At 41.6% G+C, this 288,358-nt stretch overlaps 4 protein-coding genes across 10 annotated transcripts; 1 reads left to right on the top strand and 3 right to left on the bottom strand.

Moving 5' to 3' along the window:
- The first annotated feature begins 38,924 nt into the window (after positions 1–38,924).
- Positions 38,925–54,509, top strand: ZSWIM2 (zinc finger SWIM-type containing 2). Of its 6 annotated transcripts, XM_084642597.1 has the most exons (9): positions 38,925–39,135; positions 39,342–39,418; positions 42,402–42,442; positions 43,249–43,468; positions 44,487–44,738; positions 47,581–47,665; positions 48,843–48,964; positions 50,048–50,201; positions 53,012–54,509. In XM_084642597.1, the coding sequence occupies exons 1-9, from the start codon at positions 39,001–39,003 to the stop codon at positions 53,825–53,827; spliced, it is 1,902 nt and encodes a 633-aa protein (XP_084498723.1). In that variant the 5' UTR covers positions 38,925–39,000; the 3' UTR covers positions 53,828–54,509. The 6 variants fall into 6 exon arrangements, with proteins under 6 accessions (XP_084498723.1, XP_084498724.1, XP_084498728.1 ...); XM_084642600.1 differs by lacking the exons at positions 38,925–39,135; positions 39,342–39,418 and adding an exon at positions 39,424–39,768; XM_084642599.1 differs by lacking the exons at positions 38,925–39,135; positions 39,342–39,418 and adding an exon at positions 41,274–41,447.
- A 7,093-nt stretch (positions 54,510–61,602) lies between these two features.
- FAM171B (family with sequence similarity 171 member B) lies at positions 61,603–136,861 on the bottom strand. 2 transcript variants are annotated; one of them, XM_084642595.1, is made up of 9 exons: positions 136,507–136,861; positions 83,800–84,033; positions 82,841–82,933; positions 81,673–81,831; positions 79,015–79,185; positions 76,183–76,299; positions 73,267–73,390; positions 71,461–72,914; positions 61,603–61,971 (listed from the first exon to the last, which is right to left on the bottom strand). In XM_084642595.1, the coding sequence occupies exons 1-8, from the start codon at positions 136,664–136,666 to the stop codon at positions 71,582–71,584; spliced, it is 2,391 nt and encodes a 796-aa protein (XP_084498721.1). In that variant the 5' UTR covers positions 136,667–136,861; the 3' UTR covers positions 61,603–61,971; positions 71,461–71,581. The 2 variants fall into 2 exon arrangements, with proteins under 2 accessions (XP_084498721.1, XP_084498722.1); XM_084642596.1 differs by having other exon boundaries at positions 71,665–72,914.
- A 7,497-nt stretch (positions 136,862–144,358) lies between these two features.
- Positions 144,359–228,658, bottom strand: ITGAV (integrin subunit alpha V). The gene is made up of 30 exons (XM_084643080.1): positions 228,302–228,658; positions 216,518–216,645; positions 192,208–192,299; positions 191,619–191,733; positions 189,757–189,818; positions 187,683–187,728; positions 185,881–186,006; positions 182,884–182,928; positions 182,612–182,655; positions 182,450–182,506; positions 181,915–181,967; positions 181,286–181,488; positions 179,169–179,360; positions 178,976–179,021; positions 177,852–177,959; positions 176,351–176,409; positions 175,106–175,260; positions 174,461–174,598; positions 173,314–173,381; positions 170,592–170,739; positions 168,162–168,254; positions 167,313–167,392; positions 163,182–163,262; positions 161,025–161,130; positions 159,688–159,846; positions 155,046–155,159; positions 149,751–149,864; positions 149,543–149,650; positions 147,828–147,950; positions 144,359–147,455 (listed from the first exon to the last, which is right to left on the bottom strand). Exons 1-30 carry the CDS (start codon positions 228,454–228,456, stop codon positions 147,360–147,362), a joined length of 3,114 nt encoding a protein of 1,037 aa, XP_084499206.1. The 5' UTR covers positions 228,457–228,658; the 3' UTR covers positions 144,359–147,359.
- A 23,973-nt stretch (positions 228,659–252,631) lies between these two features.
- On the bottom strand, positions 252,632–270,768 carry ZC3H15 (zinc finger CCCH-type containing 15). The gene is made up of 10 exons (XM_084643461.1): positions 270,552–270,768; positions 266,083–266,184; positions 262,713–262,824; positions 260,865–261,017; positions 259,571–259,662; positions 257,916–258,098; positions 256,627–256,773; positions 256,352–256,453; positions 255,935–256,061; positions 252,632–253,429 (listed from the first exon to the last, which is right to left on the bottom strand). The coding sequence occupies exons 1-10, from the start codon at positions 270,627–270,629 to the stop codon at positions 253,239–253,241; spliced, it is 1,287 nt and encodes a 428-aa protein (XP_084499587.1). The 5' UTR covers positions 270,630–270,768; the 3' UTR covers positions 252,632–253,238.
- Between the last annotated feature and the right edge of the window lie 17,590 nt (positions 270,769–288,358).

Below are 288,358 nucleotides of genomic sequence, written 5' to 3'. Positions count from 1 at the left end.
TACACTCAAAAGTGAATTTGAAGTGCAACCCCTATTCCAGAGTAACTCCATTTCTAGGTAAGCCCTTAGAGATACTGTTGTCTTTAGAGAAATAAAAAATACAAAGGGAATTTTTAAGCCTTCTTTGTTATACATGGTACGATTGATTATTTTAACAACATAACCAAAGAAAACTGAAAAAGCTAACCAACCCAGACCTCATTAAAAATTGCTCAAGTATCCAATTCACAAGGGTCAGCACTGCTCATATTGGAATGTATCAAACACCCAAATTTTTCCTATTGACGGTGGATGGATTACATGAGACCAAGACAGCATGTTGCCTAATACTACCCATTTGCATGTGTTTTACTGGCGATTCAACATCAAGAAACTAACAGAATGGTGGGGGAATATCTCATGGGACAGCTCTGTCACTTTTACTTATGCTAAATTGCACTTGTCCCACTGAAATCAATGGGACTATTCACAGGATAAAACTATTGCAGCGGGCAAAAAAGGCCCTCAACTCACTACATTAAAAAGATTAAATTGGTCAAAATGAGTGACATGAGCACACACATTTCAGGAGATAGAGAAGAAAGAAATTGCTCTTCCTTCTTTTAAGTTTGGAATTAGTTTAATCTTTTAGATAATCAGGAAAAAAATCATCATTATGAGGAAGATTTTGCAAAATAAGTATTTTCTGCCTGAAATTTAGCACCTGTTTCCTTGGGCTCATGAGCTGACTTCTCAGCAGGGGAGCAAAAAGCAAAAGTACATTATTTGAACAGATGACGTATGGTGCGAAGAGTTTATGATGGGAAGACTGTGACCTAGAGGCACTTTATATGTTGGCAGCTGTTTTAAAAGCTTGCACAAATTCAAAGGGCATAGAAGTCCTTTATTACATCACAATAGAGACACTGAACTTGCCAATACATTAAAAAAAGATACAAAGGTTCTATTTGGTGCATTAAATAACTGCATCATCTATTTCAGAGACTTAGTTTGAAATATTAGTTTGAAATATTCTCATTTATCTGGGTGTCCATTCTTACGAACAATATCTCCCTGCCTAGATGAATTAAGTTTTATTGGTTGCTCAGATAAATATACTTTGTTTCAGTCCAGGTGACATGAAGATCAAGCACAATAAATAGCTAGCCAGCAAGAGACATATGGTATTGTACAAAACCACTCTTGTATTGTAGATTACACATACTCAACAGTTTTACACTGCAGGTCATACGAAGCCACAAAATCCATGGTGTAAAATGTCCACTCCAACTTTAGTTATTTCCTAAAGAAATTTCATTGCTGAAAAGGAATCTATAGCAAAATCTTCACTGGACTCCAATTAAAATTTTAAGTGAAAATGTTGCTGGATTTAGAAAGAGGGAGAAAGAGTGTGTCCCCATTTTAACATAGAGTTAACGGTGCCAAGAGGAAGACGACTTAGAATTCCAGTATTTCTAGTAATGTGATAGTTTTTTAGAGTGGAAGCAATAATACCATTCCACAGATCCTCACTGTGTCATTCAGATTTTAAACATAAACCACAGTGGGTACATATTTTAATAAGCAAAAGCTATATGGAGTTATGCAAGTGTGGGAAAAAGACAAGTGTGGGAAAATACAAAGGAGATGGTTAATGAAACTTGTGTTGACCTTTGTTCAACATTCCCAGAAGCTAATACAGATTGAGCTGTAACTCATGAACTGTGGCAATGCTTTTATGATCCCCTGCATTGGATTTGTGAGCACCGCTGTACCTTTAAGAACAACAGTATGAGAGAATAAGGACATAGTCTCTCTAGTTCTCAACTAATTCTAAAACAAAATCAGTTAGAGAAGCATGGGCTCTTTTTACTAATGCTACATCCATGGATTTTTCGGTTTCTCCCTTTTTTTTTGTTTGAGGTTTTCAACAGAAAATCTAGATAAATTTAACAGAGCTTAAGAAAAAGAAACATTCCTTTTTAAGAGTTAAAAATGGACCTATGTAAAAACTATTCTTCTTGAAGGATGCATCCTGTCCATTAGGGCTTCATGTACAGCGAGTTACCATTATTCTGAAATGATTCTTGCCTGACTTCATTCAGCATAAAGGGTGTTTTTCTGAAGTAGACTTGTTGTTGCCTTGAGAACCACTTCTGTCTTCTAAAAGACCGTGCTTTTTTATTATTACCCTAGCAAAGCTTAGGTGCATGTAGCCTCTGAGAACATTTAAGCCATAAAATGAGAATCCAGAAAGATCACTCTCCAAAGCCTTTCAGTGGTAGATGGGAAAGAGCTTCAAGGGGCCCTTCTCAAGATTTACAAGGCTTGAATTGCTCCCAGACATACGCAACTTGGAACTTTTTTTTTCTTTTCTGCTTTCTGAGCTTTACTGGACAAGTCCAACCTTGGTGATATTCCTGAGCAGTCATTGCACAATGTAAAACGCTACAAAAAATATAAACAAAATGGCTTAAATAAACTCAGTGGATGGTTTTCTGAAAAGAGTTAAGGATTTAAGAAGCAGCACTTCAAAAAGCCATGGGTATGGCCATGATCTTCCCAGAACCAGAAAGACCAGGAAGGTTTAAGTTGCCCAACAAACAGATACAGGACTTCAGCCTTTCTTATCCCACAACGTTCACGACTGAGTTTAACTTGATCTTTGTAATCATGTAACCTCCACTAAATGGGGGGACTACACTCCTCAGACCCCCATGCAAAGGAAACCATCCTCACACAAATCCCCCCCATACATCTATGAAAGAGGGCCTCAGCCAACTTTGCGCTACAGTTCCATCTTTACCGAAGTCCTGTGAGGATGCTCCACAGGGGCTGGACCCACATGGTAGGAAGGGGTGGTGAGTGGATGAGCCAAGGACTCACATGGCCTCCTAACCCTCCGAAGCCTACAGCATTTACCAAAAAAGATCATGGGATTATATACCATATGAGATTACATTAGTTCTATTGAGCCCTCTCTAATAGCACAGTTACTTTGGAGTTACTTTATCAGAAAACTGGAGGGGAACTGCTACAGAGATGGCCCTGGCCTCCTGAAAACCCCCAGGAGTAAGGGGCAAGATCCTCAGTGGGTGTAAAATGTCATAGCTCCATTGACTTCAGTTGAACCACTGATGACATACAAATTAAGCATCTGTCCCTTGAGCTGAATCCTGCGGCCTGTTCCCCCATGGAATGATTGGAGGGGATGGGGGAAAGGAAATCTGCAAGGGGATCCTCACAGAGATTTCCTCCTCTGACTCCACTGCCATAGGTTTCACCAGGCAAGATGGAGGGTGATCATGCTCAGTAAACCTTGATACAGACACACAAGTTATTATTTTCTTATCATATGAGTGTAAAATACAAAATAAAAAGTAGGATAACATGGAATACAATGATACATATTATATATATCGTAAATACTCATTTTTCAAACTAATGATTCTTTAGAGCTTTGCCAGTTGTTTGGACCTGAGCATTTCAATGGGCAACTTTATCCTCTCTATTTAAAAATACAATCCTTTAATATCAAGTCTAGAGGTATTTTTGTATTTTTTTTTTTTTTAGAGAAAGGTTACCCTATATTGAAATGGAATGTCAGCTTTTATAAATTACAAAGAACTCTGACTCCCTCTTGTGACTGAGGAACAGAAAGCGAACAGACCTTCAAGTTGAAGTTTGTTTCACAGAGTGTGCAGTATGTTATTCTTGCAAATGAGACTGCATTCAGAATGAGTCCCAAAAACCTTTCGCCCATTGGAACTAGAGAGAATTAATTCTGATTAACTACATTCCAGATGGTTTCTTCCAAACTTAATAGCAGAGATTCCAAGGGGAAATGGATCATACCGCAGGGACAATAATATTGTGTGTGTGTGTTCTATGTCTGAGTGCCTTTGCTTTAGGACTCATTGTGAATTTCACCTGGTCTTTATTCCTGAAGCACTGTGTCTTAAGATAAATAGAATACTGACCATCAAGTACCATTCCACCAGCCAAGGATCAGAGATGTTCATCACGCTATCTGCTACCCCTGCAGCACGTCCCCGGCCTGGGCCTCCAGAAAGCCCCTATGACCCCTATGCGAAGGTACAATGGAATGGGTGCTATAAAACTAACTTTCCTGGCTTTTTGTCATCCACACAGGGGAAATCCTCGGATGAACCTTTGGGGCAGCTTTAATGTTATTTTGAGCTGTTCTAGTGATGCAAAGTGACATTACAGGGGCTGCCACATTATCAGGATGTCTCCCCAGGAACCAACTAATGGTAAGAACTGCAGCTTAATTTATGCAATTCCTCTTAGTTCCTCTTAGAATTTTCCAGCCTGTGTCAAGTGACTATTTAATGTTTTTATCTTTAAAACAAACAAACAAAAAAAACCTCTAGCTTTTATACCGATGTTTACATATTAAACATGCAGAAATAGCTTGCTGAATACAAACAATGACCATTAGCACTGCCTGGAATTTCCACAGGGCTGTGTGGGCCTGTCCTCAGCACATCCCTCCTACCTGCAGCCTTGACCCTGCACACGCCTTACACCTGAGTTTGCAAATAGGTCACTGGAAGGTAGCCTTATGGCTGTTTTCCACAGTGCTTCTCCTGGGGCATTTCCACCACAACTGGAACCAGGGCTTTTCGGGCCCCTTTATGTGGCATAAAGGGGCTGGATTGTATGCGTGGGTGAGTGGGGGAAGGATCTGTGGTGTCTGAGGCTGACAATCCTATAATTACAGCAGAAAAGAGAAACTACTCCCCATTTTTTCAGATCATCAAGAACCATCATTTCCACAGTATTGGTGAAGTAATAAAATCTCTTTTCTTATCCATACCTGGCGTGACCTAGTTTGAGATGACGGTTTCTTCCCTTATGTCTGGAGTGAGCTCGGCAAAGTCTTCAGTCAGAGATCTTTCCCAAATATTCCAAGAAATCCCCAGATAGAGAAGATGGCCACAGAGCCTACTGAGCCTCTTCAAAGGATTTTTCAGATGGCTGCCAGAATAAATAGATGGATTTAGTGTGGCCTACTTAGTGCTAACGAGAATCTGTGCAGAAAGGGACAATAATGATGTGCAACTATGCTGGAAAGAGCCACTTCCACAGTGAGTCCAATCCCTTCTTGGCACATGGAGAAAGTGACGACCTTGTGAGAGATGGTCAAGCAGAGGGCAACCCCCAATCTGAAAGGGGAGTTTTACAATCATTAAGGAACATATACAGCATATTTATGTTACTAATGAGACCACAGTCAAGGTGCATCTGTCAAAGTGAGTGACTTTCCTGGTTTGACCATTTCTGCCTTTCCCATGACTTTTCTGAAAGTTATGCGTCTGAAGCAAGTAATATCGCCCTGAGCAGAGGATGGTCCTCAAATGAATAGCATAAGAGGGGGAAAAAACACCTTCTCAAAGACGGTGTACATATAATGGGGCAAAACCTTCTGTCTTCTTAAATGATTGTGTCATTTCCTGCTATTCTCCTTATGGAAATATTTATTTTGTGACCTCAAATACTGGCTAATCAGGAGGCCTGATTCTTTGTAGAAATTTTCAATGTGCAGTTGAATAGAATATTATTTAGAATGAATTCTTGGGCAGTGCCCTTCCTGTCTAATGAGGAGTTGTTCTGCTGGGAAACTGCAAAGACAAAAGATATATACAGGCTTTTATTAAAACAGGGTTTTTTCCTTTGTTTTTCTCAGATGCTACCAAGGACTAAAACAGCAAACTATAGGGAAAGTGGCCATGACAGTGAAAGATGACATTCAGGCCCACTCAGACACTGAGATGTAGAAAATGCTGCAAGGGGACAAGAAAAAGTCAACAAAATAACAATACATTTTTACAACTATGCTACGTTCCATTTGGTTGATAAGCAACACAGATGTAATATTTTTGCTGGTTTTCTGAAGCACCAGGAGGGCATTAATGAGTGCATAGTATTATAGTGGAAGCATTCGTGCATACCTCTGGTAAACTTCTAAAACACAAAAGGATAGATAGACTAAGGGATTTAAAATAATTAAATATCAATGGGGCCAGAAAGTGAGAAAGTGACTTTATAGCCCGGTTGTGAGGACACTCACCTAGATTTTGGGAGCATACGGTTCAATTCCATCATCCAATCAATATTTAGTTACACAAAGTGAAACAGCTTCAACAGGAAAGACTGAGAGGGACCCACCCAGCCTGAGGCTGAAGGGACTCACCTGGGACACGGAAGACCCAAGTTCAAGTCCCTGCTCCAAATCTGGCAGAGTAGAGGTGTGAAAACAGGTCTTCCACATCCCAGGAGAGTGCACGAACCACTGACCTATTGGCTATAATGGGGTGCAGTCTCTCCTTCCCTCTTGAGCACTTAACTCCAGAAGAGGATTCACAGCTGTGAATCTGAAGCAGAAGTAGTACCTCCCTCCAGCCCAGAGCTAGGCGCTTAACTATCTTTTGAGATACCTCAACCCCTGTTGGTGGCTATCACATCATCTTGCGGGCACATGATTCAGTAAAGCAAAAAATAGGGACAGAAGAAATGTATCCTTAAGGAGTTGCTGTTCCCAAGCAGATCCATAGGCAGCCAAGAAAAATGTGTGTTTGTGTGGAGCTATGTAGTGGCACATCTGCTCATCACTACCTTAGTTTCTGCCAAGATGGAGAATCCAAATCGATTTAAAAAATGACAGGGGGGCACTACAGGTGTCCCCATAAATTTTGAAACGTTGATGCAGGTTAATTCTCCTGCATGGTAGAAGACTGAAAGTCGTTTAAGAAAAGATGTTATACAAAATCTGATCTCTTCGGTATTATTCATGTATATTTACCTCCAAAAGTACTCTCTATCATTCCATTGATTCACAACACTCCTGACAAGATACATACCTCATCATTCAGCAGGGACTGCTGAGTCAGCTGGGGTATTCATGCCATTGCTGCTCTGCTCCAAGGCTTATGAAGGGTGAGAGCAGTTTTAAAATTCATGTGCGACTCCACAGGCCCCCAGATGATGGAGCTGCACCCCCTTTCCAGGTGGACTTACTGCCAGAATGGGCCCACAAGCCGGGTTGCACCAATGGAAGTGAACATATCCTCTGGAACAAATGAAGTCAGGGTGCATAATGATGCTGTTGTGGGTACACACCTGAAGCACATATGCAAATCTTCCCTTGTCGCTAGATCTTTGTAAAGTACAGTCTCTTCTGAAACACAAAATAAGGCCTTCTCTACGTAATTATCAACTGAAGATTTTTTATTAACTCCTAGCATTTTCAACCATGCTATTGCTAGGCTGACAGCTTCAGAGGTAAAGAAAGAGTCTCACTACAGATGTGTGAATCACTGGTCTGGCTCTTATCAACACCCACTTTGACTGCATAGCAGGAAGATTTAATCTAATCATGGTAGCCGGCAAGCAGAGAACACAGAATCGTAATAAAAATATACTATTTTAGGGCCTGGGCACAGCAAAGGAACAAAACGAGGCGCCTGTTACAAGGAGACTCAAAATCCTCATCTGGGCTAACAGAATTAGCTGTGCCCTGAAGAACTAATCTACCTTTTAGTTTGCTGAAACACCTGCCACATAATACAAGAGGAACGCAGCAAAAGTGAATTAGTTTCATTATATGGTATGTCAATAAAGAGATTTTAATCACTTCAGTCTAATAAGAATTTCAAATTTGATTTCTGTTAAGAGGCATAAAAGAGCAATTCACAAACAAACAACTTACTAACCATTAGAAGGCAAATCATAAATAGCAGGAAGATCCAGGGTCAGAATGGCAGCAGCATCCTCAAGAGGAAGACCAACAGTTCCAGAATATAAACATTACTCCTAAGCCTCCTGACTAAAAAAACTTCACTTTTTAATTCTTTGTAGATAATATAGGAAGACAAAAATATTAAGGGAAAATATGATAGGAAACAAAAACTCACTACAACCTGATGTTTTTCTATATTACTACTCAAAATCGTAAGTAATCTGCTCTGATATTACTGTAAGATTTACCAAATGCAGATAAAAATAGGTTGTACCTACTATCTCTAGACCAGGGTGGCCAACCTGTGGCTCCAGAGCCACATGCGGCTCTTCAGAAGTTAATATGCGGCTCCTTGTCTAGGCACCGACTCCAGGGCTGAAGCTACATGCGCCAACTTTCCAATGTGCCGGGGGACGCTCACTAAAGCACTACTGCAGCACAGCTACACTGGTGCACCTACAGCGCTGTATATGTAGACAAACCTTAAGGCAAAACTTAGATTAGAGGTGGGAAAACTAGTTTCCTGACCTTAATCTGGTTTTGTTGTCTGCTCAGAGTACGATGAGATGTGTCTCTCTGAGTTTGACAAACAGAAGCGGTAAAGATTGAAAAAAAAAAAAATAGATGGCCAAAGCACATGTCCCTTTGAGCAATGGAAATGTTGGGAATTAATGGATATAGGAGAATTTCATGGTTTTATTGTTTATTGTTGTGTTTTTTCATATGTCCATATTTTTTTTATTTTTTCTGATGAGTTCTAGTCTGATGGATAATTTTCCTATACGGTTCTCCAAATGTGAATGGGTGCAGTAACATTAAAAAAAAAATCTCTTTTTTTGAATACCTGTCCCAGAAAAAGCTGGGCATTTCATTTTTGAAAGAGATGCACACCGATGCTGGCAACCAAACCCACTGGCTTACTGAGGTTTTTCTGAGTCACGGTTCCACTGCAAATGCAGGGGTTGCCATTTGCTTTACAGGCAGGGTGAAGCCAGATTTGGTGATTGTGCAGGAAGTTGTTCCAGGACATTTATTGACAGTTCAAGCTACTTTTCAGTAACATCATCTTTTCTTTATTAATACCAATGGTCCAGCAGTAGGGAAAGACAGGGTGTGAGTTTTTCAGATGTTGGGAGCTCATTTTGCAAATTGTTTGGTACGTGATGTTTTAATTTGGGGGGGTGATTTTAATTGTATTCTTAATGAGAGATTGGATAGGAATCATTCAGAACCACAGCTACTGCCCTGCTCAGCGACTTGCAACTCTTCTACAGGTTTCTTACCTGGCTGATGTGTGGCAACATTTTCACTCTTACGCACAGCAATGCACCTGGTTGCGTTCCAGTGGCAGTTCTTTCTCTACGGCCTTTTAGAATCATTATGTTTTTACTGATCATTTGTCTCATTTTCTTTCTAGCTGTATTGTCCCTACCAGCATTTCAGATCGTGTGTTGGTCTTATTTGTGTTGTTTCTTCCTTCTATTCAAGACCATTGTCCATACTGGCATTTTAATGCTCACTTTTTACAGAATGTCACTTTCCGGGGGAGTCTGGAGTGCCTCAAAGGATGTTTTCCCCTCCTTGAAGCCATGGCGGGAGGTGGGTGGGTACTGGTTAACCAAGTGCCAGCTCTGGCCAAGGCTGTAGGCGTTATCGAAGAACTGACAAACTCATAGCTGGAAACCAAACCAGCTGTATGTTAGTTTTGTTCAAAGTTGGTATTAGTCTTACAAGAACGTATTTAGTGTTTACATTCCATGAAATGCCTGTAAGTTGCTGCACGCCTTAATCTCACTTGTAGTGTCTCCATTCTATGCTACAAAGTAAAATATATGTTTGTTTTATGATTGTAAAAGTGCCTGTTCTGAACTCGTGAATTCAGACAGGAAAGTGGCTCCCCGCCCACCCATCCAGGGACTATCAAAATGAAGTGGGCCATTACAGGACATGGAACCGGTGGAGATGTGGGGGAGGGCCCGAGCCTTCTACACAAGTCTTTTCTCCCCGGATCCGACGACCCTGGCGCTTGCAGGGTGCTTTGGGAGGAGCTCCCTACGGTCAGCGCGAGCGACCGAGACCGGCTAGAATTGCCTCTCACTCTGGCCGAGTTCTCGGAAGCCCTCTGTCATATGCCCACTAATAAGTCTCCAGGCATGGACGGGCTGACCGTGGAGTTCTACCGCGTGTTTTGGGACGTCCTCAGCTCAGACCTAGTCACCATCAGTCACCTAGTCACCATGCAGAGCGGGGTCCTCCCTCTTTCTTGCAGGTGAGCTGTGCTCGCCTTATTGCCGAAGAAGGGGGACCTCCGCGATTTAAGAAATTGGCGTCCCGTCTCGCTCCTCAGCACGGATTACAAAATCATAGCAAAAGCAATCTTGCTGCGGTTAGGGTCTGTGCTGGTGGACGTGATCCACCCAGACCAGACCTACACCATCCCGGACCGCAGTATCTTTGATAACCTATTTATGGTTCGGGACCTTTTGGAACTCGGGCATAGAGACGGTCTGTCGTTCGCCCTCCTGTCCCTAGATCAGGAGAAGGCGTTCAATAGGGTGGACCACGGGTACCTCCTGAGCACTCTGCAGGCATTTAGCTTCAGACCCAGTTTGTGGGTTTTCTCCAGGTGCTGTACACTTCCACAGAGTGTCTGGTTAAGCTCAACTGGACCCTGACCGAACCGGTCAGCTTTGGGCGAGGAGTACAGCAGGGGTGCCCCCTCTCGGGCCAACTGTACGCTCTGGCGATCGAACCCTTCCTCTGTCTCCTCCGCAGGAGGTTGACAGGGTTGGTGCTGCGGGAGCTGGAGCTGCAGCTGGTCCTGTCGGCATACGCTGATGACGTGCTCCTCGTGATCCAGGACCCCGGCGACTTGGCGCGGGTGGAGGCTTGCCAGGCCATCTATTCGGCAGCCTCCTCCGTCTGGGTCAACTGGGTCAAGAGCTCTGGCTTGGCAGTAGGAGACTGGCAACAGGCGAGCTCCCTCCCACCCGCGCTTCAGACCATCTGGTGGCGCGCAGGTCCGCTGCTCTACCTCAGCGTTTACCTTTCTGCCATGCATCCCTCTCCACCAGAAAACTGGGAGAATTTAGAGGGTGGGGTGATAGAGCAGCTCCAGAAATGGACGGGACTACTCCGATGTCTCTCCGTCTGAGGGAGAGTGCTGGTGCTTAATCAACTAGTCCTGTCCATGCTCTGGTACGGGCTCAACACCCTGGTCCTGGCCCCAGGTTTCCTGACCAACCTCCGGACATCGATTCTGGGGTTCTTTTGGTCAGGAACGCACTGGGCCCCTGTAGGGGTTCTTCATCTACCCCTGAAGGAAGGAGGACAGGGCCTGAAGTGTCTACACACTCAGGTTCGTGTCTTCTGCCTCCAGGTCCTACAGAGGCTCCTCTATGGTGCAGGCAGTTCGGTGTGGAGCACACTGGCGCATGCCATCCTGCGCTGCATCCGAGGGCTCCAATATGACCGGCAGCTCTTTTATCTCCGTCCGGGAGGTCTTCAGCAAGACCTCTCCGGGCTGCCGGTCTTCTACCAGGACCTCCTCCGGACTTGGAAACTGTTTTTAATGACCAGGTCTGTGGCGGCCACTGAGGGGGTAGATCTCCTCGCGGAGCCCCTGCTACACAACCCCCAGCTCCATGTGCAGGTGGCGGAGTTCCGCTCGGTGTGCCAGAGCTTGATCCTGGCAGAAGTCACGAGAGTCGGAGACCTCCTGGACTACAACCAGGGAGACTGGCTGGATCCCCTGATGCTCACCCGGCGCATGGGGCTCTCCAGACCTCGCACCCTCCAGCACGTACTTCAGGAGGCGAAGGCCGCTTTGCTGCCCACTGCTCGAGCTTACCTCAACCGGGTCCTGCTCAAGAGCACACCCCGCCCACCCTCTACCCCAGGCCCGCCGGACCTTTTAATTGGACCCCTACCCCAAAGACCCAATCGACCCCCTCACCCCTTCACTGCGAGCCGGCTGCATGAACTGCAGCCGGTACGCTTCGAAACCGCGCCAAGGAAACATCTATACATGCTCGTGCTCCACAACCTTCACACCCTCACCCTAGTGTCCCAGCCCGACACAAAGTGGTGAGACCTTCTGCCACCTTTGGAGGGTGAGCAGCCCCGGTGGGCCAGCCTATATTCCACCTTGGTTCCGAGGCCCGTCGGGAACATCAATTGGTGGCTCCTTCATGGAGCTGTGAGCACGGGCACGTATTTGGCACGGTTCACCCCCATCCCAGATACTTGTCCCTTTTGTGGTGTGAGGGAAATCCTGGCGCACGTATATTTGGAGTGCGCCAGGCTGCATCCCCTGTTCCGGTTCCTCACAAATTTCCTATTACGTTTTTGGTTGCATTTTTTCCCTCATCTTTTTATTTATGCACTCCCCATCCATGGCCTCACAAAGTTGCAGGATCTCCTAGTTAACCTCCTCCTGGCCCTAGCTAAAATGGCCATCTATAAAACCAGAGAGAGGAGGTTGGCCGATGGAGTTTCCTGTGACTCTGGGGCCGTTTTCCAATCCTCGGTCCATTCACGTATCCGGGCGGAGTTCCTCTGGACAGCGTCCACCGACTCTCTTGATGCTTTTGAGAAGCGGTGGGCACTGTCCGAGGTTCTTTACTCGGTGTCCCCATCCGGGTCCCTTTGTCTGACCCTTTGATTGAGGGAGAGAGTAAGGGACCCCAGCCCCAGCCATTGCTGCTGTGGACACCACCACCTTAGAGGGGTCCTTTCACACGCGAGTGCATGTGCCCCCCCCCCGGATTGTCCACCCCACAGCTTGCCCCTCTTGTTGGGTGCTTTCAGAGGAGGGAATTGTTGGTGACACTCGGGCGTGGCGCCAGGTAACTCGAAGGGGGTGGAAGACCACGAGAGTCGATGAAGCCCCCTTGCTCTGGGCCACCAGGTAACTCAGAAGGGTGGAAGACCACGAGAGTCGAGGAAGGCCCCCGCTCTGGGCCCAGGCAAGCTTGAACACTTCCCTCCCCTGACACTAATGAGAAAACAGTTGTGATTGGTTGCTGTGTTACACATTGCATATGCTGCTGTTTTTACTTTGTAAGTGTGTTAGGCAAATAAAAAACATCTTTTGCTTCAAAAAAAAAAATATTACTCTCCTATAGCCATCTGGCCTGACCCTGTCACAATATATGCTTGCTTGCTTTAACCAGTAAATAACTCTCTGTCTTTTTCCTAGTTAATAAATCTTTACTCAGTTTTATTACAGGAATGGCTACAGGTGTGAAATCTAAGGTACAAATTGATCTGGGATAAGTAACTGGTCTCTTGGTACTGGGAGCAACCTGGGTGGCAAGATAGAAAAGCCCAAGGGCACTGAGACTCCAGGATAAAACTGGTTTCAGAGTAGCAGCCGTGTTAGTCTGTATACGCAAAAAGAAAAGGAGTACTTGTGGCACCGTAGAGACTAACACATTTATTTAAGCATAAGCTTTCGTGAGCTACAGCTCACTTCATCGGATGCATGCAGTAGAAAAAGTGGCAATTCTTCAACAAAAAACTTCAAAAATAGAGTCCAACGAGAGACTGCTGAATTGGAATTAATTTGCAAACTGGACACAATTAACTTAGGCTTGAATAAAGCCTGGGAGTGGATGTGTCATTTCACGAAGTAAAACTATTTCCCCATGTTTATTTCCTCCTTCCCACTGTTCCTCAGACGTTCTTGTCAACTGCTGGAAATGGCCCACCTCGATTATCACTACAAAAGTCCCCCACCCCCAACCCCGCCGTCCTGTTGGTAATAGCTCACCTTACCTGATCACTCTCATTACAGTGTGTATGGTAACACCCATTGTTTCATGTTCTCTGTGTGTATAAAATCTCCCCACTGTATTTTCTACTGCATGCCTCCGATGAAGTGAGCTGTAGCTCACGAAAGCTTATGCTCAAATAAATTTGTTAGTCTCTAAGGTGCCACAAGTACTTCTTTTCTTTTTTCAGGGTAAAACTGTTACAGTGATCTAGGAATTCACATTTGTTACTAGGTTGGTGAAATCTAATTGTAGAACATACTACTAGTTTGCAGTGCCTCCCTTGCTTTTGACAGTCGGCCCTGAGGTTGGCATGACAGTAGGTAAAGTTAATATTAAGTATTTTTGTCAGCAATACACTCAGTATTCAAGGTGTGGGCATACCATGTTTTTAAATAGTGATGTTATGATATTTTCTTATCAATATCCCTTTTCTAATAGTTCTTAAAATTCCACTAGCTTTTTTGACTACCACTGAACACTAAGCAGATGTTTTCAGAGAACTATCCGTGGTGACTCCAAGATCTCTTTCTTGAGTTGTAATAGCTAATTTAGACCCCATCATTTTGTATGTAGAGGTGGAATGATGTTTTTCAATGTGCATTACTTTTCATTTATCAACATCTGAATTTCATCTGCCATTTTGTTGCCCATTCACCCAGTTTCATGAGATCCCTCTGTAACTCTTCACAGTCTGCTTTGAAGTTAACTATCTGAAAACTTTGCCACCTCACTGTTTACCCCTTTTCCCAGATCATTTAGAAATCTGTTGAACAGCACTGATCCCAGTACAGATCCTTGGGGAACCCCGCTATTTACCTTTCCACTGTGAAAACTGACCATTTATTTCTACCCTTTTTTCCTATCTTTTCACCAGTTACTGATCCATGAGAGAAAGTTCCTTCTTATCCCATGACAGCTAAGTTGCTTAAGAGCCTTTGGTGAGGGACCTTGTCAAAGGCTTTCTGAAAGTCCAAGTACACTATATCCACTGGATCACTCTTGTCCACATGTTTGTTGACCCCCCTCAAAGAATTCTAATAGATTGGTGAGGCATGATTTCCCTTTACAAAAGACATGTTGACTCTTCCCCAACATATTGTGTCTGATAATTCTGTTGTTTACTATATTTTCAACCAATTTACCTGGAACTGAAATTAGGCTTCCTGGCCTGTTGTCAGGATCAGGATCCTTCCCCTGGAACAGCAGCACCAGATAGCCAGCAAAAGGGAAAGTCCTTGCGCCCACCAGTCCAAGAGCTATGACAGCGGCCAGGAGAAAGGAGAACCTCTGAGTCCAGTGGAGGAAACTCTCATGTGCAGTACTATCCACATGACCAAAAGCCCTACCTCCTCTGATCTCAGCAGGAATAATAGCAGCTACAGTGCTTAGCTCTTAAACAGGGCTTTTTACCAGAGATCTACAAATGCTTTACAGAGGAAGACAAGTATCATTATCCCCATTTTACAAATGAGGGAAGTGAGCCACAGAGAGATGAAGTGATCTGGCCAAGGTCGCTCAGTAGGCAGAGTGCAGGGAATATAACCAAGGTCTCCTGAATCCCAGTCAAGTGCAAGCCCATTTGACTGTTCCAGGTATGTCAGAAGCTTGGTAAGATATCTGTGGACTAGTCCATTAAAGATGGAATCATTTAGGGCCAAATCCTGCACACACTGAAGTCTCTCATAATTTGGCCATTGATTTTGAGGAGTTCAGGTTTGTGGCCTTAGATTGCACATGCAATAAGGAGGGAACCATTTTCCTTGTGATTTGTAAACCATCAGGCATATGATCCATACTCAATAAATCAAAATGAGCAAATGCTACTACTGCTACTGACTTTAGAAACACTGGAGGTGTCACACTGAAGACAGAGACCTCACACACAACAGGACAGACTCCCAAGATGGGGCACAGCCCCTTTGTGCCAGTGAGGTGGTGTAAAGGGGCCACAATCTTCTGGGCATTTGCTGCAGGAGAGTGGGGGAACTCTCCGTTGGTGCATCTGTGATGTTGCTGGCCCTGAGCCTCTGTCTTCAACTCTCTTCCCAGGATAGGGGGCATGTTAGGCGGGGTAAGGGGAGCATGGTGGAACTGTGTTCAGTTCCACTAATCCTCCACTGATGTAGGATCCATTGAGGATCATACACTGATGGCAGGGCTACTGGAACAATTTTTATAGTGTGGGTGCTGAGAGCCATTGAACAAAACTGTAAACTCTGTATATGATGGAAACCATTTCAAACCAGCACCTATGATTGGTGGTGCAACCTAGAGCTTCCTGGCAACAGTTGTATGTTGCATCAGAGCTTGGGCTGGCCCTTAGAACCAAGAGCTGGACCTGGCTCCAAGTACTCCTGGCCCTCACTTCTCCTGAACTGAGCAAAGCCCTGAGTAGAGAATCTAGACCATTACGTGCAACTGTAAAAAAAAGAAAAATTAAAAAAAAAAAAGCTGGAAAGACATTCCTCAAGTAGTAAATGTACTGGAAACGGAAGACAAACTGCAATTGGATCCAAAATTAGTACTAATGACCATAATTCCAGAAAATCAGCCATCACTGCACAAACCACAAAACTCCTATTAATAGTATTCTGATATGTCAAAACTATCATTACAAAGAAGTGGAAATCCCCTACAAGCCTATAGTAAAACAGAAATGATGACTCAAGGCTGTGAAATAAATGAGACCATTGTATATGTAGATTAACAAATTTGACAAGGCATTTTTTTGTAACACATGGGAACCCTAGATTCATTACTCAACATAGTATTAACTTGCAACATGAGATCTAAGTCTTTCACAGTGAAGTATATATTGCAGTTATGCTACAGCTATTATCTCAATTAGAGAACTAGTTTTTTTTAAAATGTACAAACTGTAACAAACACTCTCTAAGAGATGACACCTCCTGTAAAAAGTTTTACATGGTTGCATGATTTTATGCTATAGGCATATAGCACCAACCAAAAATATGGGGAAACATGACTGTGAATCAAATCATAAACAGTATATAGTATTAGTTTAATATTCTCTTAGCAAAGTTTCACCGCCTTTTGACCAATCTGATACCCTTCCTGTATTTGTGCTCTGTTGAACACAAGCAAGCTCACGGCTTCCTGTGTGATGGTGATAACATATGTCTGACTTTGTTGTTGGCTGCTGGAGTGGAGGGGAAGACAATGCCCTTTCACCTGTCTAAAGCAGCACAGAGCTTATCAGATCCTCTCCAGATATCACTGAAGGAAATGGGCTGGGAGGGCTGGCCCCACATAGGAAACATATATATAAAAAACTGTCAGGGGCAATCTTTTTTTAATGCCATTAGAAAAGCACTTCTGTGAAATTTAGTCCTAGACAATGGCATTTGTACAAGGTAATTTGAAGCAAAAGAACAGGAGAAAGCATACGATACAGCACGTTAAACTTAGGTTCGTATCTTCTCAAGTGATTTTATAGTCACACATAGCAAGCGTGCTTCACTTTATGGTGCCAGAATAATTTGTTCTTCACTGTTCTTCCTCTTCTCTGTTTCTACAGTGGACCAAGCCTTTAGAGGTCATACATCGAGTTACAAGCCTCCTTTTCCCCAGTAGGTACATTTTAGGGTTTTGTTAATCTGCTTGGGCTTCTCACCAAGCTATGGCAAGCACATTTTCTTTAAAACGACCGTAAAGGAAACCATATGTCCCGGTGACTATTAGGACCATTTCTGAATGTCCCAGTGCAGCAATCTAGAGAATATCCATACTCTCAACTGGTAAATAAAAAGGACTGTACTGTTTAATGAAACACGTGATCTCCTCTACATAGTTACACTAAGTCAATTCACAATAAAAATGATAAAAGGGCCTCAACAAACCAAACTTGATTCTGAAGGGTTTTTTTCCCATATTGTTAGCAAGACATGCTTGAACTGATAACTAATTGGGATTAAACAAACAAACTCTCTTTTTCATTGTGTTTACTTTGTGCATTTGACAGCACTTCCTTTATAATCAGTTTCACTGCTTCCTGTATATAGGGCCTGATCAAAAACTTCCACTGAAGTCAATGGGAGTATTTCTAGTCATTGGATTCAGAGAGAAACGCACTTAAAAAAACCAGGATGTAATTGACAAAACAAAAAAATTGCAGTGGGACTCTGGGTCAGACGTAGCACCTGAAATGACAGAACTTCCATTTTTGAAATAACAAGATTTCAAGCTGGTGTTCTCCCTTTATCTTTATATATTTATTAATGTTGTTACATTTCATTCTCAGAATCCTAAATTCTTTCCAGAAACAAACCTGTCAATACAATAACAAAATTGAATAGTGAAATAATTTAGAAGTCAGGAAATGGTGTTGGAACGCATATTAAAGCATATGAAACAGAGGAGTGATAGTAAAACTGAACTTTATTCCCTGACCTAGTTACCTGACATGGGTCAGGGTTACACAAGGTTAGTGCCCGTTTCCTGACAAGAGTCAGTATCCACTTATTCCAGAGAACCTCTGAGGATTGAGAAACTGGCTTTACAGGAAACCCTAAGAACAGGTTTTTGGCCCGAGGGCCACATCTGGGTATGGAAATTGTATAGCAGGCCATGAATGCTCATGAAATTGGGGGTTGTGGTGCAGGAGGGAATGAGGGTTCTGGTGGGGGTGCGGGCTCTGGGGTGGGGCTGGGGATGAGGGTTAGGGGTTCAGGAGAGTGCTCCGAGCTGGGACTGAACGGTTCAGAAGGTGGGAGGAGGATCAGGGCTGGGGCAGGGGGTTGGGGCACAGGAGGGGGTCAGGGGTGCAGGATCTGGACAGCGCTTACCTCAAGCAGTTCCCGGAATCAGCGGCATGTCCCCGTTCCTACTTCTATGTGGAGGTGCATCCAGGCGGCATACCTGCAGCTCCCATTAGCCAGGAACCCATTGGCAGGGGTGGCGCTTGGGGCGGTGGTAGCATGTGGATCTCCCTGGCTGACCCTACGCATAGGAGCTGGAGGGGGGACATGCTGCTGCTTCCAGGAGCCACAGTACACACAGAGCGGGGCAAGCCTGTGACCCTGCTCCCTGGCGGGAGCTCGAGGGCCAGATTAAAATGTCTGAAGGGACAGATGTGGCCCCCGGGCCATAGTTTGCCCATCCCTGATCTATATACACCTGTGGTAAGGTTTTACATCCAGTTTGCAAAGCTGTAAGGGAGTACACAAGAGTTGTAGCTGTAGCTCACGAAAGCTTATGCTCAAATAAATTTGTTAGTCTCTAAGGTGCCACAAGTCCTCCTTTTCTTTTTACACAAGAGTTGTAAAAGCAATAAAGAGCCCATACTCTTTCCTCCAACAGTACACTCCAACATTATGCAGCCTTTTATTACAACATTAAATACCTGCAGTTATGCACAGAGGTCACAAAAATAATGAGACTGGCCTAAAAGTGATGAGATTTCTTTCTTTTTTTTTTTCTTTTTCTTTTTTTCTTTAATTGTGGTTTGGTCCATATCCTGGCTTTGGAACTCCCCATGACCAGACCCAGGGTATGTTAGAGTCAGTTACAGGGTAAAAATTCAACCTTAATGTATGCCAAGTATGCACATAAAAAATGCAAGCCTCCACTCCACCAGGAACCTGCTCTCCAAATTCCCCCCTCCCCTCACCCAGATCCCTGCTGGCTCTTCTCAGGCTGGCTCCGCCAGGCCCTATCCCAGCAGGGTCTCATGGCCCCTCAGTCACTCCTTGTCTCCAGCCTGCAGAGGAAATGGGTCCTCCTGGCTTCTTACTTACATGAACTCCCCCTTCCTGCACTGTGATGGTGAGGGTGAAAACACTGCTGCCCAGCTGGCAGCTTTGCTCTGCTGCACCTGCTCCAGAACTCCACTCCTCCCAGAGCACAGGCACGCACCTGGACTGCCAGCAACAGCTATGGCGGCCTGCTGGAGCACAAGTAGCACAGAGGCCACTAGTGGCTGAAGGAGCTATTGCAGGCAGTTTGGGCAAAATGCCTGAGCTGCCTGATGACAGGTTTCAGAGTAGCAGCCGTGTTAGTCTGTATCCGCAAAAAGCACAGGAGTACTTGTGGCACCTTAGAGACTAACCAATTTATTTGAGCATAAGCTTTCGTGAGATGAGTTCTCTTGCAATATCACAAATAGGAATATGGCAAAATAAGCCCAAAATTACCACACTCATGATAAGATCCTGCATGTTAACAATACCGCATCTGTAGTAGTTCATAGTTCTGTGCAGTGCTTTGTGTGTGTGAGAGAGAAAGAGGCACTGCATCAAAGTCTGAGCTATGTACTTTTTTTTGTGAGGGAGGGAGAGTTGTTTATTTATTTTGGGTTGTAAAACTGCACGGAAAGAATGTAGCTAGAGAGGTCTGCCGAACTGACATCAGCTTATTAATTTAGAACCTACTGTCCAGTTCTCAAGAGGTCACAGAAATCATTGGCTGGTTTTGTTGATTTGTTTGACAAAAACCTATACCCCAAATTTATCATATTTGTATTGTATATTTGTATTACAGTAACACCTAGCAGACCTAACCACGATCAGGGCCCATTGCACTAGACACAGTACAGATACATAGTGAGATAACCCCTGCCCCTATGAAGTTACAACCTGAACAGACAAGGTGAACAAAGAGTAGGGAAAAAGGATACATTACCCCTATTTTACATAGGGGAACAAAGGCACAGAGAGGCTAAGTCAGGAGTGCTGGAACAGCATGTATAGTGGGGGTCCTGTGAACCGTTGAACCAAACTGTAAATCTTGTATATAATGGAAACCACTTCAAGTAAGGAGGTGCTGCAGCACCCCCCACATCCCTAGTTCCAGCACCTATGAGCTAAGCGACTTGCTTTAGGTCACACAGGAAGTCTGTGGCCAAACAGGAAAATTAAACCAGATCACTTGAGTCCCAGTGTGGTGGCTAAACCACAAGACCATCCAACCTTTCAAGTCTAAATATATTGACCTGATAGTTTTCAAATATGTTAAAACTAGGGCTGCTATAAAGAGGACAGTAGTCAATTGTTCCTCATGTCCACTGAAGGTGAGACAATAGTAATGGGCTTAATCTGCAGAAAGCAAGATTTATATTAGATATTAGGAAAACCTTTCTAACTACAGGGTAGTTAAGCTCTGAAAGAGGCTTCCAAGGGAGGCTGTGGAATCCCCATCATTGGTGGTTTTTAAGAATAGGCTAGACAACACCTGTCAGGGGTAATCTAAGGTTTACTTGGTCCTACCCCAGTGCAAGTGACTAGACTTGATGACCTCTCAAGGTCCATTCCAGCCCTACACTTCTGTGATTCTGTGTAGATACTTATAGACAATGCTCAAGTCTTTTAACCTTCTCTTTGTTAAACTAAATAGATTGAGCTCTTTGAGTCTGTCACTATAAGGCATGTTTTCTAATCATTCTTGTGGCTCTTCTCTGAACCCTCTTCAATGTAGCATTCCTGGACATTGCTCCCCTTTCAGTGAATAATTGATTGTAATAGGAGTTAGGTGTCCAAATAACTTTGAGGATCTAGGCCAAATGCTTATGCAAAGATTTGCTTAACTTCCTTAAAAACTATACTGAACTATTAGGATAACTGGTATTTCTTGGTTTCAAATCAGAATGGAAATACAGCATGAATAGGGAGAGAAGAGTTTCCCTGCCACCATAAAGGGGGATTTTTTCCTCTTTTTTCAGGACAGATTAGTTATAACAGGCATCTTACAGCTCCTTAAATTCCATAGTCCTGGCACCAATTTTTTTTATTAGATTTACAGTTAGTGGCTAGGACACGTCCAAGCTTTTTGTTCTTATTATAATTATTATTTTATAACTTTTTGGGGATTTTAGAACATTATGAACAATGCGTAGGAAGTTTCTATTTACCATAAATACCCTCCTTGCACTCTGGACTTGCCTTGGAGAATTGTAGTTTAGTAACTGGGTAGTTGTTTTATTCCAGACATTGTGCTTTGTGATTCACTGGCTCTGTTAAGAATGTAATTTATTAGAGGTGTATAGGAGTGAACAGCAAATTCAGCCTAGGGCTGACAGTTGTGATGGCAGTATATGGTCCTGCTTTGAGCAGGGGGTTGGACTAGATGACCTCCTGAGGTCCCTTCCGACCCTGATATACTATGATTCTATATATACACCTGGCTTTCTGAGAATCTACTGCAAGAGAAAGGAACTCCCCTCCCCCAATATCTTTCACATAGGGTGAAACGTGATCAACTGGCAGAAGAATTACCAGGAAACTCCATAAACTGTACTCTGTGGAGTTTCCACTCCTCTAAGTCAGAGTAAGCACCCGCATAGGGAAGACTATTGCTTGTGTTTATATACTTCTAAAGTAATTGGAGGAGCATTTAGTATGTATAAATATAACTTAAGCCATGACCCTGTGCAAGGGAAACCCTGTAAAATAGAGTTTCCGGGGAAACCCCAGGTAGAGGAAGTACTTGTACCTTTCCATCAAACCATGCAGTACCAATGGAACAACTTGGGAGGGATCTTTGTGAGAAAATCCTTGGGTTTCCCTGCCATATAGCCTCCTCATGTAGCTTTTACCAACAGGGGAGCAGTAATCTGGCCTAGCGATCTCGTATGTCCTGTCCGCATCAAACAACATTACATTAAAAAGATGCCATCAGAGAAGCAGCATGATCATTTCACTTTGTATTTGCGTCTTACAATTTTCTTCATTTCTCATCTAAGTCATTTGAGTCTTAAAACTTTTCTCAGCACCGTCACCCCAATATTTTGTTAATTATTTACCAACAGTGCTCTGACTAGGACTTGAAAAATATGAAATACAATGTAAAATAGGTAATAAAGATATAATAGGGATAAACTTATAATCTTTGCTTTCCTTATAACATATCACTATATGGTCCTCCTAAACCTGCACTACTTAAGTCAATGGCAGTTTTGAGATTGACTTCAACAGTGCAAGATCAGAGTCCTTTTATAGCCAGTGAGTTTCACATGTATTTGCTGACAGCAGAGGAATGGTGGGACTCAAGAATCTTGGGTTCCATTCTAGATTTGGCAGGGAGTATTCTAAGATAGTCACAGATCATTCTGCCTGTTCCCTACCCAAGTTTGAGTCATTCTGTTTTGTCCACTCCAACTCTGTCCCTGTCCTATCACTTTCCCACCTCTGGCTCCTTGTCTCACTGCCATTCTCTTTGCCTTCCCAATCCCAGTCTCCCTTCCTCAGATTTCTCAACCCAGTCCCAGTCTCCTCACCCAGTCAGTCCCAGTCTCCCCCTCTGGATGCCTCATTCAAATCCCAATTTCTGACATTCTCAGCCCGTCTCCTTGCCCAAACAATCACAATTCCCTCCTCACAGTCTTTCATCCAGTCTGCCTCTTCCTCCCACCAAATTTTAACAGTGGCAATTACCTTCTCCCTACCTAACTCCCCCTCAACCTCTCTTTCCCCAACACCAGTTCCCTGTCTCCACTCCAGATTCCTCATCCCCTATCAGTCTCCCTCCCCAGACTCCCAATTCCTTGTCCCAATCTCTTTGGACAGCCAGTCACAGTTCTCCCCACATATCTGACAAGGAGCAGGGTTGTCTTCCCTCTTCCTGCCCCCATTCCCGCCAACAGGTTCCCAGCCCCAGTCTCCTTGTTCAGCTTGTCCCAGTCTTCTCCCCTCCGCACAGCTCTTTGACCAATCTGTCCCCCTGCCAATAATTAGCTCTTAGACTCTTCCCCTTACCCTCACCATCTCCCAGTCCCAGCCTTCCCTACTCCTAGTCTCCTTGCCCAACAAATCCCAGCCTCCATGAGCCCCAGGCCATCTCCTTGCCCAACTTATCCCAGTATCCCTCCTCCAGGGTCTCAGTCCCAAGACTTCCCCAAATCAGTCACACTTTTTCTCTCCCCCCAACTCACCCCAGTATCACAGGCTCCTTTTCCAAATCTGCTCCCTTCCCTCAGCCCCTTCGTCCAGATCTTGTCACCTGTGCATTTGAGTCAGGCTGCCTGGGTGCCAACGGGGCATGGGAGAGTGTTACTGACAGCACAGAAGAGACATTATTCCTGCTCTTTATTTTGGTGCCCAGCTCAACGCAGCCATTAGAGGGAAAGACTGGCTTAGCTCCTAGGCCTGGCTAAAGCATGCCGAGTCACTTTCTGGAGATAATTCATGCATAGTCTGGTCAGCAGTAGGAGTTGTGAGAAGTCTGAGCATGCTCAATGTACATGGAATCCTTGGAGACTTTAGATACTAAACTCTAAGGCCTCGATCCACAAATATATTTAGGCTCCTAACTTTCAATGATTTCAATGGAAGTTAGGAGCCTGAATATCTTTGTGGATCTGAGCCTAAGTCTGTACTGAGCATTTGTGAACCAAGATGTTTTGAAAAGGGGTTATAAATTGGCCAAATTTGGGTACATTTTCACAAGAAGAGCAAAGGGCATACCCCTGACACAAAGACCACTTCACTGCCTGATTTTAAGTGTCTGCTCCAAAGCATATTGGCGTTAGAGCTTCTCAAAGAAAAGGATGACAAACTATTTTTAAATAGCAAAACAACATATTTCCCTCATCCTCAAAAATGGCTGGACCTTTTCATAAAAATTCAGTCTAAGGCAGATAACCATCATGGAAAATTTCAGCCCAAAGAGTTAAAGTATGGCAAACTTACTAAAAATAGGGTGTTATAATGGGAAGTGTTGGACAACTTTAAAAATAAGGGAACTACCATCCCCACCTATATCATCATCTAATTCTCTGTTCACCTGCTCTTTTTAGTTAATACCTTGTGAAATCAGACTGGTGATGTCAGCAGCCAATCTTCTTATTTTTTCTAGTGACAGGTATACATAATATAGTTATTTTAGAGTAGAGTAGGTACAACATATTCCTATAATGTACAGCTGGGACATATTTGGGAAACAACTGAATGAGTCAAAACAAAGAAAACAGCCTGCTAAGAAATGAATTAAACTAATCCAATAGATTTAAGATGCAGTTGATTTTTGGTCACTTTCAACTTGGCTGAAATTTGATTGAAGGTCAATATGCTATTACTAATCTAAATCATCCAAACCAATCTAAATCGTCTGTACAATCTTTCAAGTCAACATACAACTTTACAAAAATTTAGAAGATGTCTGAAAGACTTCTTGTATTTCCTTTTCCCCCACACCCATGTTACACAAGTGAAGCTTCATATTTGGAATTAGGATCTGTTCATAGCAACACTTCCAGTAAATACAGGAAGTTGTGTCATCCTAAGTGTTTGATAGTTACAATTTAAATGAGTGGAAAGTCTGCAAAGGAAATCTTTTGAACCTGAATAATTAGCGATTTGGGTGGAGCACTGGGATAAGGCATTGCTGCTTTACTGTATTGACCTTTCATCTCTGGAATTTAAGCTTGAAGTCCAGAGATATGTAATGGAAAATTCACTTTAACAATTTAACATTTAGTATTTAACATTAGTATCACATTTAGTGTGAAATTAACTACAAAAATATAAAGGCCTCCACAGCTAATATTTTAACTCATAGGGTAACCATATTTCCCAAAGGGAAAATGGGACACCGCGTTGGGATAGCCCAGGGATCGGCAATCTTTGGCACGTGGCTCATCAGGGAAATCCGCTGGTAAGAAGGGATGGTTTGTTTACCTGCAGCATCTGCAGGTTCGGGCCGATCGCAGCTCCCACTGGCCACGGTTCACCATTCCAGGCCAATGGGGGCTGCGGGAAACGGCGCAGGCACAGGGATTTCCCTGATGGGCCACATGCCAAAGGTTGCCAATCCCTGGGATAGCCCAAGCCCTCCCCTCCCCTCCCCTAAGCAGGGCTGGCACAAGCTGCTCGCCCAAAACCCTCTCCCTGCACAAGGCTGGAGCTGGTTTCACTGGATGCCCAAGCCCTGTCTTCCCCATGGGCAAGGCTGGAGCTGGCCAAAACAGGATGTATGGTCACCATAAATCCAACGATCAATGGACTGCTGTGATGTGAAAATAAAAAAATAGCATGATCTGGCATGTTTCATGATAAAAAAAAATATTTAAAGTATACATTTTACCCACTCCATTAGGTATATTCTAATTACATAATTAAAAATGAGATTCGCTTTGAGATTTAAAAAGTACAGGACCAATGACATATAGCTGAGCAGGTCTGATTCCGTCCTGCATAGAGCAGTGGTGGGTATATATATTTATATATACACACACAAACCATTTCATGTATTATAAAGTAACACATGCACCACTACGCTAACCCCAGTATATGCCAGAGGTAGAAACACAACTGTTAACATACTTGGAAACCAATGTATTTAAATTAGGCAATGAACCCAGCCACACATCAATGCATATCTAGAGTCTCCCACAGCAGAGTGTCAACTGTAGTGGTTCTCAACCTTTCCAGATTACTGTACCCCTTTCAGGAGTCTGATTTGTCTTGGTAACCCCAAGTTTCACCTCACTTAAAAAATACTTACTTACAAAATCAAACATAAAAATACAAAAAAGTGTCTCAGCACACTAATACTGAAAAATTGCTTACTTTCTCATTTTTATCATGTAATTTTAAAATAAATTGATTGGAATACAAATGTTGTACTTACATTTAAGTGTAAACTATATAAAGCAATATAAACATGTCATTGTCTGTATGAAATGTTAGTTCATACTGATTTTGCTAGTGCTTTTTATGTAGCCTATTTGTAAAACTAAGCAAATATCTAGTTGATGTACACCCTGGAAAACCTCTGAGTATCCCCAGGGGTACTTGTACCCCTGGTTGAGAACCACTGGTCTACAGCTTATTTTTAATCTGCCAATAAAAGGGTTGGTATAATCCTTCCAATACACACCTGCTATGCTGAACTTCACTAACAGGTATAAAATACAGTGGGGGAAAATCACTAGGCTAAAATCTCTGTTACACATTATTTCCTGCGGCATCTGCCAGTGGCTTAAAGATGCCCATGATCTGACAAAGATTAATTGATAACATGAATATTACTTCAAGAAAACCATGTCACTTCAGCTTCACATGTTGTTTATGACGCTGAGCCCTCATCGTCATCAATAATGCAATTCAGCTGCTCATTACAACCCTCCACCACAAACTCAGTTGTCTGTCATTAAAGTAGTTGATTAGCAGGGATGAGTCTGATGAATAACAGACAACCAGACTGTCAAGGTTCCTCCCCCACTCTGAACTCTAGGGTACAGATGTGGGGACCTGCATGAAAAACCTCCTAAGCTTATCTTTACCAGCTTAGGTCAAAACTTCCCCAAGGTAACAAATATTACCCCCGTTATCCTTGGAATGGCCGCTACCACCACCAAACTAATACTGGTTACTGGGGAAGAGCTGTTTGGACGCGTCCTTCCCCCCAAAATACTTCCCAAAACCTTGCACCCCACTTCCTGGACAAGGTTTGGTAAAAAGCCTCACCAATTTGCATAGGTGACCACAGACCCAAACCCTTGGATCTGAGAACAATGAAAAAGCATTCAGTGTTTTACAAGAAGACTTTTAATAAAAAATAGAAGTAAATAGAAATAAAGAAATCCCCCCTGTAAAATCAGGATGGTATATATCTTACAGGGTAATTAGATTCAAAAACATAGAGAACCCCTCTAGGCAAAACCTTAAGTTACAAAAAAGATACACAGACAGAAATAGTTATTCTATTCAGCACAATTCTTTTCTCAGCCATTTAAAGAAATCATAATCTAACACATACCTAGCTAGATTACTTACTAAAAGTTCTAAGACTCCATTCCTGTTCTGTCCCCGGCCAAGACGACTACAGACAGACCCCCAAACCCTTTGTTTCTCTCCCTCCTCCCAGCTTTTGAAAGTATCTTGTCTCCTCATTGGTCATTTTGGTCAGGTGCCAGCGAGGTTACCTTTAGCTTCTTAACCCTTTACAGGTGAGAGGAGCTTTCCCCTGGCCAGGAGGGATTTCAAAGGGTTTTACCCTTCCCTTTATATTTATGACACGCCCCCCAAATCTCAGCTAGGGTGAAACACTGGCTGGGATTTCTTCCTGGAGCTCTAGGAAAACAGAGTTAATAAGACACATGCATCTCTAAATATACTACCAAGTACATAAGGACTAACAATATTTTCCACATCTCAAGGACGATTTTAACCAGTTGATTCTGGGAAACTTTCACGGGAGAGTGCATCAGCCACTTTGTTAGAAGCTCCTGAGATGTGTTGGATGTCGAAATCAAAATCTTGGAGAGCTAAACTCCACCGAAGAAGTTTTCTGTTAGTTTCTTTGACGGTGTGAAGCCACTTTAGTGCAGCATGGTCGGTTTGCAGGTGGAAACGCCATCCCCAAACATATGGGCGTAGCTTTTCCAGAGCGTAGACAATGGCATAACATTCTTTTTCAGTGACTGACCAGTTGCTTTCCCTCTCAGACAGTTTTTTGCTGAGAAACACTACAGGGTGGAATTCTTGATCAGGTCCTTTCTGCATTAAAACTGCTCCCACACCACGCTCGGATGCATCTGTGGTTACTAGGAACGGTTTGTCAAAGTCTGGGGCCCTTAGTATAGGGTCAGACATGAGTGTCGCTTTAAGCTTGTTAAAGGCCTTCTGACACTTTCCGGTCCACTGAACAGCATTTGGCTGTTTCTTTTTGGTTAGGTCTGTCAGTGGGGCAGCGATTTGGCTGTAGTGCGGTACAAATCGTCTGTAATAACCGGCCAAGCCTAAGAAGGATTGAACCTGTTTCTTTGACTTTGGGACAGGCCACTTTTGGATAGCATCCACTTTGGCCTGTAGGGGGCTGATAGTTCCTTGACCCACCTGGTGTCCAAGGTAAGTCACTCTGTTTAGGCCTATTTGACACTTCTTAGCCTTAACAGTTAGTCCTGCCTCCCTTATGCGCTCAAGGACTTTTTGTAGATGTTCCAGGTGGTCTGCCCAGGAATCCGAAAATATGGCCACATCGTCAAGGTAGGCGACTGCATATTCTCCTAATCCCGCTAGGAGACCATCTACAAGTCTTTGGAAAGTGGCGGGTGCATTTCGCAGCCCGAAAGGGAGTACATTAAATTCATACAGCCCGAGATGTGTGATGAAGGCTGACCTTTCCTTGGCAGATTCATCTAGCGGTACCTGCCAGTACCCCTTGGTTAAGTCCAAGGTAGAGATGAACTGGGCCCTTCCCAGTTTCTCTAATAGTTCATCTGTGCGTGGCATGGGATAGTTGTCTGGGCGAGTTACAGCATTTAGCTTACGGTAGTCCACGCAAAAACGTATTTCCCCATCTGGTTTGGGAACTAGAACCACTGGAGATGCCCATGCACTTTCAGAGGGGCGGATTACACCCATCTGTAACATATCCTGGATCTCCCATTCTATAGCAGTTTTAGCTTGAGGAGACACCTGGTAAGGTTGGACCCTAATTGGGTGAGCATTACCTGTGTCAATGGAGTGGTATGCCCGTTCAGTCAGTCCTGGGGTGGCTGAGAACGTTGGCGCGTAGCTAGTGCACAGCTCCTGGATCTGCTGTCGCTGCATACGCCCAAGGGTCATGGAGAGGTTCACCTCTTCCACACCACCAGCACATTTCCCTTCGTAGTAGACACCTTCAGGCCACTCAGCGTCGTCTCCTCCCTGGGCTGTAAACTGACAAACCTTTAATTCTCTGGAATAAAAGGGCTTTAGAGAATTAATATGATACACCTTAGGCTTTCGGTTGGAGGTGGGGAATGCTATGAGATAATTAACAGCTCCCAGGCGCTCCTGGACCACGAATGGCCCTTCCCACGATGCTTCCATTTTATGGGCCTGGAGCGCCTTTAAGACCATGACCTGGTCTCCTACTTTGAAGGAACGCTCTCTGGCATGTTTATCATACCAGGCTTTTTGCTCTTTTTGAGCATCCTGTAAGTTTTCTCTAGCAAGGGCTAAAGAGGTTCGGAGGGTGTTTTGTAGGTTGGTTACAAAGTCCAGAATGTTAGTTCCTGGAGAAGGTGTAAATCCCTCCCATTGCTGCTTCACCAACTGCAATGGCCCCTTAACCTCACGGCCATATACAAGTTCAAATGGGGAAAACCCTAAACTGGGATGTGGTACAGCTCTGTAGGCAAAGAGCAACTGCTGCAATACTAGGTCCCAATCATTGGAGTGCTCATTTACGAATTTACGTATCATGGCCCCCAAAGTTCCATTAAACTTCTCCACCATGCCATTTGTTTGATGATGGTAAGGAGTGGCAACCAAGTGATTTACCCCATGAGCTTCCCAAAGGTTTTTCATAGTTCCTGCCAGGAAATTAGTCCCTGCATCTGTGAGGATGTCGGAGGGCCAACCTACCCTGGCAAAAATGTCTGCTAGTGCCTGGCACACACTTTTAGCCCTGGTGTTGCTTAGAGCTACTGCTTCCGGCCATCGGGTGGCAAAATCCATGAAAGTCAGTATGTACTGCTTTCCTCTGGGTGTCTTTTTCGGAAAAGGACCCAGAATATCCACAGCTACTCGCTGAAATGGAACTTCAATGATGGGGAGTGGCTGGAGAGGAGCTTTGACCTGGTCTTGGGGTTTTCCCACTCTTTGGCACACCTCACAAGACTGGACATAGGTAGAAACATCCTTGCCCATTCCCTCCCAGTGGAATGACCCCCCCAAACGGTCTTTGGTCCTGTTCACCCCAGCATGGCCACTAGGGTGATCATGGGCTAAGCTCAAGAGCTTGGCCCGGTATTTAGTTGGAACTACCAACTGTCTCTGAGGATGCCAGTCTTCCTGGTGTCCCCCAGAAAGAGTTTCCTTGTATAAAAGTCCTCTTTCTACAACAAACCTGGATCGATTAGAAGAGCTGAGAGGCGGTGGGTTGCTCCGTGCCGCCGTCCAAGCTCTCTGGAGGCTTTCATCTGCTTCCTGTTCGGTCTGGAACTGTTCCCTTGATGCTGGAGACATCAGTTCCTCATTGGATTGGGGACATAGGCTTGGTCCCTCTGGAAGCGATATAGGGGATGGAGCTGTTTCTGTTGACTGTGAACCGCTCTCCGCTGGTGCACTATGTTGGGATTCAGGCTCCGGCTGAGCCTCTTGTGTAGGGTTATCGGCTGCTGCCAGTTCAGGTTCGGTGGGGCCCTCTGGTGTTGAGGTTGCAAGTACTGGATTCAGTGCTGGCACGGGGTCTGGTGTTGGTTGTTTGGCTGGTTCCGGTTCTGGGACTGGTTCCGTCTGGGTCTCTGGGACTGGATCCACTACTGCTGTTGCAGACATTGGCCTGGGGTCCAGGTCCATCACCTCTGACTGGGTCCTGATAGAAGTTTCCGGAACAGAGCTAGGCCTCACGGCTTGTTTAGCCTGGTTGCGGGTGACCATTCCCACCCTCTTGGCCTGCTTCACATGATTGGCCAAGTCTTCCCCCAACAGCATGGGGATGGGATAATCATCATAGACTGCAAAAGTCCACATTCCTGACCAGCCCTTGTACTGGACAGGCAACTTGGCTGTAGGCAAATTGAAAGAGTTGGACTTGAAGGGTTGAATCGTCACTTGGATCTCTGGGTTGATTAAATTGGGGTCCACTAAGGAAGCATGGATAGCTGACACTTGTGCTCCGGTGTCCCTCCACGCGGTGACCTTCTTCCCACCCACACTCACAGTTTCCCTCCGCTCCAAGGGTATCTGGGAGGTATCTGGGCCTGTGGACCTCTGGTGTGATTCCGGTGCAATGAACTGTAACCTGTTGGGGTTCTTGGGGCAGTTGGCCTTTACATGCCCCAGCTCGTTACATTTAAAACATCGTCCAGCTGACGGGTCACCGGGGCGAGGTGGGTTGCTGGAGAACGGGGTGGTGGGACGATAAGGGGTCTGGAGGGTTCTTTGGGAGGTAGGTGGGGCTTTGGGCGGCCCCCGGTAATAGGGTGTGGTCTGGGGTGGTCCCTTCTGGTCTCCGCTCCAACTGCGACCAGTTTTCTTCTTCTCTGCCACCTCCACCCATCTGGCTCCAATCTCTCCTGCCTCAATTACAGTTTTGGGTTTCCCATCTAGGATGTATCTTTCTATTTCCTCAGGAACACCCTCTAAGAATTGTTCCATTTGCATTAGGAAGGGCAAATTTACTGGAGATTCAACACTTGCTCCTGATATCCAGGCATCCCAATGTTTTACAATGTGGTAGGCATGTCGGGTAAATGACATGTCTGGTTTCCACCTTAGGGCTCTGAACCTCCGACAAGACTGCTCGGGTGTTATCCCCATTCTGACTCTCGCCTTGGATTTAAACAGTTCATACTTGTTCATGTGTTCTTTAGGCATTTCAGCTGCCACCTCAGCTAAGGGTCCACTGAGCTGCGGCCTCAGCTCTACCATGTATTGGTCAGTAGAGATGTTGTACCCAAGGCAGGCCCTTTCGAAGTTTTCTAAGAAGGCCTCAGTATCATCACCTGCCTTGTAGGTGGGGAACTTTCTGGGATGGGAAGTGGTACCTGGAGAAGGATTGCTAGGGTTTGTTGGTATATTCTGCTGGGCCTTTATCCTCTCCATCTCCTCCACATGCTTCCTTGCCTCCATTTCCCTCTTGTGGGCAGCCTCCTGTACCTCCTTCTCCAGCCGCATGAGTTCTATCTGTCTTTCATGTTCCCTTTGTTTTTCCTCAGCCTGAAATTTGGCTAATTCCAGCTGTAGTCGAGCTGAGGATTTGGCCATTCTAACCTCTCTGTTTTTAACTAACTTTACACCCGAGGTTTAGAAATAAACAAACAAAACTTGGCTGTAAACTTTTGCTGTGCTGGAATAGAGTACCTATTCTCTGATAGTGATTGTCAGCCTACAGAAAAAGACAATTCCCTTGTCTCTGCTCTGGGCCCAAATTAAAGCAAAAAACCTCCAACTACTTGGAAAACTGCTTACCCAGCCCAAAGAAAAAAAAAAATTTCTTTTCAAACCTGTGCTCCTTGTAAAACAAAAAAAAAAAAATCAAAATCCTAAAAAAAAACCCTGCCACTTTTGTCTCCAGGCAAATGGGTAGAGCACACACCCCCTATTTACTTTTAGGAAGAAAAGAAAAAAAAAAAAACCTCTGGGTTGGAAGACTGTGAATTTCCCTGCAGGAGTTAAGTACCCTGCCTCCAGGCAAGAAAACCTGCAATTCACAAGATAATCCCCTTTTGTCTCTGCTTGGCCACAAAGCAGAGAGAAACCAAGCTGCTTTCAGTTTCAAAGCTGCCTTCTGGACTTCCTAAAAATTCCTTTTTAAAATCTGTATTTCTAGTTCAAAAAATCTCAACTGGATCTCAAAATGATTTCAGGTTAATCCCACCACTGTGCCACCATGTCAAGGTTCCTCCCCCACTCTGAACTCTAGGGTACAGATGTGGGGACCTGCATGAAAAACCTCCTAAGCTTATCTTTACCAGCTTAGGTCAAAACTTCCCCAAGGTAACAAATATTACCCCCGTTATCCTTGGAATGGCCGCTACCACCACCAAACTAATACTGGTTACTGGGGAAGAGCTGTTTGGACGCGTCCTTCCCCCCAAAATACTTCCCAAAACCTTGCACCCCACTTCCTGGACAAGGTTTGGTAAAAAGCCTCACCAATTTGCATAGGTGACCACAGACCCAAACCCTTGGATCTGAGAACAATGAAAAAGCATTCAGTGTTTTACAAGAAGACTTTTAATAAAAAATAGAAGTAAATAGAAATAAAGAAATCCCCCCTGTAAAATCAGGATGGTATATATCTTACAGGGTAATTAGATTCAAAAACATAGAGAACCCCTCTAGGCAAAACCTTAAGTTACAAAAAAGATACACAGACAGAAATAGTTATTCTATTCAGCACAATTCTTTTCTCAGCCATTTAAAGAAATCATAATCTAACACATACCTAGCTAGATTACTTACTAAAAGTTCTAAGACTCCATTCCTGTTCTGTCCCCGGCCAAGACGACTACAGACAGACCCCCAAACCCTTTGTTTCTCTCCCTCCTCCCAGCTTTTGAAAGTATCTTGTCTCCTCATTGGTCATTTTGGTCAGGTGCCAGCGAGGTTACCTTTAGCTTCTTAACCCTTTACAGGTGAGAGGAGCTTTCCCCTGGCCAGGAGGGATTTCAAAGGGTTTTACCCTTCCCTTTATATTTATGACACAGACTGTGGAAGGAAGAGCTGAAGAAAACACACCATTGTTTAGTACAACATAGTCTGTATCAGTGTGAGGTTATGATTCCCCTGCATGCAGACAGTGACTGCAAGCACCCCTTAAAATAGAGCAATACAAGTAGCAAAGATCTGAAAGCAGCAGGTGTGGAAATTTCAAGGAATCAGTTCAAAGAAAGATGTTAAGTAGCAGTATTTGCTTGTTCATCTGTTCCAGTGGTTCTCAACCAGGGGTCTGGGAGCCCCTGGGGGGCAATAAGCAGGTTTCAGGGGTTCACCAAGCAGGGCTGGCATTAGACATGCTGGGGCCCAGGGCAGAAAGCCGAAACCCCACCGCATGGGGGTGAAGCCCAGGGCCCCAAGCTCCACCACCTGAGGTTGAAGCCAAAGCCTAAGCAACTTAGCTCTGCTGGGCCTCCTGTGGTGTGGGGCCCCAAGCTATTGCCCGGCTTGCTACCCCCCTAATGCCAGTCCTGCCTTTTATATGCAGAAAAAGTTGTTATGGCACAGGTTGGCCATGGAGTTTTTATAGCATGGAGTGGAGGGGGCCTCAGAAAGAAAAGGGTTGAGAACCCCTGCTCTATCACACAATCATACTGCAGGGAGTGTGCAATCAGTAAGCAGCCAGCAAGCTCTTACTGGTGCCCGTGCCCCATAAACACTACAAGCATCTATGCAATGGCTAATTCACAGGTGTCTATGACCAGACATATTACACAGAGATGGAGTGAGAGATTACAGTTGCCCATCTACCTTTGGAGAACACCATGATATGCAGCTGTACTGGATGCTCACAGACAGAGTAAGTCTACTGCACCTATTAAATGCTGCTCAACCCCCAGGACTAGATCAAATGATCAAACTTCCATTTGAATTTAATAGATAGTACAATATGAGAAATAGACTGTGATTACGTAAGTATACATAAAGAATCAGAATTAAGGTGGAGCACTGAGCTTTAATTGATAGTTCTTGACATTGGAGTGCTCCATTTTACAATCTTCACACAGTATCAGTATTTTAAATTTAATTTTCTAAATTTGGTGGACTTGTTTGTTTGTGGAGGTACTACAGGGTAAAAAGCAAAGGGCACTTCAGTCTCCAAGGTTTCCAAGCTCCTTGGGTCTGAAAAAAATTGCAAATGGAAGTTGTAATATCTCTATATATAATTTTGAACTAATTGGCTTCAGTGCCATTGTCCTTTAACAAAGATCATTAGAACCCCGTTGCTTTTGACAGAGGGTTGTGGATAATCAGAGAAAACATACACCTCCGTCTTGTTTTGGTAAATACCTAATAAAGTTACTTAGCCTCACTGTGCCTCAGTTAGCCCACTTGTAAAATAAGGATTAATATTATTAATCAGGTTTATTATGGTAGTTCCTAGAAACCAACCAAGAATGGGCCCTGCTGTGCTAGGCACCGTACAAACAGAGTAGTAATCAATCTCTTACCCAAAGAGCTTATACCAAAGGAATATTTACTAACATCACAGATATGGTAGGAGATCTCACTAAATTACAGTTGTAAAGTTTAAAACCTTCCTAAGGTCACTGGTTGGAAGAAGAATAATTCTATTCTAGTCTATCTTGTATACATTCTTATACCATACATAATGCACTGCTGGAAGAATTCAGATATTTGAATACCTTCCAGCAGTGCATTACGAGTATGTCTACACTACAATCAGGAAGCGTGATTACAGCATACGTAGACATACCAAAGCTAGCTTTGATCTAGGCTGCTTGAGTACCAATATCAGGGAAGCCACAGCAGCACAGGTGCCAGCTGCTTGAGGGTCCTAGGTGGGCAAGGCTAGCCAGTACTGCAGCAACTTCACTACTAGTGTTACTCAAGCTAGCTTTGACCTACTACAGACCATCTACACTTCAAACTTCCAGCTCAGGCAGACTAGCTTTGATTGGACTAGCATGCTAAAAATAGAAGTGTACCTGCAGCAGCGCAGGTGGTAGGGTGGGGTAGCTGCCCAACTAAGTACTTAGGGTCCTGGGCAGGATTGTACTTGGGATATCAAGCCTGTCCCACTGCTTGTACCTCCTGGGCTATACTTCTAATTTTAGCATGCTCACTATAGGGCATTTGGTAGCCACAGATTTATGAAATGCTGGCTTTTCCAAAACATTTGCTTTGATTGTTTGCCAGGTTTGGACCAAAGCATGACATCCAACATTCCACTATATTGTTATATCACCGCATCTGCATATGCACTGCATCTGAAGTTAAAACCAGACTTTTCATATTGCATGTCCATCAGGATACATTTTCAAATGTTCTCAATTTTTTTTAATATGTCCAGATTTTTCAAACTGTAGCAAAGGTTCAGCCACTTTTAGTTTTCCTTTAAATGTGAGAATATTTCTTCTACCAGAGTATTTTCCCCATTCTTCCATAACTCAAAAACGGCTGAATACATTTTCCCTGTGAGTTAACACACAAGTACCTTTGCGCAGAGACCAAATATAGAAAATTCCGCCAAATAGGTGAATGTTTTGGAAATCTGAGCATATGAAAACAGAAGGAAACTGTTTATCAGTCGTATTGTTCAAGTGAATTGTGTGCTTAGCACAATGATGTCTTGGTCCCTGACTGGGGCCTTTGCTAGCTACCATGTACAAATAATAAAAGAATAGCATGCACAATCAAGCAAACCCTATCATATCTTCAAGAACAAGTTGTTCAAACATTTAAGTTGATATTTTGATGTGCCCAAAGTTTGTTTCCTGTATAGTCAATACAAACAAGGATCCAGTTTTCAAACACATCCAAAAGGTTGATTCTCAGCTGCTGGAATCTTATGTGACCAAAATTATAAGTACAGACAACAGAAAATTATTGTGATGCTTGAAAAAAAATCAGAGCTATTTTACAACTAAACATCAATGATTAGAGTTAGTTACCCATGTTTTTGTTGGTTTGCATAACTTTTACATTATCTATCCAAGTAAAGCCTATCAGCACCTACTGCTGGACAGAAATATTGATACAAACATAAAACTCTCCTTTATGATAGATTCAGAGCAAATGTGTTTCTGTAATCAACTTGTAAAGCTAAAATTTACAAAAATGAGAATCTTCCTATCTGAATTAGCAATTATAGTTTATCCACTTAAATTCACAGTTATGTCACAAGAGCATAGAAAAAGAGCTAGTTTTTATTATTCTTACAAAGTTGTTATGTAATAACAGGGAGCAGGGGTAGTGGAGGACACTGGGGATACAGAACTGGCAGTCTGTGGTCTCCTGCTGATCCCCTGGAATCTGTGCAGACAAGACTCCAGCCTCTTCTACCACTGAAAAAAGAGCAGTCTCAGCCTACCTCCCAATGGAGCAATTCTAAACCGAACCCGGTCAGATACACGCACAACATACATGAGCTAATATTGACACAAGATGGTAGGAACTGTAATATCCTCTGAATAGACACAATTCCATCATAATTACTTTCCTGTACCTCTGGAGGAGCGATAAGCAGATGGTAGGAGAGGTTAAATCACTATGTGGCTTCAAAGAGGTCCGTACTATTTTTGTTGCTGAGTATTTTTCATTGAAATGGAATGAGCTGTCCATTTTTAATATTATTGGGGGAATTAATTATGTAAGGATGCCTAAAGAATGAGATTGGTAATTAATCGAAAAGAGATACATAAAATAACTAAACAAATAATGATCATCAATATTTATGTAAAGATTAAGAAAGAAACAAAGTGCAACAGTTCCCCCTATTGGCTCCACAAAAACCAGGTTACTAACAAATACTGTTCCCAGAGTGGCACTCACATTTTATTATATTACATTACTGGTACATAAGCAAGAAAAAATATATATACAAAAGAAAAGATTAATTTCAACTGCATAAGAAAATAATCAAATTTTTCCAAATGGTAGAGGACAAAGTGTTATTTTCAACCTTGAGGAAATGCTACAGACAGTGAAGAGTAAAAATAATACTGAATAAACCTCTGAGTGTTCTTAGGTTTACTTTTAGCTACTCAAAATAAAGAAGGAAATGCAAAAATGACATTAAAGAAAGGTAAAGAGTTCACACAGCATTTCAATTAAGTTCTAAATTAGGGCTGCTATTTCTGGGCCTGTTACCTATGATGATGTGAATGATTCTGGCACAAGGCAAGTATCCATTCCCTCCCAGCTGGTGTTGTAAACACTGCCCCTGACCATTCCTAAGGTTCTCCTGCAAACCAGCATCCCTTCCTTATCTAGATTGAATTACAGCCAGGTCACTTCCACCAAGATTTTAATTCAGTGAAGCAGACTCTGGCAGTAAGACTATAAAAAGGTGGAGTTAATGAAGAGAGAACATTAATAACGCTGCAGTGGAAGACATCTCACAATGGCCATGAAAAATTAAAGGAAAAGGTAAAGCCCACAGGTGAAAGGCCCTGCAATAAAAAAGCAGTTACACACTGGGAAGAAGGGCTTGGATGCTGCTCCATAAGTCCCCATTATCTACTTGCCTATTTGCTCCAAACCCCTCCCAGATGCCCCCTGAAGCTAAATCTATTGTGAGGGAGGCTGTAGGATGTTGTAGTGGGGTTATAGTTCTACTTACATGTGACTTTTTTTTTTTTTTTTTTTTACACATTGTGAAAGAACACAAAATCAGATGAAAACCAAAGAATGGCAAAAACCTGGCGGGGCCGCAGCACTACGGCGGTTTGGCCTGGCCTCTGCCCCCCTCCACACAGGCCAACGCCAAACTGGAGTGGTGCTGCGGCCCTGTGCACCAGGTCACAACACCGGCGTGGGAGCAGGCCCGGGCCCTGCCGGGGAGAGCGTGGGGTGGATTTATTCGCCAGCACCCCCCGGCCGGCCCTCCTCTCCTCCGTACCTGGAACTTTGCTTTAATCCCCCCCGCGGGGGGTGGGGGCAGGACGCCCCCCAGCCTCTTACCCCGGGGCAGGACCTGACCCGACCCATCCCCACCCCCGGGGCAGGATCTGGCCCGACGTGGGCAGGTGGTAGCACGAAATAACACGAATTTCCCGAACAATACGACGGAGCAGTCCGAGCCCCACGGAGCTGCGCGGCTCTAGGCGGGAGCCCCGGGATCGAGCGCCGGGCGGAGGCCGATCCGCGGACGCCCCCGCAGCACGAACGCTCCGTGGCCTGCAAGGGCCCGCGGCTCCAAGCCCGCCGCCGGCGCGCGCCACACCAGCAATTAACGGCCCCAGCCAGTCATCGTCACCGCGTCGCTTTGCCCCCGCCCCCGCCCCCGCCCCGCACGGGCGCGCGCTGCGAAGCGCCGAATGCTCGCGGGGACGCGCCGTTTCTATGGGGACCGGCATCCACGGCAGCGGCGGCCGTTTTGGACCCTCCACCAACTGCCAGCCGGGACCCCGCCATGTCCCGGCGGCGGTGCGCCAGCGCCGGGCTGAGCTGGCAGCAGGACCAGGCGCTGGGCAGCACCATGCGCATCGTGCGGGAGCTGGGCCCCACCGGCTTCGTGCTGCGGGAGGAGGGCGGGCCCGCGCACCGGGTACGGAGAGAAGGGAGTGGGGAGCGCAGGGGCGGGCTCGCTATAAGGCCCGCGGTGCCGCGCCAGCCCTGCCCGCCGCTGGGTGCTGAGTGACCCGCCGCCCCGCAGCGTCTGCCGGGGCGCCAGCCAAGGGGGCCGCGAGGTCCCCCCCGAGGCCCCCGCTCGGCTGCGCCGCGACCGACGCCGCTGTCCGTCTGTTTCCCCAGGTGCTCCTGGGGGAGCCCCACTCCTGCAGCTGCGCCACGTTCCTGAGGGAGAAGGAGCTGTGCAGCCACATCTGTTGGTAAAGGCGTTGTTCCTGGGGCCTCTCCCCCCGCTCCACCCCGGCTACGGGGCAGTGCCAGCCCTTACTCCTGCCTTTCCTCCAGGGAAGATGAAGCACTGGTGGGACAGATCAGGTGTCAAAACAGGACTTGCTGAAACAAACCCCCTTACCTCTTAACTTCGTAGTACACATGAAAGAGCAGGGAAGGAACCCAAGAATGAGGGGGCTGAATTGCTACCAATCATGTGCAATTTTCTCATTAAAGTTACCTATTTTAAATGTAGAATGGAGGGTAGAAAATTTCATATCTTTCTGAAAGAGAGTAGTGGGAGTGAAGTTACAGACCAGTGGTCTGTCTTCAGATTCAGGTAAATTACAAACCCCTCGGTTAACATCAACTGCTGGGGACCTACGAGCTGTGCTTGCTGTAAAGGAAAAGTGGTTGCTTTCTAATTTATCAGTTTGCTCTAGCACCTCTTCTTTGATACCCTGATCTCTGAGAGGACTTCATCTTTATTACCAGGAGAAAGCAGGCCTAGGATAGATATCTGCCACCTTTACTGCAAGGACTTTACTTGCAACTTTAAGGCATTTTTGACTAACCATCTCATTTTATTTAACTCTCCCCTTCTAAAGTTTCTAGAGTATTATGTTTTGGTATCTTATTTCCTCATTCCACTCAGGGTGTTGTTACTATTTAATGGCTATTTCTACTTTTTGAATTAATGCTTGTGTATCACATAAGACTCAAACAACAAGTTTCTCCTCATGTTTGCTCTAGAATTAACTTTTCCAAAAAGCAATCCATTAAAGCATGAAATTGTTTCTCTAAATGTTATGCCAGTGTGCAATTTAACCAATTAGATGTAGTCAATTATGTATTTCCACTCTAAGAGAATTCTTTGACTGTGAAAACAAAATAGTGGATGAAAGAGAACAGGTGGATGTAATTTTCATTTGGATTTCAAAAGTGTCCCTCACAAGAGACTCTTAAAGAAACCAAATAGATCTGGGGTAGTAGCTAAAGTACTGTCATGGATTAGAAAATGGCAAAGAAATGGGGGGAAATAGCAAAAAATAATTAGTAGTTTTGAGCTTTCAAACAACTGGCAGAGGCACAGAGGACCCCAGTTTGGATAAGACCTCATTTGTAGCTTAGCACTATAAACTTTTGTTCTTACAGTTTTAGTCCTAATATTTTCTCTCTGAAGTATTTAAGATGGCTGTTGTCCTTGAAATGTAAATGTGATGGGTTCGGTCACAAAAACTTCCTTGGGACTGTCACTTGACGTGCTGGAATGACCTCTGAACCCATTTTCTCTGCCAGCTTCGGACTCCAGAACCCTGCCTTGTTGAGCCAGACTTGCTAGCCTGCTGCAACACAGACCCAGGTCTGGTCCACACCCCACAAAGCTACAGACTTTAACCAAAAAGTGCTCAGCAGGTCACTTATCTCCAGCACCCAGACATCCAGCTCCCAATGGGATCCAAACCCCAAATAAATCCGTTTTACTCTGTATAAAGCTTATACAGGGTAAACTCATAAATTGTCCGCCCTCTATATCACTCAGAGAGATATGCACAGCTGTTTGCTTCCCCAGGTATTAATCGCTTACTCTGGGTTCAATAATGAACAAAAGTGATTTTATTAAGAATAAAAAGTAGGATTTAAGTAGTTTCAGATGGAACAAAGTAAGTCACCAAGCAAAATAAAGCAAAAACACACAGTCTAAGCGTAATACATTAAGAAACTGTTTACAGTTAATGTAAAATCTCACACGCAGAGATGTTCCAATACGCTTCTTTCACAGATTAGACTCCTTCCCAGTCTGGGCCCAATCCTCTTCCCAAGTACAGTCTTTGTTAGTTGCAGCAGACATCTTTAGGTGGAAACTAGGGGTGTTCTCATGACTGGCCGCCCTCTTTGTTCTGTTCCACCCGCTTTTATAGCTTTGGCACAAGGCGGGAATCTTTTGTCTCTCTGGGTCCCCACCTCTCCTTCTAAAAGGAAAAGCAACAGGTTTAAGATGGATTCCCGTATCAGGAGGTAGGTTTCAGAGTAACAGCCGTGTTAGTCTGTCTTTGCAAAAAGAAAAGGAGGACTTGTGGCACCTTAGAGACTAACCAATTTATTTGAGCATGAGCTTTCGTGAGCTACAGCTCACTTCATCGGATGCATGCCGTGGAAACTGCAGTAGACATTATATACACAGAGACCATGAAACAATACCCCCTCCCACCCCACTGTCCTGCTGGTAATAGCTTATCTAAAATGATCATCAAGTTGGGCCATTTCCAGCACAAATCCAGGTTTTCTCACCCTCCGCCCCCCCCACACACAAACTCACTCTCCTGCTGGTAATAGCCCATCCAAAGTGACCACTCTCTTCACAATGTGTATGATAATCAAGGTGGGTCATTTCCAGCACAAATCCAGGTTCTCTCACTCCCTCACCCCCCTCCAAAAAACCACACACACAAACTCACTCTCCTGCTGGTAATAGCTTATCAAAAGTGACCACTCTCCCTACACACTCCCTACAATACATTCACATGTCCTTCCTGTGGGACCCCAGCTTCCATTCTTTCAGGGCTGGCCCACACGTACCCAGGAAGGTTTGCAAGTAAACAGAGCCATTTACAACCAATTGTCCTAGTCAGTGGGAGCCATCAAGATTCTAAACCACCATTAATGGCCCACATTTTGCATAATTACAATAGGACCTCAGAGTTATACCTCATATTTCTAGTTTCAGATACAATAATGATACATGCATACAAATAGGATGAATACATTCAGATTATAAGCTTTGTAATGATACCTTACAAGAGACCTTTTGCCTAAAGCATATTCCAGTTACTCATAAGCATATTCACACTCATAAGCATATTTCCGTAAAACATTATGGAGTGCAACGTCACAGTAAAGTTGAAAGTAATAGCCAGTAGTTAGCTTTAGTTGACTTCCACAAGCTGATGGTTATTTTATTATCATTGTTAGGATATTGTTGAAAAAATTCAAAATTCCAAGAAACCATGAATGTAAGTATAATTATTTTTGCTTGCTTGTTTTATCTTGCATATAGAGTTTAAAGGCAAAGTTCTCTGGAGGTTGGATAAGCTCAGCTTTTAGATCAATGATTGTTTTCCCTTAACTAGCATACCAACATTTTTATGCTTTGGGGCATTTTCAGAATTCTGAAACATGATACCTTTTTCCTATCTGTAATACTGCTGCTAAAGGTACAACTGTAAAGTACTTAAAGAAAAATCTAGTCATTTGCAACACTTTCAGGGCCTTAGAGTAGAAGATCATGTGATTTAATAAAGCACATATCCCACTCAGAGTATCCTAAAACATTTTCAGATCCAAGTACTTCATTGATTTGGCAAACATATAATCCATTTTGCACTTGGACAGATTCTGCACGGCACCTAGTACTACTCATTACAGTAAGTGAAACTCCCTTCTAGCCATGTTTGTGCCACACAGATTCTGGGGGTGATGGGTCTCCTGGAATAAATTAATAGCTGCAGTTTTGGGTTGCTTCTGATCATAGCTAATACATATACACCACCATATTTTGGTACTGTTTCAGGAAACTTGACTTGAGTTGTACAGAAAAACCTTTGAACCAATTTTGCCATAAAGATCAGATTTAGATGTGAAGTTGTACAAAACTATCATTACAAATTGCAAATGAGAAATGAAGATTTACAACATTTCTGGCAGTAGAAGCACTGACAGAGTTGGTTCACTGCAGATGATTTAGCCCGACAGTTATTATAGCTGAGTATTAGTAAATGTAAAATTTTTGCCAAAGAGCTTTAATCTGAGTTTTCTATAGATGCTTTTCAGCTGGGTCTTCTGGAAGGAGAGATCAATGACATGCTTCAGGGATTACAGCAAGAACAGACCCTCCCCCCAAGAGCAAACACTCTCTCCACCAAAACATTTCAGAAAGAGGATGATGGATACATTAATCAGAAAGAAATTGATGCAGAGGCTATCTGTCCTATTTGCCAGGAAGAGCTACTAAAGAAAATGTTTCCCATCACTTACTGCAGGTTAGATATATAGTTTTTCTAGTTTGTTTTCATGGTGGAAACTCAGAAAATGTTTGTTATGTTAGCTAGTGATAGCAAGTTTCTACACAATTAATGTTGCAGGGGTCCCATTGGAGGGCTGGTCTTGACATGTAAAAATCATAATTTTAAATAGTTAATTTTTACCGATGGCTTTTTTTTTTATAAATGCTCTTTGAAACAAAGCAGTAGTAGTGCATGACTTTTGCATTGTAGCTGAAAAATTATTGTATTAATGATACTGGATTTTCTAAATGTTTATGGACAGGGTACAGTAATTGATGCCTGTTTCAGACCTTGTCTATTCTCTACAGTTTTGTCGACAAAAGTCAGCTTTCGTCGACAAAACAGTGGAAGTGTACACCCTGAAATGCTCCTCCTGCTGATGTAACTCCCCTGCTATGCAGACATAATAAAAGCACCTCAACAAGAGGCGGAGGACTTATGTCAGTGTAGTTAAGATGCTGCAGTGTCTGTGTAGACACTGAGTTCCTTACATTGGCTGTCATTCTTGTCAATTTCATGAAATTGACAAGAAAGCTGGCTTCTGGCTCCCCAGCCAGACTGCTGCCCTGTCTCCACTCCAAGCTGGGTTGCTTCCTGGCTCCCTGTTCCTCGCTGGGAATTCTGCTGCCCCTTGGGGTCCTGGCTCCCCGCTCCCCACCAGGAGCATGGCAGCTGACCAGATTCTAGGCACGAATATCCCCATCAAAGCCGAGAAACCCCTGTTGTCTGCCCCTGTCCCGTCCCTGCTACCAGCTGAGAGCATGGAAGCAAGAAGGACTCCCAGTGGGGAGCTTCGTGGAGCTGAGACCCCTGACTCTCAGTCCTCCACATTGCCCCTCTTCAGTTGGTGGAAGCACTTCTGCTGAGGACATGCACCACTGACAGAAGGAAGGTAGTGTGGACATCAGCCACTGCCGTAATTAATGTGGTGGCTGTAAGTTGACCTAAAATAGGTTGACTTAAGTTTGTATAGACATAACCTTACTTTTTGTAGGTACAGCTGTGGAAACAACGTTCACATCACATGCATGAAGATTTGGGCTGATCACCAGGGTGAATTGGAGAGTGACTCTGTGGTGAAGTGTCCCCTCTGTAGAGAAGAATTTGCACCATTAAAGCTCATTTTAGAAGAATTCAGAAACTCCACTCAGCTTGTGACTGCAGCAGAAAAAGAGAGACTTGACAAACACCTTGGACTCCCCTGTAATAACTGCAGAGCATTTCCAGTTGAGGGAAAATGCTACAAGTATGTACTTTTAAAACACTTCTAGTTTAACGTACAATTCCTTGTAACAACCTATACTTTACTACTTATTCCCCTTTGTCTTTATTATAACCAAACAATGTTTCTCTGTGAGTTAGATGACTTTGGTTCAAGTCTGATTATACACTTAACCCCTTGGTGCTGATTTCTGGTCAATTTACATTACAGTGATCAGTGTAACAGACTCCTAATGGGATCTTTAGCTCAATGATGTATGAGGTTGAGTCAGCACCTCAGAATTCCTTAGTGTAATGCATTTCATCTGAAGATTTATGGCTATATCCACTGAAACACACAAATAACTTTACTCACACAAGATGTTGCATTGCCAGTGATGAGAGTAAAATTATTTGTGTTTGCAGTGGTGTTGTAGATGTGTTTGTGCCAAGATATTAGAGAGACAAGGTGGGTGAGGACACACAGGGTTCCGGAAGGTGCAGTCCAGGGAGGGGTTGTCATCTCTTACCCTTTAACCCACAATGCCTTGCCAGATCCCAGTTTGGGATGTTCACAGCCAGCAACAAGCATGCAGGTCAAGTGTCTGTGCACTACGCAGCCAGCCCTGGTTGAGGAACTCAGCAGCCTGTTGACGGCCCCTCTCTGGCTTCCACAAGTCTTGGTTAAGACCAAGGTGACCCCAATACATGCCCAGTCCCAAATTTTCCTCAAACCATGTACTCTGCAATGTCTAGCCCTCTCCTGGACAGTTCAGAGAAATAATAAGGTTTGTTTGTTCCTTTAAAGAAACAAAAGCACATCACAGCTTGTTTACTAGGGTAAATACACCATTCCCTGCAAACACATCACTAAGTTGGTTTATAATAAATTGATTTTATTTTTTAATAATAGGACAAAGGTTAAATGACACCAAGTAAAAGGAATAAAGTTAGAAAGGGTTAGGCCTGGTCTACACTACAGAGTTAGGTCAACGTAAGGCAGCTTATATCAACCTAACTTTGTAAGCATCTACACTACAATGTTCCTCCTGCCAATTTAACTCGCCTGCTGTGGCAATGTACTAACACCACGTCTGCAAGAGGTGTAGAGATTAGATCAATGTAGTTAGGTCAACACACTGTCCATGTAAGACACTGCATTGCTTACATTGCCTGTTGCTGCCTTTGACAGCCCAAGCCCCACCACCCCACCTAGGACAGACGGCCAGGGCTCTCAGTGCCAGGGCTCTGGCTTTCAGTGCCCCACAATGCCCCACTTAAGTCTGTGCAAGCACTCCTGGTGAGGACACACACTGCCTACAGAAGGGCAGAGTGTGGACATCAAGAGCCAATTTAATTACTACAGTGGCTGTAGGTCGACCTAACTTAAGTCGACTTAATTTTATAGCATAGACATGCCCTTAAAAGAAAAAAAAAATCTGAAAACACATCTAAAACTTTAATCTAGCTAGGTACAGGCTTTGTTCAAGACAGTTGTCTCTCACCAGTATTCTTCTCAGTTATGACTGACTTTTTCCTCAGTCTGGACCTTTCACAGAAGTACAAGATGCTGTCTACCCTTGTCTTCCTAGGTGAAGGATCTTTGCCTAAGCCCATTTCTCACCTATTTTCAGTTTCCAGAGACTTCAACCCCTCCTTGGTTGAAGGACTCATCTTTCTCATCTTGAAAAAGCACTGGCCCCTTGTCTGTCTAGTGATGGTTGCTCTGTGTAGCTCCACAGCTTGTCTGTTTCACCAACAGAAATTGATCCACTAAAAGATTTGCTGGACAGCTTGCCTCTCTCAAATTATTCATGTAATTGTTTGCCAAATCAGGGTCATTGTGCTGACTAGTTGCTTTTTCCTTTAGATCAGCTGTACTGAGAATTGCATCAAGGTCAAATGTACCAAAGCTATGTTGAACCATTTGTGTTTTAAATGAAATACTGTTTCGCTAGAATCATCTTTTCAATAAATATAGACAGCCATCAAGTTATTTATTTTAAAAAGTGATTGTTCAACCCAAAATCACCTTTGGAAAATATTTTGCCCATCCTCCCATGCAGCATGTGGCCACAAGGTTTGCTTTTTCCCTCCCCCCTTGCCCTTCTTACTGAGAAGGGCATCCTCCAGGATTCCTTCATCTTGAATTACTTCTTGAACAGTAAAAAGAAAAGGAGTACTTGTGGCACCTTAAAGACTAACCAGTTTATTTGAGCATCCGATGAAGTGAGCTGTAGCTCACGAAAGTTTATGCTCAAATAAATTGGTTAGTCTCTACAGTGCCACAAGTACTTCTTTTCTTTTTGCGAATACAGACTAACATGGCTGCTACTCTGAAACCTTCTTGAACAGTGTGCATGTGCCACTTCATCATGAGCTTTAGTATACTTAGGAGAAAAATACAGAAATGTTGCTGTACAGCAAGCTGAAGGAACGTATATGGGTTTTCTCCTTCAAGTATAGAATCCACCAATGGTTTTTTCTTTAGCAGACCCCTAAAACACTTTGAATGGAGGTACAGGACCCCTTTGGAAAGTTAAGACATAGTTCACAGACACCCAGGGGTCTGCAGACCACAGGTTGAAAACCACTGTTCTGTTGTAATGACAACTTTTTGCTGACCCCATTGAATTAGTCTGTGGACCCCCACAACACTGGCATACACTATTCACTTTTGTATAAAATTCAGCCAGAAAGAAAGCAACAGGTTTTATTTTCTAAAAACTTTCACTGGTGAAATGGGCTTGAGTTTGGATAATTTTATACTGTAATATGGGACTTCCTGATACTAAATAGTAGAATTTTCAACAAAGGTTTTTCATACATTAATAAGTTCTCCTAAACTTAACATTCCACTCCAACTACCTTATATTTTTGTTTTTTAGGTGCACTGAGTGTAGTGAATATCACCTATGCCATGAATGCTTCACTAGCGTTTGCCATCCTCCACATGTTTTCACCTTTCGACAGGTACAGAACTATATTTTATTGCATCATATCCAAAGCTCTCTAATGGTCAGACATAGAAAACATTTTATGTGGGAATGTAAAGCTGATCTTGTTTTTTAAAAATAAAAACCACTGTTACAATGACTGGGATTACTTGTGATGGACTGTAGACCACTATGAAATACTTAAATAGTGAGGAAGGAGTAGAACCATAAACTGAAATGGTCCTTCAAAATAGGCTCAATTGTGGGGGTGAGGAAGACAACATGACAGCTGCCTCTGTACTATTTGTCTTCTGTCTTGCTCTGGACCTTTCAAATTACTCTGCAGAACCTGGGAACAGACAGATAATGGGTCATTTCGGGGCTGGGGGACTGAATGCCGTCATCCCCTCTCCTGGCCCTCATGTCCAGTGGTATTTTCTATGAAAAAAATACAGAACCATACTGTATTAACTTCTTGGAGCCCCACTCCATGGTAGGATCACCCTTTTAAAAATGCTCAGGACAGCCACTAGCTGGAGGAGCCCAGTCAGCATAGCTATATTGGAACCACAGTGTCAGGGGAGTGCTGGGAGCACAGACCTAGATCTAAGGCATGGGGTTATCACTGTCGTCTAGCTTGGCCTTCCACTGTGCCCTACCCCAGGATCTAAAAGTCTTGGGCCGTGATCTAGCCTATTATCAGTTGGTGCATTTCCATAGTTAACTAATTTTTACATCATTAACTCACTGTGTAGAGTCAAGGCACAAACCATGTGAATGAGGATTGCCATAGGTTCAATGACAGGTTCAAGTGTATACATTTGATTTTTCTGCAGCTTTCCTTCTAAAGACCCAGAAATATTAACTCTTCAAGTTTACCATCCATAAGGATAAGTTTGTTTGGGTTTTTTTGTTTGTTAGACATAAGGGCCAAGATTGTCCTCACTGTTGTGAAAGACAGCACAGCACAGCACTTCAGAGCTTTTGCAAAACCTCATACAACAAGAGTGTCTTTTAAAATACAGGGACTTCAGTCAGAATGGCGATTAATCTGTTTTTGTTGCTACAGAAAAAATTTGTTAAATTGTTCATGGTTTTGTAAATCATGAAAAGAAAAACTCATATTTTGGCTACTGAAAATTGGAGGTCTTTTTCTCAATTACTTATTGCACCATATTCTGTGATCTTTCATTAGCTCTTTCTGTATTCAACAGAAGAGAAATCAGAGGTGGAGGTCACTTGACCAAGTTTCACAATTGTCAACTCCAGGAGGAAATTTAAAAAGCATTAATCCAGGCAGTAATTCTAAAGAAAAGATGTTACATCTTCAGGAGAAGTAAGATAAAAAAATTTTCATACTATTTAATGTAATCAATTTCAACATTCTTTAAAAACAATTTTTTTTCCAATTCATTAATATTTACTTTTGTTTATAGAAATGATCCTGTAAAGGGTAACAGGAAATGCTTTAGAGAAACCAGATGTGTATTAACTTTGTATCTTCTTAATCTTGTTAAAATAAAATTTTAAATGCACCTTGCAGGTGAGTGCGATTCTTCTCACCTGTGTTTAGAAACTAATGGCTTGAGCCTTGGAAAAACATTTGAAACCGTCACATTATGAACTAACCTTTGAATAGCTGTAACAAAATCTGCCAGCAAAAAGCAAAAGCTATGCATTTAAAAAATTTAATGTGTTTGTGGAATTTCTGAATGGAAAGAGAAAGTACCAGCAATATCATGAGAAAACCTTATGAAAATAGGCTTACCAGCCGGGATTGCAGATGAAAAAGATTTGGATAAATATGAGTTGAATTGATGTGCTTATTGAAATCAAACTCTTTGCAGTTCATTGATAACTAAGAGCTAGCATTGTACCTCTTTGTACTAGAACAGAATACTGCTGTAGTGCACTATGTAAACAAAATCTGTGTACACCTCACAGAAAGTCTTAGTGAGGAAGTATTGCCTTGTGGTTAAGACACTAGCCTGGGCCTCAGAACATAAGGATTAATTTCCGGGCTCAGCGCAAGCTCCCTATGTGACCTTGAGCAACTCACTTGACCCCTTTTGTGCCTTGGTTCTCCCAGAAATAAAAAGGAGATTATAATATTTCAACCAAAAGTTATAGGCTTGATGCAAGAATTACTTGAGTGAAATTCTCTCACCTGTCTAACACAGAAGGTCAGACTAGATTATCATAATGGCCTCTTTTCTGCGGAGAGTAAGGGTCCACTGATGATGGTTTTCTAGCAAGATCAGGGCCTCAGTAATAGTGGCCAAACACATTAATCTATTGAACCATCAGCCTGTAAAGTGATAGTCCCATCACCAAAACTAGCCTGCCATTTTGAAAGTTTCAGTTTCTATTGCTATTTTCCTACTATGTACTAAAAACATGTTCTGTATTTTCTGTTTAGATCCAGTTGCATCCCAAAGCACATTGTAAAATCTTTACCTGTGATGTGGATTAGAAAACATAGCAACTTTCTTGCTCCAGGTCTCCAATGTAGGCTCTGCTTGAAGATCTTTTGCCTTGGTCAGTGTGCAAGACTCTTGCCATGTAATCACAAGGTAGAGAAAACTAAAGGCTCTAAATTTTACTGAACCCAAAACCCAATGTTCATGCCAAAATCTCACTGTTAGCCTGTGTGTTCATGCTTGTGGTTCAGCTCTTTAACATAGTCTAGACACTTATTATTCTCTTCTGCAAAGTTGATGAAAATGTAAGCATTGGAGGGAATATGTGAAGTATTCTGTATGCAGGGTTGTTTAGTCGTGTCAGTCCCAGGATATTTGAGACAAGGTGGGTGAGGTAATCTTTTATTCTTCAACTTCTGTTGGTGAGAGAGAAGCTTTCGTGCCTACACAGAGCTTTTCTTCATCTCTGGGAAAGCTTACTCAAGCTATGTCTCCACTACAGCTTATGTCGGCATAAAAACGTCACTCAGGGGTATGAATAAGTTCTCTCCCATCAGCTTAGAGCATCTGCACTAGCAGCGTTACAGCAGCCCAGCTGCATCGGTGCAGGTGCGCTGCTGTCAGCTCTGTAGTGTAGCCGTAGCCTCAGTGTCACAACTATATACAGGATGGAACAGATTGTTTAATATAAGTAATTAATATATTTCAAGGAAACATTCAGGGTGAAGTGGGCCGTAACACCTTTCCAGTCATAGGGAGGAAAGGAAGGGGTGGGGAACAGCTGCGGGGGGAAGAGTCAGTGGGCTATAGATTGTTGTAATAAACCATAAATTACAACAGTTACGCCCAGCCTTATAGTCAGAAGCAATCTCCCCACAGATCAGGACACACCAACTCAAAGGGGCACCACACCCTTCCAGAACAGATGCAAAACCTGCAGACATATCTCCACTGCTACAACGATTAACACCCCCCACAACACACCTTTCACGATCCATGGGTTCTACACATGTCTATCACAAAATGTAGTGTATCTCATCCAGTGCACTAAATGCCTCTATAGCTACTATGTGGGTGAAACCAGACAATCACTACACTTTCAAATGAACTTGCACAGGAAAATGATAAAAGACAAAACTACCACGTCCCCTAAGGGTGAACACTTTTCACAAAGCGATCACTCTAAATCTGACCTCTTTGTCCTCTTCCTCAAAGGAAACCTGTACAACACTTTCAAAAGACGAGCCTGGGAGCTTCAATTCAAATCTTTGCTAGACACTAAAAATCATGGACTGAATAGAAATACTGGATTTATGACTTATTACAAGAATATATAACCTACTAACAACTTCCTCCCAGTAGTTCTCTCCTTCCTTTCCATGCTATGACTGGAGGGGTGCTAATCGCCCACTTCACCTTGAATGGTCCCTTGAAATACGTGTTAACTACTTATGTTAAACAATATGTTCCGTCTTGTATTTAGCTGTGACACTGAGGCCAGGACTACATTACGCACTTACTTTGGAATAACTGTGTCGCTCAGGGCTGTGAAAAATCCACCCCCCTGAGCGACGTAGTTATACCAACATTAACTCCCCCATCCCCTGTGTAGACAGTGCTGTGTTAGTGGGAGAGCTTCTCTCGCCGACATAGCTACCGCTTCTCATGGAGGTGGAGTTATTAAGCTGACGGGAGAGCACTGTCCCATCAGCTTAAAGCATCTTCACCAGAAGTGCTACAGCAGGGCAGTTGCACTGATACAAGTTTGTAGTGTAGACCTAACCTGAGTACATTTCCAAGACCTGAAGAAGAGTCCTGTGTAAGCTCAAAAGCTTGTTTCTCTCACCAATAGCAGTTGATCAAATAAGAGATATTACCTCACCGACCTTGTCTTTCTAATATCTTGGGACCGACACAGCTACAACACAGCAACCCAAGTTAAAAAGCAGAATTGACAGGTCTTCACTGCTATTTCAACCCAAGTTAGGATTTTTTTTTTTTTCCTGCAGTGAAGACATACCCCGTGAGCAAATTCCTTTTCTCCTTTGGAGGGAGGAACATCTCTGACCTGTGCTCTGAGGGGTTTCCTGAAATGGAACCTATAGTATTTCCTGACTTTGGAGTGCTTAGCTTTGCAACCTTAGAGTTCTCTCAATATACATTTGTAGAAAGGAGCTTCACTCCTCTGAACTCAGATGTCTTGCAACAAATTGTCAAACATTTTTGTAAATGCCATGGTTTGGGACTACCTATCTGATTAGACCACTCTAATACCCTACCGCGTGCATTATAAATAGGCTGCAGGAGAAGTCCCTTCCCTTCTCCAGCACACCTTAGGAAGCCCATAGAAGACATCCTTTTTCGGATTTGCATAACTGCTGGGGATCTTCTAGTTTACAAACATGATGAACTATTTTTACAGCAATTCACACCATCCTGTAAAAAGAAAAGCCAGTGTTGCCTGAAAGTACACAAACAAATATTAATCTAACATCTATAGTTAGTATCTTTTATAGATTTCTAGAAAGAGTGCAAGTGAAGTGCCAGGAGAATTAGGCTAAAAGAAAAATACTGAAGTCAACATTGAGTCTGTAGATCAGTGAGCATAGGTGCAACTATTTTCTTCAAGGGAGGTAATTAAAATGTATTTGAAATCTGAAGCACATCAATAAATGTATTTACAGCAGCCAATCCAAGTTGATGTAAGGCATTTTCCATAGTAAATTAGAGTTGGGACTTTTTACATGAAAGGAATATGCCAATTATACACTAATGTAGCTCCAGTGAAGGTACTTCTGGTTTATAATGGTAAGAGAAGAATCCGACTCCTTAGAATATCCTTTCTGCATGCAAGAATAATTACTTCCGTAGTATTCTTCCAAGTTGGATTAATTATTATTATTATATTGTTGATAATTATCAGGACACAGCTCCATGTATCTTAACTGACTCTCTTTTTTAAGTTCCACAGAGAATGTATTGACAACTGGTTATTGCACCAAAAAAATGCATGTCCTATTGATGGATATATTGTGTATAATCCATTAACCTGGAAGGATATATCAGCCATTCGTAATGTCAGTCAGCCAGGATCTCAAACAAATACTACCAAACTTGTAAAGCAGATGGAACCAGAGCTTTTCATACCTGGAATTGGATTGTTCTTCAAGCAAACAGTGTTAGGCCATACACTTGAAAAATCTCAAGATAGCCTCCAGAGACTTCATAACAATAAAGATCCACCACATTCTCAACAGGGTTTAACTTTAAATGGTTTAAGCTACTTTCATTTAGGAGATTCTGATTCTAGTCAGCACAACACTGATAGAAATTTAAGTCTACAATTTTCCAGGCATGGTAAGGATTTAGCTCATAAGCCTTTCCAGAAAATACTCTCTCAAAAATCCTATTCTGTTACATCTAGTAAAGATGCAATTTCTAATGGTACGAGAGGCTTAAATGGAACTTGTACCAATAAAGAGAAAGGAGCAAAAGTGTACCACGCTGACCATGCTAACCCAAACAAAGTAGTTGCTTTTGAAGACAGGAATAACCATGAAATTTCAGCATGTGTAAGATTTCCTGGGAAATTGAACTTTGAGGATAATTTGGGGAGTACAATTGGCTTCACGTTCCCAAAAAGGGACAGTAAGTGTGTGGGAAAAGCCAGACAGCAAAAAAGGCTTCTAGCAAGACCACCTAAGCATAAGCCTCTGAGCCTTAAAACTACAGAAGTAGCTTTATTAATGGAAGGAATTCCACTGAACAACAAGTCATAATATAAAGAATGTATGAAATATTTAGAAAACAGCTATATTTTTATAGTTTTAAACTCATGCTTTTTGTCTGAGTTTTTATTTTCCATTAGTGTATTCCCTAGAGGCTGTTTCTACCAAGTTTAAAGGTCCTTTACACCACTGGACTGGCTTAATGGAGTCCGAGAATCAGCTCCAATAACTAAGCGGAGGTGAATAAAGTTAAGCTGAAAGCTGAAATATTTATTGCAAAAACACAATTTTAAAAAAAACTTACAGCTCTTAGTTGGCTAGTCAAAGATATAATAGAATTTCTGAGACAACAGGAAAGACTTACACGTTACAATATTGAAATAAAATATTCAAATTTTAACTGAGACTACAAAGTGGGCTTCAGAGTACTGTAAAGTAAGCAGATTTGACATACACATCTCACACTAAATATAGGAATCCACAATGCTATTTTTAGTTGCTTTTCAGAGTAGAATCACACCATTAAAGAACAATCAAAGTTTGATGCACCATTTTTTAACCTCCAATTAACTTCTTCCAAAAAAAGGGGAACTTAATATATTTGAGAGGCTGCAGGGGGCCAAATATCAGGGTCTTTAATTTATCTGAAATTAATTGGAGCAAGTAGTTTATCTAGTTATATCAAATTATGTCCAACTAGTATTTACATATTGCTGAAATACTAAGACTGAACCTGTCATTTTCAATAAAAAAAGATTTAACACAAAGAACCTATTTATAATATTGAATTATATTAAAGCCATTCTTTCTCTGCTGACATTCTAACTCTTTTCCTATACATTTCCATTGACGTAAAAACAATATACAAGACATATTATGGTTAAATGACAACTCATTTTCTAAAAGTTGGTGGGCTGCTATCTGACATCGGACAAGGAGCTCTTGGGTAATTTAACAAAAATTGCATTCATTTTCAGAGTACAGACCAAAGGAAAAGAGTCTGTCATCTGAGGAGTAAATTTTTAAGATAATACATAGGAATTTAGCCACACAATGCCCATTAACCTTAGTGTATATCTGCATCCCTGTGTATTGTACTGTCACAGGGTAGGTACATCCCGTCAGGGTACTGGGTCACATATGGACAGAAGAAAGGGAAAGGCTGTATAGCAGTCAGTTACGTCCCACATTAGTGACCCTGACTGTAAACTGGGGTAGTAGGGCCTAGTGGCCGGAGTCAATAAAGCAGCCCTCCCACTCAGGGCAGCGTGGTCTAATAGCCCGAGTCAAGAGCGTAGCCCTTCTACTTAGGGCAGCATGGCCAAATAGCCCAAGTCAATAGCACGGGCCTCCTGCTCAGGACAGCATAGCCTAATAACCAGAGTCAATAACGCAGTCCTTCTACTCAGGACAGAGTAGCTTAAGGGCCAGAGTCAATAAATGTGTCCACTTCTGGGGTACCCTGTGGCTTACTGGCTTGTTGGGGAAGTGGGGTGCCACCTAGGGGTATGTGGTGCCCAGGGTAGGGGGACTTGGGCCCTCCCTGCTCCTCTACGTCCCAGCCCATGGCTCTGGCAGTGATGGGAGTGCTCACCACCAAGTCAGCGGGGATCCTCCCAAAACATGCTGGCTGGTTCCCTGGTTCACTCACGGGAGCAAAGTCTAAGTCCCCGGGCCGCTTCCTACCCTTTCTCCCTCAGCGATACTCCATGGTTCCCTTGGGTCTCTGGAGTCCTCAAGCTGTGTAGCTCCTGCTCGTGTGTCCTCTTCTCTGGGTTTGTCAGGCAGCCTGGAGTCCATCTGGAGCTGTGTGTGTCTTAAGTCTGTAATCGAGGCCTGTAGCAACTCCCTGAAGAGATCCTGCATTCTGTGTCATCCCACTTCAGCAGCCTGCCCAGACTGAGGTGGGCCGCTTCCTTTTATACTCTGCCTCCAAGCTGAGCATGTGCAGCAGGGTCTGAGGGATGGGGCTTCCTCAGCCTGCAAAGCACAGTTAACCCTTTGGGGGCTGGTGCAGGATAGGTACACCCCATCACATGTACCAATAAGTTAATCAATTACTAATACACTAAACAGAAAAACTTCAAGTATTAAAATGTAGATATTTGTGATAGCAAACCACACATTTTTTTTTATGATTTGGTACTGATAAACTGAGAAATGGGAGGTGATTTTATGAAACTTACTCAAATAATTTGACATGTCTTTTCCCAGCCATCTTTCATTGCTTTGGTCTTTAAATCAGATGCTGTAGATTTTGGTAGTGCTTGCAAACTCTCTAGTTGCAATATTTTATTGCTATCTTCCATCCAGTTGCTTCAGATTATATTTAATGAGATCCATCAAGTATGCTATGATGTAGTGTCTCTGTTTTAATATTTTTGTTGTATTTTTTTTTTAAAAGTACAATAATCTACCACTAGAACTCAACACAGCCTTTAATTTTGCAAGTATTTATTTGCAGATACAAATCAGGTGGGGACCCATCAGATGTAACTTTAAGAAAATGTGGCCCTCTTTACTCATAGAAGTGGAAATAATCTATTAAAAGTCTATGATTTCCAGTAAAAAGAAAAGTAGTTCTTCTAATTTATAGCATATGTCTAATGAGATTACAGTGGTAATGGGATGCATTTTGTTGAATTATTGAAAACATACTGGATATGAAACTATCAGTCAGGTGAGCGGCACATAAAGTCATTACGTACAACCAGGGAACTTCCCAATATTTAATAGGTCAGAATTTAAGAATATTTAAGCAACTAATGAGTGAGCTCTACTTAATTCACTAACAGTCTGAAGTCTTGTGTTAGAGGGAGCATTCCTGAATGTATATGGTTTCCCCTCTTGATAAGAGAACATCAGAAAAATGGGTACCACTGAAGAGAAGAAGCAAACACACTCACTGAATACAGCTGAAGATTTGAGTGACTCCTGAGTGACAATTCAGGACACTTTTTAAAAGTGCATTTATAAAGTGGAGGGGACAACAGAAAAAAGAAACAAAAAAGTAAAGAAATGAAGGGAGGGAAAGAAAAGGAAGAGGGAAGAAAAGAGACTGACATCTGGTTCCATCCACTAAGAATTAATCAAATATTTTTTTTACAAAATAGACTAAAATCTTTTCAAGTTTGTCTAAGGTCCCTCTTCTCCAAAATGTTACCTGCTCATCTGCAGCTTAAAGGACATATTTGGTCCAGATGCACTGGGAGCACCAGAGACTCCAAAATTGTTGTTTAGGTGGAGAAAGCTCCATAGGTTCACCCGACTAGCTTAACCTGTTAACGATTTCCTGAGAGAGGGTTTGAGAGATGAGCGTCCAGTGCTGGGCACCAGTTGGTACAAAAGCAGGACAAGAAGTCAGCATGGTGCTGTTGTGTAACAATGTCTTGCTGGAGTTGTGAAGATAGAATTACCTGTGCATAGCTTTGTTGTGGCTTTTGCCGACTCTGTTCAAGATGAACTGGACAGGAGGTCTCTTATCTGTAATCAGTATTGGGGCCTCATTATGCTGCATGGTGTACAAACGAGTAGCACAGGGGTTCAGGACCCCTCAGGGGGTCACAAGGTTATTACATGGGGGGTCGCGAGCTGTCAGCTCCACCCTAAACCCCGCTTTGCATCCAGCATTTATAATGGTGTTAACTATATTAACAAGTGTTTTTAATTTATAAGGGGGGGCTACATTCAGAGGCTAGCTATGTGAAAGGGGTCATGAGTACAAAAGTTTGAGAACTACCTGTGTAGCAAGATAGTCCATGCAATCAAGAGCCAATATAAGAAAATACTTTTCAGTAGGTTTAACAATTGCAGTGAATATGGGGCAGAGTGGAAAAGAAACCACATATGAATGAAATAGATTAGGAAGGATACCCTGAGCTTCTGGGTAATATTACATGACCTCAAGAAAATCAACATACTTAAGTAATAATTTCAGTTCTGCCTTTGGCTGCTCAGGAGCCAGGGAGTGGGACCACTACATTTGATATAATTGTGGGTACGAAATCTTTGCACCTTTGAAGAAAACAGAAAAGATGAGTATGAGGTATCCTATCCAAGAAAGAGCACCAGTCAGTCACATGATATCACACTGTATAAAGAGATATTTTCCCTTCCTAAAACCGATCTTTGCAGCCATATGGCATTTAGAAACAAATTCAAATACCTCTATCCAAAGTTACACAAACGTCATCAAGTCCTAAACAGCATTTAAGATCAGAATTTCACAGCAGTAATCTGAATTTATATAAAATGATGGTAATCAATACAGTACCTTTGGGAAGCTGTTGCTTGACTAAAGTGTACCACAAAAAACTCAATTCTCACCAAATTGCTAATTTTGCTCCCCTTCTCTGGTCCTCTTTATTCTTTTCCTAGTTTTATGCAATTTAAACTTAATTTATATAATGACACACATGACAAAATATCTCTAGGATTGGGACCTGAAGCCATTCCAGTGGTATCAGCCAATATCCTGACATTTAGTTAGTTACTGCTGAGTACAACAAACTAGCATAGCTAATTTGATTTAAAGCACATTCTCTACAAATCTGGTTAGGTAAATCAATCCTGCAAAAGACAGCACCCCTTCATTTGAATCCCAAAGCAGCTGCATAACTAAAAACCAATTTCTCACCTGTTAATTGTGTGTGTGTGAGAGAGAACACACTGGTACAGATAAACTGAGTGTTTTCCTTTCCTCTGGACATTGGATAGGTGGTATCCCATCAGAATACAGAAGTTTTTTTTACTTTGCTGTACATAGGTAAACTCCTCAGTTGATGACTTCCAAAGCTGCAAAACATGGATTGTTGACCCTATCGTCCTAATTCAAGTTACTCATACCAGGCCTCGTATCTAATGAGACATTTGGGTGAGTGTCTGTTACTGGTCAGACCACAAAAAACAAGAAATTTGTTTTCCTTGTGGTGTAATTGCCATAGGTGTGTGTGCGTCATAAATATAAAGGGAAGGGTAAACACCTTTAAATCTCTCCTGGCCAGAGGAAAAGCCCTTTCACCTGTAAAGGGTTAAGAAGCTAGGATAACCGCGCTGGCACCTGACCAAAATGACCAATGAGGAGACAAGATACTTTCAAAGCTGGAGGGGCGGGAGGGAACAAAGGGTCTGTCTGTCTGTGTGTTGCTTTTGCCGGGACCAGAGCAGGAATGCAGGTCAGAACTCCTGTAAAAGGTTAATAAGCAATCTAGTTAGATATGCATTAGATTCTGTTTTGTTTAAATGGCTGACAAAATAAGTTGTGCTGGATGGAATGTATATTCCTGTTTTTTGTGTCTTTTTGTAACTTAAGGTTTTGCCTAGAGGGATTCTCTATGTTTTGAACCTGATTACCCTGTAAGGTATTTACCATCCTGATTTTACAGAGGTGATTCTTTTACTTTTTCTTTACTTAAAATTCTTCTTTTAAGAACCTGATTGCTTTTTCATTGTTCTTAAGATCTAAGGATTTGGGTCTGTGCTCCCCTATGCAAATTGGTGAGGATTTTTATCAAGCCTTCCCCAGGATAGCGGGTGTAGGGTTTGGGAGGATTTGTGGGGGGGAAAGACGTTTTAACCGAAGCTGGTAAGATTAAGCTTAGGGGGTTTTTCCTGCAGGTCCCCACATGTGTACCCTAGAGTTCAGAGTGGGGAAGGAACCTTGACAATGTGGATAGGTCTGACACACTAGTTATTTGTCCAAGGAACCAGGAACCAACAGCAGGGTCATTGAGGTCATAGGGGCTGCTCAAGCTGTTGAAATAGAAGTGTATTTGCTCCACAGATTACGTCACTTGAGGGCATTAGATGATTTTCTAAGGGGTAAAGCAAACAAACAATGCAGAGCATGTAGTGAAAACGCTCTTTGCCAATGGGAGAGAGCTCTCCCGTCCACATAATAAAACCACCTCCACGAACAGCGGAAAATATGTCAGCGGGAGAAACTCTCCCAGAAGTGTTGTCCACACAAGCACTTTTGTTGGTGTACCTTATGTCTCTCAGGGGGGTGGTTTATTCACACCCCTGAGCAACATAAATTATGCCGGCATAAGATGTAGTGTAGACATAGCCTAAGAAAGAACAAAAGAAAGAACTGAGAGAGAAAGCAATTCAGATTTCTTATTCAACTTAAAATAGAGTAACCTATCAAGCTACTGGTAAGAAAGGCATGTTTGTTTCAGCGAGAGGACTTCTGATATATAAAAACAGTAATCTTTGCAATATTTATAGATATACAGTAGTGAAACTCTTTTTGTATATCACATTACCTAGAGAAAACAATCACCCTGAACTCTCCTTCAAAAACCCCAAACAGCAGCAAACAACCTCCTTCTGGCTGGAACTCAGGTTCCTGAGGGATGATAGAGGATTAACTTTATTTTAACCTATCATCTTTGTGTGTAGAGAATTAGAGAAACTAGACACAGACCGCTTTGGGAGCCAGCTAGTAAACATTTGTTTAAAGTTACAACAACAAAGTATGTACCAGAGAGAGCGTGAGAATGAACAGGGTATAATCTCCTCTAATTCCCATTATAATAAACAAGGTTACATTTGTGCATCAAGAGCACTCTGTGTGTCTGCTGAAGAGATAAAATATAATTGTAATTTAATTGTTAAATTGTGGGATTATAGCTCCTACTCATTTTCCAATCTCAGTTTCTCAGGGAAGTGGACTATACTCTTTTGAAATGAGAAACTGGTTGAGGCCCTGGACTCTCAAAATCTCAGTTCAATTCCCAGCTCTGCTACAGATTTCTTATGGGCCTTGGCCAACTCATTTCATCTCTCCATGTCTCAGTTCCTCTTCTGTAAAATGTATTTCCCCTTTCACATCCAGTGTCTTGACAATTTATATTATAAACTCTCGGTATTGTCTTGTACATCTGTACAGTTCCTAGCCCAGTGAAGGGTCTGATCACAGACAAAAAACATGTGAGAGATGAGCAGGACAAAGGAAGATGTCACATCTTAGATTTATTGATAAATCAAGTACCTCTCTTTAGGTATTGTCTTTGTGATGTCACAAAACAGTTACAATGTTGTTCTTATACTGCCAGGTTTGTCAATAGAGCCAGACTATTTAGATAACATTCTATGGAGAGCACTTCAGATCTTATTTAATCCTTTCATGGCTTCAACATTCCACTGACATTAACAGAAATTAGGCCTTACTGTTACAGTCAGCAATCTAGTTACTATGGACATTTAAAAAAATTGTACTGACCCCAAAGATGTAACTGGGGACCAAAACAGAAGGCAATTAAGTGTAATAACACAACATAGACTTCAAAGGACTTGCTCTGTTCTGAAGGTAAAATCCTGAGATTCTCTGAAGCGGAGCACATTATGCAAGCAGGACTGCAATGAACCAAAACATTTGGGCTTGGATCTGAGAATGTTCCTACAATTCCCAGTGACGTCAGTAGAAATTGTGGGTACTCAGCACCTTTCAGAATCATGCCCATTGTAATGACTCAGTCCTGCTCTAAATTAAGTCAATAGGGGGTTTTATCAGGACATAAGGTCTCAATTCTTTAGTGAACTCCTTGAGGACACAGATGACTGCCTACACAGAGCTTATTACTGGATTTGGAGCCTAAGTAAACAAATTAATAGTAAGTACAGTTTTGGTGACCAGTGACAAGCTCTTAATATAGGAGTGATTTGGTGGGAAAATTTAATTTCTTGTCATAAATCTAGCAAACAAAGTTCACATGAAACTAGTGTGTTCCTGAATAATGTGTGCTGCTTAAAGAAATTAAAAATACAAATTAAAAATAAGGCAGCAATAACTTTTAAAAACTATTTTATTATATTGCATGAGCTATAATGTTTTACAAATCTTAATTACATTTTCAGCAATAAAGAGAGTAGTACTGTAGTAAATACTCTGAGACATGAAGACACCTGACAAAAGGATACAAAAAAGATAGAAACACCTAAAAAGAGGGATGCAAAATGTCAATTATGTTTGAAATAGAAAATAAATGTTTACAAGACTGTGTGTTTGAAAATGATTGCCAAGGCAATGAAGTGCTTGTTCAACATTTAAGGCGCAGTCCTGCAAGATGCTAAGCACTTCCTGTGCCATCAGCTCCACGGGATTCATCATCTCACAGAATTGGACTCTTTGTGAGCTTCATGCTCTACTGAGCATTAAAAAGGGCCCTTTCCCCAACACAGCTGCAAAGATGCTGTAAAAATAGTTACAAAAGACTTGAGATCATAAAATGCATTAAAGTCTAACATCATATTATGCTTTAACTGAATCTATCAGTTCAATTGAGGAATAATATATCCAAATACTTGGAAAACATGTATAGAGATTTATTAAATCTTAATTTGTGACTAAAATTACGGAAATTTCAGTTGGTAAAAACTAATTTTTAAACTTTAAAATGTTGAGAACATGAATTACTACATACATTTTTTTTGTTTGGTTTTTTGTTTTTTAAAAGGTTTACTACAAAGGGGTGAATGGCTTCAGATTTTTAGCAGGAAATATTTAATAATACTTTAAAAAGTAAACAAAAAAGCTTGGATAAAAGTGTTTATCATTAAAAAACAGCTATAATATCCCAAATCCTTAGCAGAATGCAGAGTGCCTATGGCCAAAAGAGTAACACACATTTACATTTTAATACGAACAATTTCGAGAATAGCATCCTCACTTTTTAAACATGATGGGCCTACTCCTGTATCTCTTGCATGCCCAAAGGCCCACTAAATTCAATGTCAAGGAAGTCAGTGGGGGAACTTGGAGTACGTAAGCAATGCAGGGTCAGGCTCAAAAGTGTGATTAAAATTAGCTCCCTCATTGTAAGTCATAAAATACCTGTCTCCATACTGCTTCTACCTCCTGCTAGCCAGGTAGCTCAGCACTTAAAGTAGGATGTATAATTTTTTGCTATGTGTACATTCCATTTGAGATAATAAATGTATTAGATCTGATATCGAGATCATTTAAATCAGTTTTATACTTTGACATCAATGGATTTCAACACATTTACTCCCTGATTTAAGGAGGTGTGATCAGAATCAGGCCCTGCGTGTTTAAAAAAAACCCTTGACTGTTGAAATCCCTGGAGAGATGTGATTTCATTGATAATTTCTGACTTCTTTCCAACAAACATTTTCTTAACACTTCCCGAATAGAAAATGTAAAACCATGGCTTACAGCAAACAAGTGTTGTTATCTACATGCAGGAGGCAATGTTCCAACATGAAACACTAGATTAGTCTTTCAAAAACTACAGAAACTACATAGTTTTAGTCATGATCTTTTTTGGCTAACAGAAAAAAATTTACATGTGCTTTTCATATAGTGGAGCGTCCGACCGATAAAATAACTCTCTGAGGAAAAAGAAAGGCACTTTAGCAGGCTAGTTTACTTTCTTCAGCTCTTCCATGCCTCGGTTGTTTACTCTATCCGTGTAAAGGGTTCCAAATACAGTACTACTCATTGAAAGTCATCTGATTTCAGAAGTAACTGCATTTTAACTTGTAGACTGCTACGTTAAAATCTACCATTAACCCACTTTGTTTTTATTATAATTCATGAAAAAGACTGACAACGAGAGAGTGAATTCAGTTATTGTGGAATATCCACAGGCAATTTCCTCCTCTTTGGTACAAATCACTGCACGTGAGCAAGACCGTGGAACTCAAACAAAGTATTTTCCTTCTTGCATCATGGATTTTGTTGCGAGGGTCTGGTTGTGGGAAGCTTCTCCAGATCTGCATGGCTCGAACATGCTCACTGTTCGACTAGTAAATCTGGCAGTACACAAGTATTTTTTTCAGGATGCCAAACATAGTTATGTTCTAATCAGAACCCTCTATGTACATTCTTGATTAGACAACAGTCCCCTCACACCAGGAATAAACAATTCCTCTCCTGTGGTGTTTGCCTATCTATGATGGTGTTTGCCAAGTTAACAGAAAACTACCTCCATTTGGCGCCTAAGAAAACATCAGTAAGTTTAATATTCTCAGTTTACTCCAACATAGTCACTTATCTTCATTACAAAGAAGTGCTTGGTCTGAAAAATGTGCTATATTGCATAAAAAACACATGACTAAATTACCCCCCCCCTTTTTTTTTTAGGGACTCCATTAGCCTACCTTATACAAGGCAGAAGAGATTTGAAACTGGTGTGCTACTCTGAAGTGGGAAAATTCTGGAGCTCCTTAAGTCACACTTAAGCAGCCACAGGGGAAAAAACCTATAAAGTTACTTATTTGAAGTCTGCCCCATGCATCTGACAAAATCTGACCCTCAGGGGAAATACAAAAGGTACATTTGTGCACACACATTCTTAACTCCTAGTGTTTATGCTCAGAGTAAGTGATACCTAGTTTTTCATTACATGAGGCAACGGCAATAATCATCTTTTGAAGAATCTTGCTTCTCAGAGACGGCGTTCTTTTACAATGCCCAACACCAGCAGCTCTGATCACAATTGTGAACTCCACTGCCCAGGGGTCATGGAAACTAGAAGCCCTCCCCCCTTTAAAACTCCACGAATTTTTTGAACTCCTTTTCTTGATTGTCCATTTCAAAAAGCACACCTAGCAGCTCTCCAATTGTGTGCAGCAGCATAGTTGATTATGCTAGCTACAGGCTCCAGACATGCACCTGCCCAAGTACACAGAAGATATTGGCTCCCCTGGGCCTGTGGGGAGAAGCAGCTGTAGAAATGTGGACAATGACCATGTCTTGTTTATAACTTTAGGGAGGAAAGGAAGGGAGGTCTGAATCTCGACTTTTGCCTTCTGTTGTGACTATCCTGAGAATGGTATCTCTGGTGTGTTTTATCTGCAGCTGCTGCCATTGCAGCCTTGAGGGGTCGTCCCCCCCCACAGAACACCTGGGCCAAATAAGGAAGAGAAAAAAAAGGACTTGGGATGAGACACTCAATGAGAGTCTACAAGCCAGTGAACAGAGGCCCTGGAGGATGAATACTGTATGGAAAAGGAAAGAACAAGAGAAAGACCCAGGAGTCCCAGCAGGTAAGAGATGGAGATGCACCAGGTGATAATGGGGCTTCTCCAGCAACAAACACAGAAACTGCAGGACTCTTGTGGACCTACAAGATCGTTAACGCTGCCTGTTGTGTCCTGCATAGTGAAACAAAGGGAGAAGAGTTGCCACCAGGATGGAGGGCAGGGATTGACCGCCTATCTGCTGAGTTTGAACAGTCAAACAAAAGGGCTATCAGAATAGTTCAACAGGAAGCTATCTGTATAGGGAAGCTCTGAAAGAGCACTTTAACAGTGAGCCACAGCAATGCATTGTGGCGTACCTCGCCCTGCAGTTTGCAAGCCTATTAGGAACTACGATGTGCTTGGTGCACATCTATTAATATATTAAACACTGTCAATGCACCTATTAATTTTGTGGCTCTTACTGTATATTTATCATTATTACACTGTGTTTGTCACTGATCCTACAAGTTGTCACAGTATGTAATAATAAGTCAAGTGAGTGCTTTTGCTGTTACCAGGCACTGTGCAGCATATGTTGGGAACTAATAAAGATGAATTGTTTTCCAAACAAAGTTTTACTGAGTAACAAAAACACCTCAGAAAAAATTCAGTGCAAGTTAAAAACAAATACATTAAAACCTTAAATTTATGAAAGAGAGCTTAAAGAGGAAGGAATGTTCCTGTGCATTTTACCCATGCACACATCAGCCCTGGCTTTCGTAGGTCAGTGTATGTGAAGCTGTGTCTGAGTAGAGTGGTAGGGATGCAGCCCGATGCTACATGAAATGTTGGGGGAAGGCACAGGGAGGTGCTATACTTGAGTTTTTCAAAGACTGCAAAAGGAGACAAGCCCAGGATTGTTGACTGGGATATTTTTCTCAGAGATCCAATCTTGTGAGTGAACAATGCCTGCACACCTTCAATCTACCAAAAGCATATTCAATTACCATTCTGCACTTCCTAAGCTGGTAATCAAATCTTTCCTTGGTGCTGTCAAGGTGGCTAGTGTATGGCTTCAAGAGCCAGGGGAGCTAGAGTTAAGTTGGGTCCCCCAGAATCACTATGGGTATTTCAATATCACCAGGTGAAAGAATGTCCCTGTTTGCAGCTTTCTGAACTGTCCTTGTTCTTAAAAATGCAAGTGTCTTGCACCTTCGCTGACCTCAGTGTGGTCTGGTCAGGGAAGCATCTCCACCAACACTTGCATAACTAGAGGAAATAGCACTTTCTGTTGATGTACTCTGTGACAAGGTGGTCTTATGCCAAAATAGGGATATGCGTGCCATCTATCGCTGCTCTGCAGTTTAGGAACCCCATTGCTGCAAACCAATATGTTATGTTCTGCATGTTACTAATAGTCACATTCCTGCATAGCAGGAGATACTTAATGGCCTTGCACACTTGTATGACAACAGCCCTGTGATGGGGTGTACCAGGCTCAGAAGTCTCCTGCTGTTCTATCACACCCCGTCCCAGAAAAGAGCTGTGGAACTAAGTCCTCCAAATGGCCTAGAGAGACTGTTCAGGAGGCAGCCAATTAGGGAAAGGCTGCAGGGAGAAGCCAATCAGAGGTTTGCAGACCCATACAAAAGAAGCTGCAGAGGTAGTGTCAGGCAGTTGCTGTTTGGAGCCTGAGGAGTACACGCAGTGCTCCTAGCAGGCTGAAGGACTGCAGCACCACAGACAGCTCACTGCTGGCAGTGACCAGAGGAGAAAGAGCTCCTGGCTGGCTGCTGGGCCTGAACCTAGAAGAGCCCTGAGGTAAAGGTGAAACATTAGTTGAAGGCTGGGGCCATGGGGAAGCAGAGAGGGCATCTTAGGACTGCCATTCTGTGTGAGGTGGGGCCATGGCATGTGGGCAGGGAGGGTTAATATCATGGTGCACTTAGGGCCCTCAATTGCCTTAATATGACCCTTCCTCTCTGGAGTCTGTGGCCAATATTTTTCCCCTGGGCCTGTTACAGGTCAGCCTTTTATACCCTTCTGACATCTTAAAGGGTGAGGAAAAATAAACCACTGAGCTAAGTACTACAGACCTTCTGGTCTATAAGCACAAAAATGTAACAAACAAGGATAATGTAGCAAAGCCACTTGACATGTCTCACTATTGTGAGAGTGCTGGAGACAAACAAGCAAGCCAGCCCTCTGATCACCAATTAGTTCCCTGGAGAAGACTCAGTGGCAGATAGCTAGCTAATTGGTCCATCAGCCCAAGACTGATTAGCTAAGGGCTAGAAAAGTTGACACAGGAAGAAAGGGGAGAGATTGGGTTAGTGAACTCAGCATGCTCTGAGATCCCAAGGGAGGGACGTTTCTGTTTCTCTCTGGCCCTGGGGTGACAGGGCAAGAAACCACTGTAAATACTTGGCTGCACAAGACTGTATTGGTGGCAGTGGTGGGAATATAAATAAATAACATGAAGGTGCCACTCACTGGAGAGTCTGAGGTTTCTGGGCATACAAGGGCTGGGACAGAGTGCACCACGTTACAACTGCTAGTAATACTTAATCAGTTCATGCCAGTAAATCAAAAGAGAGCAACAAAAACAGCACTAGTGCTAGCAAGTGGGAGGTTGCGAAACAAAGATGGCTGTAGTAAGGCCACTATGACAGATGTACTACTGCAATTATCACCAAACCAATGGCTGGTGGGAATAGTCCAGAAAATCCCAATACTGACACTGGACAAGAACAGGGCCAGGCAAAAGTGAGAAAATCCCAACAGAGATATCAACCAACATTTAGATACTTCAATGAAGGTATTGCTTGAGATGGTGTTTCAACTGTCTTAGAACCTTTGTTGTATAGACATGTGCTTTCTGTATGTTTGCAGTGTTGTTGCAGCTGCAGAACACCTTCAAAAGAAGAGCCTGGGAGCTTAAATTCATAACATTGCTAGACACTAAAAATCATAGACTGAATACAGACACTGGATTTATGGCTTATTATAACGATCTGTAACCCACTAACCCATCCCCTGACTTTTTTTTTTTGGTCCTATGACTGCAGGGGTATTCCCTGGCCACTCACCTTTAATGGTCCCATAGAATATGTTAACTACTTATGCTAAACAAGCTGTTCCACCTTCATTTAGCTGTGGCACGTTGCGATTGTTTCCCAGACCTGAAGAGCTCTGTGTAAACTCAAAAGCTTGTCTCCTTCACAACAGAAGTTAGTCCAATAAAAGACATTATCGCACCCACCTTTCCCTAACGTGCTTCATCTACACAGATACTGTGTCATTTAACATGTATTGCCTTATCCATCCATCTTGTGTCTCTAATATCTTGAGATCAACATGGTACAGCATCACTGCACACAACATGTATTGCCTTGAAATGTGTATAAAGGGGACTGTTTTAACAAATCACTCATTCACCTCTGAGCCAAAATATAAGCTCATGAAGTCCAAACACTAGCTGTATGATTTTGCATAAAAAAAGTGTATATATTTTTTGATCCATGTTGCTGCTGGAAGCCTAAAAGCAAGCCAAATTTTCTGGGGTCTGTTACCCTCAGATCTGGTTTGTTAGGCTATCAGCCGAAATGCACTACTGGCATATGTGCTCAGAAGGGGCACTTTGTATTGCCACATCTATACGGTCAGATTCTGCCTGATGAGCCCAAACAGCACAATGTTTGGTTGGGGGGGAGGTATGCAAGAGTGCAATCCCCTACTCTGCTGGGGGTGGCAACCTGGAGCTAGCCAGCACAGCCCATCAGATAGATGCACCAACCAATACAGTGCACATCCCAGCCAGCCACCACTGGGCTGCTATGGAGTCCCAAACTTAAAACTGAGCCTCCCAACAAACGTACACATCCCTGGGGGGAGTGAATCCTAGCTTTGGTGCATAACAACTTCTTGTGGGAACAGCAGAATGCCAAACAATCTCTCTGAGCTTGCAGGGATTAAATAAAGCCATTATTTTATTGTGTCCTATCACTCCCATTAGTGAGCCACATACAGTAGGTTTGAGGAATCAATTATTTTCTTCTCCACAGAATGGATTTATTCACAAAAATTCCATAGGGGAATCTGCAAACTAACATTCATCAGTGTCAAGCTGCTGTAGTTCACAAAGTGACATAGAAGCATATTCTCAGTATTGACTGGTTATCTGACAAACCCTCAACTCATGAGAGAGATTTTTAGCTGCTCTTTTACAGGGCACAGCATTAGGAACACTATTTTTCCCCTCAGCAAATATGCCACCATTAGCTAAAGGGAAAAATAGAAACAACATTAATAAAAATTGGAGTGGCAGCAGTAGATCCTAATAAGATGCATAAAAATATATTAAGGAAATAAAATAACTGTTTATAAGGTTTGTGTGTATGCTTGAGATAATAAAGTTGGATGCCTGTGTGTGTATGTATGGTTGTTATTATGTACAAAGTTTAGTATTTAATTGAAATTGCTGTCAGCATCCATCTGATTGATCACCGTATGTAGAACGAAATCACTTAAGCCACCTCCAAATGTATGATACTACAGTATTTGTTATTTTAATGTACACACTTGTGCTCACAGAATTTGTGTTTCTGTTTCTTAATATATGCTTTTAAGATCTATTGTATTAAGGAATATTGGTACGTTAAATAGAGAATATTTTGTTTTCAATGACTACTGCCTAAGTGTCAATCCTTTAAGCAGAAGGCTGTATCCATCCTCCCAAGGGTAAACAAAGTTAGTTAGTTCTGGAGAGTTTCCTGAAGGTCATAGGGGAACCCCTGGTAAAACCCTAGCAATTCCTCTAGGGTGGGCCACCTCCTTTTATGTACCAAAACAGACAATAGAGTTACTGGAATAGGCAAACCATTGTGGGCGTGCTCCAAGTCTGATTTTGGGGGTAACAAAGCTTATCAAGGACATTATATTAGTATCAATGTAAACCCTGGTTCTGTATTTGAAGGACTGAACAAAACTGGTGCAACAATGAAAGCACTGACAGTGACAATAACTTATAAGCTTGACATTCAAATAGTCTTTCAAATGTATATCGGTTTTGAAGTGTGGTTGATTATTTAACCATTATGAATCCATCAGAGAAAAAAAATTCCATCCAGAGGGTGGAACTTGATGAAGGATATATGTTATAAACATTTTTATATGAATAATTAGTTACACAAATCAAAACACATTACCAAAGGCAAGCAAACTTGGCAAATACCCACACTCAGCTGTAAGGCAGATGACTTGTGTAATCTTTCAGATTTATTTTTCTGTTGGCCAAACAATCTACTTACCATATTTAATATTTCTCTCTGAACATTTTGTTTTTCATTGTTATATTCACGGGATCGATAAGGATTTCATATGTTCAGGAAGCAATGGCATACTAGGAAGAGTCAGAAACATGGTATTGTTTGCAATTTGGTTTGCAAATTCTTCTAGTAAAAGAAGGAATGGTACCAATGCCCAAAAGACAAAGGTGTTAACTGAGTTTGATGGTATTATTTCCTGAGTGAAGATGACTGCAGCCCAGGTCCATAGCGTATATATATATATTTTGGTTGTGTTACTTCAACCATATTTATTATATAGACAATAAAAAGCTTTTTTTTTTTCTTTAAAAGGAATTTTCTACTATAACACTTTTTAAAGCAATCCTTTATAATCAAATTGCCAAAGCCAAAATGCTGTGACTTATTTCTTCAGAGAAACATCTTAAAGGTCATAGGAAATATTCTGTTTCATGTGAAGCACATTAAAAAGTGCGAGTCTACTTTTCTGTTAGCCAAAGCTAAATCTATCACTTTGACAAAATGACCATTTAAAACAAAGAATATATTTTGATGGACATTTCCTTCCTCTGTACATATGTAAGTTATATCTCGTGCATTCAAAACTTTTGGTAGCTGTTTAACTTAGTAATAACTCATAATCAAGTGTCTCTGTTGTACTGTGGACCAAGTTTGGAGCTCAGCTTCCATACGCTCAAAAGTCTAAACAATCAGGTTTTTTTTAAGCCTGTTTAACACCTCTGTGCTGCATGGCCTACTAACAAAAGTAGCAAAAAAGGGGCACGTTAGCCAATGTGATCAAATTTACTATTTGTTTTTAAAAACTTTTAAAAGTGAATGAACTTAACAGTACAGGTCATTCCTTCTAAAAGTACCTTTTCTGCAAAAGGTGCCATTTGCTCATATTTACAAAAGTATTTTCATTAGACATCAAGTTTTATCCTAAATACACCTGTGTGAATCAGGAATAGCTCGATAGCCTATGATAGAGTGCCAAATTTGACTCAATATGCATTGAGTAACACATGAAAAGGAAGATTTTTGCAGACTTAACAAGTGTCTGGAGTTGATACCAAGTCCCTGATTATTTCCAAGAACACATTGAGACTAATGTGGTGAAACTTTATACAAAATAGGAATTACTACGGTCAGGGCTCCAGTAAAAGTTATGTGTAAATGCTACACAATAGCCTGCTGCTCACACCAGTTAGGAACAACATTTTGGAAACATTTTAACAATCGCTACCCAGAAATATGCCTACAAAAAATAATATACTTTCTTTTTCTGAGTGCCTAAATTTCTAACTGTGCACCCCAAGAGGTGTACCCCAAGAATGAAAAATTTAAACAAACCATTGTAGCATTTCTTAGTGACAAATTCACATTTTATATCCAATGCTCTGTTGAAATCATAATCCTTAGTCTGCATGTTAAGAAATGTAACTTTACCTGATACTAGAAAACCATTTTGACTGCTCCTTATAAATCCAACATTGCAAATTTACCAGAAGCAAAGAGGAAAGAGTGCATAAACTGCTAGAAAAAGCAAGAACACTGAACACACTGTGTTTCAATTTATAGGAATCAGTGGTCTCTCCTCTCTTTTTTTCCAGATATTGGTTTGACTATCTCTCTTAGTTACAGGTGGTCTACCTCTTTTTTTAGCTGGAGGAGTATTGGACTCATGACCTTTTGTTGTGTTTTTTTTCCGAGGTGGTTCTTCAGTGTGCTGTTCTAGGACCTGCCTACTTCCTCCGTCCAATAGGTGTCTCACAGACTGATCATCAGGGCTACAAACAGTGGTCCCACTTTCGCTGCTGCTCAGATCCAAATCTTCCAAATAAAGGATCTTAGAATGATGCATGCTTTTAATGAAAGTTTTCTCTCTCTCCAGTTTTCGACTGGGATGATGCTCATTCATGTCCACGCCAGAGTCCAGGCTGGTGTCATTACTTTCTGTTTTCCTGCCCTTTTTCAGATCTATAAAAGAGTGCCTCACTTGAGCGACTGGCTTTCCATCTAGTGACACGAACCATGCTCTGGGGTGTGGGGATGGTTTTCCTTTAGAAAGCTCCAATAACGTTTGCTCTGAAATACCTTGAAGTTCAGATGAAAATGGTGTCATAACTGCTTCGTTCAGTGTCCCAGGAACAGAGACAGACTCCAGCAAATTATTGGTATACCGACCCCAGTTTGAAGTTTGTGAAGATAAGCCCTGTTGACCATCTAATGTGGCTCTCTCATCTCTGGAAGTGGGGGGCTGGAGTGGAGAGTGCATTGGCATTTTCGGTAGTGTCTGTGTATAGCTGTTTCGATTCGTGGGCTCCATCATTGGGCTGTAGACTAACTGCCCTTTTCTTGGCAAAGTAGCTGACTTAGCCGCATGCAATTGCTCCGGAGAGTGGAACAGGTCAGAGGTTTGAAGGATGGCAACAGGCTGACTGTAAATATTAATTAGTTGTTCTGGGATATGGGAAAGCCCATACATCTCTTCGTTCACTGCAAGATATCGGTTTTGGTCTTGAATATCCCTGGGAGATTGAGAAACACTGCTGTTAATGTGCCTTGGCGGCTGTAATTGTCTAACTCCAACATTAGGCTCCAAGGACTGGGCTGAATTCCTCGAGTGACCACTCTGATTAGATGATTGATATGAAACATTTTCTGTGTAGATTTTAAAATTGTCCCAGGCTTTTTTGTCCTCTGTTTCCATAGAAGTCTTTCTGTGAGGGCTATAGGAGGAAAGCTTGGGCATGTATAATTGTGACTTATCCTCTAGCTTTACTGACCCCTTCACAGCACTGATGTGATTTATGTGAGTTGTTGATGTTGTCTGGTCTTTTTTTAAGACCTCCAGTTTAGTTGTATTTTTTTCCCTCCTATGTGATTGGCCACATTTATCCCTATGGGGGAAAAAAAAGGGGGGGGGGGAGAGAATTGTAGGACATATGATTCAAAATACTAGTGATGAGCGCAGATTGCACTTAAGACTTCACAGACTAAAAGGTATGATGTACAATTTGAAAGCCAGTAGGTACCAACTTAAACCTGTTCAAAAACCAATGAAATCATTTGTGATTACACTGCATATTAATGTAGTGTATATATTTAAATTAGTACGTTTGAAAAAGACTTTAAACACATGCACTTCCTAGATATTACAAAGAAAACAACTATTTTGTCTCAAAAGAGCCCCATTTGTTAACTTTAAACTCCATCCATGCTAAGCATATTAAAGCTTTTCTTTTTCCTTACCTGCAGTAACAGAGAAGAACAGTGAAGAATCCAACGATAATGACTATAGTACCTCCAAGTATGGCTGTAAGGAACACTGTGTGATAGGCTGTTATGTCCTTGGAAACTGCATTAATAATAGAGTCTAGATTTTTTAAACACAAAACCAAACAAATGAGATGTCAAGAACTAAGAATTGTGTTTCTCATGCAAAACTGCATTTGATAAATTGCACTGTAGTTTTCTAGCTGCTGTTCTGCTCCCCTGCACTATCCTGCTATTGGTCATTTTAGCCATTATGGAAATGTGGGAACCATCACCAATATCAAATCACACTTCAGGGGCTGATGTCACAAACACTGACATATTGCCTTTGCTCAATTCCAGCCAAATGGTGTTCATGCTATATGTCCGAATTTGTTTCAAAATCCTAGTCCCTAAACAGAGCTGCTGTCACATCATGTCACATTAATTTTAAAATTCTGAAACCACATTTTCTCTTTCAAAAGTTGTCCATATGAATCCCCACTCCAGGGATAAGTACAACTTTATCTGTGCAAGCTCAGATTCTTCTATATAAGCTGTAACCACTGTGGCCAATCAATCCAATCCCATCCTCCTCCCCACACAGTTCCAGGGGCTAAAACAGACAGAGGGTTCCAACAGCTTTTCAGTTCATTATGTTGATACTTCTCTTCTAGAGTACGCCCAGAAGATGGCAGTAATATATATACCTAACATGGCTTGGCTCTCTCTCCCTCCAAAAATGTATCTGAGAAGAGGTCTGAAAATGGGGAAAATGAGGGAGACCATGTCTGCTCTGAGGCACCAGCTGATCTGGAAGAATACTTTTTCCAACTTATTGGAAACGATTCCACAAATCATATTTCTTCTTTCGAAGTATGCTGGGTTTCAGGGCCGTCCTTAGGCATATTCAGCATACGCGGCTCCATAGGGCACCTGAAAATTTGGGGCACCTCCTAGCTCTTCCTATCCCTGTTCTGACCCTTCCTGCAGGCTCCCACCATAGCTGGCTGCTGGTGAGTCTTCCTCCAGAGGGTATCTAATAACTTAAAAGTGAAAAAGCCTTCCAGCCTGCCAGATCAATTAGCACAACATTGAAACTGTTAAAGAGCCATTCAAGTGGCAATGAAGCCATTTAACAGGCATTTGCTAAGCCCCAGGTACATACTGTCAATTTCTGAATTTACTGACAAAAACAGTTGTGCATTACTATAATATTTACTCAGAACATGTTAGTCCATAGGACCTTAGTTTAAAATTTGCTTTAAAAATATTTCATTAGTGAGTTGGTGAAGATTATAAAATCACATCTCTAAAAATCCTTGCATAGATTTTTAGATGCACAATCGTCTTTAGCCTTAAATGCTTGGATCTTCAGACATGTAGTTTTTTATATAAATCCCTCAAAAGACCACCTTTATCTAAAATACACATTTTAATTTTAATTACAATAGTAAAAAAGAACTTGCTTCCAAAGTCTTCCTGTCCTTCTCTTTCTCCCTTCACCCCCGGCTCCCCTGGTTGAAGAGAGCCCTGAATGGGACAACAGCCCTTTCCTTCCAGATAGGTAGACAGAGTTTCTCTTTCTTTACTTCTGACTATCTGATGAACTAGTTTTACGAGAACCCTCCAGCAAAATCAGTACCTAGTAAGATATCAAATTCTTTGTTATGCCTAAAATCTTTGGAAACATATTTTTTAAAGTTGCTGAAATTTCATAAACATGTCTATTGTTATGGAGATCACACAGGGTAAATAAATTAGTGTTCCCTTTTTCTAAAAGCAATGAACCTTGTTATGAACACACTAAACCTCTGTGACTGATTAATTTAAAATAATATCTTTGTTTCAGTGAGTTAAATATGTAGTAATCTGGAAAGATTACTTTATGAAGACTTAAGAGTACATTTAAAATATAAAATCATCTTAGAAATACTGATTAAGAAAATGTAAAACAGAGAAGAGCTGCTTACTACAAAGTTTTTGCAAATAAATCTCTGACAAACTTCAGGGCATATCAAAAAACCTGCGACTGACATTTTTTATTCCCAAGTTTAGTGCTTTTAATTAGGTACGTTCTGCATGTCCAGTCTTCACCACCTGGCATGCAGTGGAAAACATGCCCCGTTTTCTTTCGAAAGAAATTGCAGAAGAGTATTTTTTTCAAATGTCATTTGCTTCGTTTGGGATCAGGGATTTGGCTGGAAGGGAGTGAGCAGGGAGAGGGAGGGAAGAGAGGAGGGAGACAGTGGGGAGAGGACAGGGCCTGGGCAGAGGGGGACGGGGCCTGGGATGGAGCAGGACTGGAGCCTGGGTGGGGCCACAGACAGAAGAGGTGGGCTGGCGGCAGCTTCACCCACCACCCATGAGAGCAGATAAGAGCGGATCGGCTCCCGCACACCCAGTGCGCGTTGCAGTGTCCTTAGGCAGGAGCCGTATTCACAGAACCGAATGCGCCGGTGCTGCGCATTCTGCATGAGGAAGAGGGTATGGGGGTCTCTGCGGGGAACTGACTCTCCGCTGCTGTGAGTTGGGCCGGGTGGCTCAGTATCCTTTGATGCTGCCGCCGTGAGGCAAGCCCAGGCTGCTGCTGGGCATAGGGGCACCAGTTTAATATTACTGCATAGGGCCCCATAAATCCTAAGGACAGCCCTGCTGGGTTGTGTTCCCTGCAATCCCCGAGTCAACTGTATCACTAGCAGTTAAAGGACACAAGAACGCACGTGTATGCTGTATACAGAAGCAGAGGCACCCTCAGAATTCCATCTTATTAACAATAACTCTCATCAGATTGAAGCCAGCTGCATACCAATTTTTCCTCTATTTTTCAAGAAGCAAATTATACTGACAAACAGCTATTAAGTTATTATTTGGATAATGTAATGATTTTTGTGTTCTAATAATATGCAATACCTCTGGTTCCAGGCACTGGCGCTGCTATCCAGTATCCCAAGTGCGGAGCAACATACGTCCATACTAAATGGTCATTTGCATTCTTCACCATTCCCAGCCCACGATTTACCCAGGCACCTGAAAAAGAAGGCAGCCATTAAACATATCACGGCACATAGTTTTGTTTTATATATGGTTCTACCACTGAAAAAGGCATTACATAAAGCAAGTCATCAGAAAAGTATGGAAAATCAAAAAGGAACCATTTAAAATCAAGCTCTTCTGGGACTTTCATCTTATATACTAAACCCTGTCGACACACAAACTTGTATGACTTAACTAAATCTTTTTCTACACCCGATTTAGATATTTCAGTGTAATTCTATGAGTGGACAGTTATTTTCGAAGAAGAATAACTAAAGTCAATCTAGTGGTTTGTTAAATGACTTTAGCCAGTTTTATTCCAAAATAATAATAAATAATAATAATAATAAAAAAGAGTCCACACACAGACTTGCACCAAAATAATTTTAATTCATACCTTCTGCTACTTTAGTGCAAGGCTTAAATTTATTAAGGGTGGGTAACTTAAGCACAACTAATAGAATTTCCAGCATTAGTTATTAGTGTACAATGGACAAGCAATGATAATCCATTAAGACTGCAACGGGATCAACAATACCTGCCTTGAACATTTTTTTTTCTGTTTAAATTGTCTAAGGCTGAAACAGCTCAATTAGCCCAAGGAAGACTTATTGTTAGGCCACAGATCCCACACCATCTGCCTTGCAGTGCAAAACAACAGGTTTTGGGTCATGTCAAGCTTCTGCAAGGTAGGATACTGCACTTGCATACTGTGAAGAGCTTGCACAGAAGTTTGCTTAAAAAACCTTGAGGCCTTGGTCTCCCTGCCACTAACCCCACCACTGGGATGGTGGCCTATTCACAGTAGGTGGAGCGCCTGTTGCATTTGGGGCTTGCACCAGCCAGGAGGCTGTGAGCCCTAGGCTGTGAATTGCTAGGAGGCGCAGGCTAAAGAGTGCTTGTTATTGTGCCCCGCCCAAAAGGGCCTGGGCTGTAGACTGTTAATTGCTGCCTGCCCAGCCAGGAGTCTAAGCTAACTTCCAATTCCCTGTGATTTGACTATTCGAGGGAGTAAGTCAGTGTGGCCTCCCTCCAAGCCTAACAGCGAAGCATGGCCACAGACCCACTACAGAGAACCATTTTACAAGGTACAAAATGGTGAAGTAAGGTAACAGATGAGAAGACAGCACAATTCGTCCCACTCCAGGCCATCCAGTCATTTGTAAGGTGCGGGGGCTGTGTATAATGTGAAGGAAAGAAGAGGGTAACAATCGATATACAAAAAGAAAAGGAGTACTTGTGGCACCTTAGAGACTAACCAATTTATTAGAGCATAAGCTTTCGTGAGCTACAGGAGGAAGTGAGCTGTAGCTCACGAAAGCTTATGCTCTAATAAATTGGTTAGTCTCTAAGGTGCCACAAGTACTCCTTTTCTTTTTGCGAATACAGACTAACACGGCTGTTACTCTGAAACCAATCGATATACAAAGCCATATGTTTAGTAAAAAGGAAATTATTCCATGTTTTAGAGGTAGTTTTATGAGAAGTACAACCTAGATTCTCATGAGACTTAATCTCTGTAAAAGTCCTACCTGGAGTGAGAATAAAAATATCTATGCAAAGTAACAAAGATTTGTAATCATCTTTAAAATTAGAGAGTTAGCATTCTTTAATTTTTTTACTTTCCACTCCATAGGAAACAGCATGTACTAAGAAAAATGTAGGGGTATTTATTTATAATTTAATTGTCCTTTAGTACCCTTTAAACAGAGTGATGTAATTTTCAGTTATCTTATAACAAGTCTGAAAAATCAGTTTAACTACATGTTGAGAACAAGACTACTTTAAATATTATTGATGCAAATACTTCAGTAAGAGTCAAGAAAAGGTTTAGCTCTATATGAATTAGAATAGTATCCATGGTAGCTGGGATACAATTACATAGGCTTATATTTCAGGCATAAGCTAATTGCCAGTGAGAGTCAGGACCACCTGCCAATATAGTATTGCAAGATGAGCTGCATTATGGAGGTTTCTGCCTTCCTCTAGTGCATCTGAGCGGGTCAACAAGATCACTGGTCTATTTCAATTTAGTTGTTACTGTAAATATTTGACAGGAGATATTATATGTCAGATTACAGCAAAAGAAAAACTCTAATTTAATTCTATTATTTCTCCTATATAACTTTTACTTTCTTAACTGTTTGCAATAATCATAAAATAATAATAGTAATAAAACAGACTAAAGCTATGTCTGTCCCAGTATTAACATTTAATTTCAAGTGAACGTTAGGGGTATGACTCTGGAGCATAATATATTCAAATAATTCTTAATTTTGAATGTCAGTGAAACCATCAGCCAAGACACCGTCATCATGCTTAAATTTACATCAGTTTTAAAAAGTCTATCTTGTCCCAAATACTTATGGAATTGTGAAAATAAAGATCAACATGTGATCGATCCTTAAAACTACTCTTTGATATAACTCATTTACATACATATGGTTCATGGCTGAATTCATCAAAGCAGGGATATACTTTTGAAAAAACAAAAATGCAAGTTAAAACATTTACAACCAGGAAAATCCTGCTAAAATATCTATGACCCTACTTGAAAAAAAACCAAACCAAAACCAACAGGTTTTAGTGGTATATATTATTCAACACATGCACTCAGATTCAAACTACTCCACATCACACTAATACTACATATTGCAGTGTATGATATACAGCATTAAAGTGGGATTCCAAAGTATATAGCAGACATACCAGTTTTCATATCAAATGTCCATGCAGGTATAGCATCTCCTGATTTTACCCTACTTGTCGGTAGAAGAGGCAGCGTAATATGAATTGGACCAGTCACTTTCAATTCTTTCCCAGCTGAAAGGAGGTTTACACATATTGCAGCAAGAGGGGTCAATTCAATGCTTTTAAAACCTAATCAACAGAAGGAATAATTTGTCCATAAGTAATACACACTCAAGAACATTATTTACTATTTTTTTTAAAATGGGTTTTCATTTGTAACTGAAGGCAAGCCATCATGAGAATGTATGGTCTGTACCACGAGATGTCAATATAACTTGAGAAAACTCAAGTCTCAAGCATTTCACCTCTTCAATGAATACTTTTTAATAATTGGTACACAGCAATTCCTATTTAAGGCCTGTAAAAGATAAATATAACTTTTAAACAAAGCTGGTTCGACAATATTCACAGAATTCAATATTAAGCAAATTTGGCTTTTGGGGAGCGATACCTGATAGCAAGTACTTTAAATCTCAGATACCAGACTAGCTATTCTATGTTGAATATTGCAGACCAAGTCAAATGATTTGTGAATCCACGCATATTAAGGGGTGTTCTGTTACAGATTAATCAAACTGAAGCTCCAGTATTCATGATATATTTGCATGTCTTTTCCAGCATTTAATTAGCTCTGTTAATAAAATTTACTGAAAGGATTAATTTGTTAATTTAGAAGTTTCTGTAGCGTTAATCATGAGGTACAGTCCTTATGGCTTGTCAAAATATTCAAAGGAACCACTGTGTTTGTACTGCTTTATTGTGTGGGCTGTAACTTTGTTTCCCTTCATTCTTCTTGCACTAAACTTGCAATAACTGATACTATGTGATACAAATACTTCAGGATCCAGAGTGTGACAGTTTGCTCAAGAAAGACAAACAGAATTATTAAGTAGCAGAATGATATTAGAGCTTTGCACACTGTTAGAAACTAGTTGCGAGACAACTGTCAGTGTATCAGATATCAGCCTCTACCGGCTATAAAATACAGTCCTGAAGGAACAGGCTCTATGAATAATTTAAAAAGACACCAGACAGAATTTAAGAGAAGAACACCGCTTATCTCTGATGCTTCAAGTTCAAAAGTTGTATTATAAACAATTTTTTTAAATCTTCAAATGTCCACACACAAATAGGATACTGGTATTTGTGAGAATTTTGATTAAATATAAATTAAACTAGAATATGAAACTCAGATAATTTGGCTAGAAGCCACGGCAAGGACATCATCCAATTCACATTAATGAAACCATAAAACTGCAGTGAATTTTTAAGAGCCTTGTTGTACCGTGGGCATTGGGAAGAAAAGAAAAAAACATTTAAGTAGGATGGAATAAAGGGTACAGCATGGTGATCTCTTGGATACCAACATAACTATGTGGATTAGAAAGTAAGCGTGAATCAATATGAGGAATGCAGTCAGTGGCTTATTTCAGAGTGCATTAAAAAGGTGTAGCACTACAGATGTACAACGTATTACCACGGCTACTACCACCACCACCACCAGAGGTGAAAGCAAGCCTGCCCAGTCCAGCGTACCAGCAAGAGCCGGTACACAGCCGACTCTACTGGCAGGGTGCAGCTTCCCCAGGCTGGCAATTTAAAAGGGCCCTGGGCAGCAGCAGCCAGAGCCCCAGGCACTTTAAATTGGCACCAGAACGCCGTTGCCAGAGCCCCTGGCCCTCTAAATCGCTGCCAGAGCCCTGGGGCTTCTGGGGATTCAAACTCCCTGCCCCTTCCGGTTGAGGCCACACCCCTTCTGATTAAGGACCCCGCCCCTGCGTACCGGTTAAGTCTTTTAAGATACTTCCCCCCCCCCGACTACTACCAACCCATGAAACAACTTAGACCTGTTTCAAAATGTATTTTTACTCACTGAAACAGATGTGGAGAACATACTTTATTTCTTCAATTGCTCTCCATATATTTAAAGTGCCTGTTTGGTATCACCAGGCTTACATGGATTAACTGCAAGTAAATCAATAATGCTGCATGGATTAACTGTCTGCAAGTCAAATGATAGTTTCTGTGTTATCCTTATGTGGGTGGGTGTGGCAAAGTGCCCACGCTGACTAGGTAATAGAATTAAAGTGAAAAATATAGGCAGATCCTCCACTGGTATAAATTGATGAAGCTCCATTGACTTCAATAGCCCTAACCCACTTTACACTACTTGAGGATCTCGCCATAGAATTGTGAATGCATTCTGGAAAGTTGTGAACACCTTCAACTCTCAATAAAATCAATGGGAGCTGAAAGTGTTCTGCACATTGCAGGATCAGACCCTACTTTGGTTGCACTGAGGGGTTATATAGTACGTGTGGAACCCCCCAGAGAAGAAAATCAGCATATGGCCCTCTGTACCACTATTTATGCCTGTGGAAAAGAGGTGTTTATTATGTTCTTGAATGAGATGTAAAGTGATGTAAATTACTCATCTACAATTATAACATGTATTGGTTCAACCCAGCTCTCGTGAAAGTCAAAAGGAGTTTTGCTATTGCATGAAATGGGCACAGCATCAGGCCCTCGTGACTACAGGGGAAATGTATATTTACATAAGTACATACATACTTGTATTATGTTTTTAAAGTGCAGATTCTAACAAATTTAATATACCTGATTTATTTAGAAGAATTCCTGTTGTATAAAGAAAATTGTCCACTTTCAAAAACTGCTGTGGCACTGTCAAATAGGCTGTCACGTTTGTAATATGGTGGCTTATAGGAAGTTTTATTAAAATTTTGGGAAACTGAACACTTGGTTGAGATTTGGCATCTGGAAAAAAAGAGTAACATTTCAAATTAGCAATAATTCAATCTGAATTAATGCTTTCTATGGCCAAACAGCCCAGAAATCCTTTGTGCAAAACACTGCTTCAAACCCCTACTCTCGAGTGTTTGCAATTGTCTAGATTTAGGCCAGTACTTGCCGCTAGCATATATACAACAGTATCTGAAAACAGAATAATTTCTTCTTGCTCCCATCCCTAATCCTTGGATTCTCTAAACACTCTCTGCTACAGCAAATGTTCTCCAGCTTCAATCTTTCCTGAGGCAGATACATTTCAAATAACTATCTTGGGTAACCATATTGAAGACTACCAGAGCCTTTCAATGCAGTGGAATAATGCACATGCACGCCAGTGCAATGAGCTCCTCTGAGATTTCTGGTGTTTTTAATAGCGCTGGTTCTCCACAGGACATGTCTTCAATCCATTAATCTCCCCCCTCCTCCTCCTCCCACCCCTACATGTACAGAGTGCAAAATCAGCAGCTTTCTATTCAGACTCCCTTGTGATTTGAGATGAGAAGGTCAGAAATAAATAATAAATACAGGGATAATAACCTAATGTCTACATGGCTGTAAATAACACTCACATCCGTGGAAGGCTGGAAGATTTGGAAGGAGCTTCGCTTGCTACATTATAGAATCTGAGGGCCAGCTCTTCAGCTGGTGTAAATCAGCATAGCCCCAATTCAGTGGAGCTGTGTCAATTTACACCAGTTTGGAATTTGGCCATAAGTAATAGGTCTATTTATTTTTAGTGGAAACCGGTGCCGGAAGCCATTGCTTTGCTAACTAAAAGCTGGCTATTTGTGCACAAGGTGGAAAAACATTCATGAATAACCCCTTAAGTGCACAGAAAACAACACCATCATTTGGGAGGTCACTGACTTCTCCCCACAGAATTTGTTGGCAAAAAACAGTTGTATTCATTAGTTAAGGCACATAGTTTTCCATATAAAAAGCATTTACATCCTATCCCATGTAGTGCTGTACTTACCAGACAGTTTTCCAGTGATTAGAACTGTATCTTCAAACAACCATATATTAGCTTGGCTTTGTGGGAACAGAGAAAGTGTTACAGATGAGTATACTGTGGAAAGACAGACATTAAGAATATCTGATTACAAGTGTAAAAGTTTCAAAGAAAGTTGTGGTCAAACATATGGTTCCAAAGACAGGGAAACAAATGGGGAAAAAGAAAGAAGGTATGGGAAGACCGAAGGACTAAGCGGTCCCACTAGTCCAGGGATGAATCATACTAGTTAGGCAGTGTGGACTACCAGTGTTCATGGTGTACATGTTCTGTGGATTAAACGATAGCTGGAATTCTTGGACAGCCCATCCTCTTTTAAAAAAAACAAACAACAACAACAAAAAACAGGCACTTTAAAAACACACCCTAATAGAATTATTAAAAAAAAAATGTGATAGTTAAAAGCAGGCCATTCATGATGAAACACTGCTGAAAACATAACTAAACTGACAGATGGAAGAGTTCAGAGCAGTAGCTCTGAGCCACGATCACATTTCAGCCTCTCAGTACCCCATAATCCTAACACTTTCTAACATTCCTAGCTGGCCTTTCACTCACTCTGCTATGACCATGAAAAATACACATGTATGTGTACATATATTACATGTATGTATGTATACATATATGTATATGCACATGCGTTCACTTTCTTCAAATCATACCCCCACTGCAGTATAATCTCTCAGCATGGACAGATATTTTTAACTGTTGTTGAAATTATTTTTATTTCAGTTTTAAAAATCCATGTTATAATTTTATCAAGTCTAAAGGGTCATTTACCTTTAATATCTGGCGTTCAATCATGACCGACTTTGACTGCATTCAGTCATGTACAGCTCATTACAATTAGGTGGATTACCCAAGGAAGAAAGAAGCTTCAATTGAACACAGTGTAATAATAGGACTTTAAAGGGTTTACTTACTTGGCATTCTCCCAGTCTTCCAAGGCAATGGTGTTAACATGTAGCCCTCTTTGTAAGATGCAATAGTTAAACTTAGACCTAACTTGTAGGGAACTTTTATCAACACTACTCCATTGTTTCCAGTGAGGGTGGAATTTGTCTTTGTGTAGTTAACAAACACTTCTACAATTGCTTGGGGTAGGTACTGATGACTGATGATGTCATTTACTTGAACTTTCAGCATAAACACAGATCCTATGAAAAAAAGGGGGAAAAAAATGAGATAGGTCATAACCCATAATGACTAAGCATAATATTTAACTAAGCAACAATATTTGTCATACTTTAAATTACCAGGCTGACGACAGACAAAAGTAACCATATTCTGTGGTTTACTCGTTGTCAATTTTGCATATTTCTCTTTTTCTCACATCCCAAATTTTAGCATTCAAAATGCATTTGTCCAACAAGAATAATGTGATTGTTCAACACTAGCATCAGTGCAAAATTATGCTGATGGAATGCTTAGGGGATATTTTCTTTAAGGTACTTTTTAGTCCTTTTCTCTAGGTTTTCTTCTACCATCTTGCAAAGCCAGCTTTGTAGAAGTGATGTCATAGCTCAAAACTGTAACCTACCAAGAGGAAAAAAAGATAATGCTATTGGGACACAACATACTGAGATATGAAACTCTGAAGCAACAGATACTGCAGTTCCAAACCCAAAATAAATGATAGCTCCACCGGGGCCCAGATTCTCCTGTACTTTGTATGAAAGAAGTATCATATTACAGTGTGCTGTGCATTTCCAATAGAATCTCAGCAACTCAGAACATTATTTATCCTATGGGATAGATTTAGAGTTGTCTGAGATAATTTAGGAATATTATGTGTTGACTTGTTTATCAGGATGTTTATTGTATGAAAATGCAGGTTTGGTTTGATAGGAGGTAGGAAAAACAAGCAGGTTCCTGATAAGACACCTCCAGCTAAATGCTTCAAAGCCCTCGTCTACACTACGGGATTAGGTCGAATTTAGCCACGTTAGGTCGATTTTAAAATGAATGCGTCTACACAACCAACCCCGTTCCGTCGATCTAAAGGGCTCTTAAAATCAACTTCTGTACTCCTCCCTGGCGAGGGAAGTAGCGCTAAAATTGACCTTGCTGGGTCGAATTTGGGATAGCCTCCAGAAGCTATCCCAGAGTGCGCCATTGTGACTGCTTTGGGCATCATTTTGAACTTCAATGCACTAGCCAGGTACACAGGAAAAGCCCTGGGAAATTTTGAATTTCATTTCCTGTTTGGTCAGCGTGGCGAGCGCAGCAGCACAGGTGACCATACAGTCCCCCCAGAATCGCAAACGAGCTCCAGCATGGACTGAAAGGGAGACATTGGATCTGATTGCTGTATGGGGAGAAGAATCTGTGCAGGCTGAATTCCGATCAAAAAGAAGAAATGCTAATATATATGCCAAAATCGCACAGGGCATGGTGGAGAAAGGCTACAACAGGGACACACAGCAGTGTCACGTGAAAGTTACGGAGCTCATGCAAGCCTACCAAAAGACAAAGGAGGCCAATGGTCGCTCTGGGTCAGAGCCCCATACATACTACCTCACCGCTGTTGGTGGACACCTGCAAGGGGGGAGTCTCACGCAACAGGGAGGAGGATTTTGTGGATGAGGAGGAGGAGGAGGAGAATGCACAGCAGGCAAGCAGTGAATCTGTTCTCCCTGGCAACCAGGACCTTACCATTCTGGAGCCAATACCCTCCCAAGGCCGGTTCCCGGACCCTGAAGCCAGAGAAAGGCACCTCTAGTGAGTGCATATTTGTAACTATAGTACAGGGTTTAAAAGCAATAGTGTTTAATGTTTGATGTGCCCGGAAGAATTGGGACGCATTCGCGGCCAGTACAGCTACCAGAAAAGTCTGTTAACGTATCTGGGGATGGAGCGGAAATCCTCCAGGGACATCTCCATGAAGCTCTCCTGGAAGTGCTCTGAAAGCCTTTGCAGAAGGTTTCTGGGAGGGCTGCCTTATTTCTTCCTCCATGGTAGGACACTTTCCCACGCCAAGCCAGTAGCAAGTAGTCTGGAATCACTGCAGCACAAAGCATGGCAGCAAATGGTCCTGGGTTTTGGTCGCATTCAGTCTATATCTTTCTGTTTTAGCCTCAGGAAAGTGATATCATTCATGGTCACCTGGTTGAAATAGGGGACTTTTTGTAAGGGAACAGTAAAAGGACCCCGTTCATGCTGGGTTGTTTGCACTTGGCTAAAAGGGATCATCCTGGAGAATAGCCAAGCAGTGAGGGGAGGGGTGAAGGAATCACCCTGGAGAATAGCCACGCGGTGAGATGGGAGGAGGTGTGTGCTGCACATCCACCCGAAAACGGCAGCCCCTCCTTTTAAATGTGAAACCCAACTGGCATTGCTTGCTATGGGAAAGGATGGTGCTGCAGTTTGAAACCATTCCCACATGTTATGAAGGTGTAGGAAGCCAACCCCACACCAAAAGGCTTACCATGGCTGCCCGGAAACAAAGTTCTGTTGCCCAGCCGTTTGTGATGTGTCACCATACCGGCAGGCGCTCAATATAAAAGGCAAAATGCAACCTTGTACCTAAAGCACATGTGCTGTCTGCTATGAATTGCTTGATTCACTGTGAAAGAGCCTCCCTTTTGTTCTCATAAATGTATCATCTTAAATTTTACTCTTTTTATCCCCCCCTGCAGGTGCAAATGTTTCTATGCTCCCCCTATCACCTCCATCTCTGAGGTTATCGCAGATTAGAAGGCAAAAAACAACGCACTCATGCTGATATGTTTTCTGAGCTCATGCACTGACAGGGCACAGCTTAATGCATGGAGGCATTCAGTGGCAGAGGCCAGGAAAGCATTAACTGAGCGCGAAGAGCAGAGGCGATGCTGAGGCTAACGGGGGAGCAAACGGACATGATGAAGTGTCTGCTGGAGCTGCAGGAAAGCCAACAAGAGCACAGACCCCCGCTGCATCCATTGTATAACCGCCTGCCTTCCTCCCCAAGTTCCATATCCTCCTCACCAGATGCCCAAGAACGCACGGAGGGGAAGGGTCCGGGGACCCAGCCACTCCAGAGCATGGCCCAAGCAACAGAAGGCTGTCATTCAAACAGTTTTGTTTTGTAGTGTGGCTACAAAAAGCAATGTGGCCTTGTCCTTCCCTCCTCCCGCACCCCACCCCACCCAGGCTACCTTGTCAATTATCTCACTTTTTAAAAAAATTAATAAAGAAAGAATGCATGGTTTCAAAACAATAGTTACTTTATTTCCTTTGCCAGCTGTGATCAAAGGGGGGAGGGTGGTCAGCCTACAGGGAATTAAAATCAACAAAGGGGGCAGGTTTGCCGCAAGGAGAAACACACACAGCTGTCACAATGTAGCCTAGCCAGTCATGAAACTGGTTTTCAAAGCCTGTCTGATGCGCAGCGCGCCTAGCTGTGCTTTTCTAATCACCCTGGTGTCTGGCTGCTCAAAATCAACTGCCAGGCAATTTGCCTCAACTTCCCATCCCACCATAAATGTCTCCCCCTTACTCTCACAGATATTGTGGAGCACAAAGCAAGCAGCAATAACAATGGAAATGTTGGTTGCGCGGAGCTCTAACCTAGTCCGCAAACAGCACCAGCGAGTTTTTAAACATCCAAAGGCACATTCTACCACCATTCTGCACTTGCTCAGCCTATGGTTGAGCTGCTCCTTACTTCTGTCCAGGCTGCCTGTGTACGTCTTCATAAGCCATGGGATCAAGGGGTAGGCTGGGTCCCCAAGGATAACTATTGGCATTTCAACATCCCCAACGATAATTTTCTGGTCTGGGAAGTAACTCCCTTCTTGCAACTGCTCGAACAGCCCGGAGTTTCTAAAGATGCGAGCATCATGCACCTTTCCCGGCCATCCCACGTCGACGTCAGTGAAACGTCCCTTGTGATCCACCAGTGCTTGCAGCACCATTGAGAAGTACCCCTTGCAGTTTATGTACTGGTTGGCAAGGTGGTCCAGTCCCAAGATAGGGATATGCGTTCCGTCTATCGCCCCACCACAGTTTGGGAACCCCACTGCAGCAAAGCCATCACTATGATCTGCACATTTCCCAGAGTCACTACCCTTGATAACATAATGTCAGTGATTGAATTGGCTACTTGGATCACAGCAGTCCCCACAGTAGACTTGCCCACTCCAAATTGATTCCCGACTGACCAGTAGCTGTCTGGTGTTGCAAGCTTCCACAGGGCTATCGCCACTTGCTTCTCCACTGTCAGGGCAGCTCTCATCTTGGTATTCCTGCACTTCAGGGCGGGGGAAAGCAACTCACAAAGTTCAAGGAAAGTGGCCTTACGCATGCGGAAGTTTCACAGCCACTGTGAATCATCCCATACCTGCAACACTATGCGGTCCCACCACTCTGTGCTTGTCTGCCGGGCCCAGAATCGGCGTTCCACTGTATCAACCAGCCCCACTGCCACCATGATGTCCCAATTGCCGCAGCCCGTGCTTTCAGAAACGTCTGTGTCCATGTCCTCATCACAATCGTCCTTGTGCTGGTGTCTCTTAGCCTGGTTCTGCACATACTCTAGGATAATGCATGAGATGTATACAATGCTCACAACAGCCGCGGTGAGCTGAGCAGGCTCCATGCTTGCCATGGTATGGCATCTGCAGGAGAGCAGAGTTGCAGCGGAAGTGGTGGATGACGACAACATGGAGAAATTTGCTATTGAGACTGAGCTTATTTACAAGAGCAGGAGAGCAGAGTTGCAGCGGAAGCGATGGATGATGTCGGTTAGAAGTCGTACTGCATCAAAACAGCAGCAGTGACAGTGAGCTGAACTGAGCGGGCTCCATGCTTGCTGTGGGATGGCATCTGCATGGAAAAAAAGCGTGAAATGACTGTCTGCTGTTGCTTTCATGGAGGGAGGGGCGACCGACGACATGTATCCAAAAACACTTACGACAAGCACTCCACCGACTTAATGCACTTAGTGGGGACATACATAATCAACTGTAAAAAACTGATTTCTAAAAACCAACTTCTATAAAATCGACCTAATTTCGTCGTATAGGCATACCCAAAATGTCTAAGAGACAATGCCTAGGCTATTGAATGGGATGATCTCATTTCCTTGGCTCCAGTCAAGTTACACAGCTTGTTTTGCCAATATGGAACAGAAGAACTACAAACAGTTTAAAAGTCTCTGTCAAGAAGGGAAGCAGTTGTTTGAGGACACATAAACAGACCCTGCTTGGAAGGTCTGAAGCAGTTAGGTCTTCTTAGGCTTCCAACACAATGGGTAGATAAGCCTTAAATAAGGTAAGTATTTTGGGGCAGGGACTGACTTTTTGTTCTGTTTGTACAGAATCTACCACAACAGGGTTCAGATCCATGACTGGAGCTCCTAGGTGCTATGCGAAGAGAAATAATAAGTAATAATAATAGACATGTGTAGATAATTTGTTGTTTTAAAACCCCTTCTCTCTTATTTTATGCGTTGCTCCTATGGTTAAACTAAACAATACTTTTTCTTTAAGAAGGCCATTTTGGGTCACTAGATCCATTGGTCACAGACGCTCGAAGGGATGAACTGCAACTACCCAAACCCAGTCGGACCTGTTGGGTTAAACATGTTTCATCTACAGAGTACTGTAGGACAGGACCTGGTCTAAGAATGAAAGAAACGCATAATTCCATGGAGAATGAGAATACATGTTTGCCATTGCCTCTGCTTCTGCTAAATGATCCAGAATCAGAGAGATTTCCTGCATCATCACCAGAGTTTATGACGGGGCCCGAAAACCTATTGAAAAGGTCTTTCCTAAATACAAGAACTCACATCACCACAAGTCCTCGTACAGAAATGAGGAATCTCCACCAATTTACAAGCTCATAGTGCAGTTGTGCTTTCTGGCTTGAAGAACAGAGTGATAATCCTGGAACAGCCAACAGAGAATGCTACCAGAGCAAAGGCTTATGAGATTTCTGTACTATAACCAGATGGTTAGGATACATCACGAGCCAATCAGGTTGGTAAAATTACTAAATGCCATTTTGTAATGTATTATATTGCATAAAATAAATACAGTTCTAAATTCACAAACTAAGGAACTGCAGATTGTAAGATAACCATCCTTCCAGGGTGTTTTATTCAAGAGAAGGTCCACTTCGATATATTGATCTCAATAAGAGAAATGAGAATTTTGCTAACAGACCAACAAGACTTCATTGATTTTTTTAAAATGTTTTTGTTTTGGCAAATCGAACTTTTTAAATCCAATGAAAAATATTGTAGTTAATTTCAACAAACACCCAAAGCAGTATATTTTCATTCTATTGCAGGCATTCCCTATTACAGAAAAAGCACAATTTGACTAATGGTCATATTTTGTATGCCTGCATCTGAGCAGCCCTTACTTGTGAAATTAGGTCCATTGAACGCCACAAGTCTATTTGGTGGAATAAGCATAAAAGGAGTATAACAGTGAAGAGACAATGTAGGCCAAATTCATGTTAGATATACCTGTGCAGTTCTTACAGGTATTTTTAGAGTGGAATTTAGAGACATCTATTCCAATAAAGGTCTGTACACTAAAAGGAAAGCTAACAAGAAGCTGAGTAGGAACATGACAAGAGAAGAAATTACCAAAAAAAAAAAAAGGGGGGGGGGGAGCAGATTTTATGCATGTGCTTAAGTACTCCATGCACATATGCTTGTGCTTTAAGTTAAGTACAAACTTAAACACTTTGCTGAATTGGGGCCTAATTGATGATACAAAATGAATGTCAGTGCAGGACTCAGGCAGGTCAATTCCAAAGTGGATTGCTGAATATCTTCAAGAACAGTTCCAAAACCATATTTATTTTTACACACTTGCTGCTTTTAGACAAGTCATTTCAGAATCTATCCAAAGCTCTAGGATTTGTGCTGAATCCCAAAGACTTTGGATTAGCAAGTAGATGATGAACGGCATCAAAAGCTTTAGCTAAATCCATAAATAAAACAGTACACATTCATTTACCATCCAAAGCTAACAAAATAGCCTTTCAAAATGTACTTGTCAGAGTAACAGTTAAAGATATCTTCCTAACCCCCAACAACAATCTCTGAAAGATGCCATTAATCAGAGGTTTCAGAGTAGCAGCCATGTTAGTCTGTAGTCACAAAAAGAAAAGGAATACTTGTGGCACCTTAGAGACTAACAAATTTATTTGAGCATAAGCTTTCGTGAGCTACAGCTCACTTAATCAGAGGCTTTCCATTACAGCTAGACTCTACGATTATTCACCATGTGCACCATCACCAACTACATATAAAAGTTTATTTAATACACTTCACCAATGTTTAATGAACTCTTTAAAAACAATGACAAGATCTACGAAATTAGAAACCAGAGTTCAAGTATAACAAATTTAATAATCATACTATCAGCTAATTTAAAATATAATAATTGGGACAGTTGAGATTTTAGCCTGTCCATTTCAGAATACGAAAAATTTCATTGAGATGCTAATTTAAAATAAGAATGGTTTAAAACTGTAATTTTTTAAATTCCTGAAACAGAAGTGCAACTTCAGAATAAACTCATCACTACACTTCTTTCAAAAGGCCAGAGTGGCCTTTATAAAAAAGCGTTTATTAGAGTGTATAAAACCATGTTTTGAAACCAAATTCATAAGCCACCTTTATTATAATCACAATAGGCATGATTTTTGGGTTTTTTTGTCTGCCTTGCCACTTGAGAGGCAAAAATGATGGCTGGTTGAAAGTCACAGATCTCTACAAAGTCCCATGCAAATAATAATAAAGGATAGCCATAAATTTTTAAATGTCAGCTATCTACTGAGGTAGTTCTAACCTTTTAAAATTTAATGTTAAATGTCTATGTATTTCTTTTCCAAATCCAGCAAGTCTGGAAAAAGTCTTAATTTAGTTGTTAGTGAATAATGGGTCTCACTCAACTCCATTAAGCCAACAAATAAATAAAAATACATAGAAAGGAATTCCATAAAATTAATATGCTAATTTCCCTCTTTCTTCCTCCACTAATATCCTCTATTAATCCCAATGGGCATTACATGTGCATCAAGAAAAAAAAAGGAATACAGGAACAAAAAGCAGCCAGTTAGTTCAGCTTTCATCCGATTAAATATATTGTCTTTGCGTGCATGGATTAGTGGTGTTGCCCTCTACTAGTGAGTGGCCTACAGGAAAGAAATAGAACATGCTGTTACTTGTCAGCTAAATGACTTCTCCTTTAGATCAAGTGGGAAAGGTTCGTCGTTTTGGAAATGAAGGTTCAGAGTGCTGTAGCCCTGACTCCCGCTGTTCATGCAGTTTATACAGTATTTATGTCTGTTTATAGGATGCGTGTTCATTGCAGTGAGCCCCTCAAAAGTGACTGTACAATGCAAAGGAAAATGCCAGAATACTGAACGGTCTCTTTGCATCATAGCACTAATACTACAGCCATGTATAGAATGCCCATGATCCGCTACCACGAATAGAATATTCATGAGATGTCATCTCTGTAGAATTCATCTGGGTTGGTAACAGAAAAACAAAAAAAAACCCACCATACATTCAATTACATCAATTTTAGGGGGTAACACAACCTTAGGGTGCTGTGCTGGGAACTTCTACAGAGAATCATAGAATATCAGGGTTGGAAGGGACCCCAGATGGTCATCTAGTCCAACCCCCTGCTCAAAGCAAGACCAATTCCCAGTTAAATCATCCCAGCCAGGGCTTTGTCAAGCCTGACCTTAAAAACCTCTAAGGAAGGAGATTCTACTACCTCCCTAGGTAACGCATTCCAGTGTTTCACCACCCTCTTAGTGAAAAAGTTTTTCCTAATATCCAATCTAAACCTTCCCCACTGCAACTTGAGACCATTACTCCTCGTTCTGTCATCTGCTACCATTGAGAACAGTCTAGAGCCATCCTCTTTGGAACCCCCTTTCAGGTAGTTGAAAGCAGCTATCAAATCCCCCCTCATTCTTCTCTTCTGCAGGCTAAACAATCCCAGCTCCCTCAGCCTCTCCTCATAACTCATGTGTTCCAGTCCCCTAATCATTTTTGTTGCCCTTCGCTGGACTCTCTCCAATTTATCCACATCCTTCTTGAAGTGTGGGGCCCAAAACTGGACACAGTACTCCAGATGAGGCCTCACCAATGTCGAATAGAGGGGAACGATCACGTCCCTTGATCTGCTTGCTATGCCCCTACTTATACATCCCAAAATGCCATTGGCCTTCTTGGCAACAAGGGCACACTGCTGACTCATATCCAGCTTCTCGTCCACTGTCACCCCTAGGTCCTTTTCCGCAGAACTGCTGCCTAGCCATTCGGTCCCTAGTCTGTAGCTGTGCATTGGGTTCTTCCGTCCTAAGTGCAGGACCCTGCACTTATCCTTATTGAACCTCATCAGATTTCTTTTGGCCCAATCCTCCAATTTGTCTAGGTCTTTCTGTATCCTATCCCTCCCCTCCAGCGTATCTACCACTCCTCCCAGTTTAGTATCATCCGCAAATTTGCTGAGAGTGCAGTCCACACCATCCTCCAGATCATTTATGAAGATATTGAACAAAACTGGCCCCAGGACCGACCCTTGGGGTACTCCACTTGATACCGGCTGCCAACTAGATATGGAGCCATTGATCACTACCCGTTGAGCCCGACAATCTAGCCAGCTTTCTACCCACCTTGTAGTGCATTCATCCAGCCCATACTTCCTTAACTTGCTGACAAGAATACTGTGGGAGACCGTGTCAAAAGCTTTGCTAAAGTCAAGAAACAATACATCCACTGCTTTCCCTTCATCCACAGAACCAGTAATTTCATCATAAAAGGCAATTAGATTAGAGATCTTCCTTTGGGCTTAGAAGACTCCTAGGTGCGACTGTTTGGATCTCCATGCCCTCCATTACCTGAAATTTGTTTTACTAGCTGAGGGCTTGTGAAATTTTTCATTGGTCCTTGTCCTTTTGCCCAGGGAGACAAGGAGTGCTTCCCAAGAGCACTCCTTGGTGGAAAAGACTGGAATCAGGCCATAAATCCTGGCCGAAGCCATAAGACTGAAGGCACAAAAACTGGAAGCCAGGAGGGAATAAATCTCATCCACTGCTCTCCAGATGGCTCCCAAGCATGTAGTGAAACACATGGTAGTCACAGAAACAAGTGTTCAACAAAAAAGCATTTAGCCTGGGATCAAGGGGCTGGGAGAGAGAGTCTGTAACTTTCTTCCAAGTCTTCTATGGAGAGCATGGTCATCATTACAAAGGTCTAGCTGCACCTCTGTCCCTTTGAGGTCTCTGAGCTCACCCCCCTCAGGTTTTAGGCCTCATGGGGTAGAATTTCACAAGTATCTTACTCTTAGCCTGAGCCTGTGACCAGAGGTATAGACTGACCAAACAGCCTTCTTAAAACAAAGTGTTGTTTATTTAGCCGTAGGTGAAAAGAAAAAAAAAAAAAGGATTTTTTAAAAAGCCTACACATGTCTATCTTACCATCTCCTGATGATAACCAACGCAGGCCTAACTTCCTCATATACACCCAGAGAGGTCCTGTGTCAGTCTGGTTTTCCAGAGCAACCATTGCACTGCCTCTCTTTAGAGAGAGTCCCTCTTCTTAATACTGCAGGGAAGTGCATTTGTTCCCAGGCTTTGACCCTTCTGTTCAAAACACATTTTGTAGGTTCACTGGAGATGGAGGTAAAATCATGAACGCTACCAGTTCTGGCATTGTCCCTTAACAACTCTTAACTGTTTGCTCGGTAGCTATCTTGAGCCAGTCTTTTCCTTCCTTCCTATTTTTCCAGACAGTCTCTGGCTGAATTAAACCAACAGCCAAATAGAAATCAAGCCAATAACCAGTCCAACATACAGTATTCATAAATCATCACAGAGTATGTCCAAATCCTTCACAGCAGCCAGACAACCCTGATTGCCTGGACTAAACCTGAAAGCGAGAGGGAGAGGGGGGAATGTACATCTGGAAACCCCAGTAAGTTTCACTCTCTCTCCAAAAACTGCAGAGTCAGCTGAAGAGCCACTATTAGAATCTGTGGACCTGCTTGAGAAAGAACGCATTATTCGGTAAACATGTTTGTTTATCCTAATGAATAAAAATATACGAGCAATACATCACATCTGTTGCTCCCCATAAGATCTTCATTCTCTCAATCTAGTTCTCAACTCTCTGTATCAGATCTGCTGTATCGTATTTGTCTGTTTTTTAAACACTGCTAAGTAGAGGATTGGACTTCCCCTTGTGATACCCAGCCTCTTGCAGAGATTATAATAACAGTGACTTTGAGAATGCTTCAAACTGGGGTTTCACGGATAATAGCTGCATACTACACTTACTCTCAAGATGTTCTGCATTACCTTAATTAATCTTGCATCCTGGATTCCAAATAATTAGGGAATCCCTGGCAGCAGAAACACAGGAGTAGAGGGAGTACCATGCTGTCATCAATATGACCATACGCTTTTTGGAAAATGAGTTCTCTCATCACCACAAACTCAAATATGTATGTACCCTCATCAAGATGGACAATAACTAATCACTTTTGTAGCATTATGCATCTTCGCTACAGAATGGACTGTTAAACAAGATGACATCTGTTTTATATACAAGCGTTTAAGTATTTTACCATAAACAGGACAGCATTTTAATTATGTCAACTGCCATGTAATTTTTATTTAAACAGCACTAAAATGGCTAAGATTTTTCAGGATAAAATATAGTTATCTACTTATAAGTGCAAGAATAGTCCCGCTATTGTGGGGAACTTTCCTGGCTTCTGCACTACCCCGGTGAAGTGGGCTAGCGAAAGGATCTGAGTCCTTACTCCCACTTCCTTTACCCAGTGGCCTCCCCATCCTTGAGGACTCCCCTTCCACTCTCCTGTCTGGCAGAGTCCTCGTAACCCCAACAAGGCTGGGCCCAGGATTCCTGGGGGGCTCGACCCCCAACCCTGATGTGGTCACCTAGGACGGGGCTATGGTGTCCCCACTCCGGGATACTCTGTCTGCACTGGGCACTTCTCTAACCCACTGACCGTTACATATAAGTTAAAGTTATTTAATCAACAATTAATTTTAAAAAGAATAAGGAAAAATGGGAAAGGTGAAACGAAACACATCACCCCGCTCTGTGGCAGGGAACATCACAAACAGCGTCTCTGGAATGTCAGGGCAGTTCACAGTCTGTTCCTTGTAAGTCCCCGGCCGCCTTCTCAGGCCCTGGCTGTGCTGCAGGGATGCTGTGGGTTGGACACTCGCTCTGGTGGTGGCCACACGTTCTCAGGCTTTAAGTGGTAGGACCCTTCTTCCCAGTGTCACCCCTGCCCTGTCGGGGTTATGATCCAAGCCTGGCCTGCAGAGCCCCTTGGCTGAGGGGTGTCCCTGTGCTGGGCCCGCTGCCCAGGGTCCCCCTCGCTCTCCCCAGCTGCTCACCGCACCCAGCTCCAGCCCCAGCTCCACCACTCTGCCTCAGCACTGCTGCTGCTGCTGCTCTGCCTCCAGCTCCCTGGGCTGCTTCTCTGGCCCCTCTGGCTCTGGTTGCTGCAGCTCTGCTCCCAGGACAGGTCTGCTCTGCAGGCTGCTTCTGTGACTCTGCTCCCAGCACTGACCTGCTTCCTGGGCTGCTTTTCTGACCCCTCTGGCTCTGGTTGGTGCAGCTCTCCTCCCAGGGCAAGTCTGCTCTCTCTGGGCTGTGCCTCTGGCTTTGGGGCTGCAGCTCTGCTCCCAGGACAGGGTCTGCTCTCTCTGGATCTGGCTCAGCTCTGATCCCCAGCTCAGCTTAGACCCCTCCTTTCTCCTTAGCTTAGCCCCACTCTCTCTGACCCAGGCAATTCCAGCTCATGTGGAGGACGGGACCTCCCTGGCCTCCTGACTCCCTGGTTAGCCTGCTCGCCCTGTCAGTCAGGCTGACCTGGAGCATTGGCCTCTCCCCATTGTTCCTGGGGGCTGTCAGTCTCAGGGTCCTGATTCCCCATCGACCCTTCTCAGTACTGCGAGTTAGCAACTAAAACACCCCCACTGAATGTTAGCAAGGGGGCAACAGTCCCCTTACATACTGATAAAAAGCAAATACCAGTTCACCACAACTATGCTATCTTTCCTACGGTCTGTATTGTACCATGATAATTATTACTGCCGTTGACCCATAATTTGCTTCTCAATGCCTTTTTTCTTAAAAATAAAATAAATAAAACCAAGATAGAGATAAGTACACGAATAAATGCTATGTAATGCAGGGATCTGAATGAGAACCTCTGTAGGGATTTAATTATTTCCATTTACTACATCTAAAGTATACACAGTACATTAATCTGCAGTGAAGAGGTACAATAAAAACTGCCCTGGATTAAATCTAGTAATAATTATGTTACATAGGGTGATAATGTGCCATTTTGGGATGTTCTTTGTAAAGAAATCTTTAACACAGAAACAAAACTGTTCTTACACCTGGACAAGAAAACTAAAAATAACTGGAAAGCTTAAGTACCAGCTGTTTAGCTACTTCAGTAATTACTTTGTTTTTTTCAGAGTAGCAGCCATGTTAGTCTGTATTCACAAAAAGGAAAGGAGTACTTGTGGCACCTTAGAGACTAATTCAATTTGTTAGTCTGTAAGGTGCCACAGGTACTCCTTTTTGAGGATATTTTATGTATTTCCTAGGCGCCTGTCACTGTAAAACTTGAGTAAAGAGTTAGATGTATCTTAAAAAGTTCAAGTAAGGACAATTTTTTCTGTTTTTCCTTCAGCAGAGGCATCCTTCTGAGAGTTAAGGTTCAGTCAAGAAGTCTAGGAGTGGAAAATGCTGGGTCAGTTTCCTCCTCTCTCTTTTTTTTTTTTTTTATTTACAGAGACATTTGTTGAGCTCTGAGAAGCATGCTGTGCTCATCCTGATTGCCAGAGATGTTTTACAGGAGGAAGCTCTTTACTGAAAACAATCTGGGGGACAGCCCAGAGGGAGGCAGGGCTAAGGTGGCTTTTATCCACCTTTGTACCCTCCTGATCCTGGGCTGCTCCAGCACTCTCCTGATTCTTTGTTGCGTATCTTAAACAGCCATAAGCCCTGGCATGTCTTCTATGTTGGGGCTTGGAAGGTCACCCAACTTACCAGTGGCAGAGTAGGGGATAGAACTCATGTCTCCTGAGTCCTAGTCCAGCGTTCTATGCTTTAGGTCACACTGCCCCTCTAAGGCATACAATCCTAAAATAGAATAAAGTTGGTTTTAAAAAAAAATTGAGATTTTTTAAAATTTGTTTTAAAAAAAAAAATCCTTTTTTTCCCCTTTTTTCTTTTCTTCTTCTTCTTTTTTTTTTTTTTTTTTTTTGTTATTGAACCATTTTGGAACTTTAGATTTTTTTGACCATCTCTAATCGGGACCTTCAAGTGGATCCGGTATTAAGTTAGGACCCATTTTGGAGATTACAAACTCGTGTTATGTGTTATACATCAGTTAGGGTGGCTCATAATAGAAGTGAGTTATAGCCAAAATGTTGTAGTTTTAAAAAAAATATTCTGGAAAAGGGTATTAATAAAGTAATTATTAATGTCTGATTATGTGCTTTGTAGTGTGTAGCAATTAGGTGGTATCCCTTTAAACAGTTTGTGAGCCCTCTGATGGCTCTCACCATCTTCTGTGTTTCATAAGCTGCCAGAACCCTGCCAGAGCAGTGGTACCTATATGTGGCTAAGCCTTGTATCTTAAGTAAAGAGTTATCTGAACCTCACCTTCCTTGTGTTTTGGTTCCTTCCTATTACTTGTGTAAATGCAAAAGACAGAACATAGGTATGTATTCCATTTTTTGTTTGGTAGCTTCTTTAAAGCAAAACTTTCACAGTGTGTAAAAGACAGGTTTCAGAGTAACAGCCGTGTTAGTCTGTATTCGCAAAAAGAAAAGGAGTACTTGTGGCACCTTAGAGACTAACCAATTTATTTGAGCATAAGCTTTCGTGAGCTACAGCTCACTTCATCGGATGCATACCGTGGAAACTGCAGCAGACTTTATATATACACAGAGAATATGAAACAATACCTCCTCCCACCCCACTGTCCTGCTGGTAATAGCTTATCTAAAGTGATCATCAGGTGGGCCATTTCCAGCACAAATCCAGGTTTTCTCACCCTCCACCCCCCCACACACAAACTCACTCTCCTGCTGGTAATAGCTCATCCAAACTGACCACTCTCCAAGTTTAAATCCAAGTTAAACCAGAACATCTGGGGGGGGGGGGGGGTAGGAAAAAACAAGAGGACACAGGCTACCTTGCATAATGACTTAATTTAGGCTTAAATAGAGACTGGGAGTTGCTAAGTCATTATGCAAGGTAGCCTGTGTCCTCTTGTTTTTTCCTACCCCCTCCCCCCCCGGATGTTCTGGTTTAACTTGGATTTAAACTTGGAGAGTGGTCAGTTTGAATGAGCTATTACCAGCAGGAGAGTGAGTTTGTGTGTGTATGGGGGTGGGGGGGATGTGAGAAAACCTGGATTTGTGCAGGAAATAGCCCAACTTGATTGTCATGCACATTGTGTAAAGAGTTGTCACTTTGGATGGGCTACCACCAGCAGGAGAGTGAATTTGTGTGGTGGGGTGGAGGGTGAGAAAACCTGGATTTGTGCTGGAAATGGCCCACCTGATGATCACTTTAGATAAGCTATTACCAGCAGGACAGTGGGGTGGGAGGAGGTATTGTTTCATATTCTCTGTGTATATATAAAGTCTGCTGCAGTTTCCACGGTATCCATCCGATGAAGTGAGCTGTAGCTCACGAAAGCTTATGCTCAAATAAATTGGTTAGTCTCTAAGGTGCCACAAGTACTCCTTTTCTTAGTGTGTAAAAGAAACAGCTTCTATGTTTAATTCTAATAAGCACATTCAAGAAATACCATCTGGAATTTAGGGAGGTATCCCTCAGTTATGTACATACATATACAGTAAAACCTCTTTAGTGACCACCTCTGAAGAGAAACCACCTGTCACAAGTGACTACTTGCAGAGGCCACAGAGCAGCTCTGCTCTCTGGTGTGCAAACCTTTGAAGAGAGACCACCTCTTACAAGCAACCACTTCTGTTAACTCCCATGAGTGGTCACTCTTGGTACTGTAATTTTGAAGGTGTTAGAAAACATTCAAGAGTATACAATCCATTGAATTGCATAGGAGAGGCTGGCACATTATCACCCTATGTAACATAATTATTACTAGATTTAATCCAGGGCAGTTTTTGTTGTACCTCTTCACTGCAGATTAATGTACTGTGTATACTTTAGATGTAGTAAATGGAAATAATTAAATCCCTACAGAGGTTCTCATTCAGATCCCTACATTACATAGCATTTATTCGTGTACTTATCTCTATCTTGGTTTTATTTATTTTATTTTTAAGAAAAAAGGCATTGAGAAGCAAATTATGGGTCAAAGACAGTAATAATTATCATGGTACAATACAGACCGTAGGAAAGATAGCATAGTTATGGTGAACTGGTATCTGCTTTTTATCAGTATGTAAGGGGACTGTTGCCCCCTGCTAAGATTCAGTGGGGGTGTTTTAGTTGCTAACTCCCAGTACTAAAAAGGGAGAAGGGTCGATGGGGAATCAGGACCCTGAGACTGACAGTTATCATTTAAAGAAGTTATCATTTAAATCCCCGGAATCCTCACATTCTCCAGATATAAAAACACATCAAAATCCAAATGTCAACCTATTCCCTTTCCCCACCTTGTAGAACTGCTGTAAGATGCAATTCTGGAGACAAAGACTTCTACCTTCATGAACTATTTGGTAACCAATTCAGATGTTTTCTCAGCTTCTGGCATTACTCTGCTCATTGGAGTCAGACTCATAAGAAAAATCCAGTCAGGCTTCCTAGTTTACATAATGTTGAGGTCGTATTTTAAAACATTTTTTAAGAGCTGACCTCTTAAAAGTCAAGCAAAGTTTTAGCAAAAATATTTTTTTCTATGGCAGAGATTATGCTTTTGTGGGATGTGACTCAAACATCTGAATTTTGCAGCATCTACAGAAAAGAGCCTTTTCTCTCTTTACCTTTCTTGTCCTCTCTCCCCAATGTCCCTTTCTAAAAGAAAAACAAAACTTAAAGGGGAACATTGTCTACCCGATAGCTAGTCAATTTAAAAAAAACAAGCTAAAAGCAATTTCAGATTCTACATCTGGGTGTTCCCCTACCCAGTTTTTGTGGTTTATTCCAATCACACATTTAAAAAAAATATTTCTATCTTCCCTGGTAACATGGATCTATTCAAAAGAGAGGAAAACTGACTGTATGGGAGGAGGAGTGTAGCAACGTGCTGTCAAATGCACAAAGTAAACAAAATGAAAGGATATTTCTCTTTCATTTACAAATAACACCCAAGATGACTGTAACAACAGTAGGTTAAAAAAAAAGATTTCAAACAGCAAGTATGATATTTGATGTGACAATCTCCCTTCTAGTTTATAAAAGATTGCATACTCAAACACTGGAGTACTGTAGTGGGCAAGAAAGTAAAAAAGAAGGGGAGGAATGTTATACTACAGGTTCATGTAAACTGATAAAAGCCGCATCACTCCCCAACGCATTAGCCCTCCTCACCTTTTAATACTATTTACTTCCTTGGCAAGTGGAATTTTCATTGCATTTATCACAGTTGATATTCTGGCTGAAAGGCAAAGGACTAAATGAAAGAGAAACATGCTTTGAAAGCACGTGTACACTGGAGAAATTACTGAAGCACAGTGTTCCAGCGTGAAAGTGTTACACCCATCATAATACTATTAGAGTCAAGGTCTGAAAGAGTAATCACCTGTTCAATTATTCTACTGTGTAAATAACAGTCACCTAAATTTAAAAAAAATGCTCATCTCACCTAAATCAAGATTATATAGAGCCAGATCCTTGGCCCTGGCTGTTTTGCATTGCCAGAAAAAGCGTAACCAAGGATTGATACTAACAGAGTCTGTGTGTTTTTAAAAAGTAGGTCAACAGGAAGGAAAAAATACCTTGTCCTCATACCTGCAGTACAAATATCAGTGCTTTAGCTCACACATATTGAGCGTTAGGCAGAATATACTGTGCCAACAAGCCCTTTTGATTTTATGTGGAATGTCTTTGGAAAGTTTATTTTAAAAGTCATCCCGTTCTTCCCTAGACAGTACTGACACTAGGACCAAAAAAATGACTATACAATATGATGTATCAACATAAGTAAATACAGTGACACAGAAAAAGTGTGTAGTGTCAATATGTGAAATAGCTTCCCTCATTTTTTTTCCAGGAGCAATTTCAGTCTTGGTTTGTGTAAAACTGACTGCCATGAGAAAGAAACTTCAGATAGCATCCTGCTGCAGCACAACCATATTTATTAGAGATCTAGTTAAGATAAATACTTGCTAGGCTATAATACCTTAGGTTTTAAGCCCACTGATGCTGTGATATATAGAGCTGGTGAAAAAATTTCAAATTTTGAAAAAAAAAATTGGATTTACAAAATTGTTTTCTTGCAAACAACTTCCCCACTTTTTTGGGAAGCTCTAGTAATATTGCTGATAATACTTTGTTCACCTTCTGGTTGTAAGCAAGTTGTAACGACACTACACCATTAAACAACACATTATTTAGCTACTCCCCCTCCCCCACTTTTTCACAGTGCTATTAAGGCATGTATTTATCTGTCGTGGTTGGGGACATGCAGATTAAAAATGAAACTATTTCTCCACATAAAATGGAAAACAAAGGTGCTTACAAGATGGTAGGAATTTCAATTTGCCTTGAATACTACTGCTGGGGATCATTTACTAAGAAAACTCTGTATTTTCTTACTTCTCACAGAGATCTTAACTACAGTTTTCTCTTCAAGCCTTAAATATGCAAGTGCTGTGGTATGAACTTGTATTTATCGCAATAAAATGGGATGCACAACTTTACACAAGAAAATTAACCTCTGGGTAATTCCTCTACAATACTGAAGTTTCAGATATAATGAAATCACCCAACTTGCAAACTCATCATGTTCATTTTTGGTGGTGCACATATGTTTAGGGTGTATCTCGACATTGAAGAGATTCAACAGAACTCCCAGAATTAGAAAGATAACTCAATCTTAGCTAGTTCAATTTGCACCACTCCAGAGGAGGTGGGATTTTGCTTACTGGAAATGCTAACCTGTAAAACATTTAACCAGTTGCTGCTAAATGGTCTCACAAATACAATCAACATTGATACAGAAGTGAACACAACAGCTAAAGCTCTAATTTATTCAACACAGCTATCACTTTAAAATGTACAAAATCTTGAAGGTAATAAAAGATGGAGTTTGATTTCTTGCATTTCTGTGAGCAATAACATTCCAAGCTACCATGTACTTCGGGCTTCAGAGTATTGCTCTGCTATGAACATGTCAAATGCCTTGCTTAACTATGGAATTGCATTTATGGAGTCACCATGAAAAGAAAAAATGACTATTCTACAATCCTAGCCTCATAATTCTAAACCAACAGGGCACTAGACTGAATTTTTTTACATTACGTCTACAGCTATTTTCTTTTCTCAGTGGATGTTCCTTGAGGCAAGCTGGTTATATCAGCTATACTGTTTCCTATGCTGAATACATCAAAATGCACCTTTTGGGGAAGGGTTTGATCAAGGGCATATGAATGCAGATTTCAACAGACAACCCCCACGCTCTCATAGTCCCACGCATGGTTTTTATTGAATTTTATCAAATACTAAGAAACTGTGCAAGTCAAAGAACACAATGTCCACTTTATATACTGTCCCCCCCTGTACCACTTCATAGCAATAGCTATTGCCATTGGATTAAACCAAAGAACTGCTTGGGATTTTTAGAAAATTGGTGTTTGTGCTATCTCTGTACAGTTTGCTTATACTCCTAATGACACTGCATTGCAACTCCTAAACAGCTGGTGCGTTCACATCCGACTCTTGGGAGATGGCACACGGGCATACTGTGGCTCTACATATTCCAGGATGAAGATAATCAGTCTCAGTTGTCACTGGGGACAAACAAAAATGAATCTACTGATGGAGAAAACAAATAAATTCAGCCAATTACTGCCAAAAGCCAGCATAACTAGATCCCATGCTAAATTCCCCAATGAACTGTGGTCAGAGGATTTTGAATCTGAATGGAGATGGGACCTCCCCCTCTCCTGCTACTCACAATAGCAAATGACAGGTTTCAGAGTAAAGGTTAGTCTGTATTCGCAAAAAGAAAAGGAGTACTTGTGGCACCTTAGAGACTAACCAATTGGTTAGTCTCTAAGGTGCCACAATAGCAAATGTTGGTCAAAAGAAAATACAGGAGGAAACAAACTCTTCTTAATGTCTGATTTGGAAGAAAAACATAAGAACGGCAATCTATCCTTTTCTTAATGATTCCCAACATTCTGTTCGCTTTTTTGCCTGCCGCTGCAAATTGACTGGGCACTTTCAGAGAACTATCCACAATGACTCCAAGATCTCTTTTTTTGAGTGGTAACAGTCAATTTAGACCCCATCATTTTATATGTATAGTTGGGATTATGTTTTCCAATGTGCATTACTTTGCATTTATCAATATTGAATTTCATCTGCCATTTTGTTGCCCAGTCACCCAGTTTTGAGAGATCCTTTTATAGCTCTTCACAGTCTGCCTGGGACTTAACTATCTTGAGTATTTAGTATCATCTGCAAATTTTGCCACCTCACTGTTTACCCCTTTGTCCAGATCATTTATGAACATGTTGAATAGGACTGGTCCCAGTACAGACTCTTGGGGCCAGCACTATTTACCTCTCTCCATTCTGAAAACTGACCATTTAGTCCTACCCTTTGTTTTCTATCTTTTATCCAGTTATCAATCCATGAGAGGACTTTCCCTCTTACCCCATGACAGCTTACTTTCCTTAAGAGCCTTTGGCGAAGTACTTTGTTAAAGGCTTTCTGAAAATCTAAGTACAATTAGATCTTCCGTGTTCACATCCTTGTTGACCCCCGTCAAAGAATTCTAGTAGATTGGTGAGGCATGATTTCTCTTTACAAAAATCATGTTGACTCTTCCCCAACAAATTATGTTAATCTATGTGTCCAACAATTTTGTTCTTTACTATAGTTTCAACCAGTTTGCCCAGTACTGAAGTCACGCTTACCAGCCTGTAATTGCTGGGATCGCCCCTGGAGCCCTTTTTAAAAATTGGCGTCACATTAGCTATACTCCAGTCATTTGGTACAGAAGCTGATTTAAATGATAAGTTACAAACTACAGTTAGTAGTTCTGCAATTTCACATCTGTGCACTTTCTTCTATTTTCTCTGTCTCGATATAAAGGTGAATGGGTTAACTACTAACTTCTGTAGATCTGTACAGGTTCTGGTTTTTAAACAGGCAAATAACTCCATTCTCCTAGGCAAATAGAGGTTTCCCCTACAGTAATTGGTTTAGGACTTGAGGGAAGAGAATAAAATTAAGACATTCGTTAATTATTCCTTTTCTTAGTAGAAGGCTTCCCCCCCCCCCCATCTTTGCCTACGGCATGTTTAAATCAATGTAGGAGAAACTGTTCTGGCTAGAAAATGCAAGATATTCATGTAAGCATGTTTTACAGAAACTGTCTACAACATATTAACATCCCATCAGTAAGTAGATGAGAGCACCGTGCTGTGAGATTTGTTTGGTCTAAACTGAATGAACAATCATCATTTTTCCACACTTCACTACTGCCTTTATAGAACATGGTATTTTCAGCTCAATCTAATTAGGGATATGAAAGGTGCACTGACCTGTAAAGAGGAAATCAGAGATGTTCCAAGAATAAGAGGGCTTACCATGCATTAGCACAGCATGTGTAGAATCATGGAGAGCTACCAATGTGGTAGTTAGTTAACTTATATAGTCAACAAACAGCCATGTTCAGTGGTGGTGCTTATTTAAAAAACAAACAAAAGCTGAAATGGAAAAAAAAAATCCTTTCCTGGTGTTTCCATAAAAACAGAATAATCAGAATCAAGCAAGAGTGACAAAATAAAGGAGCATTCCAACAAAAGTAAAACCTATTATACCTTCAAAGCAGTTTTTTTTTTAAACCCAGCATACCTGAAAGTGAATTGTGACAGCAACTAATTTATAGGGGACTGATTTAATGCTGCAGTAAGCCTTCCACACTACACAGCCAGTCAGCAGTTATCCTTCATTCTTTATTTCAGTATAATGCATTGATACCCCTCAGATTTTACTGCACAGTACATTAAAATGACAAAAAGCTACCCTGAAAATACAGTGAAACTATTTTACTATATTCTGACAACTATTAGCACCCTTTGATCAGTTTTCAGTTATCATTCTTTCCAAAGAGATCTGATTACCTGTGAGTCCAACCAAAAAGATTGCAAACTAAAAAGTAGTTTATCAGAACTAATTCACAATCACATTTTACTATACTGTAGGTATTGCACTATTAGCTAAACAAATGCCCAGATTTTCTGTACAGAACTTTTAAAATGGATTGAAAGTAATTTCAGAATAATTTAATCACAATTGTTATGGTTTCAAGAAAATAATATGCTATTTGTGCATCTGTGTTCATTTTAATGGGTTTCACTAATACTGGATTATGCTGTAAATGGTTGCACACAGAAGAAGACATCTCTTTTGATACTAAAACATTATTTATTTATATTTTCAAATGCCAGAAGATCAGATTAAGAATCTAATGGTAGCTTTCATTTGAGAAAGACAGATTTTACTATGTTAATCTTCAATGAAACAACTAACTCACTAACCGTGTGGAAAGTAAATTATTTTTTCCTAAAGGGTGATATATGGAAGCCATTAAAACACGGAAACCACCAACGGTATAAAATGTTTAATATCAGTCAATTTCAAATTTATATTGCATAGCATTTACTATTATAATATAAAAACCCATAAAGTTACCTTCAGTACACATAAAATAAACGGGGGAGGGAATTAGATATCTAATTTGTGGGTACAAGGAAATTACAGAAAACTTCACTGCCTTTTTTGTTGTTGTTGTTAGAAAATCATCTTCTTCAGAGTACAAACAGAATTTCAAAGCCTGAACAGATGCTATGGCATGCATCGTTTCATACCAGATTAAAAATGCAAATGGTGAAAGTTAGCTTAAGTAGAACAGTTCTTCTGGACTTAAAACAAGGTTAAAAGTTGACGTATCCCTCTATAATATTCCCCTAACCAGATTAAAACCCTGGACATGATCACCACTCACCTACAGGACAACTTTTAACCTTGGGTAACTGGGTAGGGACATGATGGTTTAACTAGGTCTCTGACAGTTATAGTTTTTGCAGGGCCTTACTCAAACACAGGCACAAATATAGCATCATTCCACCAATTAACTCAGGGTGAGGGATGACTGCTGCTTGAAACTTTCTTAAATTTTTTTTCCTATATATAAAAATAAAAGTTAAGGACATCTTGATAGACTATTTGATTTTCACATTTGTGCTATTGCTCTACAAAATTCAAATATGCAGAACAGTGGTTCTCAACCTTTTCTGGCTCAGGACCCATTTGTGAACTTTGATGACTTGTTGCGACCCAATATATAGCTTTAGTACAAAAAACATCTGGGTTACTAAATATTTCTTACTCACAATATACAATACACACATTAATGTAACAAGTACGAAACAAGTACACCGTGTGTACCATATGGGGGACTCCTGTGTTACAGGGCTGGCTGGGCTTGGCTCCCAGCTCCAGGTGTTGCAACACTTGGGGTCACAGCACTGCTCAGGTTTGGTATGGTGCCTCAATGGAGGGCTGACCAGGCCAAATTTGTGGCACTGCGACCTGGCCAGAATGGGGAGCCAAGCCCAACCAGCCCCAGGAGATCAGAGCTGCCGCTGCAGGGTGAGTGCAGGGCAAACTCTACATACACACCTCCCCCCCAGAGCCTCCCTCCTACCCTGGTAGCAGGACCCAACCTCAACCCTCAGGCCTCCCACACAGCCCTTTGACACATTCCAGTGAAGCAATTTGGGGTTGCAACCCACAGGCTGAGAAACCCTGAAGGCAGGGATGTAGAAAAAAAACAGGTCCTGTACAGGTTTTGTCAACTCCAGGATAAGTGAAGAGAGAGCAGATCTTGTGTGAATTTTTATAGCAGTAAACAGCTCCCAGAACTAATCAACAGACTTTGAATCTTTATTGTACAGTCCTGTAGTCTAGTGTTCCCTGAAGATTATTTTTAAATGCAGGACTGAACACTGAGATGCATCCTGTGCAACTGCAGAATATTTTATCAAAAGATACTGTTCTTGAAATACATTATTCACTTCAGTAGTAATCAAGTGCAGCACAACAAAAAGCTTAGGACAGGAGGAAATGGGTCAGTAAGACAGCCTAGGTTTCAGACTGCCCTGTTTCCAGCGATCCAGTTCCCATTGAGGTCAATGACAAAATTCCCATTTACTTGTAAGGGGCTAGGATTTTGCTTGAAGAGCACAATACCTTTTATACTGGGTAAGTACTTGTACATTCTGTACAATAGCAGAACGTCACTGTGTTCCCACTTGTCCTAGATGGCTCCAGCAAGCTCTTCTTGATATTCAGGTGACACGTGGGACGGCAAGGTTACAAACTAAACTAAAAATAAACTGCAACTAGTGCTTTGACAGCCAATGGCTCAAGCAAAAAATCTTCTCAATTAAAAAAAAATAAAACTTCACAGTAGTTTGTGTAAATTTACTGCTGACACATCAACATTTCAAACCTTTCTCCTGGTTATCAATATTATTTTTACTTGCTCCAGTGACAGCGTTGTTTCAGCTATAAGAAAGTATTAACTTACTGCCACACCTCATGCAATACCTGTCATGTTGAGATGTACATGGAGCACATGTCAGCAGTCCTCTAAGCAGATAAGAGTATTCAAAACCGGTCCAATTAAATTTGATAGGAGACAGATGTTATTTACTGGGAACTCTTCCCCATTAATGCACACATTTTACTGTCAACACATACTGGAAGCTTCAGTTGGTCTTTTTTGGGCACTTACAAGATAGGACTGGTCAAAAATCGCACAACATAGCAGTAGGGTTTACACCTTCCTACTTGCACAAAACCGAACACCCCTGCCGTGCCCTGCCCCTCCTGTGAAGCCCGGCCCCTGCCCCACCCCTTCTGAGGCCCCACCCCCTCTCACTGCACCCCCCACCCTGCTAATCCCTCTCCCCACCCTCACTTACTTGCTCATTTTCACTAGGCTGGCTTAGGGGTTTGGGGTGCAGGATGGGACTCTGGACTGGAGGGTGGAGCTCAGGGGTTCGGAGTATGGGACAGGGCTCCAGGCTGAGGCAGGGGTTGGGGTCTGGAAGGGGGTACGAGCTCTGGGCTGGGGTACGGGTTCTGAGATTGGGCCAGAAATGAGAGGTTCAGTGTGCGGGAGGGGGCTGTGGGGTTTGGGGTGCTGGGAAGTGAGTGCTCTGGCTTGGGGTGTGGGCTCTGGTGTGGCGCCGGGGATGAGAGATTTGGAGTGCAGGAGGGAGCTCCGGGCTGGGGGGTTTGGAGGGCAGAAAGGGGATCATGGCTGGGGAAGGGGATTGGGGCACAGGAGGGGGTCACAGAATCATAGAATATCAGAGTTGGAAGGGACCTCAGGAGGTCATCTAGTCCAACCCCTGCTCAAAGCAGGACCAATCCCCAACTAAATCATCCCTCCCAGGGCTTTATCAAGCCTGACCTTAAAAACTTCTAAAGAATTCCCTAAGTAACACATTCCAGTGTTTCATCACCCTCCTAGTGAAAAAGTTTTTCCTAATATCCAACCTAAACCTCCCACACTGCAACTTGAGACCATTACTCCTTGTTCTGTCATCACCTACCACTGAGAACAGTCTAGATCCATCCTCTTTGGAACCCCCTTTCAGGTAGTTGAAAGCAGCTATCAAATCCCCCCCTCATTCTTCTCTTCCACAGACTAAACAATCACAGTTCCCACAGCCTCTCCTCATAAGTCATGTGTTCCAGACCCCTAATCATTTTTGTTGTCCTCTGCAGGACGTTTTCCAATTTTTCCACATCCTTCTTGTAGTGTGGGGCCCAAAACTGGACACAGTACTCCAGATGAGGCCTCATCAATGTCGAATAGAGGGGAATGATCATGTCCCTCGATCTGCTGGCAATGCCCCTATGTATAACCCCAAAATGCCATTGGCCTTCTTGGCAACAACAGCACACTGTTGACTCATATCCAGCTTCTCGTCCACTGTAACCCCTAGCTCCTTTTCTGCAGGACTGCTGCCTAGCCATTTGGTTCCTAGTCTGTAGCGGTGCATGGGATTCTTCCGTCCTAAGTGCAGGACTCTGCACTTGTCCTTGTTGAACCTCATCAGATTTCTTTTGGCCCAATCCTCCAATTTGTCTAGGTCCCTCTGTATCCTATCCCTACCCTTCAGCATATCTACCTCTCCTCCCAGTTTAGTGTCATCTGCAAACTTGCTGAGGGTGCAATCCACACCATCCTCCAGATCATTTATGAAGATATTGAACAAAACTGGCCCAAGGACCGACCCTTGGGGCACTCCACTTGATACCGGCTGCCAACTAGACATGGAGCCATTGATCACTACCCGTTGAGCCCGACAATCTAGCCAACTTTCTATCCACCTTATAATCCATTCATCCAGCCCATACTTCTTTAACTTGCTGGCAAGAATACTGTGGGAGACCGTGTCAAAAGCTTTGCTAAAGCCGAGGAACAACATGTCCACTGCTTTCCCCTCATCTACAGAGCCAGTTATCTCGTCACAGAAGGCAATTAGATTAGTCAGGCATGACTTGCCCTTGGTGAATCCAAGCTGACTGTTCCTGTTCACTTTCCTCTCCTCTAAGTGCTTCAGAATTGATTCCTTGAGGACCTGCTCCATGATTTTTCCAGGGACTGAGGTGAGACTGAGTGGCCTGTAGTTCCCCGGATCCTCCTTCTTCCCTTTTCAAAAGATGGGCACTACATTAGCCTTTTCTGAGTCATCTGGGACCTCCCCCAATTGCCATGAGTTTTCAAAGATAATGGCCAATGGCTCTGCAATCACATCCGCCAACTCCTTTAGCACTCTCGGATGCAGCGCATCTGGCCCCATGGACTTGTGCTCGTCCAGCTTTTCTAAATAGTCCCGAACCACTTCTTTTTCCACAGAGGGCTGGTCACCGCCTCCCCATGCTGTGCTGCCCAGTGCAGCAGTCTGGGAGCTGACCTTGTTCGTCAAGACAGAGGCAAAAGAAGCATTGAGTACATTAGCTTTTTCCACATCCTCTATCACTAGGTTGCCTCCCTCATTCAGTAAGGGGCCCACGCTTTCCTTAAATTTCTTCTTGTTGCTAACATACCTGAAGAAACCCTTCTTGTTACTCTTAACATCTCTTCCTAGCTGCAGCTCCAGGTGTGATTTGGCCTTCCTGATTTCACTCCTGCATGCCCGAGCAATATTTGTATACTCTTCCCTAGTCATTTGTCCAGTCTTCCACTTCTTGTAAGCTTCTTTTTTGTGTTTAAGATCAGCAAGGATTTCACTGTTAAGCCAAGCTGGTCGTCTGCCATATTTACTATTCTTTCTACACATCGGGATGGTTTGTCCCTGTAACCTCAATAAGGATTCTTTAACATACAGCCAGCTCTCCTGGACTCCTTTCCCCCTCATGTTATTCTCCCAGGGGATCCTGCCCATCAGTTCCCTGAGGGAGTCAAAGTCTGCTTTTCTGAAGTCCAGGGTCCGTATTCTGCTGCTCTCCTTTCTTCCCTGTGTCAGGATCCTGAACTCGACCATCTCATGGTCACTGCCTCCCAGGTTCCCATTCACTTTTGCTTCCCCTACTAATTCTTCCCGGTTTGTGAGCAGCAGGTCAAGAAGAACTCTGCCCCTAGTTGGTTCCTCCAGCACTTGCACCAAGAAATTGTCCCCTACACTTTCCAAAGTGTGTCGGGTGTAGGCTCTGGGCAGCGCTTATCTCAAGCAGCTCCCGGAAGCAGCAGCATGGCCCTGCTCCAGCTCTTATGTGGCCAGACAGCTCTGCGCAACGCCCCGTCCGCAGGCGCCGCCCCCGCAGCTCCCATTGGCCACAATTCCCAGCCAATGGGAGCTGTGAAGCAGGTGCTTGGGGAGGGGGCAGTGCATGGAGCCCACTGGCTGCCCCTCTGTGTAGGAGCCGGAGGAGGGACATTCCACTGCTTCCGGGAGCCACACGGAGCCAAGACATGCACGGAACCTGCCTTAGCTCTATGTGCGGCGTTGTCAACCAGACTTTTAACAGCCCAGTCAGTGGTGCTGACCGGAGCCACCAGGGGCCCTTTTTGACTGGGCATTCTGGTCAAAAAATGGACACCCGGCAACCCTACATAGCAGTGCTCCACATTGGTTTCCCATCCAATTCCAGATCCACTTCAAAGGTCTTAACGCTGAGCTCTAAAGCCATTAAATCTAAAATGGACTTGGAACTAGACATCTCAGTGCTTTCACTTTCCAGGACCTAGCAGCACTATGTTAAAGTGCGCTAGGAAACCTTCAGTGTGCCCCTGCAGGATCTACACAAAACAATCAATGTGCAACACATTAGTGCATTTCAGAAATCACACCCCTGTAGTGTGCATTACTGTATGTGTAGGCAAGCCCTAAGGTGACAGAAGCGGTAGAAATCAGAGAGGAAGACAGCACAGAACAATTACTCCAATCATCAAGAAATAACATTATGTTGCAGTGGAGGCTCAAAAATAAGAAAATAAAATTATATTAAAACAAAAGATACCTTCTTCCCCATTCTGTGCACCACTCATTGCAGTTAATTTATTGGAATAAAGCTCTTTCAGTGGAAGACTCCAGAAGGGGAAGCAACTCCGACTGCCTGAGTGTATACCACATAGGGTTTCACTGAACCGCTAAGCAAACATTCTGAAGTTTTAAGGGGCACATATGTTAATTAATTTTCAAAACTACATGTTCCAAAGCATCAGCTGTGGGAGGACTTCACTGAAGACTCCATCAGCCACTATCACAGATGGGCACTTTCAAAATAGCCTTAATTGATTAGCACACATAGAACCAAGGCAAGTCACAGTGCCACACCTTACACGGACTTCAAGCAGCCATTGCTCTTGAGGTTCAAACACTCAGAACTATTTGTTGTAGTCTTTCTGCACATGACAGTCCCCTCGCCTCCTGTTAGTTTTGAAACTGTCCAAGGTTTGCGTTACACATTACTTTGTTAACACAGGGCTGAATTTACTTCAAAGGATTCTGTTGGGGATCATAGACACACTCATAGGGTTGACACCATCAGAAGAACCATTCAAGTGAATAATTCATTTTGCAGGGTTTATATTCCTATTAGCGGAATGATCTGATGGAGGCATCTTCAGAACCAGGACACTTACTTGCAACCCAGGCATGGCCAGTAGCCGGAGTATTTTTAGTAGCCGGAGTATATGTCTGAAAGCCTGAAATTCCTCTGTGCTAATCTTGGCTGTGCTACTGACTTACTCTGGGAAAGTTTAACCCGGGAAAGTTACTTAGACCTGATCTACACTACAGTTAGTTCAACACAAGGCAGCTTACTTCAACCTGTGACTATGTAAGTGTCTACACTAAAATTTTGCTGCCGCCGACATAACTGCCCTGCTACGCCAACTTAATAACTCCACCTCCATGAGAGGCACAGTGTCAACGTCCATGTAGTTAGGCTGACCCAGTGTCAGGGTAGACCCTGTGTTGCTTACATCAACTTGCTGGCTTTCAGAAGCTGTCCCACAATGACAATACAGTCAGTACAAGCGCTCCTGGTGAGGACGCACACCGCCGACACAAGGAGCGTAGTATGGACATGGAAAAGCGATTTAATTACTGTGGCAGCTGTATGCTGACGTAACTCAGGTTGACTTAATTTTGTAGTGTAGACATGGTCAAAGGTCTGTATTTATAAAGGTGGAAGCACTGATATGCTAAACGTGAGCATGAAAGTTATGGGGGGCACGTACATACCTTTGCGAATACAATAACTCTAACTTGTGTGCAGGTATTTTATAGACAAAACCAGAGCATGTAAAGTTTTCATCCTTAGCCTCTATGGTGTGAATGGGGAAAAGAATACTTATCTAGTTCATTAGGGTGTTCTGAGGCTTTACATTTATAGTACACTTTGAAGACATAAAGTGCTATGTATTATTAATGAGTCATACCAAATAAAATCCACAAACAATTAAAAAAGCAGTGTTTGCATATTGACCTTAAATGAGCAATTAACAGAAGATGCTACCCAGATTAGCAATAAAACATTTAACACATTAAATATAGTAAATTAAAGCACTTGATCATTAGAGTTTATTTAAATATTTACTGTGGGACAATAAAAAAGCAGGATTCTTGTAACACTAATACATGAAAGGCACTTTCATGTCTTAAAAGTAAGTCTGTTTCAAAAGAAGCAAAATAATTAGTGCAGAAGGGAGGCCAACATTTTTGGACAATTCATTGCATCTCATAAATAATATACTGGTCCTCATCCTTGCTCTCTTTTCCTCCTACTCACCCTCCTTGATCACCTCATTTTTCTCCAAGAGAAATATCTGTTCTCTCACTCCGCTTTTCATGTTGTTCCTTCACTTGGAACAACTTCCCACCTGTCTACCAACTATCCTCCTCCTTCAAATCCTTGTCAACATCCATTCCGTCCTGGGATGTTCTCCTTTGTGCTCTCTCTACAACCCCATACACCTGAATCATGGCGGCCCTACATATTTACATCTGTGACAGGTTGTAAACGATGGGGAAAGAACCTTGCCCTCTTGTTTCTCTAGAGCACCATGCACACAAATGGAACTACATAAATTATTAATCACAAATGCATCAAATTACAGTGAACATGTTAAACCAAATCCTTCAAAAACGAGTGCTGTTAACCAGATTCTATAAACCCATCAGATTTCACAAACTAAACAGGATCGAGCCCAGCAGATAATTCCAAGATCCAGAAGAAAACATAGGGTCCTTAAGAAACCGACAATGGTGAATCAATAGGCAACATTCAGTAATAAACTGAAGTCCCTGTATTGTCCAAAAAGCGCTGCCTCTCATACAAGATGAAAAACTGAGCACCTGACAGTTTATGGCTATTAAAGATCCCAGAGCACTTTTTATAGCCAGATAAAAAGCTTGAATTTTGTCCTTATTCAGAACATATTGTACAGACAACGTAAAGACTAGCGATAAAAACAACTTCACTTATTTTGAAGACTTGTCAGTCATTTTATCCACATCTCAGCCACGATTTGATAAATACTTTTACTGCAAAAATGTTAAATTGACTTAGTTGTATACAATTCAGTGGCATACAACTGAAATGAGGATAATATTGTGTTCTTATCTACTGATTTTGCAAAATTAGAAATAAAATAATATTAGAGAGGCAAAATTACTGTGGCTGTATATTCCAGTTCTGTTAGAAACAGAACAATGATAGTTACGTTCACTATTAACATAAAGAACAGGAGTACTTGTGGCACCTTAGAGACTAACAAATTTATTAGAGCATAAGCTTTCGTGGGCTACAGCCCAATTTAGTAGAGCATAAGCTTTCGTGGGCTACAGTCCAATGAAGTGGGCTGTAGCCCACGAAAGCTTATGCTCTACTAAATTTGTTAGTCTCTAAGGTGCCACAAGTACTCCTGTTCTTTTTGCGGATACAGACTAACACGGCTGCTACTCTGAAACCTGTCATAAAGAATAAAGAAGATAGTAACATTACTTGTTCCTCCATTCTTCCAAAAATGTATTAGAAAGTTGATAGTCATTTCAGTGCCTCTCCTTGCAGGAAAGTATTTACTGACATCTCTGCAGTCTAAATAAACAAACATTACAAAAAATTTCAGGGTAACAATATCATCAGGTCATCTGTGCTCAAGTAACTTTTTCAAAATGAAAATTTTATTTCTATAGAAAAATATTTCTATAAGAGATCTTGGTCATATTTTTCAAAAATACGAGCCTAAAATTAGGCCCCTAAATCCGTATTTAGGCATCTAAATAAGTAGCCTAATTTTTAAAGTGCTGAGCACCCAGAAGTTCCCACTGAAGTCAATGAGAGCAGCTGGCTGATCAGCACTTTTGAAAAAACATGCTACTTCTTTAGCTGCCTAAAAATATGAATTTAGGAACCAAACTTTAGGCTTTGGTTTTTGAAAATCTGATGCCAAATTTCAGTCCTCCAAATTCAGATGATTCCAGTGAAGGCCTTGACTAACCAAGCCTTAATTTGGCCATGGACACTGATGAATTATTTTAATCTCCACCATTTTGGAAGCTGATGTGAAATATAAACTAATTCTTTAAATAAGCGAAATGGTTTGGAAATTTCCCATTCTTTAGAATTACTCTAGAATACATATTCCACAAATACATCAGCTAACCAATGATATTATATGTCTCTACAGATTTATCTCCAAGTAACAGCACTCAGACACACACAGGTTTCAGAATAGCAGCCGTGTTAGTCTGTATTCGCAAAAAGAAAAGGAATACTTGTGGCACCTTCGAGACTAACAATTTTATTTGAGCATAATAATATAAGCTGTAGCTCACGAAAGCTTATGCTCAAATAAATTTGTTAGTCTCTAAGGAACCACAAGTACTCCTTTTCTTTTTGCAGACACACATAAAAACCCTTTTATCACTTGCACTCATTTTAGTGGTCTAGAAAAGATTGATGATTTTATATCTAATCTCTCAGAAAACCACCACATTAAGCTTAGACAGCCAGCTACAGAGAACAATATCTGTAGTATAAAATTAACAGTTCCTCACAAATAAGACCGAAGCACAATAAGTTAATATCTGAAAAATAATCAGAATGCTACAAAGTAGCTAAACTCGCTGAACATCAGAATTAAAGTGACCTAATTTTACTAAAATACAGAAAAACATCTATTGCTTAGGCACATTAACGTTTCACTTCCCATACAAAGTCATAAATATGAGAAACAGAGAGAATGCATGCATTATTTACTGCAAAACTTTCCAGTACCAGCAGCTTGGTAACCCAGCCAATACTAGTAAGGCTTTGGAGCAAGATCTCAATCTGAACACTCAGTAAAACAGACCGGAAGGCCCTTCTAGAAACACGGACAAAGGCCAAATGTCAAATTAAGGCCCTGATCCTGCAAACTTCCATTAATTTTACACTCATTAGTAGTTCCACTGACTTCAAAGAGACTCCTCATGCTTGCAAATTAAGGAATAAACATTTGCAGGCTTGGGACCTAACATATCACACTGCATGCTGCATTACCTGCTCTAAATTCAAGAAGACACACAGTGTATAAGTGGATGAATTTGAATTTACTACAGAAGGAAAAAAATGAGGGCCTGCTTAATAATAATAATTTTAAAAGTCTGAAGTGCCGACTGCCAAGTTGATCCAAGCTCTGCAAAAGCCATTAAAAAGCAGCAACATTCATCACCAAATACATAATATCTAAATCTAATGAAATATTTAGAAGCCAAGGTGGTTATTTACATGAAACATTTACTGATTTATAGGGCCTAATCACATTCTTTTAACATTCTTTATCAAATTTTTCATATAGAAATAGTCAGAAGAAAAAAAGCAACTGAAAAATACACTACTACCAGAGTTAAATGGCTAAGAACAGTTCCAACTATATAAGCTTATTCAATACAATCTTTACATGGCCTGTCTAAAAGCAGTAGTTCTAGAGATATTATGAAAGACAATTTCCAAAAGTTCATTAATTCCTGGAAGCTTCATCATATGTTTAGTACCAAATTTACATATTAGCCTAATTTGGTTTTAACTGCAACTCCCCATCCTCTCCCAGGAGAATTCTTCTTCAGGAAACCTAAAAACGTGAAAAATACTGAAGTGCTCTCTCTAACTTCAGGGTCTACAATCATTTAAAGACCTGAAGAAGAACTCTTTGTAAGCTCGAAAGTTTGTACCTTCCATCAACTTGGTGCACTAAAAGACATTACCTTACTTAGTTTCTCTCATATCCTGAGACCAATACCGCTACAACAACACCGCAAACAATCATTTAAAGGGTGAAGTGACAATCTGAACTTCTTTAAATTGACTAATATTTTGAAAAATAAAAAATAGAATTTCACCTTTTTAAAAAGCATGCATAGTGAGACAGTTTGGGGAATACATGCCCAATGATAGATTCTGCTTGGTATTATGAACACTATTTGTATTTGTAACAATCATTGTGAATCAGATCATCCATTTGCAGGAAGAACTTGGCAGGTAGTTCGAAGCTATGTCTGACCGATAGTAATCTGACATTGCGATCACCACTTGTTTCTTAACTGTCAGTGCACCTCTCATTTTGGTATCCCTGTGCTGAAGGGCTGGGGCAAGCTCGGCAGGCAGATGCAGAAATGTAGCCTTTTGCATCCAAAAAGTGCCATGCGGGTTTGTGGGATTAAAAAAAAAAAAAAAGGCATGAAATTATGGGCTATGTATGGCATTATGGGATGGAGAAAGTTGTGTACTGAAAACTTGATCCCTAGCTCCCAGAGATTCCGGGTGACTCATTTCTATCCCACAACAAATTGTGAAAAGTTCCCAAAAGGCATTTGCACCTGACTGCCATGCATGATGCACTGGGACATCGACTTGGGGTGCACTGCACTTTGCATCAACAGAAGTAAACCTGTTCAGTACACACAGTGCTGATGCAAGCAGCCACATGGGCATGAGCAATATACCAACTGTGATAGATGTACACCAACATAACTTGCACTGATCAAAATTTGAAGTACAGACAAGGCCTTAAGAGTAAAGACACTGTGCTTAAATTCCTTTGCTAAGCCTGAATTCCTTTCTTTCTTGCCACATTGTCTCCAAAGGGACTAAACTAGAAGTCCAGGGAGTCCACAACCAAGGTGGAGCTCTGGAGGAGCACATGTAAGCAATTGGGCAGGGGGGAGAGGAGCGCTGGGAGGTGACAGACACCATTTTGGGTCTCTGGCTCCTGAGTAGTGGCCCCCGACATCCCAATGAACGGCATCAGACAGGATGTTTGAGCTTATCTTAAGAACCCTGAGCGAGAAACTGTGACTAAACTCTATCCAGATCCAGCTGGCTTGGAAATGACTGGGTCCATTCACAACTAACTGGTGACCATACAGCATGGTTCTGGGCCAGGTTATAAGAATGCCAACCTTTTAATTATGTTTCTAGTAAATTAGCAAATGTGAGGGAGAAATACCTGAACTTCTGTAGAAGTACAGTATCCCATGCTGTACCTTATATATGTTGGATCATATTAAAGAAGTTCTGTATTAAAATCACAAATGAGTTTGATTCCCCAGAGTTTAAATTCCAGGGTATTACTAATTAAGAGGTCTCTTGGTTTTTGGTACTGTTTCTCTCCCTCTGTGTGTGAAACTTGCAAGCTGCTAATTGTGTTAGTACATTCTAAGACAGAGTCTATTCTCAAAGCAATTCACAGAGAGAGAGAGACTCAAAGCAATACTCTAACAACAGAAACAGCACCCAGAGACTCCCCACCCTTTTGTTGTATTAACAATTGTGATTAAAATAGAGATAGAGGATGTATGTAGATGGATGCTTGGTGTGGATAATAACTGAATGATCAGGGAGGTGCCAGCCTAAGAATCCAGTGTCCATCGGCTGAAGAAGGCGTCAAGTGCAAATAACCAGAGGACCCCCCCGGAGGGCAGACTGGAATCCACCCAACAGCCTCAAGGATGGGAGAACCAAAGAACAAGATAACATCTTGGAGCCGTCAGGAATGTGCTATCTGCTGATTGATTCAGCAACAGCATGATGAAGCAATTCCCATAGACTGGCATAGGAAGAAATTCCTATAAAAATAGACTCTAAAAAGTGAGAACTTTGGGGTCTGATTCTGCAAACCAACTTCCAGGAGCATCAGATGAGCATCTGACAAGGCCCTGCTCCCTCCTCATGTCCAGGCCACCTGGCCAGTGGCTTGGCATGAGCAACTCTAAGGCTGGTAACTATGATAACAACCTTGCAGAACCTGTGTGTGTGTGTGTGTGTGTTTGTATGAATGAATGTGTGAATAAATAGGAGATTGAATGGAATGTTATAACTAGAACTAACTGCTTACTATGATTCTTTCTGTATTCACAATAAATGTGGTATTTTGCCTTTTTCCCTTTAATAAGATCCTGCTGGTTTTTATTTTATTGGTACAACATATAAGTATTTCATCCTTTCCGTCAACAGTGACAATGAATAGCTAAAAGTACTCACCAGCTAAGATAGGTGATATTTCACCAGGAGGGTAGTGAAGCACTGGAATGGGTTACCTTGGGAGGTGGTGGAATCTCCATCCTTAGAGGTTTTTAAGGCCCGGCTTGACAAAGTCTTGGCTCGGATGATTTAGTTGGTGTTGGTCCTGCTTTGAGCAAGGGATTGGACTAGATGACCTCCTGTGGTCTCTTCCAACTCTAATCTTCTATGATTCTATAGCAATTCTGCCTATTTTGCATTAGATACACACTCACAGATAATGGTCTTGTGCTTTGACAATCAGAGTGAAATTCCATTAAAAAACCAAACCAAACCAACCAACAAAAAAAGAAAAACAAAGTCAAGCACTCAAAAATCAGGAAGTGTCACTCGTAAAGTTGCCCCCTTGTATATATGCATTATGATTCAATCTTTAACAACACAATCGTATCCTTTATTTTCCATTACACCCCTGCCTTACTTAGTGCACAGGATGAAAACTGGGTCTGGTTTTATATATGTCTTGGGGATATGGAACATATTTTAGTAATCTCATGAGTTACCAGAAATTTTATTACAGTGTTATTAAGTTATTTGTGTATTCTTCACTTTACCGAAAGCTCTATACTTTATCCAGTACATAAACTCTAGGTACATGACTGTGAAGTTATGCCCAGCATTTTAGTTACCGTAGTAATTTTGCTTTTGCTTTTTGATGTAACTCTTAAGTGCCACAGTTAGATATCCAGCTGCATGAGTTTTAGAACTTTGGCTATTATGATACCCAGAAGATTCACCCTCCTGAGTGCAAAGACGCAAAATGAAGGACAAAAGAAAAACTATGGTCCAGGGAGCTTTCAATTACACAGGAATAATTTCTTCAGCACAAATAACATTTTCTGTAACCTTACTTAAATGGCTCAGCATTTCTGATGTAAATAATTAACCACATTAGAGCAACAATTAAATAAGACCAGTTAGGTGTGGGATAAGATAAATTCATGTCCTGGACTGAGAAACTGATCTAAAGTACTTTAATGAGCGAGTTCTGCCATCACAATCTGTAAAACATACTGACAGAGAACATCTCTGTACATATACTTCAAAGGATTAATTGTTTTTAAAAGGTGGCTTTTTCTCCTCCAGTCCCCTGCAGTTCTTACCTTTAAATCTGAGCTTTCATTTTTATACTGAATGACAATACAAGTCTATCTTGTAATGAAGTGGATGGTATTATGAAGGAGTATCAAAAATATAATCCCCATACAACATTTTGGGGCTTTATAATAGTCTTGCATCAGAGTGCTGTACAGATACTAGCTTCAATATCTTGAAAAAGTTTTGACAAATGGTTGTTTCATAAATGGCATTCCTGTTATGAACGGTATGTATTTCCTTCTGACGATCTTCACAGAACCATAGAAGTTAGACGTGGAATGGAGCTATTAAATCATCTAGTCCCATCTTCCTGCCAATGCAGAGTTGCTTCTATAGTATATTTCCTAATATTGTCCACTCTGATATTTCTTTGTCCACCGAAGCATTTTCTTTGGGGGACAATTCCACACCTCAATAATCTTATAACATGTCTTTTTCTTACTATCATTTTATGGGAGTTTTTTCCAGCATGATACAGGGTTTGGTCTAGATTGATTTTCATTAGCACTACTGGGTGTCAGGGTGGATAAAAGTGGATGATTTAACAACAGTGGACTTCTTTATGTTAAATGAAACACGTTTTTTTTAAAAATAATCCTATTTAAAATTAAATTTGAAATTGACAACCTACGTTAAGACCTGTATTTATAATCTATTAAAATCATTTAAATTATGTATTAAAAAACCCAAATATTAAGCAATGCATGTCTGTTGCCAAGATTTAAAGAAAGGCACTGCAAGGGGGAAGGGAGCTGATAAAGGGCTGCCGGTGGGTGCTCAGCACCCACCATTTTTCCCCAGGGGTGCTCCAGCCCCACAGCACCCACGGAGTCAGTGCCTATGAAACATTAGATGTGAGAGGATGAGATCTACATGTTCTAAAATCCTGAAGGACAGAAATTATCAGTTCAATTCACTAGCTACAGATACTTCCTACAGTTAATAATTTGTTTTGTTTTAAATGTAAAACATGTTTTGATAAACTTTTTCTTTCTTATGTATACAGGCCACTTACAGTATAATTTAATACAGTAATTAATATGCTGTTTTTGTGAATTTAATTGAATTTGAAGAGATAGCTGTTGGTCTGTGCTGTGCTGACAAAGATATGCTCTAATAAATTTGTTAGTCTCTAAGGTGCCAAAAGTACTCCTGTTCTTTTTACATATATAGCTGTTTCTCAGACCACATCTATAGTATGGGGACTACTGCAACAAAGCTACAGTGCTGTAGCCATGCTAGCATAACCCCAGAGTGCAGACAGAGCCTACAGCGACAGAAGGGTATTTTTTCATTGCTATACCTCCCCTAGCGATGATAGCTCAGGTTGACGGGAAGCATTCTTCCATCAACCTATCTGCATCTACATCAGGGATTAGGCTGACAAAGCTACAGAGCTCAGGGCTAGGGATTTTTCACACCCCTGAGCAAAGCAGCTATCTGTATCTAAATCTTAAATGTATACCTCTCCTCACATTTTCTCTAGGACAACTGAGACACCAAGGGGTAGGAGGGACACACAGTAAAGCAGAAACGTAAAACAGAGAGTAACAGTGCTTCACTTCATTGCATTACCGAGTATGCCAATTTAAATAAAAGTGACTGAGCGCTGTAGGGACAGTGCACTAACGTATGGTGCCTTGTGAAAATCAGAATTCAGAGCTAGCGGCAAGTTCCATGCTTCCTTGGGGAAAAGGGACAGAGAGAAGGAAAGCTGCAAGAGTGACACTAATGAATTCTGGAGGGAGTAGCTTTCAGAATCTTTCTAGACCAGAGAATGCTGCTGTGATGCAGCACTTTTTGGGGAGGGATCACAGGGAAAGGAGGGAGCTCACAGAGGAATCCCAAAAGTGAATGCAAGTTAAGGATTCCTGAGCAATCTAGGTGGGGAAAAAAGGGTAATGCCACCCACACCAAAACTCTTGCTAACTCGGGATGTGGAAGATCCAAGTCTGATTCCTTGCGGCACCACAGGCTTCCTGCTGACCTTGAGTCAGTCACTTAGTCTCTGTGCCTAAGTCCCCCATCTATAAAATGTGGATTATAGTTAAGGCCCTACCAAATTCACAGTCCATTTTGATCAATTTCACGGCCAGATGGTTTTTAAATTGGTCAAGTTCACATTTTCAGATGTTTACATCTGAAATTTCATGGTGTTGTAACTGTAGGGGTTCCAACCCAAAAGGTACCCGGAGGTGGGTCTGTTCTCCCCACCTTTGCTCCCACCTCAGCAGCCCTGCAGGGGAAAAAGACAAGTCCTTTCCCTCCCCAGCCTGGTGGGGGGACTTGTAACTTGGAGCCCCCTGGCTGGGGTGTTCCCAGCAGCATAGGGGAGATCAGATTTCACAGTCCGTGACACATTTTTCATGGTCATGAAATTGGTAGGGCCCTAATTGTTGTGTTTCCCTACCTCGCAGGGCTAGATACATCTCCAGTAGAATCTGGAATCTATTTTGAATAAACTTGCCTCTCTCAAATCTCAGCCTTAGTCTTCAGAAGTGATACCAGTCAGCTCTATGTTTTTGGAGAACCAGGGAGCAGTATCTAGCTTGTCTGACTCATGAAAGACATCGCCCCACCACCAGTCTCTTCCTGAACCAACACCGATCAGAGAAAAGAGGGGCTTTCAGAGAACACTGAAGGGCAGATGGGAGACACACTTAGACCCCTCCTGACAAGGGTGACAAGATTAAGACATCTCCATTAGCATTCAGAATGGAAAAAAGAGACAACTCCCCTAGCCTCATCTGCATGAAAGATGGGAGGGGGAGACATCTCAATTTATATACAGAATGGAGAACAAAGAACCGCACTGAACTCTGGGACCAGAAAAGCAGGGACGCACTGCATCATGGGAATCTCCGCTCCAGACGTTAATGAACCTACGCCTGCACACACCCAGCTCAGCAATTATCAGACCAATTCTAGTAGTAAATCCTTGATTGATATCCAAAATACTGAAGCAGCCTAGCTGCATTGTGAGCTCCCTGGAAGAAAACACCACCCATAGCCAAGAGTGATCAGCTCCTATTGTCTAGCCTAAAGAAAACTCTTAAGTCATCAGTTTACATAAACAAATCTAGTGTTCTCCCTTGAACCACTGTATTTTCTCTACAAAAACCCCTACCTAAGCCCAAGTAAGTGTTCTGATGCTTAGATCCAAACTATGCAAGAGTTCCACTGGGAATCCATCTTCTCCTGACTGATCATGCTGGGGGCTCTGCCTGTCTCCAGCACTCAGGATCCTGAGCTACCACCATCACCTGGGAACCCCGACCAGTTCAAGCCTCATGGAGTGGGTGAGATCCCCCTCTTTCTCTTTCTCGGTTTTCCTTTCTATCCTTAGGTATTACATTATTAAAGGTTATGCTATGTTGGTTTATCCCTCCTTATGTAGTTATCACTATTATTCAATAAATAACTTTTATGGTTAAGCTAGTTGCTTCTCTTTCTCTCTCTCTCTCTGCACTTTACTCTTTTGGGTTTTAGCTTCCCCCATTTACTCTGCAGCAATGCCTCTTTTACCTAAGCTAAAGATCCTTGTAGCACCCCAAAATACTGTGGGGTTTGCTCATCAAGTGGGTTACTACCAGTACAATCGTGATGTGAAAGTGGGATAGGGACGTGTTAAACCTGTGGCACATAAGGGGGTCTGGGGCAGGTGAAAGTGCTGCTCAGACCACCCTACTGAGACCAGGAGCACATAAGGATGACAGCTTGAAGGTGCTGCTTAACCCAGCCCATTGAGTACAGGGACATATAAGGGGATCAGGTTGAGAATGCCGATTGACCCGGTCCGCTCAGACTTGCTCTGTTAGTGTGTGCCCGCCCGCATATTCATCTAGTTAAAGGGCTGGAGGAACCCAGCTCCAGGGAACCTAGGTCCTGCAGCATAGCTCCATTGGGAGAGGACTTGCAGAAGGAAGGAGCAGAGCTCCATATGAACACACAAGTGAAACAAGCAGTACATTAATAGAATTACAGAACCCCCACCACTGCCCTCCAAAGAGCAACCGTAATAAATGAGCATACCCCAAATTAACAGGCATATCTGGTAACAGAAGTTTTCCTCTACTAACAACGAATTCATAGATAAAACACACGGCAGATCCCCGATGGCACCACTCAATAGCTGTATTACAAATCCTGACACTGCCCTCTTTCAGACTTACAGCAATTTTAGTAGAAGCCGACATATTGGTTGGCCACTGATGATTTAGTGCCTGCCAACATCTTACCAAAAATTAACAGAAACCAATAAAAAGAACAACAGAAACTACAATCATTTGGCTCCATTCACGTTTTGCCATCTGACAAACTAAACTGCAAGCTCTTCAGGGCTGAATCAGAGGTTCCATTGCCCAATTCCGCACTCCAACCACTCAACACTTCTTCCGCCCAATTACCTCCTTGCTCTTCACTGAGGAAATTAATGCCAATTTGGGCTTCTTGAATCACACTGGAACACTGGTGCTACTACTGTTCAGTATGATGGTCCGCAAATTTTCAGTACAACTGAATTGTTTATAATAATTCTCCTTTCTTTCGCCCCTCACTACTTCACTGTCACAGATTGCTTACATCTCCTACCAACTTTCCCTTTTCAAATATTGATTTTTTGTTTCAGTTTTTGGGTTCACCTTTCCCATGATTGCTCCTGACAGCTGAGCAATCACCCTTCATAAAACACACAGAAAATAAGCCTCCCTCCACATATATTTCCTCTTCGCCATTATATGTTCCTGTCTCATATTCCACCTGTCATATCACCTCTCAATTTCTTCCCTAACTTAGTTTCATAACATCTTATCTCATTCCTTTATTGCACTATTCTCCTGTCTCCAGTCTACTAGGTTTTATAGTTTCATCCAATCTCCTCCTGTGCTGTGCTACTATAGTCACTGACAATTATCCTCTCTTGCCATTTCTAATAACTTGAGTGCTCTGAATACGGGTCCTGAATAAATGGAAAACCACTATATATAAAATTGTGTTTCCCCCCTCTACTTACTTAAGAAACTAGAACTAAAAATGCCAGCAAGAATCGTATTTTAGAGAATAGCAATGAGCTTCCACACAACAATGTGCATTCAGAACTTGTTTCTGGAGGCAGCAGGGGTTAGTACCTTGCATTGTGTTCAATGATATCTTCTGTCTGGGGTGAGAACTGTACCGAACTTCAGTAATTCCACTTGAAACTAGGTGCAGATTTGTCAAAAGGTTCATGTTATTTATCTGGAAATGCATATTGGTGCCTATCTTCAACTGCCTTGGCACCCTACATTCCTAAACGCTACACAAAAACAAAACATTAGCCTTTTAACTCAGGGCTGCAAGGCACCCTCCCCCACCCCATAATAAATTTAAAAAAACCCACAATTCCTGATTTAATCAGTAATCTTTCAAAGGCTTGAATATATAAGTCTTATCACACTGCACCCGGACACTGGCTAAACTCTGGCTCCAATGACCCTCCACTGAAAAAGCCAAGCTGCCAGTGGAAAGTTTAACCCCAGAAATGACGGCAAGAGATAATGGATCTTAATTTCTGTGATAGGAATTATGCCGGCTGGCCGCATCAATAGTCCCTAATTTGACAGCCCTGACCTCATGAGCAAGGCCCCATGTCCTATGCAATTATGCAGCCAGGAAAATGGCTGCACAATTTCCTTCTTTCTACAGATGCTTTCTACACCCTTAAGAAACCAATCCGAAGAAAGATCTGTCCTTTTGAGAATGTGCTACCAATTTTTTTCAAAATATTTAATTTGGGAGTATAAGGATGACCTGACAGGGTGGGGCTGAAGAGGGAAAGCCGGAGCAGGAGCCCAGAACAAACTATGGAGGCAAACAGAATGGCTATAGAGTTGAGCTGCCATATAGGAAGCAGCAACCTGTGGGTAGCTACACAGTCAATTCAATAAGACTTTGTTGGTATGACAAGCAGGCTGGTTTGATTTAAATCAGCCAGCAAGAAACGTGATTTAAACCATTGATTTTAATCATGGTTTGCAATTGAACTTTTCAGTTATTTTCCTAAAGAAAGGTTGATTCTCATTGGTTGATAATCATTAAAAGAAAAGGAGTACTTTTGGCACCTTAGAGACTAACCAATTTATTTGAGCATAAGCTTTCGTGTAGCTCACGAAAGCTTATGCTCAAATAAATTGGTTAGTCTCTAAGGTGCCACAAGTACTCCTTTTCTTTTTGCAAATACAGACTAACACGGCTGTTACTTTGAAACCTGTCATTAAATCATTGCAATCTAGTACTTCTTTTTGCTAACCAGAAGGATACACTATATTGATACACATTTGTTTCAGCAATTACATAGCTTAACATATATTTATTCATATTCTTAATTTTTACTTTTTTATTATGTTAGAAAATGGTGAATGATGTGTTACTATTTACTAGATTTGCGTCAAACTATCTGGATGGAAATAGGAATTAAATTAAAAACGCACAAATGCATTTTAAATTTAGTTTTACTGAACTGTTAAACAATCTTAAGTGTGCTGGACATGTAAGGGGAAAAAAGTTAATCAAAACGTGTTTTACATTTAAAACTAACTGATTTATTAAGCAAAGGAGGTATTCTCTGTAGTTAACGAATTGAAATTATTGTTTCTGGTCACCCTTTAGAACTAGTAGAGCACATCCTCTCACACCTAACTTGTATTCATAGATTGGAAAGGAAAAACAAGCTTTCCTACCTCTTCAACTTCCATTGAGAGTCTCAGTTCTGAATGGACTAGTCTGCAAAAAACTGTCAAAAGCTATTTTAGAACTTCAGAAAACACTGGTTCTAGTTGCTTAGCCAGTAACTTCCGTCAGCTCAGTAGTCTGACTTGCTTTAAAACTTTGGCAACAAATATGAACTGTTTAATGTTATTTTTGTGTAATTTAAATTTAATTTAAATTTAAATAGATTCTAATACACTTAGGCCTTAACATCAGTTATCATAAGTCCATTTAAAATTTAATTTGAAATTATTTTTAAAAACAAAAGTATTTTTAAAAAATCTCATATAAATCAAAAAGACTTTGTGATGCATGGCTAGAAAGTGTTACACATCCCGTAAAATAAATGGCTCAAATTCAACCCTTAAAGACATGTGGAAAGATAATGTTTGTGGTTTTGCGTATTTACATGTATATGGGTAATGGTCAACAATGTAATCAACAGTCCCTGTCTATGCTGTATTCTGATAATTCAGGTATCAAAAGAACACCCTAGCATTTAAATGAATTGTGAATATGGGATCTCTCTGTATTCATCTCTCTTTGAAATGTGTAGCAAATCATGTGTGAATGGTGGAGGAACAAGCCAATCTCGTATGTTAATTATATAGCAAAGTACAGGTGATGGATCTCCTTCAAAGTCATCCAAATTATCTTTTGTTCCCAAGGAACGCCCAACTTGTCAAAGAGGACATGAAATTGTATAAAATATCCTTGGGTCCCGATTCTGTCATCTCAGATCTGCTTGAGACTTCATACAGGGGAAGCTTAGGCATAAGGACTGAGATCCCAGTCCTAAATTGGAACACCCTGCAATGACTTCGGACTGTAACTATGAACTATTTCTGAAAGAACTCTTTGCAACTACAAAGCTCACCATCTCTGCTATGAATCTGAACCTCAATGAATTGAACTCACGTCCGTATGCATACTAATCTTTTAACCATACTTTCTGTTTTTTTAAATAAATTTTAGTTTAGTTAATAAGAATTATCTGTAGCGTGTATTTGGGTAAGATCTGAAACATTAATTAACCTGGGAGGTAACGTGTCCGATCCTTTGGGATTGGTAGAACCTTTTCTTTTTTATGATGAAATAAGATTTTCAGAAATCATCATATTTGACTTAGGTACCTGAATGGTGGCCTGAGGCCGGATCACTTTAAGGGAACTGTGTTGTTTGCCTCCTGAATAACCAGTGAGGTAATTAAGAAGCTGTTCTATGCTGGTTTAGTAAATCTAAGTATTGGACTATCCACCAGCTTTTTGGGGATTTTCTGCCCCATTCTATACAGTTCATCCTAATTGAGTGACCTCAGCTGGCCCCCACTAGGACCCTGGTCACAGACTTATTTAAAAAAGAAAAAATCAATTAGATTTATCCACCTGCTGACAAGCTATACAAGTGTTTCCAACGTGTAAGAAAAAGATGGATTCCTTTTCAGATATTTCTCAGAGTCAGACTGGACCCATCCTAGAAAGGGGCGCACACTGTGTTTGGAGTTTGATCCCCTCAGTCCATTTGTTGTTACTGTCCATTCCTGAACCAGAAGTATATTGCTATGCCACGCAATGCCATCTTTTTTTTTCCTTCCAGGCTCAGCCACAGTGTTTTATTCATCAGTTGTTGATGAGATGTCTTATGAATCCTGACCATTGGAAGGAATGTCTCTCTTGTGCTTCCTTGTATCTGGGACACTGGAGTACAAAGTGTTGCTTTATCTCAGTATTTCCTCTGCCACATTGCCTCCTCTCTGGATTTAAATGATTTTGTGCCTCCCAAATTCCTCCTCTATTTACTGATCATTGATTAGATTTTTAGTGAGAGTCTGCTGTGGTGATGTAATGTGATGGTTCTGTGCAGGTGTCTAACAGTCAAGCTTGTGGTTATTTTTTGATTTACTCTCCCAATTGACTCATAAATTAGTGTGACAGATGCTGTTCTAACAATGAGCATTTTTGGTTTTGATAGCTTGCTCTGGTGGTCAGGGGGTTCGAGTTGTTGAGCCTTAGGAATTATGACAAGTAGGAATGCACTGTGTTTTCATTTGAATCTATTTTTTGATTTTGTGGTGGAAGGAGTATTTACCACTTTGGTTGAGATATCACTAGAAGCTGAATATTGTTTTCCACATGTTAATTAGTTGAGGGAATTGGCTCAGTTCTGCTCTGGCTTGCCTCTCTCCCTGGGCTTCAGAGCCTGAGTGCAACTTCAAAGCACTGTTTACACAGCTATTTTTAGAGTGAAAGCCCCACTAGCTCAAGTCTGTAGACTGGTCTGCGATGCTCAGTTCTGTAGCTCGTGTAGAGGTACCGTTAGAGCCCAAATTTCTTGTCTTGCAATGTGACGGGAAGGTTCTTTCTTTTTAACTCTCTGCTCTAAGGCTGAGGGGCGGTGGGGATGGCCTGCAGTGGACAGACATATGGCCAGTCCTTTGTTTGTTCATTCTGTGATTTCTCATGAATGGGGTAGGCCCACATGACTGGACGGGAGCCTGTAGTTGATTTTTGAAAGCTGAACAAACTAATAACAGTTAAGGTATGTTAAAAGAACATTTTTTAGATTACGAAGTCAAGCAATCAAAACTTAGAGCCAGAATTAAGGTTACCTGTGCAACCTCAATTCACCCCCTGACCCACCTTGTGCAATATGAGATAGTCTTTAAATACAGTATTACATACTATTATTTTCCCCACAGGAGCCCTCATTTATTGCACAGAATAGACCATGCTGTGGGGATGAAACAGATATTTATTTTTATCCTTATCATTCAATTAGTGGCCCGACTCATTTACTGCACATCATCCAAAGTCTGTATTTTACAGAATTATTCATTTTCTCAACATCGTCAGAGTAATGGAGTGCCTCACAAACATTAATTAATTGACCTCCATATCTGCCTTGCAAGGTAAGAGATTATCCCCATTTTACAAATGGGGAAACTGAGACAAATCTTTGCCTGAGATCAAAGCCATGGGTAGAACTCTCAGTCCTGAGCTCATTCCCCCAGACCTCACTTCCTTTCTGACAGAGATGTTGAGCATTCACAGCTCCCACTGACTTCAATTGCAGTGCTCAGCATTTCTACAGATCTGACCCCAGGTGTCTCAAGTTGGGCACACAGAAAATGAGGAATACACAAAATCTTTGGAGCAGAGACAATCTTTCTGGTCTGTATTTGTACAGCACCGAGGAGAGTCCTGGTCTATTACTCGGGCTTCTAGGTGTTACTGCAATTGAAATAAATAATATTATGAGTGGCCATCTGCCAAAATAATGGTTCAAGTGGCGAACTCAGCATCACATAGGAAATCTGTGACACAGGGAGAGAGATAAGCCATAAGCTCCATCCCTCTCTCTTCCTGTTAGGCCTGTGACTTGTTCTCTACACATCTTCTAACTTATAGAGAAAATAAGGGAGGAACCTTACAAACAGCCTCATTCACTTATATAACCCTTACTGATTCCCTGAATACTACCCATCCTGTGCACACTGCAGCAATATGAACATATGTCTACCATAGTTCTTTAATACAATTCTTTAGGTTTTTTTAAACAGGAAAAAAGTAAAATACAAATTCTATTATACACAACCATACATTTGTATGGTGAGCTTAAACAAAAATGGAAGCTTACAAGAAGTGGAAACTTGGACAGATGACTAGGGAGGAGTATAAAAACATTGCTCGAGCATGCAGGGGTAACCAGGAAGGCTAAAGCACAATTTGAGTTGCAGCTAGCAAGCGATGTGAAAGGAACAAGGAGGGTTTCTACAGGTATGTTAGCAACAAGAAGGTGGTCAAAGAAAGTATGGGACGCTTACTGAATGGGGGAGACAACCTAGTGATGTCAATGGGTAGTGATCAACGGCTCAATGTCTAGTTGGCAGCCAGTATCAAGCAGAATGCCTTAGGAGTTGGTCCTGGGGCTGGTTTTGTTCAACATCTTCATTAATAATCTGGATGATGGGATGGATTGCACCCTCAGCAAGTTCACAAATGACACTAAGATGGGAGGACAGGTAGATATGCTGGAGGGTAGGGATAGGGTCCAGAGAGACCTAGACCGGGGTGGCCAACCTGAGCCTGAGAAAGAGCCAGAATTTACCAATGTATGTTGCCAAAGAGCCACAGTAATGTGTCAGCAGCCCCCCCAGGAGCTCCTCCACCCCCATCCAAGCACCTCCTACCCACCGGCAGCCTCACCGCTCAGTGTCTCCTGCTCCCTCCCTGCACTTCCCAATTAGCTGTTTTGTGGGGTGCAGGAGGCTCTGGGGCGGACGAGCAAGGACACTGCACGCTCAGGGGAGGGAAGGGGTAGAGTGAGGGCAGGGCCTGTGGCAGAGCCAGGGGTTGAGCAGTGAGCACTCCTTGGCACACTGGAAAGTTGGTGCCTGTAGCTCCAACCCCAGAGTCGGTGCCTATACAAGGAGCGGCAGATTAACTTCTGAAGAGCCGCACGTGGCTCCGGAGCCACAGGTTGGCCACCCCTGACCTAAATAAATTGGAGGATTGGGCCAAAAGAAATCTGATGAGGTTCAACAAGGACAAGTGCAGAGTCCTGCACTTAGGACGGAAGAATCTCATGCACTGCTACAGGCTGGGGACTGACTGGCTAAGCAGCAGTACTGCAGAAAAGGACCTGGATATTACAGTGGACGAGAAGCTGGATATGAGTCAGCAGCGTGCCCTTGTTGCTAAGAAGGCCAACAGCATATTGGGCTGCATTAGTAGGAGCACTGCCAGCAGATCGAGGGAAGTGATTATTCCCCTCTATTCGGCACTGGTGAGGCCACATCTGGAGTACTGTGTGCAGTTTTGGGCCCCCCACTACAGAAAGGATGTGGACAAATTGGAGAGTGTCCAGTAGAGGACAACAAAAATGATTAGGGGGTTGGGGCACATGACTTACAAGGAAAGGCTGAGGGAACTGGGCTTATTTAGTCTGCAGAAGAGAAGAGTGAGGGGAAATTTAGTAGTAGCCTTCAACTACAAGAAGGGGGGTCTCAGAGAAGATGAAGCGAAGCTATTCTCGGTGGTGGCAGATGACAGAAGAACCAATGGTCTCAAGTTGCAGTGGGGAAGGTCTAGGTTGGATATTAGGAAAAAACTATTTTACTAGGAGGGTGGTGAAGCACTAGAATGGGTTACCTAGGGAGGTGGTAGAATCTCCATCTTCAGAGGCTTTTAAGGCCCGGCTTGACAAAGCCCTGGCTGGGATGATTTAGTTGGGGGTTGGTCCTGCTTTGAGCAGGTGGTTGAACTAGATGACCTCCTGAGGTCTCTTCCAACCCTAATCTTCTATGATTCCCAATGCCTCCTTTATGTCACATCAATAGAATCTGAACCCTGAAACTGGAGCACTACAACTCACGCTTTGACCACTTGAGCTACCAGACTAAGTATTTCAATAAAATGCTATTGTGCTAGAGGACAATGGGCCTCTGAAGCCACATGCTTAACCTGGAGTGGTGGTGGTGGTGGAGGGGGTAAAGTAGAACCCAATCCAACTCTCCCCTCTCTCGTTCAGGAGTCTGGGGAAGCTCCTTCCTCCTTCGGTGGAAAGGTTACCAGGGCAACATGATGGGTTAAAGAACACAGCCAAGTCCAGCCCAGTTCTTTTTTACCTCCTGGAAAGATTGTCTGCTCCTGGGGCTCCCAGTGCAGTGTGTGCTCCTGCTGCAGCAGCATGGGACCAGTGCTTTAGAATGTTCATGTTCAGTTATTCTGCTGCCTGGACATTGCTGGTCATGGAAGTGACAGAAGGAAAATTACCATTTTCAGCAGCTGATAATTCAGCTAAATCTGAACAGAATTTCACAGGACAAAGAAAAGATTTATTTCTGGCCCCAAGGCTTTCTTCTTGTTGAATTTCAGTGGCTCATTGTGAACAATTAAGTGTTAGAGAATCTTGAAAAAATGTCACAAATGTTATGATCGACAAATCTTATGACAGACAACCTAAATATAAAGCTGGCTACCAAACTGCCTAATTCTCAAGTAAAGAATGATAGTTTAGTCACAGCTATTTAAAGGCAATATATGGTTACATAAATTGGACCAAGATCATTTCTAAAACAGACAACTGGAACAGTAGCTGAAGACTGAGACGCACACTAACAGAGCTGTGAATATATTTAAACAGTACCTAGTCAGTGCATTCAATCACTTTGATGAATGGTAGTTGGCTTGGACTGTCAACAGGAAATGTGCACCAAACTGCCTTAGACTTTTTTTTTTTTTTTAAAGCCCAGCCATCAAGAATTTTTATTTAAAATAAAACCAAATAGAATCAGCGAAGAATGTGGTGCCATTTATTTTTCTGTGAGTGACTTGACAGAAAAATAAATGTCTTATAAATAAAAAGTTTACCACACAAACCAGTAATGTTGACACAATCTTTTAACTTGGGCTAGGGTGAATGGTAAATATTTTCCATTAAAAATTGGGAGGGAAAATACAGGAATTTTTGTTTTTCTTCTAAAGCTAAATGACAACAATGCAGTTTTCAGTTCCCACATCTTAGCCTTTTTTTCCCCCTTTGCCTACATTAAAAGGTTTCTGAAAAACAAAAATGTTTTGATTTTCTGTAGAAAAACAAATGTGTGGCATCAAAAAAATTTTTTTTCAACCCCTTTCTCTCTCAAGCTTTCTTGTTATTTGTTTAATTATTTCATTAGCGATTGTAGATGGAAAAGGAACAAATCCCCAGGTCTACAACAATAACCATGAATTGTATTCATGTTCGACAGAAACTTTTTCCTTTCTGTATGCATGTTCTAGTGGTTATAAAATAAGTGTTTCCAGCTCTACAATTGACCTATCTGTACAATCAGTCTAACACTTGGACATACTTCACATGGGCTTCATTTCAGCAAAGCACTTAAGCACACGCATAAATTTAAACATATAGTTAGATCTGCTAGGTCGTATTCAGTGCCTGACTGGACTGAACTGAAATGAAGCTAAATCTGTGCTTATTTGCCAAAAATGAGGCCATGATAATACAAAGGCTTAAATAATGTTTGGACACATTTTGAAATCCTTAGATGAAAGCCAGTATGACAAGTACAAATTTTTTTAGGCTGATTTCGGAGATAGATGTGTAGAAAAGAGTCTTTTAATCAGAAATATTTTTTTTAAACCGTATTGACTGGTTCCCTGATTCTGCACCTGGGTCTATCTACATGGATTCAATTGCAGGATTGAGACCTTCATTTGTGAAATAACTACATTGTTCTACATTCACAATCGTTGGGAAAATTAACAGATTTTCTTGTTCCACAGAGTACATGTGAAAACAAATGAGCTCACAGATTGTGCCTGTAAATTTGAGAGATTTAAGAAGCCTACAAATGCATCATCCATTACATTAATCTAGCAATTACTGCCTGCATATAGGAATTCACCAAGGCACACTTTCCTGAACAGCATTATCCAGTCACTTAAAGGACCATCTCCGGCTATCAGTAGGTCAAAGCAACCACATAGCTGAAGGGATACATTCCTCCCTCCCACCCTGCAACAACATGTTACAGTACCCGCACAGCAAAGAGATCCGGCGATAGCAAAGATGGATTCTGTTTAGGTGTTAGGAACTAATACGGATCTACTATCTGCTTCCCTAAAAAACACTTTTTTCGGGCTTCGGAAAAATAAAATGTTCCACTCTTTGCGTAAGCAACTTGAAGCTGTATTTTCACAAATTCAGTCATCACTGAGGTGTCGCAGATCGCAGCCAGCAGTGTGTGTTGGCCCTGAGTGCTAACACAAGCAGTTTAAAACGATGCTGAACCTGCCTCAGTCCCAAGCCCGTTTTTCGCACGGCACAGGATGAACACACCAGGCGGGGGTGGAGGGGAATAAAGACCACCGGGACACGTAATTTCTCCCAAGCCACGCAGAAACCTTATGTATCTTATGGAGACTAATCATGACGCCTTCTTTTCCACTCCCACAAAAATACCGTGTCACCCTTCCCTTGGGACCAATTTTGTTTTTCAGACAAGAAAAAGCTAAGGCATGGCCTTTTCAGCGCTGGGTGCTGGGACAGCTGCGGAGAAAGGTCCATTCAAAGGCTCCCACGGGCTCTGCCTCCGGGCGAGCCCCAAGTCGGGCAGCTGCTGCTGTGACCTGCCAGGCCAGGCCAGCGAGCCGGGAGGAGGGGGAAGGAAGAGCAGCTCCTTCGAGGCGACTCCACGTGCCCCAGAGCCGTGAAAGAGGCTTCGCTGGACACGCAGCGGCCACGACCCTGCCCCAGCAACCCGCTCCGCGCAGCGCATGCACAGGCGTGTCCGGGCAGCCCCCGGGGGCAGGGGAGCGGTGCAACCTCTGGGGGTAGGGGCGAGCGCCCGGCCCCGCACCCGGGGGTCCAGCGGAGGACGGGCTGGGGCGATCTCCCGGGGGAAAGCGGCAGGTGCGCTCCCGGGCATGGGGCAGCGCCGGTGCCATCTCCCCGGGGCAGGTGGCCGGGGCGCGAAGCCGCGGCGGGGTAGCGGGGACGGTACCTGCAGTGGCCGCGGAGGGTGCCCCGGGGCGGCTGCGGCTGCGGCTCAGCTCGGCGGGGCTGGTGGCGGCGGCGGCGGCGGGGAGCAGCCGCCCCCGGAGCAGCAGCGCGGCCGCCAGCGCCAGCAGCAGGGAGGGGAAGCGCCCGCACAGCCCCGGCATGGCCAGCGGGCAGCGGAGGCATATTGCGGGCGAGGCGGCGGAGGCGGGGGCCGGCAGCTCCCTGCTGCCCGCCCGGCTGCGGCGGCTGCCGGAGGAGGATGGCGGGGCGGGAGGCGGCCCGCGCCCCCTGCACAGACACACGTGACGGAGGGGGAGGGAGCCCCGCGGGGGAGCGCGGCCCGGCTCGCCCCAGCCCCCCACAGGGGCTCGCCGGGCTGCCCCGGCCGGCCGCCGCCGCCGCGCGGGAAGCTGAAGCTGGGCAGAGTCTGGCCGGGAGCCGGGATTCGTCGCCGGGGCCCTGCTGCAGCCCTGGCGCCTGTCAGAGCAAGCGGGGGAGGTGCTAAAACGTCCGCGGGGGGGGCGGGGGTGAGCGCAATGGCCCCTTGCGAGGTAGGGAAGCTCTGACTCCCCTGACGCCGCTCAGATCCACGAGTGAGTTAATACCTGCCCCGCCCCTGTTAACCCCCCCCGGGGTGTGGGCGACCCTGGGCCTGCCCGCTGCAGCGGAGCTCAGCGCCGCTCAGTACCCTTCTTGGGAGCCTGAGTCTGCCCCCGCCCCCTTCACTGCCACTCAAGGGGACCTGGCCCCCCAACCAGGCCCACCGGTCACGGCTCAGGTCTAAGCCGAGCACCCTCAGGCCCCCGGCTTGCTACGTCTTTTGGTTTGACAGCAAGTCTCGCGGCTCGGCGGTGTTTTTCTTAAAGGCTCGGCTCCCGGAATCAAGGGATTAAGTGAGAAGCTCAGCTTTAGTTTAAAAAATTTTTCTAGGCCTCATGAGTGGGTAGGGGGGCTTGAATATGTGAAGCAAGTGTATCCTAAAGGTAGGGAAAATAGAAGGCAAATAAAACAAATCCAAAGCTGTATATTACTGTTTTAAAAGCACATCTCCTGGAGTTTCAGACTAGGCTCATGATTTTTGAAAACTGAAGATGGGAATAGGGCAAGTCTTGACTACTAAAGTTACATCTATCCCAATTATTCCCCCCCCCCCATGAATCCTATCCTGCTTTTTAGATCATATGTGCTATACAGCATCTTGTACAATTAAGAGATTTTTTTGACACTTAGTGCTAAGCACTCACTAAGACTAAAATGCAATCATAGAATTGTAGGACTGGAAGGGACCTCCAAGGGCCCTCTGGTCCAGGACCTGCCCTTGAAGGTAGGACTATTATCTATCTATCTATTAAAAGTATTAGACTGTTTTTTTAAATCTATCATCCAACCCATTTCCAGTGCACATATTTTTGGAATGCATGCATCTCCTGAAGTGAGCTGTAGCTCAGGAAAGTTTATGCTCAAATAAATGTGTTAGTCTCTAAGGTGCCACAAGTACTCCTGTTCTTTTTGCGGATACAGACTAACACAGCTGCTACTCTGAAACCAGAAATTTACAGTTGTACTGGACCTCGTCTAAACTCTGGAATAGCTTAATATAGCCATTGGTGGCCAGGAATCAATGTAGCTACACCATTTCAAACCCCTAAAGGCCTTGATACTGCAAACACACATGCTTAACTTTAAGCATGTGAATAGTCCCATTGGTTTCAATAGAGCTATTTACATGCTTAAAGTTAAAACATGTTCATGTCTGCAGGATTCTAGTGGAAATGTAGACAAGTGCAAACTGGCGTTTGTGTTGAAATTAATATAAAAATTATGGGCCCCAATCCTGCAGTTGACTACATGGAGGTGGACTGCTGGAAATGTGTAGGGCACAACAGTCCACTTGCCTGCAGTTCATACAACTGGGGCCTAAACACACAGTAGAAAAAGGTACGGGGTGAAGTCCTGGCCCTACTGAGGTGAATGGGAGTTTTGCCATTAACTTCAGTGATGCCAGAATTTCACCCATTGTCTGGGCAGGATCAGTGCTCTCCAAAGTTTATAGATTACATTTTTGGTGAAGTTTTAAGATAAAATGTAATTCTGAACTGTGAGTGCAGGGTTTTTTGTTTTTTTTTTAAAAAAGGGCCATACTAGAATTTTACAATTATTATTTCCCCTTCAATAAACAACGGATTAGCCAAATATAGTAGGTTATAGGGAGATATGGATGTGTCCTTATCTCAGAAACTTCCATAGCGGGGGAGTAAGAGGAAGGGAAAAATATTTGCACAATTGTGCAACAATGAAAGATTTCCCAAACCTAAAAGGGAACTATCAGGTTAAAAATCTTTACACGTTATCAAAACTAAAAGAATTTTCGAAATCTAATTTACTTTTTCTTATCATTTAATTACTTTAATGTCATTCTCTACAGAACAGTGTAATTAATTCATTGTCATCAATAATGACTTCATAGAGATGAAGAGTTGAAGGAATAAAAATCTAATTTAATTTTAACCAGGGGCGCTGATGGTTTACTGCCACTCCTTTTGGACCTGGAAAATAGACAATTAGTTTGACTCTCCAGATCTCATGCTCTCGTCTAATATAATGAAGCCCCCACTAATAACTACTTGCTGAATCCAGCTGAGCAGGCATGGTGGAAAATGTGCATCTCTCTGCACCTTAGTCTGCTCCCTTATGATTTCAAACATTTTTTCACCTTTCCTCGGGAATGGTTGGATTAAATGTGGCATCCCTGCATAGAGTGATGTAAAGATGAGGAACATGGGGCTATAAAAGACTTCCTAGTTCTGTCTGCTACCTGCTTCCCCCTTTGAGCTGATGACTGATGAGAGATTGTATGGCCCTGGGAAAATGGTTGGATCCCTTAAATGTTCATTTCCAAATGTTCTAATATTTGGATTTTTTTAGTTGTTTTAATATTTGGGCTTTTTAAAAAGTATTGATTTTTTTAAAAAATAAGTTATTTTGGGTGTTGGTTGGACCCATTCTCCACCTTAAACTTTTTAAACTAAGCTTTTGGTTTACTAAAATGCAATTATTAGTTATGTACAAAAATTATGAAATGAATGCTGAAAGACAAAAATGGTTGTTGGAGATGATAGATGGCTTCCAAAGGGGAATAATATTGTATTTAGATGAATTATTGAGGTGGAACTACCTCTGACATATCTACAATTGTTCATTTACAAAAAAAATTGTATCAGACTTATCTTTTTTTAACCAACCTTGCAAAGATATGAAAGCCAATAATAAAAAATTTGTTTCACTTACCTGAATACTACTTTTCTCTGAGGTATTATGTCCGGCAGTCCCTTTTAGGGCGTAGCTCCTGCAGTCTTCAGAGCTCTCCCTCAACTACTGCTTAAATTTCAGAAATGATAGTAATTCATCAGTCTTCAAAAGGTTGCAGTAGATGAAACACAAGTGTAGGGCCTGGGTAAAAATGTAGCTGTATCTATACTAGGGGGAAGGCGAAAATGCTACAGATATTCTGAAGGAAGAAGAAGTGGCAAGATTTAAAAACTGCCTGGACGTGAAGATCTAGAGAGAGGGTTTTCTATGCTGTTTTAATGGTGGCCCCTCATTTTGGTCTTTGTCTCACAGGATAAAAATGGTGGCTACATATCAGCTGTCCATCTTGTCCAGTGTCCTTTCTCCGCTAACTTAAAGCGATTTTTCTTTAGCTCAAAAAATACGCAATAGCTATGCTTGTGGAGCAAAAGACCTCATTTATGTTCCTGCTGTTGCCAAGAGGTGTCATATGGAGCATATTGACATTATTGTAAATATTGTATTGTAATATTGTAAACAATTTTGCACATCTTTCTTAGTCTCCTTTTTTGGTTTTCTCCAGTTAGTATCCAACCCACTATTTGTTTTGGTAATTTGATATTAGTCAGGCAAGCAGTCCTCGCTTACAGACAGCCCCCCAACCTGAAGCAAATACTCACCAGCAACCACAGACCACACAATAAAAACACTAACCCAGGAACCTATCCTTGCAACGAAGCCTGTTGTCAACTCTGCCCACAGATCTATTCAAGGGAAACCATCATAGGACCTAATCACATCAGCCACAGCGTAAGAGGCTCATTCACCTGCACATCTACCAATGTGATATATGTCATCATGTGCCAACAATGCCCCTCTGCCCTGTACATTGGCCAAACTGGACAATCTCTACGCGAAAGAATAAATGGACACAAATCAGACGTCAAGAATTATAACATTCAAAAACCAGTCAGAGAACACTTCAACCTCCCTGGTCACTCAATTTCAGACCTAAAAGTCACAATTCTCCAACAAAAAAAAACTTCAAAAACAGACTCCAACAAGATACTGCAGAATTGGAATTAATTTGCAAACTGGACACCATTAAATTAGGCTTGAATAAAGACTGGGAGTGGATGGGTCATTACACAAAGTAAAAACTATTTCCCCATGCTAATTTCTCTCCTCCCCCCCCCCCCCCCCCCCCCCGGTTACTCACACCTTCTTCTCAGCTGTTTGAAATGGGCCATCCTTATGATCACTACAAAAGGTTTTTTCCTCCTGCTGATAATAGCCCACCTTAATTAATTGGTCTCGTTACAGTTGGTATGGCAACACCCATTTTTTCATGTTCCCTGTGTATATCTATCTTCCTACTCTATTTTCCACTGCATGCATCCGATGAAGTGGGTTTTTGCCTACGAAAGCTTATGCCCAAATAAATGTGTTAGTCTCTAAGGTGCCACAAGTACTCCTCTTATTTGTACGGCAGTCAACATGTCGTGGTCTTCAAAAGAAGCAGAACTGAGGGAACATTAAAGCCCTGACAATAGTACTACTCAGTGTGTAAAGGGAAGCACATGCATAAGTCTATGCAGGACTGGGTCAAAAGGTGCAACCTGACCACCTGAGCTGTATGTACGTGTGTTCTATAGACACACAACCTTTGTGCAGACGCTGTGTCTTATAGAGCCAGTTGAAAAATGCCAAAAAAAGTTTCCGCTGAATTTCTGAATATCTACCAGTCTAAACTGGTTGAAAAACCAGCACACACACACACACACACACATTCTTTTGAAATTTAGAAAAATTTCAGTTAGCTCTACTTCCTAAGTAAACATTTATTCAGTCAAAAGAAAAATAATATGCACCCCTTTATTTTGTCCAGCAAAATATTTACAATCACCCAGAACATAAAGATGAATACAGTTAATTTGAAAACAATCCAAGAAATTAAATTGTCCTAATATGTACAACTAGAAAATTAAACACTCGTTCCCAGACTTTACACATTTAAGGAAAGGATAAAAAGTGACTGTTTTCCGTCAATAAAATAATGACCATGGAATCCTTGCAGATGTAACTTCCCGATATTGAGATATGCAAGATGTTTGTCATCCAGCAATGAAAGAAAATAGATTGCAACCAGCTTCTCTTTCCCCTTACTGCAGTAACAAATCCCCTTGTTGGAAGTGCAACTTCAGCTGAGAAAGTGACGTATGTGTTATGTGCACCTTTTAATACTCAATGAATCCTTGTGGGCTGCAAGCAGCTACTCTGGAACTTTTCCACTGACTATTTTATATAACTTTTTAAAAGTGCATATTCTTTTGAAAGAATTCAGAGAAGATTTTTTTATTGAGGTATTTTATTCCAAAATTCTAATAATAATCAATCTAACATTTACAATCAGATTTTGAAAATCTGTTTATCCAATGATGAATATTTTAAATTATTTGTAAATGTCATTGAATACAGAGCTATACAAATATAACCCAATGAAATCAATTGTAAGGTGTCAGTGGATTTCTGGGATTAAAAATGGACTTAAAAAGGAAAATAAGGCAGGCTTGCTAGCCATGTCTGATGCTAATGCAGTTCTGCCTGCTGCAATACACAATTTGTGTGATTTATATTTTAATAAAAATAAGGTGACTGAAAATGAATATTGCTCTCTTTAAATGTTCTATAAGGCCCCTTGAAACCATTTTGTAACTGTTAAAAATATTTCCATTTGATTCATGAATATATTTCTCAAACAGCTAGGAACTCTAGTGGCCCAAATTGTGGCAGTCTTGTTAGTAAGTCAATTTTCTGCTTGTGCAGACAACATTGCACTAGCAAAATGCATGCAAAAACCGGTCTGTTATAAAATGAAGAATTAAATGTTACATTTTCAAAACAGCATTGTCATAACAAGTAAGTTTCCTTTATGGATCAGAAAGGACCACTCAACTAATATTTTCATTGCAGTTTCTAATGTTATGTTAAATCTTTATTTATTTTGCAAAAGTCAAGGGTCAAGTTATTCAACCATAATGTAAAATATTTTTACAAGGACAATGCATTTAAACTTAGATTTCCTTTGCTATTATTAAAAAGTTTCAAATACCTTTTGAAAAAAATTACACTGAAATAAGAGGCACAAACGTATGAAACAGTAGTAGCACTACAGACTCAAATACATTATTGTACAGTCACTCGTCAAATTTTCCACAATGGATTTAGAGAAAAACATTGTACCAAATCTCATTAACCCAAACCAATGAGTTAGCAACTGATAAACTTTAGAATATATACTCATTATGTCTGACCCAATGTGGGTGATCAAAACTCTTTCTACAGCATTCATGTATCAACTCAATTTAATACATTTGTTTTGTAAAAGGTTCTTAAAAATATTGACTACTATAAGTCAACAAATGCTACATCACGTCTTAGGTCAGGCCTATTAAACTTAAAAACAACTTGGCAGTGAATTAGATCTGATTATAATGTTATATTGCACATGAGAACTAAAATCTAGGGACTGAGTACCAAAAAGTTCAGATCCCAAGGAACTTCGAGAGCTCAGCATCTCCCAGGATTAGATCCTAAAGGGAACAAAAGGTTGCATTTCTTTGTGGTAGGAGTACACAGTACACAAAACTTGTTTCTCAGCTCTTGCGTCAACAAGTGAAAGAAGCCCTTATCTCCTCATGGAAGTGACAAGGTCAGTGCACATTCTGCCACCTACCCATTCATTCTGGGCTGCTATTTTCCTATTACATAACCTTAATTCTTTCCCATTCACAGACAGCTCCACTGTACATGAGCAGCCCAACTGAAAGCCAACTGAAGTAAATGGAAAGTCTCCTGTTGAGTTCATAGGACTTTGGAACAGGCCCTACTCTGTAGTAAGACAGAGTTGACTAGATTTTGTCCATGCTAATGCTCCTCTCTGATGCGATTTGGTAGTGCTCAGTAGTGATACCCCATAGCTCCCTCTAGCATGAGCACTGGTTCTAAAACAAGATGTTATACAATTTGAATCTTTCTCCCCCCAAAATGGTCAAAATCTTTTAACCCCTCTGAAATAGTAGCAGACACTCCTAAAAAACGTCTTTAATGCATTTTTTGCTGTGTAAAGCTCTACACTTTCATAGCTATATATTAATAAAGTGAACATTTCAAAAGCACCAAGAATCCCCTAGTTTTCCAGCTGAAATACGTTCAAAAGATACCTGTGAGAGTTCATTTTAACAAGGTTACAAATATTCAAGGCTGGACACAATTTTAGGAATAACTAATACTAAAATCTCAGTTTGAATTTAAATCTTAGCTATACGTAAAGAGATATCAAAATTTTTAGTAAAGAAAGGAAATACAGTAGCAGACTTTCTTTAAAAGTATCAAAAGCACCAAGATCGTTTAGTCAATCATAAATTTAAAGGATAGAAATACAAGTCTAATATAGACATTTGTGAACATTTATAAAAGATTTTGACTTTTTATATATATATATATATATATATATATATATATATATATATATATATATATATATATATATATATATATATAAAGTTTGGCTTCCCACTTGTGCTTAACAACAATATATCTACTACTGAACTTTAATAGTGTTTCTTGAAAGACAAATTTAAACCTACAAGTGAGGTTACATCCTTACACCTCATGAATCTTTCCCAAGTATGGTACCAGACAATATAAATTTCTCAATATAAATCTTAACTTTATAAGATACACCATAAAAAGCTGCAATAATGTAAGTTGGAGTAGTTATATAAACTCATAAAAGATCTGGATTTTTTTAATTGCCCTCTTAGGCTAAATAATTTCACAAGTTGTTAGTGCATATACATGAATTTGGACTTATGAAGTGAGTTTCTCTGAAAAGAGGACTAAATAAGCTATCTGCCATATGATTTTATGCACAGCACTTGCTTCAGGGGCATTCATTGCATACAAAAATATCACATTTTCTTTATAAAAAAGTGGACATTATAAAACATTTGCTATAAGAATACAAGTAGCGTTTGTAGGCCACTACGAAAACTATTATGACAGTAGAAAATATAAATTCTATAATCATCTTATTGCCAAATCTAAATTGTAAAAACAAAGACCTCAGTTCAGGAAAGCATCCCTGTTCAAAATATCCCTTAAGCATATGCTTAACTTTAAGCATGTGCATATGTGCTGTCCTGAACTGGGGGCTGTGTGCACAGTTGAATTCATGATGTAACCTGAACACTGCAGCTACGTTACTGTTTTCTAACAATGAAACTGGAGATTAGTGGATGTACAGGGATTTTAATCAAAGAAGGGAAACAATTATTTGCTGTTATTCTTTAGTAGAACATAAGAAATACAAATAATTTCAAGAAATATTACTTTATGTAACTTAGTTCAGATGGAAGTTTCCATAGTTACAGCAGTTGTGCTGAAATGACACCTTTGTACCCTAAATGCCAAGAAATGACACGCTTTCATTACCGTAAAATCAGGGGGTAGTTAATACTAATGTTAACACCCCGCCCAGATGAGCTGAGCTTTCCTGTGCTTTTCTCCATCTCCCCATAATGGCCTCAGTCCTGTGCTCATCCTTAGACAGGTGAGTTGTCCTGCTGATTTAAAATCACTGTGGCTACTCAGGTTCTTTAAGCACATACATGTTTGCAGAATCAGAGCCATGTTCTCTCTACTGATAGTCTCTTCAACCTCTAGGCTTAGCCTAAGTTTCAGACTGGACCCAAAGAATCGAATGGTCCTTCTGTATGCAGATTTCCCACTAATGTCAATGGGAATCAGGTGTGCAGTATAACTGCAGGATCAAGCCTTGACTGAAGCTGAATTTAATAAAAAAATCACTCCTGTCTCATCTTAAAACACATACAACAAGGCCATCTAGGGCATGTCTACTCTGCGTCTGCGATACCCAGCCTCGGTCCACAGACTCAGGTTAGCAGGGTTTGCACAAGCACTGTGAAAATAGCTGTGAAGAGGGTTAGGTTGGAGCTTGGATTCTGAAGCCAGGGTGGGGTGGGGTGGGATGGGCTTAAGAGCCTGAATTCTGGACCACGATGCAAGATCAAAACATTATTTTTAGAGTGCTAGCATGAGCTCCACTCTGTGGACCCAGGGTGGGAGGCTCACCCCCAGATGTCTTGTGGACATGCCCCTAATGCCATGGGTCCTGATTCCTACCTCTATGATTATAATAACAATACTATACAATTAAAGGCTGTGGGTAAAATCCATTACGTCAGTGAGGCCAGGATTTCCATTATAAAGTAATTTCACTTAAACAGCCATCTAAAACAATATGTAAATGGATAAAAAAGCAAGCTGCCCAATACACAAATTAACCCCCTACTAACTTTGGACTTTCTCAGTAATAATGCAGATACAATAGTGGTTCAGCTAAGAAGAATGCAAAGAAGACTGAAAATCAGTCCTGGTTTTCCAAAAACCGGACATGAGGCAGAAATGAAAGTCTAAACAAGCTATTAACTTCAAGTAACTTGTGGCAAAAAGGTTCTCTGGTCATTTGGGGTATTTACAGTGGAGATGCTGCCCCAAGCAACATAGAATACACGCCAAAGTGCTCTATCCTTGCTGTTACTCTTAGAGCTTGTCAAATACAGAAGTTGCATCAGTTCAACTATCCTGATATAGTTAAGTAGTATACCACCACTAGTGTGGACACAGTTACATTGGCATAAAGGAATTTATACTGGTATAGTTTATTTCTGTTTAGGAGGGTACTAAGCTATCCTGGTAGAAGGAACCTATATATTGATATAACAACATCCACACTAGGGTTTGTATCAGTATAACTATATTGAGTTAAAAATACAGACCAAGACCTGTGGAGCACCATCTATGAAATCAAGAGGAGTGGGAGGGGAAGGAGAAATGGTCCCATGGAGGCAGCTAGCCCCCAACTCCTTACAGAAAGGGAGACCAGCATGCAGAAGAGATGGCAAATGGGAATGATCCTGCTGAATATTCCCATGTATACTTTTCTGGGGGAAATCATCAGCAACAGTCTAAGGACAGAAAAGCTTTGCAATCAAGGCAGACTTGTAAAACAAGCTATACTCATTTTGTGCATCTAGCCACCAAGAGCTTGAAAATTAAGTGTAGTGTCTGAATGTAAATGTCCATCAACAGAGAACACACTAAATCTAGCAATTAACTATGAGAACTGCTGGTTTACAGAGCGTAAGTGAAATCTATGTAGCCGTTTGTACAACACTTGTCTGTGCATCAAAGAACAGTGTCTCCTGAAATTAGATTAGTAAAATCATGGCACAAAATATCATGTATGTTTTTGACATCCAAATCAGTGCATATGCATTAGTCACATCTATTAATGTGATTAATACAGGGGAAGATTTAAATATATTGCTTTTAATCTGTAGTTAAGGCTATTCCCAATGCCAAAAGACATCAACAGTAGTGCAGTCATGGAGTGTCTGTTCCTTAAGAGGGAAATCAAAATTTGTAACCAAGATGCTGGCATTTTTACAGTTTCAATATGTTACACAGATAAAACTCTTTTTAAGCTTCTGATGTTCCTTCGCCGTTTTCATGGGGTTGCAGCTGTTCTCTTTCTTGTTCTTCCTGAGGAGGTCGCACCCGTTTGAAGAACCCCATCTGTAATTTGGAGAATCACACGTATTTGGAAAGTGAGAGTCATGTCATTTACAAGCCATTTCTCACTGTGAGAGCGCTTAAGAAACAACCTAACTATTCAGTCACTTAGGTTTTCCTCCATACTCTCTAGTTTCAGCTCATCCTCTAAAACCAGGAAATCCTAAGTGAGCCAAACAACAGCCCAGTCCTCCCACAAACACCAACCCTTATTGCAACTCCTCCCTTGCTCAACAACCTAGGATGAATGGATGGACTCTGCAGTTTACCCAATAGATAAACATATTCAGACTGTTTAGGACCAAATTATTAGTGTCATTTTCAGTAATACATCAATAATGGACACCCCCACCCCCCCGAAAGTATAATGCTTACCCTGTACATTACAAAGACTAGAACAGCCAGGAGCAATAATCCTGCTAGGACAGCCAAAATTATAACCCACACTGGCACTGGCATGGGCTGTGGTTGAATGCCCCAGGTGATATTTGTGGTAACCTAATGAAAAACACAACGGATCACATTTTATTAGGCAGTGGCATGAATGAGTTTGTCCATACAGTTTGTGACATACATATTTTGAACCGGTCATATTTAAAACACATCCTAATTCACCATGAATTAACGTTTCTTTTGAATGAGATGGCACTTCTGTAAATTGATAGAGAATATATGATAGCAAAAAGGCTTTATCAGCCCGAGTTGGAAGTAGCCACATTATCCAAGACTATGAAAGCCTTTGTACCATACTAAATGCATATTCTGTATATGCTTGACATTTTACAGAAGAAGTATGGTATCTCACAAATGTTTCAGAGTTTTTAAAAGTATTTTTGGCATTTTATTTTAAAGTTAGGCACCCTCTCAATACCAAGAATCAAACCTTATAGGGCTTGGAAGGAGAGGAAAATTGGAACTAACATATTTTAGAAACCAGATACTGTATAAGAATGTCCTCTTCCAAATCCCTCTGCAAAAACTCTCTTTTGCTGTGATGCCTACAAAAATCTTGACAATGGTTAGAGAGCTGGTGAGCCGAGATCACTGTTTGTCATGATGACCACTGCTTTCTAATTGTTTCTCCTCCTCTTTGCATCACCCAGTTGTCTACTGCCTTATACTTTGATTGTTAAGCTGTTTGGAGCAGAGCTCATCTTTTTGTTCTGCATTTGTACAGTGCCTAGTGCAATAGAGTTCTGGTTCTTCACTGGGACTGTTGGGCACGACTGCAGTACCAGATTATTATTATTAATTATTAGTAATAAAAATAGTAATAAATAATAATGTCAATTTTAAAGTTCAAACTCTCCCACTCCATGAGGACTAGAAAACTAAAGATTTCTACCATTCCTGGTTTTCTTATTGCACCAGTTTGGTCACAAGATATTGGACTTCACATCTGTCAATGGTGCAGGACTTAACACTGTCCATTCTGGGGTCTAGCAAGTGTAATGTGCATGGGTGGGGAGGGGAAGAAGGGAATATTTCTCTGGAAGAGTTAAAGGGGGGGGGGAAAGCCCTGTGACATGGTAGGTGTTGGAAAGCTTCTCTAAGCTTTGGAATATTAGCAGCAGTCCCAGCAGATAGATTAGTAGGCAAAAAGCAGGTGAAGCCATCAAAGACAAATGATAAATAGCATTTATCGCATATGTCTGCAGAATTGGGCTGTAAGATATGTTTGGTAGTACCACCACTGAGACATCAATAAATTGTATTTCCCAATAAAGGACTAAATATAATCCTGAATATCAGAACAAGTTTTATAGGCTCTTTGAATGATTCAGGACTGTCAGTATGTAGACTGAATTGTATCTATTAACCAGGTCTATTTGCGCACAGTATTGTCAATATAGATATATGAAAGCCTACACGCCAAATGCTAGAATTCTAGTTTTCAGATTGAAAATGTTTGGTTTTATTTTTAATTTTATGTGTATAAATAATTTTAATATATAAAACTAAGAGTTAGTTAAAATTTAGTAACATTATGAAGATGAATGTATGTGCTTCATTTTGATCATTCTATTTCTTATATTAATTTCAGCTGAATGTGCATTGGACCAAACCATGTTCAGACATAAATGACTTACTACTGTAGAATTATGGATATCTTCAAATGAAAGGTTCTTGTAAGGGAACTCTATGACATTGAATGAGGCTGATGACTTGAGTGAGTACGAATGATTCTGGTTTTCTTTCTGTGCAAAAAAACAAAAATTGATTTTACATGCTGGATGTAAAAAGACTTTTCATGTTTCAGAAGCGGGGAGAGATTGTGAATTATTAATAGGCACTTACGTTCATAAAGGTCTGGGTCCAAAGGCGGGATTTTACATACAATATTGCACTCTTTCCCCTCTCCAGGCGGCCAACTTGGCAGACTATCTTTAAACATTCAGCAGTTCCACAGCCCTACGTGTGACGAGAGGAATGGTTACCTCACTGATGAAAATGCATTACTATGTCTACATTCAGTCTTAAAGACACAAATGACAGTACATCAATTGCTACACAGATAATTTCTATATTAAAATGTGCAATAAAAACTCCATAAATCACTCAAGTGAATAGGAAATCCATAGCGAAATTCCATAATTTTGCAATTAATAAGCTCTATTGATTTAACCCAATTTTAAGGCCCCTTTGTACCATGATTAGAATAATAGAATCATAGACTTTAAAGTCAGAAGGGACCATTATGATTGTCTAGTCTGACCTCCTGCACAACGCAGGCCACATAATCTTACCCATCAACTCCTGTAACAAATGTCTAACCTATGTCTGAGCTATTGAAGTCCTCAAATCATGGTTTAAAGACTTCGAGGTGCAGAGAATCCTCCAGCAAGTGATCCATGCCCCAAGCTGCAGAGAAAGGCGAAAAACCCCCCAGAGCCTCTGCCAATCTGCCCTGGAGGAAAATTCCTTCCCGACCCCAAATATGGCGATCAGCTAAACCCTGAGCATGTGGACAAGACTCACCAGCCAAACACCCAGGAAAGAATTCTCTGTAGTAACTCAGATCCCACCCCATCTACCATCCCATCACAGGCCACTGGGCATATCTACCGCTAATAGGTGAAGATCAATTAATTGCCAAAATTAGGCTACCCCATCATATCATCTCTTCCATAAACCTATCAAGCTTAGTCTTGAAGCCAAATATGTCTTTTGCTCCCACTGCTTCCCTTGGAAGGCTGTTCCAGAACTTCACCCCTCTGATGGTTAGAAACCTTCGTCTAATTTCAAGTCTAAACTTCCTGATGGGAGTTTATATCCATTTGTTCTTGTGTAGACATTGGTACTGAGCTTAAATAATTCTTCTCCCTCCATGGTATTTATCCCTCTGATATATTTATAGAGAGCAATCATATCTCCCCTCAGCCTTCGTTTAGTTAGGCTAAACAAGCCAAGCTCCTTGAGTCTCCCTCCATAAGACAGGTTTTCCATTCCTCGGATCATCCTAGTAGCCCTTCTCTGTACCTGTTCCAGTTTGAATTCATCTTTCTTAAACATGGGAGACCAGAACTGCACACAATATTCCAAATGAGGTCTCACCAGTGCCTTGTATAATGGTACTAACACCTCCTTATCTCTACTGGAAATATTTGATGGCAATTCCAGGATATGCATTACAGATATGTACTTTAGTAAGATGTGTGCTGATCTGAACTCTCACTGAATGTTGGAGTTTGTAATTGTTCAGTGTGTGAATTAGAAAGGTTACATATTTCTACAAAATATGGTACATTGTACCTGATGTATTCTCAGTAACAGATTTACATAGCATTGTATTTCACAGCTGGGTATCACAAACTCATGATGCAATATAATTATTGTTACAGAAGACTGTGCAACATGTAAAGGCCAAATTCCATTATTTAAGATAAATACCCTTAAACGAGAAGCACAAATCCTTCCAGAATGTAGTATCCTCTAATCCCAGACATAGCTAAAAAATTATTTCAAACAGAAATTATTCCTGTTAATATGATAACTGACTGGACTGCTTTACTTTCTCCCTTTGTTCTAGAAACTGTGGAAGTTTTGGCTTCTCATTTTATTGTGTACTGTGTGCCAAATAACTGCACAACCTAAGGGCTTCAGTGTTGTTGCCCTTCATACAAAGGTCATAGAGGTTTTAGAAAAAGATTTATGCCAAAGATTCCACCTGCTGTATCAGACACCGATGAAACATTGGGGGGAGGGATAGCTCAGTGGTTTGAGCATTGGCCTGCTAAACCCAGGGTTGTGAGTTCAATCCTTGAGGGGGCCATTTAGGGATCTGGGGCAAAAATTGGGGATTGGTCCTGCTTTGAGCAGGGGGTTGGATTAGATGACCTCCTGAGGTCCCTTCCAACCCTGATATTCTATGATTCTGCTGCTGCATTGTTGATAAACTGAACAAAAGGCCTTCAGTAAGGGAGAGTGACCCTGTGACACTCTATACCTTGAGGGAGCGCCCTGTAACCCCCATGTTCCTCATCTCATAATTGTGAGATTGCAAATAAAGCATGCCATGTGAGGTATCAGGGGATCTGCTGAAACCCATTGTTCCATCTAAATATGTGCATCATTAATGCATATAAAATTATAAGAATTGTGTTGTATGGTTTTCACTAAAATATGCTGTGGGTTTGGGAAGTGCCCAGATACTAACTCTCCAGAGACAGTGACAAGGGAGGTAACCAACGCCCGGGTGGGTGCAGAACACACACCACCAGCCTTTGTCCAGCAGAGGACTTACAATTCAATGACATGCCTGGACCACCACACATGCCTGGGCTTGTGTTCTCCAAGCACAGGGACTAAGGGTATAAAACAGAACACAGGGCGACCATGCTTCACCCGTTCTCCTCCTCCTATGCTGCAAGCAATAAGGACACTCCAAAGACTGAAGACTCCAACAGAGAAGACTGGTCCAGGTTTTAAGGGTGAAAACTGCTATGAATTGCAATATCCAGTGGGATGAGAAAAACTGTTTAACCTAGATGTTGCCCAGTCTAATAGGATTGAGAGTTTAGACTGCGTGTTTATATTTTAATTTTATTTTATTTTGGTAACCACTCTGACCTTTTGCCTACCTTTTGTAGTCAATAAACTAGTTTTACTGTTTATCTTCACCAGTGAGTTTGCCTGAAGTGTTTGGTAAATCTGCTCAGGTTGACAAAGGCTGGTGTATATCCACTTTCCACTGATGAAGTGTGAACCAATTAATAAACCTGCATTGCTCAAGAAAGGGTCTTGAGCAGTGCAAGACGGTATATTCCTGAGGTACAAGGCTGGGAGGATTTGGCTAGTGCCTTTCCCTGTGTGATTCATGAGTGGCTCTGGGAGGATTCACGCAATCTAGCTGGGTGAGGAGCTCCACATGCTGTTGTGCTGAGCAATCACAGTGCCTGGAGGGGTTTGCTGCTTGTCACTAGCAAAGCATTGTGAGAGACAGCCCAGGGTAGAGAGTTAAGGGGGCACAGCAGTCCCACAGTCCCAAGCTGCACCCCAGGGATCCCGTCACAGTCCCTTATCTGTAAATAATGCCAAGGAAATTCAGAGTTTGGCTGGCTTTTCTAACCTGGATTAAACATTTCTATTTTCCACTAGCATCCTATTAACTAATGGGATTAGATCATCAACAGTTCCTGAAAGAGGAACAAAACAAGGCTGCCTCTTTTCCCCTTCATTTTTGACCTGACATTCAGAACTGTAGCTATGCTTATACAATACCATTTGGATGCAACCATCACCCTGCCTTGGAGGGAAAGAGTAGAAGATAAAAACGTAAACTGGCAGCATATTCTTGTCACTCAGAAACTGTCTCTCCTTGATTTAACCTGTCTCAGAGTTGTTTGAAACACTGAGTTATTCATCAAGCTAGTGAATCAATTGAAATATCTCACATATAATAAATCTCAGATGTTAGAGACTGAAGAAACCTACTGTATTGTATCATCTATAATAGGTGCTGTTAAAATTCACTATTTGCTATTCTGCAGTACCTCCTCTTCTAATTAGGGGAAGCTATTGGGGTTATTGCAGACAGTGCAAGTTGCATTTTAAATGGAACCGACCTGTAATCAGTCTTCCTGAAAATGCTAAAATACAGACTCCAGATATAGGATATAATTTTTGGTGGTTAGAGAGTCCAACCAAACCTTTAGGAAGGCTGGGCAAAGGCAGCTACTCTGAAGAAAGGAGTGTTTGGCAACTGGAGGTACAGGAGTTTGGAGCTCTTATGTGGAGAAGAATCAGACTGTCAGATCTTGACTCTTTTTTCCCCCCCGATCAGATAATCCCTATTTTCTCCTTCACAGACCCACTCCCCACAACATAGGATGTAGGTACATTTTAATCCTTTTTTTTCCTCTCCCCACCAAGGCCTTATAGCGAATAATCCTGGGATTGTGATATTGAAAATAAAGCATGCCATGTGAGGTTTCAGGGGATCTGCTGAAACCCATTGTGTTCAGGTGGCTCTGCCTTGATGCTGGCCTCTTGAGCAGAGCACCAATCCCAGAACTCCCACCACTTCTCTCAGGTAGATCCAGCAGACTGCCCTTCCCAAAGGTCTGACAGATTCATTCCACAGAAATGGGGAGAAATTCACTGTCCATTTCGGCAGTCTCAGGGTTACAGGTGCTGTACAAACACTAGGTGGACACGGTCCCTGCCCCAGCCAATTAAAGACAAGGAACAAGAACCGAGCATAACTAACAACAGAAAGAAAAGGGGAAGGGATGGAAGGAAGACATGGGTGACAGCTACAACAGGTGGATACACAGCTTGATGGTTCCAAACCATTGAAACATTTTTTAGAATGATCCTTTCTAAAGAGTCCTCATTAAACCATAACCACCCCCCACCCTGGATTCCCTTTACATTTGCTCCCTCACCTACTAGATAAAGTGAACTCACTACATTATTACTATATTATTACTTTTTCCTCCTTTTGCAGAGTCGATCCCCAAAACCCTCTATCTAGCACTACTGGCCCTTTTCAAAGAGAAACACAGATGATCCCCACACTTCCTGTGAATAATGGGTCCCCTTGGGAGCTGAGAGGCCACAAGAGTTCAGAAATTTTCCCACTCCCTGCTGTTATCCAGAAAACAGGGACAGGTCCCTGCAAACATCAGGAGCAGGAGGGCAGAAAGTCCATTGGTCAGTTAGGCGGAGTATGCTCTGATGTCACTGAAATCCAGGGCTGTGAAGATGCCCCCAGGGTTCATCCAGTCATTATACCTCTCCTCAGTTACCCCAATTTCTCACACCTCCCCCATCCAACTGTCAATGTCCCAACTCCACAGAAAAGCATAGTCTATGGAGACCCTGATGTTGAAAAAGGCCTCAACTCAATTCCCATGCCTGCAAATAACTGTGGGCACAAATGCATTCAGACATCTAACTAATAATAAGCTATGTTCCACTAAATAATAAGCATAATTAGCTATGTTCCACTAAAAATGGAAACAACAAGGCCCTAGATTATCAAATGCATTTTTCCTTTATAAAACTATTTCCACAGTTTTCATCTCTTCATTAAAAGAGCAAAAGATGACATCTGAAATATATTGGTTCAAGAGCTACTATAGCGCTTACCAAAGTATGTACATCTCCTTCAATGGCAGTTATATCTCTTCGATTTATATGGTGATCACGATTATCTTCATCCCTAAGTGTTTCATTCTTCTCATCTGCTTTAGGAACTGAAATCTAAGGTTACATCAAGAAAAACACAAATAATAAACAATATCTAATATAAGAACATAATGGCCATACTGGGTCAGACCAAAGGTCCACCCAGCCCAGTATCCTGTCTACTGACAGTGGCCAATGTCAAGTGCTCCAGAGGGAGTGAACCTAACAGTGATCTCTCTCCTGCCATCCATCTGCACTCTCTGACAAACAGAGGCTAGGGACACCATTCCTTACCCATCCTGGCTAATAACCATTAATGGACTTAACCTCCATGAATTTATCCAGTTCTCTTTTAAACTCTGTTAAAGTCCTAGCCTTCACAACCTCCTCAAGCAAAGATTTCCACAGGTTGACTGTGCGCTGAGTGAAGAAGAACTTCCTTTTATTTGTTTTAAACCTGCTGCCCATTAATTTCATTTGGTGGCCCCTAGTTCTTATATTATGGGAACAAGTAAATGACTTTTCCTTATTCACTTTTCCCACACCACTCATGATTTTATATACCTTTATCATATCTCCCCACAGTCTCCTCTTTTCCAAGCTGAAAAGTCCTGGCCTCTTTAATCTCTCCTCATATGGGACCCGTTCCAAACCCCTAATCATTTTAGCTGCTCTTTTCTGAACTTTTTCTAATGCCAGTATATCTTTTTTGAGATGAGGGGACTACATCTGAACGCAGTATTCAAGATGTGGGCATACCATGGATTTATATAAGGGCAATAAGATATTCTCCGTCTTATTCTCTATACCTTTTTTAATGATTCCTAACATCCCGTTTGCTTTTCTGACTGCTGCTGCACACTGCATGGACGTCTTCAGAGAACTATCCATGGTGACTCCAAGATCTCTCTCCTGATTAGTTGTAGCTAAATTAGCCCCCATCATATTGTATACATAGTTGGGATATTTTTTCCAATTTGCATTACTTTACATTTATCCACATTAAATTTCATTTGCCATTTTGTTGCCCAGTCACTTAGTTTTGTGAGATCTTTTTGAAGTTCTTCACGGTCTGCTTTGGTCTTAACTATCTTGAGCAGTTTAGTATCATCTGCAAACTTTGCCACCTCACTTTTTACCCCTTTCTCCAGATCATTTATGAATAAGTTGAATAGGCTTGGTCCTAGGACTGACCCTTGGGGAACACCACAAGTTACCCCTCTCCATTCTGAAAATTTAATATAGCATCTTCTATCCTAAAGGGTCTTAGGATGCTTTACAAACGACCAAATACATATACAAAAATAACTTTACAGAAGCAATCACCTCTGGAGTAGAACATAGCAACATTTTAACTGCGGAGAGCAACATTCCACCACAGTTTAGTATAGGAATGCAAGAACACTGCCACATACTACTGGGAATGCTGGGGAATTTTAAGTAGACAAAAGTGATTACCTGAAAAGAACTTGTCTAGGATGCAAGGCTAATACCCCTACTCTTGGCAAATGTGATTTGAGATCTTTAAGAACTACTACTAATGATTAGACTTAAGAGTGTGCAGAAATTGGGTAACAAGCCAACAGCTAGCCAAACTACTTTGAGCGGGTCATTCACATGTTTTGTGCTTCGTTGTTATTGCTGTTTCTGAGTTCTAGAGAAAGCAAAAAGAAGTGATTTTGCAAATGGATTCCTTGAAATCAGAGAAAATTTTGTTGCTATGTCATTGCAACACAGACATAAACATACCAATTGCATAGCAAAACCATTTAATAAACTCAAATTTATTAGTGTTTTGTATTGACTTTCTGAGTGCCTGTAAACTTCAAGCAAAGCAAAACTAGGTCAAGAAAAAATTCAAACTGACCTCACCTGAGAGATTTCACAAAACTTGGGCAAATCAAAACCTATGACTTGCACACAGCCCTACGTGCAACAGAATGGAACCTATTCAAAAGAGGTGTCTGTCCTTGTTTCTAATCCCCATAGGTCCCTTTGTCTCTGTCCTAGCTGAGGTTTGCAAATCTCCAAAATTTATCATCTTCAAATTTAATTAACATGCTGTTCACTCCCTTTCCTAGATCATTAACACAGATGTTTAATAAGACCTAATTCAGAGCCCTGCAGTGTCCAATTCTTGCCTCACCAAACTCAATACTTAGCCAATTATTAGCACATATTTTTTTACAGTTCAGCCAGTTCAATTAGTAGAATGTTAACTGATGTCAATGGAAGTTTCATTCCTGGAATGAGCGAAGAATCTATTCTTAAAGCTGTCAATAAAGCACTTTCAATGTAGCAATCTCATATTCAAGGGTCTCTCCCCAATACTTCTAATGTATTTATTTGAGTCTAAGAAACTGGTACAAGCACTGTAGGTTACAAATGTGTGTATGTAAGTGTATCATTTAAGGAGGAATTTGAAATAGGGTACTGTGGGTAGGATATTGTGGGCCTTAGCAATTCCTCCAATTTGGGAATTTTTTTTCCAGATTTCACACTTGAGACCTACGGGTCACTATACTATTCCACATATGAAATACCCCTTTATCCCTGTGATGAATTTGAAATTGCATATATATGTACACACTATATTTATACAGTATATTGAAATTGCATGAGAGAAATATATATCTTCATGTATTATATATAAAATACTTTTGTGGCACGCTGGGCCTCATCTAAAGGCCACTGAAATCAATTAAAAGACTTCCATTGACCTCACTGTGCTTTAGATCAGGCCTTAGATAAATAAGTAGTAATAAAAACAATAATGCAATGTCTCCTACTAAACTGAAAAATAAAAATATTACATAAACAACAAAACAACTTTTGGAATGTTGCTGTTTAAATCTAGGTTAAGTAACGTTCCATTTGTAGCCCATGTTTTTAGTTATTATTCATTTATTGCATGATGTTATGATGAATCAATATGTTATATCATCTATATTCATTCTATGTTAGAGTTAATTTGTAAGATTATGAAAGTATAAGATGGAACAGTATTTCGAGGAACCATGTATCAGACATGAGTAAGGGAAGCTGAAACACAAGAACCTGTAGGCTGAGGCCTGCAAGATTTTAGCTTAGCTATTTTAGGTCTTGGAGACAAGAAATGATGACATAAGCGACCAGAAAATAACTCGATGCCCTAAGATTATGGGAAAAGAGGTACCAAGTGGTAATACTGCATAAAATTACCCAGAAAATAAATATTAGATCATAAAAATACTGTATCCAACATGTGTCTTAACCAAAGGATACAGGCTGTGGATCAATGCCAATGTGAATAAACGGAACTTACACAGCCTATAGAAAATTGGGGTCCCTTAAGTTTCCAGGAGACACAAACCAATAAGAGAAAAGAGGGTTGACACTTTTGTGGACATGCGCAGAATGTAGGTATAGACAGAATCACATTATAAAAAGGGGATGCCCAGAATGGGAAAATTGAGCTCCCTTTGGGAGACTCCAGCAGGAACCGTACCACTACTGATGATCAAGCCAGTTGACACACATTAGACCCTAACACTGTTGTTAAGGATGTGAATATAACTATATTTGTAACTTCTATGTGCTTGGATAATCATAACTTTAATTGTAACTTTAATAAAAATGGTAAAACAGTCTAGACCTTGTACTTGTGAATGTAGGTGTAGTCACTACCTTTGGTCTTTATGTGTTCCTAGAGACTAACTCTGAAGCAAGTAGCAGAGGTGACTTTTACCCTGTTAAGCTTGAAACTGCAGCCGCCAGGGCTGAACCCAAGGTGGTGGTATTATGTTACACAGATTACAAAATTCACTTTAAATAAAATAAAAGGCTACACATTGCTGTGGACTGAAAACTATGCCAACATGAGTTTAAAATAATAAAAAAAAAAAAAAAAAAAAAAAAGAAGACGACATGGGATACTAGATCTGAACTTTTGGCTGAAAAACTGGTGTCTACCTATTCTTCCAGCTGGTGTCTCTTCATACAAGGAGCCAGGGTGTAACAAGGTGTTCGCTTGCCCTCGCAGCAAACCAGCCAGAGACCTCTTCTGAGTGCAATCACCAGTGCCTTTTATTTACAGTGTCAGCTCCCACCACCTTCTATTTACAGATGTTGCAAACTAGCAACCTGGGGGACAGCTAGCTTCTCCAGCCAGCAGGGATCCACACAGCCTTTGGCTCCTCCCTTTCTTTCCCTTCCCCCCGCCAGCTTCCTGACAGCCCAATATAGCCCCCTGGCTAATGAGGCCCGCAAGCGCTTCCCTTCTAGCAGTTAGGCGTGGCATACTCAGCCAGCCCCAATTAATGCTTCTTAATTGGAGCTGGACTAACAGAGGGCTGGCTCAGGACCTAATGGCCAGCACCCTGTTACACAGGGTATAACAAAAAATAAAAGGGAATACGTAAAAAAAGGAGAGAGAAAATAAGCAGATTCTCAATAGGAGTAAAACACAGCAAAACTAGCGGCTATGCTTATTTACATTAGCAGGGAGTCTGGTCTATATAAATAATCTTATATTTCACAGTTTATAGTATGCAGCAAAATGACAGGAACAAAAACCCAACTCGACTCAATACCCAAACATGGAATTACAAAAGTCTCTGCTTACCTTAATTTTCAATGGGTTGATCTCCATATCTGAAGTGCAGTTCATGGGTCCATCAATTTCATATTGCATAATATACAACAGGGTGTTATTGTTGTATTTGTAAGGCCACTGAAGATTTAGCATCACCTTGCTAAAGGCACTTGGACCATTGTTTCTCAGCTAGTGATGAGAAGAAAATTAATGACTGTGTAAGACTATCCTCTTTCCTTTGTTAATGGCCCCGGAGGCACTAGTATATACTTAAAATTATATGAAGGAGCATCTACAATATATCCCCTGACTGTCAGTACAATCAGAGTATCACCAGCATTACTATGGAAAGAAACTCAATTTCATCTCCCAAGAAGCTAACTTATAATTACTTGAAATAATTTGCTGGAAAGGGGAGAGTCTTGTGAAAAACTTAAAGATATTTTTCTGCCTTCAAGAAATTCCATTTGTTAAATGTACTACATTGCCCAAAGTGAGAGATACTGTACATTTCTTATCCAAAGTTGTATGTACATTATGGGACAGGTCAGATATATGAGAAGAAGAATTGTTTTAGATAAGCAGTACCTTATTGGTTGCACAATAACTTGAATTATAGTCAGACAGTCTTTCTAAAAAGAAATTCTTTAAAAAAATTAATTGAACACAGATGAAATCTGTGATAGTTGCTTAAAAAAAAGAACTCTCAAAAGACTAATTTTCGAGGCAAAAAGCTTTTGTAATAATGACTGCAGAATTAGAGTACAGCTGAGTGTCCAAAATAATTAACACACTGAGTAGTCATTTTATTGATTTCACTGTTGCAAGATTAAGGTGACCAGATAATTTGTGTAGTTTTCTAAAGGACTGGATGATTTTATGGCCAATAACATGCAGAGTTATGTAAAATAGCAGAGAGGTTTATGATTCAGGTATAAGCTGATTGCTGTAAGGATCAGAGAGGAATTCCTTCCCACTCCCACTAACTGCAACGTATAGCACTGCACAACTGGCTATATTAATTGTTAGGTTTTTTGCCTTCCGCAGAGGCTTGAACCAATGAATTCAATTGACTCAATGCAGCAAATTCAGAGAGCAAATTCAGAGAGGAATTCCTTCCCACTCCCACTAACTGCAACGTATAGCACTGCACAACTGGCTATATTAATTGTTAGGATTTTTGCCTTCCGCAGAGGCTTGAACCAATGAATTCAATTGACTCAATGCAGCAAATTCTAAGTTCCTACTGAACAACGACATGGAGTAAAGCACATTTACCATAAAGGAAATCTTAACTAAAATATTTCCTCCTTCCCCATTATTTCTTGGCTAAAATGCTGGACCTCAAATCAGTAACGATTACATACCTCATATATGTGCTGAACTAGAGGTCCTATGTCTTCTTCTGTCTCTGGATTCTCCTGGGGTTGCCAGTTTGCAATGGGGAGGAAGATGTGATCAGGAGAAGAGACACTACATAGTGAAGGGAATAAACAAAGCTATCAAATACACCTCTACCCCGATATAACGCAACCCAATATAACATGGATTTGCATACAATGCGGTAAAGCTCTGACACACTGCTCTGAGCAGCATGTTATGGGGGCCGGGCCGGGGCCGAGGCCAAGGGGTTGGATAAGGGGCAGAGGGTCTCGGGGACTGTCAGGAGCTCCCCCCCACAAGGGACTAGGAGGCAGGAGCTGTGGGGGGCACTTTTAGGGGCCCCACAATCCCAGAGTGGCCCGGGGGATTAGCGGGGGGCCGGGAGCAGCCCACTCCAGTCCCAGCTGTGTCCCTCGGGGGAGGGGGCTTGGGGGAAGGGATCCCCTCCGCATTCACCGGCAGCAGCGGAAGTGGAGCAGCCCGGCCCTAGCCCACTCCACTCCACCAGCTCCCAGCCACAGCGCTCTGCTTCCCGCCGCAGGTGAGTACGGGGGGCGTCCTTTCCCCAACCACCCCGCACTCACCGGCGGCAGGAAGCAGAGCGCCATGGCTGGGAGGTGGCGGAGTGGAGCGGGCTGGGGCCGGGCTGCTCCACTTCCTGCCGCTGCCGATGAGTGCCTGTCAGGGGGCGGCGGGTGTGGATGGGGTCGGAGCAGTCTGGGGACAGGGAGCAGGGGGGTTGAATAGGGGGTGCGGTCCTGGGGGTGATTAGGGAATGGGGTCTCTGGAGGGGGCGGTCAGGGAACAAGGAAGGGGGGGGCAAAGTAAATTCGATATAACGCGGTCTCACCTATAATGCGGTGAGATTTTTTGTCTCCCGAGGACCGCGTTATATTGGGGTAGAGGTGTGTTTAGCCTAATTTCTAAAAAGTGACCCTAAGCCTTTCATAATGCAGACTCACGAAACCGAAATTTACAAATATCTAAAAACTAACAATGACCTTTCCATCCTAAATACTGGACATTGGAATGAGCAGAAGTGAAGTTTTTTTTTTTTGTATAAAATGCTTGATCTTCTGCTCAATATACTGTTAAGAACAATTCTCTCTCAGAGGGATCTTTCTTCATATTTGGGGTCATTGTATAAAATAAATACATGCTGTCTGGACAACCTTCTGTGGTGAAAAATTCAACTGTGAGCAGGGTTGACCATAGAGGCATCTAATTGGTAGGGTCATACATGGAACTCAGCCAGCACCTGGTTGGCAATGGTGGTTTTACGAATTTTTCTTCCTTTTTAAACATGATGGTTTAACAGCACCAGGATCTCAAGAAACTTATTAATGCAGTAGATTTCTGGTGGGAAGGAAAAATTAAAGAAAATGGTGCCTCTTAGGAGATTTTCATTTTTCCCCTAAAAAATATGCAAGGCCTCAATGATTGTGAGCAATATTAGTGTTCCAGCAGGAGAAAAATTAACATCTTCACTAAACAGTCAGGATTCTTTAGAGGTTTAAGAGCTGCACAGAAAAGCACTCTTTGTAAAATAAATATATACATAAAAGTTATTCAGGAAAATTAAAATATGTAGAGAGAGGCATCCTGAGTTGACTGGCTGATCAGAAGGACCATTTAATGGTTAGGTGAATTGTGGCTTTCAATAAATAGCAGCAGGAGAGAGTCATCACAGCCTCACAGATAGTATACCTAAGGCTGAAAAGGACAAGCTACTCAACCTATATTTGGACAGTATTTTGACATTCTAAAAAAAGGTTTTGGCAGTTTTGGACTCAAAGTGTATTTTCTTAGTCTGTTCAGAAGGTGATTTTTTGGGAATAATTTTTACAAACTGTTCTTTGAATGAATTATAAAGATGAACAGCAGCATTTTCAAAAGCACTTAGGAACCCAAGTCCCATTTTCAAAATTGACTTGGGATCCTAAATTACTTAGGTTGCACTTAAAGCCCCAAAGATGACGACATGACTCCGTGTTTACTTTTCTGTTACAAACCCTCCAAGGCTCAATAAGAAGCAAGACCTGCAGACCTGCAAGGAAGTTTACCAAAAAAAACCCAACCAACCCCAAAACAAAACCATTCATCATAAAAGAAACACTTGCTAAATAAGTATCAACACTCACCCTCTAATTTCAACAGATGCCAAGATGGCAAGGTCAGCCTGATAAGATGTTATTGGGCTTAAACTGTCAAATAGATTGGAGCTGAAAAAGAAGATAAGTCCATTTGTTAAATGGAATGAACAAGGTTCTTTTTTAAAGTGTTAAGCACATGTTATGTAACATTATTATGTGACTCCTGTGTCATCGGGGCAAAAGGAGAGGTACTAAAAACTCAGGGCCACATACGCTGCTCCACTGAGGTCTACTTTGCCATATTGTACAGAATAAATGGGCCTTACAACCTGCCCTAAATACTCTACTTGCATGGAAAAAACAAATGGCATAAAGCTGGTGTAGCTGACTATGCCAGCCCTTCCACTTTAACTCTCCTTAGCATAAGGGACAATTGAAGGGCTAGAGGAGGCAGGGTGAGAGCAAAATGCACTCCAGTGATCATTGCTACATAACTGCCCCTATCTAGCCCTTAGGCCGTTCTAACTTGCCCAAGGGCTGGTGTGGCCTTCACCTAGCCCCAGTGTTGGGGAAGCAGGAAAGTGCCTTAAAAGTCATCTCTGCATACCTCATCCCCTGCCACAGCTACACTAAACATCAGCTAGGCACTGCTGAGGATTGACCCTATATTTAAAACCTACAGAAGGGTGTACTAGATCATAGAGCAGTTTTCACTTATAAATGCTAGGATTACTCATACCAATACAATCTAGCACTTTCCTAGCTCCGATATAAAAGCGTTTCATCATCTTTATCCCTATTTTACAGAAGGGGAAACTGAGGCAGAGAGAGGATGCCCCAGGTCATCCAATAAGCCAGTGGCAGAGCTGGGAATAGAATCCTAGACCAGTGCTCTATCCACTACAGCACATTGCCTCCTTTGTAAGGATTTCCTAAATTTTCTCTATTTTCTTCACAGCTGTTGTAATTACAAATTACATGTAGCAGAGTAATATTTTCCTCCTGAACAGCAATCGTCATACCCTTTTGGATGCCGGGTCGTACCTGTGACATTGGTGGACCAGGTGACAGCTCATGTCATGGTGCTCGTGTCTCAACTGGACACTAACAGATACATAGCTGGAATCTGTATGGCTCACTTGTGGGTTAATATTGATAAATTTTTAGAACTTTAAGAAAGTGTTCAGACGAGAGTTGCTGCATGCATTCATCTTACTTGCAGTATCTATGTTCCATACGGTAATATGTGAGCAGTTTTATTGTGGGCCTTTGTGATTCTCGCCATATAGGAGAGGGACATTAATTAGTGCAGGGAACTGCTCTTCTGCAGAAGTTTCTTATGCTCCTTCTGAAAGAGGAGACCCACCATACCAGAGGGGCTTTGGTCGGATCTTGCAACTGAAAACTCCGTATGTCTGGACTGAGAAACCCTCAACAAAAGGACTGAAGACTCTTGTTGTTGTTCTGCTCTCCTCCCCAAGAATATGAGTCATACAAATGGATTCCACCCATTAGCTGAGTTTGCAGCTCAGAGCACGTGGCAGGAGGGGGAGGTGTTTCTAAAAACCCCAAACCAAGCAAATAGGTATCTCCATGCTGCTTGGAATCAGGGAGGGGGAGGTGTTTCTAGGCATAAACAAGAGATCCCCAGCTGAAGCATAGGTTAGCTTTAAAGGTCAAGTAGAGCTTGCTCGTTATAGAAGCCTATATTACTGTTTGAAACCTAAAACTAACTCATTCGTGTCTGTGTCTGCTTGCTTTAACCTGGTAATAATTCTGTTTCCTTTTCCTGTTTAATAAATCTTCATATAGTTTATTACAGGATTGTCTACAAGTACAGTCAGTGGTGTGAGACTGTAAGTGCAATTGACCTGTGGTAAGTGATTGGTCCTTTGGGAGCAGGAGTAACCTGAATATTGCTGTGATCCTTGGTATAAGGAGACATCTATCACAGAAATATGCTCGCCCAGGTGGCGATACAGATCAGAGTACTCAAGGGGACTGTCTGTGACTCTGCGTTAAGGCTGTTAAAGTGCCTGAGGAGTTTGCACTTGGTACAGTTTGTTGGTGAAATCTACGTTTAGATCTCACAACCAGTTTGGGATTTGTGCCCTGGTTTTTAAACAGTCTGCCCTGAGGTTGGTACATCCCTTCTTGTGTCACCGTTGGGAGTGTTACAGCCATTTTTTTGACTTGGGAGCCATTTTTTGACATGCAGTGCACACCTCTGAGTGCAGCGAAAGGCACAGACTAGATAAGTGGGACACGTCTGTCATATTACTTGGACCTGTCACATGTCACTAAATGCTGCAGTTCCTCTCTCACATTCTGCAGAAGCAATTTCTATCCTGTTGTGCTTGCCCTCTGAAACAGTTACATAAAACTTGCATTTCTCCCTTATTTTAACTTGTAGTATATTATGCTTGGGTTGCTGACTCAGTTCATTTCCTCACAACTGATTGCCCTACTGAGGGATCAGGGGTGAAAAGGGTGGGGGAGCTATCAGAGGTAGGTGGTGGGGGATATTTTTTGAGGGAGGTGGCAATCAGAAGTCAGGTAGGCGAGTTTCTTGAGGTGGGACCTGGGAGGTGCTGTAGCAGCTCCCCCTCTCTCCATCAGAAGTATTGCTCCTTCCTCCCCCACCCAACCCCCCCACACTTCTGTGTGGAGGAAGCTGGGGAAAGAGGATCGGCAGGGACTGTTATTCCTCTGATGGAGGGAACCAGGTGCCTTGGTGATTGCTCTCACCTTTGAGGGAGGGAGAAGCTAGGAGGCTCAGTGGTGCCCACCTTTTCCAAGGGAGGTGAGCTAGAGTTATATGCCACTGGCCAGAAGCAACAGTACATTGGCTGATAGAAAGGATGGGAATAAAACTGAACCAGACAGCTATGTGAGATCAAAGGGTTTGTAGTGCTGCAAAGCCTTTGATCACCAAGGCAAACTGCTGCCACTAAAATTATTATTCTTATTATCAGTTTTGGAGAGGGAAAATGCATATATGTGTGAGAGTAATCCATTCATTGGGTTCTGGGGACAAAGTCCCCAAGGAGTGTGACAAAGTCACATGATGCCTCAAGGACAAAGTGCTACATTTGAAGCTTGGAGTTAACTTAAGGAGGTGTAAAAATCATAACCAGAGAGATAGATTCCCATTGACTATGCATCACAGGAGGCCTGTGTGTTTTCTCCAGCAAGCACATAAATCTACTCCATTCATATGCTCCTGATATATTTACTATTTTTATAGTATTGCCCAGAAGTCACCATTCAGGTTCTAGGCCTGGTTGTGCTAGGGGCTGTACAAAACACACACACACACAGAAATAGTCTCTGCTCTCAACAGCATAGGTGAATAGCCCTGGCATGGAGTAGCACCTCCCACAGTCACAAGTTCATTAGACATACAAGCTGGGCCTAACATGCTCTTAAGAGCATGCCTGCAGAGGAATGGGAGGTACTACCGAGCCTCAGGTCGGTGTAACTGCACTAGCTTTAATCTAGCTAGCACAGCTAAAAGTAGCAGTGACGATACAGCAGCACGGATGCCAGCTCGGGCTGGCAATACAAGTACATACCCAGCGTTCCAGGCCGGCTCGTACAGCCCAAGTTGAAGCCCACGCCTTCACTGCTATTTGTACCTTGGTCACTAGATTACAGCTAGCGCAGGTGTGCCTAACCCAGCTGCAATCACACTTCAAGCTGCAGTGCAGACGTACCCATAGAAGGACTGGAGTGTCCAAGCAAAGGTCATTTTTAAAACAGAGGCTGCTGCTAGTCCTTCAAATGAACACGTTGTTTCACATTTTGGCACTGCATGTGTGAAGAAGAGATCCAAACTGAACCCAGAATGCAAAATATTAAGCTCTGCTTCAAATATCTTTCCTGGTTTTGTACCCATTGTCACTAAATAGCACCATTTCATTTGTGCCACATCATGTGAAAGGAAAATCAACTGCATACAAACAGAACTGACCTTTTCCCTACATTACAAATAGAGAAGTGTTTTAAAGCAAGTTAAATCCATGATAAAACATTTATGAGACAGAAAGGAAGAAATTAGCTCAGAACTAAATTGTAAATGATCAGTTCATAGCTTCATCATTTACCAAGGTATCTAATCAGTGCTAGCTACAGTGTAAAGTAGATTGGGAGGCGTGGTGTTAGCATCTACTTCCATACCTTCTGATTTGTAAGTCAAACTTCACGGAGGTGTCCATCTCTGACTGCTGATTCACACTGAAACGCAGGCCAGCTAATAGCTTAGAAACAAAACCAAGTGACCAAGGTTTAGTGGAAACAGACTCAAGTTCATAACAAAAAGTGCTCAGCACTACTATTTGTCACTGAAATTGCACAAGGCAGGGGGTCACAGAGGAAGCGAAGGCAGGCTGAACTAGCATTAAGGGCATCCAACTGAACAAGTGTGCCTCTCTCACTTGGTTGAGGTTGAGTTGTCATACTGCTGCCCCAGAGAAAAAGTAAAATTTGCTTCACATTCCCACAGTTGTTTTTACATATTCCCAGACCCCATGTGCTGCACCAGGAGGCAGCATGGTCTAGTAAACTGGACAAGTGCCTGGGAGTCAAGAAAATAAGATTCAATTCTGAGTTTGTACTAATTCAACCACGGTCATGCAGTGAATCACTTACTCTCTCTGCACCTCAGCGTCCCCATCCTCAAAATGGTTGGAAGTGACATGTATTCCCTCATGTAAATGGCCTCGAGATTTATGGGTGAAAAGTGCTATATAAACAGTGCTTAGAATCATTACAGAATAATTCTAGGTAAAGTTGCATCATAAAAACCACGTACATTTTTTTCAGACCTTAGTTTACTGGCAAACTGGCAGCCAATTTTCGGAATGTTTTCTTTGAACTACTCTAACATGTGGGTGGCTTAAAATATATTTTGAGATCTAAATGTCAATGAGATTGTATCTTCTAGCAGTATGAGTGCGCATCTTCCTCAATTAATATGAATAGTCATCTTCCGACCTCTTTTAAACCCCAGCCACACATTTAACTTACTTTAGTCCCAGCCTTCATGGGATTTCCAAGGTCACAGACCACCAGGCGAGTTTGATTCTCAGTTTTAAATGCACAGGATAGCCGTGCTAAAGCCTGCAATAAAAACAGACACAGCTTAAAGAAGAACAGTGCAATATTTTCTGGCATCAGTATGAAAGACAGGAAAAAATTGCAAGCAAGTTGCATTAATTTAAATATTACTGGCCAATCTTAATACAATCTAGTAGCAAACAGCTCTGAAAAAAATCCGGAGGTGAAAACCTCACGAGGTAGAAGTGTTCTGTTTTTCTCGAATATACAGTATAAAAGTCTAATACTCCTACTCATATTGGGTAGCAATAATGATTTTTGAGGCCTCAAGTATTTCTCAGGTTGAGTTCTCCACACCTATGTGAAGTACTTATGATTTTTTCACAGGGGAGTTAGTCTCTTAATATTCCACTTTAAGAGAGACAAGTCTTTGAAGGCAAAATGCTATGAAAAGTCAGTAGCTCCTCAGAAGCAGTCCTTATCAGAGAGTCCACAGCGCACAAGTTAACAGACAACAGATCTAGGGTAGCAGAAGGCAAACCTCTCTGAATATGCCATTTGAAGTATGACCCAGGATACCCAGAGGCACACTATCATATGGGACTAAAGGAGTGGTGCCCACTATGACAGTGAATAACAACAGAGCTGAGGAGGCTTAAACAAAAGGATTCCCCCCGCCCCTCTTTCTTAAGAGCAGGTGCTCTCTTTACAAGTGTGGAAGAGGGATAATCCAACTTCATTTTGTGCATCCTACAGACCCTGGCTATCAAAGAAGTGTGATAACTTGCATCAAAGGTAAGCTTTGTCTTAGCATCCTGGCAGTCCAACTAAACCTAGGATTCTTCAGCTGTTGAGGGCTGTTCCTCCTCCCTGGGCTGACTAGTTGAGGGTAGGAGGACAGTGCATGTGTGTTGACACATCAGAGGTCCCCATGTACAAGACATCAGAAGGAGAGCAATCCAGTCAGTCTAGGTTGCAAGGACTCATGGCAAAAATAGCATTTACTGATTTATCTCAGCATTCTCCAACTTCGTGGCCATTTTAAACAATCCTATAGGTCAAAGGCCTAACTGTTGAGAGAAAACTAGGATGGGGGAAGTTCTGGAAGCACAGTGGGATCTAAGCACTCTCTAAGGCAGAGCACTGCTGGGAAACTTCACAGAAGCTTCAAGAATCAGCATTGGTGCTTAGAGATTGGTTGCTTGTGCCTGTGCAAGTGTGATGCCAACGAAAACACATTTAGAGAATCTGTGTGTTCCTTCCAAGAAATACAAACATCTCAGAAGGCTATGGGGGCAGCAGTTAAAAGTCAATCCCAAATACTCCATGTGCCCAAGAGAACTGAAGCCCCTTAATTTATGAGGATTCTGCAGTTACAAAATTTCCAGCAGAATCCACTCTTTGATTTTTCCCTTTGTTCTTCACTTGTGTGGCAGGGGGGGAGCAGCAGAACCCAGATATTATTCTTTGTCTCTTAGATTTGCTCAGCTCTTTACCCAGGATATGAAATGCTGAGTCTGAATATAAATTAATTAGCAAAGGTGTTGTTCAAAGACCTGTGCCAGAAATAATTTGTATGTATTCACTGCGTCTGTGTGCAGTCTATCCATCGTTGCTTAACACCTCTCTCCTGAATCAGAATAATTCAGCTTTGAAGTTCCAGCTACGCATCTGCTCGGGCAATTTCAAAGTTATTGTGATCACCTGACTAATTGGAAGGCTAACACAGAATATCTGTAATTTCTGGGACCAAGCTAGTGAGAGTTTAGAGCAGGAGAATATTAGTGCACCCAGTCTAATAACTGGTGATCTAGAGCCCCTCTTAGAATAGCTTACTTTTGGGAACTCTTTCCTAAAATGTAAAATAGTGTGTTGTGCTACTGACATATATGCTTGGAGTGCACAAAACTACATAAGGCAAGCAAGAGAGTGTGTGCTGGGAGGCCAGAACAATTCATTAGAAAGTTGTGGTTTTAATATTTCCCACACATTGCTTCGACTTTCTGGTTTCATCTGCTACCAGAAACATAAGTGTCACTGTAGATAAAGTTTCAGAGTAGCAGCCGTATTAGTCTGTATCCGCAAAAAGACAAGGAGGACTTGTGGCACCTTAGAGACTAACCCATTTATTTGAGCATGAGCTTTCGTGAGCTACAGCTACACTTTCACATTAACCAGAAACAAAGTAAGTACTGTACCACAGAATTCCTGCAAGGACATCCGTTCTAATGAAAGCTCCAGTCCAGTTTTACACAGCCAAGAGGTCTGGGTAAACACTTGCATTTTTAGGCTTAGTTAAAGGCTGAAGCTTGTGCAGCACTAAGAGCCCATTCCTGCAAACCTCCACATGAGTAAATGCAACAGGACTAGTCACAGGAAGAAAGCAAGTTAGAAACTTACCGCATTGTTACGAACAACACCAATGAAGTCTGCTTGGGGTGGAATGATAACAAAGAGTTCGGCTTCATATGCTCCTTCCCCTTGGTTCTGGGCATCGACAATCAGGGTTAAAGGATTGTCATCACCAATATAGATCTGCTTCTGATCACTGAGCAAGCACAGCAAGTGCAAAAGTGAATACTGTGTTCACATAAAGTAGTTATGCTTAACAGTTAGGATTTACAGAAACAAGAGGCATTCTGACATTGCACTGAGCATTAGGGGTCACCGCAGTTACCTTGCAATAAATGTTTTATAGCTCAAAAAATACAACTTGCAATGCATTTTAAAGGGGAAAAGATACAATGTCACTGGCAATAATGGAGCAAATATGAAATATCATTAGGAGGAACTGTCCCTGACAAAGCATTTTGTCAATTAAAAAACAAACAAACAAACCACAACACCACACACACTTCCTAACGGCAGAACAGCAGATCAATGATAAGGGCCAGATCCCCATGTATGCCCTTGCCATTTTAATAACCACAAACATGCTTTTTATATATAAAGGTACACACACAAACACACACACAGTGCCAAACTCAACTTAAAAGTTAACTACAGAGCCGCAAGCAGCATCTTCAAAAAACACACACACATTTATATCACTTTCTAATAATTCCAGATAAATGTAAAAGATTTCCCCTAAATAATCTTTGAAAATGTTGCATATAAACTATAAGGGACCCAAATTTTCTCTGAATTGGTATAAAATTTCTCAAGCGTAAGAGTATAAGAATGGCCATACTGGGTCAAACCAATACTCCACCTAGCCCAGTGTTCTGTCTTCCAACAGTTGCCAATGCGAGGTGCTACAGAGGGAATGAACAGAACAGGACAATTATCAAGTGATCAGTTCCCTGTTGTCCTATCCCAGCTTCTGGCAAGCAGAGGTTTAGGGATACCCAGAGCACAGGTTTGTGTCCCTGACCATCTTGGCTAACAGCCATTGATGGACCTATCCTCCATGAACTTATCTCTCTCTTTTTTTAAACCAGTTATACTTTTGGCCTTCACAACACCCTTGGCAATGAGTTCCACAGGTTGACTGTGTGTTGTGTGAAGAAGTATTTCCTTATGTTTGTTTTAAACCTGCTGCCTATTACTTTCATTGGGTGACCCATGGTTCTTGTGTAATGTGAAGGGGTAAATAACACTTTATTCACTTTCTCCACATCATTTATGATTTTATAGACCTCTATCATCTTCCTCCTTAATCATCTCTTTTCTAAATTGAACAGACACAGTCATTTAAATCTCTACTCATGTGGAAGCTGTTCCATACCCCTAATAATTTTTGTTGCCCTTCTCTGTATTTTTTCCAATTCTAAAATATTTTTTTTGAGATGCGGTGACCAGAACTGTACGAAGTATTCAAGATGTGAGCATTCCATGCATTTATATACAGTAGAACCTCAAAGTTAGGAACAGCTTGTTCATAACTCTGAAATGTTCATAACTCTGAACCAAAGTTCAGGATTGTTCTTTTAGAAGTTTACAACTGAACATTGACTTAATACAGCTTTGAAACTTTACTATGCAGAAGAAAAATGCTGCTTTTAACCCTCTTAATTTAAATGGAAAAAAAAAAAACACAACACGAACAGTTTCCTTAACTTGTCAAATCTTTTTTTTTAAACTTTCCCTTCATTTTTTTTAGTAGTTTACATTTAACAGCACTGTACAATTTGTGTGTGTGTGTGTGTGTGCGCGCGCGTGCGTGTGCGCTATCTGATTGCATACTTCTGATTCCAAATGAGGTGTGTGGCTGACCAGTCAGTTTGTAACTCTCGTGTTCGTAACTCTGAGGTTCTACTGTAATGGCATTATAATATTTTCTGTCTTATTATCTATTCCTTTCCTAATGGTTCCTTACAGAGTTCGCTTTCTTGATTGCCACTGCATACCGAGCAGATGTTTTCAGAGAACTATCCACAGTGACTACAAGATCTCTTTCTTAAGTAGTAACAGCTAATTAAGACCCCATCATTTTGTATGTAGAGCTGGGGTTATGTTTTCCTATATGAATTACTTTGCACTGCATCAAGCACTTTGTTTCCCAGTCACACAGCTGAGTGAGATCCCTTTGTAACTTTTTGCAGTCAGCTTTGGACTTAGTCTTGAGTAATTTTGTATCATCTGCAAACTTTGCCACCTAATGGGGTGTGTATATGTGTACATACTCATGCATGCATGTACGATTGCCCTCTGCTGGATAAAAATCACACCTTCTCATGTGTCTAACTGCGTCTAGTAGCAGCTAATGAAACTGTGGTATAGCCCTTTGGTTTGTAGCCGAAGATTCTACATGCTCTGCTTTCCTTGTCACATGTTTTCACTTTAGCTGAGACAATTACGACTATATACATGCAGCCACAGTGTCTTCACAGGAATTTAGTCTCTCCTCACAACTCATTTATGTTAACAGCACTCAGTCACAATGGGAAAACAGGTTCCCTTAGGCCATGATCCAGCAAAAACAACTTACGCACATGCTTAAATTTTACACTCTGAGTACTCCCAATGATTTAATTTCATTCCATTCAATGGGACTACTCACAGTACACAAGATCTATGTAGGGTTGGAGCCTTACATAGGAAGTTTACCTTTCCCAATAGTATTATTCCATAGTATTTATTAGGTGTTTATTTTTCCAGTTCACCCAACACTGAAATTTACCTGCGTACTGCAACCTGCAATTTTGGTTTGCAGATATTATCTTCACCACAGTCCAGCAGGATATGTGTCTATGCAAAAGTCAAATACATATGGCTTTAATAAGTTCAGCCCATTAATTCATACATGTATCTTCATCAGCACAATTCCGTTATCACTGCTTTTTTCAAAGGCTTTTTTGGAACAATTCTAATTAGGGGAACTGTTTACTTGTCTCTATATACATAAATTATGAAAAAAGAAACAAACAGTTTTTATGCATGCTGTATGCCCCTTTTACACTTGCCCACTATATAATTCTTTTTATAATTCTTTTACACTTGCCCACTATATAATAAGCCAATGTCTGCAGTTATCTATCGTATTTGCAGATCATCTTATATAAATCATATCTGTTTCTTTATCGTCACATCTCCACTATGCTCTCTGTGCAAAGCTTGGAATAAAAAGGTAGAAATTAAATTAAGTTGTTTGAAAGAACCGCAAGGACAAATTACTAGTCTACAGAGCATCTGTAGAAACTTATAAAAATGTAAGCATGAGACTGTAGGCAGCATAAGATCAGAATAATTTCTAGGAACACTGTGCTCCAGAATGGGAAACAGCAAAAAAATTTTCAGAGGTGACTGCATCTTTTGAGGTATCGGGTTAAAAAGGGAGGAGGAGTGCTCACTGATCTACAAACACCAATAAGCTGCAGGAGTGAACTACATGCTGCAGTGAGTAACTTACTCTTTCCTCTCCCTGGAAACTTCACATAGGTATGTCACGTACAGCAGTTCAAAATGAGAAAATGGATTAAAAGCTCTCACCCTTCTAGACCAGCATGCCTGATGCTGACTTGACCTCTGTTTTCTGTAATACAGCTAAATACGATGGGTGAAAAAGAAGCTCAGCTCTAAAGATTAGGGTGTGTCTAATGCCAAAAAGTAACGTATAAAAAAGAGGAAAAAAAATACATACGTGTATTTGGAAAACATTTTCAAAATTCAGTGCCTACAGCTAGACCCCTATATCCATATTTAGGTGTCCTGATATTTTCAGAAGTGTTTCAAAAAATAAGGCCACTAGTTTAACATTATGTGGATTTAGGCACCAAAGGCTAAAAACATTGTCTATAATGTTTAACCAAAAACTGTCAGGAATATACCTGTCTGCTAATGTTAGCAGGAGTGAACTGGTTGAGGATGGGCTGTAATCCAGATGAGTCTGTGGCTGTTTTGTAATCCAACCGATATTCCATAAAAACAGTGATCGGAGTAAGTTTGTCTCTAAACTCAGATTCATCCTGAGGGGAGAAATGATTCAGGTCATTCTTAAATCACAACAAAAAGAACCCAGAGGCGCACTGGATTCAAATCAAAAGCCTACCAGTATTGGGTACTATTATTATTTATTGGTTGTATTATGCACCCGGAGTCCCAAACCAAGATCAGAGCCCCATTATGCTAGCTACTCTACAAACAAAGAGAAAATCCCAGCTCTAAAGAACTTACAATCTAAATATACAAGACAGACAATGTTAGTGTTAGAATGTCCATTTTACAGATGGGAAATTGAGGCACACAGAGAGATTTAAATGATTTCCCCAAGGACGCATAGGAAGTCTGAGGCAGGGCTGAGAACTGGCTCTCCAAACCCAGCCCAGTGTTTTAATCACAAAACCATCCTCCTTCTATAGCAATAATAATTCAGGGCAAACAACAACAACTCTGGTAATTACAGCTCTTTATTCAATGTGTGCAATATGGCAAAAGACATTTGCCCTAAAAGTTTAATTGAAGTGACCTCTTACCCTCAAAAAAGCCTGAAGTTCCTCACAACGCATTGTGCCTCCTTTGACAACAGTCATATTCTTAGAGTGACCAGGCTGTTTGTTGTGGAGAAACAGAGCTCTCCTTAAGGCTCCTTTTTGCTTAAGTTTATCCAACAGCAGCTCCACTTGGAAGGCTATCAAATCCAAAGCATTTGAGTTAGGAATTTCTTGACCACCCGTATGCATAGCAGGTTCCTCTCAGCTAATAAGTCACAAGTGGACTTCAGCTGTAATGGCAATCTAACAGCTGTGCCCTCTTAAAAACTTGTATTTCTTTCAAGTACTAAATCTGTCATCACAATATTGTAACAGAGGTTGATATTGTGCTAAAATGAGACCTCAAATCTTCTGCTCAACAGTGTAAGCATATTATTTTTGAAGACAAATCTTCAAGTAATAGGTTTGCCTCTATATTGGGATTTCTTTATGAAAGCAGAAGTCAGGATTTTTTCCAGAGACAGCAGCAATCTTACATCCACAATATATATCCTCCAGTTTTATTATTACTGATCTAATCATAGCTTAATATATTTGATATGGATCCCACAACTTAAAAATACAATACATTTCCTTCTACATAAACCTTGCCAGATATATCTATTAGCCACACATTACGTAGAAAACACTGAAAGTTTCCTGTAAGTGGCAGTATAATCAGCCAGAAACCATCAGTCTGTTGCACTGCAAAAATCTACATAGAGCCACCATACAAGCCTCTTAGAATGAATTTTTTATTGAAACTGGTCCGATTCCTGATCCGATTCCCATCCATGCCAATGAGAGTCTTTCCATTGACTTGAATGGGAGTTGGATTAGGCCCTTAGCATCTGAATTACCATCTCCACTGTTAGTTCTATTAATATAGCCAAGGGAACTATTTATCTAAAATTCCCTTTTGTAGATACAGCTAAAGAGCTTGATCCTGCCAGATGACAAGTGCTGTCAGACCTCAATTCAGCAAGCCCACTTAAGCACATGCTTAAAGCCCATTCAATTTCGTAGGACCTAATATGCTTAAAGTATAATAGATATTTAAATTCACTGCTGAACTGGGACTTCACTTCCGAATAACTTGAAGGGTGTCTAAAGGGGCTCAGCACTGGGAAGGATCAAGCTCTATACTGAAAAAGCAATTATTTCACTGATTAAGAAACAGTTATGACCAGGATTCATGTTTACAGACAATTTGAAAATATTGACATTTTTTAAAACAGTAAAACTTACTGAGTTTATTCGGGAGCTTTCCTTTGCCATCAGCTGTTAAGCAGAACTTTACTTTAAAGCTGTTTAAAAAAATATTTCAAAAAGCATATTTGATTACATATTTTTCAGCAGAATGTGGTTTAAAAGTGCTCTCCCATAACTTTCCCAGTTCAAAGTTTAAAAAAAAAAGAGAGACTCCAAACCCAGTCCACTCCCAAAGTTCAATCCTCATAGCCAAAGAAACCAGAACAGATTCATGACTGTTTCTTTTGTCCCATCTCATTCCAGTGGGGTCATGGGGCACTGTCCAAAACCTGCCCTGCTCCTTCTCCATTTATGAGGACAAGTGAATATACAAAAACAGGTCATGTGTTTTTTCACCCCAACTGGAGCAGGTAGAAAACTCAATGCATTGCTCTCAATCTGCACTCCTAACCTGGGAGAAAACTGGGAATTTCAGAAGATATGGATGATGTTCTTTCCATATGGGGAAGTTTAATGTTGGGGAGGTTTTCAAGGGCGGGGGGTACAAGAATACCTGAAGCATGTTGGGCAGCGACTCTTTAGGGTTAGGAAGTAAACCTTGCAGTATTATAGTTCTGGGGACTGAAGTACCAGAGAGAGTCATCAACCTTAAACACGATTGTGGAGAACGCATATAGCAGTTTATTCAGCTCAGGACACTTCTACACTGAAGGGTCATTGTTGACTGGGGAATAGGTCTTACCACTGTAACAATTTAAAACTTCAAGATGTACAGTGACGGTAGAAATGCAGAGCCTTTAGAGCTTGATTAGCCTAATAATATTCATTTGTGAAGATCACAGTTCAAATTGTGCTGTAGACCAGAAATGAAAGTGAGCTGGGGTTGCTGACCTAAATTGTTAAAGCACTCCACAGTGGGAAACAACTGGCAGCCTGGGCTTTGAGGAGTCCAGGCCTAAAAAGGCAGGGTGACTGCAGTCCAGAACTGAATTGTTAAAACAGAACTGCTAGAGGGAGTTTGCAAGACATCTGGTCCCAACACACCCGGCTCAGACCGACCTTAGTGGTCTCTTACTTTCCTGAACAATGAATTAATTCTTATCAGTAATATTAAATGTTTATGCAATAACTTTGCAAGCGATTATACAAGCATTCATGCACAAGATGCAGAACATTGGTGCTGACATTCGTTGGGAACCCAGGACCTGTAGAAATTTCCAAAAGGAAACTGAGGACTCTCTTATTTTCACTGATATACAGCTGTTCAGCTCTGAGCTGATTTAATTGCAGAGATTTTACTCTATTCAGTGGAAATAGTGCCATCTGTGAATGAAAGGTGAAAAGTGAGGATCAAATCCAAAGTCCACTGAAGTCACTGGGAGTCTTTCCATCGATTTTAATGGCATTGGCTCAAGCCCTAAGTGTGTTTGCTTTGCTTAGCCTAGCCATTCAGAAAATCTAGTTCCATTTTTTAAAATCTGTTTATTAGTTAAACTCTCAAGGCCGAGAGGGTAGAAGTAAAAACAAACCACTTTACCAGGAAACTTTCACACCAGTATCTGGCAGTTCACAGATTTTTTCCTCAGGATTTAGAATGGTCGGGTTAACTTCTAGGCCGGCGTTTACACTGATAACTGGTCTAGCCCTGAAGATGAAAGTAAATAAAATTTGTGTGAACGATGACACTCATAACACTACATCACAAAATTCTTCATAGTATGAAAAATGTTATACATTAAGTAAAGCCAAAAATAATAGATACAGAATGTAATGATAGAGCAGCAGATGGGAAAAGATACGAGAAGTTTTTTCATTGAATTCAAAGAGATGGAGAGTAGATGGGGCAGAGAGTTAAAGAAAAGCTGCCCCAGATACCAGGAGCTGTGGACTCTCACATCAGTACTACCAAAACGTCAGAATGAATCAAGAAGAGGCATATGCTAGACAAGTAGAGGGAACAGAGAAGGGAGTGGAATGAGATCAGTCTCCTCCAAAGAACTTGAGTGAATACACGCAGAACTGAAGAACCTTAATGATACTTTTAAACTAGATTCCTAATGGTTCTATTGTAACTTTACACCCTGGGTAAGGGGCAGGGAACAGCTTCATGGCTCCAGAAGCAGATCAGAAAATGAGTTGGCACTCTGCTGCAATTCCTCCCCTTCTCCCCCTTTCTCTGAGGAGAGAAAGTTATTTCCCTTTTTCGTGAAGCAGCCATAAACTTTTTTGTGCTCAAGTTAATACTCTGGCCTCAGAAAATGCCCCACTCTGCCCCTCTCTCATCAGAGGAGTTCCCCTTAATGAGTCAGGAGCTCGCAGAACTGTCAAGGATGAGAGCAGGTTTGCACATCTCACCAGGCAGCAGCATTCTACACCTGCAGGCCTCTGGAGAACTGTCACTCAGGGGAGGCCATGGAGGAAGAGCTCATGCAGTGTTTTCTCTCATCTCAGGACACATCCGCCAGAAGCAAATAATAGATTATGGACCGCATATTAACACAGTGGAAAGAATGAGGTAACCACTTTTATCCATGTCATTCTGCAATGCAGCAAGACAGAACTTCAGACTCACTCTCATTTCTGTTCCACTCTGTAATCTACAATTTGCACTGAGCTTTCCTCCTGACTGCACTTACATGAGAACATGCACCATGCACCTACCTGTACAAAACAGCTGTGTCAACACCAAAGGCTCCGACAATCAAATCTGGAAAGGAGACAGAAATGCTAGATTTGAGAGTTTATCCCCCCCCCCCTTTTTTTTTTTTTAAAGGGACACTAGTTGGTCAGACATACAAAAGCAATGTAGTCAAAATACTGCAACTGTTCTAAAGCTAAGTCAAGAAAAAAGCACCTGGATATCCATTTTTATCCACATCAGTGGCTCCTTTCAGTGAGTAGCCAAAGCTTGGTGGCATAGTACGGGCAGCCCACTGTCCTTCAAGAATCTGAGATGGCACCGCATTCAAACCTGTCGCTCTTCCATTGTAGATGTAAACAACCCCTCTTTTGTTCTCTCCACCATAGGGCGCAGCAACTGCGATATCTGTGACCCAAAAGCAAGAGCCTTAATGTCTCCAAATATAAACAAAGAGAACTTCTTTGTGCTGACACTGAACAAGTCACATGGGCAAAATATAGTTACAGCAGAGTGATTTCAGTACATGGCAGCAAGTTGATAATTCTCTACTATTCTCTGAAAGGAGTATCTATCTACACCCTCTTTTCTGTTTTATATAACTTGTAGGGTCCTGAGATTTTCCGGGATGACACCAAAATTAATGTTTAAGGAGCACATGTACTGTAGACTTATCTGCAACACAGAAGGGCCCAGTCCTGCAAACGCACTTTTTCAACCTATCTGGAGTCTGGGTATTTAACACTTTCCCCTAAAACACCCAGGATGGTCACTTCTGGAGACAACTCACCAAACTAGGTTTCATTAATATAATCATGTTCATCCAGAGGGTTCAAGATTTTTAATAGCTCCTACATACTTAAACCAGCTGAGTACAACATAGTTATTAGATCCTAAATGCCATGTTGATGAGTGTTTGGCCATATATCATAGGAAGATTTTTAAATTAATGCAATTATGCCACAACTCAATAAGTCTGAGAAAACATATGAGCAGTGAATGATAAATGGGAGTAAACAAAATGCTAATCTGATTCCTTACAGGAAACACAACTAAAAAACAAGTCAGAACTTTGGAAGTGTATCTAAAATCTGAATTTAACAGTGTCCATGCTGATTCAAGAACACCATTGGTACCCAAAGTATTAAAATATGAAACAACACCTAGCAGATGTTATAACATTACTCCCTGTAAATTTATATAAAGCCGCATATTGAGAAGAAACTCTCAAATATAGTACTGTTGTCTTATGGGCATTGGGACTCATCTGCACTGAGCTGATGAAAGCAGCAGAGACAATGGTCCTGTACCATCCTGGGATGGAAAGCATGTTAACCAAATGACCCTATCACAGAGTGGAACAGTAGAGTTTAGGGAAAAGACATAGTAATGATTAAACCCTAGTAAATGAATTAATTTTAAAAAGGTGAAGATTTTGTTCAGTTACCTAACAAATGAATTAAGTCTGATTAAAATACCCTGAGCAGAAAAGCATAACAGAGTAGAAAATGAACCAGAAAAGACCGTTTGTGTCATCTAGTCAGATGATCAGAATTTTGCTGGACTATTCTTAGCCTTGATCTTACTAATGTCTTATTGAACTTGTACTTGAATGGCTGCTGAGATGTTACCTCTGCACAAGGATTCCATGTTACTAACAACTAGAAGTCCAAATATTCACTTTTGTTGAAACCACTGGCATAGACTATTTTGAGCAGCAAAACACGTTTCTTTAAAAGCTGAACATTAAAACTGTTTTCTCCTATGAAAAGAAGTTGTAACATATACACACTAATACTGGGCCTGAAATCAAATTTTTGCCTCTCATGCATGAGAAGAATCTCCTGGACAGATTATCACCTTTAATATTGTTCTTTAGATCTAGTTTGTATTTCTTGTTCTGTTTTGACTATTTCTGAACTATAACATTTCCTATGGACCAAATGAAATGCTAGAAGATCAGCTATAATCCCTAATGTATTAATCCTTCATGAAATATCCTTTGTTGAGGTTGTATTTGCTATCATAAAACCTCGAAATTTCACCAGAGCTGTCCTTCGAACTCATTATAGGAATGAGGTATTTGATCAAAGTTGCTACTGTACTTATTCACAAAAGTTCATGGACTGATATAACTGCTTAAAATAGTCATTGTTGTAGCTTAATTGGTATAGTATCTACGTGTTGTGCACATGTAACTCCTGTTAGCATTCTTGGGAATAGCATATATGCATCAAAGGGAGACTAGACCTTGGTGTCCAACAGTCTAATCTGTTTGTGTTCAGAATTCACATTTCACTATGAATTTAATAATTCACAAAATAAGGTCCTACCATTGAAGCCATCCTGGTCCAGGTCTCCCAGAGGTGCAATAGAACTGCTGAATCTCGCAAAGATCTCAAACCCATTCAGCTTTACAATCCGAAAACCTCCAGAGGCTTGTTGAAGGCATATGGAGACCTGACCCACCTCTTGAAGCTTGCCATCAGAACCACGCTCCATAAAGAGGGGGGCTCCAATAAACAAATCAGTGTAACTGTATAAAAAAAATACAGTCTTTCAACCACCCACAAGAAACTCCAGTTTCAATTTCACATGTTCTCATCACCCACTGCCACACAGAATTGTACAGTTATGGGTAAGATGAATGTTTCAAATAGATCTTTAGGCTTCACTTGTAATTTAAAGAAATTTAGTGATGAAGAAAGCATGCATTTCTTATTTGGACAGTGTAGATGACGTATTACAACTTTAAACAAAAAAATCCATGTTGAGTGCTCAAAATAAAGCGTGTTGTGCAGGGAAGCCCTAATAAAATGCAGTTAAAAAACCACAGGGAGAGAGAAATAAGTGTAATAGGACATATTCTTTAGAAAATTGCTAATTTTCTTCCAGGAAATTAATTTTGAGAGAGACAGATAACTGTTTCCACAAACAACTACAAAAAAGAAAAGGCACTTACTTATCCCCATTAATATCAGTGGCAGCTACTGAATATCCAAAATAGGCAGCCATCTGGAAAACAACAGAAGTTTTACATTTGATCCAAATATTTAAATGAGTAAATTTAAACATTAGTGTAATTTTTGCCCCTCCTCCAAAATATTTGGTACACGTCTTTCATTAGGTGCCACCAATCGTTTTTTCACTCCTTTCCCCTACTCCCTCAGTAAATTGGTCTGTTTCTAGAACAGTATAAGAAGAATTGATGACTCCTTCCCTGCAACTAGTAGAATCCAGTGGTCCGTCCTCTTTTCTAATTCTTAACAGACTAAACTGGACTACAACACCAAGCAGCATGAGCACAGCTCCAGTCCAATGACTCTTACAGGTTTCTAAAGGTTCCACAGATTACTAAAGATCCAGAGGCATGTGAGCTAACAACAAAATATATCTCCTAGAGCCATGGACTTCATATCTATGTTCTGTCATTCTGAAGAATTGTTCTCTCCTGCACCCCTACAGCCACCTCATTGGTATAAAGCAGAACTATATACCTGTTCTCCAGTAAAATTGTACAAGGATGACATATTTTTTCCATTGTAAATAGATACCTGCATAGGAAAAAGAAATGAGCTAGTAGCATGTCACTATACACTACAACAACATTTAACATTAGGTTTTTATTATTTTCAAGTTTAAGATTTCAAGTTTCCTACCATGCCCAGGGTTCTTGCTGCTCTTGGAACCCCAGATACAAAGTCTGAAACATAAGAGAAGACAACTTGGTAATGTTCAGATTCCAGTTGAGCAAAGAACAATCGCTCAAGATCGATCTTCATTTGCCTGAACCATTTTGCTCATTCCTAGAATTTTATGTATTATACTGTGTATGCATACAAGTACATTTGGGTTTGTTTGAATATTACTTCAAGTTTGCTTCCTGCTGAACACATTTTTACATACCAACAAAATAAGAACAAGGCTGTACCTTCTATGCCATCACCACTGAACTCTCCAACAGCCACCGAATAACCTGAGCAACAATAACAAAAGTGATAAGTCACTATATGAAGCTAATTAATTTTTGCTTTTCATGTAATTTCTCAACACTTCCCCTATGATCCACTTTGCCTGAACATTCTGTTGAATGATCTCAAAAGTCAATAAGATAAACAGCTATTCCAAACAGCAGATCCATTGGATAACTATATTACCCAACTAAAAATAGTCAGTTAAAGTCTGCATGAGATGCACCAATTTCAGTAGGAACAGCCATGCCCAAATGGGCAGGTTTGTTTTGCCAAATGGAGATCCACCAGTTTGAAACTGGAATGGGTAGGTTCAAACAAACATACAGAACCTAGAGATGGTCCAGAGCTGACATGTTTGGGTCCACATCTGAACTTGCCCAAAGTCAGAAAGGATGTTGCAATCCAAGTTTCTCTCTAAAGGAATCCTTTGACGAATTTATGGTAATAAAATTTGGTGGTGATCGAGACCAAACGAGGATTTACTGGTCATGTTGAAAAAGGGCACATCAGGAACCATAGCAGAATGCAGAACTATCCTAGTTCTGGACTCAGCAGTTGAATCTTGGCCCAGGTTTTGTAAAAGCGTTTTGAATAATGTCTAATACAGAGAGAGCTCCTATTGGAGATATTAATATTTAGCCTGATTTTTTTTGGTGGATATGGGGAGGTCACATAATAATTCAACTGATACCGCAGACAATGACGTGTTCTGTGTAAATTCAGAGGGCGATGGTAAAATAATCTCAAAGCTCTCTGCTAACTTAATAATACAAAAAAGCCCAATCGCAACACCAATTTTACTGATAGGAAAAAACAAACAAACAGATGCACAGTGAAGTGCACACAGCTGATGATTGATCCAGGCACGCAAGACAAAAATGCTTGGCTCCTGGGCCTCATGTCCGCTCACAAGACCTTCAGGAAAGAAAACAGGAATTTTGCGAAGACATCATTACTGGCACTTCTGCTTTTGCGAAAAGACACCTGGGATTCTGAAATGACCACAGCATTCAGGACCTCTGTAGTAATCTCATCATTCAGGAGTACATATTCCCCATTCTCCCAACCATTACACTGGGCCATTAGTCCAGTACAGTTTCAGAGGAAATAGTATTACAAAGTCACTTTTTGCAACACAACATTTTTTTTTTTTGAAGGTAACACATCCACCCAAGTACAGATCCTACTTAACCTGTCAAATCTGACAGACTCCAACATGCTCTGGTTCCATTTATTTTAGTGTGGAAGAATAGTTTCTTCCTTTAGATAAGGGTTTTACTTGGAAGTTGAAGGCACAGTATTTTTTGAGAACTTCCAGGAACTGTAGCAAGAGCAACTATATTAATTTGTTACAGTATTAAATTATGAACATGTTCAGGTCCAGATGGATTTTCCTTTTTTTTTAAAAAGACAATTATTGAAAACAAACAAAATAAAAATGTTTCCCAAACAGTCTTCTCTTAAAGGAGTCCCTGGTCCTCTGTTTTGCACATGCAGTAAGATGGATATATACCAACTATTTCTTGGAATACAGACCTCACATTGGTATCCATAGGAATTCTACACACTCACCCAAGGAACACCCTAAAACTACTCTCTCACAGAAATTTTACTCCAGGTTCCCTAGGAACATTTTTCCTTTCCTTTCTTTTGTCTAAGCAAGACCTATATAAAGCTAAATGATTACTTCCTTCACCTCTCCTGGAGGACACTTTTATTTGTTATTCCCTCAACACATTGTGTTTCAAAGAATCCAAAGGCTACTTCCAACTGCTGTATTTCTAAAGTAAATACAATATGTGTCATGGGGTGGGGGTGGATGTGGATGTGAATCTCCATATAGAATCGTATATAGTGATAAAAGGCCTCATTGAAAGCCTAGTAAAGCCAATGGAAAGACCCTGCTGGCTTCCCTGGGATTTGGCTCAGGCCCATGGAAAGTTAGCAGCATCCACTGTGCTGACAAAAATGAAACGACATCTCAAGTGAGTGTGACATATTGATGAATTGATGCGATATTGAAAAGCAGACTTTCACTTGTTCCCGACCAAAACATTTTTTTTTTAAATTGAGAAGGGGACTGCTCTAAGCATGAATTTAAACTAGAAGTAGGTTTCAAACTCTTCTAATGTTCCAGCATTTTAACATAATCTCCAGCACTTACTTATCTAGGTTTATGTAAGGGTAGGGAAATGGGTCACTGAGATAGATCTCTGTTCCCATATTAGCAGGGTCTGCTTATACACTTTTTTGGGGTCTTTTATTCTCCTTTAAGACCTCTCAGGGAAAGCTGAATTTTGAATTACCTGGGAAACTGGTATGATTTGAACAGGCAAGTCTGATTCAATGCCAGACTGGTGTACATTAGACTGATCTGTAAATGCAGATTGGGGCTTGTACCTTTACTTTCACGATTTTAAAGTAATAAAGGACTTAAGAACTAGGGGATTAGGGGATTTTCTGTGCCATGTTACACCAGCTACTGACTTAGAACACTTCTTTTTTGAAGGGCAGAGGGAGAGGATTATGGACTAATAAGTAATCCCACTGAAAGATTTCTGGTCACACATTTTTTCCCCCAAGGGCCATACAGAGTCACTGAGAAAGTGAAAAATGTCTTTGACCCCATTTAAAAAGCAAGCGCAAAGCAAATATACACGGATTAGATAACACGTCCAAGAGCTCAAGATTGACCACGTGTCACTCTCCATATTAGAGAGACAAGATGGGTGCACACACAATCCTAAATGGACAGGCATTTAGCAGGTAGAAACACTCTTATCAACTGCTATCTTTATCAACATTAACATTCAGTAAGGGTTCAAACCTGCTCCTGTTGAAACCAATGAAGTCAATAAAAGTTATTGGGTCTTTTGCAATTGGTGCAGGATCAAATCCAATGAGACTTGCTGCCATATTGATAAAAATATCCCTTTATTTTCAAAATGACCTACCCAAGTAGCTGTCATCAAAAGCAGCACTAGCGGACCGTGTTGCTAACTGGTCATCATACTTTATACTGTAGACTTTGGAATTGTATTTAGCCACAATTTCTGCCACCCGATCAGAAATGAGTTGACCTGCGAAAAAACAATACATTAAAATAGATAATTGCTCTGGTGAATTTAACTGTGAAGAATGGGACTTAATCAGAGAATGTTTGGATTCTAAATCAATAGCATTAGACTAAAGGGGAAACCTCCATTAGATAACAACAGTAGCCATTGGGAGGCATGAAAATAAAAATGTAGACCATGATCCAGCAAAGACTTCGGCTTTGTCTACAGTGGACTTTCATTGTTAAAATCTTTGTCAGGGGTGTGGAAAAAAAAACAAAACAAAAACACACACCCCCCGAATGACAAAAGTTTTACCGATGAAAAGTGACAGTCTGAACAGTGCTTTGTCAGGGGGAGAGCCTCCTGCCGACAAAGCTACCAACCCTTGTTGGGGTGGAAGTTTTTTTTGTCAGCGGGAGAGCTCTCTCCTGTCAACAAAGAGCGGCTACACTACTCGCCTTTTAGCGGCATTTCAGAATTTAGCTTAAAAGAATTGTAGGAAATTATGAAACTGCAAGCTCAGGAGCATTACTTTATTTTTAAATTACTGTTACATTTAGAATTTTTTTTCCTTTCAAGTTTTCTGTAAAAGATGACAATTTCTCCAAGGAGCTAACAAAATAAATATATATTACTAACTCAGTTTGATGAGCTTCAGTAGCATCTGTAATGCATTTTTAATCACTCTTCTTTGTTCAGGGTCTGCACTAATACAGAAACTATGTTATGTACATGGAACATGGGCAACTGCATTTGGCAGCTGCTCACTAGTGGTGGTGGCGGCGGCAGCAAGTGAGTTGGCTTTTGTATTCACAGGCTAGGTCTATGCTGCTGTTGAAAGCATGTCTCTCACCCCAGGTGGACAGATATTAACTCTGCCTGAGCTAGTGTGCTAAAAATAGCAGGGTGGACATTGCAGCACAAGCTAGCTGCCCAAGTACAAGTCCAACCGACCCCTTGAGTCCGTACTCAGGTGGCGAGCCCATGCCACCGTGTTCACACTGCTGTTTTTAGCACACATTCGCTCGAGCATAGTTACTGCGCGTCTGTCTGCCTGGCCAAGAGGACTCTTCCCCAGCTGCAGCGTAGAGACACCCACAGTGACCGTGGATGCGCAGTGGTCAGTTGAAGGCCTTCCCTCTAGGAGAAGATATATGAAATGTTCCTGTGGAAACCGTAAAGTCAGAAGTAAGGTTTGTGTTACAGCGCAGGGCAGATACACGTGGAGAACGTAGCGTATCTCTGTATCCAAAGGAAATGGAACATACTTCTCTTTGTGGGGCCCGTAGTGTGTCTCATTGACAGTGAATAATTTGATGTCTGTGTTATAAGATAGAGGAAAGACCATTTGCTTAACTTTGCACTTTCTTGCTTTTAAGGTTTTGGGTGGACAGGCAAAATATTCCCTGAGATAACCTCATCAGGCTTGAACAAAGTATTTGCCTTTAGGAACAAACACACACACTTTATGTATTTAACAGAACATTTGTATGGCTATTTAGTTAATAATCAGTGCAAAGAAGTCTTTTAAAGCTGCCTCAAATATTCAGTAAATGTTTTAAGGGGATTAAAGAAATACATTTCTCCTGTCTCATTCACTGAGATATTGATGTTTATGGAAGAGTCAAGATAGGTGGAGTGGGGAGTGGAAAATCAAAGATGTTAGCATTTTTTGTCACCTAAGTGATTTGTCTCACCTTGCCAGTAGAAACTTCCAGGTCCTCCAAGAAGTACCCTGTCTCCCTAGAAAGAATAAAATAAAATAAAAAAAATCAGAGTCCTCATTACCATACATCTAAAGAATAATAAACAATAATGAAATATATGGTAATTCTAGGAGCACACAGTTCTCTTGTACTGTAAAGTTGCGGTAGCTGTAGTAACCCAGCTGTGGTGTTAGATTTTTTTATTAGGATTTGAGATTACACGGGCCTACTAAAAGAGAATCAAAAAACAAAAAGGAAATAATTAAAAATGTTGATCTTCTAGAATGTTATTAGGTTTAACACTACTGAAGCAAATCGACATCTGCTTTTGATCAATTTCTTTTCCCTCCCCTCTGCTCCTCCCCCATCCAGCCTCTTCTTTTTAAACTCTGAACTGAATGATTCATGTCATTTTAGCTGAGACTCCTACAGGCATAATTTTAAGACAATAGAATATAGTTAGAACAAAACCCTATGACATTTTGCTAGGAGTCTGTCATATGACTGGTTTCTGTGGAGGCATGCGGACGATGCCTTCCCCTTCCCACATCCCTATTTTTTCCTTAATCAACGACAGACACATGGTACACAGAGAAGTTTTGGTTTTGATCTTTGTCTATATTACAGTAAAAGCTTTGTTACCAGTGTTGGTGGAATGGGGGGTTGACAGTTAAGTCAAAAATTCCGGTTAACTAAGAGGGAGGGAGTTTGGGTGCAGGAGGGGGCTCAGAGCTGGGGCACGGGAGGGGTTTCGGGGTACCGGCTCTGGGCAGCTCTCACCTCGGGAAGCTCCCCAAAAGTGGCGACATGTCCGGAGAGGCATGGCCAGCTGGCTCTGCATGCTGCCTCCGCCTCCAGGCGCCGCCCACATAGCTCCCATTGGCCGCAGTCCCTAGCCAATGGGAGCTGCAGAGTCAGCACTTGGGGCAGGGCAGGGGCTCCACCTAAGAGCACTAATCTCAGCCAATGGGAGCTGCGGGGGGCGGCGCCTGTGGGCGGATGCAGTGCACAGAGCCACCTGGCCGCGTCTCTCCGGACATGTCACCGCTTGCACAGAGCTGCCTAAGGTGAGTGCCGGCCAGATCCAGCACCCCGAAACCTCTCCTGCACCCCAACCCACTGCCCCGAGCCCCCTCCAACACCCAAACTTCCTCCCAGAGCCCACACCTCGCACCCTGTTCTGAAAGGCCGGATTATAAAGCTTTCTGGTTTGCAAAGTGCCGGATAACACAGCTTTTCCCGTACTTGGTATGGCTTTCATCCAGCAAAGCATGTTTGTAACTTTAAGCACGAGCAGTCCCATTTTAACCATTGAGACTACTTGTGTGCTTACAGCAATGCACATACTTATGCGCACTGCTGGATCAAACCCTGTTTTTTTTGTGATGCTTAGCTTTGTAAACATTTTGTCTATGTTTGGATTTTAAAAGAAATCAAACAAAAATAAAGAAAGAAAATTAAAAGAATATATGAAAAATACATTTTCAAACAGCAACCTACATATATAAAGAAAAAAAACATAAGGAATAGAACAAGAGCAAGAAGATACAGAAAATTTAAAGCTGTGGCTCAATAAGGAGTAGTGATTTGGGTCTAAAAGCACAGTCTACTAATGGAGTTATCAGGAGGGATTACACTGTCACTTTCAGAGCAAGTCATTCCTGCAAGAGAACTTAGTGATTTGAAGTGACCAGTGTATGCTTAAGTGTCTAATAAAATTACAAGATTACTGTAGTTTCATTTGACCTGAGGACCAGTGGCAGCAAAGATAAAACAAATAATCAGGTACCATTGACAGAAGCTGGAAATGCAGGGTACTTATGTACAGCATGATCTTTCAGAGCTTAGGTGCTAAGCACCTTGCAGGATCAGGGCTCATAATGATGGCTTGTTCCAAACTTTTTGATTAATTTACTACATTTTTACTTTCAGGAATAATGGATCTTTATTTTAAAAAATAGATACATACCTATATCAGGTACTGGTTGGAAATGCTGTAATTTATAATTGTCTGCTGAAATTGAAAATGTGTGAAAACAGGCTACATCCAATGAGCATCACATACCTTTGTAAAATCAATGCTAAAGCCTCCTTGACAAAATCCCTGTCCATCAGCATCAATAATTGCTACAAAAAAAAGATAGGTAGAGAGCGATAAATTAAACTTTGTGACAGGAAATGGTAAGATGGTTATAATTACATTGATCCATTCTGCTCAAACATTCTTGGATGGCCAGAGCCTGGATTGGGTTAACTTGAACTCCAGGTGATTTTGGTTTGGTGTCAGGGAGATTTTTGTCCCATCCTCTGAAGCAGTGGTCAAAAGCCAGAGGTCAGATACCAAGTTAGGTGCTTCAATAGTTTGTTCTAATATGGCAAAGCAGATATTTCTTCCTGTTCTTCAACTCATAATCAAATAACTTTAGGATTAGTTCTAGGCCTAGCTGAATAGAAGTAAATGGTAACTCCATATTCCTGCTGAGTTAAATTCCAAAGGTCTTTGGGAAAAATAGATGTAAAGTATCTGGAAAAAGGAACGTATTTTTCTCTTTCTATGCAAAAAAACCAGAAAGCTATATAATTATAATATATTTCAAGGGTTGTCTGAAGAAGAAGAAAAAGCATTCCAGGGCTGACAGTTCCCATGCTAGGATTTAGCCTAGAGAGAGTTTTTATGACTGAGTTAATCCCCTGAATATACAGCTTTAGGGCAGAAATGTGACAGGCCCTTATTTATAACAGTGTGACTAGTTGAATATTCGTTAAGTTTAAGACATAGTCGTTTATGCTCCTTTTATGTTGGATGACTATGGAATGCACTCCCTGCTGTTCTGCAGAACTTCTCATGCTTTGTGTGTATAAAATAAGATCTTCTACACTTTCCACAGTATGCATCCGATGAAGTGAGCTGTAGCTCACGAAAGCTTATGCTCAAATAAATTGGTTAGTCTCTAAGGTGCCACAAGTACTCCTTTTCTTTTTGCGAATACAGACTAACACGGCTGTTACTCTGAAACCTGTCAGTCCGTTTTGTGATTCAAAAGTAGGTTAAAGAAATATGGTAACAAATTTAAAAAGTAATCTCTTATTCTGAGTGCTCAAGTTGAGACACCTTGGGTCTGATTTCAGAGGTGTGAGCCACCGCAGGCCCTACTGATATGACCAGGGTTTGTGGGTGCTCAACACTTTCAAACAAATAGGCTCACAATATCTGAAATGGAGAACAAAAAACATGAAGGCACCAAAAATCAGAGACCACTTTTGAAAATGTTACCCTAAATTTACTGCTACTTTTTAGTTGCTGTTATTTGACACAGCTAAGCTGCACAGAAGTGGGACTGTTCTATGCAGGGCACTTTGTACTCATAATATGTTGCAGTATCCTAGTTATTTCTCTTCTTCAGTAGTTTACTGGCAGAAACTTTAATCTGCCATGGCACATTTAAAACAGTTAAAAAGGAGTATCAATTGGAGCATTAATATTATATTAATAATTCCAGAATCAGAAATTCATGCCTTGGAGGTTGCAATAGAGCAACATCCACATCTCAGAAGGAAAGTGGGCTCATTTTGAATGCCACACCAATCATCAATGAACTGTGAAATTCTGGATTTTTCAAAGTTCTGGGACATTTGGATCCATGGTCTTAGTTTGATCCACTGTAGGGAATGGGGGGGGGACCCGACATCTGTGAAATTTAAATGCAAATCCTGAACACCTCGAAAGGTCAGAAGTGCCCAGACTTGGGGCTCTGGGTCAGGCTCCTCCCCAGTTGCCAGAAGGATAAATGCCAACCTGACCATGGAAAAAAAGGGAAGGCACAAAACAGATTCTCTTCTTACTCCCCTTACAAATATACATAAAATTGATGTAACAGAAATGAAACTGAAATTACTAAGTTAAACAACAAAACCTTCTATACATACTCGATCTGCAGGGAGCATATTCAACAGCCTTAGATCCATCATGAAGGTAACAAGTTCCTACAGGCTCTCTCTCCTGTTTCGCTTCAGTTCTCCAGTGATACAAGGGAGCACAGGCCTGAGGAAAAGACATGACAGTCTATAAAACAGATCTCTTTCAGAATGCCTGAGCAGGTTGGATGGATCTTTGCACCACTGTTCTACTGCATGCCCAAGGAAAAATGACTCAAAAGCACTGCTTTTAGTAAAAATAAAGCACATTACCTACACAATGGGCAGTTGTAACAACCTTAGACGAGGAATAGTCCACTTGTATTTTAGAAATGTGCATTCGTTGATAGAAGGCTGTTTACAACTCTCATAAAAGTCTGTTGGGAAGGGCTTTAGAGGAATTTTTCAGAAATAACTTCAATGTCCACTAGTCATGAATTATACTAGACTTTCCCTAGCACAAGAAGAAAAGCCAGCCAATAAACTCCAAATGAGAAACTCAAGTTGGATGGCAAGGCTATGTTTAATTCTGAATTGTCACAGTCCTTCCATTGCAGTTTTTTCCTGTAGAAGTGTCCAAAAGCAAGCAAGCAAGACTTACTAGAATTTTATCATTTTTAGACCTCACGGATGCTCCAAACCACTGATGAGACTTAAATTCCAGTGGATCATTAGGTGCAAAATTTCTATCGCCTGCAAAGAAAATTAAAAACACAGCATTATTTCATGAGCGCCAAGTGATCTTTAGAGAAACAATACGAATACAAACAGAGATAAAAAGCAAGCCAAAACCAATAATATTTGAGGGCAGAAATAGCTTTGATAGAAGTAATTTTTTTCTGATGTGCTTATATATTTATGGGATACATGACTATTTACCAAACATGTAAGAAGCATAGGCAGAATGCTGAATTACTGTAAGAACACAAATGTTGCAATTTCCACTCTGAATGTTATCAAATCAAGTAAAGATTCAAAAAATATACCAACTGATATGATCAGTCACAAAGCAGGAGTAAAGTTTTGCTGTCTACAGTAACCAAGGAGTTAAAACGTAAGTAAGTTGAATAAGACAGTTATGGCTAACTTGCACATTCCTAAGGATGTATGTGCATTGACTTCATACTTTAAGTTAATTCCCCTTCACTTTCCTGAGTACGCCCATGTATACATGCCCTAAAAGTTAACTGTTGTTGTGGAAGCTTGGGAGGAGTAAGTTAACTTGAATGGTTTCTTGTGTAAGTGTAAATGTAAAAATCATCTAACATACTCAGTCCTGATCCTTCTCCCATTGAGAGCAATGGAAATTTTGCCATTTCAGTGAGAAGATAATCAAACCCCTAGGGTACAGCACTCAGAGTGGGAGATAACTAAGGGCTTGTCTACAGAGGGGAAATAGCCTGGAATAGCCTGAAAATGGATTAACCTAGAGGCACTTTTAGTACACAAACGAGAGTCCGTACAGGGAGGTAGTGAAGAATAGTTACTGCAGTTTAAAACCACACCCTAGCTTATTTTTCAATAGCTTCCTTGTATAGACAAGACATAAAAATTACTGATATTTTGCTATGTCTGAGTTTAAAGTATCAGCAAGCTGACTAGTTGATACATCAGTCCCACATGCTGCAAAAAATACCCTTTCTTGTGAATCAGCAGCTCTGTTACTCAATAATTGTGACTACTTGAATCAAAACTTCCTTGTACATTATACACCTTGTAAGGAAATCTCTGTGTCCATAGGCATGCTATTATTTCCTGATGGGGAAATCCTGCGGAAAGGAAAACAAAGCAGACTCCAGTCTCCGCAGGCAGCTAAAAACAAACAGGTGGCTGGATAACCCTTAGTCTGATCTTCATCCAGAACAACACAGAAACCAAGACAAGTTTTTCAAAGAGAAAAGTATTTTATTTTTCTAATTTCAATAGCATAAAGAGGCCAATAAAAAAGACATTTCAGTCCCTTCTGCTCTCTCACCATATTCCTATTTAATACTTCAGTGGCCAGTAAAAGTGAACATCTCTCCACCATAGGGTGACCATATAGCAAGTGTGAAAAATCGGGACAGGGGGTGGGTATATAAGTAGGTAATAGGAGCCAATATAAGAAAAATCCCCAAATATCGGGACTGTCCCTATAAAATCGGGACATCTGGTCACCCTACTCCATGATCAGCAGCCTGTAGATTTATATTACCACCCAGCAGTAGCAGAATTTGGTCAATTTCTGTCTGGAGCAGAAATCTGTAATTTGGAGTCAGGTATCTTCTGAATGTGATTTGATTATTTACAGTATGTACACAAGTCCTGTAATCTTTCAACAGGTTTGGTAACACAGCACAGAGGCAAACCCCCTTCTTCCAGAATCCTCAGGGAAGGCACTTTTTGCTCTGACTCCAGAAACATCTGTCTAGTCTCTGAGGGGTCCCCGCAAGTCTCTCTCTTTACAGGCTAATCCCTTCAATTTTACACCTGGGGAACTCCTAATCCAGGCTGCTCACCAAGGCTTCATGACCTGGAAAAGTGAACCTGGGGCTCTGTAGTACCAAGGAAGTTGGAACCTCAATGCTTCAAGTGTCAGACAAAGGAGAATGTTTTAACCCACACAATAACAATACCCTTAATGATGTGTTGGGTTGTGATTACTGTATGCCCTCTAACTCTTTTTATGGGGAGTTTTATCCCAGGTGCTTCCATCTCAGTGATTATGCAACCATTAAGCACTTTTTGCCATAACAGTATTAAAAAGGTAGAGAATGAGGTAGGATTAAAAAAAAAAAGAAAAAGAAAAAAAATTAGTTTCCCTAATTAAAGCTTTCCCTATGCTGACGAAAATTGGAGTCTGCAATATATCTAGGACTTGACTTAACTGAGTTGTAGGTTAACAGTTGAATTTTCTAAAGCATCCTGCATGACTGTGCTCCCACTGAAATCAAGCACTGAGTGCTTTTGAAAAATTCCACTCTAAACTTCTAGAAAGGTACCCACCTTGTATAAGGCTATGTCTACACTGGCAATTGAACGACAAAACTTTGGTCTTTCAGAGGTGTTAAAAACAACAAAACCCTGAAAGACAAAAAAGTTTTGCAACGACAAGTGCCAGCGTGAACAGTGCGTTGTCAGCAGGAGCGCTCTCCTGCCGACAATGCAAATGCAAACGATGCTTGTTGGGGGTGGAGGATTTTTTGTCAGCAGGAGAGCCGACAAACAGCGGCTACACTGCATGACTTAGCGGCATGGCTGTAGCGACACAGCCGTGTCACTAAAAGCTGTGTAGTGTAGACATAGTCTAGGGAGTCTGGCAACTCGCTGTTGGGGTGGGACGAGAGATTTAGGCATAGTTGTTTGGGTACATTCTACAAACACAGAAAATGATACCTTTTGTTCTTCTGCACGCACATGCTCAGAAGTGTTTAACATACAGTATTAATGCACAAATGTTTGACATGAGAGATTAAAATTTTGTAACTAAGCCTTACAAAGAAGCTCAGTTACTAAACAAAGTAATCATATTGCATAAGCAGGGTTTGGACAAAGAGAGAAAAAACAACTGGCTCTTCTCTCAAGCAAGGCAAAAACATCTCACCTACATGTATCAACAAGTGAGAACTATATGCACTGCAACAGCTTCTCCCTAGCAGCTTTTTGTAGATTGTGCCAAAAGTTAATGTTTCATGAGTGTATTGGTTAGGCCTAATTTACTTTCAGTGACTGCCAGGCTAGAGTCCTAAGTGTGCAATACTGATAATCAATAAAAGAAAAGAAGTACTTGTGGCACCTTAGAGACTAACCAATTTATTTGAGCATAAGCTTTCGTGAGCTACAGCTCACTTCCTCAGATGCATTCAGTGGAAAATACAATGGGGAGATTTATTTACACAAAGAACATGAAACAAAGGGTATTACCATACACACTGTAATGAGAGTGATCACTTAAGGTGTGCTATTACCAGCGGGGCGGGGGGGGGGGGCACCTTTTGTAGTGATAATCAAGGATAGTGATTATCACTACAAAAGGTTTCCTTGTACTTGTGGCACCTTAGAGACTAACAAATTTATTTATGCTCAGATAAATGTGTTAGTCTCTAAGGTGCCACAAGTACTCCTGTTCTTTTTGGGTACAAGAGTTCACAAGCTAAAACCAATGTAAGACATTTTGGTGGACAATTTTTTGTACTATTTATTTTGGAATAAACCAAAGATAAGAAAATTACATCTAGATACTATAAGAACATAAGAATGGCCATACAGGTCAGACCAAAGGTCCATCCAGCCCAGTATCCTGTCTGCTGACAGAGGCCAATGCCAGGTGCTCCAGAGGGAGTGAACCTAACGGGTAATGATCTAGTGATCTCTCTCCTGCCATCCATCTCCACCCTCTGACAAACAGAGGCTAGGGACACATTCCTTACCCATCCTGGCTAACAGCCATTAATAGACTTAACCTCCATGAATTTATCCAGTTCTCTTTTAAACCCTGTTATAGTCCTAGCCTTCACAACCTCTTCAGGCAAGGAGTTCCACAGGTTGACTGTGTGCTGAGTGAAGAAGAACTTCCTTTTATTTGTTTTAAACCTGCTGCCCATTAATTTCATTTGGTGGCCCCTAGTTCCCATAATATGAGAACAAGTAAATAACTCTTCCTTATTCACTTTCTCCACACCACTCATGATTTTATATACCTCTATCATATCCCTCCTTAGTCTCCTCTTTTCCAAGCTGATATTTTAAATCAACAACTTTACAAACTGATTCATATCTTACAGTTATTTAAAAATGTAAAACCATCTCAGTGAGCATGTCTCCATAACCATAATGTTGCCGACCCCAAGCAAATAAATAAATAAAATTGGTCAGGTCCTCAAAAATCATGATATTGTCTTAAAAATCATAAGGTTTGAAAAATAATTAATTGGGGCTTCTTTTTATTTGCTTTCTGGTTTGGGGGCCTCAGAGTTCAATTTTGTTATGCTTTTGTCCACCGGCTAGAAATTTTTTAAATGGAAGCTGAGATTTTCACGTAACCATCAATTGACTGTACTACCTGGGGCTTTAATACCAAATACCAGGAGACTTGTGACTAAAGAAAAGAGTTGGAAACACTTTCACTGTTAACCCCTGCCCATTCTCTCCATTTTGTTTGTTGCATCATCTTCTCTTGTTTTAAACTTAAATTGTAAGCTCTTTGGGGCAGATTCTCTCCCCTACTATGAATCTGTACAGCACCTAGCACAATGGACAATTTGGTTTCTTTGCAGTACAAATAAAATAACTACAAAATGAAAATCCAGTGCAGACCTGACCCGTCCCCTTCCCTTGCAAAGTAAAATGCAACTTTAATCCCAACCAAAAAATCCCCTCAGGAAAAATATCATCTAAGTAGGCCTTGCAGCATGCTCCACTGTCAACTGACCAGAGTTCCACACAGAAAACACCATGCCACCAGATCCTCTCCTGTTTAAATCCAAAGCCATTGGGCTTGTCTTCACGGCTAAAAGAGCTGTGTTTTTTACCTTGAGGTAGCTAATGCGCATAAGGTATCCTGAGGTAATAACCCAGTGAAGACAAGACACTTAGATTGACCTTGAAGTAAACACACTGAGGTCAGCCCTACTGCCTCCTCCCCACTCCCCCGCAGACTAACAGCAGCAAATTTACCTCACAGTTTAAAAAAAAAAAAAAGGGGCCTCGTCTTCATGATGTCTTTACCACGGGATAGCCCACGCCCATTAGTTACCCCTCAGTAAAAAATCAGCTGCTTTTTTTTTTTTTTAAAAGGCATTGAAGACAAGCTCATTAGGTCAACTGCAATGGTATCAACAAGGAGCGAGGTGCCTTTGAGGGTACCGTCTACACTACAAACAGACTCCTGTGACAGCATGTCTCAGCCTAGGTCAACTGATTTGGGCTCGTGCTACGGGGCTAAAAATAGCAGTGTAGCCATTCAGACTTCAGTTGAATCCAGGCTCTGAGACCCTCTCCTTCTCCCTCACTCAGTTTCAGAGCCTGCAATCCAGCCCGAATGTCCACACTGCTATTTTTAGCTCCATAGTGGGAGCCCGAATCAGCTGATCTGGGCTGTGAGACCCTCTGCTGCAAATCTTTTTTGCAGTATAGACATATCCTAAAATAGCCAGGGTCTAACCATGCAGGGCTTCTTAGGTCAAAACCAACACAGGTGGATAACATAGTTAACCTTCCTGCTCTAACAGTTTCTACAGCAGCGTTCATTGTTCTTTTATTTTAACTCTTTTGTAGCTTCTCAAGGCTGCCTAATGAAAACCTGTGTATGTACCCCACACTGGGCCAGCAACCAAAGAGTTAATAAAGGCACTGCTGGCCAAGGCTGATCGGAAGTCTTGCAGCAGCTGGAAGGCTGGGAAACAGAGGGGTGGGTGGCTACCAGAGTAGCGAGCAGGTTAGAGAAAGGAACTACTAAAGAGCTGCCCAGAAACAACAGCTCAGGAGGGGATGAACTGATGGACAGGCTGGAGAGCCTGCAGAGATCCAGGGGAAGCAGCTGTGGGCACTGTCAGAGTCAGAAGAACCCTGATTTTCCTTATCTAACTTGAGGGCCTTGAACTGGAACCCAGTGGAGTGAGCAGTCCTGGGTTCCCCTATCAACCCCCGGTGGACCTGGAACTGGAGAAAGGCTTTTCAGACTCCCGCGCACCAGAATTAGATGGACAGCTCCCCTCGGTTGGATGAGCCCAGGGGCTGTGCCATAAATGGCCAGAGGGGGCACTGTTGCACTGACGCACTACCTCACAATGCCTTTAAAACACTGCGTCCAATTTTTAAATGGGTATTTGAACACACACCTAGGAGGTATACCTTTTGCTCAGACAGATTTGTTAATTTTTTAAACTACATCTACAAGTCCCCTTGCCAAATTAAAATGCATCCATTACAAGGGACACAGTTGGTGGGTAAGAGACATGCCAGATTCTTTTAGAAGGTAAATCATGGAAAACACAAATTAAACACAGGCACGTAAGTACAACTACTTTGTATGTTAATAAATACATAGGTTTGATGAAACATTTTTAAAATGATTACTGTAATATACAAACAAAAATATATCTAGGTTTAAAGAACTGACCTACTTCAACGATTTTTGATAAGGGGTGCGAGAATATATTTTGAGAACCAAAGGAGTGCAGGCTGCAGTAAAGGTTAAGAACCTCTGGTCTAGAAGATACATACAAACAAACAGGCATGCACTCAAGGACTGAAGTGCGTGCACATCTGAATGTACTGATGAATCACACATCCACCATGTACACATTTCAAGAAGTTAGCAGATAATGGTTTAAAGATTTGATACACTAAAATGGGAAGAAAACAAAAATCTGTATCAGAATACGTTTCAAAACACAAGGAAGTATTCAAAGGTTTTTAAAAAATCAGGAGAAAAGGATGAAAGTTGAGTGTATGCAGTGCAAATGGTGTGGCCAATTGTTAAATGTAAATATTTATAGGCTAATAGTTCTAAGTCTACAACAGCAAACTGTTTATTCAGATGAAAAGTTTTATTTGGGGATTAGAAATATATTGTTTTCTTAAACTCAGGGGTAGTATTGTGTTTTGAGTTCAGTTTTAGTTCTGCAGCAAACCACATTGAATTCCTTTCATCAAAGCATTAACCTATTGAATCCCCCCTCCCCCCCCCGTACTTCTGTCCACCACAATAAACCCTGGTATTTACCCAGAAAAAATAATTTTGCACCTATTTTCACCTGTTTTTGTTGCTGTAGTGAAACTCCCCAGAAACATTAAATAAAATAAAAACTGAAAACGAAGGGCCCTAATCATGGGGTACATGTCACAAATAAAAATGAACGTATAAATGCCTGATTTATGTTGGGGCTTTTCCTTTGTGTATCTGTTCCACCATCCTACTTATCATGATCTTATGTATCTTTCCATTAGGGAAAAAGACCTAATGTGCCAACTCAGTAGTGCCCAGCCCCTTGAAATCTCACCCCTAGGACTTTTTCCTCTTCCTAGTCAGAGCAGGCAACTACTCCAAACAAAAAGTGCCTTCACCTAACTGGTCCTAACACAATTATTCCTTGATACATTCCAGTTCTATTATATTCAAGCCTCCTGCTCAAGAACAAACTTGGTATCCTTTAATGATTAGTTTTGTGGGTGTATTTTTTGCTGTTGGAGAAATGGGACATTGACATTATTATATTAAATAGGACTTAAATTTAAATCTGGAAGTTGGGATGGAGAAAAATGGCACGAAGAAGAGGAGATTAACCACTCTCTGTCAAAGAAGGCAGAGACATTCAAGGAGGGGGAGGTTTATTTCTGACATATTTTTGCCCACCAGTCTGCTACAGTCTATGCCTCCTTCATTCAATATAAATGCTATTTGCTATATAAACAATGGTGAAGTTACTGTTAAGTGACCTGCAAGTTGTGCTATGCAAACCTTGACATGCTTGGAAGCAGGAACTCATGAAAACTGCATGGTAATGAGAAGATCGGACTGTAAACACTGTCCCCCTCTCCAAGTGAGAGTCTGAATTGAGGTAATCGTATGAGTCAAGACAAGAGGCACTGAACTGGTGACATTTGGCCCAGACTATGAATACTTAAAAAGCTGTAAAATTTAAAGTCTGACCTAATTTACAGAATAGATTAAAGTCTCTTCAGTAAAATCAGGACTGGTGCAGTTAAAATGAGTTTTAATAAATGGAAACTTAATGCAGCTAGTGAAAAAAAGGCAACCTTATAAAATATACAGGCATGCTCTTCTCAGAAAGCAGTATTGTAGATGGTTTGAAGCTGGACATCTTCCACTTAAAATCTGAATAAAGGTTTCAATGCGGGGGATTGTGAGCCAAGAGGGCAAATGTTAATCATCATTTAAAAGTCCCATGCTGTGAAGGGACTGACTCCTGCATGAATATCACTTGTTTAGCAAGGCTGTTTGGATAATGACCCAGTGATAAAAGGGAACACAAAGCTCCTGCTTACCTCTCATTGGGGAAGAGAATCCTGTTACTTCCTCCAGGCTCTGTTGGAGCAACAGAATTCACCACCACCACCTCATCTGATGTAAGCAAGAAGCTGTGTGTTCCAGCTAGTCCTTAAATCATGACCTAACTACACCCAGTGAAACAGTATTCTGGCAGAAATCTACCTAATCACAAACACACACACACAATGAGTGATTTCTCCAGCGTTGGGAACTGACAGCACATTGGTAAGGTTTTACACATGTAACACCTCTCCCTGCGCTGTAGTCACTGGAATTACCCTGAGCCTGATTCAGATTTCACTTACTCCAAGGTAAATCACAGAGATGACCGTTGGGTTTCAACAGAGCTACAGGAGCGTAAAGGAGGAGTTAGCAAGATTAGAATCGATCCCTCTCATTACAAATGGGAAAATAACCTTCACACAGGTGATTGGTTTGTTTTTGAGATTACCAGGTTAAATCTCTGCCCATGTCAGTGGCCAGATCTACACTACCACTTACTTTGCTATAATTTTACATTATTCACGGCATACAGCATTTTCACCAAATGTGTTACAACAGCGCAGCTGCACCAATGTAGCACTTCTAGTGTGGGCTAGTCCTACACATTTAAAAACCAATATCTTGCTAAAAGTGGATAATTTCCAAAGATACCAACTTCCCTAGTCCTGAGATCCACTGATGAAAAGTGCTATACAACAGCTATATTATCATCCCAGCTTCCCTTCTTTATCCTGCTCTAGGGAAAAGCAGGAGTTCCCCACTATTTCCTCCTCAGTATACATAAATTTGCCTTCAGGAGTTTTGTTCAAGTTCACAACATGCTAGTTCTGCCCTTAGCTCTCTATCAGAAGTTCCTAAACTGTGGAACACTGAAAGGATGAAGCTGCACAACGCAGCTAATACGCCCTCCTAAAACTAAATAGGTCACAGACAGAGCCAGGCCAGACTGGGCCTTCCAAACAAAGCCTTTTATTGTCTAGAATCACCCCCACTTCAGTATGGAAGGAAGCTGGGAAATGTAAGAGGGGGTAAGAGGGGACTAGTATTTATTAATTATTATTATTTCCCTTTGAAAACCTTATTTCTCTTTTAGCATGGATCAAAACAATCTATCTCAAACAAATTTCAGCCAAAATGAATTCAGGACAACTCCTTCATAAAGACTGTGGTAGACTAAATGTGGGCAGTGGAAGAATACAGCTAACTGGGAAAGTGCCAAACTGTACCCGGTCAGACTTAGCCTACCTAACTTTTTTTCCCTGGAGCAATCAGGAAAAAACTGGAAGGGACTCAAACATTTCAACCAGTACATGAAAACCCCAGACTTGAAGCTTGGTAATTTTTTGTAGATGTTTTTCCCCGTTCCCGATTGCAGGAAGTGATACAGAACAGGCAGAGAGTTCTGAAGAAATCCTCATTGCCAGGAAAAAGACAGACTAACAGTGAGTCACAATTGGTGGTTAAAATTGTGTGTGTGTGTAAGATACAAAAATAAAGAGGTGGGGACACAGTTTATCACTGGGGAGCCAGCACTTTCTGTGCTAAAATGGAATTTGCCAAAGAAATCTGTAACTCATTAGCATGGAATTTCAAAGTTGTTTTAAGAGCATATTTTACTTTAAAATTGTTTAATGGAACTTTCTGTATTTTGTCAGATAACTCAGTATGTGAATTAGCAAGGAATCTCTTGAAGCAGGGACTCAAAAATACATGTTATGGAGCTCAGTGCACAGGGCTGTACACAGAGGCATTTTGAAACGTAACAGTCACATTTTCCCAATCTAATACGCAATTCAAGAGCTCACAAGTACACTGCATTGGAACTTTAACAAGAAAGTTTGTCATTGCAAACTTAAAACTTTTTACTATTCTTTTCAAAAGCTTATGGGATTCCAAACAATGCCCTAAACATTTTTGAAAAAGGAAGAGTTAATTTCAATCTTGCAGGCGTGATACTCAAGAGAATTGCAAGAGACTTTAAAGGAAGAAGAATATAAATTTCCTTTTTGGAAGCAAGCACATAACAGAATCTTTTGGTTCACGTTCATTTTCTACATATTGCTCACATGTGTGCAATCTGATGACTCCAACTGGTCATGTAGGTCCTTGAAAAGTGTGCGTGTGCCCGGAATAAAATTTCATAGCTTTTAGTGATCCACTCCCCCAAAATCCTATGGCAAAATAATGGAGGCATTTATCTAGACTGCATAAAGCCAGTAAAGGTTACGCACCCTGACATTCACTACATCACTGGTAACAAAAAAATCTTAATGTGCCTTGTACGCCGCTGCTAGTGGGTGTGTAGTGTAGATGTAAACTAGGAATCAGAGATTTTCAGAAAAAGCTCCATGTAGGTGCGCAGTTAGGGTTGCCAGGTGTCCAGGTTTCAACCAGAATGCCGGCAACTCTGGTCGGCACCACTGACTGGACCATTAAAAGTCCAGTCGGCGGCGCAGCATGGCTAAGGCAGGCTCCCTACCTGCCATGACTCTGCACAGCTCCCGGAAGCACCGACATGTTCCTCCTCCGGCTACTATGCATAAGGGCAGCCCGAGGGCTCCACATACTGCCCCCTCCCCAAGCGCCGGTTCCGCAGCTCTCATTGGCTGAGAACTGCAGCCAATGGGAGCTGCAGGGCAGCGCCTGCAGATGGGTCAGTGCGCAGAGCCGCGTGGCCATGCCTCTGCTTAGGAGCCATAGGGGTGACATGCCACTGCTTCTGGGAGCTGCTTGAGGTAAGCACCGCCCAGAGCCTGCACCCCTGACCCCCTTCCGAACCTCTCATTCCCAGCCCCACCCCAGAGTCTGCACCCCCAGCTGGAGCCCTCACACCCCCACGCACCCTAAGCCCTTGCCCCAGCCCGGAGCCCCTCCCACACTCCAAACCCCTCATCCCCAGCCCGAAGCCCTCTCTTGCACCCTGAATCCCTCATCCCCACCCCAGAGCCCTCATCCCCTTCCGCACCCCAACCCCCTGAGCCAGCCCAGTGAAATGAGCAAGTGAGGTAGGGTGGTGAGAGCGAGCGACAAAGGGATGGAATGGATGGGGCCCTGGAGAAGAGGCGGGGCCTTGGAGCAGGATGGGCAGGGCAGGGCAAGGCAACGGTGTTTGGTTTTGTGCGAGTAGAAAGTTTGCAACCCTATGCACAGCCCATAGTCTGAATCATACCTTTTAGCAAGTTTTATATAATTTGGTTTCAGAAGGAAAAGAGAGAGGGTGGTGTGGTAAAATTTAGCTACAGTTCAATGCCTGTGCAGATTTTCACTATGAACAAATTACCAAATCTGGCTGCCACCCAGCAAGGGCAGGAAATCAGATGCAAAACCCAGAGTATCACCTTCTACATTAAAGGACCTCTACACAAAATTTGGTGGGGAAGGAAGGAGAGAAATGAAAAAAGAAACTGTATTTGTTATAAGGATGATAGTTTTCCCATCTGAATCCCAAAAATCAAATTTTTAAAGCTAGAGTTTAAAACACAAGTTATGTTTTCACAGATAGGTTGTGAGGGTGAAGGTAGACAAGGTTTTCCCAACATGCTCTACAAGTTTTGTGTATAGCAATTTGGTTGGGAAACCAAATAACTCTCAGTATCTTCAAAGGAAGAGAAATTACTACTACATGAGCTCTTTGCAATTATACAGTGTATATTGTTCTGGGAGTAGATTTCACCACAGTGTTTGTATTGAAGAATCACTGAACACCCACTTAGAGCTTCGTAACAAATGCTGAAACGTATTTGAACACAGAAAGAAAACTCGAGGTAGTTTTAAGAAGTAATTCAGTTCAAAGGAACTGCGCTAGTGCTATGTTATATTTACATTGTTAAAGTACTAAGAAATCAGGAAACTCAAAAAATTAAAATTTCCAGTGTTAACACACTTTGACAGTGCTATATTAAGCTACTCAGTGAATATGATAAACAGAAATGGAAAAATTACTTAGCACTTATACAGTACACTCATCAACAGATCTGCAACATAGTCAAGTTAAAGTTACAAAAACAACATGCACTACCTGACATTTCATTTTGAAACCTTAACACTGTGTTAACACAAGATATTTTGCATTTACCCTAAAACAAGTATTTTTTGCACTGAACGTCCAATGTATTTTTTAAAAGGAAACGAATTTTGAAGCATTTAACTGGTGGTGTTGTGACACCATGACACCCCAATATTCACCACTGTCATGTAATTAGGTTGTGTTTTGTACAAAGTAAGTCTTGTGAGGTATCATTCAGAAGTCTTGATCTGCTAGACCAGGAGTTCTCAAACTGGGGGTCGGGACCTCTCAGGGGGTCGCAAGGTTATTATGTGGGGGGTCGTGAGCTGTCAGCCTCCACCCTGAAATCCCGCTTTGCCTCCAGTATTTATAACGGTGTTAAATATATTAAAAAGTGTTTTTAATTTATAAGGGGGGGTCGCGCTCAGAGGCTTGCTATGTGAAAAGGGTCACCAGTACATACGTTTGAAAACCACTGTGCTAGACATTAATATCTCGTTGGATTGTATGTGTTAGCATCATATGTGAAATGATGACGTCTGGCTATGTATGTGTAACTGAAACATGTGAGGTGGAAAGCACCCATAATCAGCCTTTCAGATACAACAGTAAAAAGGCCAAAGAACGTTAATGGCTTGAGGAAATGCACACAAGCCCAAGGATTACCCCAGGAACTACGTACAATAAAAACCTCTCCGAGATAGCACTACACCATGGGAAGTGTTTGATCCAGGTCACAGCAAAAGAGCTTTCCAGCAAGTGAGAAGACGATGAAAAAGGGGGCCAATGACATCACGAGGGGTCCTCACTCTCCCTGCAACAACACACCTGGAAACACCTGAGGGACAAGGACTGAACTGGGGGAAGTCCCAAGCTAGAAGGATCTTTAGCCTGTGTATGAAAGCCATGACAACTTGTGCCTTAAGAATCTGCCAGCCTGTTTATCACTCAGGGTGAGAATTTGCTAATTTACATCCTACCTATCTAGAGAGTTAAACTCAGTTTGCGGATTTTGTTTATTTACTAAAGTAATCTACTCTGATCTGTTTGCTATCCTTTATAATCCACTTAAAATCCATCCTTCGTAGTTAATAAACTTATTTTTGTTTCTCTAAGCCAGTTTGTAAAATTCATATCTGGGGGCAAAAAGCTGTGCATATCTTCCTCCACATTGAGAGAGGGAGGGAATTTCATGAACTTACGCTGTACAGTTTTCTGTGCAGCACAACACAATACAATTTTGGGTTTGCATCCCAGAGAGGGAGGAGTGCACTTGAGTGCTGGGCAATCCCCTAGCTGAGTCTTCCCATGCAGAGCTGATTTCAGCGACTGTGTCTTTCTGCAGCTGGGCATGTCCCTACCTGTGTGTGTGTGCTAGAAGAGGCGTGAGGGCCTGGCTCAGCAGGACAGAGGGAGGGAGCCCAGGCTGGTTCAACAGGCAGGCTCAGTGGTACCTCAGTACATCAGGTGGCACCCTGGGGAAGGGGGAAGGCAGCAATCCATCACAGAAGTTTCCAAGCCTTACCAGCAGAGCATGTAAATTCCTTTAACCAGTCATGCTTATTCTAGCCCTGCACACACAGGCAGCATAGCTATGTTTCAATGAACATGAGGAGACTTTGTACTGCACATGTTCAGTATTCAATTTTCATGCCGTCATAACTATATTAAATCAAAGCCAAGTGACGCACGTTACAATGCTTAGAAGCCATGCAGGGAAGCATCTTGTAGTTTACTTTTCTTTACATTTGGGAAGTGTTAGTATGCAACAGAAACTGTCTGCCTTTCACCCTAAAACGTCAAGAGCAATTAGTTTAAAATGGTGAAATAAACAAGAAAATACGGAAGATATTTGTTAGTGGCTGGTACTTTAGACTCTTGCAGCCTTTGTAGTAGAGAGCAAACAAGACAATACCCTTTATGGAGGAGGCGGGGCAAGCTATCTCCAGTTTTAAATTAGAAAGTGTCACTTGTAGAAATATGGGGGAAGGATTTAACCAATTGATAGTTATTGATTTTAAAGAGGACTGTCTTTGTCCACACAAAGGGCAAATCATCTTTTACACTGCGAAAGTTAACATGGTTTTCTAACACAATGCATCCCTTCCTTACCCCTTCCCCACCCTACCCACAGCACTATAGACAAAAGCCATAGGGTAGTTCTCTCTGCATGGTTCTTCAGTCCTGAGACTACTAACCAATGCCAATTAGGTGCTAGGTGTGGCAACAGCTTAATGATGTGTGGTCTTGACTGCTTGGTACTAGACAGAAGACACCAAATCATTTCACACACTGAAAAACCTTCAAGATAACTTTGGGTGTCTCTGCATTTGTTCATATTTGTGAGGTGCCCAGATATTGAAAGAGCTAAGCAGTACAAAGAGAAAGGAACAAGAATCTGGATTCAAAATGGGTGACCAGTGATTATTAACCTGATTACTATCCCCTCCCCTTGCTGCTCCCCTTTCCAGGAACTGGGGAGAGGACGTAGCATGGGGCAGGCGAGCAGCAGTGGGTGCAGTGAAAGCTGACTGACCAAAGATCCAGAGGCTGCAAGTAAATCAGTCAGCGACTCCATGGTTGCAGCTCACTGTACATGGTTGCAGATTCTCTTACCAGATCAACCAGTGGAAGCAAACGTAGCCCAGCTCCATGTACCATTGCTCTTGAGCATTACGTAGCCCTCTTATGAGCCAGAGGGGGAACGTGACACATGGGGGAGGAAGAAGTGTGATAAAAACAAAAGCCAAACAATAGAGGGAGGGAAACAAAAACAGAAAAAAGTATGGAACAGACAAGGAGAAAAAAAGGGGGCAGAAAAAAGAAGAGACAGATGCAACTGGGCCTGGGCTAGGGTTAACACCTGGCAGATATTTGACTGGCCTGGCTGGTATTTTTATGGACTTGCCAGTTGCCAGAAAAATAATTTAATCCGCCAGGTTGTTTTTGCACATGGGTCTAAAGATTTGCATTATCACCACAATACACTGGCATACCTCATGTTAAAAGTTTCTGTGTCCAACTGAAGATGCTGCAGTGTTCCCACTTCTTCAGCTTAAGCCAGGGGTGGGCAAACTTTTGGCCCGAGAACCTCACCTGGGTGGAGAAATTGTATGTAGGGCCATGAATGTAGGGCTGGGGCAGGGGATTGGGGTGCGGGAGGGAGTGCGGTGTGTTGGAAGGGGCTCAGGGCAAGAGGCTGAGGTGCAGGAGGGGTGTGGGGTGCGGCAAGGGGCTCAGGGCAGGGGGTTGGGGTGAAGGAGGGGGTGTGGAGCGTGGGAGGGAGCTCAGGGGGTTGGGGGCTCAGGGCAGGGGGTTGGGGTGAAGGAGGGGGTGTGGAGCGCGGGAGGGAGCTCAGGGGGTTGGGGGCTCAGGGCAGGGGTTCGGGGTGCAGGCTCCAGGATGGCAGCGGCACGCAGCAAGGCTAAGGCAGGCTCCCTGGCTGCCCTGGCCGTGCCCCGCTCCCGAAAACGGCCAGCATGTCCGTCAGTGGCTCCTGGGGGTGGGATGGGGCAGGTGGCTCTGCAGCGCACTGCCCTTGCCTATGGGTACCACCCCCGAAGCGCCCCTTGGCCGCGGTTCCCTGTTCCCAGCCAACGGGAGCTGCGGGGGGCAGTGCCTGCAGATGAGGGTAGCACACTGATCCCTTTGCCTCTACCTCCCTCCGGGGAGGCAGGAATGTGGTTTTGGCGACTTCTGGGAGCGGTGCGATGCCAGTGCAAGCAGGGAGCCTGCCTTAGCCCCGCTGCACCGTGGGGCTGGCCATCCCACAGGCCGGGCTGAAAGCCCTGACAGGCTGGATTTGACCCATGGGCTGCAGTTTGCCCTCCCCTGGTTTAAGCAACAACATATCAAATCTGTTGAAAATCTAGCAGCTGTCTGCCCACCAACACACAAGCGCACCACACGTGTGCGAGAGAGGGTTTGAGTCACATGAGAGTGGAGAGACATGCAATGTTATCAATCTCTCTAGATACTGAAAGTGGCTGTTGAAGGGGGGTGGACTGCAGAGTTGTCTTGTTGTTGGGGTTGGGGTTGCAGTGGGCTTGTCTTGGGGGTGGGGGGTGTGGATTGCTGGTTCTTTTGCATTTCAAAAGTAGGCCATTCCCAGGCTAGGGTTACTGAGGGCTTACCACCAATTCCCAGCGGCAAAGCCTTTTCAGAGAGAACCACCAATGCAGAATTCTGGAAACTACTGATGAAGGTAACTTGGACCACATTTTCATTTTGACCTTTCTCTTCTTGCTTGTACATTCAAAGAAACTGCAGTACTTATTCTGCAGGAAGTAAAGAAGAGATAACTGCGCCACTGATTTACACCCATATATAGACCTTCACAGGCATGGAATGGCTTTTAGGAGGATCAGCGACTGCTTTAGAACAAGTGCCTTTCAGTGTCTGAAAGCAGTTTGAGCGGCAATTTTTAAAAAGCCCCAGGTGGCACAATAGCATCTAGAAATCTTCAACTCATGGGGAAGCACGCCCATTGTGTCAACCCTGAGGAGGGTGTAGTGCGTGCTTTCTTCTGGGACCAGCTCTGTACAACCTTAGTACAACCACCAGGAAGCAGTTCCTACGCAAAGGAGTTTCAAACTTGTCTAACTACATCAGTGGCTAAAAACCCTAATGTAGGCAAGGCTTCTACTGACTCCAGCTCCTAGTGAGTTTGAGAGTGAGAGAGAGAGAGAAACTTCTGTCTTTGACCCCAGAACCACTTAAGACTGAAATCTGCCTGTGTTATATACCACAGGCAGGAAAGCCATTAAGTAAGTTCCATATTACCTTCATAAAATGGAATTCTCACTGGATATGAACAATTAAATGAAGAATTTTGAAGAAACCCACTCAATTAAATGTTAGCCCATGCACAGAGAGAATACTAAGTTTTCCATTAACAAAACAGTCAAATACTCTTGGGAGTAATCTGTTTTACATTGCCATTTCCAAACAACAGTCAGGAATTAGCATTTATCCAACATATGAGAAATAAAGTAGTGATGGATGACCCTGCAAAGCTGCAGAGGTTCCACTCCGTTAACTACTCAAAATAAACAGAGAAATATGTACATGATGTGAGACTTAAGTCATTCCCTCCCTACCCCCCACCATATGCTGTGGAGGAATTACAAGCCTTCTCCAGTTCCCTGCATATGATCTTCTATTGAAGAGTCCCTCAGTAAATGACAATTGATTTTCCTTAAGAACATAAAAATGGTCATACTGGGTCAGACCAATGGTTCATCTAGCCCAGTATTCTGTCTTCCAATAGTTGCCAATGCCAGATGCTTCAAAGGGAATGAACAGAACAGGGCAATTATAGAGTGATCCGTCCCCAGTCCTAGCATATGGTTCTCAGACAATGGGGTTGCATTCCTGCCCATCCTGGCTAATAACCATTGATGGACCTATCCTCCATGAACTTACCAAATTCCTTTTTTGAACCCAGCTCTACTTTTGGCCTTCCCAGCATCCCCTGGCAACAAATTCCACAGATTGACTGTGTGTCGGGTGACCAGGTGTCCGGTTTTCAGTTGAAATGCCCAGTTGAAAAGGGACCTTGGCGGACCTTGGTTAAAAGTCTGGTTGGCGGTGCTGCGGAGCTAAGGCAGACTAGTCCCTACCTGTCCTGTCTCTGCACTGCACCCCAGAAGCCAGCAGGTCCGGCTCCTAGGCAGGGGGGCCACGGGGCGCCGCGCGCTGCCCCTGCCCCAAGCACCAGCTCTGCAGTCCCATTGGCCGCGGTTCCCCACTGTTGGGAGTTGCAGGGGCAGTGCCTGCAGGCGAGAGCAACATGCAGAGCTGCCTGCTGTGAATCCACCTAGGAGCTGGACCCGCTGGCAGCTTCTGGGGTACAGCACGGAGTCAGGACAGGCAGGAAGCCTGGCTTCCCCCGTGCCACTGCGCTGCAGACCAGGAACCACCAGAGGTAAGCCCACACCCCAACCCTGAGCCCCAACCCCCTGCCTCAGCACTGAGTCCCCCCCCCAACCCAGACCCCCCTGCACCCCAAATCCCTCATCTCCAGCCCCACCCCAGAGCCTGCACCCCCAGACAGAGCCTTCACCCCCCTGCATCTCAAACACTTGCCCCAGCCCAGAGCCCCCTTCCACACCTTGAACCCCATTGCACCACCCCAACAGCCTGAAGCCCCCTCCTGCACCCCAAACCCATTCATCCCTGGCCCCACCCTAGACTCTGCACCCCAGACAGAGCCCTCATCCCAACCCCCTGCCCCAGCGCAGTGAAAGTGAGTGAGGGTGGGGGAGAGTGAGCCACCAAGGGAGGGGGAAATGTAGTGAGTGGGGGGCAGGGCCGGACCTCAGGGAAGGGGTGGGGCTAGGGTCCGCAGTTTTGTGCAATTAGAAAGTTGGCAACCCTAACTGTGTGTTGTGTGAAGAAGTACTTCCTTTTGTTTGTTTTAAAACTGCTGCCTATTAATTTCATTGAGAGCCCCCTGGTTCTTATGCTAGACTCTAGACCAGGGGTGGCCACATGTGGCTCTTCAGAAGTTAATATGCGGCTCCTTGTGTAGGCACCGACTCTGGGGCTAGAGCTACAGCCGTCAACTTTCCAATGTCCTGGGGGGTGCTCACTGCTCAACCCCTGGCTCTGCCACAGGCCCTGATCCCACTCCACCCCTTCCAGCCCTCTCCCCTGAGCCTGCCATGCCCTCGCTCCTCCCCCCCCCACCCCCTGCCGGCTCCTGCACACCATAAAACAGCTGATCAGGAGATGCGGGGAGGGAGGAGGCGGTGGGTTGGAGGCGCTGGGAGCGGGTTGTGTGGAGCTGATGGGGGGCTGCTGACGTATTACTGTGGCTCTTTGGCAATGTACATTGGTAAATTCTGGCTCCTTCTCAAGCTCAGGTTGGCCACCCCTGCTCTAGGGTCTCCCCATAAACTATTTTGAGGATTCTTATAGGCCCTGCTTTGGAAGACTGCTTAAAAAGGTCATAGGAAGAGAAATATAGGAACATAGAATTCTGAGGAACATCTGTTTGCAAGTGGCTGACTAAAGGGACACAGGATGAAAGAAAATGAGAATCTCCAACACAGAAATAACTATTATGGGCAAGATGCTTAGTTTAACTTTCTCACGGACTTTATCACAAAAGGTTGTGCAACAGACTTACATCCATTAGCAACCAAACTTCACATGTACTTTACAAAGTATCTGAATAGATTTCTCCTCTAAAGAAATCAAAATACCATCCTTGTTCCTGCCATGGGCTTTAAAAAAAAAAAAAAAAAAAATGATTCTGCTTTGGCAGTCTGAAATACTGGCCTGATAATGGCAGGGAACCAGCTACAGCATTACACACATTAAAAGAGATTGCATTGTTACAATGCATTGACTGCCCTGTTTTTTTGGAGTATAAACATACTTTTTAATCTCCCAGACACAATGTGACAAATTCAGCATTTCCAGAAACACCCACATGAAATTTTAACAACTGAAAATGTATCTGAATAAAAATTCTCCTCAGCCACCATGATTCTCAACTATGAAATTCTTATCTTTAAGTTCCAGGAACCTAATGTGCCCACTACCTAAGCTAAAAATACATTAAAATACTGCTTGTTTGCCCAGTAGTACATACCGTAATAAGTAGAGACACGCATTATAGTAGTGAGGCCTTTTCCTCTACCTACTTTGCCTGGCATATGAGAAAGCCTATTGTAAATATTCAGAGCCTAAACTGATTCATTAATTGTGATCACCACAGAAGAGGCACATCTCCCTTTGCCACTTGCCCCGGAGGCTTTTTACATCAAAATGAGGATTCTGTATCTAGCAGAAATCTTTCAGCTAGCGTAGAAAGATCTATTAATTACAGAACTCTTACAAAGATTGCTAGCAGTGTCCAAGACACACCTTTAGCAGAATCCAGAAACCATAAAGCTTATCAAAGACAGAAATACAGACAAATTCTGCTCTCTTACACGGGTGTAAACAAGAGCAGATTTTGTTCCACGATCAACATTTGAAACCATATTTAAAACAAAATTCTCATCTGTTTTACTTAGACCAGCTTAAACCCCAATCCTACAATTTGAGTGGCATGACCCGGGTTCCCACTGAAGTCACTGACAATCTGCACAGAAGTCCTGCGTGGAATGGATTGCAGGATCTGGGCCTATGATTATTCATATTGAAATTATGTTACTATCTAATATACTTTACAGCATTTACAGTTTATGTTTTTTAATTACATTCAACTTGGACATTGAAACCATACTCCTTCAATTCACAGGTTCACATCATTTAAGGCCAAAAAGGACCATCTGTAGCCTGTATCAGAGGCCACCAAATTTTATCCATTTACCCCTGAATTGAGCCCAATAACTTGTGTCTGGCTAAAATATATTTTTCTGCTTACAGCTCCAATTTAAATACAGCTTTACCTCTACTAGCAAACAGTTTACAATCAGTTTCGCTTTTTTGATCTTGCACACTAACCCAATGCAAATATAGCTACTGTACGGCAAGGGAGTGTTTAAATAAAAGTTTGCAATAAAAATACATTTTTATAATAGGTTTAAAAAAAAGTAATTTAAACTTGTGGCCCGAACTGCATAGTGTCCTTGAAAGAGAGCTACTGTGAATGTATAGAGGTATCTGAGCATCTTGGAGTAGACTACAAACATATTTCTCCTTAATCTGTTGGACAGATGCTAACTAACTAACATCCAGTGGATGAAAATGAACTACAAGATTTGAAAGAACTATGTTTAACTGAACTTTTAAAAATACAGCCTGCACAGATGGGGCTGCCATCTTGCTTTCTTTGACTAGATAGTAATATCTAACTCTTATATAGCGCTTTTCCATCAGTAGAATTCTCAAAAGCTTCTTCCTACACAAGAAATTTTACTCCTTTACATCATTTATGGGTTCCTACATGGATTTCTGTAATCGTGGCATACTTATCAGTCTGCTGTAAAAATGCTATAAAATTGTACTACTGACTTAATCCAGAATACCAAATTTTCAAAAGAGATTGCTGCAATGAGGAGATGTACATGAGCAGTATTCTGTTCGACAAAGACATCTGTATAGAGGTCATTGTCTTGATTGACAAGCCTCAACTATACTAAAACCAATCTTACCCTATTGGAAAGGACTGTTCAGGGTGGTTTGCAGAAGTGTTATAATCAATGATTTGGAGTGAATATAAAACACAGGACACCTGAGAATCTGAGTTTCTACAGCTCATGTAACATCAGAAGTGTCAGCTGTGTTAAACATTCAGATTCCGGGTGTTCTGCTCTTAAGTCTTGTTGCCTGAATACGGCTTTGAGTACTAGTCCATCCCTTATGTGAGAGTCAGAGAATATTTCTGATATCAGGAGTATGTTTGTAAGATTTATTTGCCTAAAACATGTTTTATACTAATCTTTCAGGACTAAATTAGGTAACCACAGGTTCATATTTAAGTTTTGTCCTCCCACAACCTACATTCTTTTACCACCTAACTTTGGACATGAGGGAAACGAGAAAAGGTTTCTTTGAGGCAAGGACCTGGGGTGAAATCCTGGCTCCACTGATGTCAATGGGAGCTTTGCCATTGACTTTGATGGCGTCAGGATTTCACCCTTGTTGTATTTGTGCTGTAAAGCACTTAGCATGCTTTAGGGCATTGTGAAATAAAGGTAAAAAGATTAGTCTTATTTTTAGATACATGTTAAGAAATATTTTGAAGAACAAATATGTGATAGACCATTATGATATGTAAAGCTAGTGCCCCAACTCTACTTTCCAGTCAAATCCAACCCCCCAATTTCATGACTCTTACCCTACCCTGTTCAGAAGCGGAAAAAAGCCTAGTAACTTGAAAATAATCTTTGTACACAGCTTTTATGCCCTAAGCAGTCTGACAAACTGACAGCTGTGTACTGAGATTTTACAGAGAAAACAACATGGTTTGTTCTCAATGAAGAAAGAGCCAAAATCTTGATACAAGTTTTATACACACTATGCCAAGTACAGCTTTCATCTATTTAGAAATTAATAAACAGAACAATTTCCAGTATCGTATGCAGATTTCAGAGACTTTGGGGAGATACCTTGACAAATTAATGCAATAGAAGAGTAGCATCTTCATTGTACTGTAGTATAATTTACAAATTCTGAATAAGCATGACAACCTATCAAGCCAAAACTCACGTGCGCATACATGTACATAGATAGTACTGACAGACATACGGATGGATGGTGACCTGTAATGATCTAAATCACCAGTACTTCCTCAGGCCACATTAATATAGGTCTTGCTAATCCACACTCATGACATGCAATGGTTTTTCCACATTCTGGCCTAAAACAAGCAGTGGGAAAAAGGATTCAATACCCATTGGCTCAAGTGTAGGAACACGTGCAGTGGATTATCGCATAGCCTGCTACAGCTGGTGGAAATCATTAAGTGTAACAGAGCGTGAAGACTGAATGGAACGATAACATTGCACAGTATAATACATCACCAATATTGTTTTCCATTTCAGTACAGTGCTGACATGGGTTAATTTCTCATTGCATACCTATTGAGAAATCCTAACAAAGATGTGAGGTAAGTATTGTGAAATGACTGGAGTTGTAAAAACCCCATTGATTTCTGTTCATGAAAACCTTTGCTTTTGTTTCAGTTTACACCCACGGGTTTCAGTTTGAGGTTTATGAATAACCTGAGTGGGAGTTGCACACATGTAAGTCAGGGCCGTATTTACCATGTAACGTCTTATATATTTCAGAATACAAAAGAGAAAGTATGAATTAATAACCAGGGCTGTATCAGGTTAAGCAAAACAAATTAATAAAGAATTACTTATGATCACATAAGCTTCTAGCACACACTGAAATTCTCAATGAGAAAGAAGAATAAGCCCTGACTAGTGAACCAAACCAAGAGAACTTGCATTCAAACTAACTGGGACCACAGCCCCTCATCTGAATCTGAAAGGTCGCACACTGTCAGACAATGCTTAGGCACAGCGCTTCTCAGATGTGGCCACCAGGGGCCTTTCTTGTGGCCATGACAGCCTCCTGGGCAAGTACTGGCCTCTCCCTCTCTCTCCCTGTTGCTCCTGGATGTACTGCCCTGCACCGCCTTGGGAGACAGGTGGGGCACAACGCTGCAGGAGCAAGGCGAGTTCTTGACCAACCTTGCGGAGGGGGTGGGTTTCAGGTTCCAGCAGCAGGGGACGGTTGGGCAGCAGGCTCCAGCAGCGGGACTTCAGGAGCCTGGTTGCAGGGCTTCGGGTGCCCTCCAGCCCTGGCTCCGGTCCCAGGCTCCCACTGCCACAGGGCAGGAGACCGCCCTGGGTGTTGACTCTGGTCCTGGCCGCACAGCAGCAGGTTTCAACCTCTGGCTTCAGCTGCACAGCCCCCAGCTCTTACCAGGCAGCAGCAGGCACTGACCCCTAGCTCCGGCCCTGCAGGACACCCCCCCAAAATCACACTGGGCCTCCACTGCCTTTCCCAGCCCCACAACCATCCTTCCAGGCCTCCCCCCTCCAGGATTTAATTTGTCCTGGTGCTTGCTGAGAAAAGTGATAAACATACAAGTATCATTTTTCACCTGGGAAGCCGTGATAAATAATACTCGTTGTGAAAAGTACTATTCGTATGTTCTTTAATATGAAAAGTGATATTAAAGAGCATACAAAAATATTGCTTTTCACACCATTATTCTTATTACTGAGTCCACAAATAAAAACCTACATAAATAAATTACAATGATTTGGATGTGTACATGTCCATATTTATTTGTTTTTCCTAAAGTTAATTAAGTATTTTAGGAAAAAGTGTCAGTGTGTGTCACTCTGAGGCTACCAAAAACTTTGTTGTGAAAGCCCCCTGGCTTAGGAAATCTTACCAGGTCCATCTACTTACAGCAAGTAAATCACACTTTACCTGTGGAATCAAATATAACTGGCTGGCAGTTTTTGTTGGAATTCCAGTTACACTTGAGCACCTGGCCTCCTTCTACAATGTCAGGTTGTGTAGTGTTCGCTTTTGGAGCGCCCACCAGAAGAAATATCCTGAAATAAAAAAGAAAACAAACAGAAGGTTCAAAAGCACAGTCACTAATTAATAATAATAATTCTTAGCTCTTATACAGTGCTTTAAATGGTTATGTAACCATGGTTCTAAGACACAAACTTAGAATTTGGATCCAAACTACTTCAAGTTTCAGGGATGTTTAGATTAGGGGGGCTGTTTTGGATCCTGTGTAAATGCAAGTTAAAACAAAATTTTGACTAAAAACCAGACAGCTGAGAAAGTGTAAACAGAGATTCATGTTTAAAATATTTCCTGATGGATTCTGATTTCAAACAGACCTTTAGCTAGACAGCCTGTCCTTCCCTCCTTGCATTATTCAATCTCGTGTGTGTGTGTGTATAACAGAAAGGGATGTAGTGTACCCTGGTTAACAAACAAACAAAAACAAAAAATAGTCTGGCATCACATCTAGTTCATTTCATACCTAAAAGCAATTCAAGGCAGATAGTCAAAGGCCAACCTTGATAAAAATCTGGGATTTTTCATCTTACAATATGCTTACTGGTAAGTCAGCCTAGTAGTAGCAAAACTTTTTTTAAAAAAAAATTAGGCCCTCCAAGAACCCGAGCTGATGTCAACCACATATTTGCATATTTGGCATATGACTGAGTCTTTATTGAAACCCATCAAAAACGAACCTTTTCTCTCTCACATCCATTCTAATTTTTAAAATCTTTATGTGTATTTAGATTTGCATTCTGCCCAGTGGCTGCTGTGACATAAGGCTGTGAGAACTTGCAGACTGCAAAAATCTATTTATATATATTCAGATTGGGAGTGACAAAAAGAGAGAGAAACCAATTCAACTCAAGATTATTACATCTTTCAGAAACTTGGACAATTCCGTGAACCATGTTTGACTAATCAGCACTTTCTTTAGGGTCTGAACCTGAAACACAGTGTGGATATATAATAAGAAGAGGCAATTACGAAGCACTACTGTATTATTTCCATTTTATACTGAATACTATGACACTGTTCCCCCCTTTAAAGCCATGGATGACCATTTTCCTCAAATACTTTTTAAAATGCAGACAGTGAGTAAAAGTGCTACTACCAATGCAGAGAGGAATGCTTAATAAAACAGAATCACAGAACCATAGGGTTAGAAAAGATCTCAAAGGGCATCTAGTCTAACCCCTGCAAAGATGTAGGATTTGTTGTGTCTAAAACCATCCAAGACAGATGGTTATCTAGCCTCCTTTTGAAAACCTCCAGTGAAGGAGCTTCCATGACCTCCCTAGGCAGTTTGTTCTATTGTGCTACTGTCCTTACAGTTAGGAAGTCTTTCCCTGAGATTTAATCTTAATCTGCTATGCTGTAGTCTGAAACCACCTACCCTGTCCTACCCTCTGTGGCAAGAGAGCAACTTTTCTCCATCTTTTTTATGGCAGCCTTTTAAGTGTTTGAAAACCACTATCATGTCCCCCCTTAATCTCCTCATTTCAAAACTAAATATACCCAGTTCCTTCAGCCATTGCTCATATGGTTGCATTCCATCCCTTTGATCATCTTTGTCGCTCACCTCTGGATCCTTTCCAGTTTCTCTACATCCTTTCTAAATATTGGTGACCAAAACTGGACACAGTACTCCAGCTGAGACCTAACTGGCACTAAATAGAATGACTCACATGCTATGCCTCTGTTAATGCAACCTAAAATTGCATTTGCTTTTTTTTTTTTTTTTGCAACTGCATCATATTGCTGACTATTGAGGCTGTGATCCACCATAACTCCCAGATCCTTTTCAGCAGTGCTGCCGCCCAGCCAGTTAACTCCCATTCTGTATTTGTGTTTTCTTCCCTAAGTGTCATCATCATGTTCCCATTACGCCTCTGGCATTTAGGGCAGCGATGAAGCTCCTCCATTCCTGTTTGTTTTTGGCAAGTCTTTCAGTGGTTCCTCAGCTGTGCCCCAGGTTTTCAGCTCGGCTTCCACAGCTCTTTGCCATGTTGTTTTTGGGCGGCCTCGTTTTCGCTTGCCTTCAGGTGTCCATCTTATTGCTACTCTGATGATGGAATCAGTTTCCAGGTGATGCATATGACCGATCCATCTCCAGTGCCTCCTGGCAATGATGATGCTCAGATCCTCTTGGCTGCACTGTGTCAATAAATCTGGATTTGAGATTGTTCTGGGCCAAAAGATATGGAGGATTTTTCTGAGGCAGGTTGTACGGAATGAAGACAGTTTGGACATGTCATACTTTCTCATTCCCCAGCATTCTGCACTATAAAGTAGTGCTGAAAGTACACTGCTCTTATAAATCTTCAGTTGGTTTTGGTGTTGTATTTTGATGATTTCCAGACTGTATTTAAGCTCCTGAAGGTGTTTCTGGCTTTACTGATTTTGTACCGGATGTCCTGGCTTTTTCCACCGTCCTGGCTGATGGTGCTGCCCAAGTACGTGAATGTTTCTACATTGGTGAGCACATAATCCTCTATCCATACTGGTGATGGTGAGGCAATATTAAAGGTCATGATAGCTGTCTAACTGCAGTTGATTTTCAGTCCAATTTGCTGGCTGAATGTGTCGAGTCGAATTGTTTTTTCTTGTATATGGTGTTGGGTATGTGATAGGAGAGTGACATCATCTGTGAAGTCCAGGTCTTCAAGGGATGAGAAGAGTGTCCATTTAATGCCTCTTGGCATGTGTTCTGTTGTACGCTGCATTACCCAGTCAATGGCAATGCTGAAGATGATTGCAGACATGACACACCCCTGCCATACTCCTGTTTTGATTTCAAAAACTGAGCTCACTGTGAACGATACTGCATGTAAAGCTGTCCTCTAGTGTCTGTCCCTAAGTGTAGCACCTTACATTTGTCTTTGTTGAATTTCATTTTGTCATCTATAGCCTAGTTCTCCAATTTATCAAGATCCCTTTGAATTTTAGCCCTATCCTCCAAAGTGTTTTCAAACACCCTCCCCACAGCCATTTTGTGTCATTTGCAAATTTGATCAATATACTCTCTAGTCATACACCAGGTCATTAATAAATATAACACCAGACCTAGAACAGATCCCTGTTGAACCCCACTTGAGACCTCCCTCCAATCTGACATCATTCCATTGATAGTTACTCTTTGTTTGCTGCTACCCAATTATGTATCCACTTAATGGTAGTTCCACAGAGCATGCATTTCTCCAGCTTACTTATCAGACTGTGACGTGGGACTGTGCCAAAAGCCTTGCTAAAGTCCAAGTATATTAGGTCCACAATATTCTCCCTACCCACCAAACCAGTTATTCTGTCAAAGAAGGATATCCAACTGGTTTGGCATGATTTGTTTTTAGTAAACCCATGTTGGCTGCAAGTGATTACCCCTGTTTTATACATTGCTCTAGTAGCCTACCAGGTATCAAGGTCATGCTGACTGGTCTATACTTCCCCGGCTTCTCTTTTTTAAAGATGGGCACTACATTAGCCCTTCTCCAGTCTTCCAGGATTTCTCCTGACATCCATGAATTTGCAAATATTATTGCCAGTGATGCCAAGATTTCTTCACCTAATGCCTTCAGCACCCCAGGGTGAATATCAGGCCCCTCTGACTTGAATTCGTTCAAATTAGACAGAACATCTCTGATGTGTTCTTCACTTATCCTGATCTGCATCCCTTCCCCTTTACTGCCTATGGTAACTTCACCAGTCATCTGGTCACATATTATTTTTGTGAGAAGACTGATAGAAAGTAGGCATTGAGCAGCTCTGCTTTCCTATTGTTTATGTCAAATATGTATTTGTCAGAGCCAGAGACTCCAGCCAGTAGTGGCAGAAGCAGCCAAAGCAGGGTCTGCTGCACTGGTGGGAGGAGGTAAAATGGGGCAAACTGGGGCAATCCCTCCTTCCACACCACCTGGATACAGAACTGTGCAGAGGAGACCATACAAACACAATGAGGACCCTAGGACCCACATCGCCTCCCTCCTTATCTGCTCATGTGGGCTCCATATTCAGAGAACCTTCAACACTTTGGAGTGGACTTTTTCTGCCCTATGCTGAGTGGCTGTTTGTTCCAGCTCTCCCCTGTCCTCACTGGGTATGCCCTGTGGTATAGCCACGGCTAGCCTAGGACAGCTGACTTTAGCTTGTGGGGCTCAGGCTAAAGGGCTAAAAATCATGGTGTAGATATTCAGGCTTGGGCTGGAGCCCAAGCTCTAGGACCCTTCATCCTTGCAGGTCTCTGCTCTGTACCCCTCATCCCTCTTCTCTTCCCTTTCCATTTACCTCATCCCCTCCTAACTAAAGGGGGGGGAAATTGTGGAACCAACATGTTCTTTGCTGTCATCACATTGTTTGCTCCGCTTATGTGTTCTACCCCCTCCCTCACCCTGTGTCTGTCTAGTCTATTTAGATTGTAAGCTCTTCAGGACAGAGACTGTCTATTACACTGTGTTTGTACAGAGCCAAACACAATGGGACCCCTTTGTTGGTTGGCCCTTACGTACAAGCAAAATTAACATGTTAAATAAGAAAAGAATACTTCTAGCAAAAGGAAGAGAAAAGACAGCACACCCAGTATCTCTCACCCCTAGAAACTCGTAAGAACATACTATGTTATAGGATCCCCCTGTCTATGCTAGGAATATTTTCAGATAGATTTTAAAACCAGAGAGAGCCATAACAGAGACCTGGTTTTAGAGAGCTTTGGATAGCATGGCTTGTTTAAACAGAGTCAGTCTTAAAACTGATTCAGTGAAACTGATTCAGATAGCCATAGTGTAAGGCTAGCAAATTAGTTAGCTAACCAACTTCAACACTGGTTAGAAAATATCCCCTGTGTAGACACAGCCAGGTTTCTTAATCTTCTCTACATTTCAGCAGCTGGTTTCTAAACTGTCACTTAAGCAATTCTTAGTGCACTTACCAAAGTGAAGCAAGGGTGCACCAGATTTTCAGTTGGGGTAAATCAGTATAGTCAAGGGAGCTACGTAAGTTATACTAGCTGAGGATCTGGCTCACTGTTTTGAAATCAGTCAGAATGATTCCTGAACAGCTAGTCATGTTACAAGTGAATCCCAAAAACTTAAGGCCTGATCCAAAGCCCAGTGAAGTCAATGCGATTCTGTTTTTAATGTTGCTGGTTTTCATGCAGGGATAGTAGGACTGGTGGTGGCAGTCAGAAATGAAACAAAAAGGTACTTGATGTAGTCAAGACAAAGGAGTGCTTGTTTCAATGCAATATGCAGTGCACCACGGGTAGGTATCCCAGTGTGCAACTCACTACTGTCCACCAGTGCATTGTCTTTTGGAAAGTTTTAGCAATGCATGGTGGGGTCAAAACTAGTCGTGCCTCCAGGGTCAAGTTCCCATCATGCAACTTTCTCCAACCCATAATGCCATCTCTATTCCATAATTTTTGTTCCTATTTTGAAAATCCCATGAACTTGCAAGGGACTTGTCACAGTCCGTCATCTCTGACGGAAGCATGGAGCCGGCACAGCTCTGAACTATTGTCATGAGCATTGCAACCACGGGACACATGATACTCCGATATCTGCAGAGCCTCAAGAAGAGCCACGGAGAACGTGATGATTCTCTGGAGAAAAGACTGCAGTGGGACATAGTGAGAACCAATTCAAGATTGTTGGTGGTGTTCACAGAGCAGCTGCAAATGGTGGAGTGCCAGTTCTAAGCCTGAGAAACGAGCACTGACTGGTGGGATGGCATTGTTATGTAGGCTGGGGATGATGAGCAGTGGCTGCAGAACTTTTGGATGCGCAAGGCCACATTCCTGGATCTGTGTGCTGATCCCCCCCAGCCCTCCAGTGTAGGGACACCAGAGTGAGAGCTGCACTGACAGTGGAAAATCAAGTGGCATTCACACTGTGGAAACTTGCAGTGCTGGATTGCTACCAGTCAATGAAAAATCATTTTGGAGTGGGAAAATCCACTGTGGGGAGCCATTGTCAGACAAGTGTGCAGGGCCATTAATCATCTCCTGGTACACAGGGCTGTGACTCTTGGCAGCTTGCAGGGCCCAGAAGATGGATTTGCAGCAATAGGGTTCCCAAACTGCAGGGGCAATAGAGGGCACACATATCCCTACTCTGGCACCAGACTGCCTTGCCACAGAGTACATCAACAGAAAGGGCTACTTTTATGCAAGAACTGGTAGATCACTGAGGATTCTTCACAGACATCAATGTGGGCTGGTCAGGGAAGGTGCATGATGCTCACATCTTTAAGAACAGAGGGCTGTTCTGAAAGCTGCAAGCAAGGACTTTCTTTCCCAACAGGCAGACTGCTATTGGAAACATTGAAATGCCAACAGTGATCCTGGGGGACCCAGCTTTCCCCTGCCTTACGAAGCCATCCACCGACCACCCTGACAGATTCAACTACCAGCATAGTATCTGTGAAGCAAAGGGGGAAGAGTTGTTGCCAGCATGTAGGGCAGAGATAGAGCAGCTGTCTGCTGAGTTTGAATAGCCAGACACAGGGGCTATCAGAAGAGCTGAGCATGGAGATATAGGAGCTATATTAGGGAAGCTCTGGAAGAGCACTTTAACAGAGAGCCACAGTAAGACACTGTGGTGTTCTGTGTTCTACATGGCTCTGCAGTTTGGGGACCTGTTACGAATTGTGCAATGTTTGATGCACATCTACGATCATAAAACTGGCAATGCACCTACTAATTTTGTGGTGCTTGCTGTACATTTATGATTGACAGACACAACGTCACAATGATCCTATGAGTCGTGTCACAGTTTACAATAAAAACTAAGTGGGTGCTCTCATTGCCACCAGGCACTCTGCAGCATATGTTCAGAATTAATGAAGATTAATTATTTTCCAAACAATAAAGTTTTATCGAGTAACAAAAAATGCTGCAAAAATTATGTGCAAGTTAAAAATAAACACATTACAGCCTTAATAAATTTATGAAGAGGAGCTTAAAAAAGCTAGGTCAAGTAAAGAGTCGGTGACCCCCTAAAAAACAAAAAACACATTCTACGTAGCAGCAATAAAAAAGGCTACGAGATCAATGATCCATGTCACAAGTTTGGCAGAAATCGTATACAGGAAAAGCTGTGTTATCCAGCACTTTACCAACCAGAAAGCTCTATAAACCAGCATTTCTGATCTTCCCTACCTGGCTCAGTGTGGCTCCCCGGAAGTGGTGGAGGGACAGCAACAGGGGCTCCATGCACTGCCCCCATCCCATGGGCAGAGGCAGCACACACAGCCGCCTAGCCACACCTCTGCCTAGGAGCAGCAAGGACATGCAGCTCCCTGCCAGTGGCGACCTGAGGTGAGCGCTGCAAGAATCTGACACCCCGCGGCCCCTCCTGTGCCCCAACACCCTCAGCCCTGAGCCCCCTCCCACACTCAAACTCCCTCCTTCTTAGTTAACTGGAATTTTTGACTTACCAGCAAACCCCCCTCCCCCCCGCCTCCATTCCCCCAACATGCCAGATAACAAAAGCTTTTATTGTAACATGATCCAATGTTGATGTCACTAAATGCCTTTTCCTAATATAATGAAAAACAGTTTTCTGGGATTTCTGCACAATGGTCCACTGAAGATACCATGTAGTTTGTTGTTCACTGCTTATTTTCTCTCACATACAGTGGTTGGACCAAATGGGCAAGCTATGTTTTTACATACATTGTCAAGCTTCTGCGTACCACAAAGGAAGAATCATGGATCTGATCCTGCACCACTGAAGTCAATGAGAGTTTTGCTATTTAGCCACAAGCATGCAGTGGGGATAAAGAGAAGGCTAACTGTTCAATGTGTGACACAGGAAAATTTTGTACACAAAGGACAAGCTTCAAGATTTATAATCAGCTTTTTGGAGGGGACTAAGGTTTATAACTTGTGCTTCATTCCATTCTTGATGTTAAATTTTCTGGACGTTAAACTTCGCAGCTCCCATAGGCCAGGACTAGCGCTCTGGGTGGAGCAACGCACAGAGCTGCCTGGCCAGTCCTCCGTCTAGCAGCGAGGGGATGTCACAGCTTCCAGGGATGTCACCGCTTCCAGGGGAAACCCCCAGGTAAGTGCTGCCCAGAGCCCGCCTCACCCCATCCCATGCCCCAACCCCCTGCCCCACCCAAACTCTGCTGCTTCTGGGAGGGGGAGGCACGGAGCCAGGTAGGGAGCCTGCCGGCCCTGCCAACCACCCCTCAGCACCAGGAGGGGGCCCGGGCCGCATGCCACCACCCGCATGCCCCCAGCACAAGCAGGGATACCGGGCCGCACGCCACTGCCCATGCATCCCAGCACCAGCGGCGGTCCCAGGCCATGTGCTGCCACCCGTGACCCCCCCCAACACCAGTGGGGGACCCAGGCCAAACCCCAAACCTACTCAGAGCCAGTGGGGGGCCCAGGCCGCCCTACCCCAGAGCCCGTGGGGACCCCGAGCAGCCCCCTGCCAAGCAGCCAGGCTGCCCTCCCCCAACATCCGCAGGGGCCCAAGGAAGCTCCCCGCCAAGTTTTATTCACTGGTATTTTTAGTAAAAGTCAAGGACAGGTCAAGGGCTGTGAATTTTTGTTTACTGCCTGTGACCTATCCATGACTTTTACTAAAAATACCCGACACTAAAATATAGCCTTAATTATGATCACTACTTTGTATGTATGCAATCTGGTGTAAATATCATGAAGTTGATATTTCAGAATGTGTGTCTCTTTCGCAGCAAATATATACATTTATGAAATATGCAATACAGCTAATGATTCTGCAAACACCCGAACCGGTCCATTGTATAAAATGTAGGGTAGCACATAAAACCTTGATCCTGCAGAGTTATACATGTTCTTAACTTTAAGGGCATTAACGGTGAATAATTTCATTGAATGGGACATGCTTAAAGTTAAACAGATAGTAAATCTGCAGTATTGAGGCTTAATTTTGTAGGGTAAGCACACAAGATACATATTTTGACTGCATAAAGATATAAAAAAATTAAACAGGTACTGTTCAAAAACAAAACATAACAAAAACAGTCTCTCTCATTTGGCTGGTCATCTGGAAAACGCCAGTACTCTAAGGGTTAAAAGCAAACAAACACTATAGTAAACCAAAAAGAAAAGGAGTACTTGTGGCACCTTAGAGACTAACCAATTTATTTGACCATGAGCTTTTGTGAGCTACAGCTCACTTCATCGGATGCATACTGTGGAAAATACAGAAGACGTTTTTATACATACCGACCATGAAAAAATGGGTGTTTATCACTACAAAAGGTTTTCTCCAGCAGGAGAGTGCGGTGGGGGGAGAGAAAACCTTTTGTAGTGATAAACACCCATTTTTTCCATGGTCGGTGTGTATAAAAACATCTTCTGTATTTTCCACAGTATGCATCCGATGAAGTGAGCTGTAGCTCACGAAAGCTCATGCTCAAATAAATTGGTTAGTCTCTAAGGTGCCACAAGTACTCCTTTTCTTTTTGTGAATACAGACTAACACGGCTGTTACTCTGAAACCTATAGTAAACCAAGACCGTTTACAATAAGGTATTAAGAGGTCAATCTGACTCCCATTAAAATCAATGGGAAAATCCCCCATAATTGACTTCAATGGGAGTTGGATCAGACCTTTAGTGCCAGAAAACAATAGGAGTATCTCATTTGTTTACATATTTACTATTGTTACTCAAGATATACAACCAAAGATAACAGTATCAAACTTGCAGAATGAAGACAGCACAAAAAAATGTTGCAACCTTTACAAGTTAAGGCAGGGTGACTTCTATTTAACTGGAGGAACAAAGAATGCAAACAAGACTGATACTTTGCAAAAAGTGTTACTCAATATTTATATAATTTTATAAACAAATTCTAGCTGTTAAAACCAAGAGAGGAGTAGAAAAATCACCCCATATGTCAGATGTATGCAAGTCTTCTACATCTAAAGTTGATTTTTGGAGGGGTGGGAAGGGCACAAAAAGGGAGAACTATAACATGTATCCCACCTAAAATATATAGATTAATTAATTAATTATAATACTCTAATTTGAGAGTTGATAGAAGAACTATGGAACACTTTTGTAAATCACCAGCTACATCATTCTGAATCCTTATTTTAAGGTGCCAATTAAAATCGGACCGCAACATCCTCAAATCTCACACCTTCAAGAAGAGCACACGAACAACAACAAAATCTCTACAGCACTTCTGATCCTTTAGAACCCTCAGATACTTCTCAAAATTCAGAGATATACCATTGAAATACCTCCACCTTTTCAAAGGGCTATATCAATGGAGTCAAACAGCTTCATACACAAGATTGGAGTGGGAAACAGATATTCTGATTACACTGATAAATTCAGCAGAAAAAAAATCCTATATTTTTGTTACCTGCCAGGGGAGCGACTGGGGCAGATTTTTAAAACAGGATACTCAGTGTATTGTACTCAACAACGCAAATACAAATCCGTGCCTAGATTTGCATACATAAAATTTACCATGATTATGACAGTCTTGCAATACTGTTAAGAAAATTTTCCAGCCCAAGCACATAATCTATTCCCCTGCCCGTAACTCTGATGAGTATGAAGAACTATATATTTTGCACACCAGTTTTAAAACAAAAGTGACCTGTCCTATATTTGCAGGGAGTAGCATTTTGTATACCCAGTTTGCGCAGACAAAGCATACGCAGGCACACATAAAAGGATGGATCTGTTTTTAAAAATGGCCCTTAGTGCCCACGCAGTACAATTTTTATGTTCTCATTCAAAAGCCAAGCCAAGATTGAACTGCACAAGATTATGTTTGGGCCTAATGAAATCAGTGGAAGTCATTTTGTTTCAAGTGGGCTTTAGATCAGTATTCCCTGGAAGAATGAAGGGATGATTCCATCCACCTGGGATTTAAACCAATTGTTTCAGGGTGTGGATATATTTAAATCCTTAATGTTAGGCCATTTAGCCATCCCCCTCAGAACAAACAGGCCAGCACTAATGCCTGCCATCCGCTTTCTTCTGAAAGGCTTAATACAGAGAACTTGGTTGATTTTCTCCCAAACAAAATATAAGCTACAGTAGCAATTTAGATGCTTAGGTAGCCTCCTTTTAGCTCAGTTCTTATTATTGTGTGAACTTCTGAATTACTTTTCTGGCTGACAAAGTTCTTTGCCACTGGTGATAATGGATCAGAGTTTCAAAAACAGAGTTCCCTTCAGCCACCCAGTTATGACTTCCACAGCCAAAAGCCACTCACACAACGCCCTCACTCTTTCATAGAAAGCGACCCTCATCATTGTACGCTTGGGATGCATCTCTTCAATCTCAAAACCACAGTGCGAGGGGACGAGAGAGGGGAGAGGGCCGGGAAAGAAATCAAATGTTTGGAGAGCCGAGCTAGAGTAGAGCAGGATGTTCGCCCGCTTCGGGGGCCAGGGGAAGAGGACGGGACTGGAGGCTTTGTTCATTTCACGAGTCTCCCGGCCCTCCAAGGGTGACCAGATGTCCGGATCTGACAGGCGCAGTCCCGATAGCTGGGGCTTTGTCTTATATAGGCGCCTGTGAGCTCCCTACCCGCGTCCTGATTGTTCACACTTGCTAGCCCCCGACCACCAGGGGCCACAGCCCCCCTGGGGACTCACGCGGCCCTGGAGACGCCAACGGGGACCCAGGCTGCAACACCCCGCCAGCAGCGTGCGGACCCCCGCCCCAGATACGTACGAGGAGGCGTCCGGGGCGAAGAAATCCACGGCGAAGCCGAAGTAACTCCCCTCCGAGCCGGAGTACACAGCCGGGCGGTCCACGTCCAGATTGAAGGCGCCGCCGAGCGCCAGCCAGCGGCCCAGGAGCAGCAGCAGGCGGCAGAGGCGAGCCATGGCCGGTGCCCCGGCGCCTGGCGATGCCCAGCGGATGCCCGAGCGCCCGCCGGCCCCAGCAGCCCGAAGCGGATCCCGCGGGCGGAGGGACGCCTGGCAGTGCCCGCTGCCGGCAGGGACCGAGGCGCGGGGCGGCGCGGGGCGGCGCAGGGCTCCGCGGCCGGCTCGCTTCCTTTTCGGTTGTGTTCCCCGAGCGACTCTCCCCTGCCACTGGGGCGGGCGAGGCTCCGCCTCTGCCCGGCGGCCAACGCGCCGCCCCACGCCGGGGCGGGGGGAGCCGCATCCTGTGGCGCTGGGGCAGGAGGGAGGAGCGTCCGGCCGAGGCGGGGACGCGACAGGGGCGGCGGCAGCCATGAGGGCGGGTGCTCGCTTCGCTCCGCGCACCCCCGCCGGCCGGGGAGGGGAGCCCGCCGGGGCCACCTGCTGGGCTGCTCGTGCGGCGGGCCTGGGGCGCCCCTCTGTGAGCGCCAGGCCCCGGGGCGGCAGGAGGTGGCGTAGGACACTTAGGTCGCCAGTCTCAGGTGCAGAAAAACCTGGGACGTCCAGGATGCTTCTGATCCCAGAAATCCAGACAGCGGCAGCGTGTGCTGAGCACCCTCCCAGGACAGCTGCCTCCGAGAAAAGGGAGGATTCCGGGAGAAGGTGGGCAGGGGGCACCCCTACTCGGGCAGTTGCCACTGGAGGAGAAGGGAAATGATGACAGTACAAAAGCCTGAAATCAGAACTGAGGGAAGAAGGGATTTTTTTTTTTTGTCAAACTATCTACAAAACCAAAGAGTGTACCTTAAAAGATCCTGGGAACAGGGACTGTGTCTTCATTCTCCCCGGGGTGAAATCATGGCTCTGTTGAAGGCAGTGGTAAAACACCGGTTAACTTCAGTGAGGCCAGGATTTCATCTGGTTTCTGTGGACAAATGCAAAATCATCATAATTAAGGCTTTTTTCTCACACATTTATTCTAATCCAAAAGGTGGAATGTTTTGGAAAGTTTGCTAAAGTTATAAGGCTATTTTTGAGTACTTTCAGGGTCCAAAGAAAATATATTTGGCACAGATTAAGAAATCAGATTTCTTACTTTTAAAGTTTAATTTGTCATACACTTAATCTTTAATGAGGTCAAGTGCTTTGACATTATTTAGAAACATCTGAGTCTACAGATAAGGGAGAAATGGTTGATGTTACATGTTTGGACTTTCAAAAAGCCTGTGATGAATTCCCTCACAAGAGGCTATTAAGGAAAAAAAGGAGGAGAGGGAAAGTGCCTTCATGTATTACAGTCTCGCTACAGGGGCAAAAGAAGTGTCAGAATGAATAGTCAGTTTTCAGCATAGCAAAAGGTTAATAGTAGAGTGCCCTAGAGTTCTTGGTGGGATCATGGTTGCTCAGTATTATTTGGAAGGAAGTTGTATGGTCTGTGTTATACAGGAAGTCAGATTAGGTGATCAGTCCCTTCTGGCCTTAGAATCTATTAATATAGTTGTCAGTGATCTCAGGAAAAGGTTTAAATAGTGAGGACCGCATTTTGGAGACTGCATAAAACTTAGATTAGTCCAAGCAAGAGAAGATTCTGGGGAACTTCAGAATACCTAGGAGAATGGGCAACATGATGGCAGATGAAATTCAAGCAAAGTAATAAACGTTGTAAGACATAATTTGAACTGTCCGTACACTGTGATTGGTTCAAAATTAACTTTATTCCCTCAGGGAAAAAAGGCCTGGATCCCATTATGGACACTCAGGGTATGTCTACACTACGAAATTAGGTCGAATTTATAGAAGTCGGTTTTTTTAGAAATCGGTTTTATATATTCGAGTGTGTGTGTCCCCACAGAAAATGCTCTAAGTGCATTAAGTGCATTAACTCGGCGGAGCGCTTCCACAGTACCGAGGCAAGCGTCGACTTCCGGAGCGTTGCACTGTGGGTAGCTATCCCACAGTTCCCGCAGTCTTCGCTGCCCATTGGAATTCTGGGTTGATATCCCAATGCCTGATGGGGCTAAAACATTGTCGCGGGTGGTTCTGGGTACATATCGTCAGAACCCCGTTCCCACCCTCCCTCCCCCCGTGAAAGCAAGGGCAGACAATCATTTCGCGCCTTTTTTGTCTGCTGCCAGCCAAAGATGTAAAGGATAGATGGAGTGGGTCAGAACAAGAAATAGACCAGATTTGTTTTGTACTCATTTTCCTCCTCCCCTGTCTAGATCACACTGCAGTCAGTCACAGAGAAGGCGCAGCGAGGTTAATCTAGCCATGTATCAATCAGAGGCCAGGCTAACCTCCTTGTTCCAATAACAACGATAACTTTGGTGCACCATTTCTTATTGGAACCCTCCGTGCAGTCCTGCCTGAAATACTCCTTGATGTACAGGCACACCCTTTGTTGATTTTAGCTCCCTGAAGCCAACCCTGTAAGCCGTGTCGTCAGTCGCCCCTCCCTCCGTCAGAGCAACGGCAGACAATCGTTCCGCGCCTTTTTTCTGTGCGGACGCCATACCAAGGCAAGCATGGAGGCCGCTGAGCTCATTTTGGCAATTAGGAGCACATCAACCACCACACGCATTATCCAGCAGTATATGCAGCACCAGAACATGGCAACGCGATACCGGGCGAGGAGGCGACGTCAGCGCGGTCCCGTGAGTGATCAGGACATGGACACAGATTTCTCTGAAAGCATGGGCCCTGCCAATGCATGCATCATGGTGCTAATGGGGCAGGTTCATGCTGTGGAACGCCGATTCTGGGCTCGGGAAACAAGCACAGACTGGTGGGACCGCATAGTGTTGCAGGTCTGGGACGATTCCCAGTGGCTGCGAAACTTTCGCATGCGTAAGGGCACTTTCATGGAACTTTGTGACTTGCTTTCCCCTGCCCTGAAGCGCATGAATACCAGGATGAGAGCAGCCCTCACAGTTGAGAAGCGAGTGGCGATAGCCCTGTGGAAGCTTGCAACGCCAGACAGCTACCGGTCAGTTGGGAATCAATTTGGAGTGGGCAAATCTACTGTGGGGGCTGCTGTGATGCAAGTAGCTCACGCAATCAAAGATCTGCTGATATCAAGGGTAGTGACCCTGGGAAATGTGCAGGTCATAGTGGATGGCTTTGCTGCAATGGGATTCCCTAACTGTGGTGGGGCTATAGACGGAACCCATATCCCTATCTTGGCACCGGAGCACCAAGCCGGCGAGTACATAAACCGCAAGGGGTACTTTTCAATAGTGCTGCAAGCTCTGGTGGATCACAAGGGACGTTTCACCAACATCAACGTGGGATGGCCGGGAAAGGTGCATGACGCTCGCATCTTCAGGAACTCTGGTCTGTTTCAAAAGCTGCAGGAAGGGACTTTCTTCCCAGACCAGAAAATAACTGTTGGGGATGTTGAAATGCCTATATGTATCCTTGGGGACCCAGCCTACCCCTTAATGCCATGGCTCATGAAGCCGTACACAGGCAGCCTGGACAGTGGTCAGGAGCTGTTCAACTACAGGCTGAGCAAGTGCAGAATGGTGGTAGAATGTGCATTTGGACGTTTAAAGGCGCGCTGGCGCAGTTTACTGACTCGCTTAGACCTCAGCGAAACCAATATTCCCACTGTTATTACTGCTTGCTGTGTGCTCCACAATATCTGTGAGAGTAAGGGGGAGACGTTTATGGTGGGGTGGGAGGCTGAGGCAAATCGCCTAGCTGCTGGTTACGCGCAGCCAGACACCAGGGCGGTTAGAAGAGCTCAGGAGGGCGCGGTACGCATCAGAGAAGCTTTGAAAACCAGTTTCATGACTGGCCAGGCTACAGTGTGAAAGTTCTGTTTGTTTCTCCTTGATGAAACCCCCCGCCCCTTGGTTCACTCTACTTCCCTGTAAGCTAACCACCCTCCCCTCCTCCCTTTAATCACCGCTTGCAGAGGCAATAAAGTCATTGCTGCTTCACAGTCATGCATTCGTTATTCATTCATCACACAAATAGGGAGATGACTACCAAGGTATCCCAGGAGGGGTGGTGGAGGAGGGAAGGAAAATGCCACACAGCACTTTAAGCACAGCACTTTAAAAGTTTACAACTTTAAAATTTATTGAATGACAGCCTTCTTTTTTTTGGGCAATCCTCTGTTGTGGAGTGGCTGGTTGGCCGGAGGCCCCCCCACCGCGTTCTTGGGCGTCTGGGTGTGGAGGCTATGGAACTTGGGGAGGAGGGTGGTTGGTTACAGAGGGGCAGCAGTGGCAGTCTGTGCTCCAGCTGCCTTTGCTGCAGCTCAACCATACACTGGAGCATTCTGGTTTGGTCCTGCAGCAGCCTCAGCATTGAATCCTGCCTCCTCTCATCACGCTGCCGCCACATTTGAGCTTCAGCCCTGTCTTCAGCCCGCCACTTACTCTCTTCAGCCCGCCACTTACTCTCTTCAGCCCGCCACCTCTCCTCCCGGTCATTTTGTGCTTTCCTGCACTCTGACATTATTTGCCTCCACGCATTCGTCTGTGCTCTGTCAGTGTGGGAGGACAGCATGAGCTCGGAGAACATTTCATCGCGAGTGCGTTTTTTTTTCTTTCTAAGCTTCACTAGCCTCTGGGAAGGAGAAGATCCTGTGATCATTGAAACACATGCAGCTGGTGGAGAAAAAAAAAGGGACAGCGGTATTTAAAAAGACACATTTTATAAAACAGTCGCTACACTCTTTCAGGGTAAACCTTGCTGTTAACATTACATACATAGCACATGTGCTTTCGTTACAAGGTCGCATTTTGCCTCCTCCCACCGCGTGACTACCCCCTCAACCTTCCCCCCTCCCTGTGGCTAACAGCGGCGAACATTTCTGTTCAGCCACAGGCAAACAGCCCAGCAGGAATGGGCTATACTGAGTGTCCCTGAAGAAAAGCACCCTATTTCAACCAGGTGACCATGAATTATATCTCACTCTCCTGCGGATAACACAGAGAGAGAGAGAACGGATTTTGGTTGAATGCCAGCAAACATACACTGCAATGCTTTGTTCTACAGTGATTCCCGAGTATGTGTTACTGGCCTGGAGTGATAGAAGTGTCCTACCATGAAGGACGAAATAAGGCTGCCCTCCCCAGAAACCTTTTGCAAAGGCTTTAGGACTACATCTAGGAGAACCGCAAATGCCAGGGCAAAGTAATCCTTTCACATGCTTGCTTTTAAACCATGTATAGCATTTTAAAAGGTACACTCACCAGAGGTCCCTTCTCCGCCTGCTGGGTCCAGGAGGCAGCCTTGGGTGGGTTCGGGGGGTACTGGCTCCAGGTCTAGGGTGAGAAACAGTTCCTGGCTGTCGGGAAAACCGGTTTCTCCGCTTGCTTGCTGTGAGCTATCTACAACCTCCTCCTCCTCCTCATCTTCTTCGTCCCCAAAACCTGCTTCCGTATTGCCTCCATCTCCATTGAAGGAGTCAAACAACACGGCTGGGGTAGTGGTGGCTGAACCCCCTAAAATGGCATGCAGCTCATCATAGAAGTGGCATGTTTGGGACTCTGACCCAGAGCGGCTGTTCGCCTCTCTGGTTTTCTGGTAGGCTTGCCTCAGCTCCTTCAGTTTCACGCGGCACTGCTTCGGGTCCCTGTTATGGCCTCTGTCCTTCATGCCCTGGGAGATTTTCACAAAGGTTTTGGCATTTCGAAAACTGGAACGGAGTTCTGATAGCACGGATTCCTCTCCCCAAACAGCGATCAGATCCCGTACCTCCCGTTCGGTCCATGCTGGAGCTCTTTTGCGATTCTGGGACTCCATCATGGTCACCTGTGCTGATGAGCTCTGCATGGTCACCTGCAGCTTGCCACGCTGGCCAAACAGGAAATGAGATTCAAAAGTTCGCGGTTCTTTTCCTGTCTACCTGGCCAGTGCATCTGAGTTGAGAGTGCTGTCCAGAGCGGTCAGAATGGAGCACTCTGGGATAGCTCCCGGAGGCCAATACCATCGAATTGTGTCCACAGTACCCCAAATTCGAGCTGGGAACGTCGATTTAAGCGCTAATCCACTTGTCAGGGGTGGAGTAAGGAAATCGATTTTAAGAGCCCTTTAAGTCGAAATAAAGGGCTTCACTGTGTGGACGGGTGCAGGTTTAAATCGATTTAACGTTGCTAAATTCGACCTAAAGTCCTAGTGTAGACCAGGGCTCAATGGAAACCTCCGCTCAATGTAGAGTAATGTTCAAAACTCCGAAATAAAATGTTAGGTTACATACAAAATGGGATAAAGTACTGAAAATGTTATGCTATTACATCAATCACTTGTACACCTTCACCTGCAATACTGTCTTCGGTTCCAGTTCCTTGCTGAAAAAGAAAATACTGGCAATAAAGGAGGTTCAGAGACAGATGAACATGGTAGGGAGATACCTAGAGGCAGAGAGAGACTTTCAAATGGAGGAGAGACAGAAAAAGCTGGGGCTGTTTAGTTCAGAGAGGAGGTAAATAAGAGGGGGAATGATAAGGATACATAAGATGACTGATATAGACAAGGTAAAATGAGTGTTCAGTCTGGCTTTTCTCTTGATATTGAACAAAGGAGACATTGAATTAACAGCAAGGCAAGAAAATTGAAAACTGATAAAAAAGCAATGCAAAATTAACCTGTGGAACTCACTGTCACACAGCCAACAGTTTTGCAGACTCCAAATAGGAATACAGTTACATTAGTTAACAAGTTGGCATCCTTTTGTCTGCAAGAGATGATGGGAATTGCAGCCCATGATGTAGATGGTGCAATGTCTCATGTGACTGAGTAGGCCAATCTGAAATTTTCTTGATCTTTGGCAGTTATTGCAAATGTATATGTCTTGGATAGGAGCTGTTTGCTTCCTGTGGGCTCTTTTCAAGCTGTAGGAGCCAGCTCCTGTCATGGACTTTGATACCCTGATGAAGACAATGGCGCCACTTGTTACAGTCACTTGCCAAGATTTTCCATTGGTCAGGATCAATTCTAAATTTAGACAGATTTGAATAAACAGTATCTGAATCAGCGTTCAGAATAAACTTCCTCTATGAACATGTTGTTCCAGAATTGTCAGAGTTTTGGGCACCTTCCTTTAAAGCATCTGGTACTTACCACTGGCAGAGAAGGGGGGGAGCGAAAGTGTTGGTGATGCACACAGGTACTGAACTAGATGGACCTTGTGTCTGAGCCAAGTAAAAGCAAAACCAATGACACCAAATAATAAAGACTGCACACAATATATTAAAGATACCAGGTAGGTAGATATTAAGATATCTTAATAGATACATTTCTGATTTAAGGTCAGATGCAGAGTTCTGGGAATCCCTCTTAAAAAGAGGGAATCAGCAAGGAAATAAGTGTATGAAATACACCTGAAGACGGGGAGAAGATTTCTATTAGTAGAGAGCTCTTTAACCTAGCAAAGACATAAGATCCAATGCCTAGAAGCTGACGTTAGAAATAATGCACATATTTTTAACAGTGAGAGTAAATAATCATTGGAACAATGTGCCAAGGGATGTGATGAATTCTTCATCACTAAGGGCTTGTGTACACTACTGCAGGGGGTCAATCCAAGATACGCAACTTCAGCTATGTGAATAGCTTAGCTGAAGTCGACGTACTTAGATCTACTTATCGCGGTGTCTTCACTACAGTAAGTCGACAGCTGACACTCTCCTGTCAACTCCGCTTGCACTCCTCATTCTGGTGGAGTACCAGAGTCAACAGGAGAGCGCTCAGCAGTCGATTTATTGCTTTTATTCTAGATGCGATAAATCAACCCCCCGGGATCGATATTTAAGTCAAGATTGGATGTATTTCTAAACGATGTTCTTGAGCTTGATGAAGGAATCACTTGTTGAAATTCTGTGGCCTGTGTTTTGTAAGAGATCAGATTGAGTGATCATAGTGTTCCCTTTTGGCTTTAAAATCTGTTAATTGACTAAGTGGAACTGCGGGTGCTCACCACCTCTGAAAATCAAGTGCAAGATGCCTGAAGTTGGGGTTCAAAAAAGGGAGGTACCCAACATTAGAAGTCGCTTTTAAAAATGTATCCTGTGATTCTGGGAGGGCAATTAGCATCTATAAGAATTAGACTCTTCTTTTTTTTTTTCAAGTGGAAAATACATCCAATACGAAATAATTCTTAAAAGTACTAAATTCTTAAAGTGCTGTTTAAAAGAACTACTATTAATCTATCCACCAGTGTTCCTGAACAAAATCCCTTTCCAAAGGAGGAATTTTAATAATTTATCTTTTGATAAAAAGGCTTAATCCATATCTAATCAAATTAATGTATTAATATTTAATAGGGTTGTCTAGTCTAACAAGATTTGTCTTTCCTTTCCTGTAAGAACTAACCCTCTTAAGACCCTTTCACAAACAGGGGGAATATGATCTTTTATCCACAACCACAGTAATGAATCATATATTAGGATTAGTATCAGAATTTCCTGTTTTCTATCCAATATGAAATCACAGTCTTCTATTTTCTTTCCCAGATAGTTCTCAACAACTCAAATGCATTGATCTCTGAAGTCTTTAGGGCACAAGCTAAGAACAAACTATGTAAGGGTCCCATTGATTATCAGTATTGGAGATGGAGACATCATCTAGCACTAGATTAAAATCTAACAGAGAAAGTCACCTTATGTTTAAAAGGCCTAACGTATTTATCTCTGGATAAAGTATAATTATATTATTTTGGTTATATGCAATATAAATTAAGTCAGTCTGAAGTCAACTAAAGATTGCACAGATTATGGTAGACTAAAAAGGAAAGATCAAGATAATGGTAACCTTTGGGAAAGTTTCTGAATCTATTTTGGATTTAATAAATATGGAGAATTACTGCTAAAAGCATAGTAATGCTGCATACTTAAAGTCGCAAGGCAACTGCCCTTGCTTACACAGTGTAAAAGAGCAGAATTTGAGGCGTAGTTTTGAGTAAATTTGGAAAGTTTGTCAATAAAAAAGCTCATAAATTATGAAGGCAGTGGCGTTTCTCACACACACTGATTTTATGTAATATGAGCAGCAAAAGAGGGCAGGGCTTTGGAGCGGAGCCCGGAGCTGGAGCGCAGAGCAGCTCCGGAGCAGTGGAGCTGCAGGTTTTTGCCTGGAGCTGGAGCGGAGCCGGAGCACAGCTCCAAAGCCCTGAAAGGGGGGGAAAAGAAAAAGAAGAAAAGTTTCATCATAAAACTTTCTTACCTCTGAATTCTTTTTTTCCAAAACAAAAATACTAAGCTGCTTTCTATATCCATAGAAATTGACTGATAATCTGTCTAGTGGGCCATTTATTCATCTAACCATGCTAGTGTAGTTATGTTGGTTTTGAGAAATGCTCCTATGCCTTGCCTAATTTTTCTTTCCATTTCACTGCATCTGGGAAACTTGGATTGATTTCATATGCACTATAGGGAAAGGATGAAGATGAGGATTGGAGGAAAGGTTAAAAATGAGGGATTGAGCTGCCTGTGGGGTATTATGCTATAGTAACTGTCTCTGCTGGACCCATCAGTGTCTGCAGAATCTAAATTTCATTTAGTTTCTAGTCCTTGTAGCAGAGAGGATAAATGCACACTGACACGCGTCTGAGTCCTCACACGAACAAAACCGAACAAGGGCCAAAAGTATATCCAGGTGAGTTTTTTCTGCAGAAAATATCTTATGACAATGGGAGAAGTATATACTGCCTCTTCCATTCACCTAGCTCAAAAACAATTGAAGATTAACTTTAATTAAAAATAATCATTTTGCTGATACTCCCCGTGCATCATGTCACATTATATATAACTCACGCTGTAAAACTCTCAAAGCAGGGATTGTGTATTTATATCTAAAATGCCATGCATGCCTGTTGTGCTAAATATAATTTTAAATCACAATCCTTATAAATGATAAGCAATATTGTTTTTAATTAAATAACAAAGTCAACACTCCCAGCCAAGCAAACACTGCCTTTAATAACTAGAGTATGGGATATATTCTCAAAAGGGAATTATATAGTTAAACTGAAAAGATTTGTCCCTAAATCCAATAATAAATACTGTACCTTATATTCTTAAATACTTTATACTTCTCCAGAAGTTTTCATCTGATAATCTGAAAATGCTTTATTACTACAGCTAGCTGAACATTTTCCTATCAAAGCTTTTTTGACAGAAAACTGGGGTTTCGCTTACATGATTTTTTTGTTTTGCAGAAAGTGTCTACTTCCTTGAAAAATTTTCAATATTCTGTGAGATTGGCTTTTAAAAAAAAAAGTCATTTTCCGCAGGGGAAAAAAAAGCACTTTCCAGCCAGGTCTCTTTACTACCACTAATTAATTCTCACAATGTCAACACTGTCAAATAGTGAAATCGTATACCCATTTTATGGCTGGAAGAACTGAAGCACAGAGAAGCAAAGTGGCAGATAAATCCTGGCTTCCAGTGATACTGGATAACACTCCCTCTTGAAGAACACAGACTTAAAACCCAATAGATTAAGAACAGAAGGAAAGTTAGGCCATGTCTATACATACAGTGCTGCAGCTGTACCAATACAGCTGTGCCACTGCAGACATCTGGTGAAGATGCTTTATGTCGACGGGAGAGAGCTCTCCCGTCAGCATAATAAAACCAGCTCTGTGAGCGGTGGTAGCTAAGTCAGTGGGAGAAGCTCTCCCGCCAACATAGCCCCGTGCACACGAGCACTTATGTCGATGTAACTTATGTCGCATATGTCCTTTTTTTTCACACCCTTGAGCAACAAATTATGCTGACACAAGCTGTAGTGTAGACATAGCTTCAATAATTTCAGTTACTACACCTGCCCTTAAGCGCCTCTGGCAATTTTCCTGCTTTTTAAAAAAAATGTTCTCTTCCCTGCTGTGGATGCGTAAAAAACGTAAACAAGATGAGGTCAGCTAAGTGACTTGACTATAAAGGATAAAAAGTGAATCGACACAAAGTGCTGGCAAATGTGCAACATAAACTCAGAAATCGAAAAATGCTTTAATCTCTTTTGGTTATAGACAGTTTAGGTGTTATTGCAAGAGTAAGTAAACAGAAAGAGAAGAGTGGGGTTTTTTAAGTTGACAGTGTCCCTTTAAAACTATATCCAAAACACTGAGAAATGCTTTATTTTCAGTGTCAGAGCTGCTGTGTCAAATTATAAGTTGTAGTGGTGACTCTTCCTTCTTAGCTGTCCAGTGTTCCATTGTCAGTGAGGAGAATTCATTAAAAAGAGGTATGTGAAAATATCACATGCTGGGTTCCTTATCCTTATCATTTATCTAACTTCTTCAAACAACTTCCCCTCTGCTCTTTCCTTCACTACTGTTTCACATGCATATCTCTTCTCATTTTATCTTGAGCTATACCAAAGGGAGTAAGGTAATAAAGCTTGTCATTTTCCTGACTCAGCAGACAGCCTCCCACTCTTCTCCCACCAAGTTTAGTCACTAATCCAGCTAAGCGGAAGTCATGGAGTCATTACTGTCTGGGCTTAATTCAGAGCACAATCAGACTCAGTAAGTCTAGACAGTTTCAGGGTGTAGCCACATCTCCTAATATGGCATTATTACCCCTGCCTCCAGTCCAGGTAGAGCTGGAAAGTGAAGGGTCATATTTGGTTCTCTGCTGATGTCTCTTAAACTGTTGCACCGCTGTGTGTCCTGATCAAAGCCAGTTTACTCTGCATTTAACAAGGAAGAGTATTTTGTGTTCTAGAAAAGCATAATTCATCTCTCTGTTTATTGCTTGCACTGAGTAATTAGGTCTGGCAGAGCGATAAGATGGACTGCTGTCTGAATACACAAGAATGGGTTTGTGAATATTTACAAGCAAAAAACACTGTCTCACCAGGCAAGGAGATGTGATTTGGGGGGCAGGGTTTCCTGCTTGCTCAGTGTTCCAGCATAACTATAAAATGAAGCCTGTAAAATCATGTTTCAGACAGTGAAAAAGCAAAGTATGTGCTTATGTGTTTGCTTTCCTGTTATCTCCACTGTTAGATTTGCAGTTACTGACTAGGATACTTGGTGATAAAAGCTAACAATTAAAGAGTGGATGGGAGGACAGGCTCCATTTTTTAGAAATGCTAGGGATAGGGTTATGGAGAAAGGCAGGATTAATTTAAAATTAATCTAGCCTCTTTTAGGGTCTTACAGTCTAGGGATAAACTCTGCCCCCTATTGGGATCTGCTAACTCTGGATTAGTCTTGCAAGCCTCTATTTGTGTGAATAGTTATTACACGAGGACTGCCAGTGGAGTCAACAGGACTACTTACCTGAATAAAACTTAGCAGGATCAGGCCCTAAGAGAGATCTGGGTTCCAGTCTTGGATCTACCACAAACTTCCCATGTGCCCTTGGACAAGTCACTTCCCCCTTTCTGTGCCTCAGTCTCCCATCCGTAAAATGGGGATAATATTTTCTTTCTTCCACTCTGTGTCTGTCTTGTCTATTTAGTATAAATTTATTTCCTTTCCTTGTTATTTCCTTTCACCATGCATTGTCGCAGTGGTGAAAGGAAATAAAGGTGTGTTTTATTGTGACCAGGTCAATAGTAGCAGGGATGGGAGGACACAGAGTTCTAGCTAGTTGGAGATGATGGGAAATATTTCTCGAGTACACTGATATTTGCAGGCGCAGCTTCATGCCAGATGAATTGCAGACTGTCTTGACTATCTGTAGGCCTGCATCCCCAGTGCTGGCTGTGGACAGATACATTTACAAGCTTTTTTTAAACTTGCCAAAGAAAGGAAGATTAGATAGTGGGTAATAGTGCCAAAGAAAGGAAGATTAGACTGTGGCATTGAGGGATGGTTTCTTCAGGGTTGGTCTGGCCATTGTAGTCTTTAAGACAGGAAGAAGGATGTACAAAAGAAGCATTAGCAATCTCAATCTGGAGATATCTTGGTTGTTCATTACTCTTCCTTACTAATCAAGAAGGCCAGGCGTCTGATTCATAAGTGTTGGGTCATGACTCTGTTATAGTGTCCCACATGTTTTGAGTGGGATGAATTCATGGAGTGAAGGAGGGCTGATCATGGATTTGCTCATGGGTTCCAGTACCATGCCGCCTGAGAAGCCCTTACAGACATGGACAGTGTCCTCAGTGAAGAAAGATATCCCATGATATCCCAGATATAGCATGAGCTATGGGTAGGTTGTGCTATGGACTGTAGACACTTGGGGTTGGTGAAATCACTCACCATCTGAATATTTCTACTGGGCATGGTTTGGTGCACTAATGAAGGTGAGCAGCAGTAATCTCTTGGCCTGAAATACAAGCTTTGGATAGGCCTGGAAACAGCCTCAGGCTTTTCTTTTGGTGTGTTTTTGCTTTTGATTTCCACCATTGTCACTTGAACTTCTGCCCATCTCATCTGCTAACACGGGACATCTGTGAACCACAGGAATCTGTGAGAGTAATGGAGGGGGGTGGGGGAGGGAACTCTGGGGACCACTCTATCTATGCTTCTGGCTAGCATGTGATGAGTCTTACCAGATCTGCAGTGCCTCATTCAGTTGTTGGGCTAACAATGCCCTCAGTGATGGTTTCCAAATTGGTGGAGCCCAAAAGCCTTAGGATTCAACCATGATTGTATGGCTTTCATGCAGTATAGAAGGTGCCAAGACCCCTGCCTGAATAATGCAATAGTCCAGTCAGGACAATGGCTGGATGAAGATGTCCTTTGTGTCAACATTTAGCCCAAAGATCACGTCTAAGGTGTGGCTGGCTAAGTAGGTTAGGCCAGAAACAACCTGAAAGAGTCTTGAAGAAAAAGGAAGTGAGTTTCAAAACATGTCTGTGTTTGGATTTAATTCCTTGAGTATTGTTAGTAATATTACTTCAGTATAAGACAATGACATTTTCCTCCCATGTTTCTTTGCTTTCTGTAGAGGATAAGTCACTCATCAGAGTTTTATTTCCAGGACCTCAGACAGTCAGAATAAGAAACAATTCCACTGACTTTAAAAATAGACTCATATTTCCTTGGTTTGGCCAGAATTAAGTCCTCATAACTCATGCCTGTTACTAAACATTCATTCTGATTAGCAGTCCTGTAAACTTGACAAATGAATATAATCCATGTAGGCATTAATTGCTCATATTTCCATGTTGTTGTTGTTTTTAAAATTAAAGATTTAATAAAGATTTTTTTCTCCCTTAGAGAAACAGCAGAAAATAATTTGATAAATTAGTAACTAATAAGGGGAAAGAACCATGAAAGTTTCTGGGATCAATGTTGCTGTTTATGTAGGAAAGAATAACTACTAAATTGGATTTTGTATAGCATAATGAAATTTTTTTTTCATAATATTAGTGTTTGATGAGATATACCAGAATATTTGCCTGTAGTTGCAATGAGCTAAATGTTCTCCACTCCATGGAAAAACACAAGGGAGGAGGAAAACTGCTTGAAAAATGCTCCAAAGAACATTTGGAGCTGAGGCTGCATTTTCCCCTCAAGCGACGAGGGGGTTTGTAGCTTCAAGGAGATGGGGCCTGCAGGGCTTGAGGATCTGCTGAGAAATCTGGTTCCAGCCTTGTGAATCCTAGTGCAGATAGACTGTGGTCTCTGGTGCACTTGCAGGTAGTCTGTGGAGAGCTAGATGGAGCTGGCTTTCCGGATCTCCAGTTAAGAAAAACAACCGCTGTGAGAGGAGATGAAATGAAGAGCAGAGAGCGACTGTGATTAACCTTTTGCCCACTCCCAGGAAGGACAAAACACCATGCACTGAAGACTGCTACATGCACACTCGTAGGTACATTTCCTAATATTACTTTTCCTTATGTAAACAATTGCTAGAGTTGCACAGGGATGTTATGTGACATGAATGGGTTATTAATACCTAGATGACACTTCCCAGGGGTATCCAGCATTGTGAGGCACCTCACCACCACCTGCCCGCAGCACGAGGAAGCCTGTTGTGGAGCAACTCCCTGAAACCACCAGCCTCTGCGGGCTTTGCTGTCTCTGCACCACCTTCCAGCCCTCTGCAGGCTCACTCTCTCTGCACAGGTTAGCAATAGGCACACGCCAACCCCTGGGAGTCCCTTGAGCATCCCTTTGGAGTAATCAGCTCTGTTACACTGAACGCTCATAGAACTCTTAGACCCGCTGCTCCCTAAGGAATAGTACACATCAGCTTGTATGAGAGTAACAGCCGTGTTAGTCTGTATTCGCAAAAAGAACAGGAGTACTTGTATGATTCAGCTTGTGATCGCCACTGTACTTAAGCACAGCACTTAGCTATAGAGAGACAGTGAAAACTAGAATAAGTTTTCACTATCAAAGAACAGAGATTCAAGTGATAGAGAATGAGACTACTGGAAATTTTCTTGACATGAAAAAGAAAAAGAAAATCATAACATCCTTTCAGGAGCCTAAACAGTTGTGGGAGCAGTGCCTGCCAGCAGAGGCAGCACGTGAAGCTGGGAGCTGAGGGGGGGGAGCCCCTGCCCAGGTAAGCACTGCCCCACACCCCAATCCCCAGCCCTGAGCCCTCCCACACCCAAATGCCACTGCTAGGGGCTGGGGGTGCTCAGGTGGCTCCAGGGCCAGGCACACCAGCCACTGCAGAAATCACGGAGTCATGGAATCCGTGACTTCCATGAGCTCCGTGACAAACATGGAGCCTTAATTATGATGATCAGTGTGACAAAGGCTTTCATCAGAAAGTTACATGGCATTCTTTGGCAGACTGCTATGTAGATATCAGATCCAGGGGATTCCTGTAACCCCTACCTCTATACCTTCTGGTCACACACATATCCTCGCTCATCTTATCTCCTCGAACACCCCTGGCTGCTCCCTCAGTATCTCACGTCATTCTCCTGATGACTCATGTTTCTCTGTTGTCCATCTTCATACAGCCCTACATCCTGACTCTCTGTCAGGGCCAATAATAATACAAAGGAGCCTAGTGAGATTAGCAGCTTGGGACAATACACAACATGAGATGAAATTTAGAAAATATAAGATACTACATTAGGGTAAATAATTTGAAACATACATAATTCAGTGTCAGCAGGAAACTTTGGAAGCAATAATATTAATTACTGCATATTCTGTTATCAGCCAAAAAGAAATAAGATTCCCCTTTCATGCAGCCAAAGTGTATATGCATATGAAATAAGAAAGGGCTTGATGCTGGAAGTTCTCCATACATGGAAATCTACTGAAGTCAGTGGGAGGTGTGGGGGCTTTCTGGATTATGCCCTTTCTTATTTCTTTTGGTCCATAACAGTATATCCACTAACTGGCATCACAACTGTTTTCCACTACAGGAATATCACCATTATTCTTTTCAATTATATATATCTCACACCTTTCCCTGTGTGTTTTCTGACTGCACAGAACACACCTCTGCTGCATCCTTCTGACTCGAGGCCTCTGATCCTTCAAAGTGTGAGCTCTTAATTATATACCGGGAAGAGCAATAAACAAAAGTTTAATACACATTGATATGGTTATCCATTGTGTAATGATTGCATATTGCTTAGCATGTATGGATATAGCCAAAAGGGCAAATACAACTAGCTAACTTCCAAATGCAGCAGTTATTCAAGCTAATCAATGTAAATTAGAGAGTTCTATCTGAAAAACAAAAGAAAAGTTTTCTATGTGAATGCTACATACGAGTCACAGTTTTGAAAATTACAGCCATTCCTGATTAGACACTCAAAGCTGCATTGCCATTCATTTGTTTGGACTGGAATCTTGCGGTTTCAAAGGAGAGCTGCCCTTGTTTAGGTACACCCCTCTGTCCTGGCCATGAGACATCTGAGGCTGGTGGAAAGCATGGGAGGATTGATAATGTGATTCAGAGTCTTTTATGTATCTACAAGTTGTTACAAATGGCTGCTTGATGGCCTTCAATCCACTCTTTATGGACAAGTGGCCAGGGCTTAAAGAAACCCACAAAATTGACCCCCTCAGTGGCAGAAGAAAAGCCCAAGATTAAACCAGCATAGAGGGGAAACAAAACTGCCACTCCCACATGGCTGGTTCCTCTGGAGAAAGGTTGAGGCAGATGACGGGAGCAGTGAGAGGGAAAGATTTCACTGCGCTTGCCTGCAACGCTCCTGTTCAGAGGATAGAAAGATGACTTCAATTTTCTGAGTTGTCTCTAAGGTCTAAATTCATTCAGTTATAAAAGGACTGGTGTAGTAAATGCTCAATTTCACAATTTCTAGTGGTCAGGGGATGGCAGGAATGGTTTGGCTAAGATTCCAAAATGACCACAAGAGATAACAGTAATTTTTAAGTTTTATATAGTGCTTTGCATTAGTAGATCTCAAAGCACTCTAAAAAGTTCGGTATCATTATCCCCATTTTACAGAGGGGGAAACAGAGGCATAGAGAGAGGACATGACTTGCACAAGGGCATCCAGCAGGCCAGTGCTAGGGCTGCGAAGAGAACGTTTGTCTTCCAAGTCTCAGTCCAGTGCTCTAGCCACTTGGCCTCACTGCCTCTCACTACCTTGCTATGCACTGAAACTGATGGAAGGGGGCATTAAAATGTCTATACAGTTTTATTTCAGTAGATCCATGGAGCCCCAGCATAATCTGTTATTTTTAGAACACATGTACGTGAACCATCTGTTGTACAAGGGAATCAGATTTTCTCACTGGGTCTTGCTTTGCTCTCTGACACACTTTTTGTTATAATCTTATTCTGCTGTAGTTTGTTCTTTCTCTCTTCCCTTTTAAAATGCCTCTGGTTCTTTTTTCCTCTTGTTGTAGAAGATTGAAATGAAAGTGTGGCAGAATGAGCAGACATTTCCTTTTCATTTTTTTGTTTCATTCTACCTCTTGTTTTTCACGCTCTCTTCATTTCTTTTATAACAATTTCCCCAGAGTTACCCTGATCTACACCCAATGAGGTTCTGGTCCATTGTTCTCGTCAAAATATTAGGCACATATGTGATACATGGGGGTGTGAAAAATAACGCTGAGGCTATTTGTTCTTGACTTGTTATAGCTTGTGATAGTAGCAAGATGCATCTTTAAACAAAGGCAGCCTGAAAATGATAGACAAAATTTCAATCGCTGATCCTCCCTAAACTGTTACTCAGTTGCAACATGCCCCACCGAGGCACAAAGCAACAATCTCAATGTTATTTCTGTGCCCTCATATCTATTCAGGGGACACCATCACAGGGCCTAATAACATCAGCCACACTATCAGAGGTTCGTTCACCTGCACATCCACCAATGTGATATATGCCTTCATGTGCCAGCAATGCCCCTCTGCCATGTACATTGGTCAAACTGGACAGTCTCTACGTAAAAGAATAAATGGACACAAATCAGATGTCAAGAATTATAACATTCATAAACCAGTCAGAGAACACTTCAATCTCTCTGGTCACGCGATTACAGACATGAAAGTTGCAATATTATAACAAAAAAACTTCAAATCCGACTCCAGCGAGAAACTGTTGAATTGGAATTCATTTGCAAATTGGATACAATTAACTTTGGCTTGAATAGAGATTGGGAGTGGCTAAGTCATTATGCAAGGTAACCTATTTCCCCTTGTTTTTTCCTAACCCCCCCCCCCCCGAAGTTCTTGTTAAACCCTGGATTTGTGTTGGAAATGGCCCACCTTGATTATCATACACATTGTAAGAAGAGTGGTCACTTTAGATAAACTATTACCAGCGGGAGAGTGGGTTTGTGTGTGTGTGTGGGGGGGGGGGGGGGGGGGGATGAGAAAACCTGGATTTGTGCTGAAAATGGCCCAACTTGATTATCATACACATTGTAAGGAGAGTGATCACTTTAGATAAGCTATTACCAGCAGGAGAGTGGGGTGGGGGGAGGTATTTTTTCATGCTTTGTGTGTACAAAAAGATCTTCTACACTTTCCACAGTATGCATCCGATGAAGTGAGCTGTAGCTCACGAAAGCTTATGCTCAAATAAATTGGTTAGTCTCTAAGGTGCCACAAGTACTCCTTTTCTTTTTGCGAATACAGACTAACACGGCTGTTACTCTGAAACCTGAATAGAATAGGTAATTTTTCTCATTACTAGGTATAATATTCAATAGTTCCTGTAGTATGAGCATATCAGGACCATAATATCCTCAATGAATAAAGCAGCAAAGGCTGCTCTCTCTTAAGGACAACAGAGCATCTATTGAAGTAAATGGAAGACAGTTGAAGACAGACAAGCTAAGGTCACTTTCTTGCATTTGTATATGGGAGCCAAAGGGAAGGGGCAGGCAATTTGGATATATAACCACCCAAGGTCTCTCTAAATCACTTTTGTGCCTTGTAAAACATACTGTAGAGAACTATGGGCCAGGGCTACCTACACCTTTGTACAGGGCTTAGTGCACTAGGCCCCATTCTTGGTGGGTCCCTAGGCACTTCCATAACAAAGATTGTTATTAACTGACAAAGCAACAAGCATACTTGAAGGATTAGGGTCCTGACAAGATCAAGATATATTGATAATTTTATGCAGTTTCTCTAATTTGGATTAAATGAAATTATAAAAATGTAAGAATAAAAGAATTTTTTTTGGCGCTGCTTCCCTCCCAGCCTTCTGGTTTTACTACACACCATTTTTCTTTCTAACCATCTTCCTTTTTTTCTTCTCTCCTAATGCTGGCAATTGTGAATAAAGAAACATACTACAGAAAAACAAGTGAGATTTTTTTGTTACTGTGGAAGCTAAAACGTTTAAGAAAGGAACATGAATGTGGAGATGGATCTTCCCAAGTTTAAAGCTATAGTGATTTTGGTGTGTTGGGGGAAGGCAAGGATCTGAACTTGTGAATTTCCTGGTTTGTGCATTTAAAAGGATAACTTCTAATATTTCACAAATAGTTCAAGATAGGCATAGAAGAAATGCAGAACATGTGACTTAGAGTGTATTTCCAAACACAAGGGTTACGAGGTAATGATTAATCTTAGAAACAAAAACTTGAATACATTGCAAGGCTTAGCTACTTTTAAGAAACTGGAACAAAGAAATAATAGAGCTACTGTAGAAGAAACAGTCAGTCATTCTCGCTCCTCTTGACCTTTGGTGTTGTTCTCTCACTACTTGAACTGAATATCTGCATATTCAGGCAAGTTATAGTTCCTACTGCTGACTTGGTTACTATAATGTTCTATTCTGCAACTTTTGGGAAGTGACTGCAGTTGATAAGCATGTACACAACACAAGAGCCAAGGAACAACTGAACCTTCATTATCTAGTTTTATTAGATGAAATGTGAAAAAACCTGTGTCTTCACTGAATGTTAGTGTGTATAAGGATTTTAAAAACAAACAAAATACAGCAGCTATCGGTGAACAGATAGATGTAGGGCCTGGAAGAGGGGTGAGAAGAGGAAAAGAATCGATAACCTAATCAGTGAGCCTTTTTTTTTGCCAGAAAAGCATGTTTCCTGAACTAGAAAGAACGAAGAGTCCCTTTCACTGAATTAATACACTATCTATGGCAGATTAGAGTAAGGGAAACTACTTTTTATTTGCATAGATACATGTTATATATATTTCTTGTATCTAGAGTTCAGTGAATTGCATATAGGCAATGTTTCAGGTAACTTATTTCATTCAAGCAGGACCTTGTCCCTCACTTTACTGTAACTGACTTTAATGTGAGGCTATTCCACTCATGACAAAGAAATTAACACCACAGAAACGAGAACAAAAGCCTCAACTTGGCAGTAGTAAGAAGAATATCTGTGCACCAAATCACAGATTGAGGTGCACCCACTTGTATTACATCAGTGTTCATTTGCAAAAACAGATTCGGTTTCCATAACTCATTCAGACAAAGAGGAAGGTTTGCACTTATTTTTAATTTAGCACACAGACTGGAATAAGTACTTGTCATACTACTTGATTTCCTGGAATATGAGCTTTGTACAAGACACGGGACTGGAAAATATTTTAAAAATAGATTATGTTTAAGCCGATCTTCAAATGACAGAAGTATTGAAATACCCTGAATTTAAAGAAGCACATTTCTGTGTTCATTTCTTGAATTTTTCTTCAAAGCTGAAAGTATGCTGAACCACCACCCAAGCTTAAAGATTTTTTTTTTTAAAGCTAAAGGCTGACATCCTGCTTTCTACTTTAGAAAACAAGACAGGGCAAAAGAGCTGAGCAAGAGAGGCCACTGTAGAATGGGCAAAGAAGAAAGGACACAGATGAGGGCAGTGAATGACAATATTTTCTGGCCCCGGGGAATTATTTATTTGAGGTGCTGAGCACATGCAGCGCTTATTGTCTTGAACTGAAGCTGTGGGTATGTGGAAAGTCAGGCCCCAAAGCGCTCAGTGTTTAAATGAAACACATACTGCTTAAAATGTACAGAACCAGAGAGTATTTTCATTGTACTATAACATCTTTTCATTGAACACTTTACTCTCCTCTTCCCCAACTTTTGAAATGACGTTGGTGTGGCTACTATAATTTGTTTAGGCATTTCTCATCCCTTGGCCAGATGTGGTACTCTGGATATTGTGGACCACAGAATTGTTACTTACCCCATAGTTCATGAAACTTTGGAACACTAAATTTAAACCCCCTATTATTCACATTCTTGCAATCAGAGTTGGTGGATGTAGGGGGAGGGATAGCTCAGTGGTTTGAGCATTGGCCTGCTAAACCTAGGGTTGTGAGTTCAATCCTTGAGGGGGCCATTTAGGGATCTGGGGCAAAAATTGGGGATTGGTCCTGCTTCAAGCAGGTGGTTGGACTAGATGACTCCTGAGGTCCCTTCCAACCCTAACCTTCTATGATTCTGATGGGGTGGGGGAGCAAAAGATTTCCAAAGACACAATTTCACCCCTTTAAAACCACTGCAGTTATAGGAGCCAATACAGTGTGAGTGTATGTGTAATAGATGCCTGCTTGCAAGAAGGCACAAGAATTATCATCTTTCAATTGCCAAAAAGTGTCTTGGGCAGCTGATTACCGATATTGTGTTATTGTAGGGCACACCTCACTGACTGGTGGCTACACCCTAACAACTTCAGCTTCAGCACCAACTTCTAATGACCAAGCTAGCTGCAGGTTTAAGATCGCTTTAGAATTTCAGATTTTCTCAGGAAAAGCACTTTGCACAGCAATAGTGAGTATATATCTGTTAAAATCAGTTGAACTCTCAAGTAACAGATTAACATCATATTTTTATCCAGATATAAAGTTTTAATCCAGCATGAAGAAGGACACTTGCCACTTTCTTTGTAGCAATACTGGTTTCACAACATATAGTCCTATACCTAACTACAAAGGGAAACAGGCTACACAAAGTTCTGTAGGTATTTGACAAGAAAAGTTGAAAACAAAACAAAAAAAATTTCAGTTAGACTTCCTTTGGGATTACCAGTGCTAAGAGTAGGTAAAATTTTGTAAGGAATATTTAAATTCCTTCCCATTTCCCTTTTCCCCATACCCCACCCACTATTCCTTTTTTTAATACTTCAGTTGGGATTTTAAATCTCCTTTCCTCCCCAGTATACATATCAGATGCTACAAGCCTCATCTTCATTTATTCATCTGCATATTAAAGAGGTTGTATGAGCAAAGGGACTACCACATCCCATAGAAGCCATAACAGAGCTCAATAACTATACTGCTAAGAGATGTCATCCATAACATCAAGTGTTCGAGAACCACTAGAACATGTTACTGTTATAGACAAACTTAATCTTGCCAATAGTGTTACTGCACTGGCCAGGAAATGCACTGACATTGCTGGCACCAAGGAACTGAGAAATAGAATGGGTAGATAAGAGGGAGATTTGGCTAGATTCCAAATCCAATACTGATCTCTCTTTCTCTCTCTCACTCAAATCTGAAGCCTCACATCAACGAATAACAGAAAAGCTAACAACTGTGCTAATATTCATTGTGAAGGGGAGGGAGTCACACTAATATATTTTAACCACCACATTTAAGTAGGAAAAATTACAGGCCTAAAAGTCGTTTATATATATATTAAATATGAACAGAAATAGGAAGATCTTTCCAACAGACTGATAAATGATTGAACTACTTTTTTAACCCAACCTAAAACAAAGATTTTGAAAGTTATGTATTGTCATTCATTCAAAATGGGAGCTGGATTCTTGGTGTCCTGACCTACAACAGACAGCCTCCTGCTGGCGATGCTGCTTATGTGTGGTCATGTCGGAGGTGAGCAGGAGCAGGAAGCTTCTGACAATTAAATATTTAGTAAGAAAGTTCAGCTTTCACTGATCAGTGTTTTCCTTTAAATACTTACTTTTAGAAATCAGTTTCACTGGGCCTCTCTCTCAGATGCTATTTCCTGTTGCTATGGGGAAAAAAGAAAGTCATCGTCCCGCCTCTCTCCCCCACAAAGACAGATCCCAAAAAGGGCAAAAAATGTCTATGGCAGCTAATTTAGCAATGGCATTCCAGATGCAAGAGTTCATTTTAGCAACACCAGAAGTAACCCACTAAAGCTGATGTTACCACTTGGAAGACATTTGTGCAAACTCACCCACAGTACCATGGATCTTAATGTTCCTTGGAAAATAATTCTGAAATCATTTGTTGAGTAATCAGTACAAATCTTATAATTAATGCAACAGTATTGTTACTTGATTTTTAGTTCTGAAGCAAGGGTTTTTTGTAAGGTAAGGAGATGGGGATAAATATTGGTTTTCCAGGAGACTATAAATTAGGAATCATTGGTATGGAGGCAATTTTTTTATTCAGAGGTCATGTAAACTTTATGTAAGCTTTACATTTAAAGCATCATATTGACCTATACCCAGGACTGAAAATGCTCCCTTCTAGAGGTCAAAGACAATGCCCATCCCCAAGTTTTCCTTTGGAGATGCAGACAGTACTAATTATGTATTCTGGTTTATAATTTGTATGCTAAGTGCTTTATAGACATATGAAGACAAGATCCCCACCATGAAAAGCTGCCAATCTAGACAATGTACAAATATGGCCAAGGGAAGAATAAGATGCAACGACAGGTAAGTGAACTGTATAGCATGTTATATTAATTCTATTACAGTTTTATTGCAGGGAAAGATGAAAGATAATATGCCATTTAGAATTCTTCTGCATGGAGGTCTAGGGCTTGAAAGCTATCTGCAACTAGCCACTCCTTTAGCTGAAACTTCTGGATCATAACTAGAGGGAACATATTTACTCTCTATCTCATACAAAATATATTTTATTTACAATTTGTCACACATTGATGTAAAGAAAAGTCAACATAATGATTTTAAAGTTGACAGTCTTTATTTACAACCTTGTTGGCAAAAGGTGTAGGGAAAGTTTAAAACATTTTAAACAGAGGCCACCAGAGCTGACGCCTTATCAACTCACGAATCCACATCTTTAGCATCCAGCTGAAGAAGTAAAGCATATCAATACCTACTGGAGCATGAACATCTTAATCTGTATCAGTTCCATTTAGAGTACATTGCTCAAATATTTTAGGCAGTTTCTAAATCAACTCAAAATTACTTATTAACAAATGCAGTTCTGGTGAAAAGGATGTTCATTTTGACTGTGTACTACACCTGGTAGTAATAAATCCACTTAACTCATTTATGCTTCCTACTTTTAGTTCAAAATTACATCTCATTTTCTGCGATGACAGCTCTCAATTCAATTATTAACTAATCTGAATATTTTACTATGAGATGTAGTCAAGAGTGGAGTAAAGGAAACTGAAGGAAAGTACTTCTGTTTTTTGATGTGCCCTCCAGAATCAGCTGGGGAAACCACAAACCTCCTGTTTAAGAATTCTAGATGAAAAAATGATGTAGTCAGTTTTCACTTTGTAAGGTAGACTTCAATTTTCTTATTGCATTTGTTTGTTCATTCTTCTAAATCAAGAGTGTTTAATTCTTCTTCTAGTTCATCCAAGTCCTCTCCAGTAAAAAGATTTTCATCAACAGGAACTGCATCTATTACTCCATTTTCCTGTTCTCCTTCTGCCTCGTTTTCTTCTGAATCACTTTGCTCCCCATTCTCTATTCCACCTCCTGAAGCTTCACTTAATTTGTTATCTGAAAATAAAAACAATTCTTACATCTATTAATGTTACAAATTCTTACAGTCAATCTATCAACATCAACTAGGGTCCATGCTTGAAGAATACACACCCATGTTTTGATGCAAAAATGCTGCCATACAGCTATTCTACTACGACTTACATATGTGGCACCTACTAATGCAATTCATCCCACTGAACTCAACAGGACTACTTGTGTGCTTGCAGGACTGGGTTTTTAACAGTTGCAAGTGAACACAGGTGTGCGTAAATGCAAGAGATTTTTTTACAACTCCTGTCCTCACCAGCTGGTTCATACTATTAAGTTATTACTAGGGCTGTCGATTAATCGCAGTTAACTCATGCAATTAACTCAAAAAAATTAATCATGATTAATCGCAGTTTTAAATCGCACTGTTAACAGAAATACCAATTGAAATTTATTAAATATTTTGGATGTTTTTCTATATTTTCATATATATTGTATTCTGTGTTGTAATTGAATCAGTGTATATTTTTATTACAAATATTTGCACTGTAAAAATGATAAACAAAAGAAATAGTATTTTTCCATTCACCTCATGCAAGTACTGTAGTGCAACCCCTTTGTCATGAAAGTGCAACTTATAAATATAGATATTTTGTTACATAATTACACTCCATAACAAAACAATATAAAACTTCAGAGCCTACAAGTCCACTCAGTCCTACTTTTTGTTCAGCCAATCGCTAAGACAAACAAGTTTGTTTACATTTACAGGGGATAATACTGCCCTCTTCTTATTGACAATGTCACCAGAAAGCGATAACAGGCGTTCTCATGGCACTGTTGTAGCTGGCGTCGCAAGGTATTTACGTGCCAGGAATCCTAAACATTCATATGCCCCTTCATGCTTCAGCTACCATTCCTGAAGACATACTTCCCTGCTGATGATGCTCAGTAAAAAAATAATGCATTAATTAAATTTGTGACTGAACTCCTTAGGGGACAATTTTATGTCCCCTGCTCTGTTTTACCTGCATTCTGCCATATATTTCATGATATAGCAGTCTCAGATGATGACCCAGCACATGCTGTTCATTTTAAGAACACCGTCATTGCAGATTTGACAAAACGCAAAGAAGGTACCAATGTAAGATTTCTGAAGATAGCTACAGCACTCGACCCAAGGTTTAAGAATCTGAAGTGCCCTCCAAAATCTAAGAGGGACAAGGTGTGGAGAACGTTTTCAGAAGTCTTAAAAGAGCAACACTCCAATGCAGAAACTACAGAACCTGAACCACCAAAAACAAAAATCAACCTTCTGCTGGTGGCATCTGACTCAGATAATGAAAATGAACATGCATCGGTCCACATTGCTTTGGATTGTTATTGAGCAGAATCTGTCATCAGCGTGGACGCATGTCCCTTGGAATGGTGATTGAAGCATGAAGGGACATATGAAACTTTAGTGCATCTGGCACGTAAATATCTTGCGACAGCAGCTACAACAGTGCCATGAGAATGCCTATTCTCACTTTCAGGTGACATTGTAAACAAGAAGCAGGCAGCATTATCTCCTGGAAATGTAAACAGACTTGTTTGTCTGAGCAATTGGCTGAACAAGAAGTAGGACAGGATGGACTTGCAGGCTCTAAAATTTTACATTGTTCTATTTTTGAGTGCAGGTTTTTGTACATAATTCTACGTTTGTAAGTTCAACTTTCATGAAAAAGAAATTGCACTACAGTACTTGTATTAGGTGAATTGAAAAATACTATTCCTTGTTTTTTTACAGTGCAAATACTTGTAATCAAAAATAAAGTGAGCACTGTACACTTTGTGTTCTGTGTTGCAACTGAAATCAATATATTTGAAAATGTAGAAAACATCAAAAAAGTATTTAAATAAATGGTATTGTATTATTAACAGCACTATTAATCACAATTAATTTTTTTAATCACTTGACAGCCCTTGTTATTACTATTATTCAATGCTGTATTTAAAGTCCAGAAAGGTCAATCAGGATCAGACTTTTATTTGGTAGCTGCTGTACAAATACATAGTAAGATGAAGTACTTGCTGTAAAAAGTTAGCTAACAAGTTTAAGGTAAACTTACAGATTTTGGAGTCATCATTCATTCACTTATTTACTAAAATAGGAAAGTGTAAAGAAAGGTGTTTCCTTTCCCAGTTTCAAGACATAATTTTTAAGTGATTTAAAAGTTAAACAAATACTGTAGTAGAAATGACTGTAAATATTAACTAGAGGTCAAAAGACAGGGCATTTATTTAATTAAAAACAAACAAACAAAAAAACCTGCCTACAGCAATTCCTTTCCCCTATACTAGAAAATATAGTTCTTCTGTATTTTCAGAACACAATATGTGAAGCAGCATTAAGATACTATGGAATAAGCACTATACAAATCTATCGAACATTTCTTCACAGCCTCTCTCTTTGTGGGTATTGGAAAACCTTTAACATTACTTCAATGTACTGTATCTGTTAATTTAGTTATGTCTAAACAGTGACCTTACCATCTTTTTCCACTGAAGTGTATGTGCTGAATCGCTCGAGACTAGCCACAGTAATACCAGTCTCATCTACATCCTTTGGGACATACAGGTTCAAGTCTACATCATTTATCCTCACAAGATCTTCAACCTGAAAAACAAAAGTTATTTTCTTTGCATTAATCATTACTTTCCTGCAACTGATTTGTTAATTTTACATTTGACATCAACTTTTCTTTCTGCAGGTTTTATTTTGTTCAGTCTAAGTAACAGCAAACTAAAAAGGGCGCCTACTATTTAAGTACTAGCCAAGCTTCTCAAATTTAATCATTATTACTTTTTTTATGGAAGCCTATCAAAACCAAAAAGTTAAGTCTCTAAATTTTAAATGGTTACCAGCAATATGAGGTAGTTAAAGAGAGTTAATATTTACTTCTTTACCTCATCTTCACTTGATCCTTGAATATAATTAGTGTCGTCTGCTTCTTCATCATCGGCATCAACCAACTCCGGCCGGAACTCAAATACTTCACGTCCGCTGATCTATCCATGGGGAAGCAAGTAAGACATATTCAAACAACACTAAATGTTATCTGTACTGCAATTTAGAGAATAAAAGAAAATACACACGGCTTAATTTCAGGCCAGCTACCTCATTATAAAGTGTATTTCACTCTTTCCTCTTACAAGTAGTAGTATTTGAGTGGAGAACATACCACCAGTGCTTTGCCAGCTTTAAAATCTGCTTTCCTCCGTTCCATATCTTGTTCAGCCTTGTCAATCTTTTCTTGTCTTTTTCTTTTCTTCCATGCAAGAAAAGACTCTAAGGTGATTTTGGTAATGTTTGGTCCTAAGGCAGCACGCTGTGCAATAAAGGCATTAGCTTTAATCAATCTTTGTGAACACAATTATCTACAATATAATAGGGCAAGTTTTTCTTCACAAATTAAGAAACTGTCTCTTAAAATCATTCCCTCTTAAGATTTTTCTGTACATTAGAAATACTTAATGAGATTTTTCTTTTGACTTTCTTACTAATAATAAACATGCATTCATGCAGTCAAATTTGAGATTGTTTGACTCAAAGAAAAGTTTCAATAGGCTACATCCAAATCTATTCTACTAGTATAGGTAACCTGGCAATATTTAAGAAATGATGGTTATGTGCAACCTTAAAATATGGTATGAACTAAAGGTGTCACTTTCAACGGCAACACTTGTCCTGGCTTTAGAAGAGATATTATTAAAAAATTCCCAAGTTCCTTTTAAACAATAAGCACAAACACCACTAGATTTTTCTTCTGGTTTCAATCTTTTCAACTCCCTGATTTTGTCTACCAGCTTAAGACAAAAAAAAAACACACACAGAAACCCAGTCTTCAATAGTGCCTACTATTCTCAGAAGCTGCATTTCAGTATTACAAGTCAAAATTCTGACCTAAATCATTGCTGCCCTCTAGAGGTAAATATTCAGTTAAACTTTACTTTGTATTCTTATCTGGTGAATAAACTGGAGAAATTAACAGTTTCAAAAGAAAGACTTGATTATTTTCAAAGAATCACTGAGTATATTTCACTCTAACGCCCAAGTGGATACAAACATCAGTGAGTACCATTTTTTTTTTTTACTCTGTTGCTAGAAGAAAAGGAGTACTTGTGGCACCTTAGAGACTAACCAATTTATTTGAGCATGAGCTTTCATGAGCTACAGCTCACTTCATCGGATGCATACCGTGGCTTCCATCGGTATGCATCCGATGAAGTGAGCTGTAGCTCACGAAAGCTCATGCTCAAATAAAAAAAGAAAAGGAGGACTTGTGGCACCTTAGAGACTAACCAATTTATCTCTAAGGTGCCACAAGTACTCCTTTTCTTTTTGCGAATACAGACTAACACGGCTATTACTCTGAATTTTGAACATGTGCCTCTTTTCAGAGTACTTTGTTAAAAATAATTAAACCATACAATATTCAGGCTTGAATGAATGAGTTAGCTATTACCTTACCTCTCTTTCTATTAGATCTTCTAAAGAAACTTCATCTTCTTTTTCCTCCTTCTTTTTGTCTTTTTTTAGTACAAAGCCAGGAGGGAGAGCGTGGCGGTACATACAGTTGTCTCCTCCACCAGGACAAACCCAAAACCAGCCATATTTGTTGTTTTCGATAGCATCAAGAAAATACTTGCAGACCTGTATTAAACAACAGTGGTTATTACCGCTGAATCCTACCTTCTCCTCCCCAGCTACCTACACTGGTAAAGTGAGTTTGTCACATTAACTCAGGAACAGTATTACAACAATGGTCAGTAAATCACAGCTAGTCATATTACATTTCTGAGCTACCATTCAAACAGAAGTCCCAAGAAGAAATATTTTTGAATGTATTTAGACTAAAGAACAATGGACAAATGTCAAAAGAGTACAACTGATTAATGTATTTAAATAAAAAACTACATTTAAAGTTTTCAGCAGCTTTTTCTGTTAAGGCGTCTCAAATTTGGGGGAACAGATGGCTTAAAAGACTAGTGATTGATTGTCTAGTGGTATAAATCCAGTGTCTCTGTGTGAAGCGAGTTGGTCAGGTCTTCTAGATTTTAATTTTAATTTAAAAAGAGGCCATGGTTTTGTATGTTTTTGGCAGTTTCACACTGATACAACAAGAATGTAATGAGAATGGAGACTATACTCTACGACCCTTTCAACCTTGGAGGTTGTCCGTTCCAGGTCAAGTTTTGAAGCACACTAAAGGGACAGCATGCATTCTTGCTGCAGTCGTACACCCATCTCTACACAGAACACTTCAGTTGCCAGAGCTGTGAATCTGGCAACTTTAACAAGCAATGTATTAATTTTACTATAGATCCCAAGCTGTTCTTTCACATTTCACTTCCAACTGTGTCATGAGTAATATTTAGTTATTGTGAAATAACATAGCATGAATACAACTACCATTTTCTTGTATTTTTAGTTTGTATGGATAACAATGTGGAATTAAAAGAGTGAAAAACACAAAGGTATAAAATATTAAAGATTTAAACTGATGCTAGTTAAGGCAAGATAAAATTAAGGTCCCAATTTAAAATATCCCATCGTTTTGGAGCCCTAAATACTAGAAAATCCCTTCTAATTAGTGATTTTTTTTAGACTTAGCATTACAGAAAAGATTAAACTGTATGCACTGATGTAGGACACTCATGGTTAGAATATTTCTTTGTTCCCATCTATTAATCTATTAGCATCTTAGGTTCACAATCAAAAAGGTAAGATGTGCAAGAGAATCAATCACATAAGTAATCCTATTGGCATATGTAACTATGAACACTTAAATCTTGAATGTGGGTAGTCAAATTACATCCAGTAATGTACCAGGATTACTCTTCATACTGTTTGTGAAATCATTTCTATCTTAGAAAAAGATGCTTCTCATACCCAAATATGCACATAAAAGTATATATTTATAATTATAAAAGAGCCTTGCTTATTTCAGAAATATGTCAAGATGATAGAATAATGCAAGTCAACCTTTATCCTCAAAAAGCCTTTATAATATTCAAATAAAGATTTCAAGATATTCTAGTAGAAAAATCCAGTACCTTTCCAAATTTAATTCTCTTTAATGATAGCTAATAACTACTGCAACTCAATTAAAGAAAAGGACATACTATTTGAGTTTTGGGTTTTTTCTTTTCCGCCTCACCATGCTTCTTGTTCACCACCTCTTCCAGCTTTTTCTCATCCCAATTATCCATTGTATCTAGATATAAATAGTAAAAAAGTTGGTTTTACTTACATCTCAAATTATAACTAAAATACCAAACCTCACAATCAAACTGCTTTGGATTCTGCAGTTTAACTGCAGTAAAGGAAAAGCAATACTGTCAAGTTTAGGTTCTTAATTATGATTTTAATAAAGAGGATTTTCAAAGCCTCACATGCTTTTATTTATTCGTAAAAAGTACTTTAAAACTTCTTCTTTGAGAGCATTTTAAAGAATTTACACCTCTTCCTCCACATAAACTCATGTTTCCAAAAAAAGGAAACATGGAATAGTAGGTGGGATGGTGCCCAGGAAGGAGGTAGGGAGAAGACAGCTCAAACAAACACATGAGCAGGAGAAGAGAGGCTGACAGATATAAGTCAAGGTAGGAAGTTCTTTATCATCTTTGGTGATACAGAAGAAGCAGCTATTAAAGAAAAGAGGCTGTGAAGGGTTGGAACACTAACAAGAGCAATGAAGCCATATGTGTTGTCCTGGTGCACCACTTCAGTGTGTCAAAAGGTTAAAACATTACCCAGCAGGAATGGCATACAACATTGTGTTAGTGCATGACAACCACAAAAGAAAATTGACCTGTCTTAGTGTAGCTCTCTAAGCCATGCTGAGCAAAAGTGCAAAGCCAAACAACACTCTATTTTTGACTGATCAGTGCTGATGGGGAATGAAGCCACAGACAGAAGCTTCCCAAGCAACCTGAATTTAAAATACTGTTCAAACACATTATGCTACTACTAATAGCATATGTGCAAAAAACATAATAAGTTGCAGTTCATTTGCTTTTTCTAAAGTCTGGGTATTTTTAGAAGCAATTGGAAACTAAAAGGAGCCAATTCTAGATGACTTGCCACCTCTATATTGTAAATATTCTACACCACCAGAGTTTAAGGACTGCTGCCCTATAGCGCATTGTCTTTATTATACTAATCCATCAAAGTAGGGACTAGAAAAAATTCTCTTGCAGGTAAGAAGTTGAGTGATTTTTCTTTTTTAAGTCAGCTCAATATTATTTGTATTACCAACCACCTAGAAGTCCCAGGCATAGGCCACGACCTGATTGTGCTACGCATTGTATAAACAGAACAAGAAGACTATTCCTGGTCCAAAGAGCTTATGAACTTATTATTAGAACTTTGGCACCTGTAAAGTATGTTGGCAGTTATTTTCCAGAAAGAACATACCTTTTTCAAGATCTTCATCTCTTGCATCAATGTAAACACTGCGTTTTTCACACTTTCTCTCCAAAGACAAATCATGAGAAAACTTGCACTTATCTCCTTTAGTGCACTGTCCTTGCTTGAAGAAAGCACAAACTACTGATTTGGGATCTGCACCTGTGTCATATGAAATTTAGTATTTTAGTACGGTTTCCAGGCAAAACACTAAGTCGCATTTAAAATGATTTTCCACATTTTTTTTCAAAAAGCATTAAACGCAACATTTCAGTTTTTAAACACCAAACAGTAGAGCATAGAAATTCGAAGTTAATTTAAAAAAAACCTGGAAGTTATTCACAATACAATTACCATCACTAACTTCTCTCAGTCTGCTTCAATACCACTACCAAGCTGCTGTCTTTCATGTACGTATGCTTCCGTACCTACTTTGTTGTTAGGTTTGTTTTAAATGTCCAAATTTAAAGGCATTTTGATATTTAAGAAAGTCTGGCATCAATGTGTGGCTTAAGTAATGCATGTGACCTACTCTTAGCTTATTACAATAGGTACTAATTCAAGAATCAAATTCACTTTATAACTATCAACTGGGTTAATCAAGTTTCTTGTACTTAATTCCAATATTGATTCATAAGCCATGATATTTTCAGTGGCAACCAGCTAGCTCCAGTGCAACATAGTTAATGGAAATATCAAACATTTACACAGGCACTGAACCACTGCTATGGGATGTATTACTATAGCAATGAAACTATTAGGATTTAGTCTTAATGAGGCAGTGATGTTTATGGTTAGGGTGGAGTACTGAGTGTCAGGCAAAAAAAAAAGTACGATTTGGCCAATGATCTGATCTGACACCTAAGGGCTAGTCTACATTATACAGGCTCTGCTGATAGTTACATTGGCACATTACATTATAGCTCTACTGGCATATTCCCCTAGTCCAGGTGCAGTATATGCCAACAGAAGAAGTTCTTCCTGGTGGTATATTACCACCAGCTCCCCAAACAAAATTAGCTATGCAAACAGAAGCACTCTTGTTGGCGTGTCTGTATGTACACTGCGGTTTTGGCTGGCATAGCTAGGTCAGATAAAGGGTGTGGTTTTTCTCACACCCGTGACCGACACAGCTATGCTGAGAAAACTTTGTAGTATAGATCTAGCCTAACACACAACAACCATGACTGTTTTTCCACTCTGTAAAATGGGGATAATGCTAATTTAAAGTGTTCCTTACTTACATAAATAAAATAATCAAATTGTTATACTTTTACAAAGAAATAGACACCACTGAACAGTAAAGGGCAGCACACAGAAAATGAAAACTATATGCAAGGCCCCTGGAGCAGGGAGTCCACAACTGGCATGGAGCCTGTAAAACCAGTTCACTGCAGCCTCTGGCACAGGAACAGTTTCAGAGAAGGACAGTGTTAGAGTGAGTGTACTACACTCTAGCAATCTCCAGGGCAGAGAATTGGGGAACCGCAACTGGTTCTAACAGCCCTCCACCCCCAACTCTACTGTACCAGTAAAAACTGATGCAGCACAGAATCTGCTCCTGCAGCCTGCCAATGTTGATGAAGAAATCTCCATTGAAATCAGAGCAGATTTCCGTACTCAGATCAATGACATTATGACCTCACAATGGTTAGCATTAAAAGGTCACGTAATATAACCTTTTATATCCATTTTAGTTTTATTTGTTAACAGAACGGAATTTTTAAAATAAAAAAGTTAGAACTGCTTGCTTATAGATAGGAAAACTGACATTTTAAATATTTTTTTTAATGTGAACTATATAAAATACTAACAGAATTAGCTACATACTAAAATGTTACATTACTCTTAATTTACCTTTACTAATTTTCTGGGCAGCAACTACAGGTTTGAAGAGTTCATTTAGTTCCTGTAATTCTTTCTTCTTATCATCCTTCTTTAATTTCTTGTCACCTTCAGCTTGAGCAGCCTATAATAATCCCAGATTTGAAGTGATTGGTAAAGGATATTTAGAACCGTGACATTATTCACAATCTGTGCACTACAGCTTCAAAGATAACATAGCATGCAATATTAATTATATGTCATATAGAACGACAGTCACTGATTTAGGAGGTGTCAGCATTATTCTTTTCCTAATATTTCCTTGTATTAATGGCCAGGGTGCACTAGCTAGCAAATGTCAGGAAGAGCTAAAATAATTTCTTTCCTCTCTTTGGTTTGAAATGTAACAGCTAACATTTTACAAGGGCTAAGATATACTGATATGATTGAAGGACCCTTTTCTATTTTTGTTCCACATTTATGGAATAGGAAATCAGGAAATAAGTGTCATTGCTGGCACAGGACAGCCATCTTCTAGCAGGACTCTAGCAAACATAAACTGTCACAGTAGAGGAATAACTGAATTAAAGACCCAGCACCAACACTCAGCCCAGTTACTCTTGCCCAAAATCCACAAAGGTAGAGACTCTACTATTAAAACCCTAAAATTTATGTTTTCGTCTTTCCTTTTATGTGTATCCACAGCAGCCAGCCAGGAAGTTTGGCTTTGAAAGTGGTCTTATTCATCTACATCACCTAGCCAATATTTTATTTTATTGTGTGCAGTTCTTCAGCATTACAGTGTTCTGTTAATAACTGATGGTGTACATGGCAGGAAAGCTTAGTTTCATTTGAACTGTGTGTGAGGAAGAGACAATGTATAAAGTAGAAAGGGAAAACTATTTCTATGACTACAAGGAAGACATTGTGAACCTGCCTCCCCCTTCTAGTAGTTTAAAAATCAAGCCTCATCATCATTAGTCACTGTTACTTAAGCTGGTAGGAAAAAAGACCTATACCCCAATACCTGGACCAGTACAGAAGAACGAAGACATGGGAAAATAGCATGTACAATTAATTAGTTTTAATATGCCTGATTCTCCTCCCAAAGTTGTTAATGGGACTTTATACCTAATGGCCCAGTCAGAACTGAAGTCATTGGTAAACAGTCATTTGAAAGAATCCTTCTCTCTTTTTCAATATATTGTCATTCAGGCTCTGCAGTCTGGATACTTCTAGGCAGCGGCCTAATTTGATGCAATGCAGAATTAAAAGCAGACTCCCCTCTTCCCTAAATGATGCACGAGATTTCTAACTTTCAAAATAGTTATAAAGGTAAATTGATCCTGGGCTAACAGTCAACCTAAAAAAGATGCTAAATTATCTTTACAATTTTGATTTCTAATGACATTCAATCTAGAAAAGCCTATTTCAATCCTACTTTGCATCTGATGGATGAAATGGCACCTCCACACTTGTCAACTATAATAAAAACCAATATGTTTAGTGATTTACTCTTTGGAATTACACACACTTATCAGAGTACCTTTGTTACACCTCTAGGGTTAGAGCTGAAGTTGTTTCTTAGCTCGACAGCACTTCCATTTGTACCTCAAGACATGCCTGTCTTTGACTCTTGAGGGTTATTCACAGAGGTATGGCCTTGGGAGGTACAGCACTGTATTAGGATTAGATGTTGAAAGTTGTCTTCCTGGACTTCTAGGTTTCCTGGCTGTTTGGGGAGAAAAGTTTCAACATCTAATCCTAATACAATGATGTACCTCGCAAGTCCGTAAGACATACAAGGATATACCTTGCCCAGTTTCCATTTTTTGTTGAGAGGAATTCTTCTCTTTTGCGCACAGCATTGTCAGAAAGCAGCAACTGAGCGAAATCAACAGAAGCCTGGTCAGTTTTACAATTGCTATTCAGTGGTGGGCAGCTGTGAAACTCAGACGAACCAAAAAAGAATTTCACAGGGCTCTACAGATGATCTAGCTAGCGACCTGCGCCTCATGCTGCAGAGAAAGACAAAAAACCCAAGGTGTCTGACAATCTGACCTGGGGAAAATTCCTTTCTGACCCCACGTATGGCAATCAGCTAGACCCTGGTCTTGTGAGTAAGACCCACCCAGACACCCGAGAAAAGAATTCTCAGTACCATCACATAGCAGCCTACCTTCCCATGCCGTGTCCCATCTCCGGCAGTGGCCTAAAACCACAGAAATCGCTGGCTGGAAGAGACCTCAAGAGGTCAGGACCCTTCCCCTGAGGCAGGACCATACCTAGCAGGTGTTTGTCCAACTTGTTCTTAAAAACCTTCCATTACCTCCCTTGGAAGCCTATTCCAGTGCTTAACAATCCTTACAGTTAGAAAGTTTTTCCTAATATCTAACCTAAATCTCCCCTGCTAGAGATTAAGCCCACTATTTCTTGTCCTACCTTCAGTGGACCTGGAGAACAATTGATCAATATCCTCTTTATAACAAACCTTAACTTACTTGAAGTCTTATCAGGTCTTTTTTTCTCAAGACTAAATATACCCAGGTTTTTGGTTTTATTTTTAAAACTCTTCCTCATAGGTCAGTTTTTTAAAACCTATCATTTTTGTTGCTCTCCTCTGAAATCTCCAGTTTGTCTACATTTCTCAAAGAGTGACGCCCCCAACTGGACACAAAACTCCACCTGAAGCCTCATCTGCAGCGAGTAGAGTGGGACAGTTACATTCTGTGCCTTACTTACAACACCCTTATTATTACATCCCAGAATGATATTAGTCTTCTTCACAATTGCACCACATTGTTGCCTCATATTCAATTTGTGATCCACTATTACTGCCACACATTTGCTACTTAACCTCCACTCCCTAGCCAGTATTACTGCCTAGCCACCTCAGATGTTTTAGCCCTCAGAATGGAATGGAGGGAAAAGACTGCCTTCCTGACCCGTATAGGTGAAAAAGAGCCACTTTGTTTCACTTTTGTTTATAATTAGGTGGTAGTTATTTACCTTCAGGTTTCACACACTAGCGCAATAATACAATGTTTGGATTAAAAGCATTTCATAGGAATGTTTGCTAATCCTGTTACCATTGAAAAGCTTTTTAAATATGGAAACATCTTCACTAGTTTTTTAAACTAGTTTTATTAAAAATGTACATTAAAAAATTATAGATTTGGAACTATGTTATCCTTTAACTAGATAAACATTAACTTAACAATAATGACAAAGAGCATTAGTGTCTGACAATTAAATAGCTATTATTTTTAAAAAAAATTTAAACCAACTGAATAAATTAAAATTGTGCTAGCCAAAGTAATAAATCTTATCTCAACAACATCTCATTACAAGTCTATGAGAGACATTATGATTGATAAGAGATAATTACAAATTCAGTGCTTACCTGTCTTGGATTTTGTTGACCAAATTTAACTTGATGAGTCACAGCCTTGATAAACTTCTGCTGTTTTGCTCCTTTCTTATTCTTTAGACCAAATGTTTTGTCCTAAATTAGAAGAGATTTGTATAAGTGATGCTTCAGCTACTGGACATTCTATGAAAAGTTCAATTTAAGTTACAACAAAAATGTACTGTTCCTCTCAACTTATCAATACCATTCCCACCCTTGATTTCCCCAAAGCTACTCTGATCTGAGGAACAGAATGGGCAATATTTAGTCTTGCATTTGGCAAAGATTGAAGGTCTTATATCAAATTAAACACTAGCTCTTAAATTAAAATAGATTTTTTTCAATTTAAACAAGCCATGTTATTTCTCAAAGGTAGCATATAGCATTCTGAAATTACAGTTAATTCTTTTTTAGTCAAGAAAGAGCAAGAAGAGTATTCAAAGATTTAATTAAAACTAATTAAAAAACCCTATGGCTGTAACTTCCAGTTCAGTAAGTGTTATTTAGTTTTTGAATGATGTAATCTGGTCATAACATCAATAATGAGGTAAAAGTCTATATTTAAATATAGAAGGCCTGCATGGAGACAGAATTAAAAGAATAAAAAAAAACCATGATAAAATAAAAGATACCTCAACAAGGATTTGGTAAATTAAATAATCTATCCCAACAGGCAATTATGATTGACTGAACCAATAACATGATGCAGCAGTTGTAAAATGAAGAGAATACAAGCTTACATTCTATCTGTTAAACTCAGTTTACCATCCGAGTTGCGTGTCATTTTGAGACTCAGCTCCAAAACAACTCGTAATCCTTTATTTTCCCTTTGGAGATTTCTGTACTAACTGAAGTCAATTTTACAGATCTGTAAAACCTATAGGGCTTTTCATTTAAAAAGAGGTTAGCTTGCATTACTCACAACTTTAACTTTGACTTGTGGAACAATATTATTCCCAAGTAAAGTTCAACGGGTAACACAAAATAAAGAAAGACATTGTCTATTCCAGTGGTTCTCAACCCAGGGGCCATTTACGGTCCAATCAGCACACGGCTGCGGCCCATGTGACATCCTCAGTGCCAGACATGTTTATTATATATTTATATATATAGTGTGTGTGTGGAGGCAGCCCACAGAACATAGAAAGCTGCATATATGGCCCACAATGTTCACGAGATTGAGGAACACTGGTCTATTCTATTGAGAATGATAGAACAGAAAATAGACTAGAGGAGTATTTAAAACACAATACTTTCTGGGACCACCAGTTTCAAGTTTTGGGCTGCAGAAAAAGGCTTCCCAGTTAAATGCACTAAGCTATGGGAAAGACAGAAACTGCGTATGTGACCTTAAAATGGACTTGGAGGGTCTGCTGATTTTTTTTGGTGAAAGCCATTCCATGGCATTTTTGTAAGAGCAACAGTTGCCCTAGGGTGTCCAACCAAAAGCGTCTCCCCGTTACTGCTGATTTCTGTTATGGCAAGGTGTGCTTGTCACTTGCCTCCCCCAGAGGTGCTGAACCAAAGGGTCCTCCAAATTAAATCAATGTCTTCAAATTATCTGAATATTTGTGCCCCAAAATTTTGTAGGACAGCAAAATATCCATGTAATCCTTTCTTGTCCTGCATTCTTTTAACAGTTTTCCTTTCCATTGCTGTAGTTCCTCTGCCCACCCATCTTCCTCATGTGCCAATGTAAGACACCATTAAAGTAGTATTTTACGAAGTTTCACACTATAACAGCATCTGTTGAAGAAAAGGCACCTGCTTTCTGTGTGTTCAATCCAAAAAGTTGCTGAGTATCCCCCATTCCATGGAAAAAAGTGTCTGCTCACACTCCTTTGCAGCAATTTTTCTCCCTACATTTTCAGTTTGTTTATGGAGGGAAGAGCGTCTATCTCAGTTCCATTCAAATTTTATATAAAACCTGACAACTCCCTTTACACTCCTATCTGCAGCAGTGTATTTTTCTGTGACAGCAACGTCTATTTAAAGCCTATCTTTGGCTTTGATTTAATTCTATTTATTAGAAGCAGAAAAATATTTTATTGCTAGTCACTGAAATTAAAAAAAAAAAAAGTCACCCAATGATAACATCTTGGTTAACACAATTTGGGAAATGTTAATAAAGAAAAACACCTATCAAAATAACCAAAATTTAAGTAAATTAGAAATTGGTTACTTTTTATTGAAACCACTAAAAAATAGTGCCAGCACTCAAGCTCACAAAGTTTTACATACTAATTAACTATCAATAATAATAATGGATTGGTGAGTTTTTGGTGTATATTTCTAATAATTTGTTGCTTTGCAATGAACGTATAGCTTTTAAATACAACAAACATAAGGCCTGGTCTACACTATAAAGTTAGGTCGACGTAAAGCAGCTTATGTTGACCTAACTCTGTAAGCGTCTACACTAAAATGTCACTCCCACCGATGTAAGTCGCCCACTATGTTGACTTAGGTCATGTCTACACTAGCACTTATGTTGGCAAAACTTTTATCATTCAGGGTGTAAAAAAAACAAACACAGCCCTGAGCATCGTGTGCACAGCGCTATGTCAGTGGGAGACGCTCTCCTGCAAACATAAAACCAGCTCAACGAGCAGCGGTAGCTATTATGTTCTCTCCTGTTGGCATAATGTGACTACCCAAGCGCTCTTGCAGCGGTACAGCTGTACCACTGTAAGCTTGTAAGTGTAGACACTGCGTTACTTACATCATCTGTTGGCTATCAGCCCCACAAGGGCCTGACAGCTAGGACCTCCCAGTGGTGGGGCTCCAGCTGTCAGCCCTGCAGTGAGGGGCTCCAGTTGTCAGTGCCCCCCAATGCCCCAGAGAATTAAGTCAGTGGAAGCACTCCTGGTGAGGACCCACACAGCTGACAGAAGGAATACAGTATGGATGTCAACTTAATTTTGTAGTATAGACATGCCCTAACTTATGAAAAAAGACTGATTCACATGTGGCATTATTGCCTCATTTTATATAATGAATGTCCCTTAAATACACCATTACTTTACATGTATTATCGTGTTTGTGATCTCATTTGAAATGTCAAAGATAACTTATATGTTTTTTCAACTACAAAATAAGAATCTTTGCGGACTAGAACTCTTCTATAACAGAGTTCAGCCAGAACATTACTAATTCAGCAACCAGCACTCCAAGATAATCATTACAATCTAAAACAGTTTAAGGAGTGTAATAAAAAAGAACAATTGCGTGAGGGTAGTTTGTAGCATTATATTTAAAAGGAAAATTGTTAAGGTAGGTAGATCCCAAATCTAACGTACCCGACCCATCTCCAGTCAGTTTGCTTAGATATTTAGTTCTCTACTTATGCTCTTTCATCTCCCCCAAAAAGTCATATTTTCAGCATTTCAGAAGATATTCATTCACAAGGAAGCCCAATGACAAATGAAGCTGTGTAATGTTACAAGTGTTATTAAATAAAATTATAAACACTGAAATTTCTTAACAGTCAAGAATAGCTTTATGAATGACAGACATTGTTAGAGGACCAAGAGAGCACAAAATGTCACTACCTAATAATCTTTAATTTATTCAGCCTAGATTTGCGAAATAAGTATTTACCCCCTGGCTATTACATCAGTTGACATTATGCCCTGCCACAAGAGACGACAGGCCAAGTTTTGAATTGAGATCCACGTACAGAGTGATTTGATTTGACTGGCATTGCAGACATACATCTGAAAGAGCTGAGCCCTGAAAGCTTTCTAACACCTGTGCTCTAATGTGTCAGAATAAAAACTTTGACCAACCCATCCTCAGGCTGAAAATAACCGACCCTGGTCTATTTACGGGATCCAATGAAAAGAGCAGTTAAAGGGCCACGGACGAGCCAGGATGCGTTAGCAGATGTGACTGGTGCCTTGGAAGAGGAAGGGCGGCAGAGTCCCCCCAGAGACGCCTCCACAGCCGGTGGCAGCATCTTCTACACTTTTGTTTTTAAGCTTGTTGATTTAAAAACATTTTCATTAAGTTGTTTCAACAGCAGTGGCCGCCCAGTAGCCACTTCTCCGGGGGGAGGAGAGGAAAGAGCGAGACCAGCTCCGTTTCTACGGCAAGCTAAGGTTGATGGTTTAAGGCTCCCCCAGACGGCGAGGGGTCAAGAAAGGGCCCGGGAAGGGCGAGGGGACGGACAAGCAGGTGGCGGGGAAGAAGAGAGGGGGAAGGAGGAGGGTGACGGGGCCGGATCGGGGCCGAGGAGCAGGGACGGGGACTACGGGGTGCGATGGGCAGCAGGGGCGGCGGAATACGAAGGCGACGCGGGGACACACCGGAGGCGTGACATGGGAGAGACGGTTATGGACTCCCTGTTCCCCCTCCCTAAGCTACGGCTCCGCTCTCCCCATCCCATCGCGCCTGTGAGGCGCCTCAGAGGGCCTGGCTACCCCGGCTCCTGCCGCTGCCGCCTCCCGGGCCCCCCTCCTCACCTCGATGATCTTCTCCTTCTTTTTCTGGTCCGCCTTCTTATTGGGCCCCGCCGCAGGTGGCGGTTTCTTGGGGGGCATCTCGGGAAAGGGGGGCAAGCCCCTGTCCGCGCTCGCTCGGGTCCTCTCAGCGCCGCGGCCGGAAAGCGCACGGGGACCGACGGGCCGTAGCGCAAAGCCAAGCAATGAAAAAGCAAAGGAAGGATTCCGTTTACGACAGGCCGTCAACGACCACTGCCCCGAGGCGCTCTGCGGAAGGGGTTGCGCGCGCAATCTGAGGTGGGGAAGAGCGTACAAAGATACGTCCCACGAGCGAAAAATCCCAACGATGCCGGAATCACGTGACTGGGGTGAGGCGCGGTTGCCCTGGCCGGCTCCCTCCCCCCACTGCTGAGGGAACGGTCAGTGGTCACGCGGGGCGGAGCCTCGCGCTCTCAGTCGTGGTCCCGTGGCGGAAGGAGCAGGTTCCCTGCGCCCCGCCCGTCCCAGCCAGTGCAGCCGGCGTTGGGCCGCGGGCCGCTCGGGGCCTCCCCGTTCCGCCGGCGCTCCTCGGCCGAGCCCTTACTACAGGTCGGGGACGTGCCTGCGCCGCCCTCCCTTGCGGCCTCGTGCTGACTGCCCCGGGAGCTGGCGTCTTGCGAGGGCGCTGGTGTGGAGCTGCCGCCAGCCCAGACCGGCCTGGCCTGGGAGCCCAGGTGTGTGACCTGTAACACGGCGGCGCAGGACTCCGGCCCACGGTGCTATTCCAGCGACGTATGACCCCCCCCTCCCCCGCGCCTTCCCCCTCAGTCAGTAATATGCGTTTTCCCTACTCAGCTGCCTAAATGTACAGTGATTTACAGCAAATTCAGCTATCCGGTGACGTACCTAACGCCTCTCCCCGAAGACAGCCCTGCTGGTGCTTTTGGAAGAAGTGTATATTAAGGAGAGAGGTGGACAGAGGGTCCCATTTGTGAGGGGAGGTAGGGAAAAGAGGATGGAGACCTGACTGGGGGGCTGGGAGACAAAGCAGCAGTGAGGCATGTGGCCTGGATTGGCTGGGGAATGAAGGGTGATAATAGATTGAAGGGTGGCAGTTTTGCAACAGAAAAGCTTCAAAACAGACTCCAAAGAGAAACTGCTGAGCTTGAATTAATATGCAAACTAGATACCATTAAGAAAAGGAGTACTTGTGGCACCTTAGAGACTAACCAATTTATTTGAGCATGAGCTGTAGCTCACGAAAGCTCATTCTCAGATAAATTGGTTAGTCTCTAAGGTGTCACAAGTACTCCTTTTCTTTTTGCGAATACAGACTAACACGGCTGTTACTTGGATACCATTAACTTGGGTTTGAACAGAGACTGGGAGTGGCTGGGTCATTACACATATTGAATCTATTTCCCTATGTTAAGTATCCTCACGCCCTCTTGTCAACTGTCTAAATGGGCCATGTTGATTATCACTAAAGTTTTTTTTCTCCTTCTGATAATAGTTCATCTTAAATAATTAGCCTCTTACAGTTTGTATGGCAATGTCCACCTTCTCTGTATGTGTGTATATATATCTTCTTACTGTCTGTTTCATTCTGTGCATCAGATGAAGTGGGCTGCAGCCCACGAAAGCTTATGCTCAAATAAATTTGTTAGTCTCTAAGGTGCCACAAGTACTCCTGTTCTTTTTGCAGATACAGACGAACACTGCTCTACTCTAAAACAGACCTAGGTAGTTCTGAATGTGGGCAAAGAGCTTAAATTTGATATAGAGGGGCATGGGAGCCTAGCCAGGGATTTGGAGTGGGGCTGTACATGATCAGGCTAAAGCAAATGCTTTTTCTTTTTCTGGTGCTATTTTGGATCGTTTCAAGGGGCATGAGCAAAATTGTGGGAGGCCAAAGAGAAAAATATAGGAATCAAAGTGGGAAGTAGAATAATAGAACTGGACCTCGAGAGGTCATCTAGTCCAGTCTCCAGCACTCGTGGCAGGACTAAGTATTATGAGACCATTCCTGATAGGCATTTGTCTAACCTGCTCTTAAAAATACCAGTGATGGAAATCACACAACCTGCCTAGGCAATTTATTCTAGTGCTTAACAAAATAGTCAGCATCTGGGCAAAAGGTTTTGTGGTGGAAATAAAGAGCTTCAGTGGAGTTACATGAGGGGTGAATATGGCCCAGTTACTTGCATTTTAACTAACTTGATTCTGTAATAATGATTGTTTTCAGAGTAACAGCTGTGTTAGTCTGCCTTTGCAAAAAGAAAAGGAGTACTTGTGGCACCTTAGAGACTAACCAATTTATTTGAGCATGAGCTTTCGTGAGCTACAGCTCACTTCATCGGATGCATACCGTGGAAACTTCATCAAGTTGGGCCATTTCCAACACAAATCCAGGTTTTCTCACCCTCCGCCCCCCCCCCCCCCCCACACACACAAACTCACTCTCCTGCTGGTAATAGCCCATCCAAAGTGACCACTCTCTTCACAATGTGTATGATAATCAAGGTGGAAATAATTTGTGCAGGAAATGGCCCACCTTGATTATCATACACATTGTGAAGAGAGTGGTCACTTTGGATGGGCTATTACCAGCAGGAGAGTGAGTTTGTGTGTGTGTGTGGGGGGGGGGGGGGGGCGGAGGGTGAGAAAACCTGGATTTGTGCTGGAAATGGCCCAACTTGATGATCACTTTAGATAAGCTATTACCAGCAGGACAGTGGGGTGGGAGGGGGTATTGTTTCATGGTCTCTGTGTGTGTATAATGTCTACTGCAGTTTCCACGGTATGCATCCGATGAAGTGAGCTCTAGCTCACGAAAGCTCATGCTCAAATAAATTGGTTAGTCTCTAAGGTGCCACAAGTACTCCTTTTCTTTTTAATAATGATTGTATGTATATATAAGTTGCTTTGGTCCTTTTAACAATTACTTCCATTAATTTACCATGAAAGGGACAACCAGGGCCAAAGGGGGAGAGTATTTCAAAGGCACAAATGCAGTTAGGCACCTAACCCCAATGTTACCATTATGTGATATTATCTCAATTCTCACATAATTGATGTTTTTAAAGCCTGAGCTCTTAAAGTCAAATATTAGGGTTGCATTTTTTTACTAGCTCTAATACAGACTTCCTCTGTAACCTTAATCAAAGTCACTTAATTTTACTATGCTTTAATTCCCTCATGAGTACAATGGATATAATAAAACGTAATGTGAGTCTTTCTTAATTATTAATTGTATTTCCTGGTTATATCGGAAACTAGAAGTACATGTGCTAAAATATCAAACCAGTTAAAAAGGCTACGCTGATGGTGTGTTGGGCGTGACCAAAAGCAAAACGTAATGGCAATCGGGAGCCTGCTCTCAGAAGATTTCCAGCATATACAGATTTGCAAGTGTGGGAGGTTCTGATAAAGGTCCATATTGTGGAGGATGCTTTCCTAAACAAAACTAAATTTCAGATCTTTTGAGATTTGCCTTATTACTTGCACTTGCTTCCAGACTCATTTGAGTATATTTGTCGTCATCTGCATAATTGGAAAGGTTACCAATTTAAGACTAATTTACTTTTACAGATGATATGACAATACTGATTTTATATAATGGAAATCACTTGCTTAAATTACTAAAAAAGCTAGGTTGTACTGTGAGCCAAATCTGTTGGGTAACATTCAGTATGACACCTCTGAGAAGTCAAAAACATGAAACTTTTCTATTAAGATTCCAAAATGAGCAGAACAGGAGCAGCAAGGTAATTCATATGCAAATGTGGTAATTGCTTGGATACAAAAGTTCAATTTTGCTATGAAATTTTCAATGTTGGGTTTTTTTAAGTTGGAGAATCCATAGGAAATGAGTCAGTTTGTGTTGAGAGTAAAAGTGATGACTATCTCAGGGTAAGAAACTATTACTGCTTAAGGAATCCTTGCCTTATATAATAAAATTAAATTTAATTTAGTGCTCATGAAAGTAACTGAAGACAATGGAAGGCCTCAAATTTATGTGCAGAGTAGGTACAGCTCCAGCAATAACCATCCATGCTATCCCCACCACTGGGTCTGATTGTCTTCTTGCAATAGGTTTAGAATAGTACAGTTCCACTGATTTTAGAGTCATTATTTCTATTTTAGATTGGTTTATGTAAGGGGGTATTAGTCCAATTGTATTCCAACCATTTATGGGATGAGTGTTTTAGATACTCTTTGCTAATACTGCCAACAAACATGTCGGTTACTGCCATTTATTATGGTAGTTTTGTTGTTTGGAATTTTGATCAATTTGCACTCACGCATATAGCATCTTTCAGTGTTCTCTGTTCTCACAATACTCATGTGAGCGTTAAGTATGAATATCTGCATTTTACAGGTAAAGGTCTAGAGCATCCCCTCTCAAGGAATAACCTTCAGGAGGTAGGCTGGGGGAGGAGTATCTTCTCATATTGCTCTCCGTTCAGCTAATGTTGTTCTCACAATACATACTAGAGCTTCCTCTGATGGCCCACTGATGTTACTTCCTGAAAATCACTTTGATGTAATAGTGATAGATATCCAGTAGCTTGCTTCAAGCATCTGAAGTCCAGAAAGTGTACCCTGTCTGGGGGTTGCTTCTTTAGAAGAAACTGGGATTCCATTACGGCTTATAGATACAGCCATAATGGTGGTGTTTCTGGAGAGCAGCAAGATGTAGCTGGGTTTTCCTTTGTTCTTTAACTGTCAAATCAGGATGCTGGTTCACCAAATGGCTGAAGAATATAGGCTATGAGTACATAAGCACTAGGGAACAGGGAGAGAGATACATCAGCAATCAACTCATGTCTGGGAAATACTGATGCCAGTGGGCAAAATCAACCCCACAAATGTCAGAGCCTTCAAAAAGAGGCTCTTGCCCCTAGCAAGAAGGGAGGAAGCAGCATGAGATTTGAAAATGCTGCACCTGGAGAGAATGCAAAAAGAAAAACTAACAGGAAGAGTGGGTGAGAGAGAATCGGGAGCTAAACATGTACCCACAAGAAATAGCAGGGAAGAAACACAAAAGGAAAGGCTGCGATTAAAATGACCTGACAATGCAGCTGAGGAGGATACTGATATCCTGATTTCTGCTATGTTGGCAGCTACCAGAGAAGTTCAATGCCGGAGAAGCTGCCTGTCCCACAGATGTCTCCATTCTCTACTTTCACCTTCAGTGGGATTTGTTTGATGATGAAGAACGGGCACAGCTTTCTATCAAGACTTTAGTCTCCAAGTCCTATAGCTTTAGTTGCTTTTTGTGAGGTTCTAGATAGCCAGAGTGGATAAAAACTCCCCTCCAGACTCTCAATCATATATCCATTCATTCATCTACTCATTGTCTAGAGGGAGGAGAATTAATTCACAATACAGAGATTTTTCTGGGGGGAAAAAGAGACCATATTGAGGAGAAAAAAACAAGACTACACAAAGTAAGCCGAATACTCCATTGAAAAATGTCATCTACTATTTAGTTATATATAATCTTGTTTCAGATTTATTTTGGTTAATAAAATTTAAACTTAGAGCTGTTGAGTATGTACAGTACCATAGTTAGCAACTTAAGTTTCCAACAGACTCATGGAGAATATACTGTGGGTAAAACTGATTGATCAAAATTTCTTAACTCCTGAGTCAGCAGAACACTTAAGAATGTTAGTAATCCCACTGACTTTGGTAAGGCTCATTTGCTTAAAGTTAAGCAAATGTGTAAATGCATTGTTGAATTGGGACTTTAACCTATATATATATTATTTGCATTATATTCACCCTTATATAGCTTGGGACGCTACATTACATAGATACAATGATTTTCTAATGTATGCCTGCACTAATAACACAATCTCCAAAAATAAAACTGTAATCTCTGCCTTCAAAACCCAGCAAAGAACTTAATCAAGGACTGGATAGTAATACAGGTTAAAAAAACCCTATCTTCCTCATGGTCCAGTGTGGTATAAGGATAACAGAACAAGTCCTCTGATGTGCTCTTGACGTAATTTGTGTTAGATATCTAACCAAAGAAGCAACCCCCCGCCCCACCACACACACACACACACACACAAAAAAAAAAAAAAATATGCTTCCGTGGAATACTTCTAACCTCATCCGGGTCCTCCAAAACACTCTCTTCTAACAATTGACCCACTTAACAATATTTACTTACTCTAAACATTGATTAGTAAACCAAGCAAATCTTAGCTTCCTCTCCAATAATATAATCAACAAATTCATACTTTGTCTATCAGGCAACACGTCTGCTGTATATTTTGATTTTTTTTATTTTCAGTGCTGTAGGAACAAAACCTGGATGGAATCACTAAACAGACATGCTGCCAGTTATACAACAAAATTAGTTTGTAGTAAAAGAAAACAGGTTACTAAACAACGTGTAACCAAACAAAAAATATTTTGAATTAAGATAGTCTTCTCTTGAGAAGAAAACCAGCTGCCATGCTGCAGTCAGAGATGAATTTTCCAGATGTTAATCTTTTTCCCGCGTAGTGTTGGCAGTTTTCCAACAAAACTGATTTTTCACCTCTCTCAGGAAAACCTATGTTAATATACACGACAATTTAAATCCATGCTCTGTCTGAGTGGTCTTTTAGGAATTATAGCCATATTAAAAAAAAATGTACAAAGAGTGAGGGTTGCTACCACACTCATTCTGAAACTCAGAACCACCTTTTGCCCCACTCCTAAACTCCCAGCCTTCCCCAGACCCCACAGTTTTCTACTGCCCACTCCTTTCCAGAGCTCCATGGCTCTTGCCTTATACCCCTGAAGATCCACCTTCATCCAAGGCTCTCAGCCTGTCCCATGGCTTCTTGCTACCCACTCCCAACACTTGCCCTGATCCTTCTACTCTTGCCCCCATCCTCTCCTGAACAGCTGCTCACATCCTGCTTTCCCACTCTTCTTTAAGCTCCACATCCTCTTGCCACCCTTCCCTGAATGCCAGAGCCTCTCATCCCTCTCTCCAGCCACCCACTGTTGCCTACAAATCCCTCATTCTCTCCTCAATATCCCCCAAACTCTATCCACACGCTGCTCTCTTCCCACACACTTCCGTCTCACCCATATCCCACACTGACTTCACTGGAAGTCTTTCCATTGACTTAAATAGGCTCTGGGCCTTAGAAGTGTCACTTTTGTTTCAGACTGAGCAGATCAGAGGTGGCAAACTATGGCCCATGGGCCACATCCAGCCCACGGGACCGTCTTGCTTGGCCCTTGAGCTCCTGGCCCAGGAGGCTCGCCCCCAGCCCCTCCCCAGCAATGCTCTGGGCAGCGGAGCAGCGAGCTCTGCTGGCAGCACAGCTGCAGAGCCTGGCCTGACCCGGTGCTCTGTGCTGCACAGCTGCCTGTCCTGGTGCAGCCGCGCTGCCAGCCACCAGTGCTCCTGGCAGTGTGGTCAGGGAGCAGGGGGGTTGCATAGCGGGAAGAGGAGTTTCGGGGTGGTGGTCAGGGAAGTTATAGGGCGGGTTACAGGGTGGTTGAATGGGGGCGGGGGTCCCGGGAGGGCAGTTAGGAAGGAGAGGGGGGGTTGGATGGGGTGGCTAGGGGTAGGGGTAGGGGTTCTGGGGACAGGGAGAAGGGGTGGTTGGATGTGGCATAGGTCCCAGGGGGCCGTCAAGAAGGGGCGGGGGGTTGGATGGCGTGGCAGAGGGCAGTCAGGGGCTGGGGGTCCAGGGGCGGTTAAGGAGATGGGGGGGTTGGATGGGGCAAGGGTCCCAGGGGGGCAGTTAGGAAGGAGAGCGGGGGAGTTGGATGGGGTGGTGGGGGGGCAGTTGGGGTGGGGGGTCTGGAGGCAGTCAGGGAACAGAGTCGGGGCCGGATGTGGCAGGAGTCCCGAGGGGGCTGTCGGGGGTGAGAAGCCGGGGGGGGAGGGGGGGTTGGATAGGGGTCTGGGGCTGAGCCATGCCTGGCTGTTTGGGGAGGCACAGCCTCCCCAACTGGCCCTCCATACAATTTCAGAATTCCTATGTGGCCCTCAGGCCAAAAAGTCTGCCCGCCCCTGGAGTAGATCATGCTCTGGTATAGCTTACATAAGCAAAAGTAATACCTTTTTGGTACCTCAAAAAGCTATTAGAAAGTCAACCCTTATGTGTTACTGAATATTTTTAAATCAGTGCTCATGAAAACTAGGGTTATTCCATTGACAAACATTCCTCTCAAACTTTCCTCTTCACATTTGAACTTAAATTTATAAAACAGTTAAAAAAAATCCTCAGGTTTTAGAATGGAAGAAAAAGTGTTTTACTTAAAATGAAGACTAAGAATTTATCTGACTGAACGTCTCTTGCATTTTCTTTATACAGTACAACTGAATTGAATCTGAAGTATTACTGAATCCATTACATTGTTTTTACTTAAATAGCTACACACCTGCAGCTCAGTTGAAATGGTGTGACATTGAGTGATCAAAGTGAAATAAAATAATGAATGAAAGGAAGCATTCATTTCTGGTAATAGATGGTTTGACAGTATGGTCTTAAACTACCTCACATCAAAACCAGCCATAAAAATATTCTGGCTTTTAAGCTGTAGCATGACAATTAGATTCCAGCATGCCACAAGCCAGGACATAACATGTCAGTCTCTTCATTCCATGTCACAAAATGCTTCAACCTCGTCTCAGATTTAGTATCAGTTATTTCCATTCTGTTGTTTTCTCACAGTGATCTGAAAGTTAGTGAAAATGAGAAATATCAATATTTTGTCATGTTAAAAGCCTGCATTTCTAGACTAATGTCATTTATTTCAGTACTCATGTCCTCCAGAGTAGTGGTTCTCAACCCGGGGTATGCATACTGCTGTGGGTATGGGGAGGTCTTCCAGGGGGTACAGAAACTCATCTAGATATTTGCCTAGTTTTAGAACAGGCTACATAAAAAGCACTAGAGAAGTCAGTGCAAACTAAAATTTCATACAGATAATGACTTGTTTTACTACACTATACACTGAAATGTGAGTACAGTATTTATATTCCAATTGATTTATTTTATAATTATATGGTAAAAATGAGAGTGTAGGCAATTTTTCAGCAATAGTGTGCTGTGACACTTTTGCATTTTTATGTCTGATTTTGTAAGCAAATAGTTTTAACGTGAGGTGAAACTTGGGGTATGCAAGACAAATCAGACTACTGAAAAGGGAACAGTAGTCTGGTAAGAGCGAGAGCCACTGCTCCAGAAAGTGGCATGTATTCATATGGTGTCCCTGAATGATGAATTTGCATTTAGATCTCTTGTTTAGCTGAAAAATATGTATAAAACCCAAATACTCCTATGAAGCTTGAAAACAAGATAGAACAGTAATTTAGACTTGCTAACCCTCAATCCTGAAGTCTTTACAAAGGCTGGACTACAGTTACTTTCCATGAGCATCATTTGCCAGCAGACTGTAGATTCAGGCCCTGATCTGGCTCTACAGAGAACCTCATTTCATATAGTAGCACACTATTTGCCTTGTCCTCTCTTCATGTATTTGTTTTCTCCCCATCTCCTGATATGCATAAATTGTCAGCACTTTGTGTACAGGGCCCAGTGCAATACAGCCTTGAATTCTATTTGGAGCTTCTAGGTGCTACCGCTATACAAATAATGTAATTAGCTTAAAATGCCTGGATTTTTTTAACCAAAGTCACCAACTATTGAGGCTAGCGAACACCAAAGTGAAGGGCAAAATATTGTCAGATTGTAAAAGCACAGGTGAATTTACTTAACTAATAGGGTAACTTTTACAAAAGCTTCTGAAGACCACACTGTGATCTTGAACTGCATATGGAACTCCCGTTGATAGCAGTAGTAGGTCAACTGGGGATCTGAGCAGTATCACAATATATGTGTTGCAATATAGATGTGAGAAGAGAACTTGGCCTTAAATATTCCAGTTATCAGAGCAGATCTCAAATAGAGGGCAAGCTAAATTTTATTTAGCAAGAGACAGTCTTTTACACTAAAAGAAATAAAAATTGACAAAGCTTCTTGTCTATACATTCATTTTGCATTTATTTCTAGGCACTGTAATCCCAGAAAAATATAGACAAATATGGGGAAATTCAGAGAAAATGAAGAGTGATCGGGAAGGAATGACTAAAAGAGAAAATACGAATAGCATGGTGAAGTGATGTCTAAAAGTAGATTTGATAGCCATCTTCAAGGTATAATGGTGGTTATGGATGCCCGGTGTCTAGTAGACTCTGGTCTGAAAATACAGACATGTATCAGCCAAGACTCATTGGGTTCATTTTAGTTATACCATACACTCCAAACATGAAGAGTAATAATTCAAGGCAGTAAAAGTATATCATTAGAAGAAATATGAAATTAACCTTCTGAAAATTTAGGTGAATATCAGAAAAAGCTGTCTGATAGTGACATCTATTAGACTGTGGAGTAGTGTCTCAAAAGAAGTGGTGGAAAACTGAGCACTGGCTGCATATTAAACAAAATTAGATGAATCATTAGAAAAGTATATAGTAGGAAATAATCCTGTATCAGTAGAGAGATGGACTAAATTATCCCAGGCCAAGTCACAGGAGCCAATCCTTACTCAGGGTAATAGTCTCACTAACTTCATTGAGGAAGGACACTCACACAATAAAGGGCTGGGCCTGTAATAGATGAATCTCATCTTTAATTTCTAGGATTCTGTGAAATCTTTTGCCAGATAGTTAGATTTCAATTGCTAGCTAATAGATTATAATTTAACAAAAACCCAACACCAGCTGTGTTAAAACTCATTACTCATAAAAAATAGCTCTAAAAATGAAGAAATGTCTGCTTCTTTACATGACAATATTACTTAGGTTTCTCAATTTTTCACTCACATAAATGTACCATAAAAGGAAGATCCTAACTTATTGTAGTTCTCATCAGTGGCAATTACTTTATGTATCTAATATGGTTCACAAATTAATACTCCAGCCTGAGGAGTGTATAGCACAGTCAAATAGCCTATGACATTCGTCTAATTCTATTCTCTTAAGGTTCTTATACTGCACTCATCACTGTCATATTTGAAAGATTTCCAGAGTTAGAAAATAAAACAAGGAAACTAATGTCTGTCATGCAGGGTTTCCTCTTCATTTTTCACTCCAGTCAGAAAAATTGCATGCATGGCACTCTCTCTCTTTTCAGGTAAGTTAGTACTATGTGTTATTTGTGAGGGAAAGATCAAGGAAATGCATGTTGCATCTGGATCAGAATGTTACATGTTTGTGGGTTTTTTTGAGCTGCCACAGTAATGAGTGTAATGCTGTATGATTGAAAATGACTATTTATATTTTTTCCATGGGTGTTGTAGCCTATGCAATTGCAATGAATTTTATACAAAGTGTCATACAAGAAGTAAATGGAAAAGTTACAATCTGTCTTATATGATTATCCTGGTTTAATCCATGTATCATCTTTGTATCTGAAGTTATGAATACTGTCTATGTATCTGTATGTCAGACATGTGTTGTATGTCTGGGTAACACCACCCTGAGAGATTTACATCAAGGCTAGACAGCTGTGTGTTGATGGTCCATTAAGGACATTAAGCTCACAATGGGCCATTGAAACTCATCCCTCCCAGTAAGCTTTTCTTGTGGACACCTCAGAAACAATATGGGCAATGGCTGCTCCTGTGAGTCAGTAAAGCACAAGTGAGGACATGACCCTGGACTCCAACTTTCCATACTCAGGGGCTGAGGACTTTGTTTGGGATAGTAAACTTCCATGCACATGGCAAAGGATATAAAAGATAGTTGAGGCATTTCCATTTTATCCCTTGCCTGTTCCAGTTCTCTGGACTGTGGATTTACAACTAAAAGGAGTGTCTTGAACTATGGACTGAGGACCTTTCAATCTTTTGGAAGTTACCAGAGAGACTTTTACAAGCCAGCAGTCTATTCCATCACTGCTACGAACCTGATATAAGGACTTTTCAAACATTTGCATATATATGATCTATTAACCATTTATACTCTCTTTTCTTAATAAATCTTTAGTTTACTAAGGATTGGTTGACAGCATGATATTTGAGTAAGATGTGACCTGCGAGTAGGTGTGCCTCATCCTTTGGGATTAGTAGAATCTCTCAGATGGGTTTCAGTAACCTCTCACTATATTAGACCTGTTTGTCTGGATGGGAGCCAAGGGCTGGAATGCCTAAGGGGGACTGTATTTGTCTTCTGTTTAACCAATGTGGTATTGCAGAAGGTCTGTTGTTATTGGCTTGGTGAATCTAATTATAGAATAAACCACCAGTTTTTGGGGATTGTCTGCCATGATTCTTGCAGTCTGCCCTGAGTGTGGCATTCTCAGTGTGGTCCATTCCAGGCACCTGGTCACAATCAGTTCCACAGTCTGGGGCCAGCCCATGGGAAAAAGCCTCTGTCCCCTGCACAAATAAGCACCATTCTAGTAATAAGATGTTCCCCAATTGGTCCTGAGGAGCATAAATATCAAGAGCAGTCAAGCTTCCAGATGATGAAGTGCTTAGGTATCTTTAGCTCAGATCATTGAGAGTTTTGAAAATAATGCAGTAAATAAACAATGTTATTCCATGTATGTTTTATGCATTCAAGAAAGGAATAGCTGATTCATGGTGATATGTTTATATACACAAAAGCAAAGGGAAGGAGCAAAGAGCAGATCCTGGGCCTGATCTAAAGCCCACTGAAATCAATGGGAGTTTTTCTATCAATAGGCTTTGGATCAGGCTTCTATGTATGAAAGAATATGGTCTTTTGCACTTCCTTTATATAGTCTATTTCTAAACAATGTTATTTTTATATATATATATATATATAAATAACATTGTTTAGAAATAGACTAAATGAATGATAAGACTCAGGTTCAAAAACAATCCTGTTTAGGGAGGCGTAAATTGAAATATATTTTAATCAGTTGTGAATGATGAAAAACCCCAGAGCATAGTTCCTGAGAGTATCTTATTAAATCAAAAGGAATCAAAATCAAATTTAAACTGGCTATTTTGCTTTTACAGTCTAAGAAACTTGTTGTACAGGACAATAATTTTAACCTCAGGAGAATGTTTCAGGCCTGGTTACTTGCTAGGAACAGCAACAGCCACAAAGTGTCACTGTTCTGCTATGCTCAAAAATGAAATCCTGCATAAAACTGCAAATTCCGTTCTGTTACAGTTTGTGGGGCCAGATTCTCTCTATTATACTGGTGCACACATGCAGTCAGTGGGATTGTACCATTGTAGCTAAGGAACTCTTAGTTTCAGGTGAGTTATGTGATTGTTCTCAGAATATTGTCTTTTGCCTTACCCAGTAATTCAGTATCTCATTGAAAAGTTTGTTATGTCTCCTATCTATTGTCCTAGCTCGCTCAGAGCTAGGACTTTTCTGTAGAGTCTTTGAACTCTACAGAATTCTTTATAGAAATATATCCATGCTATAATTCTATAGGATATGTTTAAAATTCAAAGGCAGGATATCATTCTCTAGTAAATTCTACAGGTTCTTAGAATAATTTTTCTAGAGCCCTATTACATTTCTATAAACCTTATTTTTCATCACTGCTAAATACAATAGGACTTTCTCATTTGGGGCACCATACAGAATCAGCTCATCAAGGAACAGGAACATATTTTCCAGGGGCCGACTTACTATATGCACTGAGTCTTGCAACTCAGCTCATCACCATGACCATTCTGAGGCATGTTATGTTTCTGATGCCTTGGCATTGGGATCATTATCATCAACTACTTTACTATTGGATTCTCCAACATCTTTGTATTGGGCTATGATGGGGTGAGCCCTACAAGAGCTGTGTTGGGTTGAGTGGGCCTGATCAGTTAATTAGGCTGCAAATAGGAGAGCTTTAGGCCAGAGTAGCTGGTTGGAGAGAGGCTCACCTGTGCAGGAACAGGTGGGGTCTACAAAGCCAGGTAGCAGGGTACAGACTGGGTGGCTGCTGAGAAAGGGCAGTCGCTCCCTGGGAAGATGGAGGAGTGTTTGGGGGCTGCTGGTAAAGGCTGCAGGAAGTCGGGCAGCAGTCGCTCCCTGGGGACAGGGTGGTGGGTTCTTGGAGCTGGTACACCCAGAGAGAGAAGGGGAACCAGAGAGTAGGAAGCAGTCCAGGGAAGGAGTAGTGAAGGCAGAGGGAGAGGAAACTCAGAACTGCTGAGCTAAGGGTCCCTGAACTGGAACCTGGAGTAGAGGATGGGTGTGGGTTCCCCTACCAGCCACTGAGGACAAAGCATAGACCTGAGGCAGTGAATGGGAAGACTGCCTAGGACTGCTGATGGAGTGTACCCTGGACAGGGGAATGCTGAGTGGCATAGCCAGAGGGTTAAGTCATGAAGGAGATGCTGAGGGTCCTGGAGCAAGAGAGGAGCTGCAGACCAGAGATAGAAAGACAGAGTGATGGCGTGTAAACTGCAGAAGGGGGCATCTACCTCAGTTATTCCACAGCGTGACCAGGAGGAGGTGCCAGTGTAGGGGTGAGTGGAGCACCCCATGACATCGGCATAGATGATCCTGTGCAGGGCTTCTCTGTGTCAGGTGGTCCATCCTTGGGGATGGCTACAAGTATTTGATGTCTTGACACTGGCTGCTTTGGTGTTAGATGCATAGAGGTGACGGTCACATGTGTGAATGCCACTGTCTCATTGTTAGGTATGCTGTTATTGGATTCCTGGGTGCTAGGAAGTCAGGACTGTCAGCTGTTTGTGCACCATCTGTTCTTTTACTCCAAGTGACAGTCTCCTGATCATGGAGTCTTTGTGTCCCCTCTTAGGATACAGGCCTTTCCTACTTCTTTTTCTCATGTCTTGTGTGTACTATACCTAGGTAAGATCGGTCCTCTGATCTGCAGGCTTTCTAAGTCAGCCTCATTGTCATTTGGGAACCTGAAGTCAGTCCAGGATCCTTGTCTCTCAGGGCTCTAGTCACTCCATCTTCTGCAATGTTGCGCCTGAATCTTGGTTCACTTCTGATTTATGAGTTCCTCCAAAGTCCTTATCCCTGTGGACTTTGCTGCTCTTGGATGAAGTGTGCTTAGATGAGTGGGATCCAAAAGACTACAAAAGGCTTTCAAGCAACTATCTGAATTGGACTCACAATTTCTGAAATTAAATAAATAGTTTCTGTCTGTAAACAGATAATACTACAGATAATATTAAGCGTAACTCACTTTCCACCCAGAGATTGCAGAGTTTGATCTGTTTAGACATACATTCTTGTTATGAGCTTGCAATGATTCTTCTACTACTACAGTAAGATGTTAGCATATTCTAGAAAGTCAGAAGGCGCTTCTACTGTATGTCTCACAAATCAACTGCCAATCCATCGATCGCCGCGTGTCGATCCCCCAGTAAGTGTAGACAAATCCTTAGTTTCATCATTGTAAAATGGGAATAATAGTACCTCACTCCCTGATCGGTGTTGTGAGGCTCAATTCATTGCGATGAACTTTGAGATCCATGGGCAAGGTGCTATAGAAGTTCAAAGTTATTATGAAAAATGATATGTCAATCTCAAAAGGCGCAGAGTTCATGTTTGGTTTAGATAACTAACCCAAGACATGACAACTACTGTACCTGATCCTCTGAAGTCTGCATTCTCCCTCATGAGAATTCTGGTGTTCCTTCTTTCCGGTCAGGTTGTAAATAACACAAGAACAGCCTCTGTATTTCTGGTATTGGCCCAAATTGGGAAGCATCGAGATTGACAAAAATGGAAAAAAAGTACTGCATTTAAACTTTTTGAACTTTGGATCAGCTCTTTCTTGTTTTCTAAATCAGAACTAATTCACCCAGCCCTAAATATCATGGTAAAACATTAGAGCCTTTTGTTTGGTGCCTTTGGGGAGTACATTTCATTGTTTCTCCCTTCACTGAAGTCATAGTAAAATGAGAAGCTATGGGCTTGTCTACACTTGAAACACTGCAGGTTTCAGAGTAACAGCCATGTTAGTCTGTATTCGCAAAAAGAAAAGGAGTACTTGTGGTACCTTAGAGTGGCAAAGCTATAGTGAGTGCTTCAGTGTAGACACAACCTGGGGTTCTCCCGTGAGTGCAGGTAATCTACCTCACAACCAGTGGCAGCTAGATTGACAGAAGAATTGTTCCATCAACCTACCACTGTTTTCACCAAGGTTAGTTCCTCAGAGGTGTGGATTTTTCACAGACGTGAGTTATGTAGCTGGGTTGACCTAACTTTTTAGGGTAGACCAGACCTACATGTGTAAGTCAGAACAGTTTTCAGGCTCCCCGGAAGGTGGCAGTAAACACCTACTGTACACGGAACAAGTCCTGGAGAGTGCATAATAACAATTCCACTCTGCTCCAGCATTTAGTTTGCTTCCCTTATTTTACTAACATAAGCACCGCTGTAATCATTAAAAGAGAATGAGCTTGAGCAGACGCACGTGACAATTTGAGCGTACAATTCCTCAGTTCTTTCTGGGATTTTCTTTTCTGTCACCATATTGCCAACAGGGCCATATTTTTTGTTTGGTCTTTCCTCCCTGAGTATTAAGTTCAAAATCACTTCCAGAATGTAAGCCACAGAAGTGGGGAAAATTAAGGAATAGTAATACGAATAAACTGTCTACCTCTGAGAAAATGCTTAGTACAAAGACATTGGAATGATTAGATATCGTTTTTTTAACTTTAGTTTTCATTAACAATAATAATAATAATAATACCTAGAGCTTGTATACCACTTTTCATTAGCAGATCTCAACGTGATTAACAAAGTGATTATCATTATCTTTATAATCGAGATAGGGAAACTGATACACAGAGAGGTGAAGTAACTTGCTCAAGATCACCCAGTAGGCTAGTAGCAAAACTGGAAATAGAATCCAGGTCTTGAGTTCCAGTACATTGCTCTATTCATTAGGCATCACTGCCTCTCCTTTAGCACTTACCCAATTTTGTGTACACCTGGGGACACTTTAAGTTGGGGTTTCTTAGTGTTCATTCACAGGGCTAGCCCTCAGCATTTGCAAACCCTGTGACCACAGGGAGTTCCATTATGCTCCGAGGAACCTGAATTCAAGCAGGGTCGAAAGTGAGTCAAGTTTTCCCCTTCTCTTAGATAGTATTCAATGTTCAGAAGGCCCCATATGACCTCAGGCCAGCCTTATCATTAAAATTTAAAATTTCTGACCTGATGCTCCTGCGTAACAACAGCATTTGCACTGAAACAAGTGAAGTTTCATTGGTGTAAATGGGATCTGAATTAGGGCCAATATTCTTACAGCTGTAGCATTTTCTTCATTTAACAGTTAAAAAGATTTAGGAAGGAACCACTACATTTGAAAGAATATACAGGGGTGGAGAGTAGCCTCTTTTTCTTTTTCTTTTTTCTTTTTTACACTTAGAAAGCTAGATAATATGATAAAACTGCTTGTTTGGCCTTAACAATATGCAAACAACATTGCAAAGAGCTGTAAAAGCCATGGACAGCATTCCCAACAGAAATATATTAACATACTTTCATATTACAGTAGTACTTTGTGGTCTCTTTTAGGATTTCAGTTAGTATGTGATTGGATGTGTTGTAGCTAGTAAAAGAGGTAGACACACAAATATATTTTACATTAATATACTTTTGAACCATGTTACTGAACATTATTACTGACAGAGTATTATAACAACTGAGTAATACCAAAGCAAAGCATCACTCGTTTAGCTCTCCACAAGCATTCTACAAGTTCACACAGTAACACCATTTTGTGCATGTACGAACACTGACTTGTGTTTCAGAATTAAAGGGAAATATATATCCATTCCTCAGTACATTTATGTAACTTCTGTTAATGCTCATGGGAATTACTCACATGCAGCTTGGTGGG

This window comes from Lepidochelys olivacea (assembly GCF_965140295.1).
Source record: "Lepidochelys olivacea isolate rLepOli2 genome assembly, chromosome: 11".
NCBI lineage: Eukaryota > Metazoa > Chordata > Testudines > Cheloniidae > Lepidochelys > Lepidochelys olivacea.
This window is presented reverse-complemented; position numbering and strand designations above follow the sequence as displayed.

Coding starts and splice junctions, on each gene's coding strand:
- ZSWIM2 (XM_084642597.1), top strand. CDS start 39,001: ATGTCCCGGCGGCGGTGCGCCAGCGCCGGGCTGAGCTGGCAGCAGGAC. Junction 44,739..47,580: donor GTTGAGGGAAAATGCTACAA/GTATGTACTTTT, acceptor TTTGTTTTTTAG/GTGCACTGAGTGTAGTGAAT. Junction 47,666..48,842: donor ATGTTTTCACCTTTCGACAG/GTACAGAACTAT, acceptor TGTATTCAACAG/AAGAGAAATCAGAGGTGGAG.
- FAM171B (XM_084642595.1), bottom strand. CDS start 136,666: ATGCCGGGGCTGTGCGGGCGCTTCCCCTCCCTGCTGCTGGCGCTGGCG. Junction 84,034..136,506: donor ACCCTCCGCGGCCACTGCAG/GTACCGTCCCCG, acceptor TTTTTTTCATAG/GATCTGTGTTTATGCTGAAA. Junction 82,934..83,799: donor GAAGACTGGGAGAATGCCAA/GTAAGTAAACCC, acceptor GTCTTTCCACAG/TATACTCATCTGTAACACTT.
- ITGAV (XM_084643080.1), bottom strand. CDS start 228,456: ATGGCTCGCCTCTGCCGCCTGCTGCTGCTCCTGGGCCGCTGGCTGGCG. Junction 187,729..189,756: donor TTAGCATTGATTTTACAAAG/GTATGTGATGCT, acceptor TATTCTTTCTAG/GGAGACAGGGTACTTCTTGG. Junction 167,393..168,161: donor CCATGAAGGCTGGGACTAAA/GTAAGTTAAATG, acceptor TTTGTTTCTAAG/CTATTAGCTGGCCTGCGTTT.
- ZC3H15 (XM_084643461.1), bottom strand. CDS start 270,629: ATGCCCCCCAAGAAACCGCCACCTGCGGCGGGGCCCAATAAGAAGGCG. Junction 261,018..262,712: donor TGCCCAGAAAATTAGTAAAG/GTAAATTAAGAG, acceptor CATATGACACAG/GTGCAGATCCCAAATCAGTA. Junction 258,099..259,570: donor AAAAACCCAAAACTCAAATA/GTATGTCCTTTT, acceptor TGTTTAATACAG/GTCTGCAAGTATTTTCTTGA.